The sequence below is a fragment of the Aythya ferina genome, assembly GCF_964211825.1.
Source record: "Aythya ferina genome assembly, chromosome: 8".
NCBI lineage: Eukaryota > Metazoa > Chordata > Aves > Anseriformes > Anatidae > Aythya > Aythya ferina.
Window position 1 is genome coordinate 21,524,651 of NC_140304.1, and position 256,148 is coordinate 21,780,798.

General features: G+C 37.0%; 3 protein-coding genes and 1 long non-coding RNA gene across 8 annotated transcripts; 3 read left to right on the top strand and 1 right to left on the bottom strand.

Annotated features, from left to right (window-relative positions):
- The first annotated feature begins 316 nt into the window (after window positions 1–316).
- ZZZ3 (zinc finger ZZ-type containing 3) lies at window positions 317–64,105 on the top strand. Of its 3 annotated transcripts, none has more exons than XM_084528660.1 (13): window positions 317–415; window positions 25,785–25,941; window positions 30,467–32,025; window positions 45,015–45,153; window positions 46,471–46,618; window positions 46,701–46,819; window positions 47,112–47,183; window positions 47,361–47,462; window positions 48,794–48,889; window positions 53,200–53,352; window positions 56,752–56,886; window positions 59,492–59,592; window positions 59,956–64,105. In XM_084528660.1, the coding sequence occupies exons 3-13, from the start codon at window positions 30,518–30,520 to the stop codon at window positions 60,098–60,100; spliced, it is 2,718 nt and encodes a 905-aa protein (XP_084384786.1). In that variant the 5' UTR covers window positions 317–415; window positions 25,785–25,941; window positions 30,467–30,517; the 3' UTR covers window positions 60,101–64,105. The 3 variants fall into 3 exon arrangements, with proteins under 3 accessions (XP_084384786.1, XP_084384788.1, XP_084384787.1); XM_084528662.1 differs by having other exon boundaries at window positions 46,704–46,819; XM_084528661.1 differs by lacking the exon at window positions 317–415 and adding an exon at window positions 832–928.
- Window positions 63,187–157,068, bottom strand: AK5 (adenylate kinase 5). The gene is made up of 14 exons (XM_084528663.1): window positions 156,910–157,068; window positions 155,086–155,272; window positions 153,884–154,051; window positions 147,716–147,885; window positions 147,475–147,588; window positions 136,642–136,833; window positions 109,596–109,686; window positions 103,143–103,219; window positions 88,478–88,520; window positions 87,405–87,449; window positions 78,596–78,759; window positions 77,485–77,601; window positions 73,940–74,128; window positions 63,187–64,446 (listed from the first exon to the last, which is right to left on the bottom strand). Exons 1-14 carry the CDS (start codon window positions 156,967–156,969, stop codon window positions 64,342–64,344), a joined length of 1,722 nt encoding a protein of 573 aa, XP_084384789.1. The 5' UTR covers window positions 156,970–157,068; the 3' UTR covers window positions 63,187–64,341.
- Window positions 79,849–156,801, top strand: LOC311441024. Its single transcript, XR_014695744.1, has 3 exons — window positions 79,849–80,118; window positions 154,899–155,003; window positions 156,636–156,801. It is a non-coding gene; the product is annotated as an uncharacterized lncRNA (long non-coding RNA).
- A 15,236-nt stretch (window positions 157,069–172,304) lies between the features above and the next one.
- PIGK (phosphatidylinositol glycan anchor biosynthesis class K) lies at window positions 172,305–247,914 on the top strand. 3 transcript variants are annotated; one of them, XR_014695486.1, is made up of 12 exons: window positions 172,307–172,486; window positions 174,074–174,127; window positions 176,445–176,536; window positions 179,867–180,002; window positions 181,358–181,469; window positions 182,224–182,320; window positions 182,661–182,778; window positions 184,173–184,283; window positions 191,783–191,955; window positions 224,068–224,143; window positions 228,484–228,698; window positions 246,693–247,914. XR_014695486.1 is itself a non-coding variant. In XM_084527720.1 (11 exons), exons 1-11 carry the CDS (start codon window positions 172,415–172,417, stop codon window positions 246,807–246,809), a joined length of 1,158 nt encoding a protein of 385 aa, XP_084383846.1. In that variant the 5' UTR covers window positions 172,312–172,414; the 3' UTR covers window positions 246,810–247,914. The 3 variants fall into 3 exon arrangements, 2 of the variants coding, with proteins under 2 accessions (XP_084383847.1, XP_084383846.1); XM_084527720.1 differs by lacking the exon at window positions 228,484–228,698 and having other exon boundaries at window positions 172,312–172,486; XM_084527721.1 differs by lacking the exons at window positions 224,068–224,143; window positions 228,484–228,698; window positions 246,693–247,914 and adding an exon at window positions 210,712–211,809 and having other exon boundaries at window positions 172,305–172,486.
- Window positions 247,915–256,148: the final 8,234 nt, after the last annotated feature.

A 256,148-nucleotide genomic window follows, 5' to 3' on the forward strand; every position in this document is an offset into this window, starting at 1 on the left:
CAGCCCCGCTGCCTCACTGCCGCTCACGGTCCGGCGGGCGCGGGGAGCCGCTCGGCTTCGCCCTCCTCAGCCCCTCGGCGCCCCCCGCAGCCCCCCGCTCCCGCGGGCGGGGCCGGCCCGGCCGCTGCCCCCCTCGGGGCCGCCCCCCGCCCTGGGCATGCCCCGGGGGGCGGCGGGCAGGCGGCGCCGTGCCGAGCCGGCCGCCTCCGCCCTCAGCCAGCAGGCGGAGCTGCAGGGAGCGGGTCCCCGCCGCAGCGCAGCGGCGGGAGGGGGAGGGGAAGGAAGCGGAAGGAGCCGCCGCCGCGCTGAGGGGAGCAGGCGCTGTGCGGAGCCGCCGCCGCCGCCGCCGGGTGCGGGCAGCGCGGAGGGGAGGGAGCGGAGCGCGGCCGGGGCCGCGGCCGGGAGCGGGCGGCAGGTGAGGGCCCGGGCCCGGCCCCGGGGGAGGGGGGAGCCGGGCGGGGACGGGGTCGGGACCCGCCGGGGGAGGGGGAGGAGGAGGAGGAGGGAAGGCGAGGGGGGAAGCCCCCACGTGACCAGCGCGTGCGGGAGGAGGCGGCGGCTCGCGCGCCCCGTTCGAATCAGCTGGCCCGCAGCGGCGACTCCCGCGCGTGCGCGGCAGCTCCGCCCCCCTCCTCTGCCCTCCCCTCCCCTCCCCGGCCGGCCGTGCGCGCTCCCGCCCGCCCTGACACACGGCGGGGCCGGCGACACGTGCGCGGCGCCGCGGCCGCCATGTTGGGGCCGAGCGGGCGCGCGGCGGTGCGCGTGCGCGCGCGGGGCCGAGCCGGGTCGCGGGGCGGGGCTGTACGGAGAACGAGTCGGGGTTGCGGGGGGGAGGAGGGGTGCGAAGGAAGCGAAGTCTCGCGAGGTGCCGCGGTTCCTGCGGGAGCGGGCCGGCTGCGGGATGGCGGCGCAGCGCTGGGCGTGCTGGGTAATGGTACCGGGCCGGGGGGCGGGCACCCCGCGCGCAGCCCCCGCCCCGCCCCCGCCGCCCGGCCCCGGGGCAGCGCCGCAGTCTCGGGCTCCTCAGGGAGCGGCCCCGGCGCGGCCCCGCCTCACCTCAGCTCACCTCACCTCGCCCCGCCGCGCCCTCGCAGCGCCGGCCGCTGCGGCACCGCCGGGCCCGGCCTTACCCCGCCGCCCCTCGGGCAGCCCCGCCTGCGGGCACCGGCCCGGCCCGGCCGCCGCTGTGCCGGCAGCACCCGGCCCCCTCGGGCCGGCCTCGCCCTGCGAGCTGCCAGGCTGGGCCCCCGAGCCGCCGGGGGGGGGGGGGGGGTCGCACCTCGGCACGGCCCTCCCGGGTCTCTGCGCCCTCAGGAGCCGAGCCGGTGTGCGGCTGTGGGGCCCGGCAGCGGCCACCTGGCACCGCGGAGCCGAGCGCCTGGCACGCTGCGGCCCCTCGTTGTCCCGGGCTGGGAAACGCTCCTGGTTTCGGCTGCTATCGGGTGCTGCTGCAGTTATTCTTCCAAGTGTCCCGGCTCGGCGATGGCCCCTTTGTCTCCGGGTCCCCATCTCGAAGGGAGAGCATATGGCTCTTCCTGATGGGGCCGGCGGTCTCTCCCCGAGTACAGCAACACCCGCAGCACTTGTGGTCAGGGACTGGATCTCTTCATATAGTGATGCAGGCTTAGCGTGCCACGTAACTGAGCCTACAACTTTTATAAAATAAGGGGTTCTTTGGCTTCAAACTTGCAAGCTGTGTGTTGGGAAGAGGTCCGCAGTCATTAAACGCATCGTGATTGCTCTTTGGTGGTTGTAGGTGTATTTGCATGTGTCCCGTTGGTGTTGCCATTATTACTGAACTAATACTGTGCAGATAGTTAGAGATCAAAGCTCCAAGTGTGCGCTGTGTTTCATACTGTATAATAACTCATACAACCCTCAAGGGCATGCCTCTTGGGTATATTTCTACCCTGCAGTCAGTTACTAGACTTTCCCCTCTTCTAGCTGCTGCAAGGACTGGAGATCCAGAAGGCTCTGTAGCTTGGGGCTAGCAAAACGTGGTTCTGTAAGCAAGTGGAACTTCTCAGAAAATGGGCTGAGTTACTGTTGCAGTTCAATTTTTTTTCTTTTTTTGGTCTTACAATACTGTTTGTCAGGTGAATTATATTAGTATTTACTTAATGAAAACTGGGAAAAAATGAGAAAAAGTGGTGTAGAGAAGAAAGATTCAATTCCTTTATAGTGAAGAATATGTAGTGAGATATTAGTGTTTGTAGGCCTCAGTTTTAAAACAAGATAAGCTATGAAGTGAAATTCTCATCCAGTTGAAGCCACTCATGAAACTCCCTTGCCTTAGAAAGGTCTGGTTAGGATTTCACTTCAGCATGTGATTTCCAGTGAGTCATTCAGGGTATGGACAACTTTGGTTGCAGGATTTCTACAGTGTTTATGTTTACTTAATAAAAACATTTAATGTCCTGAAATTACAGTAAATGCTTTTTGTTTTGGGCTGTTACACAGTGCAGCCATGTGTGTCCGTAAGCAGCAGCAGTTAGCAACCTTAACTTGAGATCATGTTTGTGTAGAACTTAGGCTCTTCTTGCAATTATCAGCGGTACCACCATTAACTGAAACGATTTGTCTTTGCATTGCATGTCATAAGCATGTAGTTACTGAGCTAAGCTGTATTAGGTAGCTTAGTTACTGAGCTGTCTAGAGATGAAGTTCAATCGTATGTTTCATCTCATAATATTTAATATTTCTGGAAAATGAGAAATAGTAAATCATATCTTAAAGCTTGGTGTTGTTACACATTTAATATGCAAAAATAACTAGATGTCTTACACACAGTTTTGGAACGTGTCCTATGGGCATTGATTGTAGTGCTGACCAGCATGATTGCTGTAACATCTATTGGTGTTTCTGGCGTACTTGTGATGTGAGATTCAAGTCTGCTCTCTGCCTTATACAGAGTGAAGGCTTCGCTCTCCCAGTATTTCAAGGAGACTGGAAGGAAATTTTGTTTCTTGTTCTTCCAGGTCTTTCTAGGTGCTAGGACTACTCCTAGCATCTGGTCGGTGATCCTTGTCTGGTTGATACAAGGTGGAAAGACTTCCACTTTTCTCTTTTACCACTATGTTGGCTAAGAGGAATGAGAAAAGAGTTTTTAAAAGTACTCATCGAGTTGGAATAGAAGTCTTGGCAGTCAGTCTGTCCTATTCCCCATTGTTTAAGTGTTTGTTTTTAAGAACGTGAAAGACTACTTAAAAAAAGCCCTTTGAAGTCTTTATGCATAATCTATTGGTGTTCTCTTTGTTTTGGTTTTCCCAAAAATGGAAGTCTTTGCATTTTGTGGGAATTGATGATACAGGTCTCCTCGGTCATAAAAAAGAGATTTGAGAGGGAGAGCTTAATTTCAAGATTCAGCACTTGCTTATAGTCACAGATTTACACTGTACTTATATAAATCCTAGAAACACAGTACTGGAAGACCTATTCTTCCTCTTCTTCCAGTTTGGTATAAATATTCTAAGATTATTCCAGACAGATATTTGTAGAACTTGTCCTTAAAAACCTTGATCAAGAAAAAAATCTTCCACCTCTGTAGGCGGGAGTGAAGTTGCAGAAAGCAAGAAACTTTCTCACTTCTGTAGTGAGAAAGGTTTTTTTTTTTTTTTTCTTTCTTTCTTAGTTTCCAAATTAAGTGTTCTTTGCTGGGAATCAAGCTGCTTATTATAAGAACTTGCTCCTGATAAACTTTATGCTTATGGCTATGTTGTTCTGGTTTTAAGAACATTGTAAATATGGCTTCTGCTTTAAAAACCGCCTGTGGTGTAGAAGAACCTTTGTAAGAGTTTATTTTAACTTTGTGAAAACCTTCTTTCAGTTTGAGTAACTCAAAATACCATTAGGAAATGCAGACCTAAACATTGAATAGCATGTTCTCTTTCTTCTTGGATGCTGTTATTAAACAAAAAGACTTTTAAAAAGGTTCTTTGCTGAGGTGCAGCTTCATAATCAAAGTAAAATACTTGGTTTTGTAACATAATGGGTTGACACTTTAATTTAGAATTTGTGTTATGATCTTGGATATTAGTTACAAGCTTGCATTCAACTACTTCACTTAGAGAATTTGTCATATGGGAGGTTTGTTGTTTATATACAACTTTGGGCCAAAAGCTTTGTAGATTAAGTTACAATGACTGTTCTTTAAAGTTCCTTTAATGTTTAATGCTTACAGTGAGTCCAGTTAAATGTAGAAAGGCAGAAAGATCAGCTAGTCCAATCCTCTGGAATCCTTTGGAAGGGCACCAAGATCATTCCCTCTTGTGACAAAGTTCTTTGTGATGCTTCTTGCTGTAGCTCATCACCCCTTGGTGCAAGTTTCACCTGATACTCAATTTCATATTTTTGCTTTGCATTAAGCTGATAGCTTTCTGTCTTGTTGCTTCTGAAAACACTCGACTCCCCTTTCAGCAATGTTTTATCTGTTAAATTGCCATTCTCTGCTCTCCATTTTTACTGGTTTATCAAACTTCATCGTAGGATATAGAGAATATGAATGTTGGCAAGACAGAAATGTAATTGCCCAAGATTTTAAAGGTGTTTATACTAGTTCCGTTAAATACCATATTTAGACACAGATGTTTGCTTTGATTAATGGGATGCACACGTGCCAGACAAACCCCTGTTAAGATGGGTCAGAGTAAAAGCTTGTCTCTAGAGAATACCTGCCAGTAGCAGAGCAGTGGGATTTTTTGTCTGCCTTGTACAGCTCTGTCACGAGACATACCTAATTCTGTCCTTAAAACGTAGTGATTTGAACTTCGTTTAAAACACTTATTTTCTTTAGAAATGTAAAAAGGAAATGTGTGTGCTTGACAGTTTGCTTGTTGGTGCCTAAGTGGTATTATCCTGGTTTTAGTTGTTGCTTTCCTTTTTGTTGTATTGGTGTGTACATGTGCACATATATGACCTGAGTTTTTTAGGGGCAGAGTGTTTTTGTTGTTGTTTAGGGTGTGTGTGTGAGCTGAAGTGTTTTTGTAGTATCAGAATATAGCCCAAAATCAAAATTGGAAGAGCTGTGCAACTGGGTTACTGTGCCACAGGCAAACACGTTGAAGAGGAAGGAGAGTGCCAGAGCCTCCCTCCCTTGTTTGTGTTGTTTGAAAGACAACCTGGTAGAATAAGTCCAGTAGTGCTGAAATTAGGGGTTCTCTCTCCACAGCTAAAGAATACAGAAACACCAAAACTAGATACTGTCAGAGATGGTTTGCTGTGCTGGTTAGTTACTTGTTAATTACATGCTCTAGAGACATTACAGATTGAAGGAGTGCAGCGAGTGGAATTTAGCAGGTATATTTCCTGAATTTAATCCTGTTTAGTCTTTCAGCTTGTGACCTGGATGATAGAACAGAGCACATTTACATATTGCCTGGGCAGTGCATATTGAGGGGGCCATACGAGCACTAGAGTATGAAATGGTCCAAGCAAATGGCACAAAAAATCTGAAATACATGGGTGGCAGTTCAGTAAAGAGAAATGCAAAATAATATGTTTGGGTAGCAATAATAGACTTAAATATGAGAAACAACTGGCTGGGCAGCAGCTCAGCAAATAAGCAGCTATATCACAAAATGAGCACAAATGAGTCATGACAGCGTTAAAAAATCTTACAGGAGTCACAGTGGGACATAAGAAAAGGATTGTGGTTGTGTGTAAGATAGGAAATGCTTCTGCAGTGGTCAGTGTAAGGCCTCAGATGGGGTACTGGCTGTTTTTTGTTTTGTACTTTGAGCAGATTTGGACCACTTGAAGAGCACTTAGAGGAGGGTTGCAGTTAGGACCTTTGGGGAAGGACTGCGAGAACTGAACTTGCTTAGGTTATGGCAGAGCATAATGATAGGCTTCAAATACAGTAAGGATTGCTACAGAGGGGACTGTAATAAACTCTTCCCTCCAGGTAGGGTAAGAAATAATGGTCCTAAATAGCACAAAGGGAGATTTCTGTGCTGGAAGAAAACTTTCCAGCTCTGTGGATAGATAAAAATGGGGTTAGATATCTGAAGAAGGTAATGGGATATCTATTGCTGAAAGTGCTCTAGAAAAAGTTAAATAACCTCGTCTTACAAGTGATTTGGGTATAGCTGGTCTGGCCTTGGCCACAGGAGGTAGGGTGACTTGTCAATGTAAGATCTGTTTTTATGATGTTAGTTTCAGTCACTGAAACATTTTTATGATGTGACTGAAACAAACAACAACAAAAATCAGACTTAAAACCCCAGACTTTGTAGTGGAGCAAAAAGCTAAGTGATGTGACAGTCTGTAAGGTTTAGCTTGAGAAAATACAGCAAATATCTCATTAAAAAGTTGTTTTATAAAGCCTTTTAAACCTTCTGTATAAGTTAATATGGAAAATAAATAGGATTTTTTTTTTTTTATCTTTGATTTACCTTTTGTGGTTTTGTTTGTTTATGATCCAGTAGAAACAAACTGAGCTAGAGTCAAGGTCTTTCAGAAAACTTTACTGAAAAGAAGCAAAGTTAAAATGACGAAGTCTAAGGAGCCAGGGAATCAGGTGCATGCCAAGACTCTGAAGAGCGAATCATTCAGCTTCAACTTGTCTCTGTATAACAGAGATAAGAGCTATCATCTGGAAGATATGTTTTGGGGGATAATCATCACTTACAAAGTATCTTCAGTATCACAGTAGTGCTGTGTAGTAGTACCAGTATGGAATAGGCTGAATAGAAATACGTGCTTTCAACTATATATACTGTTTCTAAACAAAATCTCTCCTTTGAGATTTTTTTAGGTGGTATGAAAGCAGTTGTTTAAGTTGGGAGAACTAACCTTGGAACAGAAGAGTTACTAAAGCTCTTTAGGATTAAAAGTGCCATGCAGCTAAGCATAGCATTCAGTTTAATAATTTACTCTTTTTTTTTTTTTTTTCTCTATTAAAAGCCAACTGCCTGCATTTTATGTGACCTTGTTCAAGCTTTTCTTGAAAATTTTTAAAATTTGTCAGAGCTGCCTTGGAGTTAATGAAGAATGAAGGCAAGGCTGTGTCATACAGATGTATGCTCTGCAATTAGAAAAAGGGTTAAACAAACTGTTACATTCTTAACATTTCAAGAGAGTGTAGAGGATTGAGATAAAATAATGCTTTCAGTCTGTTTCTTCCTAATTGCAATTAGACTTAATTGCATTTTTCTATCTGACCAATGGTATGGATTAAACTTTCTGTACACTTTAGGTCAACAAAGTGTCGTCATCCTGTTTGCTGTAATTGATGGGAAATTGCTCACTAAAGCATTGAGAAACAAGGTGTTGGTAACTGATAGGGCACTGGTTTGAGGTGCTGATGTGCTGCCTGCTTACAAATGGCTGCAGGTGCAACAGGACACGGGGAAAGCTAATGCTAAAGGTCTCTCGTACTTCAGTTAAATGTGATTTCAGAACTGTTTTTCTAAAAATTGATAAAGGTAGAAGGAGAGAGCTGTCCCCTAAGTTAGAATGATGTCAAAAAAAAAAAAAAGGCATTTGTTCCTTTCCTCAAATATTTTAAGTCTTCCACGGATTTTTCGTACAAGTATCACTGCAGTACAGAGGCTTTCTTGTAGAGCATTGTGAAGGGGTCACAGAATCTCACAGTAAGGGAACAAAGGCTTAAGCCTTGGGCAGGGGCAGATGCACCTATTCCCTAAGCTCCACCTGGAGAGCTGTTACTGAGAAGGAATCATCAGACAGAACAACTGTCTGACAGCTGAGCTGTCTGGGGGAAAAAAATAATGCAGTTTTAACCTGGAGCTGGGAGAAGAATATCCCAGGGTGGTCCGGGGGAATATATGGGCAGTGGCTGACTAAAAGATTTGTAATGGGAACCCATGGATGTTGCAACAGATGATGGAGTTTGTTTGCTTATTTTTTTTTCTGTTTCCAAGTGTATAAAATTTTGGCAACTTTTAAAATTGTGTTTTGCTAATCTCTCTGAAGTTCGAATATATTGGTACATGTTTTCTCTTCCGCCCACTGCCTTCTTGTCATGTACTTGCACTTTCTCTGTGTATATCTCTGAAAGTCAGAGTATAACTAGCACCAAGTCTTAGTTCTTTGGTGTATGTTATTATATTGCTTTTGATAGTAACTACTCGATCTAAATTACTTCTTGAAAAGATTTGACAATGTGTCTGTGCTTTGCTGTGCTGCCAGGGTTGTTCTCTGGGTATTTCCTCAAAAGCGAGGTTTCAGGAAAAAGGAAGCTGATCAGAAGTTCTCAGTTCTTTCCAGTCCTTAGGCTGCAACTTGCTTTGTAGTTTTTGTTTTGCCCTAGAAAGATAGGCAAAAGAGAGAGCTGCTGCAGCACATGATTTTTTAAAATGTGGTTTTCTATTTTTAGCAGAATCATGGTCTTTATGAGATTTTTTTTGAAATTCTGCTATATCCCGTGCATTGCAAAAAGGCTGAATAATCATCATTCAAGGCATTATTGTAGAGCCTGCAGCAGTGCAATTACTTTTCATATATGCTTGCATAGTTTTAAGTCCGTCTGTGAGGAAGTGGTTTCTGACAGAACAGAGTGTAGTTATCTCATTTCTCTTTGCTGAGATCAGCCGCAAATTTCTCTGGATCATGTAATTGGGAATCTGCTGATCCTTTGTTAAGAGGATTCCAAAGATACTTTAGATGGAAAAGGTTCTTCACCAGCTTGCTACCGTCTGAAAGGCAGTGCTGAAAAGGACAGTGAGAAACATTTACTTCTTGTCTGATGTCTGAGTTCAGACACCATCTTGCCCCCACCAAAGTAAAGCCTTTTCAGATTTCTTTTCCTACTCTACGGTTCAATTCAAGTCTTTTTTTTTTTTGATGGTGAGTCTTATTTTGATGGGGTTCTTGACACATAGTTTGAAGATCTGAGTTATAGTTGATACAGAAAATGTTGCAAATCCTTAAGAACCCACTGCATTTTATTGGCATGAATGGGTTGCTTTATGGAGAAGCCAGGTTTGCTGTCAGGACCTTCCAAATTCTTCAAGTGTGTAAGGGAACAGAATTCTTACTGTTGAGACCTAGATCTGTTTTTTAAATGCTACCCCCCTGCCATCCCACCTCACTCCTCCCTAAAAAACCCACCCAACACACCAACAGTCTAGGTAATTCAGTTCTTGTTGGTATTTGTGAATTTCAGTTCTGTCACATACTAACTTAAATATCCCTGGTTACAGCACAGAGGTGATTTTATTGAAACTTTCTATACTACCTGAGAGGTTATTTTTTTCTATCTTACCAAAATTCTGAATACCAGAGGGAATCTTCTGCAGGGATCTGGAGGTAAAGGCAGGCCAGTTACTGTTGCTTTATCTGGTGTGAGTCATCTCTCTGATTTTCCAGGTGAAAGGTAACTCTGGTGATCAGAATGCCGTGTCCTGCTCTAAGGATGCAAGGATGATAACTCATCGTGACCTGTAGTTGTGGTTAGATCAATGGTCTTAAAAAAAAATAAATAAATTGTTAGATTGTTGAAAGTCTCTATTTACATAGCCCAATAAATTCTCCTAAAGAGTCCCTGAGAAACAGCTCTGGGGAGGCCTAATGTGTGATCGTTGTACTGTTTTCAGGCTTGATTCGTGGGTTGCTCTAACTTTGTTATATGACGTGTACCAGTCACGTGGACATTTCTTCTTGTTCCATCTGTTGTATCAGTAGCCTGATTTGCAGAAGTGGCATGAGCCATTTAAGGTCTCTGTGTATGTGCCCTTAAATGTGTCCTTTGCTACGTGTGGGCTGCCCTTACAGCTTTCCTAGCTGGTTAGCTCATGCTACTGCTTTGAAACAAAAGTTTGCTTTTCTATACTTCAGCAATTACCTTCTGTGTGTAGTTTGATGACTGTTTCCTCTTGACCCTCACTGACTGTATTTCCCATAACGAGAAGATGTCAAAAATAGCCCAGGGGGTTGAATCAGTAACAAGCACGACCACAGAATGTCTTGCTTCTTTTTCTCTGATGCCTTCTTTGTGCCTCAGGTTCTGTCAGCAAAGACATGCATCAACTGGATTTCAGTTAAACTTCCAATAAAATTTTAACAGTTTTATATTCAAGTCAGCAGTACAGCAGAGTGAAAATGAAGTATAAGAGATGCTGTGACCCCAGCTTTGCAGAAGCAGACATGAAGAACATTTCCCCCAAGCAGCTCACAATTCCAGTATGACCTGAGCTGTAGCTGGGCAGTATACAGCTGGACAGAAACAGTAAGGCAGCTAAATTGCTTTCTGTGCATCAGTTATCAAATGTTTTAATCTTCATTGTGGAAAATTAGAGTTCTAAGCTAAGCAAAGTAACTGTGCTTTTTATGCTTATGAGGAACTAAGGGATAAGGGACAGCCTGAGAGTGAGGCTTCACATTACAGCTAACCTGACCCAGTGGATATCTGCCACCAAAGCACATAGCTCTGGCCCCTGCTTTCTGGTAGCACCTGTGCTCATTAGACCAGTACAGTACGCCTGTTTTGGGAGCTAAACCAGCCAAAAAATAATGGCTCTTTTGTAGGGGGTTGTGTTTTCTAAATCAGCTCATTGTGAGATCGGATTGAATACTACTAACATGAATGCATAGGAAAAATGAGGATGGTGTGTCAGGGTTACGGGGGAGTGGGATTGCCTCTTTTCTGTAGATTATATCACTTAACAGTAAAATGAAACCTCACCTGAGAAGTCTCACTGAAAACTCAGAAGAGGGAATGACTGAAGGCTCAACAGAGTACGTGTCAGGCCTTTTGATAAGGAGCAGGATGATAGATTAGTGTGGTTTTCTTTGCTGTTTTAGAAAGATATGGGGAAAGTGGTTACTGGGATAACAGCAAACAAGGGAAATGCCATTTGGAAACATACCTGAGTGGATACAAGTGGAGCAGGGGTAGGTGTTGCAGTAATTAGTATAGAAAATAAGATCCTCATCAAGTTGCCTACTTGGTACAACAGTGGAAACCTTTTTAAAATGACATCAACTGCTGAAAAGAGGGTTCAATCACTTAAAAAAAAATATATACGTTTGCCATTGGGTCATTGTAACCTGCACTGTTGATGGATGTGCAGCCTTCAGCATAGGTGCCTACACTGGTCCAACATGCCAAGAATTAGTCTGTGAACCCCCAGATAGATTTCCAGTTTTATTTCTTTAGTGTCTTTTTAAATACATGGACATTGTTAAGTTGCTCTTCCTCTCCGCTAAGAGCAAATTAAAGATGTTTCTAATGCCTTCTCAACCAAGTAAGGGTAATCCAAACTGTATGTACACACAAGTCTGAGAAGGAAGCAGCCCCGACCTTACCTGGGGGCTTTTTCAGTGAGCTGACTTGAAATGCATAGCAGCCAATGTGTTTTACAAACATCCTGGGCAAAGTTTGGAAGTGTGTTTGCTAGGAAAGCATTAATTTCATAGCAGATAATGTTTTGAAATGTTAATGTCAAGGTTTATTCTGAGCCTAGCAGAAGTGATTTATTGTACTCTCTCTACAGTTCCAGTATAAATAAATGTACAAAGGAGGATTCAACCCACATTTTGTAGAGGGAATGCACGTATTCCTTTGGACAGAACATTCAGTATTTTCATGGATGGCCTTAAAGGTTTTTTTCTTCTCTTTTTTGAGCAGTATAAATAATCAGGTATCTTAGGTGATGGTCAGAATTGTTAATTTCAATCAAGTACTTCTAGAGTGGCGATACTTTAAAAATATTTCAGTGATTACAGAAAAGAACTGATAATAATCTAGAGCTGACTTGATTTCACCACTGGCTTGAATCAGAGTTGTAAACTCAGATCTCACAAAACTGAGTGAATGGGGGATAAAATAGAATCACATTTTCAAAAACGGGAAATAATTCATAAGAATAAAATATGCAAAAAACATTCAGTGTTCTTGTATAGGTGCTTTTGTAAAAACATAACTCAATTTTCACAAGCTGTCAAAGAAGTAAATAGTGTTGAGTGTTATTAGGAAGGGGGTCGCAACGCAAAACATTACTATTCTGCAGTAAAAATCATTTGAATGAGTTGTGAATACCATGCTTTGAATATTGTATTCAGAACTGGTCCCTCTGATGGATTCAGCACAGCAAAGAGCAACATGAATAATCAGAGGCTTGGGATAGCTTCTGGGTGCAGAACACAGGGACAATAAACTAAAGAAAATAAGAGTTAATTCTGTGACCATACAGCAGGTATATCCTCAGATCTGCCATGCCCTATACGATCATTGTATTTAAGTACTTTTTGTGTTTCCAGTTACAGGGAAAGTAATTTTTAAAGATAAGGGATTGTCACATACTTTTCCTCAAGCTATTGAGCAAGGTATGTGTTTAATTGCTTATTGCCGTAGGAGAGAGAATATGTCATGGAGTTATGAGGGCTTTGTGTCTTGAAGGTACAGCAAATCCTGCTCTTACGGGCTGCATTCCTACTGTGCTTCTTTTATGGCTACAACGTTATGCTGTAGGTAATGCAGTTGTTCATAATGAAGTCGCTTCTACTTTTAGACAAAATTTTAGATGTTCTGTAAGAACTGGCAGTCAGGGTTTTTTGGAAAATATTTTAAATCATAAAGCTAAGCAGTTTTATGGATGGCATGTAAATTACATTTGTCATGTTAATCCTTGCTTAATACTTGATGTCAGCTCTTCAGAGGTACGAAGAAGGGGATAAGCAAAGCACTTTGATACAGCACTCACATTTCTTAACAATAGTTAACAAACAAACAAACAAACTTTACAAAGGGTCAGTAAGGTTTTTCTGGGACATTGCTGGCCAAGTGTAAGCAGTTTATTGTTTAAAAAAAAAAAAAAAAAAGAGCAATGTCGAGTCCTCTGCTTGTTATCTTTTCTCCATAAATGCAATATGCATGTCAAAGTGAATGAAAGAGATTTTGAATTTTGTAACTGCTGTTGATTATTTTCAAGTTCACTCTATTAAGATCCCACGCTGTCTCTGGCAAACTGGCAGAAAGCTGCTAACGGTGTTCAGTCTTGTAAGAAATAAACATTTTAACTAATTAATTCTATGTAACTGAATGTTGCAGTGGGAGAAAAGTGGGGAAAATCCCACTTTACCTTATATTTGTTTATGTTAATATATTAAGTCCAACATAAATAATTTTCCTGTTTAGTCTAAGCTTGACCTAATTTCTTTTGGTTAGTTTGTCAGGCAGTCCAGTATGTATTGCAGAGGCAAAGCCCAAGCATGTGGAGAGCGAGACCTTGGAGAAATTAACGGCAAGTGTGGATTCTGTATTCCTGTGATGGGTTAGCTGTTCATGTTCAGCAAAGTGTTTGAATTCTGGCAATCTGCTCTTGTTTGCTTAGGTATGGAAACTATATAATTCACACTCTTTGACCCAGCTGCTGACAGCTCCTTCCTGTTGCCTGAGTCTGGTAAAATATGCTGAAGATAGGCTGTAGGTCTCTTTTCCTTTTGTTCTTGTGCTTCGAGAAATTCTCTAGTGGCTGAATCTGGATCTTGAATATCCTTTTCATGTTTCTTCAGGCCTTTTACCTGTTGGTACAGGTAATTGCAAGGAATGGTAGGATGAGCATCTCCTTTCTTTCTTTGAAATAGTTATTAAAAATTGTAGGCACTCTGTTCAGACATATTTCCTACATAAAAGGTTAAATTCTGTTAACTTATTAAAACTTGATCACCGTTTGCAATATACTATTGAATTAATAAGCTGATGAAGTGTAAAAGCACTAAAATGCTATTGCAGTTACCATGAGTTGTGTTATCTTAAGAGAAAGGCCAAAAGTGAAACATGTCAAGAATTGAGTTTCAGGAAAATACAATGAGAAAGGACAAGACGTCATTTAAAACCTTGAGGTCATGCGTTATATTAGGGTGGATAAAACTGCAAGCATATGTTGAGGTTACCAACATGCAGTTGTATCCACTTGAAACATCTATGACATTGTAGTTGAAATGGCATACTCATTTATGCCGTAGCTTTCTGTTGTTGATAACACCATGGATCTTTTCTTTTTTTTTTTTTCTATGGAAAACTGTACATAGGCAAAGTCAAAAAGTGAAACAGGTGGGGAAGCTCCAAGTAAAACACAGAAGTGTCATTCTGGTATGTACAACTGAAAGCAACAAAGAGAATGAGTTATAACTGGAGTTGCTGTTGGATAGCTAACCTTTTGTCCTTACCATTTTGCCAGGTTATGGGTATTGATACCAATTTGTAAAAATTAAAAATTAGAATTCTCTTTTACAAACACATCTGTGGAATAGCTTGAATGCTAGAAATTTATGGGAGCTCAAGGGAAAACAGTGAAAATTCACAGAAGAGAAATCCATTGAAGTTTATTACATAGGTAGAAATCAGCCATTACTTAAGAGGGAGGACCCTGTGTTGAGAAAAGTTGGAAGCTGGAAAGGAGTATTCCCTCTCTTCCCCAGGCATCCGCTTATGGCTGTTGGTGAGACAGAGCGCTGACTAGATAGACCTTTGGTCTGACTTTCTTAGTTTCAAACTTCTTTATTGCATTAAGTTTAAAATAATGGACTTGCTTTTAAAGTCAGTGAATAAGTTTTGAAAATGGGTAATCAACGTAAAAGGGAATTGAATGTCTATATGCAGACATGACAGGTACGTTCACATGCTTAGACAGTAATAGGTAAGTCTCTTGCTCTGTAAATGTAGTGCAGCTTCTCAGTATCTGGAGCATGGGATATATTTAGAAAGTGCTTGATAAAGTATTCAGAAAGAGGGAAGGGGTAATACAATTGGGATGAATTTTGCACTTTGTAGGCAGTCTTTCATTTTATGCTTGAGCAGTGAGCATAACTTTGAAAGTAAATTGCTTCATGCAGGTGCAGGAAATAATAAACTGGGTATTGCAAAACAAAACAACCCCGGAGAACAATAAGAGTCAAAGCAGAATACCTGGGTATTCCTTATATCACAAACTTGCGTAAAGGAAACAAAAAGAAGAGCATTCAGAGGGTAAATTGTAATTGTATTTCAGCAATGTGTTGACAGGTTAATGGTGGGTTTAGAGTAACAGTATAAAATTTTAGAAAGGCTTAGAAACACATTTTTAATCTATAAAATATTTTTATTGAGCAAGTTAATAAGCTACCTGGGAAAGAAAACATTTGATATATGGTTGTATTGTGTGAAAAATTATTAATCTGGCTGAGTCTTTCAAGATAACTGATATCTGACTTTAAAAGATTAAAAAAGCATGAATCAGAATGGTCTTAGTCTTTCTTGTGCTGAGGACAGTAGAAACTGCAAAACTGATTAGTAAACCTGCATCTAGATGAAAAACATAAGTGGAGCAAGCCTGAAGACAATTCGTTAGTGGTCGCAAGAAAAGCAAAGACCTGTAGTTATGGTAGAGAAATAAAAATAGTCTTATGTTTTGTTTTTCATTTTTTCCCCAAGATGATAATTACACTTCCTGCCAAAGTTTTTAAACAGAAAATGTTCATATTTAGAACACAAGAACTAAAAGGCTGAGATTTTAAATGTAAATGCAGGTTAAGCAAACTTTTAAAGTCTTTCCAATGAATAGTACGAGCACAGGCAAGGCAGAACACAGAAAACCCAGGAAATTAAATGCAATGCAAAAATTACTCATCAGTGAATGTGCTGGCCTACCAATACAAATACTACTCTGAGCAGAGAAAGAGAAGAAAGCAAAATTGCAGTCAATCAAAACAAAATTACACATGATGCAATCATAGGTTTTTTGGAGACTATACTACAATATATACTAGAATAAAAAAGGAAAATAGGCTCCCATTGTAGTATTAAATCAAGGAAATTCTGGCTTGCTATGCTGTCTGGAAGTTTCTGGATATAGACAGGAGCAGCTACACAATGTATTGTACTAGTTGAATGAGGACCACTCTTAAAATACTTTTTTGTTGCTGTTTTTTTAATCGAGGCCAGTTCTGAACTAAGAGAAGATATGCAGTAGTGTTCATACTGAAAGTTGTTTTTTTTTGTGACCAGATGGAGAACAATGTTCAAATACAAAGGGACTGGTCACTGTAAGAGCTTTAGAAAAAAATGCAGTTACCACTGCACTTAGAACACCTTCAGTAGTTGTCAGCTGACACTTCAGGAATCCATGCAGCTTGAAATACGCACAATGGTCGGCTTATTCAGAATGCTTAAGTGCAGACCGAGGCAAAGAATGAGAATGTCAGATGAGAGTGAGTTATGAAACCTGTCAGCTTAACAAGCTAAGAGTCTGTTGCAAAGCAGAATTTGGAAAGCATCTAAGAATAATTTGTAAGATGTCATTTATAAGTGCTGATGTCTGTTGTTCTCTCGGGATGCTCAGGCACTGGGAGAAATTGTCTGTCTGCTTTCCAGTATTGGGGCTACTGAGGTGAGACCAGCTCATTCTCAGTGGGGCTGATGCTGACGTGCAGCTCACCGAGAACAGAAGTGGCCCAGAGCTGCTTTGAAAAGACCATCTGCAAAGGCGAAGCTATCATACATGGCTAAATGCAGCTAGAGGTTGTGGTGTGTTAGGCCATTTGTAAAAAGTCCCTTTCCAGCTTTCCTGTGGGCCCCCTTTAGGCACTGGCAGGACCAAATTTATTGAAGTCAGTTGTAACATAGCTGAATGAGCATTTAAAAGAGCTAAGAATCCTTAAAAATAACTGCTAAAATGCAACATGAGGCAAGTCACTCCTGATAGCATGCTACTACAGTATTTAAGTTCCAGGTTAAAGCATAGTTTGTTTTAAAAGCTAGTCCTTTACTTTCCAGAGCCCCAGCATGTGAGAACGCTTCAGTTGGTTACCCGGTGAGTGGTGATACAAGTACACCTGCACTATCAGCTCACGTGGCAAGGGAGCCTGTGATTCTGGCAGCATGGAAGTGCAGCAAGTCAGAAGACAAAGCATGGTTGTGACTGTTTATTTTACTGAGATGCCAGGGTAGTTCTTCTGCAACTTTTCCCTTCCTAAGTCTATCTAGAATGTGTTTTGAAGCATTTAGAACTATAATTTGATCAACCCCTTAGTTTAGAGAAGAAGGCGTTGCTCTCTTTGACTCTACCAACACCAAGCACCATTAGAACCTCTTGGCCAGGTAGGCTAAATTTAGCAGGGGGTGTAGATCTTAGAAGTGTGAAGAGTTTGCAGCTTGCCTGAAAGCTGGAGTCTGCTTTTTATGAGAGATTGCAGTCTGACCCCAGCAATTACCTGCTCTGTATGGTTTGGTAGCAGTATATGTGCTGCATGTGTAGAGTGGAATTGGTCCTTGAGTCTGGGAGATGGCCAGAGATGGGAACATGGTTTTTCAAAATGTTGGAGGCAAGGTGGGATACGTGGCAGAACTGGGCCTCATTTAGGATGACTAGGAGCCAGCCCACAGGATAACAGTTTTGTTGGTCTGCTTATAGAATAACAGGTTTATCTCGTAGACTGAGTCACAGGTATTATCAAATGGAAATCAAGTGGTTAGAATGTGTTACTTGAATGGAGGTAATTGGAAACAAATCCTTCTTCTTCCTTGGGTACAGAGGGGAACATTTTAAGTTTTGATTAAAAAAATGAAAAACATTTAAGTTCTGATACAATACTAAAAAAAAAATTAGAGAAAGTGTTGTGTGCCTCATGCTCCCATTTTTCTAAATTTTCTGGTTTGATACTTGCCTTAATACCTGTTGCAGTGGTACTGCCAAGTGCAGTGCTTGGAGAACACCTGATTGTGTACATAATACCACTCCATCTTGTACGTCATGGTTTGTCATTATGGTAGCTTTCTGAGGCTTATGTAGCTGATGCTGTAATTTTCCTATAAAAAGTACATTAACTGGCGTATTTCAAATGCATGCCCTTGACTGAAAGTCATCTGGGATAAAAATACACATTTGTATTTCATACAATACAAGCGTTGCAGTGTACTTCAAAAGGTGGCACAGTTGCAGTTGTTTTGCAAGTAAATCAGAGTAGCTGTTCCTGGTGTTGTATCCTGCAAATAGGAGCAGAGGTGCTACAACTTGTCTTGGGGCTTTTTAGAAAGTACTGTTTTTCTTCAACTTCCTTTTTATAGGTAAGCTATTAGCAGGGTTATTAACTATTTGATGACTTCTGGCAATAGCAGCCTTCCTTTTGGAAAAAATGACTGTCTTTTTGTGCTTGGTATTTTTTGCATATTGTAATAATAATTGGGAAACAAGACCCATTTTACCTATTTTACTTTATTGGTGTATAATTATGTGGTTGAGAAATTAAATACAATTGGAGACTATTCTGTTATAATAGCATTTTGATAAATGGTTACTGTAATCAAGTTGCTGTTACGAATTTTATAACAAATTTTCAAAATATGTGGTTAATGTATCTGAAAGATATTAGATGCTTTGGTTATCCTGCACAGGAGATGTTCTTTGGGTAACAGCAAAGCTATTTAGCAGCTGAATGGTTTCACCTGAGAAGCAGTGAGAGTTTCACTGGACTGATCACAGAATGGCTCAGGTTGGAGGGGACCTTAAAGCTCATCCAGTTCCAGCCCCATGGTACAGGGGGATGAATAGGCAGAGGAGGCAAGAAGGACGAAGTGATGGGCAGTAAATGAGCTTTAGCATGACTTTCTGAAGTGGCGCATGGAAGTTACTTGCCTACTCTTTAATTTTCTGGAGAAGTGTCTTGTATCAGCCAACAGTTACTGACCTTACTGGTCAGTCAATAAAAGGAGGAGTGTTGAGTTAAGGCTACTTGCTTTATGCTAAATGCAGTTTGTATTAAATGGCTTCACAGTAATTTAATTAAACCTCTTGTGCGTTTTTCCAGTATGTTAAGAGGAAGCAGTGCTAGGAGATGCATCAAAGTGTGGAATCTATTTGATTTTTCCTAGGGCTTTGTTTGGTACTGCTTACAAAGTTCACGTCTTCACCTTTTGTTCCTGCCACATGAACTCATTCACACTTGTGCTGCAGCATGCTGGCCTTTTAATTTCATCCACCGAGACCCATCTGAAAAGATACAAAGAACAGTTGATATTTTTCATCTTAGACATGTTTGCAGATCCATTTCATATTACAGTTGCACAAATATTTCTATACACTGTTGTCACAAACACTAGTGGCAAATCCTTGGTGTGGTGTGCTGGGGTGGTGGCTGGGGGTTGGTTGTGACTTGGTAAGATCCCAGATTGTGCAAGGTCTGCCTGCTTCCTCCAGTTATTCCCAGTTCTAGTTTCCCTCTTGCAGTTGTAAGCCCACTGTTTTCTACTAATTCTTCATAATTTCCAGTCTGTCTCTTTTCCTAGTCAATACCCACTCACTTTGTTAATCTAAGTGCTCTCCTTACCCATCTGTTTGTGCTTAGCATTCCCCTTAGCCTGCCTTCATCACAGCTCTACCAAGCATGGAGGTAAGACAAACTCCTTGAAAAAAACGTCAGCTGTCCTAACCAGTAAGAGGATTGGATTGTGGTGGTCGTTTTTTTTTTGTTTTGTTTTGTTTTGTTTTTTAATTCCATATTTGTGCACAGAAATGACTATTTTGACTGAAAATTGAGGGGAAAGGCAGCGGGGTGGGAGTAGCAGTACAAGGCAGATGCCTCAGTGTACGATTTCAGCACAAAATCCAATTTGGCCAAGATACAAGAAACTGAAAGCAGTTTAGGTCTTGTCTGTAAGGAAAAGAAATCTGATAAGAGTGCTTTCTTTTTCTAGAGTTCTGTTGTATAGGTACACTTGCATAATTTATGCTTGCTTTTATATAAATTGGCAGCCTTTTGTTAGAATTTGCCTAGGAAAGGGGTTATGCCTCTATCATAACTATTCTCCTATTAAATTCCCTAATGTGAGTAGCAGCCTTTTGATAACCTCCTGCTGACTGGAAGGGTTACAGAGGGACAGATGGGCACTGCTAGTCATTCTCCTATAACTTGCTGTTTTGACATTTCTCTTTATTTTACGGATTTAAAGAAAGAAGGGTCAATGTGAAACAGTGCAAAGAAGCTTATATGATGGAGAACAGGAGGATAAGCTTATGTTTATTTTCACACATTTGGTTATTTAAATACCAGATTCAGGTTGTTATTCTTCAATATAGGGTGGGATTTTTTGTTATTTTTTTCCCCCAGAAGAACTAGAATCAGCTTTTTTTGGTAAGATTCTTTCTAAAGACCTTTTTTTTGTCTTGTCTAAGAATAGTTTTGTCTGGCCATGTGAATCTTTCTATTTTAAGGAAGAAAATGAACATATTAAGCTATCCATTGCGGTTTGTCTCCAGTTTAGTGTGTTTTTGGTAAAGCATATCCCTGCCAGTTTAAAGTGATATGACTGTATAAAAACAAAAAAATGCGTTAATTTTTTTTTTTTTACCATTCTAAATTTTTCTTTTTTTTTCCTTTATTTTCTTTGTTTCATCTTGCTGTCCTGATATGAGATAAGTATAAGTAGTATAACTCCTATTCCAACAAACTATTTGGCCATATGTAGTGTAATTTTACTGTGTCGGGGATAGCTGAAATCTGAGAATAGTTCCAGGCTGTGGGGCCTTTTAACACCTCTTTTTGCTCTTACTGCCTTTAGGCTTTCGTTATAGCTTTAAGTAACTTATGTATTATCCTTGGTGCAGATTGTTTCTATACTTTGAAAGCATTGCTTGTCTTTGATGTAATGCGAAATCAGAAAACTATAGTGCCTTCTTCACAAAACTAAATTCTTGCTAATGCAGCTATGTGTGGGAAGGGATGCTGGCATACTTGATTGTGATAGACTGGTGAATATAATTTGTTAAATGGAATTCATCCCTAATTTGGTAATGCCACTTTGCTAGGAGGTGATATGCTTTGTATGTGAAGATAAACCAAAGTCCTGATAATCTGAGGTCTGTCTGCGCAGATGCTCTTCCGTTCAAAGATGTTTTTTTTCTTGCACAAATATTCCTGTAAGTGATTAGATTCTGTTTACATGACTAGCTTCTGCAGTTTTCATTGGATACAACAATCGTTGCATTTTTAAAGATGTTCTAAATAACATACTGCCGCTCTACAGAGGATTTATGAATTGCTATTTTCTAGCACAGAGATGCCCCAGTTTTATTTAGTAGCATTAGCAATCCCTGAATATTCTTTACTTTTGAGGTACGCATTTAAGTAGTACTATGCAAGCTTAAAATTTGTATAGTCTAATTGCTTGTTCTGTCACTCAAGTAATGTGGTCTGGAATGTATAGCTGATAAGAAGGTAAATGGCATAATGAGCAGGAGATATGTAGGCAGTCAGAACACAAAAGCTATTCAAGATACCTTTGGTATAATTTGATGTAGAAAATAGAAAACCAGCAGATATAACACCGCTCCCTCCACAAAGGGAGTGCAGCAAATTTTGTGTCCTGCTAGTGATTAAAGATTGTGTGCGTGTGTGCTTAATGTATGGATACCCTAATTGATAAGAATGTATGCCGTGTGCATAATAGGCCATAATGACAAACAGGAGACTGATAAATGTTACGCGTTTTCTTTGTTAAACCGCTCTAACGTAGAAGAATGAGTTACAGATCAACTCAGATCAAACACAGTTTGTCAACTCTGATGGAGTCTTAAGAGAAGTAGGATTTAGAAAGAGGTTTGACAAGAGCCACTTGGGCTCTCAGTTTTGTATATGTGCTCTGATACACCTCGAGGAGGTTCTTGGTACGCAGCTCTGCCCTGAAATGTAAATGGTGGCCAGCAGTTCAGAGTGCTTCTGGAGAGGCTCTGAAAGAAAGAGAGAATGTTTATACGTTCAGAAATATGGCAGATTTTTCTATATACTTGCGTGAAAATCATAGTTATTTTAATAGTTACGTTGGGTACATTGTAATAGTTGTGTAGAAAAACACTAGGTCGCTGGAAGCAGCATTTCAAAATTAGGGGGCTAGATTGGGATGAGATGCAGAATAATTGAGTGACCATTGTGTCAAACCAGCTAAATTATGCACAGTCTTAAACTCAAATCATACCATCTTACTGTTATTGGTATGGATTTCTTTCGTTTTGTTTTCCTTCCTAGGAAATGTTCTGTGTTTTAGTCTTAGTATTAAAGAGGCATGTGCAGAAGCGATGCTTCTTCTGAGGTATTACCATTTGAAACAGACAATGTAAAATCTGGCACAGTTTTTGTTTAAAGAATAAGATGCAATGCTTTAAAAAATATATATATATATTAAGGACTCCCCAGTTGTGTTGACAGAAAGAAGTATGATTAAAGACTTGTGACTGAACTAGCAAATTGTGCTATCTTCCTTTCAGGCACGGTCCCACAGATCTAGAACAGAATGAAAATAAACCAGGAGGGGGTGACAGTGCGTGTGTGTCACACTTGTTCTTGTAAATGGCAACTAAACCAGTAACAGATTTGGGGATTTACTGTGGTATGGGACTTAAGAGTGCTACTGCCAGCAGATATCCGCAGCTGTAGTATCAGCACACAGGAAAATGTTGATCTTTATGACCACGCATATTATCATTGTGCACAAATAGAAAGAGATTATTGGTTCCAACTCAGAAGAATAGGAAGAGAACAGATAATTTCTCATTATATAAAAATGATTCATTATAATCTAGATGAGATGAACGAAGTATTTTATTTTCTAGGGTTGAATTGATGTGGAAGGCTGTGATTATTGTCAATTGCCATAAAATATGCAACAGCAAATAAGTATTAGAGACTTTTCTGTTGCAAGGGTCTCTTTCTTTCTACCACACAGGTATGAGATTTTTGTGTCTTTTTTTTTTTTTCAAGTTGTATATAATGTTAATGTATCCATTGGAAGTACCAGATATATAGAGCACCACCACACAATTACAGTAGAGGCTGTGGTGCTTTGCTCCTTTCAGGTCCTCTATGCAGATACGCCCCATATGTGCCTATATTGAACTCTTCTTTAATGCTGCTTTTCTAGCTTAGGGCTATGTTGAATGTACTTTCTCTCTCTAGCTGTGTGTGTGTTTCTTAGTTCTTGGGATTCCTTTAAATCCTTTAAATAATTGACTTGTACGTGGTTCCCAGATACCCAGGGCTGGCTTAACCCAGTTAAGAAATGGGTTATCCTACATATTTAGGAAGGAACTGTCTTCAAGTGTTTGTATCAATCTTTGTAAATTTGTTTGCCCTGTTGCAGGAGGTTTTTTGTGCACACAAGTCAGTATTTACTAGCCTATTTGCTAAGTAGGCTTCTGGTTAACTTAATCTGACTGCAGTGTTAATTAGGGAAGTCCACACAAAGCTGTGTAATGCTTCAGTCTGACTGTGAAGAAGTGCCGCACTGATTAATGTATGACCATTCCCTATAAGGTTTCAGTATCACTACTTGTGTCTCACTGCTTACCCCTCTCTCCCTATGGGAGATGCATTCAGAGTCTTTCTTTAAAGCTTTGTCTCCATCTGTGTTACATTCTACATTCATCTGTAATTTCTCACTCCTTCGTTTTTAGTGGGCTTCACACACACCAGACCACGTTGTTTCTTAGCTAATTCTTTAGAGTCTTTATTGCAATATTTGCTTTTTTAAAGGTTGATTTTGTTCCCTGAAGAAAGCTTTAATCCTCCTAGAGTGTTTAGTTTCCCTTGCACACCTTACTCGAATTCATAAATACTTTAAGAGTGGTGCCTAAAACATAAGATTAGGCTTCCAGTGAACTTCTCAACCATGGAATATGTATTTGTGCTAGGTGAAAAAAAATCATTCTAATTAGTTTTGAAATAGAAAGAAATAGTTTATTTTCAAGATGTTTTTGCCAAATGAACTTCTAAGTTGATGAATTTAGAACTCAGTAAGTTATCTTTTTTTTTTTTTCTAGTTTTTAAGCAGTAATCAAGGTGCAGTCATTTCAGTGTATCCTGATTAAAGGTTTGTTTTGGAGTTTGGTGGTATTTTCTGGTCAGTTTAGTTTTTGCAAAGCAGGTAACAAAAAGTTGGGACTAGGTATTTTTTTTTTTTCCCCCCACCTTGGGTTCTTCTAATGTGATACATTATTTCTTCTGTTTCAGATATCTTCTTGCTCTCCCAAAAGGCCACCAGGCACAGCAGGGGGGGGTTTCTTTCCTGCAGGGAGTAAAATAGGGTTGTTTTGGAGGAGAGGAAATTAGGGGAGAGAAAGTATACAAAGCAGTTAAAAGCCTGCCATTGCTAGTTTGGCCGTTCCTGAAACAACTTACACAAATGCCCATTTCTTATGGACTGGTAAAGTAATGAAAATTTTTGAGATCAGGATTTCTTCTGTTTGACGTCCAGTTGTATATAGTATCTTACGCTTTTCCTGTATTTTAAGTTTTACCAACATTACTGAGCAATGGCATTTTTGTTGTGGTATGATTTTTTTTTTTTTTTCTTTCAAAAATCTGTCAAAATCTGTCTTTTTGTAGTTACGTAAAGTTACTCTTAAAGGGATAAATAAGAAAGATAACTACAGGTTTAAGTAACTGAGAACATACCAGAGTACTAAAAACAGAAGAAATTTGATATAGAGGGGGGAGAAAACAGCCAGAAATCAGTTCATATTGGAGCTCTTCATGGAGTCTTATGTTCTGGGTATGTTCCTGGTACAGCTAGGTAGCTGCTGTGCCTTTTTGCTTATTCTTTCCAGTCATTTACCTCTAGGGTTTTCAAATATTTTGCCTTGCCTTCATGTTTTTCCATTCTTTATTTGTCTTTTATTTTGACAGTTTCCTGCTTTTTGTTAAATTCAGAAATTCCACTGAATAATTGAAATCTCATTTGATTTAGTTAGCCATGTAATAGAATTTGTGATACTTCATTTAACATCATTGTAGAAATATCTTTTATTATTGAATTTCACTATAACCAGATATAATTAATCTGTTCTGTTCTTACCTAGATGAATTTGTATTTTGAATCCCTAACATGATAGGGAATTCATTTTCAACTCTTACCAGTATGATACTATTAGTAGGTTCAAAGTAAACAAGACAATTTCCCAAGGCTTTTTACATTTATAATCCAAATATAATAATGGTGTAGAAAGACAAATGTGGAGAAACCTGTCAGCTTGTGGTTTGCACCGTGACGTTACTGAATTTTCAGTATGAAAATAAGATCACTCTAATTAATTTAATAGAAGATGAAGAAAGATTCAGTAATCTCTATTCCATAGGGATCTGTGGTGCCTCCGTAATACCAGCTGTTCTTAGGTTATATGTGATTCCTGGTGTGATTCTTCATTAATGGCTGTTAGGTATTGGCACTGGTGCCTGTACTCCAGAGACAGCTGGAAGCAGGGTGCTTTTTATTCTGTACATTTACTTATGCCTTTCCATGTCAAAATTGGTTCACTTCCACTGTAAACAAAGTATTTTTGCTTGTTTTCCTTGTGAGAAGAATAGGTTTGATGTGAACTCTGGAAAGCATGTCACTTAATTAAGGGTAGATCAGGGATTTAGAGCTAATGTAGATTTTAAGTTGGTGAAAGTTGAATAGCAGAATAATTATTTTTCACTATGTATCTAATTATAAAATATATTTAATAAAGTATTTCATAATTCATTGTAATCTATATTTTTCACTACTTACTTTCTTGTGTCTCTTGAAGTATCTTCTGAGGTTTGAATACCATGACTCCTTTGTGAATTGATTTTCTCGCGTATCGTGAGTGTACTATACCAAGTCACTTAATCCAAGGTATTTTACATTTGAAACCTGAATTAGCATTTCACATTCTTAATTACTTTATAACATACTGTTCTTTATGTAGGACACTTGTAAAACTGGTAATTGCTTCAGGAAAGCCTCTTTACTATATACTGCTGCATTTTTCTTATTTTTTAATGAAATAACTTACATGTTTTATTGATGTCCTTTGTCCTTTTCTCAACAGTTTTCAAAATCTTGCTAATGTGATGGCATAAACTAGTAAAAAGGCATTTGGATTACCTCATGGATGTCAGCAATGGTGTTTGATATTGTTAGAGTGGTGCAGTGGGAGTCTGCTGTATGAAACATCAGAAGTTTATATTTCTTCTAGTTTTGCAATGGTAAGATTTTATGTTTTGTTATAAGTAAATAACTGTTCTGTAAGATTTCTTTCTTTAGCAAATAACAGCAGCAAATTAGTTAAGATTTTTGTCTTGTATATTATTTCTAATTTGTTGAGTTTAACAGTAGTTTCTTGCCAAAGTGTACGTTAGAACTTGTTTTATTTTATTTTTTCAATATCCGTTTCAAATGTCAGTTACTGATCCTTATGTATGCTAGGCTTAATTACAAAACCTAAGTGAAATGGAGTATCTAAATGACCTTGTTTTTCGTGTTTGGGTTCTTCCTCAAATGAGAATGCTCTCTAGAAAGCACTGAGCTCGTACATGAAAGGGGAGAAAATATGGGCAAGTTGATGCATGCAGAAAATAGTTACGAACAACTATTGTAGACAACATATCGTTAGTTTTTTTTTTTTTTTTACCTCTTCAGCTCAACTACTGATGTTTTCCCCATTTGCTGTCTTGCTATTTATATTTGCTCCTAAGACAGAGTTTATTGGACAACCTGCGCTTCGTCCTGAATTGAACAAAATGGAAGTTAATAGGATAGCAGTTGTTCACACCTGTATCTCCCGGAATACAAACAGCACTCCTTTACAGACATAGATACTCATGTAGGACAGCAGGAGTAAGCAGGAGGGTTTTAGCAGTACAAATAAAACTCAGTTTGGGGAGCGTTCGAAATTTCCATTTCATAATTGTTTTTTTTTTCGTTGTTGCATGGTTGGTTATGCAGCACATCCTTGTCAGTGTTCTGTAAAGGCGAAGTACTTAAAAAGGGGGAAAAAAAAAAAAGGGAAAGTCACGTACAGTGTGGTTCAGCCAGTCCACTCTTCTTTTCCAGCAGCACTGCTGGCGCGTTGCTTTTCAGGAAGTGTGTGGCTGAGAAAAATGCTGCTGTTCAAGTGCCTGCCCTTTAATATTATCCTAGCAGTTCAACAGTGAGAGTGGCTAGGGCTAGCCATTATTCTACGGCAGGAAAGTAGGAGTGTTTTTCCTTGCTTTGTCCTGAGTTTTGGAATGTAGGGAAGATTCCAGAACATCTGGGAGGAGCAGCGCAAGAATTCCATGGTATAAACATCACACTTTTCTACAGGCCTTCCACTCCAACTACTACGGCATGTCTTGGATGAAGGCCTTCCAAAACCTGGCTCTGCCCCCACTGAGGGGAACAGACGGGAGGAAGAGCTCTTTCTAGCATAGTGTAACATACAGTGTGCTAGGGGTCTGTTCTGAAGTTCCTGGTTCTAAGTTACCAAATAATTTAGACTGTAAGCTCTGAGGGCTGCACTGGACTTGATAGTGGTGATTTTGACAGCATTGTTTTTTGGTGACTTGTTAGATACCTTTGGGGAATTGATTAATGTTGCTGTACGAAGCAGAATACTGTTTTGTCTAAAGATTCATAGCAACAGTTCTCCATACTACACAGTACCATCTTAACAAAAATATGCTATGTTGTGTTGAATTTCCATAGTATGCATTATTTACTTGAACAGGTAAAACAGGTTAAAAAAACACAACTCTCAAACAATTCTGTCCTCCTGTCTTTGTTTGGTATCCTAAGAGCTTTTTTTTTTTTTTTTCTGTCTTCGCTTTCCTTTTTGATTGGCCTACTTTATGAAGCTTAGAGTTGCCATGTTTTATACAAGGTACAAAGAACCTGCCCTATAGTTGAAAAGTGACCTTAAAACAATGCTATGCTCAAATATTTTTACCTGAAAAAGGAATTGCAGCAATGACTCTACAGAGAGATGTGTTGCTGAATTTAAATTTATATTGTTGCTGTGTGTGATTGATTCAGATTTAGCAAGTTCTGTTCAGTCCTAGCCAAATTAGAACTGTTCGTAACTGGTACTAATAAAAATTGTATTTGGGGTTTTGCTTTGGAATGTATTTAGAAAAATGAAGATCCTTGTGAATTAGAAAAAATACGTATTTTCAGTTAATCCACTGCAATCATGTTTTTAAGTAAATATTAGAAATTTGGAAGTCTTCTATCTTATTCACATTTATTATTTTGGGTTAGAGTTTTCTGTTCAGTACTTTGGAAGTCTGTGTTTCCAGCTTTACGCTTGAGATTTTAAAACAGAACTTTTTTTTCTGTTTTAACTGGGACCAAAGAAACTACTGTCCATAGTACCTAATTGATTGTTGATCTGGAGCTAAACTACTGAGCACTGACAGTATATAGCTCCAACTATAGCCGAGGTACTGTATAAGGTATTGTTTATGCTGTCAGAATTAACTAATAATGATAATCTGTCTGTTCTCTTCAGATTAACAAAATTTATCCTCCCCACCAGCCTTCAACTTGTCTTGCTAGTTGAAAAGCTAGAGAGAAGAATTGTATGGCTATTTGTACTGGGTCTGGCTGGAATGTTAACTTTCCCGGCAGCAGCCCATTCAGTGCCGTACTCTGTACTTGTAGCTGGAACAGCAGTGTTATCACACCAGTGTTGTGTCTACTGCTGAGCAGCAGTGGCACAGCATTGGGCCTTTCTCTAACCCTCCTAGGGGGTGGGCAAAAAAGTGAGGAGAGAAACATCACTAGGGCAGCTGACCTAAACCAATCAAAGGGATATTCCATACCATGTGGTGTCACACTCAGCAATAAAAGGTGGAAACAGGAAGAAGAGGGGAGGGGTGGGCTCTCGTTGAGAAGACGTCGGTCCTCCTCTCGAACACCGGCTGCGTGCGTTGAGGCCTTGCTTCAAGGACGTGGTCAATCATCGCTCATTTGTGGGAAGTAGAGAGTAATTTCTTTCCTCTGCACTTCCATATAGCTTTCATTTATTTTGTTTGTTTGTTTTCCTCCCTTTTTCCCCTTTCCCTTTTATTTCCCCTTAGTTAAATTGTTTAGTTCAAGGTAGTCTTTATTTAATTATTATAATTATTTCCCTTTAATTAAATTATCCTTATCTCAACCCGTGAGTTGTTCTTTGCTTTACTTCTCCCCCTCCTTATCTAAAGGAGGGGGAGTGAGAGAGCGGTTGTGGGGTTTAGCTGCCCAGCACGGTAAAACCACCACACTATTGCTCAGTCAAATGCTGCTAAAGCCAGAAGCTTGAGAGTAGCATTTCCATATTCCGTAATTACTTATGTCAATTTATGGCTTTAAGTATAAAAACAGTTTGCTTGTTTTTTTTGGTGGCTGTTTGTGGATTGCTACCAGTAATACATTAGGATTAGTCTAATTTTGTATTCAGCGATTTTCAGAGTTTACAAGCTTTATATTAACAAAGCTAAATGTTAGGGGTTTTTTCATATTACTATAGTTAAAGAGAAACATTTTATTCATGAGCATTGCTTGTATGTATAGCTATATCAAACAATATTTTAGCATGTTTCTTTTACTATGAAAAACTTCTTGTACTAAGAACACCTAAGCAGACAACGTTATTTATAATTACTATTACAATTACTATTAATTGTCAAACTTCAATTGCTTAAGAGGTGTACTGGACTTGTCCCATTCTCTCTTGTCTACTGTATGACCAACTGACACTAAATAGTAGAATTCTGAGAATTTGTGCTCTTATTTTTGTTCTCTTGTTGAAGATTAAAAAAAAATACCTCATGAAACAATTTTCTTCCATTTGTCATTTTCTGCCTTTGAAGAAGCATGTAAAAGGTTTGATTCCATATTTAAGATGTTAAGCTTTCACATCATATGTTAGTGAAACAGGTTCCTGAAATCTGGAATTCAGATAGATGGAAAAGGGGATGGTATGCTATTATGTACAAACGTGAATCTATTCATTATCATGGATATTATGACAGATTCGTGGTGATGTGGAGTTTGACATGTTGAATTTTTAGAGATGAATAAAAAAGGTATAAGAGTGAAGTGACTTTTATGAAAAAACGTTATTTTCAGATTATGCTCCTACATTTTAGCCAGAAATCTCAAATATACTCTCAAACTAGATGTTTTAAACTTACCATTGAGTCTGAATTTACTTAAATCCCATGTAGGTGATGATTCATCAACTCCGTGAAAATTTGGAAAATGGAGAAGGCTTGGAAGGACAGCATTCTAGTACTTCAGAGGAGATTGAGACAGTGGAGCCAGGCTTTTAGTTCACGTCAATAGTGCAAAAATGAGAGATGGTGATCAAAAATTGAATTAGGAGAGGTCCCACCTGGATATAACAAAAGTATTTTCCCTATGAAGACAATTAAACACTGGAACAGGTTGCCCTGAGGCTGTACTCAGAGGTTTTCAAGATCCAACTAGATGTAGTCCTATGTAACCTCGTCTGAATTTTTTGAGCAGGAGGTTAGACCTGAGTAATGTGTTTTTGTTTTAAGCAACAAGTTGAACTAGGTGACCTTAGAGGTCTTTTCCAACCTAAACTTCTTAATGTCCTAATTCATTGGCACATAAAGGAATCATATTATTACAATGAATAGACATGTTCGGTTTTACATTAGATAATGTGGTAATATGTTCTTCAGAATTGCTATATCTGTAGGTGGTTTTGTATTTTTTTTAATTTTTGTTTATTTTTTTTTTAAGGTTTCCCAATGAGTGGATCATGATGAACATACTTTAGGGACTTGCCATAGTATGGCTGCTTCTCGATCTACTCGTGTTACAAGATCAACAGTGGGTTTAAATGGTTTGGATGAAAACTTTTGTGGTCGAACGTTAAGAAACCGTAGTATTGCTCATCCAGAGGAAGTTTCACCCCATCCTCAAGTACGATCGAGGTCACCAAAGAAGAGGCCAGAGTCTGTGCAAACTCAGAAGGGAAGTAACGGTGGAAGAACTACTGATTTGAAACAACAGAGTGCTCGGGAATCATGGGTGAGCCCTAGAAAGAGAGGGCTTTCTACTTCAGAAAAAGATAATGTTGATAAACAAACTGTGGAAAATTGTGAGAAAAGACAAGGAGAACCTGTATCACCAGTATTGAAAAGAATTAAGCGCTGTCTACGTTCGGAGGCACCTAACAGTTCAGAAGAAGACTTGCCTACTAAAACAGAGAAGGAATCATTGGAGCGTAAAAGTTTAGTGTCGGACAATGATGCACTCTCTCCTGGGACTAAGCGAGCTTGTCGATGTCTTATATTGGATGATTGTGACAAAAGGGAAGTTAAAAAGGTGAATGTGTGTGCAGAAGGATTTAATAATTCTGCAGTAGTTGAAGAAATCGCAGGCTACCAGACTGTCAATGGAGTTGGTGAGAGAGACTCAAATTCTCTAAACTGTGATGACTGTCAGTTTGATGGGAACGCTAAGCAAAACAATGCTGGCTCCTGTATGCCCAAGGATAAAACAGTAGCAGAAAATGGAAACTCATTTGCCCATTCTTCATTGTTGCTTAATAGCAGCAAGGAGGACAGTGTTGTAGACCATTATGTGCCTTGCACAAACTCTCAAGAACAGGTAAAGTTAGAGGACCACAAAATAATAAATGACTGCTTGCCTGAAGAGCATGCTAATCAGGCAGATGAGCCAGCTACGGGGTCCTTTTCTGAAATCCAGTCATCTTTGTTGAGGGATTCTGAGGAGGAAGTAGATGTAGTAGGAGATAGCAGTGCCTCTAAGGAACAGTGTGCTGAAAACACCAATAGCAACCCGAATACTCATCATGACAGTACATCAATCTCAGGCGAACCTGAACCACATTCTTCAGTGCTGGACTGTGTTTCAGCTCAAATGACATCTATTTCAGAACTTCAAGAACACAGATATACATTGAGAACTTCACCACGAAGGGCTGCCCCTGCCAGAAGTAGCCCTACTAAAAATAACTCTCCTTGTAGAGAAAACGGACAGGTTGAGGAAAATAATCTTAGTCCCACTGAAAAGAATGTACCTGTAGGTATTAATAATATCAATGGATCTCCCAAAAACTCTGAAGAAATTAAACAGAATGAAAAAGAGAGGAATTGTAATACAGACCATGGGAGTGATGGACTACGAAAGCCACTTTCTGAGGCTAGGCTTGTTGCTGGATATATACCATCTGCCAAAGAGAGTGCCAACAGTCACACTGCAGAGGATGATGAGGAAGAGCCTGATGTGTATTACTTTGAATCAGATCATGTGGCATTGAAACACAACAAAGAGTATGTGTAACTATGGTAACCATGAATTCTGCTTTTGTTTCTTACAAAAATACGTAAATTAATAAGTATTTGAAGTACTGTCACAAAAACTTAAATGCTTTATAATTTTCATAGTCTTCAATCTTAATTTTTCTTCCTTGTTTCTACCCCAAACGAAATTAAACTCCCTATTCAATATGCAGTATGGTACAGCAATGTGGTTTATACATTTCTAGTGATATGGGTTCTTTGGCTAGAAATTGTTTTTGGAAGCACATTTGTTATTTCTTTTCTCTAGAAAGCTAGCTGGAAGCAAAACAAAGAATCTATGACCCCCTAATTAGAAACAGTTCAGTTACCTATCAGCGTATCTAATAGACACAGCACAGACAGCTTATGAAGCTGATATTCTGTTGTATATAGAATTTAAGGTTAGATACCTTGTTTTCATGCTCATGGGAAAAAAACTTTGTTACCACATTAAGGAAGGTCAATTTTTTAAACACAGCAATTTGAGAAATTTCTGCAGAATAAGTTGTGTTACACTGTTGTTTATATTCATTTAAATGTAAATATAAACACATTCTGATTATTATTAGAAAAGAGTACTGATATGTTTTTATATTTATCATCTAAATGTCTGTAAGTAGAGAACTGCGGTAATTGTAAATACATGGTAACTGTGACAGTGATCTTTAAAACAAAAGGGTGCTTTTCTCAGTGAAGAAACTTTATGTGGAGAAAATTTGTCTTCAAATAATAGATCGTGGCAGTTTTTATTTCACAGTCTTTGTTACAGATTTGACTTCTGTGTGTTTTGCTGTTTAGTAGATGCTCTGCATTTTGTTGTGAGTACTGAGGGGCCAAATTCAGATAATCTTCAGTTTGCTTTATGTAGAGAGCTAAAGATATCGCTAGTAGTTTCTGTAATAATCACAGCACAATCATTATGAATAGGGGGCATAAAGCAGAGATGATTGTTTAATCCAGCAGAAGTTTGCCTGTTTTGGGGGGGGATGCTAGAGTTGTATTATTTTTATGATGAAATTTTGCTCAATATTGGATATGAATGCATTATTTTAATCAGAGAAAATTATGGATTAGAGCATGGTTGACACAAACTATCATTTTAAAATAATGATGAACTATCTGTAGCTTCAGCCATCAGTCCAAAGTATATGGACACTTGTTCTGCTAGATAGAATTGTAAATGGAAAAATTGTAAATGGGAAAAATGGACTGTTGTCCTTTGAAATTTTTTAATCTGTATATTGGATGACTTTACTAGTTCTGTTAGTACAAAAATATAATAGTATTGTATCCACTTATTTGGTATTTATTAGGAAGAGTGATGAAGATTAGATCAGATTTTTAGATGTAGTTTCCATTTTAACATCTTCCAAATTAAACATGTCCAAAATGCACAGTTCTTTAAATCAAAATCCGAACTTGAAGGTAAATATGGGGGGGGGGGAAAAGTTTTGTTTTTCCCCTAACAATTAAACACAGATCTAAAGTGTTCTTGAAAAAAATCAGGAATATGCCCTAGTGTTAGCTTTTGAATATAGACTGTTAGAGTATATATCATATACTACATATCGTGTATATATATACTATATATATCATATACTATATACGTAGTATATATATCATATACTATATAATATATATAGTATATAGTATATACTGTTATATACTCTGAAAATGTGAAGAATTGTTCACACTGGCAGACTGTTTGTTAGAGCTTTTGAAATTGGATGTTTGTACAGGTCACCTGCAATTAGGACTTGGTAGCTTGCTATTAACTTGCTGTCTGAATGCAGAACTCCGAAAAAAGTGCTGGTTTTTATCCTATTTTATATTTTACTGATATTTGGTGGTAAAACCAAGTCAAAAGTAGAATTCTCTCCTAGATCAAGAAAGTCATCCCTTCTATTCAGAAGGGAAGCATGCTTCTGAAGGTAGTATTACTTAACTGGATGTTCTTTTCCCTTTAAAAGCATGTTGTTATTATTGGAAAATTACAAACAGCTTTGGGGGGACTGTAGGGCTTATATTTGAAAGAAAATAAATCTAGTATTCTGATGGTTCCTCATGATAATGTGATCCTTCTAAAGAACTTAAATCTATATTTGGTAATCCTTTATCTGGAACTTCATAGTTCAAAAGTTAATCAAATACAGTGCAATACATTCTTTTAAAGATTAAAAATACATCAACATTCATTACAGGGTACTCTTAATTCATGTGTTAGGTTTTGAATTGTGTATTGATTTTACCCCTGTTTAATCTCATATGGTGATTATTTTCAAAAATGGTAGATTGAAAAAAAGAGGTGTTAGCAGAAATGTTTTCCTTGATGTCCCCTTTTTGGGAGACCAAGAATTCCAGGGTTTCCTTGCCATCAGGTACAGGCTATTCATTTTGCCTTGGATAGTTTTGGTTAAACAAAGTATGCTAGTCTTAGGCTTCTTAGATCTGCACACGGTATACAGTTTTGTTTTTCTGTCCTCCATTAGTTTGTGATTAAACTTGTCTTTATGGATGATATTTTCCTTTGGTTTATGTTTCTGTTCACTTTTAAAAGCAAACTCAGAAAGGCATTAGCATCTTGGCTGGGTTCAGGAGACAGATTTCTCCAGTAAGCCATTAATACTGTTCTTTGGATCCGCCGCAGAGGGGAAAAAATCTATATTCTTCTGAGATGTAGAATCAATTTATGTCTATAGACTTAAATTATTTCTTGTTTCATTACATAGTTTGATTAACACACATTCATACAGCTGATTTTCACTCTCCAAGAAATTATTGCAACATTGATAAAATATGAATATACCATAACCTTCAACAGCTGGTGATGCGACTTGCTATAAGAAAAACAAGTGAATGTATATTGTGGTATTTTGTATGAGTATCTGTTGTATTTTGAATGTTAACATCTTTAAGCAACATTCATATGTTAATATTTCTGGGAAAACTGGATGATATGATAGGAAAAATAATTATCACAGAAAGCAAATTATGGAATATTATTTTGACCTTCTCTCAGAACAATAATGGATGCTCCACAAGCTCTTTAATAGGATTTTTCCATCCTACAAAGAAGGATCCAAGATCTCTAAAAAGAAATCTTACTGCAGTGTTAGACATTCATGTAGACGGTAACAGGCTGATCTGGGGGTTGTATAATTGTGAAGTATTGTTAATTTTCCTGTGATTGAACACAATTTGATTTCTTGTGTATTGTAATGCCTCAGAAAAAAATACGGTTTGGTGAATGTTTGAGAACTCGGCTTTTATTTTGTAGCTCAGAAACCTTTACATCATCTTTTGAGATACTTCCATTAAAACAACTTGTTGTTTTAATTTTTACATTGCTAAACTTTATACTCTGTGTTTAGTGTTTTGCATGTGTCCTTTATCAGTAGTGTTGAATATCTCTTTGCTGTATCTTTTTATAGCCTAATTGTTTCTTACAGTGCATTAGCTTATTTTAATTTTCTGTCTTCGCATTACTTTCTTTTCAGTGTATTTTACCCTTTGTCCTGTGTTTCATTTAGTGTTCTTTTGTTTGTTTGTTTGTTTTCTTCTCTTAATCTCTTTGCAAGTTTGCACTGTTTGGCAGGTACCAGGTTATAAGGGACAAATTTTGCTTAGCGCTCTTCTGGAGTTACTGAGGGCTTTAGGTGAAAATGTGATCGAGTTTCCATGTGTATAAGATTCATGTGTATTTCCAAGATAATGTAAATTGTGGTTTGCTTTGTAGGAAGCACTTAGGCCTGTAGGTAAGCCCATTGAAGTACAAGAATTGTGCATGAAGATGCCTACAAGCATTACGTTGCAAGAAATAGTACCCTGTGTTTATTCAGTAAATAAATATTCTCATATATCTTTGTTTTCATTTATTACTTTGTAATATTTAACATTATATTAGTTGTACTGACATTTAATCTGAAGACAGATTAAAATGAATTATTTTAATACATCTCTTAAAACCCAGTCTTGTGAATTCTTACTGCGGGTTTTATTGTTGCAGAGGCCTTGGAAACTTGGACTACATTGGATAGTCCAATAAGATGTAATTGACTATTTATAGAAATACTGTAAATTTATTTGGATGTGTTTAACTTTCAATATTACATGAATGTGAGAAACCAAAGAAACATCTGTGGCATTTTCTGCAGTACTAGATTTGTATTTTATTCAGTGAGTCAGGAATGTTTCTGCCTAATAAATCAGATTTTAGAAGTTTGTCTTATTGCACTTGACTTGCTAGAATACAGTCTGGTGCATCTTGTTATACCAGTTATTTATTTGTTATGCCTAGGTCTTCTTGAAGTGTAACTCTAACATAATTTTGTAGCAGTCTCTTTCATTAAGCTGAATTTCTGTTATTCCCTACACCATCTTTTTTCTTTAACCAGCTGGTAACAAATATTAAAAATCAAGTTACTTCTCGGTGAATATATTTTATGATAAAATCTCAATGTCTATCTTCCAATGTATATTGGTTAAGAATAAAAATACTCTAACTACTGTATTTTATCCTCATGCTTTCAGATATATTGAGATATATATGTCAGAGTTAAGGACAAATGTATCATACAGTATGAATTTATTTTAATGTACAGATAAGATAGTCTAACATTCCTTTGTAGTGAGGGTATGTAGCTATGAGTAGCTAGTACTACAGAATAAATTATCCTTCTCTGTTACTTTTCAGAACATCTTTGTCTTGTCTTCCTGTGCAGCATACAGTTTTATTCTGAGGAGACTGGGTTTTAGATTGTTTCATCATCTTCAGGAGCACAGGGAATTGGTGCATATCAAGTTACTTTTCAGTAGCAGTTTTTATTCCATACTGAGGTGGAGAGCGCTAGGAGAAGGCAATTGTTTTGTAAATACGTTACCTCTGATTTCTCTATAGGAGAATATTCAGCAGCATTGATGAAGTATAAACTTTAGTGTTGAAGAGCAGTAGAAATTAATTGCTAATTTTAAAAAAGCATATATGCCATATGTATTAGATCAGAATGTGTTTTAATTCGTGCTTAGTCTGCTCCATCATAAAGTGGTATGGCACATAGCATTACTTTTTTTTTTTTTAAATTATATCTTAATGTAAAATTTAAGCATACATGATAACCACCACCCCCAAAGGAGTAGGTTCTGTTCCCTGGTAGATGGATCTATATTCTCAGTAAGTAACAAAACATTAAATCGGCTTTAAGTTAAAAATCTCATTTCATGTAGAATTTGAATGCTGCAACTAGTTCATCTGCAAAGTAGAAAAATAAGAAATCAATTAAATACTCCTAGTATGAGTTTCTGATCAACTGCAGAGTGGTAGTGCAGATAATTGTGTTACTAAATCATATCATGCTACTGTAATGGGCATCCAACCAGATTTATTAATCAAATTGTGGTTATATTTTACATCAGCTTAAAATATTCAGGTTTATTTTTTTTGCCTGCATTATTATGTTTTATGACATCCTTCCTATATACTTATCAATGGAAAAAGTTGTAAATGATACAAAATTATTACGAGATCAAAGAAATGTTTAGTAAGAGTATTAATCATAGAATCATGATTTATAATTACATAAACTGCCCAATAAACTCTAAATAATGAAGTTTGTAAGAGGTAATGTCTTGGGTGTGTGCAACATCTGCTTTTTTCTCACCAGTAATAGGCTTATCCCAGCAGCTATTAAATGTCAAGTACATATGTCGAATTCATTTTTCTTTCTCTGAATATATTTGTCTTGCTGTCAGCCACAGTTCAATCCTGGTGAACAGCACTATCAACCCCAGAGCGATCCTCATTTAAATAATGCATCCTGTGGAAATCAAAGCTTGATTTCTCTTGGATTAGTGTCCTTTGCTCCTTGAATTCTCTTCTCGTTTGCCTGATACCTGCTTTTCTTTCTTCTTACTACTCTCACATCCAAGAGTCCTCTGTTGTAGCTTCCTGTCCTGGGAGAGACTGCTTACCTGCTGACTGACATGGTGGTAGTGCGTGCGCCTCTGTGCCTGCTGATGGACTGACCAGGATGCAAAAAGTAACAGCGGAATTCTGCTTGCCTTGCTCTTAGTGGAGCCAGCACTTACCATCTCTCCTGCTTCCCATACTGACAGATTGTAGAGAGACCATGCAGGAACTCATTTATCTTTCAAACTTTGTCGTTCAATATGGCTCAGAAATCACAGAGAAGAAATGCACAAATGAAAAAAAAAAAAAAACAAAAAAAAAAAGAGAAAAAAAAGAGTAACCCACCAATTTACTATTTTAATGCAGAACAATGGTAGAAATTTATTTTCCTATCTGGGAAATTTAGAAATGCTTGCCATTTTTGGAGGATCCTCATAGTAAATCAAATGTTTTTGAGGTGTAGGAAATACCAGAGTTGCAAGAGCAGATGCTGTAGGAAAATCATGGTTCTGATTTTATTAAAAAAAAAAAAAAAAAAAAAAAAAGCATGCACACAGCACAGCTATGTAAAGGTGTGGTTTTGGCTTTACACAAGTCACACTTTAAACAAAAGCAGAAGTGGTGATATCTCAATGCTGCTATACCAGCATAAAAGTATATCTGGTGGGGCAAGGAATAAATGGTAATGTAATTGTCTACCTGATAAGGATGTTCAGATATTTCACTAAAATGTTAATAAGCATAATGGTGCCACCAAGACAATAAGCAGACCCTAATGACTGATACGTGCTATGAGAATGCTGGAGTCTTTTCAGTTTTAACTAACCTAGCTTGAAATGATAACTTCATTACCAGTCTTGTATATTTGTTCTGATCTTATATGAATTTTTGGCAGGATCATGAACCGCAACCTGATTTTAGAGTCAGTCTTTTAGAGAGGAATTGTGTGAGCAGCATGTACTCAAGTTTGGTTTAATGTTGTTAAGTTCTAATCAATATAGGAGTTCCTTTGGTACTAGAAACTACTCTAGACGCTATTTTAAAAGGAGGAAAGATCCTAGGGTTTTGTTTCCTGTATATTCAGGGTTTGATAGGGACGGGTACGTGATTTTTAACTTCTCGTTGCGAATCTTTGTCCATCTTTGTTTTGCTCTGCATAGTTAAAGAAGATACGCTGTTGATTCATGTAAGAAACTTTAAAAGTTCTGTTTCCTAAACAAAGGCCCAAATGTGTTTGTTTCATGGTTTATTATTATAGTGGGTGTTAATAAAAAGATGTTTTACTCCTTTACTTCCTTATTTCTTCCCTCTCTTTCATTTTGTACACACACAAAAAAGAAGATTGAGTAATTCTTTACTGTAAAAATTATTTTTGTTCCTACAGCATGAACGTACACAAGCAAGTTTTTTCCATGTATTTTAGTGAAAACCTGCTGATTAACACAGAATGAATTGAATGAGTTCAGTAACCAGTATTGTCAGCTTTAGTTATGTTTTGTTTTACATAGGTGTTTATTACAGCCTCATCCAAGCATTTAGAAATTGCCATTTTTATTGTTACCAGAAGTCAATTAGTACATACTTTGTTGTTGTTACATGTATAAAGCAAAGATACATTTTAAGTATTTAATTACCTCAGAAGTCTTTTACGTGTTCTAAAGTATAAATAGTATGTATGGATAAAGCACAATAAATTACAGTACATATAAAGAGTTTAAGTTATAGTGGAAAGCAGTTACATAATGAGTTGCAAAATGGGCCCTAAGTGGATTACCTTAGTCACAGTACCTAAGCATTAGGTAAGTAAAAACCTACTGTGTGCTGCTTTCGTCAGGGAAAGGTGCTTTTGTCCTGATGGGACTTGATATATGCCTGTATTTATTATACCCTCAAAGTCTCTTCTGTTTCTGAAGGAATATCAAAAAATGACCTCTCTTCATCAGTCTCTTCTGCTTCCATGTTGCTGTTGTATGTTCTACAAGTCTCGCGTTAGCGTGAATCCCTGCACCTATCCCCAGTGCACTAATATTTTTAGATCTTGAATATACTGTAGAATAATTTGAAGGGAAGTAGGGTCAAAATTTCTGTATCTTGCAGACTTCATGCCAAGCTTAAAAGCTGGAGACTTTATCTGATGTTTATGAACTAACTTAAAAAAAAAAAAATCTTTTAAAAGAGATGATTGATCTGACCTGAAGATTTCTTCAGGAAGCTCATCTGGTACTATAGCTGTCTTGGGTTATACTAGAAATTCTAAGTAATTTTCTTCTATTTACTTGTGTAATTTTACTTGTGTAAATTTAAGTGTATTTACTTAACCTACTACATTAATTTCCAGTCTTATAATACAATCTGTTTAATACCAGTTCTTTTTTAGCTTAGCATCTAATAAAGTTTTTTTCTGATTTGCTGATAGTATGCCAAAATCCAGTGATAAATGATGTGGAAAGCGTTTTTAATACATATATTGCTATAGTGCCAGTAGATGGCACTAAAACAAAGACTTGCTTAGGGCCTTCCAAGGAATGATATACTGATTGTGCACAGAGTTCTTGGAATTGCAAATTACAAAACTAGTTTGTTTTACTGTCATATTTTTTTCTATGTATATTTTAGCCATTTTTTTATGAAAAATGTGTAGTCTTTCATTTAAGATAAATCCTAGCTGCACAAAAAATAATCAAATTTTCAAATGTCATAACATTTTAATTATGGCATATGTATTTTTACCTTCCAGTTCTACTAATAACCCAAGAGTTTTGTTACCATACTACTTACTGTATTGTGAACTATATTCAGGCAACTGTAGAAATGCAGCTAGTGTTTGGGGATTGGAAAGTGGTGACTGACAGCTTCACAGCATTTTCTTGGTCAGGAGAGGACAAGTCGCTTGTTTTTAGTTAGTCAACAAAATACATGTCTTTGCATGGTACTGAGTGGTGATTGTGTGGCAAATGCGGTTGACTTATTCACTTTTTTCTAACCTTTAAGTAATTTCCAAGAGCAGGCAGACAATAAATTACAGAAGGTCTGTAAGCTAACTTAATATTTTAAGGAAAAAAAAAGTTGCTACAGCTTTCCTTTACTAATAAGTGTCACCTGCTAGCTTTATAAAGCTCATTTGTGTATTGCCATCTTTTAAAAAAAATACTGCATAGATTTGCAATAGTGGTCTGACAATGATAAATACATTTAAATAATAAGGGAACAAATTATCTTTGTGATAATAGTGGAAACGTTTTAAATCCATAATTGGTCACACTAAAAACAAGTAGTAAGCTTTCAGCAATGTGTATGTAAGATAGCCTGACTGCTCTGTGAAACTTCGAGGTGGTCAACATCATGTGATTATATAAAGAAGTAAATGTGAGAATTTGTATAATTACTTTGGAGGAGGTTGTGTAGTCATGTAAGGTTGATAAATTAGTTAACATTAGGAAATAAGGACTAAACCTTCAGGTTGAAGGGATTTCAGTCTACGAGTTCCGTTCATTTTCACCTGAGGGGAAAGTAGAATACTACTGTCTCTACCTGCATTATAATTACGTTGAAACATTAGATAAGAAAAAATCGATAAATTCACACTGTATTGTGTTGAGATACCTCTTGCACATTTCAAGTTTGTTGTGTGAGTACTTTAGATAGGTACTTGAAATGGAAATTATTTATGGATGAGAGGGGACCAGTGGCATTCAGTTTTCTTACATGTTCTTAAACATTTGTGGATGAAGACCCCTTAGGTGGCTTGTTTTCGGACAAGGGCCCAGCACGTTTTTATGGCTGCCCCTTACGTTGTCCAGCAGGACAAAACTGATGCTTTACATTTACATAATATATAATATATATTAACTGAAAAGCCTCACTCATTAATTTTTATCTCATTCACTGATTTGAATCAACTGCCTAAAAGTTAAAATCTTTGCTTTGTAGTATGTTTCTCAGATCACTCATTCACTTAAGATTTAAAGTACAGTACGTTCTCCCCTTGAAGGAAGGAGAATCCTTCAGAAACCAGTAACTAGCATCTGACTCTTCCTGCAATACTGAAATCAATTTAGTAAAACATGCTGAATGGCATGGCCTCTTGTACAGGCTGCTGCTAAGTCATTTGCTATAAAAATAGTGTTTTACTATGGAAGTTGTGGAAACACAGAAGTACCGTCAGTAAAATGAGTCTTCCTACAAAATCAATTGTGCTTCAGGTTTTGTATGTTGCAAAAATTTAGTGATTTGAACTGAGTGAAGCATGCCTTCCATCATTGTAGCTGATACAACTGACTGCCTGTGTACTCAAATAATGTATATTTAGTTGTATGACTTTTTTTTTTTTTTCAGAGGATGTGAGTTCATTTTCTTTGGTAATTCCTCACAGATGCTTCATGGGAAATTCTGTAGTTTTCGCTGATAATGTAGAGATGGTTGCTGTTTGGTTGCCTTGTTGAAATATGGATCCAGTTTTGCAGCAGAGTGTTGGGACCCGAGGCACAGCTACTTCCTCCTTCCTGTGTCTGCGGCCTTATGTTCATTAGGCTTTTTGAATTTTGGAGAATATTAGTTCTCAGCTGCAAGAAGTAGTTTAAATCATAATTGCTTTGCCTATTCACAAAGGAACTGGAAGGTGTATCATAGAATTGTTAGCTGCTTTATTTTTGAAGTGTCTTGGAAATGATGTGGATGCCTCTGTCTTTTGCTTAATGCAGTAAAGGAACAGACAGACTTTGAGAAAGTGCTCAACGTGTGTTACTTGACTTACTGCTTTTTCAGAGAAATTCTTGGCTCTCTTACAGTCGTGTAGGATTGTTGAACAGAAAGCCTGTACAACCATGTGAAAACTGTAGTAGTTGAAAACTTAGGGGTTATTTGCAGGTGCATTATTATACAGTCAGTTAAAAAGTTGTGTTGGAATATAAAAGGAAGAACATTGGTTCAGAGAGAATGCAGTACTTAGCAAATATCAAGTACGTGAATATGGAATATGTTAACGATGTATATGAGGGATAGTATTTTCTGTGTTTTATTTGCAAAGTGAGACCTAAAGTGCACATTTCTCCCCATTTAAAGAGATCTGATATTAACATAACAAAGTTGCACTCTTGTTCCTGGGCTTCAAAAAATATCTGCATATTAAAAACTTTGGAAGTTGAAGTAAATAGCTCCGAAGAAATCATTTCCTTGACAGCAGTACAAAAAATGCTGGGAAATTTATGTATTGGAGCAGTTTGCTCAATACCCTGTTTTTCACTCCTGAAATATTTCATAATAGTGCTATATAACTGCCGATCAACATCATATATTTCTGAATGATCCTTGTATTTTGTATATTTCCTTGAAGACCAGAGGGATCATTTGTGAGTGATTTAACTTCTAGTCCCTGATCACTTCAGTGAGGTTATATGAATGTTTTAATGAGGAGTGGAAGTAATAGTTTGATATTCTTGTTTTGTTCCTCCTCCCCAGTTGTCATTTCATTCCATTTGAACTTAAGTATGGAAAGATAGGCACTAATCAGATGTTATTGGTAAAAACTAAATGAAGGTTTTAATTCCACATATGGTGATTCCTGTGAACCTGTAACAATTTGAATTGCAGGTTTTTGTGTTTGTTTGTTTTTTCCCCTCAGGCCAGTATGATGTGTTGTCACTACCTTCACAAAACTTATTTCTGAAATTCTTTGTTTTGCCTGTATAGGAATAATTGTATTAGTTACTGAACAAACATTTCTGTTCTCAATTGAATATAACCTGAATATGTGCAGACAAATAATAATAGATCCATAATATATTTATATCATGCTGGTTTTAAATCCACTCAGCATTTTAGTATTCAACTAAAAAATTTAAGACTGTATCCCGTGTTTTCAACTATTACGTGTAAGTGGAAAGAAAATTAACTTTTGGGGGGTGAGGCAACAGCTTGTCTAGGCAGAATCTTAAATGCTTGATGGTATGAAGCCTGCACTTTGCCTTCAGGCTGTTTACTTCCCTGCACTTAAGGCCTTATCCAATTACCAGGGTAGTCAATTGAAAAACTTGCATTAGCTCTGTAAACTCTGGATCTTTTCTGTAGTATGTGTGGAATTCATTATATTAGTGTTCTCTTTGTTTTAGCAATAAGGGAACAGAAAGAAAATTTACTGAAATAGTTTAGTAGTGAATACATCTTAGATTTTAGTGTGTGCGCGTATAGTCTATATTTAGTAATTTGCAACTTCAGTGGCCACAGGTAACTGCATGATTCAGGGACTGAAGTGGACTACCATAACTAGAAAGCTTATAAAAAGGATTAAACATAGTTACTACCCATTTTTTTTAAAGGCTTAGTTACAGTATGGTACGATTTCCTGTCTTCAAGTTAGCTTTGTAGAAGGTAGTCTGAGAAGCTTCAATTATTGGGTACAGATATGAGAGTCATGTAAGTGATGCTTTAGTGTATCTGTTAAATAGGAGATAAGAATTGCATGTGAATCCAGCATGGCAGATTTGAGGGAACACTGACATTTTATTCAACTTCTGTACACTTAGAGGAATCTCTTTTTTATGTATTTATTTTGCAAGTTACTTCTTGGTGTATCGGTACATTTTGTAAATGGTCCTTACATTTTTCTCTTAAGTGAAGCTTCTATGAAATGTTTAACTACAAAGTTTGTACATTCCTGTACAGCGTGTGGGTGGTTGAGTGCAATGTTAAAATTTTGTAGTAGAATCATTTGTAGCTTATTTTGAAGTGAAAGAAATTACATCATTTTGTTTTTCTTTCCTTGTAAGCAAAGTATGTTGATCGTAGCTATTGAGAATATGAGTAGCTTGTCCCTGATACTGTATTGTTTTAGCTAGTGTAGGTTTTACATTTAAAGAAATCTAGTACATAAATATTTTTACTGGTTTATATAAATTCATCTACTACTTAAAATAAGTTTGAGATAATTATTTATATAATTCAGTAAAAATGTCTATAAACTGTTTCAGATAAGCTATGACATGTTAGATACTAGTTGATTATTGTGGCTAGTATTTAGGTTTGGGGGGGATCACTTCTAAAGACAACTTTAGTGAGATGTTTTCCTTTGTCTCTGTAGTTATCAGAGACTGTTACAGACGATTGCTGTGCTCGAGGCTCAACGTACTCAAGCAGTTCAAGACCTTGAAAGTTTAGGCAGACACCAGAGAGAAGCACTGAAAGATCCTATTGGATTTGTGGAAAGACTCCAGAAGAAGGTATTTCGATGGGCATTTCTTAAGTCTTACTCAGATTTTTTTTTAATAACTAGTAATTCATCATTTGTAGGTATCAGAATTCCATATATACTTGCGTAGAAACATTAGGAGCTTGAAGTCCTTTCTCTGCTGAGCAGAAATGACCCTTGGGCTTATGAAATGTTTGAGAGAGGTCTTCAAATATTTTATTAGATATGTTTTCTTTCCATTGTTACATGGAACTGTAGTTTTTAAACTTGTAATGTGGGTATTTTAAGACAACCTGAAATCTACAGGTGACTGCAAGTGCTTGGTTGTAAAGCCAGGAATTTGTAATTTTTCTCATTAGAGCAATTAAATGACATTCTATGAATGAATTTGGTAGTGTACTTTTGAAAGAGTAGGAAATATCGTTCATTAAATCAAAATGGACATTAGAAAACATACCTGGAAGAGTGCTGGATAACGTAACTAAAATACTGTCTGATGGTAGAGAATGAATTTTGATAAAGAATGATTTTCTTCTCAAGCTTAAAATATGTAGTAACAGAGATGCTTAAAAAAAAAAAAAGTATTTTATGATGCCCTTTCCCTAGGTTTATAGAGACCTTGGTTTAAAGAGAGGTCTGACGTAAGTCTATTGGTTTCAGTGGTTGTTTAGCCATTACATTTTGAGATGTGTTAATAACTCGTAATAGGATTGCATTTGATAATCATTGTATCATATAGGAAATACTAATGCTAGTTGAAGGCATGTGGTACATTTATGTCTCTGAATCTAAGGAAGGATACTCTTAAGGTTGACCATTAAAAAAAAAAAAAAAAAGTTGTAAGGCTTGCATCAGTAGTGTTATAGTAAGAAGACAGCATAAACATTGTAAATTATGCTTTGATTTCCTTAAAGGGATGGGTTTGGGTTTCAGTTTATCAGATGATAAAACATGGTGTTTTCTTAACCTTAAGAAAGTTACAGGTAGTGGGCAAGCAGTATGTCTAAACAAAACAAAAGGCAGGTAGACAGCAACAGAGTATTGAAATCAGAAACACCTGATTTCAGCTGTGAAACACAAACTTCGAAGCTTTGTGCTCAATAAGCCATCATTGACCGTGCCGCTGCATATTTTATATGCACTGTTGTGTATTACTCTTGAAAGAGATCTTCTCCTGAAAAAACCTTTGTGCTGCATGGCACTTTAAAAATGCTGATTTTGAATTTTGCTTTTAGTTGAAAGGCAGTTTTTCATAACTTTTTCATAACTTTCCAGGATCCATAGTTCTTTGTTGGGATATACAACAAGTACATTAAGTGTTGTTTATCACTTTTCACATTTTTTTCAGGTCGATATGGGTCTTCCATATCCTCAGAGAGTTGTTCAGCTCCCTGAGATTGCCTGGGACCAATATACCACTAGCCTTGGAAACTTTGAGAGAGAATTCAAAAACCGAAAACGTAACAGTAGGAGAGCAAAGCTGATTTTTGACAAAGGTAAAAGGAGAGTGAATATATGTTACAAGAAGCAAAAGACCAGCATGGAGTTTTAATAATTCATTTCTTGTGTTGTTTGCAGTAGGTATACCTGCAAGACCAAAAAGTCCTTTGGATCCCAAGAAGGATGGAGAATCTGTTTCATACTCTGTCTTGCCTTTAAGTGATGGTCCAGAAGGCTCTACAAGCAGTCGTCCACAGGTAGTTGTCACAAAAGGAAAGATAGATTTTTTTACAAAACAGTAAAAATTTTTAAATTATGGGGTATGTGGATAATTTTAACCATTAATTTAATCATTAAAATTGATCATAAAATTAATTCATGGATCAAATTGGAGATCCTATTTTTTGCTTTAGAACAATTTTATTTCAAATTTTCATGCCTATATTTGTTTCAGTTCTGATTTTTACTTAGGAAAAGGATCAAAGTCAAGTTATCCTAGCTGTACATTTTCTAAACACCTGTTCCATTTTTTGTACTATATTTGAGCAGATGATAAGAGGACGACTTTGCGATGAGACCAAACCTGAAACGTTTAACCAGCTGTGGACTGTAGAGGAACAGGTAATGGGAAACTCTTCCACTTTAGTAGCTGCAATAATATATGTGATAATAACAAACATTGTAATAATATTTACAGTAATTTAAGTTAAAGTCACATGTATGTAGATACCTGTCCAGTGACAACTTGTATCTCTACTAAGAAAAATGTGTTTTTTCTGTTGTTTGTGCTCAATTTAGAAAAAACTCGAGCAGTTGCTTCTGAAGTATCCACCAGAGGAAGTAGAGTCCCGACGGTGGCAGAAGATAGCTGATGAACTGGGAAATAGAACAGCAAAGCAGGTAACAAGTAAAATGCTTTAAGAAGTAATCTCTTCTGTTGATTATTTTTTAGCTTTTTAGGAAGCACTGATAAGAGATTTTTTTAAACAGAAAATAAAAAATTAGAAATAAATCTAGGTACCATAAGTCATAAAATGAGAAATCAGAAAAGAGGTTTATTTTTGATAATGTTCATAATTAAATCAATAAAACCTATCTTGATAGAAAAAGATTTGACTTTACGCATTTTTTGAATATTCTAGTATGGTAGTACCAGTATCAGACACTGCGTCCCAGCAGTTAGTATGTAATTTCCCAGTAGTTCTAATTGTAGATCTCAATTTTTAAAACTGCAATACATAAAATTCAGTATCTTTTCAGTTGGCACTTTTTCTTAAAAATTTAACAGCAGACCCTGCATTTCACTAATAACAACGTGATTCTTTTAATCTCAAATCAAGAATTTTAACAGTGCCCCAAAGCCCATGACAAAACTGCCAGACATAGTTGTTGTTCATTAGATTTTGACAGTATCCGTTTAATTCTTTATAGCAAGTATAGTGTGTGACACCATTTGTTCTCAGATTGAGTTACGATGGAGTACTGAATTTCCTGCACCTCAATACTGTAAAATGGGCAGACATTTTAATACTTGCAGACAGAAGAATTAGCTTTATACTGGGGCCCGTGTCCACAAAAGGAGTGGAGATACTGAATGTTTTTGACTTTTAGGGATTTTTCCACTAAAGCAGCATACTTTCTCCTGTTCGACCAGAAGTTATAAATAAATAAATATGCCGATGTTCTGTGTTTACAGAACTTTTATTTCTCCTATTTCACTAGTATGCTTTCGCATAGAAGAATCCTTAAGTGTTTCTCTTAATACAACAATACCTCATCTCAGGTCATATCTAGGCTTACAGGTATATTTTTCCATACTGGGAAATTAAAATGCATGCTTCTGATATCATAAATAAAATGCAGAAGTACTTTCTGTATCCTAACTATACATATTTATCTGTTGCTGTTAAGAAAGAATACATTTAGCTTCAGCAGGTAACAAACTACTGAAGTTCTTTCCTTCCTGGTGGATTTCCTGTGTAATTTTTAAATGAGGGTTTTTTTTTCCCTTAAAGTCTTCAAAATGTCTGGAAAAATGATAATGAAGCATTGGAGGATAGGTAATATTTAATAGTTGTAATATTTAATATTTAATTAGTTGTTACAGAGTAGAAAATGACAATTTGTTGTCTTTATATTCTAAACCAATGTAATGATGCTGGCAAAGTTTTGAAGTGAAGGCCTGTTATATTTCATTTGACATTTAATTGTTGATTGTTTTTTGTTTTTAGGTTGCCAGTAGAGTACAAAAATATTTTATTAAACTGACTAAAGCTGGTATTCCAGTTCCAGGAAGAACTCCAAATTTATATTTATATTCCAAAAAGGTGAGACAATATTACAACAGAAATTCCATTTTTCTTCTTGCATTTGCATGCAAATTGAAACTAAAATATTAATATTTCAGTGAACTTAAGTCTTGATTAAGTCTTGCATGTATTTCTTAATTAATCTATTTCTTTTGCTATTAATGTAGAGTGAGTTAGGAGTTATTCTAGTTTCACATCAACACCTGTTAATTACAGCTGTATTGCATAATCACACCAAAATGAAGTGTCAGGAAAGAGAATGCTGCAGTTAGAGTGCAGGCTGAACTAACAAGGCTGGAGCATTGGACTTGGGGGGTACTTTTTCCTCGTTTGTAAGTGTATTGTCATTGATACAGAAGAGTCTAATGAGAACCCTATTGGAAGAGGATAAGGAGCCCTGTAGTTCATATTGTACAGTCATGTTTTAATTACCAAAAACATAGACGACTGTGTATAACAGCATACTTAGCTAGCACATTAAATGAGCATTTAATTCTAAAATGTCATCTTTTATTTTGATTTGCAGTATATATGACTGTTAAAATGAAAAGGTCATATAAATGATGATTAAAATGTAATGTTTTTCCTGATCTTGGAATGGGTGAGAAAATATGACCTTGAGAAATCTTCTTAATTTGAAAAAGCACAAAGAAGACCCTAGACTGCTGTGCAGGCCAATCGTGTATTTTGATGTAAATCATGTAGTACTCCTGGACACTAATGAGAACCCTAGACATTTGAAGAGGGAAATCTTAGCATGTTTTTATTGTTTTTTTGTTAACAGTATATTTGCAGAAGTTGTTTAAAACCTGTTACAAAAACATTTTGTAGAGTAACATTGATTTTTTTCTTTTTTTTTTTTCTTTTTTTTTTTTGCATTGAGGTATCTGTGGTGTTTTCTGATAAGGAATAGAGCAAGCCTTGCACTGATCCTGAAAATGCACATTTGCAAATTTAGTCCCTTGAAAGTTTGGGACCTAAAGTTACTGTCAGATGAGTCTGATAGGAGATCTACTAATGCTTGTCTGTAATGATGTAAAAGGGTACACACCCCCACTTGTCTGCTAGTTTTCTCTGAAGTTACTGCAAAGAATGAGTATCACAGACCTTTCCATTTAACATGGTAATGCCATTTTACTTTCACCAGTATTTTAACCTACTATTCTGCTCTATAAACAGAGGCAGGGAAGGCACAGACATGATTTTGTCTGCTGCTTTATCTATTGGAAAAGTGCTTTCTGGCAGAAGAACCCAAAAAGCAGCTGCAAACATTGATACCTTAAATATTGTGGTGAGATTTATCTAAACTCTACATTGCTTGTACAGTTTACCGTTCTGTGGGGCTAATTTTGAAAGAGATGTGGGAGGGTGAAAATTGTTTTTTGAAAATTATAACCCTTGGGGTTCTTTATGTCACCTTATAATTTTAAATGACCTTAGTCACATGTTAGTTGTTTTTCCTTTCCTCTTGATTTTATTTGGAAAGACTTATTACAGGGTGCAGGGCAGCAGACTACTGTATTTGCTGAATAATGGGAGCACTTAATCAGTACGCGTGTTGACACTAACCATGTTTTCCACTAATTTGAACAGTGATCCATAAAGTTCTATAGTCCTGCTGTTCTGCTTACATACACAGTATAATCAATACTAAAACATATTTTGCACAATTTTCAATGTTTTCAAACTGCAATATATAGATTTTGAGATAAACTTATACATAGAACAAATGTAATGCTCATGTCTGTTTTCACAGTATAATTCGTACCCTTATTACCAAGTTGTAAGAGTAAGGTCATTGTCCCTGATTTTTATTAAGGTAGCTTCTCTGTTTTTTTTCTTTGTAACCCACATAAAAAACAAACAAACATAAAAATAAAACATAAAAAATAAAAAATAAAAAAACACTTTAAAAACATTTAAAAAAAATAAAACAGCAGAATAAAAAAAAATCAAACAAATAGTATATGTGGGGGGGATTGAGGTCTTGGTCTGCTAGTTTAACTGTCTACTTAGAGCACTGATTGACAGCACCATACCAGCCTGTAGTTACTCCCAGGTCTCCAAAGGAGATAACATAATGTGGCAGAAAGGAAGTGCAAGGGGGTACTGAAAGCCTGGATCCTGCTTATGCCGTACTCCTGTTTGTTTCAATACCGAGTGTGTGTATACACTGTAAAGTGCACTATCTGCTTTACTGCCAATAATAGAAGTATAAATTGGATGCTGATACTTCAAGTATAAATTTTGGAGGAAATAAAAACCCAGTTATATGTAATGTAAATAATTGTGTCAATAGTGATGCTTCACAAGGGGAAGGTACTTCTGTTTTTCCATGGGGATTGCCTAGGCTGCTTTTTTGAAATGGTTCCTGGGTAGGTGAGAATGCTACTCAGTTCCTTAACATCTTGTTGAAGTTGCTGTGTGTATCTCCTCGTATGACATGTCTCTTGTGATAAATGGCACAGGAAATCAAGCACGATGCACCAGTTTATTTTCCTGTGCAATGTTATCAACTGTTGGTGAAAATAGAATCAGTGATTTAGGACTGTAGTAATCAATTCTTCAATTACGGCTTATTGGTTTCAGTTTTATGTTTGTATTCTATCAGTGCACCTGCCTTTAAGCTTAATCCACAAGATAAATTTCCCAAAGGAAAAATGATTTTAAACTATCTGCTCTTATGTAGTATTTTAGTTCATTCTTCACCACAAGCAGAATCATATTAAAAACAGAATTCAAATCCTCAGTTAAGTTTCTAGGCTATAACTATATGCATAATACTGCAACTATTTAAGCATAGGTATGGTTTTCCTTTCTTGAATTCCAGATCTAGTACTGTATGCACAGCCTAACCTTACAAATAGAATTATTTTTGGTGGTATGAAATTTTAAAGGAAACCAGAAAGGAAGCAAAACTCAGGAAGCTGGTGATTACGTGTATAAGGCAGAAGGTGGAAAAATTCAATGCAGCAGGCACTGTATTAGGCTTAGAACAAAATGGTCATTTTTATTCTGTGCATTGTGTGCTTACAGATACGAGGTACCAGCTTCCAATTGTCATTATTTCAGATCATTCCTTACAATGGGGCTAGTCTTAATTCCTTGTTATACTTGTCTGCAAAGCTCCATTCCAGCTAATATAATTTATGGGATCTTTGCCTTTGCTTTTTAAACTGTGCAGAACTATAAAATAATGTTATGTATTGAATCCCAGTTTAGAGATAAATGGTTTTATTACAGTGCTACAGGTTTGTGACTGATTTTAGGAGCCTTTGGGATGAAGCATCTTCTATGAAAAGAGAAAGCATTAACTGTTGTAAATATTCCTTATGCTTTGTCTACGTGACAGAACCTAGACAAGTCCTCTGTTTTATAATTAAAAGAAAATGTTTTCCATGCTTACAGTTTTTGATTTGCATTGTTTTCTTTAAATTGTGGAATGTATTTAAGATGTCAAAATGCTGGTCGGGAAAGGAGCTAAGTAAAAAGTTAAGTCAGTTTCATTCACCAATAGCTCTTCTACTTGATATTTAATATTCTTCCATGGGGATTAAGTAATGGGGGCTGAGTGCCTTTAAGTAATCCACTTTAAAATTGTTGTGCATTCTACACCTTCAGACAGCGTTAGATACACACTAATGGAGTAATTTATCTGTTTGAACATTTCTTAGATTCCTTTTCCAGTCAGTGGCAATGAAAAAGAACCTTCAGGGACAAATTCTTTCTCATAGACACCTCTTTTGTGGTGGAATGAAAAGCCTTTAGCAGTAGCTTTTTCTTACCATAGACTAAGAAAGAAATCTGGACAAAATTAGCCTAGACTTGCATTTTCTAAGACACAAACTAATACAAGAATTTGATGATGTGTCAAACATGGACTGATCTCCTGGGTCTAGGATGTGTGCAAAAGTACTTCTTTGGTTAGTCCCACACAAGAGCCATCCCTTAAGCCTTGGAAGTCTTTTAATACCTTTGCACTTTGGTTCTCAGTCTTTAAAATTGTATGTTTTGTTTTATTTTATTTTATTTTTACTGTTGTGTCTCATTAATTTAGATGCTGGGCTTTTTATAGTGAGAGCACTTTCTTGCTGGGTTTTAAAAAGAGAAGTGTTCCACTCTTTGTCTGATTTCACTTACTGGGGAAAAAAGCTCCACAATATGAAACTATATGAGGCTCCAATATAGAGGTTTAAGTAAAAATAATGGGGAAGATGATACATGTTCAGTGCAAAAGAGTGATTTTTCTGACAAGGTTATACTGATGAGGATTACTTAAATGGTAATCAAGCAATTTTTTTTATAAATATATTATCTTTCCACTGTAGTCATCAAGTAGACGGCAGCACCCTTTAAATAAACATCTTTTCAAACCTTCAACTTTCATGACATCTCATGAACCCCCAGTTTATATGGATGAAGATGATGACAGATCCAGTTTTCACAGTCATATGGATACTGCAGCAGAAGAGGAAGTATCGGTATGTCATTTAAATCAGTAAGCAAATGTATTCCTTATTGTCATCTTAACTTGTTTATTGAATAATATGAGGATGAAGCATCTTTGCCATAAAACAAATATCATCAATTAAGTACTAAATTATAGTCAGATTCATGGGTCATTTTGAATTGCAAACACATTGTTAATATAAAGGTCCACAGTTCCAGAAAAAATAGACCAAAAAGATAGGAAGTAAATGAAGTAGTAAAAATTTCTGTCCTGAAACAACTTCTAAAATGTTTAGTTTTACGTATTTTCAAAAAGTGATCTGATGTTATTTATTTTTAATGTTACTTATTATGTTATTATAAGTGATATCATTTTTAAAACTGTACAAACAACCCAGGCATGATTCTAGGTAAAGGTGTGGTATTAGACAGGTTGCATAGTGTCTTGGTAAAGCTTGAGTTCCATTGGCATCATTGCTTTTTTGTCTTCCTTCACTAAATCAATTTTTTTTTTCAATCTGCTTGAAAACATGAGCTAACAGACTTAGTCCTGAAGTGGCAAATACGTGCTTTTAGAGGCAAATTCCAGTAGATGTCTTGTCCCAGTGTGTCATTACAACGTGTAGTGTTCCAGTTTCCCAATGTATCACATGCAGTAATACTACAATGGTTTAGACACTTCTTACAACCATATGGGGGACTGTAGTGCCTATGTATTAGGGATCCTAATGAGAATATGTTTGACACAGCTCACAGCTGGTGTGAATCACTGTGGCTTTACTGTGTTTAGACTGAAGGACCTGACCTGTTAATTTTTGGTATTGTTTTGGAGAGCCTAGTGACATCATGTGTGTGAAAAGCTTGTTGCATAACAGGGGCATTAAGGCCACCCAGCTGAAGTCCATTCATTTGCTTTATTGACTTTTTTCACATGCACTGCATAATCTTCCTGAAATTATTACATTTGCTCATTTATAACCCAGTCTTAAATCACATTTTCACTCATTCTGTCTCTCAGTGATGATCTTTTTTCATGTCCAGGCATTTCTGATAATTTATTTATTCCTAATAAGAATCCTAAAAGATGTGGAAAGAAAAATGTGTATTAGAAGAGATGCCGATTACTGTTATGTATTTTAATGGAGCTGTTTTTGATCACACATTCCTTTGTTCTGTATTATTCTTAAATACATATTCTGTTCTTAATGTTTTCCTAAAACATTCTAAACACTTTTTTTCCCCATGGTGTCCTAACTTTAGTAAATATGAGGACCATAAACCAACTGGGATTTATTTTCATTTTGGTAGAAGTTGCTGGTTTTTTGCAGTGATAATGGTGGACTTGTGCCCTTTTTTTTTTTTTTTTTTTTTTTTTTTTTTAATTTGGCTTAATCTTTTCTTTCTTCACTAGTGCAGCATTTCCAGATGGATATATTTCTGGCTTGCAGTAATGTAGAAAGACACAGGTGAGCTCAGTTACAAAAAAGATCCCCATTATCAATGCAAAATAGAAACAATTTGGAAAGAAAAAGAGATCATGAACTATAATCAAAATAAATATACTGGAGTCTGTTCTAATGTTAAAAATCAGATCTCTTAGTTACAGTCAGTGTCTCAGAGAAAAAATACTTTATATATTTGGTGTAGCAAGAAAATTATAGGCAAGGTTTTCTTTGATTTCTTTACAATGGAAGTACCAGGTGCTGTTTCCTTGTAAAATAAAAGATTATGTCTGGGTATTGCAAGTTGACTGGCATAACCATTTTTCAAAATATTGTTGTGGTATAGATTAATTATTTCTAAGTGAAGACCTTCTATTCTCAAAAGAGTGCATTTATTTTTCAGTTACAATTACTTCATTTTGTGAGTAGTCTAATTATTCTAGAACAATTTACAAGAACAGAATAAATTATTATAGGATTATTATACCATAGTTTATTCAATACATAGTTATATTGTTCCAGGTAGGTTTTTCTCAGAAAAACTTAGGTTTGCATAGAATGTGAATCCCTGTTTTATATGAAAAGAACATAGCTTATTACCACAGAATTTATGTCATTTGATCTTGTTTTTTTTTCTGAATATTTGCAGTCTAGTCCACAAAATAGTTTCACAATTACAATTAAATAATTGATACAACCTTTAGAAATTTAGTGCTAAAGAGCATGCCATTTTCCCTCCCTTTCTTTAGTAAACTTACTAAATGTAGCGCACATTCCTCAAACTTCGCAGTTTCTTAGAAAGAAGAATAATTGAAAGGATGTGTGCAGGCTATATTTGAAGACTTATTACTGTCTCATAGCTCTTTTTCATAACCGAACATTCCTATAGTATAGGATCCGAAAACCATTGCAAATCCATAACAACAGCTGCTACAATTAAATAGCCATCATGAAGTAGACATTTGAATTAGAATGAGAGCTTCTCTGTTCTCATAATATACAGGTATTCAACCTTTGCTGAAGAAAATTGGATGAGAAAAATCAGAATGGTGTGTTTTTTATTTAAAAAGAGAACCATGTGTTATGATTTTGGGGGTACAGTTATATGCACCAGCCTATAGGGATATGGAATTTTTCATAATTCAGGAAGTGAAGCAATCTATTTTCTTAAGCTATTAAGACAATATGAAATGAATGGAAGGAGGAGTGAGCATGAGATGAAATAACCCTGTAACTTTCTACTTTTACAGTCATGGAATGATATTTCTCATAACTTTTTATTCTTACAGGTAAAGGTGAGAATCTAATCTGTTAAAGATTGTTTTCAGTTAAAAAGTATGTAGTACGTATAATGAAAGCTTGGTACTGTCTTTATTTATGGGTCTTTCAAACACATGGCTTGATGCAAAAAATTCTTAAAACTGTGAAGAATTTTTGGGTATCATCAGCTTTTTAAATTCTTACAGTTTTGAAATTACTTGTGAACAGTTATCGCAACTGGCCTTAGAATAATACTGCTCCATGCTATTCCATAGAATAGCAAAGGGGAAAATCAGTGAAGTTGATAAAACCTACCTGAAATGTTAATGCTCAGATTTAGTCTTTACTGCAGTTGCCATTTTGCCTACAATATATGAGAAAGTAGATTACGTATAAATTGCAGTAAAGCATCAAAGATGAGAGAAAAGCTAGGTTTTAAGGGAAAGGTCTGCTGTCTCCTTTATCCTACTGCTAAGCATTTCCAGAAGAAACTTATTTTCAGGGTAATATTTTGGTATAATGCAAATAGTAAAGAATATTTAATTAAAAAAAAAAAAAAAAGTGTAAGTTTGTTTTATGTACTTTTTTTTGCTATGATTTTAAAAATTTCCCATTATGTTTCTTCAAATATATTGCCAGCCTTTTCCCAGAAGTTAATTATACTTACTGATTTGTGAAATATGTAGGTACGTTCCTAAAGAATATTTATCTTTTTTTAATCATGAACAGGATGAAGAGAGTATTCCAATAATGTATCGTGATTTACCTGAATATAAAGAACTGTTAGAGTTTAAAAAATTAAAGAAACAGAAACTACAGCAGATACATGCAGAAAGTGGATTTGTACAGCATGTGGGATTTAAGGTAAGTTTAGGTGATGTTCTCTTACTCAGCAGAGTGTAGAAGTCTTTAAAGATAACATGGTTTAGATTTCCTAAAAAGGCTTTGTTTAATATAACAAGGATGGTTCCATAATTCTTTTTCGCTGTGTCTGCTTTCCCTCATCTTCTTTAATCAAAACAACTCAGTTAATTCACTCTTTCCAATGCCTCAGGTTTCATAGAATATATGGAATATTGTATGGAAATTAATAAGCATGCTGTCTTTTCCTCATTCATAGTATGGAAATATGGCTCTAGAGCTGGGTTAAATCACTACAGAATTCCATTTGGCACCATACTCCGGTTTGGCAATGATTCATTGATGATAATTCTCTTACGATTTTGGAGTCATTTTTCCTCCACCTTAGACCAAAGAAAAGAAAAAGATATGGAGTGAGAACAGAAGCAGACTAACAATTTTTTTATTTTTTTTCTCTACAGAGAAAAACTGTAGCAGCTTCATAATCCTATCACAGAAGTTGAAGCGACAATATAAAACAATGATTATGTGAAAAATAATATAATAAACAATGAGTTAAAATAGTGTGTTATCCTAATGTCAGCCATTAATAAATGATATGAAAGATAGGGCATTCTCAAAATTACATTTTCTGGTTTGCAAGGAGATTTGCTGTATAACTGTTTGCTGTGTTGGAACAGCTTCTTCACCTTGTTAGAAGTATTAGGCAAGTAGGTTTATTTTCTGATAACCATTTATATAAGAATGCAAAGGTATTCAGTTTAAAGTTCAGTTCAGAACAACGGGAAAATTGAGATTGTCAGTGCCAACAAATGCGACTAACTTAATCGTGTTGTTAGACTTCCAAGGCTTTTTCTTTTTTTTCCCTCCTTTTTTTTTTTTTTTTTTTTCCTTTTTTCTTCAAGTTAATGGTTTTGTTCCAAGAAAAAAAATGAAAAATTCAGTCAGTCAGACAGGCCTTCTAGGTTAGAAACTAGTTACTTTCTTCAACATAAAATTACACTGAAAAGTACATTTGGCATTGTGCAGTGTCAGGCATTCAAAGTTTGAAAGTTTCTTTGCAACCCCAATTTGATTTTATTATTAATTTTTATCTATGAAATTACGTGATTATATGCTGTTTTTCCTCAGGAGTGCAGCCTCACTCACTGCACAGACTTGAATGGTGCTCACCTAACAAGCAACTATTCAGAACACTTACGGTTCTGCATGACCTTCAACCTCGTTTACACTTTATTCAAACTCTGCTTTGAATATTGAATTATTGAATCCCATTTTGGCTTTTTATGGCTTTTATTGCTATAATATCAAAATACTTTGCAAATACTATTTTCTTGAATAAAATGAAAGGCATGCTATTATTCCTCTTACAGGGGAGAGGGAAGCTGGCGCACAGAAATCCAGGTTAAGGGTTTCCACTACCTTTTGGCTCTCAACTTGAGATAACTGGAATTGATTTTTAATTGTAATTTATTATTGTATTGAACTTGATACTCTCAGAGAAAAGCCCTGAGTATGCCTATTACTTCCTTATTACCAGCCCTCAAACTCTGAAAGCTGTCATTGTCACAGCTGTATCCCTTACTTCTATGGAGTTGTTTGTGAGTTTTTTGTAACCTCAGGTGGTTGTGCTCAGGCGAGTTGCTGTGCAAGTGACTTTCACAGATGACACCCAAAGTTCTCCCACAGCACTTCGTGTCCTGAAGGAGGATGAGCTATGTGAGCACAGGCTCGTTTTCCATGTTTCTCTTTCCTTTTCTGTCCTATCTCTGCAGCGCTGTTGATGGTTTAGATTTTTGCAAGTCCCATTCTACAAGTTTCATTTTTCACTAAATCTCTGTGCATCTCTATTCTTCCTCTTTATCATCATGAATTTTTCATTCAGTCTTGCGGATTCATTTGTAGTTAATTTTTTTCTCTTCATGCCACATTCTTCTTGCACTTCAATGCTCTTTAAGATGTACGATTCTTCTGAGGAGAATAGTTCTTTCCTTCTCACTTGGCTTAAGATTTGGGCTTCTGTTTCCTTATCCAAACCTGTTGTCCCACTTCCTTTCCAACTAACTTGGCTTTTAGTTCCAGCCCACCTATAATGTGTAACTATAGTATTTGAAAGTGCCTCAGTCTGACCTTTGTGTCCCTACCTACAGCATGTCAACAGCCCCCCAACAAACTCCTAGTGGTAAAGTTTTGCTGCTGTCTTCTGTCCTGGCGAGTGAGTCTGTATTAAGACATTACACATGGTTGGGCTTAAGCTATAGAAACACATTTCAGCTGTGTGAGGATAAGCAGTGACCACAGGCAGGACTAGGCCTGCTTTTGTTGAACAGGAGGTTAATGTCAGAGTGGAGCACTGGAGTAGTGGGAAGCAAAACGAGAGAGATTAATCAGTCCTCAGAACTCTGGAGGGCCTGTCCTGAGTCTGAGGACTTATTTATCTCAGATACATTATGGGCGGTGAGGAGAAGAATTCAGTTGTGCTAGCAGTAATCAACATATGATTCTGTGTCTTGATATATGGCATGTTGGTGCCATAAATACTAACACTGTTACTAATGTAAGTGATTACAGTTGTTTTTTTTCCACTGTTCTTCAATCTGCTTCACAGTGTGATAACTGCGGGATTGAACCTATTCAGGGTGTTCGGTGGCACTGCCAAGACTGCCCTCAAGAAATGTCCTTGGATTTCTGTGACTCTTGTTCTGACTGGTGAGCAGCATATGCTTCTATTTGGTATTTGTAATTACCGTGAGTATATCAATGTGGTATTATTGCTGTGTATACCTGCTCCAGCACAGGATACATCTCTTGTGTTGGGTGAAGTGAAAGATACTTAAACATATATTCGTGGGAGATGTACATCTAGAACATGCTTGCAAAATACATACAATAATAATACAGAGGACAGATTAGATTTACTACTGTTAAATAGTTGGGGGGAAATTGTTTTTTGTACAATAATTGTTCAGTATCAGATTTGGTATGACTCTTAATATGATCATTGAAAGCTGTTTATGAAAGTTAAGGAAAATATTTGACTTTTAAACTGTTATCTTTTTCTTTCCCTTGCAGTCTGCATGAAACAGAGATTCATAAGGAGGATCATCAGTTAGAACCTATTTACAGAGCAGAGACATTTTTAGACAGAGACTACTGCATGTCCCAGGGCACCAGTTACAATTACCTTGACCCAAACTACTTTCCAGCAAATAGATGACATGGGAAGCAGATCTACAATCTTGGGCTTACTATCCTATTTGAAAAATAACAATGGCACCATTGTTAATTCTGTGCACATTTTGGAAAGACTCTCTGCTTTCCCTGAAATGTCGCTCACAGCATGACAGCTTCCTGGGTGTACTTGTCAAACTACAGCTTTGAGCTGTCATGGTTCTAGATCACTGAACAGCAGCTGAACATTCCTAGTGTGCAGAAGGTTTCACTGGGAGACTTTTTCACCACATTAGTCATTTTTAGGTGGTGAATCTAAACACAAAAGAAAAACATACAAAAGGGTGAGCCAGAAATGAGAGCACACATTAAAGACAGAGTAAATTCCAAAGGCTTTGAAGAACTTGGTTATAATGAGATCCAGAGGAGATGAAGTATTTATATAAAAACAGTTTAGTAGCTTGCAGTTTTGTTGTGAAATAGTTTTCAGCACAGTAACTGACTTTAGGCAAGGTTTTAACCAATGACAGTGTTTGCTTCTAGGATATACTCTAAAAAATACTCACTGTCTCAGCAATGGTTGGTTACAGGCCTTTATTAAATCGGAGCTGCTTAATCACATTGACTTTCAATTTTTTTAATTTTTTTTAAATTTTTTTTTTTAAAACCACGATGAACTCTATTTACCAACAGTGAAGCACTACAGGAGGCAACTGTGGCATTGCTTCCTTAACCAGCTCATGGTGTGTGAATGTTATAAAATTGTCACTCAGATATATTTTTTAAATGTAATGTTATATAAGATGATCATGTGATGTGTACAAAATATGGTGAAAAGTGCCAGTGGTAGTAACTGTGTAAAGTCTCTAATACTCAACATTAACTCCTTTAAAATAAAATACACAGCCTTCTGCCTCTGTATTTGGAGTTGTTAGTGCAACTCATCAAAGAAAACTGCCTAATATAAATCATATATATGGTAATAATTTTTCCTCTTTTGTAGTCTGCACAAGATCCATGAAAGATTGTATTTTTATTACTATTTAAACAGTGATTAAATTTAGCCTGAGCAGTGAGCAAGGGTTCACATGCATTCTTTTATACTGCTGGATTTTGTTGTGCATCATTTAAAACATTTTGTATGTTTCTTCTTATCTGTGTATACAGTATGTTCTTAAATAATGTTCAATTGTCAGGAGAACTGTGAGAAATAAACTATGTGGATACAGTCTGTTTATATATAGAATGCTTGCTGTGACTTCCTTTCTGTGTAGTTTTGACTTTTTAATCAAAATGGAAAACATTAAAGGGCATTTTAATATGTCATACAGATATTCACTATGCAGACCTGCAAGATGCCCAGCGCCTTCCTCGGCTGTTAATATCAGTGGGAGCTGATGGCGCTCTGCACCTACGTAAATATGCTTCGCCTTTGCAGGATTGGCATTTCAGTTTTCTTGTATCTTATTCGTAAATTGTTCTTTTCCAGATTTCAGGAAAATCAGACTTTAGTAGCTTTGGTACACTGTATGTCATTGTCTGAGAAGCTTTGTAATTATTGTGACATATTTTTAGTTAATATATTTTTTATTGAAATGTATAGCTTGTGATTCAGAAACACTTGATTATTTTATAACTGTAGTAGACTTCCAGTTGCTTGAAAACTTGAACATTCAAGAGTAATTAGCTATAAAAGAAAGTAATTTGACTTTAAAAGTAAATAAATATGGCAATAAGAAGGGCTGGCTGCACCTAATAACCTAATTATAGCCTGATGAGTATTAATTTTCACAATAACACTTAGGTGTAGTCATTTTTTGCTTCAGAGAAAAGCAAGTTTAAGCATCTAATCTATTTAGAAGGTACTAGAGTACAGTTACTAGAACACTGAGCAAGTATCATGTAAACCTATCTCGCATATCTTGTATACTTGGATAAATTAAATCAAACCTAGGAAAATACAACAAAAATTCACAAGGCATACTTCAGTTCTCCCTTTAATTCAGAAAGATCCTGCTCTGACAGGATCTAGTGAAAGAGTATGAAAGACCATTTGTGCTGTTTATGAGAAGGCAGAGTTGGTGAAGATGTGTTATCAGGGAGAGAATCTGTAGTAAACTGTCTGTGTTCTGTTGATATCCTAAAGAAAAAAGGAAATAATGGAAGTACATTAGTGAAAATATGATTAAAAGCAAATACTCAGTCATCCATTTAGGATAGCTTGGGAAGAAAAACATATATGTAATTTGAATGACATTGGAAGCAGAAGGAGAATTTCAAATCTGAATCACCTAAGAAAGAAATGTCTTGAATAAATCCTTTTGTTAATTGAATGCATATAAATATTTATATGTCCATATGCATGCATATACAGATATTTCTCTTGCATATATTATGAACATATGCAAACAGATATCTAAAGCACATATACCCAGACAAGCATGGGATTTTTTTGTTCCACAAAAAGGACCAGAAAAATCAGGAACTTTGAACTGAAACTGTATGATGAATAATTTTTGTATTTTTTTTAAGGTAGCAGCTGATTTTTGTCTTTATTCCCATCCGACAAGTGTGATGTTCCACACTTTTTCCACATTTTTTAACCTATTTGTAATTAGTTGTAATAAAAAATACTCCAAAAAGCAACCCAGATGAATTTGGAACTTCATAGTAACTCCAGATTTTTATTTTTATTTTTTTTAAATACTATACAATACAGCTGCTACTGCTTGCAGGCTTGGTTTAGAAAAAACTACCTTTTCAAGCTCATACATTATGAAAGTCTCTTGCTTAAAGCTGTTGTACTGCAGATGTTGGTCATGTAATGCCACTATTCTGGAGCTGGAAAAGCACTTCCTAGAGCATCAGAGGTAAAATGTAGTCTGTAAAAGGACCGAGGGAAGGAGGAACATCCAGGATGTGAAGGATAAGAACATATCTAAAATACTCCCTTAACAAAATAATTGAATTAGCATTTACAGGGCAAATGCTATGGAAGAGAAAGAAAACAGAAGAGTCTGCCCTGAGTGGAAAAAGGACATACTTTGTAAGCATGCTGATTTGAACTATATGTCCAAGTCATGTACTGTGCTTTAAAAAGGATTAAACCCACATAAATTGTAACAGAAATTATTACTCCTCATTTTTGTATGTTTTATTTGTATTATGTCCTCATTACAAGAAAGGTAACTTTAAAAATACAAATCTGCTGCATCAAGTGCAACTTTAACAGAAAGAGCAATCATGCAACCCACTTCAACTGAATTTATCCAGTAGTTCCAGTAAGAGGATGCAATTTTATAGGAATGTCAAACAAGCTTTTATTTAGTTGTCAGTAAACCAAAGAACCTCCACAATATTTTTGTTAACTTAATGGAAATATGATATGATTTTTACAGACTTGTTTTCAGATGTTATGGATGTTGTGGCCTACTGAAGATGCAAGCAAATATTTGATTATTTTAATCCCTGGCTCATGGTTAACTTTATATGTAGATTTTAGCTGATATAGTAAAACTGATGTTAATATGGATAATTATCAAATTGCACATGTAACTGCACTATACAATCATTATTTTCACCTTAGTCCACAAAACTGGGAAGTCATCATTTATAATACCCAGCACTTTCCAACAGAAGACAGCTGTCTCAAAAATGGTGTCTGCTCTGAAACAAGTCAGACCTCACAGGACTGACAGACTTCCACAATATTCAGCTGTGTCTTTGCTTTCAATTATTTTTTGTGTTATAGCTGTGTTCTGGGGATGTCTGCAAAATTGTATTTCAACTTTTAGCTTTACTAATTCTAGCTGTCTTACAGCTGCGTGTAACGAGATTTTAGTCACTAAGAAAAAAACAAAAAACAAGCTAAGTGATACCCCAACTATTAATACTGTTAATTAAAAATCAATGGGACAATTGCAGTGTTCTTAATATGCTGTACAGTGAATGGTGTGGTTGAAGAGCTCACTGCTGACCAGGCAATGTGTCTGACTTCCATTCAAATATATAAGATCATGAAATACAAACTAGAGCTGCTGTTCACCATGCTGCTTGTAGCCCGTGAAGAGCAAACAACCACTAAAACAACATACAGTTCTTAGTGTGGAGTTAGCATACAGGACACTCTATATTGAGTGTATTGTCTGAACAGAGAAAAAAAATCATCTGAAATAACATACCACATGCACAAATTCCAGATACCTCTCAAGAAAGCAGTATTGCTTTGAACAGCATTTTATTCATGACTGCCAAGTGCACGTGTGAGGTGAAGCTGTGTACAGACCGTTACTGCATTACTGTTGAAAACGCTGCTGCTTCGTTTTTCAGAAAAGAGTCAATTGACTTGCAGACTTCCAGAAAAACATCCTCTGGTGTTGCTTCTGCATCAACCTGTGAAGGAAAACAAAAGTAGTTTTGATTAAATTATAAATAATTATCTTTAAATTATCAATGATGACACAGAAAAGGGGTCCAGTATAAAAGAGAAGTTCTGTTTCATGTTACAAGCATCCCAATAAAACGAAGAGGCGTCCATAAAAGTTATTCACCGTTTCCAGAGATTTATGTGGAAGAGTCTGAAGGCTTCATTGTCTGGAGCAAAGCACATTGATCAAATGAGGAAGATCGAGCTCTTTATCCGAAGTACTCGTATTTTAAAGTAAAATTATACCCTTGATATACAGACAAGTTTCAAGGATTTGCAGAAACTATTTCAATGCTTACCTGAAAAAAAAAAAAAAAAAAAAAAAGCTCTGATGCCCTACCCATAATGAAATGAAAGAATGATTTGATGATTTGTTAATTTGTTTTCTGTCTTTTCTGTCATCTAAAGTCAGCGGATGCAATGCTCTGACCTAAATGCTTCCAAATGACAGTGAAAGCAGGGTTGTGTGTTTCTGAGTGTTTCCATTTCCAAGATTGGTGAATCAGTTCTGGTTTTCTTACAACCTATGGGCAAGGCGTGTTTTACAGCAGCACTGCTTTTGTTGTATGACCACTCGCTTTCAGGGAAGGTTTTTTGTTTCTTTAATTACACAAAGTTTCTGTTTTGGCCAGAGGTTGTCCAGGCTGTTCAAGTTTTTTTTTTTTTTTCCTTTTTTTTGTGAATTAACTTCAAAAAGAACAAAACCAAACTATTCAGAGAAAGAGATTGCTGCCTTGTAGTGATGGGCAACAACATTTGCAGCCAGTAATGTTTCTGTTACCTAGAAAATGTAATTTACTGACAAGTTTCTTTCAACAATGAGTTGCATGTCCAACCCATGCAGGTAATTACTTCAGGAAGGAGAGCTTTCTGTTGTCTTCACAGTAGTTGCAGAAGCTTTCATGCTGGCTGTGTACACCTGCAGACTGCACTTGCCAGTGATTCAGTTCCTCTCAAATGCCCTGGTCTTCAGATTCTCTACTCAAAAGCAAGCTTCTTCTCTGCTTCTTTCTTAATGCTTTCTCTTTCACGCATGCATGACATCAAATTTGTACACGTTCTAGTCAGACCCATGACAACTTTCCTAAAGCCTGTGTTTCTGAACTACACACTGCATTTTCAACTCCAAGATAGGATGCCAGACAATTGTAGTGTTTGAAGGGGACGTTCCTGACAATTGCGCTTTTCTGCCACCAATTTGTTCTGCAGAAGGAAAGGAATTTCAGTCCCATGCCCCTCCCCAAATATATTTTTGAAATAGGCAATGAAATCCCCTCAGACGCACTGTTGCTTGCAGCCAGCTCCTGTAGAGCCTGACTGCACTCAACGCACATTTAAGTCCCTCAGTGCTAAGTCTTGTGTGAAAGTCAGCAGCTGCTCCTTGCAGAGAGCCAGTGAGGGATCACATTTGTGCTCCAGAGCTTCGTTTCACTCTTGGTGGCAGGCACAGATGCTGCGAAGTTTGGTCCCTTGTCACAACCCGTCAGACATGCTGGCACATCCAGGCGGGCTAGCCCCAAACTCAGCAGTTCCAGCTCTGGAAACAACGCAGCACCAGTCTGGCCAACCTTTAATAAGCCTGACAGGGTCTGGTCCCCTTGGACTCACAGCAAGGGGGTCTTACAGTCTGAGCCACCCAAGCCCATTCTGGCGATCTTTCAGAAGCACGGTTCTGTTGCTGCCATTGCAGCTTTGTTAGGAAGGTTTTTGATGGAGCAGGTGGTGCCTTAGAAAGGTCAGGTCACAAACAAGGGCTGCATGCCATTCACAATCCCTCTATGGCATAGAAGCAAAGGGCTTAGAGGATGGATACCTACGTGTGCCAAGAGAAAGGGGGAAGACAGAACCATTCAGGACCAAAAGCCTAGATTCCTAAATTAGAATAAAACTAGCAGCTCCCATCTTGCCTACTATAAAGCAGCTTGGTTTGTCCGTCTCAACTGCCAAGACACCTGCTCCATACAGCTATCCCCCAGGGAAAAAACTTCATGCCAGGTGAAGGCTGCAGCTACTTCAAAGCTCTCAGCATTTCTTCAGCCTGGAGGATCTCCTGGTGCTGACAGGGCCACGCAGTCTGGCCAGGGAGCACGCTGCGAGCTCCAGAGCTGACGTTTGATCTGATAAATGCACAGCTGAGAATCGGTTGTGCCAAGCTTCACACCGTCCTTCGCCTACTTGAGAAGTTAGATCTCACTGTGAACACTGTGAGTTAGCACAAAGTATTCCGGTCCAGTAGAGTTCATTGGAGCAGCTGTGATAGCAAAACCTGCCTAAGGATGGAAACACTGGATTCAATGCCTGAAGATTTAGGCTGTGCTAAATTGACAGCTCACCCAGAAACTTCTGATTCACATGACAGCCACGTGAGACTACACCTCTGGAGACAGTGCAAACCCGATGGCCAACAGCCCGTTCCCGGGCTGGTGACCAGTCTAACCCAGATCAGTCTTAGCAGACCTTCTACTTCTGAAATGGGTGGCTTGCTCATGCCTGTGTAGCACAGCAAAAAACACTTCCATACAGTTGCAATAAACACATGGGCTTATGCCTTGAGAACTACTAAATTAGACAAGCACACAGTAAGGTGTTGTCTCCTTGTTCGTTGAAATGCCTGCCCTCCTCTTCCTCTGATTTCTCCCAGAAAGCTGACCCAGTGTGACTGTGCTTGCAGGGAGCTAAAATAGCACCATGTGAATTCTGCCTCGTACAGACAGCTCTGAGCTTGAGGCAGTACAGAACGTGAATGTGTCCTCTGCAGCTCCTGCAAGAAGTGTTATCTGTGTTGGAGCTCAGAGTGAATGCCAGCCTTTGGTGAATGTTTGGTGACTTTTAGTCCTAAACAGCTCTGATAGTGAAGAAAAATGCAAAAAAATACACATTTGTGAGACATTTATGTATATACAACATCTAAATGCTAACGTCTTCTACTAATGTATATATAAAAAATGTAAGTGTATTTGATAAATATGCATCCTTTTGGCTCAATACATATTTTTATTATCTCTTTATTGCATAAATGCATCTGAAGTGGTTAACCAATCGAACCTAATCAGTGTAGCTGTCTTGCCATAGGTGTCTCCTGACCTTTTCTAGAACTGGGATTGATTCTCAGGTCCAGGTCCAGGCTGCTGTGATGAAGAATTAGGTTTGTGAGCACAGAAATTGTTGCCCTTTATGACTGGCTGGAACGCTGCCTTCCTAACAGTCACAGTAAAATATGGATGAGCTTGACTAATGACAGCCCCATGCTGGCCTCCAAAATAACAAAGGTCCAATTCATAAAACTAACTTAATGTCATGGCACAAAACTAACTTAATGTGACAATAATTCACAGCTAGTACAGCAGTAATTCAGTGGCATTCTCTGCAGTTCCAGGAGAGAAAACTGTATTTTTTGATTAGAAGAAATCTCATGAACTAGGACTGTTTTCAAGGTTATTCAAGGCTATTTTCTGATGTTAAAAGCAAGATCTAGCTATGGTTTTATACAGTACTTTTAGGTCTGAAATGCCACTATGACTTTAGGCAACTTCTAACACAGAACAATTTAATGAACTTATTTGAAAGATGATGGAAATAATGATTATAGTGCAATGTTGCTCATTTTGGCATTAAAATCAGCTAGTTAAATCTTCTGTCATCAGATCTCCACTTGTAGGTTTGGGGAGCTAGAACCCTATATATCTACTGCCACCAAGAAAAAACAGCCTGGATGGCTGAAGACTGGTTTTCAGAAAGTCTGAGACTGGAATAAACTCACTGGTTAGAAGCTTCTTATTGCAGGTCAGTCAAGGTCAGCTGTGTTGTCACTAACACGTTTTTGTCATTAAATAGGAGTGTTCAAAACTCTTTGAGCCTGGTACTACAGTACAATCAGAACCAACAGATCGAGCTGTCTGGAAATCCAGGAGAAATATGCTGCCCTGATTCACATTTGGTGTGAATAGCACTGTGTGTTATCTATAACCATCTGCTAATGTTTCTGATGCATCTTTTCACACTGGTGTCTCATCTAATGGGTCACAAACCACCAGGGGGAGTGACAAAGAAATACTTGTTCTTTTGTTCCCCAAGTACTTATCTGCCAGGGTTAACGATTCTCCGATAACCTTTCAAAAGATGGAAATAAATTACATACTTACTATCACTATTAGCATTGATCATCCTTTCTCTGAAGGGAAAATTACACATCTGTCCCTCCCCAGAGAAACTTCTAGTAGGGGATAGCAGCATGAGAAGGCTCAGAAGTGGAAGATCATGAGATGGTAGATGGTGGCTGATTCAGTGTGGCCATCTGCTTACAGTTCTTACAGTTATGTTTGTTTCATAACGGTTATGTGAAATGTGTGTGCTAAGAATCTAATAGTTTCTGCTTAAACAGTATATGACTTTAACTAATTTTAGAAAAAAAAAAAAACAGTATTACAATACTGTGAAAAAGAAGAAAAAGAAAAAGAAAAAGAAAAAGAAAAAGAAAAAGAAAAAGAAAAAGAAAAAGAAAAAGAAAAAGAAAAAGAAAAAGAAAAAGAAAAAGAAAAAGAAAAAGAAAAAGAAAAAGAAAAAGAAAAAAAAGAAAAAGAAAAAGGAAAAAAAAAAGTAAAAGAAAAAGAAAAAGAAAAAGAAAAAGAAAAAAAAAGAAAAAGAATAAGGAATGCATTATAGTTGAAGTTTTTAGGTTAAGCTTCAATAAATACGGTGTGATCTGCAATAATGAAAGTTTACAGAAATCTGATCTGGGATGCCTTCTTTGTTTGTTATAGTCATGTTCCTTTTCCTCAGATGGCTGTTTGACTAGGGACGTTGTATTTGAGACACCTACTGTTTTGATGTTAACTAGGTAGGATCAGCCTTGTCTTGCTTGACTACTAAGGCACTGCTCTATTACTTATTACCCTCCTACATACTGTCACTTGGAAAAAGCTTTAAAGTATGAGTCAGACATTAAAAACAATCTCTTTTTTTTTCCCTTTCTTTTTTTTTTTCTTTTCCTCCCTTTCTTCTCAATTGACAGAGGGCCACGTATTCAAAGATATTTACATTTAGGCAAGTTAAAAAACAAGTAGGTGCTGACCAAATTTACAAATACACTGTTCTGTCCAGGTGCCTCAGAATTCACCAAGAAATAAATTTAAGAACAACAATATCTACCTGCTTACTACAGCTAGCATAGTATATTTCATTTACCTGAGCATCTGCATCCCACAGAATTAGTCAATTTGCAACTGTTTTATTTGTTTGAGAAGCGCTTTCAGCCCTCAGATTTCCAGTGAATTCTTTCTTAAAAAGCACCTCCTTGCTGTCATTAGCAGCAGGTGGATGTTCTGTAACTGACCATAAAAGCAACTATGGAACATTAAACCATATCCCCAAAACATGATTATTTTTTAAATAAATTGGAAATTTTCTAGCTCGCTGCTACAGCTACTTTGCCATCCAGAATGCAATTTGGAAACTTAATGCCTTAGCAGAAAAGTGAACAAAGGACACTGTTATTCTTTGCCCTTCATTTTGTCAGTTCCTCTTCCCTCTTAAATACATACCTGTGAGTTACATCACAGTCCTTCATCTCAGCTAAGCAGCTGGAAGGATCACCATTATTTATTCCTGTCAGGTTCACAGACATTTCATCTGCATCCAAAGGTTCCACCCTTTGTGCATGTCTCGCACTTCCACTGCTGTGCAGCAACACTGACAGGTAATCTTGGTACAAAAGGAAATTTCAGACAGAGTCCTGATCTTCTGGCAGCTCTGTTGGGTCACTGTTCTTGTTCAGAGATCAGCAGAACAAAGAAAAACTCCATTCCCACATATGATATTGGTTAATTATTAATGCATCAATGCACAATAACTCTGGGTTTAGAGAATGTCATAAAATTCTCATTGATTAAAATGGGAATGCTGTTACAACCATATACCTTCATCTTTTCTGTGTAAATAAAGCAAAGAGAAGAATTCCCAATAACTGCAGAAGTCAGACCTGAATTTTTCTGTCTCTGTTGGGTTTATTAGGCTCCTGCCATCCGTGCTGTAATCCCTGTTCCAGAAAAGAGAATGAGCAAGCCAATTTGGCATTGTGGTCTCAAGTACACCTTGATGCGGCACAACAGAGCAGTTCCTCCTCCATTGAGTGCTCATCTGACTTTTAATTCCCACACCAACCCCTCTGCTGGCCTTACGCCCAGGTCTGAATTTTACATTTGCATATTTAATCTCTTGCCTGTTTCCAGACTGAAAACTTCTGGGCTGGATAGGACAAGTTAAACATGTACCATCATTGCCATGTACTGTTCCCAGTCCATGGAAAACTGCTTAGCCCTAAATACACTTAAAATGGAGAAATCAAATAATATCAACCTTCCAGACTGATTTTGTTGTTAAATAAGTCTGTTGAACAATTCTGACTTTCTCCTCTGTGGCAAAGCAGGGACTGGGTGCTATAATTAAGATCTGTAAAACATGATCACTTACACAATTAAACATCACTTCATCTAGAAGTCACACGTTGCAAAAAGCTGACAAAAAAAGTCTGATGCTAATTTTCATGGCAGTTAGGTGGGATTTAGACTCTTAAAATCTCAACATCAACTCCTTTGAAACTCCTCCATCAACTCCTAAGAAAGGGCCTGGCTGGAATCTCACGGGACATAAAGCTCACATGGGTGCTCCCCTGAAGAGCTGCTTCTGTTGAAAAATCAGTCCTGGGTAGGATATAACTTTCCAGAAGAAGGCAACTAAAGATATGTTTGAACCCTTATTCTCTCCTTGTCTTAAATAGATTCTCTTCAGATGCTTTGGCTGTCGCTTATTCTGGGATCACAGCTAGACCTGGATCTGTAAACAGCACCTTCCCTAAAGCTGTTAGACCCCATCAGCTTTGCCTGAGAGAAGTACAAAAGCATCTTGTCTGGAGTCACATGGATTAGTTTAAAGACTCTGTGAATGTAGATGAAATCTTTTCTTTTGAGAGGTCTTCAAAGCAACACCTGTAAATTCACTTTGGTAACTTTGCCTGTCATATAACACAGTTCCTTCAGTGAGCAGAATTATAGAGGCAGAGGCATCTAAATAGGATGCTAACATCTAACATCTTCAGCCTGTGCTGGTCGGTGGTGGAGAGTAATAAAAAAACACTTAGGAATGAACAGATTCCTCAAGATGAAAACATTTGCTGTTATAAATAAAATCAGTAAATAAAACAAACAAACAAACAAACAAACGTTAGACTGCCAGTAGGTGAAGTCTCAGTCTTCAGTGCATGTGTGTGATATTATAAATAACAAAAACCAAGAACTATTTTAGCCTAGCCTAAAATAATTAAAAAAATAAATAAAGCGGGGGGTAGGGGGGAGGGAGGGAGAGGGACATTTAGATGTGTTACTGATATTCTTTTTGCTTTTGACCCAAATTTTCTTTCTTCATTCAGAGAACATCAGAGTGGCTGCTAATGTCAATGCTTATGCAGCCTCTAAAATATGTTGCTATAAATGAGAAACTAACCCCATGTCCAGGGAACCTGGGAACTGCAAACTTTTCTATTACTCTCAGCTTTCTTCAACACATGCAGCTTAAACATATTCACTGCTAAAATTGTTTAAAAACTGTAAACATAAATGTCTGTTTTTTCGTAATTTTCCACATAGTTTAACTTCAAGCAAATACTGTGTATCACAATCAACACATTTTGTATTATGTGGAAACAGCTGTTGACCAAGTCTTAATTTGATTTTTTTGGTCTTTATTCTTCAAATTGTTGACCCAAATAATGTACAGGTTTGAAAGATGTGCATTTACAAATGATAATACAGGCTGGAAAGAACCTCAGTGGGTCATCTTGTCCAGCCTTCTGATCAAAGGAGGGCTGGGTAGTGGAAGTATGCCATGATTCACTATGTTTGTTGTATGATTGACCAAGTCAGACTGTATGACTAAACTCTTTGGGATCACTTATCCAAGAGTATCACCTAGAAAAATTTCCTATACAATCATTTCTTCCAGGAAACAAACAAACAAACAAACAAAAAACACTTCTTTCAAAGTATTTAGTGCATTTCCAAAATTGAATGTTTGATTGTTCGTTTATTTATTTTTTGCTATTTATTCTAGCAGTACTTACTGCAGAACTGGTGAGGAGTATTTGGATCAAAATAGCTATTGAAGCCAACTGCACTGTGTGAATCTTAGATTTTAGATCTACTTTTACAATTTGACTATAGGTGGAAAGTAAACATTAAAATAGATTCCCACAATTGTTCAACAACACTTGGTTAAAAATAAATAAATAAATAAAATCACTTCCCTCTCCCATAAACGATCTAAACTACATTTACTTCTGCTCCTTGCTGTACAGGTACCAGGGTTGGAGGCTTCTACCTGAGACTGTCCAGTGGTACCAAGGATAATCTGGGAGGCTTAATTTTAAAAGTCCACCTTTGCCAAATATTTTGGCAGTGTTCTCCAAATGCTGATAAATAGCTGAACAAGTACTTGTCTACATCATAAGTGTTTGGTGGCAGGGGGTTGTGATAGGGGCTGTCTCTCTAATTAAATCCATAATGGATTCACGTCTTTGACAGCAGACATGTATTTTACCAGTTTAGTAAAAAGGGCATTAAGTGAGCATTTCAATATGGAGTTTTCAAGAAAAACAGAACACATTTTTCAACCTTAAAAGCACACGTGACTTGCGTACTTGCTACAGCCTCTAGAAAGAAGCTCCCAGAATAATTCCAGAAAGTATTACTGGATTCTTTCACTTTTAGGACGAGAAGGATCAGCAAGACCAGCACTTTCTGTAGCTGATGATCAGGCACAGTTTGCCATGATCAAGAAGAAAATGTATAAAAAGGAATATAAACATCCTATGTAAATGAGATTAGAGATTTGCCAGCATATCCATCAGTTAATTGCACTGATGGAATTTGTCTTGTTTCTCTGCAAAGTATTGATCAGAGAATATAAAAAATGCTTTAAATTTCACATCCTCAGCAGGTGTAAACTGAAGTAATTAACTGAAATTAATATAAATATGTCATTTATACCAGCTGAAGGATCTTTCTTGTGTGCAGGTCTGTTTTATTTCAGGATATACACTGTCAGCTGTGTAAAGGTAACTAAGGGGCTTTGGATTAATATAATCTTTCATCCTAATTGTGAAAGCCTTTATACCTAAACAAAAGCTTTTCAGCATTAACATTGAGCAAGAGAATCTATACAGATGAGGTAGTGATTCAGGATTTGTTGTCAGAATCAGGATAAATTTGTGTTTTGATTCTTTCAACTTATACCATGGAATTCAGAAATTTGAGAATTTTCAAACAAACCAGGTAAGTGAAAGATGAGAACTCTGAAGTGCAGCAACTAATATAGTACATAAATGGTGTTGTGTCAGTATTTTCTGAATATTGCTTATATAATGGAAGTAAAAAGCAATCACTTAATTCAAAAGGTCAATCAATTTACCTTGCATAACTGTGCCTTTTTTTCATAGTATGCAATCACAGGTTTTGCTGCTTGGTAATAGCTTTCGATTCCTTCCTTGATGGTTTCAGCACTGTCAAAGTGCTGACTGCTCTGACTTCTCATCAAAAGGCGACTGCTCATGGTTTCTGCAGAGCAGTCCAGACAAAACACAAGTTTTGGTTCTCCAATCTAGAAAAAAAAAAAAAAAAGACAATAAGTATGCAAACCAGTGGCCTGGCAAAGCCTATTTTGTTCTGATAACTTTAAAAAGAAATGCTACTGAAATAATCATCAAGAAAAATATTAGTAAATTACTTATTTGTTTAGGCAGAAATTATGCTTACTAATAAACACCTCTTTTTGTAGCAGAATTTAGAAATCCTAGTCTTTAGGGTCAAGACTTGATTGAACTCTACAAATACAGAGAATATGAGATAAGATCTGAAAAATTCTGGCTGCTTCAACTGAAGCTCATCAATATATTCATCATTTGCAATTGTTTGATAAAAGCTTGATGCAAAAAGCACTGGACTCATGGTATGCTTGGCACAGTTATTCTATCCTTTATTTTTTTTCAGTCTGTGAAAAGTATAATATAAAATTTAGGGAGTAGTAAACTATAGCTTAGAGCTTCAAGAGTAAACCCAAGAAAATGTCCAAATTCAAGTGTGCCCACTTGAACTGGAAATGAGTGGCAACACACAGGCTCAGGAATACCATCAAATGCTTGTCATTGGACTTACAGGAATATGTCCAGTGAATTATTTTGTGTTACACATTATGTCAATATTTGCAGTGTAACTCTGCATCATTACTACCCTTGGCATAAATGAAAGATTTGATAAATTACACTGCATTTGCAAATTGGTGAATCATTTCCAAATTCTGTGAGATGCCTACCACTTAGTGCTTTTTGGCTAGTGCCAAACTAGTCCTGAGGGAGGGTCTGCCCTTTCCTATAAACAACATAAACAAGGATTTATCTATTTTTATTCTCATGTTTTGGGAAAAATAGTAAGTAATTGTCTCTATCTGCATTTGACATTAGATACTTTGGTACTTTATGGGTGAAAAATAATTTGCAAGAAACAACAAAATATTCCTGATAATATTTTAGGAGAGATCCAAAAGCTCTAAAAAACAATCTCTATCATTCTTTCCCCAAGATGATATAAATATGCAAGTCTTTTGGAATGAATCTTGCAATACACTCTGTCATGTGCCCTGCTCAGATACAGCTCTATCTGACACAAAGTATTATCTGAGCAACAACTGTTGGTCTGAATCTGAAGTGATAAACTCCACTCTAGCAAGTAAAATAAAAGCGTTACAGGATCTGAGATAAATAATGTAATAGATTTTCCATGCAGTTATACATTGAAGCTTTCAATGATGCTCTCAGGCTTTTTCTCATTCCTTCCAGCAGGGATTTGCAGAACATCTTATAGAAAAGAGTGAGATAGTCTTGAGAAAAGATAATTGTTCTTCACACTAGTGACCATTAGATATTTATGTTTTGTTGTTGTTGTTTGTTTTGTTTTGTTTTGTTTTCCATGGCTACAGCAAAGGAAATCTAAATGACTGATACATGGAAACTGATGTTGCTACCCTAGTTTGCATTCTTTATAGAATGAAATATTCTAAAGGTAAATATTTCATGTTAGGCCTTGTGGCTTTGACTGGGGATTGTTGCATTGTGTTGACCTTTCTACTACTTTAATGACATTCTAAGAGACAGCTGAATCTAAGGGATTATCCTGGACAGTTCAATGACAGGCTTTTTTCCAACCATTTTTTCCATACAGATGAGAGAGAACATTAATGTCATTAGCATTAGCAGCAGTTGGATTTGAAAGGCAGTTTTAACATTGCAGAGACTTAAATCAAGTTAAAAACAGATGCGGGCTTAATCAATGATTTCAACAAATGCCCTTTTTGTCTAATTGAACTAAGATTGGGAGAAATTATTCTGTGGACTTCTGCTTCTCTAGAATTATAGCTAGTAAAAAGTTCAGTTATAGCACAGAAAGGATTTGGGCAAAACGTGCTGGAGAATAAACTGTTTCTACATACCTAATTCTAATTAGGGCTGTCAATCTTTTAAATATAAGCACTATTCCTAAAGTCTTCTAAATAGAACAGCTCTTTGTTAACAATTATGTTTTTTGTACACCGTGTAGATATGTAGTATTATTCACATGCACTTTGCCACCATTAATTTATATCCACCGCATTTCATTCCATTACTGCATAGGAAGAACTTCTGACCACCCTTTAGAAAGAATTGCAGAGCATTATCTCACTAATGAGTCATTTAAAAAAAAATTCACAGAATTTCTGAGCAGCCAAATTCACCCTGCAAAAGCTGGAGTGGAAGCATCAATTCAAAACAGGTATGACATAGCAATTCCAAAGTTATCCCTTGGGGTCCTTGTATTTTACTTCAAATGGCAAAGAAGGTTCAGGACTACAAGATCTTTTGCTGCGATTGTGTCTATGGGAACTGAAAGGGGCTCTGCTTTTGCACTGGATTAAGACCTGTTTGCCTGGCAATGCCACAGTCCAAGACACACTGATTTCCAAGAGTTATTTACAAGAGAAATCTCTAATGTCTTTTTAATGGTCTGTGGCAATTTAGTAAAGGAACTAATAGGCCAACATTTCTGTGAATGGCTTCTCTACCAACTCCTACTGCCCATTATTTTTTCTAGTTTCTGATGCTGTCTGTAAGTCTTGATAGGCTTTTGTGTTAATCAGCTAAATAAAGCAGCTGTTTTCAGAGAGAAAATAGATAATTCATTAAAGCTTTATTACCCTTCAAGCATGCATAGGACATTTGTGAAGTGTAATTTGATAGAACATGTAGTTAACTATTTCCCTTAAATCAACATTTCCTTTCTTACAAGCCCTAGTAAATCCACTCATGGGTTTTATACGGAGTATTTTCTGCAGATTGAGAAATGGACAGCGGAGATTTCTAAGTAAGTCTTAGCACATACTGAGGAAATCAATAACTCTCAAAACTGCCACATAGTCACTTGCAAAACACTCTTTTTATGGTTATATCACCTGTTAGTCATGACAAAAATTTAATCTGTTTACTGATTCAAAGTGGCAGCAAGCTTTAGCAGAGCTGGCTTAATGGTAGGAGGTATTAGTTGTGGTGACACAGACCTTCATGTACCTCCACCATGCAGTGCTTGATGATATTTTCATGAGAAGTGTAGCACCCATCCCATAGAATTAGAAAACTCATTCTAAAATGGTAATTTTCACTAAATGAGAATTGCTCCCGGTTTTTATAAAAAAATCTAGCTAAAATAAGGCTTTACTGTCTGCATAGGCAAGGGCAAAAGCTATAATAACTATATTAATGGGGTGCCAAAGTCTCAGTGATCAGCAGCAAAACTATTTTTTGGGCTGATGGATTGGCTCTTTACAAAAAAAAACCTGTTGCAATCCACTGAAGATGGGCACCCTAGCAGCACTAGAAGTACAGTCCTATCTTAATAGGAGAAGTAACAGAATTACAACTACATGGTCACCTTGCTCTCAAACTCTTTTGCTTCATTCAGCTCCCGGGGATAACCATCAATCAGAAATCCTTTTGTGTCCCCTAAATTGGCAACCATGGCTTCCTTCAGTAGCTCAAGGACAATACCCTGCATTGGAAAGAAAGGAAGTTACTTGATTAATTAATAAGAAAGTCTGGTATCTTTATTTGTTATACCAACATTAGTTCTATGCCCTTGAGAACCACTCTGATCTGTTTTGCTAAAAGCATGTCCTGCAAATGCAGGTGTTTTTCTTTGGTACCTGCACATGCTACACAAATCTAGTGTTGCAACCCATCCAAGAGTTTCTAAAGTACCCTCTGGATAGCTGGAAATATTTCATAGTTTCAAAATTAATGTTAATATCTGTGAAACTTTGGGGGCAGTGCTGCTGCATTTTCTAATCTGATGGCATTTCGTTCTGTCATTGATATAATTATATTACATGTAATGAGATAAGACACCCCTTCTGATCAAACACACTGAAGAGCAAAGCAATCAAAATCAAGTCTCATGGTAGCTTTTATTTTCCCGTGAGCAGCACTTCCCAGTGAATTTCATTAGCAAGCACATACTACGATCTAACTGCACTTGCTGAAGACCCATCAAGAGGTCAGGCTGCAGACCTGCCATGTGAAAGTCAAGTTCAGCTGAGAACAACAAACTGTCTTCATAGTCTCCATTAAACTGCAGTCCAGCTACACTGGGATGTTAGCCAGCTCTGCAGGGAAACGCTGCAGGTATTGTAAATTAGAGCAGCTGCCAGGAGGACCAGCTCTGAATTTGAAATGCAAAGCTATAAAATGGACATAAAGTTTCTGTTTCCTGTACTTATTCCTACATTCTGCAATGTATAGTACAGCATCTGTCTCACTGTATTTCTTGAGTAATCTATATTGTGTATGGGAGTCTGAAATGTAAACAACTACTGGCACAGAAAGGGAAGAGAAGTGCCACAGATTGGGCGATGAGGAAACTTCTCCCTCAAGTTGCAGATTCATTTTCCTTAAATCGGAATAACCTCTTACTTCCACCCTTTTAGACAATCTATATACTACCATTGCTCTTAACAATTAGGACCACAGATAAAACTGTAGCTTACTCCTGGCACAGGTTCACCACATTCCATGATGTCTTTGATCAATTTACTTCTCTCTGATAATGACGATAACTCATTTTGGAGAAGGTCACCAGTGGACAGGTGAGTAAATCCGTACTTCTTCACTAACTGTTCACATTGGCTGCCTTTGCCAGACCCAGGACCACCTTGGTAAGGGAAAAATGTCAATAATTAGAAAGGAAGAAATGCATTTTCTCAATTTATAGAAACTGAGAAAATGGAAGGAAATTGATATGACTGCCTACAATTTTATTATTAGTATTTTTTTTTTTTAGTAAAGACACTCTATATAGTAGAACAAATCATATAATTCCTTTCCGATACACTACACCGCTGACTCCAAAACCATGTGTTGAAATCAAAGGAGTCACAACAATGTGAAATGTCTTGCAAAAGAGAACCTGTTCCTAAAACACAATTACCGTGTCAATGAAAAACATTAAACAGGGAGCAGGGGAGGGGATTTGATTCCATACACATTCAGGCTTGCAAGTTGCAAAAAATACTAGCAAATTAATCTTCCCTGCATCCCTGTGAAGGAAATATTTTGCCCTCAGCTGTGTGGAATGGAAATGTATAAGCAGAGATGGTGAAACCTGACTGTGTTATGTGGCATATATGTGGGAGCACAGCAGCTAAATCCTTTTGCCCTGTGGCAAATACAAGAGCACAACTTCACCGAGCTTGCTTCCTCTTCCCCTGAGCTGGAGAGTTTTCACAGGTGCTGGTACATCTGCCGATAACCAAAAGCCACATACAGAAGCAGCTAAATGATGGTGAAGGCTTGATCCTACTGCTCCCTGATACCATGGTATCAACTTGCTCTTTACATGTGCTGCAGGGAAACGTAGGGACCTAGTGCTCAGTGATGCATGGCACCCTGTCACCACTCGTTCACCCTGTATTCATATGGGAGCTGGAAAATCATGTTGAACCAGGGCTGAGATTCAAATGGCTGTAGGCATAAGGGCAGTCTCAACAGCTGGGGTGTAGCTGCTGAGGTGATTGTTCCACCAGTTGAAGGGAAGGCACCTGCAGCCCACCACAGCTGTGGGCTGAGTCTTGCCTCTCCCCGGGGGCCTGTGGGTGACAGAAAGGGCGGGAAGGGAAGGGCAGCGACTGGGGTGGGTGTTGCAGGTGTCCTCCTGTCAGCAGTGGCTCAGGGATACAGCTCAAGCCATCCTGCTTCCTCTGGGACTGCATCAGCAGTCCCCAAACACCCTACCTCTGGCAGGTATTTTTTATGGGGTCTGCTCAGAGATTGGGGGATGCTGCCTCGTGCTCTGGGTGCTGGCACTGCCCTGTTACACCTCCTCACAGGAAAGCGGCTTCTTCAGCTCTGAGCCCTGATGGCTCACCCTGTGAGAGGCCAGGGGCCTCCTCAGCCACTCACTGAGCAGCAGCCACCCCACGCTGGCTGGTCAGATCACCAAAATGGTCAAAAGCTTCATCTTGGGGATCCTGCCCCTGTGGTGGTGACCTCCAGAGCTGTTGGAGGAGCTGAGGTGAGTGTTCCACAAGGTGCGGCTGTGGGAGAGCCTGAGGCGGCCATCTTGGCGCCCAGGGTGGGGGGGACGCCTAGAAAGTAAATTCATGTTGCAGATATTGGTATTTGGGGAGAAATTTCAAGGTGTGTGGCAGTCAGCAGCTTTTTTATGATTGTTGATGGATCTATTTGGAAGAACTACTTAAGTAGGAGGTAATTATACCCTTGCAGGTGGACACTGCTCAAAAATCAAAGGAAGAGGCAAGGCTGTATGCTTAAATTTAAAGATTAAAAAACACACTCTATTAAAAACCTCCTTTTTTTAAAAAAAAAAAAAAAAAAAAAAAAAAAAGCATATGGCTTGCATATTTATTAACTATTGAGACTCACAGATATACCAATATGGCTCTGTTATGTGGACTTAAGATGATAGAATAAGTGATGATAAGCAGTGTGCTTTTTGCTTTTGTTTATCTTTCTGTTAATGAAGATAGGAATAACACATTCACAGTGTAGTGAATGTAGCATCATCTCCTCCCACCTTGAAATTTCTTCTACCTTTTGCATTCAATTTAAGAAATAATTGCACCAAGTCTATAATTTTCAGAGAAAATACAGTACTGCAGCTGAGAATAAAATCGGGGTCATAAGGCAGTTGCAACAAAGGAGCGGTTTTGTCTAGTGTAACCTGCAGTCTTCTACTTCAGATTCACAAAGATAATCAACTGTGGTGTGAGGATCACAGTTGTGCTATGATTTTAGCTAGAGAGCCTTTTTCACAGTCATTTTCTTTCCAGTGTGGGTTACGTGCTGTTATTGTATTGCTTTAATAACAAGAAAACTATACTTCTGTAAAAGCAGCCATTGGTGGAAAATAAGGAGTAAGTAAGAGTGGCTATGGAGGAACAGATATAGAGACATTATAGACAAACTACACGTAAATATCTGTAATGACAAACTATTTCTGGTCTGTTTCTTAGATGAGCAATTTTGGGTGTGCATGTGCTTGTTTACATATTCTGTCTTCTGGACTTGTACGTTAGCAGTGCAGTAATTTTATCCTACTTCTTTGGAATATACCCAGTAATAAAAATTACCTTCTACATCCTATGTAACTTTCTCTCCTGAATGTAGAGCCAAAATAGAAATTCCATGGCGTCCCTTCACATACTAAATAAAACTAGATCTCTTTTCAGAAATAACAATACAAGAACAATTCTATGTTGTTTAGTTACTAGATAAATGCTCAGAAAAGCTAATGCATTTCTATAATACCTTTATCTCTTAGTATTTTAAAGAGAATGTTAGCAAAGTGAGACAATATGCAGGATATATGCCATAATGACCATTAGTGTTCTCCCAAAACATTAAAGTTGACTGTGTTTATTTTCACAGAAGAGTTCCAACAAAGCTGATATTAAAATGCTGAGCCTTTTAAAGAGGAGAAGATGTAATTAAATAACAGCTACGTGCTGAAAGTGGTAATTTTCATGGCCACTACTATTAATTTTGCATAACTTGATGTGTAGCCAAGTATCCTATTGCCTGATAAGTGTATGGGACCCACTTTACAGTCTTGTGTTTTTCTTATCAACAAATGGGCTTGCAACTCTTACTTTGCCTGATCTGAAAGGAGACGGAATGCCTCCAGGGAATTCAGCATTCCTGAGTGTACTCAGCATTTATGGCAGTATTAATTTATATACATGAAGTTTGAATATTAGTAATGTCTTAAATTCTGACCTTCAGAGGGAGTTAATGTGATTGCAAAAGAGCTATCAAGATGGGAAAGGGCACTTTCTTCCTAATTAGTAATTCCTTTCTGCTTGGGGTACGTACTTTAAAGGAGTGCTACATATGTGGCTTTAACAGCAAACAAACTCCATGTTGAGGTATATCACAGTTTTTGCAATGCTACAAGTTGATATTTTATTGTTTTAGAGGGTCTTATTATTAAATTTATGCATCTTTCTTTAAAAAAAAAAAAAAAGAGAAAAATAACTTAATTGAGGGAAGCTTATAATAAAACAGCAGCTGCATATTAAACATAACAAAAGCTATTACAAAGATATCTTCAGATAGGAAGCCTTCACCACAAGGCTTGTTATGCTGTTTTTCAAACATAAAGAACTGGAGGCTGTGAGAAAGGTGGTGGTTTCCACAATAGCTTGATTGTTGGGAGGAGAAAAACATGCCCCCACTTTCATTGCGAAGGTGTATGATTCTTTGTGAACACTGTCACTTTTTGGTATGCTGTCATCTTTTATTCTGCCTACATATATTTGGGGAAAAAGCTTGTGTTAACCAGTGACAAACTGATTCAAAGTAACTTGCTATTCATTTGATTGTGTTCTTTTCTAACTTGTGCATATGATGTTGAAGTATAGAAAATGCCCAGAGAAATTATGAATGTGTTGTGACCTATAGGAAAATGTAGATTAAGTGTGTGGAGTTTGAACTTGAATATGTCCATGCATGCTTGTTTACAAGGAACAGTTGTTTTGGGCATGTTCCTGATCAGCAGATAAGCAATGGGGAGCTAACTGCTAAAGCTGACCCAGCTCCTTCTTGTGAAGATCAGAGGCTGTCAGGGTCAGGCCAGTGTGGTTACACCTTAATGAGATAATGAAGATGTAGGAGGGCTTCTACCACCTCTCCATTTTTCTAATCAGGCTCACAGCTGTGTAAAGAGGTTGCAGCCAGGAGCTGTGTGGCTGCACTCTGCAGGCTCCTACCATAGCTGACTGTGCAGCTCCCTGCTCAGCAGCAAGGTCAGGGAAAAGCAGAGCATCTGTGAGCTGCAGCAGGAGGGGGCACGAGGCCCTCCTCGAGACAAAGTCCTAACTGCAATGGTCCAAACAGATGCATGTTATTACTGGGTTTTGCACTCAGCATGTATTTTGTTAATAGCAAAACTGCACACCACTTTTTGTTGGCCTTTGCATACAGAATCTGAGTACTCGCAGTTCTTCAATGTTAGCATGTTTGTCAGTTATGTTATTATTTCTGAGTGTAGTACATATTGCTTTAAAGTTCATTCATTACCTGTGTGGTGTCAAGAGTTGGACTTGATGATCCTTAAGGGTCCCTTCCAACTCAGGATATTCTATGATTCTATGATTAACTGAACTAATAAAAATGCACAGATTTAGAGATCAGGCATATTCCATTGCTCAGTGAGATGTATCTTGGAATCTTTTGTGTGTCAACTTGTGATTTCTGGTGCAAAAAGTGAGCAAATATCTAGAACCAGGGTACTAGACAGAGCATAAAAATTACATGTAGTTTGGCATATTGATTTTTCTGTAAGCAAACTGGGATTAAAAGGTCTGTGTGCTCTCTTAGCACAGATTTCTATTCCATTATGTTGATTCAGTTGCCTGTTAAATTGTATAAAAAGATATTGGGATAAATAACTTACTGATAGCCCTGCCGACTTAGGCGATCACCTTTCCTGCTTTATTGACTGCAGAAATGCTTCATGGAGAGTCATTCAAGGGCAGGAAAAGAGTGCTCTCAGTGGGTGGGGAGAAATGACAACTGCCTGAGCAGCACTTCTGAATATTTAACCACAGCCTGCACTAGATCGTAAAAAGATCTTCCAACAAACTTACACCTGCTCTACCTCAGGCCCTAGTCACCCTCAAACTATGAAAGACTGCAAATCTATGCATGTGATTCAAATGTACTGGTCTGGCCTAGAGCACAGCAGCACAAACGGATGAATTAATGATGCTAAGGGAGCTGGGACTGCCATGGGGAGCAAGCAGGGAGAGGAACAAGCAACGTGAGCAGTCTGTGAACTGGCTTTGCTGGCAGAAGTATTAGTAAAGGGAAAACCATCATACCGACAGACTGGAGTGTCTCTTTTTTAAACCTGCTAAATCTTGTGAGTTTATCATACAGCAGTGACAGACATATATTGCACGCTATGAACATCAACATAAAATGCCAGCAGCAGAATTTACAAGAATATCACCATTTATTTTAAAATATTTCAATTTATATACCTTGCTTTTGTAGTGGGTATTAGCCTTGTGTCATGGATATCCAGTGTCATGGGAAAGTGCTTGTAGGTGAAATCTAGCTGTACAGTGGAGCCTCAGAAGTCAAAATTGAAAACAAAGTAATCCTAGGCAAACTATCTTTATATTCAGGCCATGATTTTTGGAGGCCTTGATCAATTTGGCAATTCTACTAAGGCTACTTGAATTATTTATACAAATACAAAAAGCTTAGCTTAAGAACATAAGATCTGAAGGCTCCTCAGTAGCACCTAGACTAAAGTCCTGAACAAAAGATTAAGTGAAACCATGTAGGTATGCTGCTGCTACTTAAAAATAAATAAAATATTTTCTTCTGAAAGAGGATTTTAATGAAAAAACAACCTGGACTGCATGTCGTGGGGGCATCACTGAGGTTTTATCCCTGCTAAAGAAAAAACGTTGGAGTTCTTTACATGGAAAGTCAGAGAAAACAGCTTTCATCAGTTTTCACAGTTAGCATGTGGACTGATTTGAATTTTAATTATTAGTACTACTCATCCTATGCCTATCTGATTGTAGAAGGAGCTGTATTGCAAGTACTGAAGAATAACTTAGAGAGCTATTCTGGTAAAACCTTCTAGTCAAATCAGGGCTAAGTTCAGTTAGATAAAGTTGTTCAAATCTCAAGTCTCTCTGACTGCTTTCTACTCGAGGTATGAAGGGCTGAGCCCGTCCAGCTCCATGCACTTGTTCTCAGCTGTCCACTGAGATGGGGTACTTGGCCACTGAGAATTTCTGGGGTGCTCCCCCTACCCCAGCTTGCATTTTCTTGGAAAATTATGTTCTGCTCCTTTGAGGTTTCTTGGAAGTTTTTTTTTTTTTTTTCCTTGCATAATTTTTAGTGATCAGACTTGAGTCATGTGTAAGGCAACTTTGCTGCCCAGGTAAATAGTATGTGTTTGACTAGTGTGTATAGTGTTAAACGTGGAGTGCGTGAGGGTCAACAAACTACTGATGCAGATTTACTTGCCTGAAAAGGCCCCAAGAAAAATGACCCTGTGGCCACTCTGACCTAGCGCCAGCAAAAAGTCTGAAAAATAACACTGTTTATCTTCACTACTTGGCTCTAGCAAAATGAAGATTTTGCAGCCAAATGAGAGACCTTGGCACTTTCATGTTGGTAACATCAAAAAAGTAAAATACAGAAAAATTACCCTCACACCTCACATCAGACTTCAAGAAGTTTTTTGGGAGGTTATTTTTGGGAAAATTTTTATCATTCTACATAATCTGTTGAAAAGTACTGCATGTTTGGACTTAGTCAAATTTTTTATTATAACATTTTCCGTGAAGGAAACTTGAGCTTTTGATTAAGCTGGTTTTTCCTCCATTCCTAGAAATAAGTTAATGGAAAATCTGAAATTGATTTAAGGACAGGAATAAATAGAGAAGAGGTGAATTTTAAGTTTCAAGCTGGAAGATGACTAGTGGATGGTCTATTTAAAAAAAAAAAAATCTAAGTGGAGTTAAAAACCACTCCTTGAAAAGGAGAGAGCACTCCAAAGTTATATGAGAAATATGCCTTACCACAGGCAATTTTAAAGACAAAATTCCCTGAGCTGCTTCACATTTTTTTTAATGTCTGTACAAACCAAAATGTAATTTCCCAGTAAGATATGTGAAGCAGAGAGAAGGGAAAATTTGTCACTGTGGCAAACAGCAAGAAGACGTACTCCAGTAAGTGTGGAATTACAGTTTTCTTGAAGGTTGAGAATTAAGTGTTATGTATTTTTTTTCCCCTAAGAGAAGTCTCCAACGAGCTGTTTGGTAACCTAATTATGTCAAACGCATCATATGCAATATATATCTGCAATAAACTGAGTCAACTCTTATTTGGAATAAGATAAGGTAAGCTAGAATTACAACACACAGACATGCCATCTACTAACAGGATCTTCTTAGGTTGGAAGGAACCTCTTGGGATTTTCAGCACTGGTAAAGTATGGCCAGCTGCAGCAGGCTGACCAGGACTGAGTCCAGTCAGGTTTTGAGTACCTTCAGGGATGGAGACTATGGCCTCTCTGGGCAATCTATTCCACTGTTTGACTATCCTGACAGCAGAAAAACAGGTGTTTCCTTGTCCTCAGGTGGAATTTCTTGTGTATTAAAGTTGTCCTCACTGCTTCTTCTCCTGTCACGGGGTGCTACTGATAAGTGTTTAGCTCCCTCATCTTCAGTTCCTCTGTTCAGGTGCTTCAGGCACACACATTAGTAAGTTTGCCCTGGAGCCTTCCTTCTCCAGGCTGTTCCAGCTCTTGGCCTCTCACAGACTTGCTCTAGCAAGTCGGTATCTTCTGCTGGGGAGCCCACAGCTGGAGGCAGTCCTCCAGGTGCAGCTTCCCCAGTGAGCAGTAGGGAGGTCATCTCTCTTGACCTGCTGGCATCGAAATGATTTTGGAAGTTTTATTCAGGATTCAGGAGACATTTATTTATGACTCATTTCAGAAGGCACATCTCCTTTTTTTTTTTTTTTTTTTTTTTCCTTAGGAAAATGAACACACAAAGTGACTTACTTTTTCTGTAACACCCATATTTGGGTCTCTCTCCTTACGTCCATTGAAATGTACTGATCTTGCTTAGTTTTGTAAAACTGCTCTGAAAAACTGATTTTTTAAAGAAAGCAATGATCCTTTCCAGCTTTCTCTTGAAACTTGTTGGTCTTCTGGTTATAATGTTTTTCAAAAGGCTGTTCCAAGTGTTTGTGGCTTACGTTAGTCATGTTTATATAATAATGGATATTGACATGATGCTTTTCCTCTGTGGACTTACAGAAAGCAAATATAAAGTAAAGCTTGAATCTCCGTTGACTTTTAATGCCATGTTAAGCAAATGTGGGAGTGAAACTGGTATTTACAGAAGATGTTTTGTATATGAAGAGGTAAAGAGACCTGACTCTTTCATCTAAACCTTAAAGTTATAAGTCAGAAGTCCAAGCTAGTAGTCTTAACTAATGCCTGTGAGACAGCTCTGTCATGTGGGATCACACAGCAGCGCTGTAACTGCAGAACTAAGGTCACTTTGAATCAGTTCACACTTGGACATATTTCTTGCTCTGAACTTTACACAGCCATTGTTAGCATGGCCAGTGCCAGGTTAAGAACATGATATTAATTTCTACCTCCTTTTCCAAAGACTGCACCACCACTGTCGTGTAAATACTCAGCCAAACCCTTCTGCCAAACTTTAAAAGAAATCATAGAATTAAAACCAAAAGCCAAGGATTTGCGAATGTAGCAGTTAGATAAGGAATCCTACTTACCAACTACAAAAATGATGTTTGATTTCCTCAGGTCTTCTGAAAAATCTAAGATAAAAATACAAATTCTTGAGTTAGCAGCACCTACTCATTTTCGTCTTGCCTACTTTCCATAGTGATTTTTTTCCCCTGGATTTGCTTTCTGCTATAATACCATGCATACCAAAAGACACAATTATCTTGCTTATTTATCCCCCAGCCTTGTAGCTGTTGCTGCAGATATATTTAAAAAAAAAAAAAAAAAAAAGTCACCTGAAAACTAGACCTTGCATATATACATTGACTTAAATAAAAAATGAGAAGCAGATACATCTTGATGTAATAATGTGCCTCCTGAGCCATTGCATCTTTCTTTGAATGTATAATTAGATTGTAATTGGTACAGAAATGTGTCCATATCCTATTAAGATTATATTTGGTGTACTACATCTGAGATGTAGTCTTAAATTCCTTTGTCTCAGATCAGCCAAATAATGTGTCATTTTAGTATCAAAACTATTGTATGCAGTGAAGTGCTACCTTTTACTGAAGCTTTTTTTTTCTTTTTTCTTTTTTTTTAAAGCAATCCCTTCTAGTCTGAGTCCTAGTTACTGCCCCAATTATACCAAGATAGAGGGCAATCCTGCACCATCTGAGCCTGCTGGAATTTTATTATGTCTTTCAGTAAACCACTTCCAACACACATTCATTTACTACATATAATTTTGTTTAGTGTGTTATGTAGAAGCATCTACATCTCTTACTACATGTGATTAGATGTAGAAGGTTTTCATTAATTATTATGTTCATCTTGGACTCTTAGCAGCTTGTACTTTCCAACAAGCTTTTCATAACTGCCAATGTCTGAAACCATCTATCTGATATAATTAACAGTCATATTTTCAAATAATTTTGGAGTGTAGAAATGTCTTTTATAAGCTTTGTGTTCAAAGAGAATTTACATGGTAATATTTTGAGACAACTTTCACACTATAAATAATCTGAATTCATTTTCCTTTTTATGTAGCTTTTTAAATATAAGGGGAAATAAAAGGTTTCAAAATTAAATGCGAAATTATACTGAAAAAGAAACTCACCTCCTGTGCTCCCATAACCAGAAAAACTTGACTGATCCTCCTCCTGTTAATTAAGCAATTGACAAATTGAAATAGATTTTTCTTGAACAGTTTGCATCACTTCTGTCTACTTATCTGTATGTCTGTATCTTCTCCATTTTATAACCCTTTGAATTTTAATGTATGTTGAGACAAGATTAACAATGTCACAGGAATGTTGTTTCAAGTCTGTACAATGTGAACATGGAGAAGCAAAGGTAACTGGAGGTGATTCACTGGCCCACACTGATTTCTGTGCTTTGTGTGCTTCAGTGTCCAGCTGCACAGCTCCAGCCCATCAAATAAGCAGCCACTGTGCACGCTGAATTGCTTTGGGAGTGTGGATGATAAACTGTAAGTGCTGGAAAGGCAACGCTGGAGCAAGTGCTAGAAGTGAGCTACAATATGAAGACAAAATTAGCCTTTGGTTTAAACCAACTTGAATTTGTTGACCTTCAGAACGCAGTGCAAGCTACAACTTGTTATAAAGGCTGCTAAACTAAAAGAGGGATCACACCAGGGAAATGGGAAACTTGGTATGGTTGGTTGGTTTTTTTTTTTTGTTTGTTTTGTTTTGTTTTGTTTTTTTCCCCTGATGGTTGGCCATTTGGGGTTATTTTGCCATGTCCTGTATGGTATAACCTACAAAAATTTGTGCATGTTGGCCAGCAAGAGCATCAGAGTGGGAATTATTTGCTGTTCATATAAATCAGAATTGTATACGTATATGTAGGTTGTAGTCTGGGTTATGTAGTGCCGATACATTCACGTTGTCAGTGCCATAATCTAGTCTATAAAATATAGATAATAACCTTGCCAGTAACATGCATATATTACATAATCACTGCACCATATCAGCACAGTACATGTTGTGCTAGTCCCCTCAAAATAACCTTGTGAATTCTATGTATTCAACACTAGTGCAGGGTTATCAGGCTGTAGTCTTTTGGAGTTCTCCTTCAGTATGGTGTCAGAAACACCCGCTGTTAGGACCGTGTATTGCTGCGTGCGTAGATTAAGGGGAACGAACAGCATGGTGACCAGAACAGATAAACGCTGGCTGCTGCATTTTGCAGGGCTCATGCACTATGCTTTCAGGTTTCTCCCTGTGTTCCCATTATCACTGAAACACAAGCGCTCTTCATTAGGCTGAAGTACCATTACACCGACCACGCAGAACACTTTCATTCTCTGATTTGCAGTGATTCTCAGCCTATTATGCTGCAGCAGGTTTGCCTTTATCTTCTTTCAGAAGGAAAAATTAAAGTTTGCAAGAGTATTCCAGGGGAAAAATGTCAAAATGAAAGATTTTTTTTCCTACAACTCAAGTGACAGAATTAATCCTGCATTTTTTTTTTTTTGAAGTAATAATACAATAAAATTTTTGACCCTCCAAAGGATATGTTACATATAAATGGCCTGGTTTTAGATTCAGCTTCTTATCATGCCTTTGAAGGTTTATGAATGCAAGTCACTTTAGGGACAAAGTTTAGAGTAAGGTTTCTTTAAAAATCAAGATCACAGTCACCAGTTTACCTTGTGATCAAATGAATGTGGCATTCCTTCTTTCAAGTAATGCTCTTTTAAATAATATACTTTGTTCTCCCCTGTAATTGCAGAATGAAATTGCCTCTAACCCTGGTGGGCTGCTCAGAGCAGCAGGTGATAATAAAGGTCCATTTAAGTCAGGAACAGCTCTCATTTTTTAGAGCTAAAATATGTAAGAACTAGAGACAAAGGTGAAGCTAAACAAGCTATCAGCCCTTTTTTTTTTTTTTCTTTTTTTTTAATTGTTATTATTCGCCAACGTTATCTGCTTTAATAGACCAAGAGGTTAACTAGCTAACCACTCATGTTCACATAAGGAATAAGGGCTATGAAAAGCCATTGAAGTAGATTCTAATTACAGTTCAAAAGTAGGTAAACAAGAAGTTTTGGTCACGCTGACCAACACAGAAATTCAAAATAAGAAATCCTGTTTAAACCAGTACCTGCTCATCTTTCAGGTATAGAAATAGTGGTTTTGAAAAGTAATTTTTTTTCCACTTTTTTTTTCTCCCCTCCAAAAGGCACCTGTTCTATAATTTTAGGGGGACAACTCAACATCCAGCTTGATGTGAGTGGGACTGCTGGCCCCACTGAACTTCCATGGCAAAACAAGCTCTCCACAGTTCACAGAATAAGTCATGCTATAAAAACTTTTTTTTTTCCCACACAGAATTCAATGGTACCTAGCTCAGAGTGGAAAGAGGTCCTGACAGCTTGGTCTCTAGGGGAGCTTTGAGAAGTGCTTGGAGGAACAAATTAGAACAGTGGGGCCACAGTCAGTTTGGATAAGGTGTTCACAGCTTTTGTTATTCTGTTAGTAAGTTCTACACAGAACCATTTCCCTTTACCCATTTCTTCCTAGTCTCCTCGAAAGTACAATCAGTTTTCCTGCTGATTTGGGTCAAGAAAGCCATACTTCACAGCGTGGAGTCCTTTGTGGAGAGTAGGAGGCTTGCATCCTGGTTAATCCCACTGTGCTCATGGTTTATGTTTGACAATACTTACTTCTAACAGCATATTTCTAGCAAAAGGTCTGTAACCTGTGAATGACAGAACCTCTTTTGGCTTGAAAGCACTGTTCCACCTGCTTACCAAAGTGCTTTGGAAAATAGCTGTTGGATTTAGCGAGTGACCGCATACAGAAAAGTATCACCAACTCCAAAATATAATTTACACAACATCACCATCAGGAATACAGCGATAGAGCAGCAGAACAGTAGTGGTATTCTAGGTGTAGCTGTCTCCATTTAGCTGAAAGCAAGGTGAGGAAGACAATCTTGTATCTAATGAGCTCTGAAGAAAGGTGAGTGGTTTGTAATTCCAGCAGCCTCTGAAGCCATGTAATGTCTACAGATATTACCTGAAAACATCAATTAGTGTGGCACAGCTGATAGCAAACCCTAGAAGGAATATTCCATCTTATGCTTCAGCAAGTCAACCAATCTCTATCACAGATCTGGATAATATTCAACTTGCAAGTAACTTTGTATTTTGTTTCTGTGAGAATTTTCACCCTTTCTTCTGAGTTATTTGGCAGAAGTTAGAACAAAAAATAGTAGCAAGACCCTAACTATGGCTGATCTTGGTCTGAAGGCAATTTGTATGTTATTAGCTGAATATTTTACACACATGTATCTATCATATTGTGCCATACCAGCAATTCTTTGAGCAAGTAAAAATATATATATTAAAAAAGGGGGGTGGAGTGGGAATAAGGAAAAATCAAAATTGATCTGTAAGTAAAAAAAAAAAAAAAAAAAAAAAAAAAGAGCAACATAGGCAAATATAACTATACATGTTGTCATACTGTACTAAAGTAGAAAGTACAAGCAAGAACTGATTATAGTTTTATTACAGTGATGTCATCAGCATCCCTTTAATGGGGATGTAGGTGTATATAACCACCAATTTCTCAGCATGCTGTGGTGGTGTAGATCTCCCTTTGCTGCTGTTAGGTATGTGAAACACTTATACTCCTGTTGCATTTTGTTTCTTCAAAGAACACTACAGTTCCCCATAAATCATCCCTGAACTTCCTTTGGGAATGGAGGTAATTGCAGTATTTTAATTTTAGCAGAGATGTTAGGTGACTTGTCAATAAGAAATAATTATATGTAGAAGTAGAGCCATGTTTAGGACTTAGATTTCCAAGTTTCACTTGTTTAGTTCACAATATATTTGCTTTGACCTCATTTTCCTTAATAACATAATATCATCTAGAAACATTTGAAATTTAATTTAATGCTTCTACATCTAGTACCCTCAAAATCAACTTCAGCTGTCAATTAAATAAATTTTCTCACTGATTAAGAATGGTCAGGGATATCAGAAAGCAGTATGAGGTCCAGCACCCTCAGGATATACAATGTCTCTGCATGAGCATGGTCCAGTCTGTCACTGTCTGCGTGGTTGTAGAGTCTGACATCTCTTTGCAAATACCTTAGTAGGTATATGCCTATCTGGCTGGTCTTGCAGATTAGACATGTGCAGCAGCCTCTGCTTTTCAAAATCTCGTGTCACTGACAGGTGCCCTTACACCTGCAGTTTGGCTGCACTCAGACTATAAAGCATAAAGAAGCTTTAGGAAGCTGAAGTTAAGTGTGAGAAGAAACTGGGGCTGGTCAGTGCTGAGCTGTAGAATTTCTCTTCTAAATTCCTGCTTCCCTGTAAGAATGAATGTTTGGTTTTGATGAGATACATAAAACCGGCAAGTAACCCAGTGTATGGGCAATGGTCCCTGGGAACAGATTTTATGAGCCATACAGTTGCTTGCCTTTAAATTTGATTTGTGACTCAAATCACTCTTTGAGGCTGAGCTGCTTTCTGCAAGCTTCGCGTTGAGTTATGCCTCTGGAAAGGGGGGAGCTGCTGTGCTCTGACCTCCTCTGGTCCAGAACTAATGAATATGTGTAAATAAGATAAGATTCACTATGAATACACTCTGACTTGAAGGCTTTTCTTTCCCCAAAAGGCATATCTTCTTATACAGTTCATACTGTTCAGCAGAGTGGAGTTATTTGTGTCAAAAGGGACTAATAGTAATTAAGATGAGAAAACAGTGCTAATGTTATTTGAGGTGATTTTTGTTTGTTGTGCATACAACCAGGAACTGCAGATTATATATTTTTTGTAATAGCATCCACAAAATGCTGACAGATTATTAGATTCCTATGATTCCCCTTTACCTTTGAGTTCCTACCAAAGACAAGAATTTCTATGTCACTTTACTTTTAAAATAAACTTCATTATCCATTCTGAAAAGAGAAGAAAATAATACCCATACAGAGATGGAAATGAATTTGTTTTTAACCATTTGTTATAAACCAAGATCGTGCTTATCTTGATTTAAAGGATATGTGGGTCGTTTTCAGATTTTTCATTCTTGTTCTTGATAGTATGAAGAAAAGTACCCATCAGTAGTTTAGAGGGAGAAAAATTGCTATCTGTTTGCTGTAGGTATGTGGTTTTCTTTAACTTTCTGTAGGGTATTTTATGACAAAAATAATATGTGATTACTAAGAAAAAAGCATAATTTATTTAGATTCATATTAATTTCCAGGCACTATCATGATAGATAAAAAAATAAAAATAAAAAAAATCAAAGAAATTAACTTTGAAAGGGCAAACTGAAAAAAACAAGACATGCTGTGAGTACACCTTTTCCAGCAGGGCAGCAGCATTTTGCATGATCGGAGCTGTGTAAGAATGTTCTGGTAAATCACACGCTTCAGCTGCAGTTTGTGCAGTGTGTTAAACATCTAACCTCGCGAGGACAGCAGTAGAACTTAGCACTAAGTCCACCACTAAACCGTGCTACTAAGTTAAAGGTTGGACTAGATGATCTTAGAGGTCTTTTCCAACCTGAGTGATTCTATGATTATATCTGAACTGAAGAAGAACTGTGGCTTTTAAAATACACCTTTGTGCTTTGCAGACAGTAGAGAACACTCAACAGCTATATTTTCTGTTCATAGTTATTATCTATTGCTCATTTTAAAATACTTTATGTTACAGTTATGTTACTTTTCAGTAGATCTATTGTTATAAAAAGTTCCTAGTGCCTACAAAATTATTGCCAGAAAAAATTACATATTTTTTTTCTTAATCATTCCTCTTTTCTGCACCTCGTCGTCACTCCTAAAACAATTCTCTATGTTGAGTATTTATGCTTCTTGGTGGAATTTCTCCCCTGGGGGCTTTTTGTTACATTAAGCCACTGCGGCAGAGAAAAGTGCAGTAGGAAACCTGCCAGTGCATTTCAACTGCGGACTCGGTGCTGCTTCACTCCCGGTCTTAGGCTGCTAACAATGATGCTAATGAAAGGATTCCTCAAATTATACACTGTTGGTGCTGTCTGCAGAACTGGAATGCAGTTTTGTTTTTGTTTTTGTTTTTTTTACTTTAGGTGATAAAGGCTTTTCTGCAGGACAGTCTTAATTAGATTTCTGGGAAGATTATGCTGCAAAGATGTCAAAGGTTTGACGAGATTCAGTTATGGTGGAACTCAATGACCCATTCCTTGGAAAGCACTTTTCGTTCAGGGTGTTACTTCCCAGAGATAACCCACAGTGGTGTGCATCTGTTTCCATGAGTTGTTATTGTTACCACCCATTTGTCTTGCTAGTGTCAGCCCTGCTATTTTATGAAAATGAAACTCAGGGACAGGTGCAGTAACCTGTGAGAAGTAACCTGTCGTTAGTCTTAAAGATTTGTTGCAGCAATTCAAACCATCTTTTAGAACAAAATGGCCAAGGAGTCAAGGGCAGGGTGTAACTTTCACTTGTAATCTCCTGAGTTTTCTAAGAACATTTAATTTTCTATATGATGTATGTACTCCTTTATTTCTTTCTTTTAGATGAAAGTGTGTCGTCTGTTAGCTATGTCTGCAATTGTCTATGTGCTCAGAAGTATTTCCTATTGCTTGCTCCCTTCCAAGCTCAGTGCAACCCATGCCCAGCATAACACGCTGCAGAGTGCACCCAAGGCTCTACGCAGTACCACGTTTGATATAAATCTCTGTTCTTTAAACTGCCAATTGTAGTTTAGCACTGCAAGTGAAGGAAAAAAAAAAAAAAGGGCAGTTTTGTTTCAGGATGGCACTGCAAGAATTAGCAAGCACCATTGCCATGACTGACAGATGATCAGGTCTTGAGACAGCGAGCAATGGCTGGGGGCAGTGCTCTGCCCTGATCACGTTAGGCATTACAATAAGCAGACACGTGCACAGGCACACAGAGTGCTGATATATGGCTCTCAGAACTGCAGCAGGGAAAAAGAGGGAAGAAATGTAGACCCAGGAAATGTAGCTAATGAGAACAGACCTTTTAAAATATGGAAATAGAGCATTGCCTGAAAGAATTTGGCATGGAGAAGGACATGAACAGGGTGTTGTAAAATAAGACCAGCATGTGGCCTCACATCCTGTGATTTGCTGCTATTGAGACAGAATTTGACAGCTGTGCTCAAATCTTTCTCTCTCAACGACCTTTGAGACAAGCTTAACTTTTGACCATGCCTATTCTAAGTTTACTAAAACACTTATTTATGTTTTATGGGTTAGTTTATAACAACAAGGAGCTTCTACAGTATTTATAAAGAAGTAATCTGCTGAAAAGGATGTTAACCATGAAAACACTCCACTGATCCAAGAGGCACCACTGTGAAAGAATTCTAAAACCAAACCACTTCCCTCTTTATGAGCAGTATTTAAGCCCAAATTACTAAAGATTACACAGTCTTTTGATACATAAGGAGGAAAAAGACACCAAATAGGAAACACAGAGTTTCAAGAAAATACTTAGAGGATTATTTGTGTCTCTATTATGCCCTGAAAAGCCACCCTGCTGTTTCAATACAAATAAGTTATTTAAAAAGCACTTCTCTATCCCATATAGTAAAATAGCATCCTTGCTATCATTGCAGTTTAAAATGTCAATATAAAATTCTATAGTGTACTTTGACAGTGATTAGTAAATATTAATATTTTCTACAGAAATGTTTCTTCCTTAATACTTTAAAATATAGGAGTTGTTGATAAAATGCTTTGAAGGAAGGGCTTTGGTAGTGGTCTTCTGGGGTGCTGGACTGCGTGACCAGAGCCTGTCCGTGGCCCTGTCTGAGGTGCCTAAATCTGGGGAGTGGATTTTAGATGTGCCTTCGTATTTCTTTAACAGCTTTAGGTGCAATGTGAAATGTTCTGATGTGGATCCTATTTGCATTAACTGTGTGGGATGCCTGATATTCTCCATGAATTATACAGGTTCTCTGGGCTGTAAAGGTAGATGTGTAAAAGGCAGAACTCACAAACTTAGCTGCAAAGTTGTGTGTTTCTTTTTTTGTGCATGAAGGGAGAAGGCCTCTAGTTTGGCAACAGAGAGGCAAGCTGCTATTAGGAAAGGAGGTATGCTACCCTAATACTATTTCCAGAAAAATGAGGGTGAGGCATGATAAACTGTAATGCTTTGTTCTACAGACACCTTGCACAAGTCACAGAGCTGCCTGAGTTACTGCAGAAGTATTCAGTGAAGCATAAATGTGGCACATCTTGAAGAACGATCCTGTCACTGTCATTTAAATCTTCAGTAACTCGCCTGAGCTCACCTTCCTCGTAACCAAGTCCTCACTGAGGAGTAATCGTGTCCTGTCCTGCCCACCACAGCTGCAGGAACAACTTCTAGTTCAAACACAGGAAAGATGGAAACACAAAGATTTCACCTAACCTTGACAGTTCAGTCCCCTCTCATACACACATTGTCAGAAAGTAAAGCTAAATAATGTTGGTAAAAGGAGGAGCAAACAACTGTTTTCTGGCATTCCAAATTAAAAACACAGATTGAGTTTATGGAAATTTTTCTTGCCCATTTTGCTATAGTTTGCATGGGGAGAAACCAAGTGGATAGCTTTCTTTTATATGCCTGAGATCAAAGTGTACCATGGTGATATTGAAAGAGAGAAATAATTCTTCAAGCTTGCAGAATGATACAGAAACACCAAAATGCAGTTGATTTGAGCTTATTAAGTGAGCACTTTGTAACAGGCAAACTGTAGTACTTTGTTTCTAGAACTGATTTTTTTTTTTTTTAGCATTTAATAGGGTAGTTTCCATGGCAACTTGAACTGAACAGATTGTTCATTGACTTCAGTACATTTCTATTAAACATCTTTTCTCTGTAGTTAGGCCTGCCTCTCCAGCTCTTTCATCTATTTGGATGCTTATGCATGATTGGTTTTGTTTGTTTGTTTGTTTGTTTTTTGCAGATATGCTTAAACTGGATTGGACTCCACCTTTCTTTTCTCTTTAACAAATACAAATGTTGAGGGACAGTTTCAAAACTGTTCTCTAAGTTTCCAAGAGTCCATATTCTTTTCTGTGCCACACTCCAGTTTTTAACCAGTTTCCCTGTAGAATCAGAATCTGTGGTTCAACTTGATGCCACTGTTTACCAGTGAAAGAGAAATACACACTGCAGGGGTGTTTGGTGCTAGGAGGAGCCCAAAGGACTTCTGGGTACTTGTGGTCATTTTGATCAGGCTTGTGATTAATGCTGCACACCATATGCAAATAAAACTGCTGTTATACCAGAAGGTCCCTATATTCTCAAGTGAAGAGAAAGCACGATTTATATAATATATTGCAGGTCTGATCCCCTTAAATAACTTAATCACTGTTTGTCCAATTTTGAAAGGCAGCTTTAGAAGTCCCAATGAAAGTTATTCCTGCTAATGGAAACGCGTGGTTTGCTCTTTGCTGTATTGTAATGTCAGCCTTGGAGCACTGTGTCTAAAGTGACTGAATCTTCTAGGCGTAGAGAAAACGGAGTCGAAACACAGTTAAAAATGGTATAAAACATTGTAAATACAGGAAAGTCATCTTTGGTTTAATCGAGAGAGTTTTAATTACAAGAGGCTTTAAAGTTGTTGTTGCTCAGGCATTTTAGGAACATTTGGGTTCTGCTTGTGCATTTGAGAGGCTTTCAGGGGCTTTTCATTATCTCTCTTGAATATTCAAGTTTCAAGCTAGGATAATCGGTCAGGCCAGAAATGTTTTTACACTCTTGGTAGCAACGGAGCCTGTTTTTCATCAGTTTGCTTAAAGCTTTTCTCCTGCTCCCCTGCAGCCTCGATTTGTATGTGCTCTGGGCGGGAAGCAACAGTGAGCTGCAAGCAGAATTGTCACTGCATGGCAACAACTTTTAATCAAGAGGTTGTTTCCTCTCATTAGAATGAGAGTAAATCTCTTCAAGACCTTTTTTTCCTCCACTACACTTTGTTTTTGCTTGTTGCTTTTCAAGTGAGCTGTCGCATTTTCTAATTATAAAACATTCTGCGCTTACATCAAAGATTGGGTTATGCAATTTACTTAATTCAATAGATTGCTTGTCACGGCTGAACAGAAAACCTTTTGTTATCTTTCAGTCTTTTTTACATCTACTTTTCCTAGATCTTTGACATACTTGGGGAAAAAAAAACAAAAACACAACATACACGCACACACAAAAACAGTCTTTCCTTTGCATATGCCATTGCGTTTATGTAATTGCACAAGTAAATGTGGTCTAGCACTGGGAGGGTACAGAAGAAATACCTCAGTTATAAACTGGTAGTTACCCTTGAGGCACAAAAATGTGTTTTCATGTTCTGTAGATTTTAAAACATGTTTGCTCTGTCCCCCAAAACACAGAAAATACAAAAACATTAGAGTTAGATAAAATATTTTAAACAATTTTACTTGGACTTTACGTGATGTTTATTACCCTGATTGTCATATTTCCCAAATTTTTAAGGTTTCAATTCCACAATTACTTGGAGTGTATTCACTCCACAATCATAGAACTTATAACTGTATGTTATAAGTTCTTCTTTAGTTAGCTAGTCTGAGGAATATTTAGACTAAGATCATCTTGAAAGCCTTGTTTTCACAAGAAAATAATTGGATACTCTTTTGTTCTGGAAGTCTTTTATACTATTCACTGACGTGATTTTTTTTAATGCTCCTTTTTGGCCTGAATGCACTTGAAATAAGCCAAATGGTAGATTTCTAATTTAAAAAAAAAAAAAAAAAATCCAGTTCTTAAAGATAAAATTTGTCTGATCTTTGGAAACAAGTGGCATTATATCAACAACCTCTCTGTGAAAGTTGAGAAATTGAATGGCAAATAAAAATGAACACAGTGAGCAGTGAAAACCTGCCTCCCACTTGAGAGCATTCCGCAACAAAAGGCACTCCTTGTTAAACCAGCCAGGCACTGTTCATGGCAGCAAGTTCTGCAAACTGAGGATGTTCTAAAAAGCCCAGGTCTTCCCTCATCAGAAGCTGTGCCATTGCAATCAAAAGTGAGTGGCCATAAAGATATTCCTGTGTCTTAATATGGGTGAAAATATTCATCAGCTTACTGTGCTTTGTTTTTCAACCAAGTCATGAGTAGTGTAACTGTTGCTCCAGCAAATGGTATAAGGAGTGCTACCACGTGGATCACCTGGCAGGTATTCCTAGTGAGAGGTACTAACTGCTTTTGTGTTATTTGTTTGGTGGTATTTATTTTGGGCAGTTGTTCTAGACAGCTAGCTTATTCTTTATGTAATACTGGATCTGACAGCTACAGATCTGAGAACAGAAATTAATATTTGTGTTCTTTAGAAATGATTGGTTTTTATTTAAAAATAATGTCAGTATTTCCCTTTTGCCTTTCAGTGCTGTAGGAACGTAGTGATCACAAGTGTTCTAGTTCCTGAGGAAATCATGTATAGCCAGTAGAAAACAGATCAGCTTTTTTTTAATTGTTATATGATTAAAAAAATAAAAACAAAAACTCAGAAAAAGCTTGAGTTTTGTATTATACATACTTTAAAGGAATGTTTGATCTCCCCTGTGTGTTCCTCTGGAGAAGCTAGAACTTAGTCTCAGCTAGTGTTGCTTTGCACTCTTTCACTGGTAGGTATGGACTGTTTCCAAAGCACTTCCCTGTACTTCAGTGCACTGCTAGGTGAGGTGATGACTACACGGGGAGGGAAACCACACCATGGGTCTCCTTGTTCCTGCCTGCAGGTGGGAGAGGTAATTCTGGCAGAAGCAGCGCATGTCCTGAAGAGCTTGGATAATACATCATTGCCTTAGTTTACACTGGAGAATTTCCTACCTCATTCCAAGAACAAATAAATGCAAAGGTGTCTGTGTACGTCTGTTTCAGTTGTGCCAAGTGCTACTCATCCTCAGCTGTGGCTTTGTCTTCAGTACGCGCTGTGTACTGCTGTAACCCCCAGCTTCTCTTGCTCAGTGACTACCAAGATGTTCTGCTAAAACTCAACCATTTTTAGCAGCTCAGCTGTGTAAGGTTGCTTAGAAACAAGCCTTCTTATCCCCCACATTCTCATGACACATTTCCTATGCAATAACATCACTGCGTGACACATTTGTATCCAGACAAGCGTTCCTTTTCCACTTGAGATTCACAGTGTAAAGGTTGTTGGTGCTTCACACAATTCGCAAACAGCATGCGGTAAATCACTGGAGTATTAAATCACTGCCACACTCAAAATGAGCTTAAGTTTTGAATGCAAGCAGTTCTTCGCTCCAGAATTTAGTTATTGATCTTTTCTTCCTGAGAGTAATTTGTAATTTTCTTTTTGAGGCTGGCTAACTGGAAGGTATTACAACTGTATGGTAATCACTCCCTTCTTTGCTTTGGTATAGAATACTTGCTTCATAACAAAATTTGGATCCTAAGGGCATGTTTACAGTTGCTTTCTCCCTTATTTTCTTTATTACCGTATAAAAGAGCCCATACAAACTGGCTATAAAAATATTAACAATAGAACTAGTTACACTTTTTAGATGTCACTAGTAAGTATCAATTCTATATACTTTGAGCTGAAGATGGTCATTGTCAGCCACTTGGTATTTGCATATCTGTTTATGACTGAAGGATTTTTAGCACTGTTTTTACTTAATTCTCCTTGTCTGTTTGGTAGTAGTGTTGCACTTTTTCCAGCATGGCAAAGTGTCCATCTGGCAAAATAACCAACCAACCAAACAAAAAACCGAAAAGCCACATCTGGCAGAAGGAGTAATTCCTATTCACAAAGACTACAAGGTCCCATAATAGTCTTCTCACTTAGTCTCACGTAAGAACCACATGCAACTTCATTCAAAGCTATAGTCAGTGCTTTTATGGACTGTGCAATGTATCACTGGGGAAACATATAGTAGGAAAATATAAATTAGTACAATTTTCATATATTTCTGAATGTTATTTTGTAACTGTAAAGCTCCTTGTGCATGTTATTTTAACAGCATTTCAAACATTATGAACCAAGAGTGTAATTTCCACAGTGTTCTTACTCTGCCAAAAGGACGTATTTTGTTGATAAAAATGCAAAATTTAGCATCAGCAGAATCCAAACATGATTTAAATACGTTTTCCTGCTTTATAGGACATAAAGACCTATAAAGACCCTGCTCTAAACAACAAGTACAGTCAAGACAAAAATGAGAAACTAAAGAGTTTCTTGGGATAGAGAAGATTTTATGAAGGATTTATGAAAGAATGGAATTTAAAATGGGATTAGGAGACAAAAGCATGCTGTCTGCTTGACAAGAAGACAAACTGAAATAACCGTATCAAAAAGAACAGTAAAAGGATCACGAATTAATAGGAATCAACAGGGCTAGAACATGCAGCGTGTTGCAGGTGAGAATAGAGTATTGCACTGAATACAGTGAAAGAAAATGAATGAATGGATGGAAGGTACTGGATGAAATTCAGTTTTATTGGTCCTGATTTTATCATTAGCTTTGAAATTTTGCAAGAAAAGATGTCTTTCTGATATAATGGAGAAAAAGATGAGAACAGTCTCAACTGCATTTGAATGGATGATAACAAACACTAACATTCTTTGCCAACTTGTTCACAACTCTGGGAAAATAGTTGTAGTATTTGTGAAGAAAGAAGAGTCATGCAAAATTGAAAGACAGAAACCAAAACCTACAAAACCACCACCCTTACGTATGGCAGTATGATAGGCAAATAGCTTTAAAAATAAATTCTTTTTAATTATAAGTCAGTCATTTAGTGCTTTAACAGCACTGTAACTAGAGTAATGCTTAGTACAGTAACACGAATAATGCTTAGCACAGTATCCAAGCCATGCTTCATCTCATAGGACATTTTACTTTTACTTCTAGTACAGTCTCGTATCTTTCACTGCCTACAGAATCATGATGTGGTTGAAATTGGATGGGTTGGAAGGCAACCTGCTCCAGTGCTCTGTCACCCTTATGCTTCCCTGATGTTCAGTTGAAAGTTCACATGTTCTAGGTTGTGCCTGCTGCCTCTTGTCCTGGCATTGGGCACCACTGACCAGAGCCTCGCTCTGTTGTCTTTGCACCCTCCCTTCAGATTTTTGTACACATTAATGAGAGTCCTTCTGAGCCTGTTCTTCCCTAGGCTGAACAATTCCAGCTCCCTCAATCCTTCCTCACATGAGATACTCCAGTCCCTTCATCATAGTGGCCCTTCACTGGACTCTCTACAGTAGCTCCATTGTACTGGCATCCAGAACTGGACGCAATACTCCAGATACGGCCTTATCAGAGCTGAGTAAAGAGAAAGTATAGGCTGTATATACACTTTGAATAGAAAAGCTGTTTTCAACACACTGTAAGCATTTGTAATTATTTTTATAAGGACTTTTCTTTTTCAGAGAAGTATGTTTCATTTGGTTTTAGTTGTTCTACTTTTTTTTACTACTTCATATTTTCATCCCTCTTTTGAGAATTGTTTTATTCTGTTCTTAAATATATTGTAGACTTGCAGTACATTCCAACAGTTCTTTGCAATATTTGGCAACACTTTGAAATTCACAGAGGATTCTCAGCAGTGTATATAGTAATGACAGATATGGGCTCTTAATAAATATTCACTCTTCTTATAATCAGAAAGCAACATTTGTGTGTCACAAATTTACTAATATTGCACTTAAAAGCACTTACACTTAGCTACACTTACAGTTCAGCTACCCTGCTTAAACAAATTGTATAGCAGTATATACATAATCTAGAAAACTCTCGAGAGAGAGGCCGTATATATATATATAAACTTACCTGGTCTTCAAAGTCAAATTCTGTATAACCAGGATCTCCAGAATCCATAATCAGACTGCAATCTAGTTCATTTGGCCCTAAAATAGGAAAGTAAATTTGACATTAGAAATATTTTGGAAAATTTCACTTTGTGATGAAACACTCTGATATTTCTAATTATTTGTATGTATGGAAGATCTGTGATCCAAGTATTTATTCAGATGTGCTAGAAAACCTGGGTGAACGGTATTCTATTAAAAAAAGCCTTCAAAGCATCCATAAAAACTACCACAAATCTTGATAAGGGACAGATCTACTAACCAGTGAATTGTTTGAGCCAGCTTGCAAACTAATTGGGCAGTGTGTTCTGCCTGCCCTGACTTGCAATTGTAACACTGCCATGGGAATCTTAGCTTAGGGAAGAATACAAGCCAGAGTTAGGAAACATAAAGGAAGTACTGACTAATCAGCAATTAGCAAACATGGATACTGGAGTGATGTTGATGGGGGACTAAAGCAGCATGCTTGCAGCAGCAATAGTCCTTGTTCCTCTCCCACCCTTTCCTAGGTGACAGCATGATTCTGTCCCTTTGGTCCATCATCTTCCTGTATTGGGATCAGTAAGTTGTGCAGCCTCTTTCACTTAGGATGACAAAATCCAGTTGCTTAGAAGACTTGAGCTGGTTGAGCTTTACTAGCTTATATTTAGCAGGACAGCTGAAGGTGCAGGATAACAGAAAATTGGGCTTGGTATTTTGAGGAGTCGTGTGGGTGGGTAATCACGGCTAAATAGGAATGGGAGGATTAGCCACCTTTCTTTCTATCTAAGTGTAGCAAGGATGTAGTATGAACATCACATTCATTTTCTGGCATCACCAGCCCATGCAGTTTATCTCACTCCTGGGCAGTGAGGAAGGAAAGTCTCCTGTGCCATCCAGATGGTGCAAACCTAAACCACATCCTGCAAATATTCAACTCATTAAAATGTCAATAAACATGTGCAAGCAAGAGTATTTTTCACAGCATTAATAAAATTAGATAATTAAATACTGTAAGGGTACACAGGGTTTTAAATATTATAAGCAGCCATGAGTGGGACCAATAAGAGTCTTCATATGGAAAGCAGCAGGAAACACCAAGAGGCATATAACATAAGTACTTGGTACTGGGCCCTCATGGCCCCAGTCAGACAAGGTCACTAGTGGGGAAGGGGAGCCAATCCCATCCCTCCTGGGTTACAGGTGTCCCTACCCACTGTCCCTACAAGTGCTGGCCTGGAGGGTATGTGGTTTTAAGAGCAGTGTTGGCCTGGAGATGATTTCTCCCTGTGAGAGATGCGGTGTGGATAGCTCTCTGTTACCAAGCACTATTAATAACAGATTTTGCAGTTCAACTTGTGCCAGATGCATTTACACATTATCTGCTTTTGTTTGTTTTTAAAGTTTACATAGTAATAATCTACGTAGGTGGTGAACTAAATGTTGCTGAGAGAGGGAACGGAGGAGAGGAACTGGATGTCATGATGACTAAAACCATAACTGCTTGGCAGAAATGATGGTCCAGGGTACCTTAATCCATATTAGAATTGTAGCCAAAGTCATCTTTGCAACTCTTTGAACTACATAAGAGGCACCAGTGAAAGACTTGGGCCTACCATCTGCTGCTGTTTTTTGTTGGTGTTTTTTCTTTTTTATTTTCTCTAATATTCATGTATACTTTAAAAGATTGTTTAAAAAAAATTATATAATTTCTGTCATACAGTGCCACATATGCAGCATGTTCTCTGGCATATACTTTGCAGTCTTTTTGAAAATACCTGTCTGTAAAAGATATATGCAAGCAAATTACGGCTACTGAGAGAAGCTTATTATTTTTTTTTATTTATTTACACAGCTGACATCTCACTCTTGATACTGTGTCATTGTTGGTAATATGATTTACCTAAGACTCAACTGCTACTACTAAACTACCTTGACCCATCAATCACTTTTAACAGCACTTGTGTGCAAGTATTTGATTAACTATCACTTAACTACGAAGAGCTGCATCTCTCCCCAGCTAGAAGCATTAATATGAAATATGGTGCTGGGAGCTTAAATGTGAAGATCAGGCTGAAAATGAATACTCATGCATAAAATATCTTAAGTGACAAAAGCCATAATGGCTATACAATGTTAATGTGTGGTCAAGCGTCTTAAGGGCTTTTATCTTAAACTAGGACACCAGCTTCCTTGGGGAAGCATAACTCTTTTCCAGAGAATGTTTGAAGGTCAGGAAAATTGGAAATGTCTTTTCTTTCTTGGTTCAATGAAAGCTAACAAAAACATAACCATCTATCGCTGACCAGTGTACAGATTGCCCCTAGTGCTGTATGAATAAGCATGAGTTATTTGCTACTTCACAGTTCAGTTTTTTGTTGGAGGGAGTACATTATGGTGAGTTTAGACTAAAGTTTGCTAAAACAGGTATTCTATGGGAGGTGAACAGGCTCACTAACCAATCACTAGTACAAGTGGCAGCAAAAGCATGCCAGATAGCCACTGTGCAACATACTTGGAGAAACAGTTGTTCCAGCAATAGGCAAAGCTACTGACAAGGTTAAAGCTGAGAGGAGGGTGCTATGACAAATGGATAATGCAAAACTCCACTCAAAGTCTCTGAGTTTCAATCATCAACATTTTATGTAAAACTTTTGGCAATAATCAGCTATCAAAGGAGAAACAGAAAATGCTGGCTTAAGGAAAGGAGGAGGGTTTGCTAAAGAATTCAGAAATGAACTTGCCCTGCTGTTTTAAATAACTCTGCATCCTGCAGATTTTGCAGTCTTGCAACAAAATAGATGATCATAAGTAATTTTCATTGCATTTTCTGAGTAAATTGTGTCGTTTTCCCTTTGATAACTTGGTAGACAAAGAGCTAGGTTATAAAATAAAATTAACACTTGTTTACCACTGAGAGGGAAGTATTATGGTCTGAAGTGTCCTAGTTCTGTTCAGATGGATGCCCCATTCCATTTGATAATCTCATCTCTTAATTAACTTAGAGCCTTGGTGTGCTTGTATGAGCTGCTCACAAATGATGAGGAACTGCAGCAGATTTAAAAGGGGAAGCTCAACAGTTAAAAATTCAAGAAAATGCACGAAAGCTCCACTGCCATGGAGAAATAACTTGCAGGCATCTGATCTGAAAAGGTACATTTGTGACTTGAAATACGCTTTCTCAATTTCAGTGCATGCATAAAGTTGAGGTAAAGGAAACTTGGTAATTATAATGTGCCCTCTGTTTTCCTTAGGGAAAAAATGGAGAGGATTTTATTATGTACAGTACTGCACAATTAAAAAATAAATCAGTTGGAAGTTTTTATTAAATCCCTGTTAACTGAATAATCAGCTCTCCAGGGAGGAGGGGGCTGCTGAAAAAAGAAACAGCACATCACCTAGTCACCTAGAATGCATTTCCTCCACCCCCCCCCTTTTTTTTTTTTTTTTTTTTTTTTTTGCTAGGCTTTGCATTTGACACTGAAGGCATCATTCATAAAGATTTGTCTTGCTAGGGACTCAAGAGGATCAGCACTGAGGGAAGAGTTGAATTAATGGGTGGCTGCATTTGTCCAGGGGTTTGCTGACAGCAGTTACTGTGAGGGCTGACAGTCTAGGAGAATAACTCCCTTGTCCCCTGAAGGGGTGCAGGGCTGCAGTCATTCACTTCTTTCCCCATGAGGCTGTACTTTTAAATTTTGTGTTGTATTTCAGGCACTGTTTGTTGTTCCCAGGCTGAATTCCCCAGGACTGGTAATGGAAAGTTAGGAGGGTATGGCTGTTATGGGCTCGTGTGTGGTTCCTACCAAAGAAATGTACCCCAGAACCTAGGGCTGCAATGGTCATAAACATCTCTGGTCCTATAAAATACTTCAGCGCCTGGGTGTGTGTCACTTTCTACAAAAGCATATTCATCCTGAAGTTTTCATAAATGCAAATGTCAGGCCTTGCTTTTTCACAGTTCACCAAATTCATTTACACAGAGAAGCCAAATTGTACTGATCTCTCTAAATCTAGTTGCAGTTAATTTAACTTCCCTTTGCAAGGTAGCTATATACCATCATGGGAGGTAATTATGCTCCTTAGAAATTTGTATTTGGGCAAATCATTTTATGTATTTCCAATCCTTGCTTGAATCTGTTACTTATTTGAAGTCCTGGTAGCAATACTATTCAGTGTGGTTCATTGGCTTGAATATGTCCATACTCATGTTTTAACAACTATAGTATTTTCACTGTCTAACGCTGTCATAAAAGTAATGTAAGACTATCCTGTGAAACATGTTGCTTCTACTAATAACATGTTTAAGCTCAATACAATAAAATTGTCCTTTTATGTTATGGAACATGCTCTGAAGCACTGTATTAACTTAGTTAATGCATGTTGCATATAAGCACTTAAGCAAGAATGCTTGGAAGATACATTTTCAGTGTGATAGGATACAAACAATTTACTAGAGGACTGATTAGCATTAGAATGATTACAATTTCATTTGTCTCTCAGTAAGATGCTTCTAATACAAATTTTATTGCAACCTTATTGAATTTCCTGACAGGTTGTTGCTCTTAGCAACGGTCTTAATATGTCATAGAATGCCACAATGAGAAAATTTGTATTATAATCCATAAAAATTTGCCATTGTTTTCTTTCAGCATATAACGTTATACAGTTATGACTGGATCTTACATGTACATCATATGAATTAGTTTGATGTGAAGACATTAAAATATTATACTAAGTCTCTGTTAGCCACCAGGAACCAAAATACATTACAATATTGCTACAAGGATTAAAAGCCAAAAAGTGATTAAGGGAATGCTAGCATTGCAGCCTCTAGAAATTAAATACCTGGTTCCATAAGATCACTAGAAATCCTACTTTGAATCTTCTTACCATTATTGGTGCTCAACTTATGCCACAATGATCTAATTAGTGCCTGGTTTCTGACATGGTTCATGGCTCTCCTATTATTTTTGTGAAGAATTTATTAAGTATAAGCTCATATTTTCAAGGAACAGACTGGGACTCATCCCAGATCACAAACATTTTGTGTGAATTGTTCAGCTTTTGCCAATCTCTGCTTGTCAGAGTTAGCACCTTTAAGCCATGTGTTTCATCTGCTTGCTATACAGTATTTAGCTCATTTAATCAGGAAATCCAGAGGTAATCATCAATACAATACAATAGAATGGAAATGTCATTTGAGGTTAGGAATCCATCTCTTCTCCCCTAGAAATAAGGCTATGCACAGAACAGCTAAGTGTGCCACTTAATGGAGAAAGCTGGTGGTCTTTTTTCTTGTGTGTGTCTTACCTTGAAGCTTACCACTACAAACCTGTTTGTTAGGCAATGCACTTTTTATCATTCCTTTTCACCCCTCATTGATAATTTGTCTTTATCTCTTTTTGAACATTATCAAAATGAGCTAGCCTGGAACCTCCCTCAGGATCTTCAAAGTATAACGCAGTCTCTCTGTCTGAAGCAACTGCTTTTTGCACACCTCACTAGTAGACAAGAAGTAATCCCCCACGTTGTCAAAAAGAGCTAATGGAAGTATTGCTCCGAATAGATTTCACCATTTCTCCTTTCTTGGCAGGCCCCAGATGATTGTTCACGATTACGAATGACTGAAGCCATCTTGTCTGACAATTTAGGGCAGCCAAGTTTTCCCTTAAACAGAGGAGAGAGCAGATACACAATTTTCTCTACTACACATATCTGATCTTTGTTTTATTACAGCTAGTAAATTTTACACGAAAACATTTCACCTAGAATTTTCTTTGTGTGCTGTTTTGCATTACAACTGTTGTGACCTCAGCTACCTATATAACCCTCAACATCTACTCAGAAGGCAGCCAGAGATGCCATCTGCAAAAGGAAAATTGTATAGTTACCAAGGAACATTTTTCTGTTCCCTCAAACACAATATGTCTGACAGATGTCATGGATTTTTACTGTTTTAGCTTCTTTTTTTCTTTGAATACATTCAAAATTCAGTAAGCACAAATAATAATATGGGAAAAAAACAAACCCTTCCTGACATACTTGCACACAGTTTCAGAATTAGTACCAACTGTTAGGGAGGGAGTATGATCGTAAATCTCTTAGGATAGGTTTTCTGGTGACACTGAGGAACTAAGCTAGAGACAACTGGAACTGAGAAACATATAATTTTTGCATTAATGATGTAGTTTAGTGGATTATCTACAATATCTTAAAGTGAGCTTGTAGAAAAGCAGATGTCAGCTAGGTTGTATGAAGTTTTCAAGTGCAAAGAGATTTATTTATTTTTCCCTGGGTTGTGCAAATGTTTGAGTTGGGTCAAGATTTTGCTACAGTACATACATTCATACTCAAGGAATATAAAAAAAGGCATTCCACAAATGTCATATGCAGTAGAAAAAACTGTGGTTCTTTAAATCTTGCATTAACTCACCTGCTGCAGCCTCTTTGTTAGCAAATAGCTTACTGTCAACTGCCAAACTTATATCAAAGAACACTTCTTCTTCATCTCTGTCTGCATCAAACTATTAAGAAGAAAAAAAAAAAAGTGGCAGTCAGACACTACTTACTACTTGGCTGATCATCAATGTGTAATCCCAAGACTTTTAATTTGATAGGATCATTTCTAATTTTCTGGGTGCTGTCTGTTGCAAGCTTTAAGTACTTCAACTCAATTTTGACTGAAAACTGAACTAAATTTGTAAACCATTTTGTCCATTTCTAATACCTTGTCAGGAATGGTATCTACAGTAAAATCAAGTTGGTCTCAGAAAATGAAGTTTCAAAGCAGGAAGCAATACTTGTGATACCTACTAAATGCTTTAGATAATTGAAAAAAATGACACCGTAGAGACTGGAGAAGTGATTACTTTCTTTTCAGGTTCTTCAGAGATTAGTGTAATTAAGTACATTTAACTTGCAAGTGAAAAATTTTCAGCAACTTCTAAAAGCAATTTTTGTAATAGGTACGTGTGTATGACTTCAAGTAGTTATGCAAAATTCTTATTGAAAAGTGAATTATTTTTGAAAGTGTGTTGTTATTTAGAAAAGAAAGCTTTTCTTGCTGTGGCACTAGCACAAAGCGTACTGACTCAGTTATAAATTGATAAAATGAGGAAAGCAAATCTTCTTTAAAATGACAAATAATTAATTGAGTTTCTTTCTATTTTGAACTTTTTTTTTGGAGTTATTCTGTTTCTTGATAGTTTGACCTTGCATCTCCCAAGTCTTCTTTCTCTATCCATTAGGATTTTTTTGGCCAGGTGACATTGGACAGGTTTTGTTTTGTTTCACCCTTGATAATATTTATCAAGAGTTATTAGTTTAGATCATCACTTGTTGAAATTTTTGGGAAGAAAAAAAGTACATCTTATTATTCTTGCTCTGAAATTCTTCTAATTTTTTGAATTGAGGCTAGTTACATTACTATGGAAAAAGGGAAGAGTGTAACCCCATTTACTGGAGCAACCAAATAATGGTCCCAAGATCCCAATAATGGTCATTCACTGCATGCCTCCCTTTTTAAGAGTCGCTACTTTCAGTCATTTTACATTTTCAGTGTAGCATGTCCTAGGATGCAGAAATGAACCTCAGAAAAGCACTACACTACTGATTGCATGCTCATTCTTCCAAGTCCAAAATTGTTGAGCACCTTTTCAGATATCTCACCAACAGCTGTCTGTCTCATGGTAAAAATCATAGGCAGGGAAAAACTTTGGAGAGACAAAGTGAAACCCTAGTAGGACCTTGGCTGCTGATATTTATGGAAATGAAGTTGTTTTCTCGATATTTGTCATAGAATATGGCACAATAGTTAATAAGATGAGGTACTGAATTGCTTATCTAGCACCCAGCATTGCCAAAACACTATCAGTCTTTTCATTATGTCTTATGATGACTTATGTAGCATTTATACTGCGTAAGCTGTTCTGTCACTGCCTAATGAAAATTTGCTTTCTTATGGAATTTTCCACAAGCACTTCAAGGTAAACCCAGAGGCAGATCAGCCCAAAAAGTATTTATTTAGTGTGGCAGATGTCAGAAATAGTTCAAAAATAGGGAAAGAGACAAAGGCTAATTCTGGGGTGTGAATGGGCTGTGAAAGAAAATGGATGTTTGTGAGAGACCAGAGTATGTAAGAGAAAGGCAGTTGTGGAAAGTTTGCTGCCAGCAAACTAAATTTTTGAAATTTTTGGTTTTTGAAATTGTTTGTGGCTCTGACTCAGAGGACAACTCAGAAGCTCATGCTGTGGTGCAGTGTGGTTGTCCATCTGTCTGGACAGACCTATCTATTCTTGAGGAGGAGTTTATTTAGTATTAATTAAAACACAAACATTTTTATTTAAAAGGCAGAAATTTGCTTGTTTTTACCTATTAGAAGAGGTAATTAGAATCTTAATTTGTATCAAAACTGAAGCTTGTACTGCTGGGCATTTTATTTGCAGTGGACGTTATTATGCAGAATGACAGCTTTCTTTGGAATTTCCTTGTTGATAAGGAAAGAATATCAATCTCTGAAAATTCTTTTGCACCAGTCTTTCTCTGAGGAAGTATGGGGACATGATTTTCTTCTATCATGTCTCAGCAGAAAGATGTACTAAATTTTATTAAATATGCTAGGGAAGATGTCATATAACATAACATTTGTGGATATATGTAGCCATAAAAACCAGTAAATTGTAATCAGGTTGTGTCTAATCATTACTGCGTAGGTCACACCACACTTGGAGAGATGACAGGCTTGCTTTCTCATTAGTAGCATTCCTTTGAGTAATCCAGTTTACCATGAAAAAAAGCGTGATCAATCTCAAAATGTTCTGAAAGTTCCAAGAATTTGAAAGAGCAACGTCCCCCATTCAAAGAACACCAGCTGTGCTTCAGCATGCTGAAAAATCTGAGCTCTATAATGAAATCCTATATTGTAACCCAAAGAAAACCAAGTATTTGAAGCTTGCACATAGGCTCTGTTTTTCCCTTGAAAAATGAGAATTGTAATACCCTGAGCCACAGGAAGGCAAGGTAGCTTTCATAGAGAAAATATTTTTGAAAGAAAATAAGTAACTGTGTGAGTTCTGTACTTCACTGAATTGCTAAACATTTTAAAATGAAATCCTTTGATAATTACTGGAGGCTTGAATAAAACATAACAGGTACTCAAACAACCCTATTCACAAAGAACAAACAGCAGTAAAACTCTTATTTTTAACAGAACATGCCTAAATCGATAGGTTGCTTTCCCTTCTGAAAACAGTCCCCTGCCTGCTTCAAAACATACCTCTCTACAGCTAAATTATCTACTGGTATCTTTATGGATGGCTCAGTTCAATTATAGTCAAGGTCTATGTTGTATAGAAATAATTTTATTAAATGTGGCACTGAAACCATTTGGAATACACAAGACCTGTTAACTGTACTGTTACCTGAGCTGATATAACCTTTACCAATGATGCAGGAAGGAGCAAAGTGTCTCTTCCCTGGGAGGTCAGTGGGGTTTGAGGTCTGGACTCATTCCCTAGTCTTTCCCTCAATGAGTCACCAATGGGCTTCTGTATCTTGCTATTCTGTTTTGTTGGGACAGCAAAATATGGAAGGACTCAGCAGTCAGTTGAATCCCATTTGTATAAGAGACCTGGCTACAACTGAGCCAGTGTGATTTTCCCCAACCTTTCAAAAGACTATTTGGTGGCTATACTTGGTCAGAAGCTAGAGGAGTACTTTTCCCCTTACCAACATGCACAAAAACCGTGGGGCAGCAATCTCCACATGTGGTCTCTGCAGAGTGGTCCTGCTTCCAAGATGCATCTCCCTGTGATTAAGGACAGCACGAGAGGCTTTTTCTACCTTCTTTCTCCATCAGTTCAATGATGCTGTACTACCTCTTCCTCCCACTCCTTTTAAAACAAAGCCAGTGATTCCAACTCAGAAACATCATTATTCATAGGATGTGAGTTTACCACATCCATGCACTGTATCTATACCACGCTGTTTTGCTCTCACCCAGCTCAGGGGAATGCCTCCCAGGAATTAAAGTAGGAAGAGATCTCCAAAGTCTCCAATATTTCCTTAGTTGAATTTCAGATAGTTTTGGTTTGCTGTAGCATCAATATTTAGTAGAGGAATGACAAGTAGAAGCCACATACCTCAGTGTGTGTATATTTGAAAATAAATGATGGCTGGCATAATTATGAATTGTCTGGAAAGTTTGTCCCAGTTTCATGGGAAGACCATTCAGCTGTAGGATTTGATGCTGACACAAAGCCATATATATAAAATGATGGAAAATATTTCCTACATATCCTGCACTGTAAATAATGGTTCTAGGGAAAGCAGGTTTTACACGCTGCCCTCAGAGACAAAATGATTAGTGGTTCTAAATACGTGTCCAAGAAATCAGAGCCAAGAAAAGGAGCTTTACAGGAAAATGATCTGAGTTGTTGAATGTAGTAAGTCTCACTGGTCAGTGATGATAAATGGTGTTGAGTTAAAAAAAAGAAGTGCACAGCTCTTCCCTTACAGGCTACTGGAGGCAAGCATCAAGGAAACTGCAGTTAAGTAGAATTTTGTGTGAGGGTGAAGACATTCAGTCCAGCACTGCCCCTGTGGACTGATTCACCCAAAGTGACACTGCTGGTCTTTGCAGGTGGTTTATCCAAAATGGCAGCCCCAAAATAGAGGAAGATCAAAACAGCATTTCAAATTGCATTAGAGGAGAACTAGAAAGAAATCTGATTGCAGCAGACTCGCAGGGAATTTTTGTTTATGCACTTTGAAATAAAGGTTGAAATTGGGAAAGCATAAAACAAATCAAGGTAGTTAAATAATATTTGCAACAGTAGATGAAAATGTACTCTCTTTTAGAACATGATGGATGTCAATGAAAAGAAAATAAGCCATGTTCCAATTAAAATAATAACATTGGGCTAATTGCTCTATGGCAATATTCCCATCCACCTCAAAATCAAATAGAATTACAGGAATTGGATGATGAATGCTCTATTTGCTCATCTGACAGGCAGGCAAATACTGCAACAATAACTGTAATTCATAAACGCCTGAGTCCTTGAAACATGTCACTTGAAGAAGTGCCCCCAGATAGTGTACATTTAAAGGTACGGGTGATCTGATTATCAGACCCAGCTGCTGCAAGCAAGATGGCATTCACATGTGCTCTTTTAACCTCTTGGTCTTGCCTCAGTAGGAAGTTATTCATCGCTTCTCTTCAAGAGCAGGAGTGATCACAGAGTGCTAAGCCTCTGACCATTGCAGCCAGTGTTGGTCAGGAGAGAAAAAACAACAACAAAAAAAACACAGATATGTTGAATTGTTCTTTTAAGTCACATCTTCAGGTATGGACCTTCCTGTGGTGTTTGACTGATCTTTGGCCATGGAAAATAGACTGTTGGATCCCGTCCTGTTAGTAGGAGAGGGGATTTTTTTTTCTCAGGTAAGGCAATTTCTGAAAGTAGATTTATAGCGAACAATTAAGTGAACAGGACTTGGGTTGTGCTGCTTAGTCAGAGGGTCTAATAAGATGTATGCCCAGGAATGCTGAATGGAGGCCAAGTGATGACATAACATCTGGGTGCTTGGCAGAGAGCTCCTGGTGCTGTGTGCTATGCTGGTACCCACAGCTGAGAAACTGGAGGGGCTTCCAGATGGGCAATGAGAATGATGACTTGACTGTCACATCTAACAGGGGAAGATTCAGGGCTGAGATAAGAAAAGGATGAAAAATGAGTCTGCTTCTTGTGCCCTCCCGTGGGAAAGAACAATTTAAAAAACTACTATATCCAGCAGAGAAAATTATAAGATACAAGGATGAGAAGCAAGTAAGACAAACTCAGAACTGAAGCAGCAAAATTTATTCTGATAAATAAGTTTCTTTACTGCTTAATAAATCATAATTGTTAATGGATTATCTATGAATTCTCTAAGAAAGATGCTTCCAAAAAATTAATTAAGGGTCAAACAGGAATTAATTCGGGATAGAGTGTAGTTTATAAATTGCTTTACATAACTATAGCTGTCACTTCTGGCTTTATAATCCTTTAGCCAGCTATATGTGGAAGTGAAAGACAGTCATTGTTTTGGAAGTGAACAAAGCATCCATATATTATCACCTCCTGTGAAGGATTATTTTCTTTTTAAATAGGAAAAAAAAAAAAAAAAAAAGGAGGATAAAACAGAAAAAGAGAACAAGGCTTCTTGTATCATGAATATCCCATGCTTTTAAAGAGACACCTGGTTTAGAAGTCAGATTATACTCCTGTTCTTGAAGTGTTGGTATTTTTTGGCTGAAAAACTGTTGTTCCTTTAGCTAGTAACATAGAGAGATTCATAAGGCTGAGCCCCAATCTGCTACAACTGTGACAAGAACTCACTGTTTTAATTCATGCTGGTTTAGGCAAGGGTTATTCCTGAAGGACTGAAAACAATTAGGTATTTTATTTCGCCCTTACCAGTACTATTAGGTGAAGTGAGACACATATTTTGGTGTGTATGTGCTGCTTCATGATTTAACGACACCCTCACTGATACTCCTTTATTAGTGTTGTTTCATCGCTAGTTTGTTTCTCTTAATAATTACAAGTTAATTGACTCAAGCAGCAAGTTACTTCTAGAGAAATGTGGAAAGAGGAAAAAAATCAGAAATGTGAAAACAGAAAAGAAATATGTGAGGAAAAAGACAGCATGGCAGCCATTTTCAAGGAAGGAAAGGAAAAAGAGTTGAAGCCTTGTATAAGAAAAGTAATAAGAAGAGTAGTTGAGGAATGAAGCTGGAATGTGCAGGCTGGGACCTCAGGGAACATTTCCCTATTATAAAGTACTTTTAATTATAGTATTTTTAAAAAAGGGGAGAATGGGACATAATGGGAGAGCTATCTATCTGTAATCCATTCTTTAATTCTAGTATCTTTTTTCTATCAAATGGTCTGAAATTTCATTTTTATTGGTATTGTATCATGTACAGAAGAACAATTACAACTGAAACTGCAGTAGAGCTCACCAGTGATTTATTGAAAGAAAAAAAAAGCAAAGGTCATAAATTGTTGTCAGATGAATTTAAAGGAGAAACTGAATTGGATATATTATTACCATTATTAACATGCTAAGGAATACTCTGAGTTATCTAAAATAAACCACTTAGCACTTTTTTTTTTTTCTCTAAGTGTTCCACAGAGGATTCATAAATCATTGCAGAGTCCCCAGACTTCTATCATTAATGTTCCTCGAGTTCCACTTGTCATCTGAGTGTCTCTTGCTACGAGTGCTTCTTGTAAACAAGCACAAAGGTGAATGTTCAGCAGCCCTGAGTGGAGCTTACTGTACTGCAGGGGCTGCTGTTACCTTGTGCGCACCCCAAATTCACTCAGAACAGGTGCAATTTGAAGTAATGTTTGAAGCTGTTAGGTGCATAGACAGAATCCAGTGTAGTAAGAGAAAAAATAAAATGAAACCATCAAATTCAAGTAACATCTTCCATTAACATTAGAGAGAACTGAAATGACCCTCAAAATGAGTAAATACACAATTATAACTGCAACTATCTTGCACAGCTAATTGACTGCCTCAATATGAATAGATTTAGGGATTTTGTTATAGTTGATCTGAAATACAAAAAATGAGGCCAGATTCTGGCCCATCCCCATACTAGCGCAAAAGAGGCTAGCTAGGGACATTTGTAGTTCTACTACTAATCATCTCCCTTTTCTATTGATTTGTCTGTGTATAAACACTGCAATTACTACAAAAGGTTTTTGTGTTGTTGTTTTTTTTTTTTTTCTTAAAGTGAATTTCCATTATTTCGTGCTAAACTCAAGAACATTGTGCCATGGCAAACAAAATGTGTGAAGATGTTCTGACAGTTTAATTGCTTTCACATTAAAATTATGTGAAGCCAGCATCCATATGTGTAATACGGAACAGTATGACACCAAGTAAATGGTATGTCTTATTTGAAGAAACAACAGTAAGCTGTAGGAATAGCCTGTCTTTGCAGGTTTATACAGAGTAATAACTTTTGATAGGCAGAAAAAGGGAGAAGTCCCGTCTTTATGCTGTGATCATACTGAGCTACACCCTGACTTGTATCAGTTTTCAGCTGTTAAAAATGAGTGCCTTAGGCAATATGGTGGCGAGAGCTGATGGGAAAGACACCATGCAATTATGGGCCCTTGTAGAGTGAAAAATGGGCAAGCTGAAGGACAGCTAGATGTGAGCAGGGGGAGAGGGAGGAAATCAATAATTTGGTGGCATGGTAGGTAGAAAATTAATGAGCTTGCTGGGGGGGGAAGCAGTTACATGTTTGGTAGGGAAGCTGATGGAGGCAGAAAGGGGTGCCACGGAGAGGTTTTGGAATGTACACGCTTTAGTAGCGCTAAGATGCAAGGCCCTTCTGTCTGAGCAGATATTTAAGAGCACTGGCTGGTTATTTTTTTCCCCACTAAGGATATTAATGTGGATGGCTGGTGACTATTATGTGAAAAGCAAACCTAATGCTGCTTTATTTCTGAAATTATTTTTGTGTCATGTTTTCCATTAGTATTAGAGCAGCTCTGAGCTTCATATAGGCGTTGTCTTCTGCCATATTTCTCTCTCTTTAACATTCTAAAGCTTAAATCAATTTAAGCAGTCAATAATCAGCAATTCAGAATGTTTCATCCATCTGTCAACATTATTGTGACCCTTACAATAACTATTCTATTTCTCTCTTAATTTGTCACCAGGAGTCAGAACTGAATTATGCAGCATATGCATTAGTTTAAATAGTATTTAAGAAACACAAATTGTATTTGTTTGTTCCAGATATCTGACTTGTCAGCTTCTAGAATAACTTTTCAGGTTATAAATACAGCTAACAACTCTACATATAAACTCCCTGTGCATATTCACTTTGCAAATGATTAAAAGCTTGCACCTTTGAAATGTATTATGTCTGTCCAACAGCTGCTAGAATAAAGTAAACTATATCAGTTATTTTTGCAGATTAATTAAAAACAAAAAGATGCAGAAATGCTTTACCTCATGCACACATATAGACTTTTTTTCTACTTTGAAAGCACAAACATTTTTGCTTATAAAAAAAAAAAAAAAGCATTCCACTGTTGGAGTAATTTTCAATTTTAATTTAAAAGGAAGCTGCTTTTAAAGGGGCAAATGGCATTGCAAAAATCCTGAACAGTGGTGTCCAGCATCAAGACAGATCACTGCTGGAGAGCTCGAGTGGAAAACTGAATTATAGTCTGAGTTAGGAGATACTCCATGATATATTTGTTACTCTCTTCCCGTAAAACTCAGGAAAACATTAAGCCTGAGGGAGACCTTACCTTACTCTTGCTTCCACTGGCTCTAGAAGAAATTGTTTTATTTTTACTTTACTGCACCTAACCCTAAAGGAAGGAGAAATCCACTATTGATTGCAGAGTCAGGTATGGTCAGGTGCTGTCCAAATCCTCATGCAGCTTCAACAACCCTCTCTGTCTTAACCAGCAATATCCCTTTTTACAGGATGTTACCCCTACAGTACAGGAGTTCACAGTGATGCTGCAAATTCTGAAGCATTCACCTAAATGCAGTATTTTGAAACCCAGACAAAGGGCAGAGACAAACAAGATGCATGAAGCCTAGTTAATGACAGCTGTAGTTGGCAGTTTGCTATATATGTCTCAGTGACATTACAGGAAGACCTCAAATCTCCTGACTCTTCCCCAAATGCCTTAGCTTTTTTTCCTTCTATTATTTTTAATATTCTATTATATAATAAATATATAATTTTATATATTCTATTTATAATTCTATTATAAAATATATATATATTATATATATATAAAATATATATTATATATATAATATATATATATTATATAATATATATATATTTATATATATATTTTTTAAATATATATATATAAAATATATATATATAATTTATAATTCTATTATAAAATATAATATTCTATTATATTTTCCTTCTATATTGCTGGTCCTCCAGTCTTGTCCTTTCATCTTTATCTAGGAAGATTTCTGTTGGGGCTTGGAAGTGTCTTTGCTCTTCAGAAGTCTCAGGGAGCTCACACTATTTCATATAAACCAAGAGACTCTATGAAAATAAGAATGAGGACCAGATGCTACAGCATAATTCCTCTATTTCCTCCAGTACCACATGAGACAAGTACTGCAGTGTTCCCATTCCTGCAGCCCCCAGCTCAGTGAAACAGCTCTGACTATGGATACACTCAAATAAATGCTTTTCTCAGTACCTCCCTACTGGGTGCAACAGTACTGCTCAGAGGGCATGAACCCTAAAGCTATGCAACGTTAATCAATATGTTTGTGTGAAGAGGGACTTTTTCTGAATGAAATTTAAAAAAAGTCTGTTTTTCCATTTCTGCAGTGCTACCAGAGCTCCAGTTTTCCTTTCCCCTTTGTTTAAAACAAAACTAAATCATTTTCTGGCATTAGCTCCCACAGATGGCAGACAGGCACCCCAAACGAATATATAGCAACACTGGTTTCCTAGAAAAGGTTCATACATACAACAACTGTAAGCCATATAATGCAACTAAAACAATTTTTAGAAAAACTCAGAGAAATAAAATGTATTTTTACCTATAAATACTTGTTTCTTCCAGTGATACTTTGTACTTTGCTTCAGTGAAAAGCATTGATACTAGTGCCAAATACACCAAATATTTCCCTTTCAAGATCAACAGCATTGCTCCTGTTGGCTTTCATAGCAGAGATTCTGAATTAAAATACTAAAATATTGTAGGCTAGTCTTGTAGCATTGTCAAAACAACTATTACCAAAATATGAGTTTTGCCTGTGTGTCATAAGAACTTTCTAAGGAGGAATGCTGCCAACTGAAAGCTAACATGAAAAGTCCTGTATTAATCTCGAATGCAAATTTAACTAATTAACACATAAGAACTAATGACTTAGATCCAAGGACAAGCATGGGATATACAATAAGCTTAAACATTAGTTGCTGTATTTTTATTTTTTTTAATACCATCTCTGTATTTTTATATTATTATTATCATTTACATTTGGGAAATAATTTGACATTTGTAGGTGTCAAAGATATTGGAAATATGGATAGTTTGATTCACAGTATTTGTGGTTATTCCAGGTGGAATTTCAGATTGTAAGAACATTTGAAACTTACTAGCTTTCCCAATTTTCCTTGGATGAAAATAAAAAAAATAAAATACTTAGCCAAACTTTTCTTGTGTATTTAAATAAATTCTGGCCAGGATAAACAAGGTTTCAGTGGTGATCACTATATCAAACTTATAAAAGGCATTGGAATCCTTGATAATAAGCCTTTCCCTGGTATTCTGGAACTGAAGAGAGCTAAATTTTGATAAAATTTTATTATTTGTCTGTAGAAGCATGACTTGTACCAAATTTAAACTAATGTTCAGCAAATGTCAGTGTGAGTTTAGCACGGGCTCTTAAAAGCAGCTTCCAATTGTGCTGCCTCAGGAAGGACCAGAATTCGTTTCCTGCAGCAAACACTGAGAGCACTGCTATTTTAATTTCTGTACCAGAAAGCTCAGATTAGTTGTCTAAATTATTGGAGCATGTTGTTTCAGAGCACAAAGGAGACTATTTGATTTATAAATGAAAGCTGGCAAGCTAAGGAGATACTGACAGAAACTATTGCTGTAGTTATCATGGAATGTGACATTCTTGCATCCAGTATGTATTTTTTGGAAATGAATGTAGGACAAAATCTCACATGATTATGTAGGCTGAAAGCATTTTTTAAATATCATTAACAAAAAAGTGGATGAAATGGAACTGATTGACATAATTTATTTAACTTCTCCAAAGCTTTTGACAATACTTCTACCCAGAGGCTGCTGAATGAAACATAATTTTAGGGAAGCACCAAAAAATGTTATGAGTTTAGAAGTGAGAAAGAAGACATGACAACTGTCTGAAGGATGTCTTGTCAACAAGTTAGTGCACAGAATCACCGCTACATTGATCAAAGGAATAGAAAGAACAGATCAGAAAACTAGAGCATCTCTCTTACTTTGACTATGGAAATGAAGTCTGAGAAGTAATAGGGATATTGTCTAGAAAAGCGTGTAATGTGGCTGTAGAGTGCGGCTATGGAGTGTGCCTGAAACCCAGTTACTTGCAGGAGAAAGATGGAAATAAAACAAAACCAAACACAACAAAGATGGAAATGAAGCCAGCTCAAAGGTTCCTTGTAAATATGATTTCTTCACTTTCTTTGGCTGTCATTTCAGCTAAGTGAGTTACAGAATACCTGAAACTCTAGCACTTGAGATCTAATACCATAGTATTAATAGGTTCTTGAGATATCACTAATTTATTGCAAAAACACGCCAAATAACCTATACTGAATATTTTTACCTTAAAAACTGCTGTAGCTGTTTTTGATGAGTTTGCTTTTGTAATGTGGCAGCTCCAAGTTCACAGAAGGTGCATCTCCTCCTTGCAGCCCTCACCATTGTTGTAGTCCTGACTTGAATTCAAATGGCGACTAGAAATGCTAGCTATTTGGAATGTTTAGCAATTATCCATTGCTTTTGATTTACCTTTATATAATGATTTTTTTTTTTTTTTAATTCACGTTTGCCTTTCCTTCCTTGTTAAAAATTTATTATTGATAAAAAATATTATTAAAACCATCCATGTTATCAGGGAAGAGTGAATGTCATAGGCTCTGGCATGCTGATATATGGACCCTGATAAACAGGACAGATAGATTTGTATTCAGGATAGACTTTAGGAGAAATTCTTGATTTGATTGTATTTTGTATTTCTAAACACCTGATGAACAGCCACCGTATGATTATGGCTAAGAATTAAGGTATGTTTGTGTTAATTAAAAATTACTTCAGTATAAGCTCATGCAAGCACTGTAAGAACAACTCCAAGTGTAAATGGGTATTCTTACAAGCTTCTTAGACACAGAAGATATATAAGAAATGAGATGTATGTGACAAATTATAAATTATCTATAGCTTGTATTGTCAAGATATTTTGAAAAGTAGCAATGTGAATTGGTACAAGCAATTTAGACTTTATTTCAAAAAACATGCAGTGGCGAAGGTAATGTTAAGATGCAATTTACAAGCTTAGTATTAAGCTGTATGACAGTTCCAATTCATCTGATACTAGGCTTAGAAGCATGAAATAAAAGACATTCATGAAAATTAAGATTTCTTTACTTTTGCAGTGAAATTGCTTAAAATGGAAAAAAGAAGTGTGAGAACATGTCCTGTTTGTTTGCTTACAAAAGGGGTTATTTGGGGGGATTTTAGGTTCTCACTTTTCTTTATATGATTTAAGCTAAATTGAAATAGAAAACAAAGTATTTTAAATAGTCTTCTCTTCTCGATAACTTTTTAAAGAAGTTCTAGCTAGGGTGACTTGGATAATCTGACAGTAAAAGTCTTTTTAAATAAAAAAATAATTTCATATGACCTTATCCTGAAGCTTTTTCATTAGCTGAGTTTTCTGGCATTCTTTGGCTACCTGTCCCCTTTTAAGCGTTACGTTATAAGGCACTGAATGGTGCAGATAGTCAAATTCAGTCAGTGGCTCTCACTAGCAATATCCCTACTGCAATAATTAGTAATCATTAATACAATTCCATTTCCCTCCTTTTTGCATATAATAAATATTAATAAATCTTACAACTTCTTATATTGAATATTATATCAAACATTGTAAATTACTTTTTCATTCTAATGGCCACAGCCCTATTGAATGAATATCTAAGCAGCATCAATACTTGGACTCATTCTGAATGTAGACTTGTGATAATTTGTAGAGCAAAGACAAGATCTTCAGAGTCTTCAAGATAGTTTCAATGCTAGTTCTTAAAACTAGTTTTCAAAATGTTAAGTTGAAACAATAGTTCTCTGTACTTGCAACAATATCCAACTTTAGCCTGTTAGAGAGGAAAAGTATCACATCCTGTGATGAAATGTCTTCAGGCTTTGCCGAGGTTTTGTTTCTGGCTGCCTTCCTTTATTATGTGTTTCCACACAACTTCAGAAAATCCAGATGGAACAAAAAACCTAAAACTGACAGCAGGATGGGCATATCCTCTGAGTGAGAATGGCATCCTCATCCAAAGGATGTTTCCAATTATTGGAAACATTCAGGTAACATGGATCAATTATTTCTTCCCTGTCTGTACCTCTGCATTATGTACACGCTATGAAGCTTAAATGACATATTTCAATGCCCATCTATAGACAGTCTTTTTGGCCACCCGGTGACTAGATTTGCTCAGAACAAAATTAGTGACAAAACTCCTTTTGACATCAGCACAAGATCAATTTTATGTATCCTTGAGGACATACACATTTCGTTTTCTCTTTCTGGAGATGCGCTGATGAAAACAAATTGTTCTGTATCTTTTTTTAATATGACAAACATAGAATAGGAACTGCATACATTGCAGTTTTACTAAACGTTACTGCAAACAGCAGAAGGATTAACTGAAGCAGAACACTACTGTAAAAGAATGAAAGAAGAAACATTCTCTTGTAAAGTGTACCACTTTCTCTTTTGACTTTTCCTCAATCTTTGTTTCTGTGACAAAACATTTGACTCATAAATAATAAGAGTGTAAGGTGATATGTTTTCCTCATTTACCCTTTTTAGAAGTGTGTTGTTGCAAATGAATAAGGGTTAGATGTTCATGTTGTACCAATTGTTGAACAGAAAGTTTCAAAACCCAGTCATAGATCCATGGGTGAGATTATAGTACTGATCCTTGCCCTTATAAACTGATAAAATTTTCCATTATTTTATATTTACTTGACTGGGAAAACAAATAGCTGACACACAAAAAAAAATCCACAAAAAAAAGTACGCAAACAAGCTTTAGTATTATTAAATTGCCTTCAAGAAAAGTATTGACAACTGTATGAAATGAGCAGTCCTAAGTATGCAGAAGCAGGCTTTCAGAAAAAGAACTTGGATTAATAAATTTTAAGGTTGGAAAGGAAGACTAAAATCACTTAACCTGTCCTTTTGGGGTAATGTAGACAAAAAATATCTTGCCAGTAGTGTGTGCATGAAACACTCAACTGCTGTTTTGAGCTCTAAATTTGATTCCTAGAATAATATCCAGTGCTGATTTAGACAACTGGGACTAACACAGTATATGTGTCTATGTAAAACTTGAGTATCTAAATTCTAGCCCACATTTATTTTGCTTCAGCTTTCAATTAGTAGGATCAAGGCTCCCAGCTCTCCATAGCAGAGTTGTAAACAACGATCTGGTCTCAAACGTATACTGTGAAAAGCTGATGCCTGAAAAGGCCAGCAGTGATACCACAAAACTGAGGCAATCTAGCCACTTCTTTCTTAAAATAGAGCATTAGCAAATGCTTATGATCCCAGCACCTGTACTAACAGGCAGTTGTTGAATTAAAATTCTTTGCTTTTACTGTGAATTTCTTTATGTACATAGCTATGTAGTAAAAGCCTTCCAGTCAGCAATTTTGAAGTGTGTTGCAGCACCTTGAATCTGTGGATACCAGATTCAAGGGAGATGAAGTGAATACAGTCCTCTGACTTTTCATTGCTTGTTTTTCATAAGAGCAACATGGAACTTCTAAAATCAGACTATTCACTGATTTCATTCTCTCTCTCTCTCTCTTTTTTTTTTTTTTTTTTTTTTTTTGGTACTTATGAAATTACAATCCAGTAAATAAATTGTGAAAAGCTGTTTCTGACAACTGTACTTAATTCTGAAAATAATGGTCATGATGTTTGTCCTGGCTCAAACACCACGAGAGACAATTATGTTCCCCTGTTTTTATTCTTTCTGCTTGGGACTTGTCTAATTATCATCACTTCATAAGCCTGTTTCATTAAATACTAAATATTAAATTTTTCAGTGTAAAGCATACCACTGCATTCAATCTACAGAGTAAACAACACACTGGAAAATGTGGTGTTCTGCAACAAAGCTGTTGCACATTTGAGTTATTTTCCAAAAGAAAATGAATTCAAGTAGAAGGGTATCTTTGTGCAATTAACCTTGTGTAGCAGTGAAATTTATAACAGAAGTTAATTGTCCTTCCTGGGAGAGGGTGGTGTGGGAAGTGTCAGATAGTTACACGTAGGTGTTCAAGTGCTTTGGGAAGGCATTGCTGCAGGGACAAAGTAGTGACTACATCCCATATGATCATTACTGCCACGGAGGATAGTGTACAAGTTTTTTTTTTAGCTTGGGCTGTAGCGATCTAGCTCCCAGTTATTTTTGAAAGCCACTGTATGATTTATTTTGCAGAAGGTTTCAGCATACTCTCCTCTCAGTGCTATATCGCTTTTGTAAATACATAAATCATAAATAATTACTGAGGTAGAGAGTGACTCTCTACATACTTATGTCCCGTCCCTAGTCCAGTGAATAACTTGTTATTGCAAGCTTCTGTCCCTACTTCAGGCTTCTTTGTCCTTTTTTATCCTCAAGTCAAATCATGCACTAGATGAAGATTAGATTTAGGTCTAGTTTAAAGCCTCAAATGTTAGTCATTTTCTAGTAAATCTTTTTCTAGGGCACATTTATTTTTATTGTTTTTCATATCAGCAAAGTTCACCATATTTTTGCAATTGATGGGGGAAAAAAAGGAATTTTATAATTTTGCTTGAACTTCGATCATTGTAAAAAGAGCAAGCATAACTTGCTTATAACTCAAAGAATAATTAATATTTTCAAAGTATGTTATCAGAATGGGCTAATAACAAATTGTTGTGCACCTTTAACAAGAAGCTAATTTCCTTGGAAGTTATTTCTACCACAGCTAATTGTAAAACTAAGGGTTTGAGTAGAGACATCTTTCCAAGAAATACTGACATGGTTTCTGTTACCAAGTCCTAACCTAAACTACGAGAGAATATCCAGATCCATTTAAATTATTTTGTATTAAATGTAGGGGTTTTCTAAGGGGTGGTCTGCTGCTTGTAGTTCAAGGGTATAATGAACAGTTCTCAGAACCAAAACCAAACTGATTTCAGAATTCACACAGCTCCTGGCCTTCTTTCTAAAGTACAAGAGATGTGAGAGAACATGAATTACATAGATGAAGAAAAGGTTCTGTTCACAGTACAGGAATTGAACTCATACACATCTTGTACCCCATGAACAGGGTCAGAGATGGAAGCTGAAGTACCCAAAAAAGCTTTAATAGCCATTACAGCAGTCGTAGTCTGAAGGAGACCAAAGAACTGTGATAATGTTCTAAACAAAACAAAACACAAACACTGAAATGAGCTGTTCTGGGTATAAGTGAAATAGGTAGAATCTATATAGCAAAATTTGTGGGATAAGACTTGGGATACAGAGAATTACTGAAGCTTTATTTCAGTGTTATAGACTGATAAATTTAATAAGTAACTTGAATAAGAACTGTATTGCCCACATTCTGGGTTTCCTCTCTGTAAGGACTCCGCACTTATACACAAGTCTGTTCTTTTCAAGTAGAGAAGACCGAAAGAGCACAGAAGGCAGGACACGGCAGGAACCTAGTGAAAAGAGTATTTTTAAATTGCCTAATTGGCATCTTGCAGTGGTAGGGGAGGGAGATGACATCAGCATTATAAAAAGTGTATTATTACCAAAACACAATGGATGGTAGAATGCAGGAAAGGACCTGAGACATTAGGTAGGGCAGAGAATTTTGCAGTGCTTGTTTGACATTGTGGTCAAAAGCGGGAGGAGAAATCCAGTGGAGGACATAAAGAAAATATGTTAAGATCTACCTAAAAAATATTGTTAACAAAATGAATCAAGGGGTCATATATGTTTGAAAAATTCTTGATATGTAACAGACTGATCAAAACATGTTGCGGTGCCGTATTTTACACGTTCAGATCTCTATTTACTATGTCATGGCTGGCATGAATGACCATGTTGTTGAGTTATTGGTGTAAGAAGAGGTTAATCATTGTGAATGGAAACAACAGTACTTCCTTCACAAAATATTACAACGGTAACTGTGATTGCAGTGTCCCAGTGATGTTTTGTGAGGTTTGTCTTACCATTTTATTATTTAAGTACCTTACTGAATTGATGACAACAAAGCGAACAGATAGTTTTATTCGCTGGCCATTAAAGAAAGAAATTTCAGTCATGTTCAGATGGGATGGTACAAATGCTAACTCAGGGAATAGGAAGGATGATAATTGTGGTGGAGCATAAAGGAAACATATGCTTGGTTGTAGTACTCACAAGAGATTCTTTGCCAAGAAATTTAGCTAATGTCTATGTGACACAAGGCAATGCTGTGCGGAGATGTAGGTGCTAACTCCAAATGATGTAACTGCAGTTACCAGGAGCAAAATAGCTGTATTGATCGTTATCTGATGTAGGTATCAGTGAATTTAGGAAGCAGGATATATTACTTCAGTGAAGTGCTGAGTTAACGCAATAGCAGTGTTTCCTAATTCTGAAGTATTTCATACAGTTCTTGAATGTACTATTTGGTAGTTGTTCCTTAGTCGCATTAGAAAAAAAAAAATCTTTGAAAGAGGAAACATTCAAAAGAATATTCTGCACAGGGGAAGACGTATTAGGGCAAGACTACAGTTCTGACACTAGTCCTGTCAAGTGTGTTGTGTTCCATGATTCAGATACCAGAGGAGTAGCTTTTTGGCTTTCTCAGTTCTTCACCATCACTGCAACTGCATGTAACCATGTCTTCTGCTGAACCTAAATGCTGAAATAAGACTCCTGAATGGTAGAGAAAAATGCCACAGTGGTCCAGAAAATATCTGTATCAGACTTTTTGTTGATAGTCTGAGCTTCTCCTCCATTTTGACACTTTAATGGCTTCCATTGTTACAGTACCTGAGCATTCACAACTATTAATAAGTTTATCTTTACGATGCATGAAAGATAAGAAAGGGAAATCTTTCTTGTCTCCTCTCTCTTTTATGTAGCGAATCCACAGAAAAGGAGGAACATGTGCAAGTGATGGAACAATGATAGGATAGTATTAGCTGTCAACTCAGTTTCATCTCACCCATTTGAATCCAAGCTGACTATGGTTGATATCAGAACAAATATTCAGTTGCCTAGTGCATAAAGAAATAAAAATATTTCACAGAAGCTAATGCTACCATCTTACGATTCAGGAAATAAAGAAATTAAATACCAGAATTGTAGGGCTCAAGCCACCTGATGTAGTTACATTATAACAGGACTGTGAGAGTGAGAGCTTGTTAGGAAGATGGTTCTGTAGGTGTAGCAACTCTCATACTCTTATATCCAAAATTCTTCCATCAATCGAATGTCAGCAAAAGGGTTTTGCCATAAAATTGAGAATTCATTGAATATAAATTTTTCACAGGGAAGATCCACCAGTGGTAATTGGAGCTCAAAATCACTAATTGAACTTCTGGTAATAAAGTAGTATTTTAACATTTACAGAAAGGCATGGCTGCAATGGAGCTTTGGATCTTCTGCTGGATCATCACAAAATTAGATGCATTTTAATATAGGAAAATTTGCTCATGGATGCCAGATATTCCTGAGCCAATGCAAAAGGACTTCCCAGAGACGAAGTACTTTTTCCAATCTGATTTCTTAATATGAGGCTCGTCTAAATATGAAAAAGTAATCTTCTTTAAGCCTCATTTTAACTACAAACAGGAAATTAGGGGCAAATATTCACCCAAAGGACATAGTTTAATTACCTTAAGACAAACGGTTTAAAATGACTTGAAGAATATATAGAGCATGATATTGTAAATCTCTCTTAGAGTTCATTTTTCTGCATAATAACTTGGCTTAATTACTTAGATTTAGTTTTACATCTGTAAAAGCAACCCAGTTAATTTTAAACGTATGAGCTTTCACTGTGCCAGAAATGGATAAAATCTGGGGCAGTGTGGCTGTCAAAAAAAAATCATTGCCTCTCTCTTTCTCGTGTTCCTAAATCAGTCTGGACCACAGCTAACTCTGGAGACAGACTTTTCAAAGTTTATTTCTTTTTTTTCAAAATCTACTTCGCTGAAGCTACCAGGGGCCACAGGGTGCAGGGCAGGATTTCAGAAAGCGTGTATTTATTTAAATCATTTTGCTTCCAAAGTTAGAAAAGAACAGAGTGCTGCACCAATGCTGTGCCCCTCAGCAAAGAATTTCCACCCTCGAGGTTTTTCTGCACACTTGAGCATACACAGATGGCAAGTTTCCAAGCTTGGTCATTCTCTGGCAGACATTAGTGTTTCTGGTATACTGAACTTGCTGACATAAATCATATAATCAGAGGCTGAAAATATTTTGAAGCTTGGGAAGTGTATATGGTGCACATGCTTCCACATATGCACAAATTACTCATTTCTCCCATACACAATGTGCATATGTTTATAAATGGTTTGCTTAAGCACATTTCTATGTACATTTCATTTATATATGTTCTTTAGTTTGTTCTTCAAATATCTCACAAAGTAGTAATATGTGTAGGGTTCTGAGACACAATGTAAAACCCAGCAGTGATGACAGCATGTGTAATCATGCTCTAGTTCAGCAGTTCCACGGGAAACAGTTACAGAGAGAGGCTTGTGCTTGTGTCCTGGTTTTTCTGCAAAAGAGCTACCAGATATAGGAGACACATAGACCCTTAATTTGCAATGACAGCTAGGTGACTATCCATGTATGCTGAGATGTGATTACCTGTTCCAGGCTTCAACTTCTCTTTCATTGCTCTGAATCAGCAAAATAAATAAATAAATAGAAATGAAAGTGATTGTAATTATTTCCATCCCACGTCTCATTTTCCTTGCATAGAAATGTTTCTTGGGATTATATAAGCATATGCATTCATGGAGCCAAATAAAGATTTGGGAACTACGCAGCAAAACACCAGAAAACTCCCAAATTACAAACAAAACCTATGATCTCAAGGGTCCCACAAAGAGCTGCCTGTGTTCTTTGTTTGATTTGAAAAGTTACTTAAACATCATGAAGTTTGGCTCCTGCTGACACTCAGAGCTGTCTGATTTCTTCTTCCCACCCCCAGCTGATCATGCCGAAGAAACCAGAAGTACCCTGAAAAGCCAGTGTAGCAGTCACGTTGAAAGCACATCTAACATGTTCCTGCAAGACTGCACTCATGACTGCTGTATTTTTAGAACAATTGAGAGATAATTGAGAATGTATTGGTGGCCAATCAGTGGGAAACCTCAACTCAGTGTCCTCTACAAAAAACAGCAACTTCAAACTCACATTTATAACTTGTGGGGAGAAGGGCTATGCTCAGATATGGACAAGGCTAGGTTCAAGTGAAACTATCCCTGCCAAATTTGTATTACTTTGCTGCCAAAAATGTGAGATATAAGGCATCAGATGGCACATAAAATGGGATATAAATGAGATCCTGAGCCTCTGGTGGAGAAGTGAGAGCATGTGGGGGAGGTGGTGGCTAACAGTCTCTATTCCTGGAAATATTTCAGGGAAGGCAGTGTGGGAATTTTATTTTTACTTTACTTTTTAAGGATTATTTAATGCAAAACTGCATAGAGGAGAGCAAGCACCACTACCACAAAAATGAGAGCAGCCAGTCAGCCTGCTTTTTGCCAAAAGAGATGCAAGTGCCTTCACTGAGGAGAAGATTCGCAGAGCTGGGTGGAGGTTCAGATCATGCCTTTGCTTACCATTTGCTATTGATAAGATCTGATTGACCCTGAGAGTTGCTGGCAGGACTGCAGGACCCACTTTTCTTAGAGGGAAGAGGGGCAATTAAAGGGGAATATGTAATTGAAAGTCCTTTGAACTCAGCATTCAGAGCTAAATAAAGAAATAAGCAAAACGATGAAAAAGCCCAAACCAAAACCTCACATTGGACAGATATATGATAGCACAGAGACTTTAGAAATGGATTATGAGTGACACTTTCATCAGTGTATTGGTAAGTCACAGCCTGTAGCTAAAGTTCATGTCAGCGTGCAATGCTGTAGCAAAAATCTTTTTATAACCAAATCAAGAGAAAAATTTATATAATGCTGTTCCATGGGGAATTTTTTCTGTGACAGTTGACAGCCATTAGGCTTGTTTGATGCTAATGAGGACAGACAGCTATATAAGCTATTTCCTTCACCCGCAACTATTTAACTTCTAAATTTGTGCTCAAAAAAAAACAAAAAAACAAAAAACCAAACCAAACCAAAACAAACAAACAAAAAAAAAACAGCTTCAGCTGCTTTTTCTGGTTTATCTTCATTTCTCTGACTAATCTGAAAGTCATTTTAATGTTTTTCATAGGCATAGTAGATTCCCTAAACAGACAAGTGAGACAATGAAGACATGGATGAAATCAGCATTTTCTGCCACAGGATGCTGTCCTGTCCTGTCCAAATAAGGTCCACAGCCTTCTCTTAACGTTTAGTACTTCTGTCTCACTAAAGCCAGTCTTGTATTTTTCTTCTTTTTTTAGAACACACACACACGCTTATTAACATAACAAGGTTGACACTTAAGTACTATGCTTACACAGAATTATCATAAATAATATTATAATATATACAGATATATGTGTACCAGATAAAAGTCCAGATAAAGTAAAGACTTAAACATCCTTCTCAAAATAACCAGTAGGTGGGTGATGGGTATCACTGGGGTGGGAATAGCAGAGATTTAAAGTACATATCTGAACAAGGCAAAGAAGAGACTTGAAGTAGGATTGCTTTTTCTTTTTACCCAACTTCTCCCTTATCCTACCATCTTGCCACAATTAGCTTTGCTTTGATACAGATAACTAGTTTCTAAAATAAAGGTTATTTGGAGATGCAAATTCAAAGCACTTCATGTTATCTTGCTGTCTTCCTTTTTTCCGCTGATAAAATCACAACGGCAATGACCACAACATGGCCAAAGTTATTACTTTACTCAACATGACTGATTGCTGCCACTGGCCTAATTTTATAAAAGTAAGTACATAATTTTTACATGCATTTTATGCACTAAATTAGCAGTAAAAAGGGTACATCTGGCATTTTTCATAGCAGGTGTTCAAAGAAAGTGATCTTGGGGTGGGAAAGTGCGAGGGGGTTCTGTCTGCTGTCCTCTGAATTTCCTTCTCTCTAGAATAGAGCCCCTGCTTGGGGCTGGGAGCTTAACTGAGTCACTAGAGTGGAAAGAGCCATGTCTTGTACACAAAGAGGCTGCTTTCTATGGGAGATTTTGTCTGTCACTTAGACTTAGGGACATCAAGATGGAAGTGCTACACTGGTTTGTTCATTATGGTTTACCATCTGTATTTTTGTGTTCTCTAAACTTCCCTGCATTGGGATGAATTATGTCTGCTGAAGTGTATATGAAAAAGTTTTCTAGTTAGGATGATTTTCCATTATAGCAATTTATTCAAATGTCAAAGAATGTGACTTCTTTCAGCCTTCCACTAGAGTTCTTAAGGTAGTTCATAGCAGTAGGTCTAATAATGATGAAACATCAATATAAAGTCCATAAGAGAAATGTATTTTAACACAAAGAAACCATTTTCAGCTTATTTTTTCAACTGATTCTTAAGAAACTCTTGTAATAGTAATATTCTTTAATAGCAAGTTTTAACCAGACAATAACTTGCTAGACTAGACCTTTAGCTATCCCAAATCAGCTTTATCCTGACATAGAGTTTATCTAGGCTGGGGTGCCATAGATGGAGGGGAGGAGCTTTTATTTTTAATAAAATTAAATAATAAATAATTATTATAATAAATAAATAATTTTTATTATTTATTTAATAAACCTTTTATTATTTGTATCATACCACTTTTTTTGAGATCAAGGTAGCTCTCTGTCTGGACAGCAACCACATTAAAAGCATTAAAACACACTGTTTCCATAGGATTTTGATTTTTTTTCCTGTATTTATTTATTTGTTTCAGTATTAACTTCTTTTAAAAAATACAGGGAAACCCTTATAAGTCAGTGTTAGAAGGTGAAAAGATATATACTGTTTCCAGTGATGGAATTTTCATCTCTAGAAGTACTGTAGCCAACATAACAGAGTACCTAGCAATTATTCTAATACTTGAATGGTATAAACCATGTAAATATTTTTAATGGAATGGCAATCAATGTCTAGAAGTTTATAGACACAATTTTTTTTCTGGGGTTCTCTACTCATGTTCGTATCTCAGTAGTAGCCTTAGTTTATGGGCCATGGCTGTGTATACATATCAGTTGTCATGTCAGCACCTGAAACCAAATAAACAGTATTCTAAAATATTAAACTAAATAATTGCTAGGTGGCAGGAAGGATACAGGAATAAATTAAACTGTGTTCAGAAATGAAGTCCTCTGCTAAACAGCAGAGTACTTGCAGATCATCTCGGCTATTACATTTTCTCCCTTTTAAAATGTAATTTAACAGTAACATTTTTTCCTCTGGTATTTTGTGACTTAGCTATTGTCTTGATAAGATGTAATGTTAAAAGATTTTTAAGAAGTTGCTGGTTCAATAAATGTCAATGTATGCATCTGTTTACATACTCCCTGTCCAATATCGTGATACCTGTTACTATTGTCTTGTTGTCTTCAGAAGTGGCATTTGACTTAGTAAAGTCAGGTTTTGATGGTAGGCTTACTGACACATGGCTAAACAGAATTTTAAACACAGATTTTATGTGTTCATGGAAATATCAGATTGATTTTTTTTTTAATAATGCTGTTTACAGATCTGTTAAATTTGAACACCAGTCCAAAGTCTTGTATATTCCAACTTCATTACTCCAAAGAAGGAGTTTTTCAGAAACAACAGTCATACCTTCCTATTTCCTAGAATGTAGGTGGGGCCCTCATTTCTTTCCTTGAAAACATAAACTAGGATCAGACTCTGAGGGCAGGGATGCCATGCACAGACTGTAAAAATAAGGTGTAGAAAGCAGTGAAGAAGTAAAGAAATATAAGATACATGCTGTATAACACTAGCAAAGGCTAAGGGTGGGGTGGGGAGATGAAGGGAAGGAAGGACACCTGAGCAACATAACCAAAAAGATCTGAAACAAGACAAATGCGGTTTTTAATTTTATTAACTTAATAAAAATATATCAAATACAGTGTGAAATATCTGTTGTAGAAGAGAAATTCATAGTCTTTAGGAATTTAGATTTTTATTTGCCTGCTCGTATACTATCTAACGGCAGACTATGATGATATCAAATGTCTGCTCATTAATCTCATGTAGTCAAATTTCAGTATATTTTTCTTTTCTCTCTTTTGGTCTTTTTATTGATGGAGAACAACATATTTAAGAAGATGCTTAACATTTGAGTTGTAGTCTTAGAGTTATAATTCTCTCTAAATCTTTTTTTTTTTTTTTCCCCCCCGAGTAGAATTGTGATGCTGGATAGGAGTGTCTAAAATTCAGAGCTTTGAATAGCTGTTATAAGGAGGCTTAAAAAAATTAATAAATCTGATCAACATCAACCTTGCCTGACCTTGCCTCAAGGATTAATTCCTCCAGAAATTAGGCTAGTGAAATTCTGTTTTATGCTGTTCAGGATCTTACACTGCTCTCATCCACATAATATTTCAGTACCTTCCAAGTTCAACATTATAATCAGAAGGATGAATGTGATTTTCTTTCTTGCTTTCTCCTCCTGTAGGGAAATAATGTGCACGAGTACTTCAAATGTACGTAGTAGTGTTAATGTTACATGTGTATTATACAGATATGCGCTACTAAAGGCAAGTTGAAAATATATGACTTCCACTTGGAGGAAAAGGTGATGAGTACCACAGTGGTTCTTGGATCCTATGACTTTGAGAAAACTATCTTCTCCATTGATTAAAGGCTATCAAAAAATGTTATATTTATTTTTTGTTCAAAAACAAAAGGAAGCTCAAGTTCATCAATGAAGAAGGTGGGGGGGTCTTTGAGTGCGAGCAAAGATAAGGCAGAGTAAGAAACATCTGTTATCTCCATTGATTAAAGGAAATGTACAGGAAGTTGGAGAAACACACTTGGATTTCCCATTGGACAAAATAATTTCCAACAAAATGAACCTGTTAACATAAACTGTTGTCAGAGGAATGTCAAAACTCAATAGATAATGCTAGTCTATAAATTGACAGAGGAGTGAAAGAACAAATGATGATTGATGACAAAATAACAGTTTTTTTAACATTGAAGTTTACGACTTGCTGTAGTAGCATGTAGCTTTATATATGGACTTAGTGTATGTTTCCCCTGTTTCAAGGTCATGTGTTTTTAAAAATGCCCTTTTGTAGGAATTTTTAGTTGCTTACTTGCCCTGGAGTATGTATGTTTAAGCCATTTCTTAATACATTTTTACTACGTCTTTTCTAGCTACTCCTTTTTCTCAGTTATTCCCACCAACCTGGTTGCATCTGTGAAATCTATTTTCTATATGAAATTAAATCCTATGGAAATGAGGTATGCCATATGTATTCTTTATCCTCTACAGAAAAGGATCTCCTTGTCCTCTGGGCATCAAATTGCCAGTGTATCTAACTCCACGGGCTCAGCTTTACTACTGCATCTTGTTTTTGCAATGAAGGAAAAACAGCTGCACTACTGTAGCAGCTCTAATAAGACATGTGAACACCAGGGTCTCCTTTCCAATTCTAGACAGACGCCCCAGCCACTTCCTCTGCAAGACAAATCTTCCCTCAAGAACTAAGAAGGCTTTCTGTAGGAAAAGCATTCAAAAAGACTATAGAAATGTCACAAAATACATACTTTCTCAATAATGTAAAACAACTTCCAAGAACTCCAGTCCTCTTATCCTTCCAAAGAGAGTCAATGAAAATCCTCAAACAGAACAGATACTATCTGGAGAAAACAATTATTTCTTGGGAATTTCATTTTGAAATTCCAAAAGGTGTTGAATTGTATCATTGGGACTACCAACACTCTGCAATTAAAGATGCTCTAGTGCTGAATGAATCTGTCCAGCACATAGAATCAGTCATATTTGCCATGAAGAGAATGTACCTTGGTTACTTAGGCTATCATAAGAAACAAAAGGCCATCTGTGCTCTTCTTGTACCATATGTAGTACCAAGTTATGCACACTGTTACAGCGAGACACCATTAGTAATTGAGAACTTGTCAGTAATTCAACCATTATCAACTGCTTGGTGAATTCATCACAGTTAAGTACTTACATAAGCAGTTAGGAATATGGTTTAAGTCCTTGACAACATTATCTCTTGTATGTACTTATATATACCTACACACACTCCCTTTGACTCTCACATAATCTTTTTAGCATTACTGAGAAATGTTCTGGATTTCTACAGAAAATGCAAATAATGTTATATTCTCTAAAGTACATCTTCACTTTGTAACTACAGGCAAAAGGTAAAAGTTAGCTTTCACTGAACTTGGTGAATGAATACCTAAAACATAATTTGAGTCATCTAGCCTATCTTAAAACAAAAGGTCTAAGAAACCAAATGTAACCGCAACACTAAAGTTTTCAGAGGTATATACTAAATGACTTACTGTGATGATTAGCCCCTTTTCCTGGAAATATTTAACCAGGGGTATGGCATTCTGCTTGAAATTCATTAGTCTTCTTTGAGTAGCTTTCAGGTTATCATCAGGTCTCCCTTGCTGTTCAGCACGCTTCAGTAACCTTTCTTTGAGCCTTTGATTGGAACATGCCAGAAACACCACCAAATCTGGGGTACAGATCTGTGGAAAAAAACAATGTAAAAACTCTGTGATTAATTGCTCAGCACAACAGGACTCAGCAATTCCACTACTAGATGAGACTCAGACATGCAACATTTGCATAAAGTAGAACTTAAGTAATTAATTTTCTATTGTTTCTTTTTGGGGATTCACCAGTGGGCAAATCTGTAAAACAAATAGCCAGATTAAAAAAATAAATAAATAAAAATTCTGCATAGCTGGATTTCTGTCACTTGAGGTAATACAACCTGAAACACTCTGGCCTTTTTCCCTGGCAGTCTAAGTACAGAAAAGTTCTTCTGAAGTCAAAAGAAACAAATAAAGCTTTTCAGATTTGGGGTGGTGGTTATTAGTCATTGGTTGCAAAGTAGGGCACTGGCAGAGTAGGACATGGAAGAAGAAGGAAGTGGCTAAAAAGCAGGACCATTTTCAATCCGCAAAGGACACTCTGATAAGAAGTACTGGCAAGTAGGATGGTGGCCTCTTTATCATTACAGAAAACCAGATTTTAAAGAAAATGAAATTACATTTTATGCACATTGTAGAGAATTATAGACCTGAGGACAGAAACTACAACCTGAACCCCAAAATACTAATTTTGGTAATTTTTCAATTCCATTAGATTTTGAAACAACTAACCTTGTAATCTAAGGTGTTTTTTCATTCGTTTGTTTTTTAATAACTGTCAGTGGGAGAGAAGCTATCTCCTCTCTCTCCTAAATCCAAAACAGGTACCACAACTTTATAAAAGCAGAATAATTCTCCCACTTTTCAGCCTATTTTAATTGACAGGGTTATTTTGTCCTTTCATGGGATGAATTAATTATGACAGTTAATCTTATTACCACAAAATAGCTTTAAGGTACATAATTATTCATGTGAAAGACTATGAAAGTAAGTTTGTGTTAGACTTTCATGCAATGTGGGCTTTATTAAAAGTAGCTCCGTTAAATGAGGGTTGCTTCGTTAGCAGTAGAAACATAATGAGAAATCAGATATTGGAAGTTTAAAGAGCATACAGTAGTAAAGAAATCCAGATTTTGGCATAGCTGTTAAGCACTGCTACAAGAGAATACAAAAGAATTCAAAGCCTGTTAGGTATGGAACACAATCTCATGAAAGGGAATGACTGATGCACATTGCAGAGGACTGCGCGAGGTGTTTCATGTTGCAGTGTGAATATCCAGCTGATTGGAACTTCCAAATATGAATTAGAAAATTTCGGAAATTGTAACTGTAAATCAGGGATCTAGAAAAGTGATGGACAAAAGTCATTTGTATGAGTGAGTAGTTTTATTTAGTATTTCCATTTCTGCTGATTCCAATAGCTGAGAAGAAAGATGGTAAGAAATCTTCAGATGCCCCAAGCTAGAGCTGCCTTCTCCCCACTTTAAATACTCACTCCCAAATATCTTCTGGACTACCATCCACAACATACTTAGGTGCACGAAGTCATACCAGACCTCCTCAGGAGTAGAAACTAGGCTTTAGCACATCACAGAACTTTTCATATAGCATCAAACCCTACATGGAGTACTTACAATAAATGAATCTCCCATAAAATTAGTAGCCCAAAAGAAAAAAGAGAAGGAAGCAAATGGAAGATTTCCTTCTTTTTGACACAGACACGAGACTGCACCTTTCCATGGTCAGTCTTAGTTCTTTAAAGAAACTGTGGCTGAATAAGTGCAGCCTCACTGCAAGGGAAGGATGTGAAAGCCACTGTGACCCCACCAGGCGTGGGGTTTCTCACCTGTTTAGTTCCACTAAACTGGGCAGGCTTCAGCAGTCAGTTCCTTTTTAAGAAAAAGTGAAAGCATACCCTGGGCTGAATTCTTTAAGATTCTCATTGTAAAATGAGGATAATAATGAGGTACAGCACAGTAAATGCTTTGAGAAATTAATTAATTAGGCTTTTAATTACTCCCTATTGCTTTTTAAAATGGAAAGGTCTCTACAGGAGTTAAGTATTGTTGTTCTTATTTTTTGACTAGTAACAGTAACAAAACAAAAGACAGTATCAGAATCTTAAGAACTAAAGCTATTTATTCTGACACGAGCTTTTGTAATTTGAAATACATTTCATTCACTGAAATAAAATGCAATGGAAAATAATGGTTTAAAAGTCGTAGTTCATGAAACTTAGTTTCAAAGGAAGTATTGTCAAAAAGGTTTTCTGAAGTGGAAGAAAATGTAATTCAAGCGTATTTGAGGTAGGAATACAAAATAGATTCATGATTATGTGATGCCTCTATGAACTCCTCTCCTACCTACAGAATACTCTTCATCATCAGAAAGTATCTTGAGACCATTTAATAAACACATCTCTACTTAGTTTTAGATGTATGAAAGGGTAATATCTCTTCTACATCCACAGGTCTACAGACATAATAGCACTTACTATATTTCTCTGACATGCATTTATAACCTTCAGGGTAAACCCTTGAAATGCTATTGATATTTCATTCCTGATTTCATGAAACACTGCTTCCATTTACCTCAACTGCACCCACCTGCAAAACATGCTTATAAATAAGGTGGAATGTAACAGCCTGGTGTGAATGCATGGATGTCTGAGGTTATTCCTGTGCTAGTATAGATAGCTTGCTATGTAAATATGAGTACATGTTGCTCTTTTTCTAGCAATGGAAATGATTTTTTATGACTTATCTGAAAACAAAGTTATATATATTTTTTTTTTAAACTCAGAATAACTGGTGTTGATTTTAATGACTAGGAACTGCTTTTTTTCTTAAACCTGGCTTATATAAATGGTTCTCTGTGTAGGGAACCAGCACCGATAGAACTGGATTCCTTCATGCTGATTTTTCTTAACACACTTACATTATGTTGAAGGTAGAGGGTCTTACTCATATCTAAGGGAACCAAATTTAACCACTTACTAATTGGGATTTGGCAGAAGGGAAAATCTTGGCCTATGGGAACAGGTAGGTTTCTGTTTTTTCACAACTTTCTGAAATTTAACTGAGACAAAAAGTATATGGCATCAACTTAAAATAACGCTGGTGGGTAGGAAATGTTCAATCCTCTCGTTCTTTTAGAATAGTATTTACTAGTAAGGAAAACTTACTCTCTGTGGGTCTAAATCTCCTTCCTAAAGCAGTACAAAGAGTAATTCCATTCAAGTCAGTGCTCAAGTCCATTCAAGTGGTGTTATTGATGGAAAGCAGTGTAAGTAGAAAGATACTCATCTCTCTGGGGATATGTTCTACATCTCCTCTTGTTACTGAGAGTAGTGTGGTTGTTTGCTATAAATTAGGTGATTACGCTCTCTGTCATTATTCCTCATTAGGCAAAAGATGAACATGCGTTGTTTCTTAATTCCTGGTATGTTCTGTTAGATACTCATGAGAAAACTTAACCGACAGTTAACAAACAATCATCATTAATTCAACAGTGCATTCTATTCCAATTGGTAAAGGTTACCAGCAAGTTTATGTCCATTGTAAGGGCGCTCTCCATTGTAATTACTGATTTGATTTTTATAATTCCATCTTTGCTGGGTTACTATACTGTTTTAATAGTTTTTTTTCTTTTAAAAGACCAAAGTCGTGTATTGTATTGTCAAAGAATGAATCCTGAAAATAGGATTTTTTCTGGTAACCACTTCTGAACCATATTCATGCTGTCTGACAATAAGCTCACAGCAAATTGCCCAGACTAGGTGATTAGGCCCTGTAGTAATTGATTAAGAGGCAGGTGCCTTTAGGAAGGACTAATGCAGTATTTCCCCTGTGTAAGAAAGCTAACCAAAAGGAATCCCTAGCTGTAAATACTAATGTTAATGCTACAAAGAGAGTTTGAAGCAGATCCCAGGTTCAGAACTGCTCAGCAGGCGTCTTAATCCTTTCTGAATACAGAATATTAGGTCCGTTCCTGAGAGGTAAGGACCAACAGTGGATGAGCTCCCATTTGGCTAGTAGGGAAGAATCTTTACCCAGAAAAATAGTAAACATGTGATTTTACCCAGCAGGAAGAAATTTGAACCGTTGCTTGCTTTCCCCAGGAGAGTGTTTTAGCTACCAGGAGAGAAAACAGACAATGATAAGACCATTCTACAAGGCTTCCCGTTCAGACTTGACTTTAAGAAAGCAATTTAAAGCTCACAGGGCCAAAGAGAATGAATGAAAGGAAACACAGCAATGCAGCCTGCTGTTATGGTACACTCCTACCCCTCGTACAGATGACTGGGTACATTTGGAGGAAGGGAAATAGAAATTGAAGAAGGAATGCAATGAAGAAGACGTATAGACGATGATGTGGAAAAAACATATTTGCTGGAACAAAAGCCTATTGCAAAGGACAGATTCTCTCCCCTTCAGGTGATTATCAGAAGGGTTTCATTCCTTTCATTAGTTGTTCTGAAGCTCATGTTCTTGAACAGTGACAAAGCAGATTTTCTACGAGAAGCTCTTTGCTGAGCATGAGCTTGGCTGTTGGACTGCCATATCCGGGTTGGCCACAAACACCTATGTCAAGCTTTTGAGGTGACTTAGCAGGCATCATTTCTGCTTGGAGGTTTAAGTGTCAGACTTGGAGGAATAGTGCTACTTTCCTGACGCTGTGAGAGGAGAAGTCAGCTCTTCCAAACAGCCTATACTGTTCCTTCTACACAGCCTGTTTTACTTCAGCACAATTATTTTACACAGTAATTTCCATAAGGAATATATCTGGGAGTTAAAAAGTAAACTTGAGTCACAGCTGAGATAATTTCTACAAAAATATTTTATTAGTAGTAATCATTAATTTTACCAGTTCCCCATTTTATTTCACTGTTAGTGAACCTCACAATTAATATGTTTTAAGCAAACTTCATCTCTACTTACTTATTCTACTAAAATGAATGGTGTTAATGGTGGTGAAGAAATTACTGAAATCAGAAGGAAAGTTATGCATGAATGACTGAAAATGGAAAAACAAACAAACAAAAAAAACATTCCACAAAGCAGTAATTGAAATTAACTGGTAAATACTGAAGTGAGAAATCGTTTCTCCTGGGATGAGAGAAACTTATCACCATGTGAGAGATTACACACAAAGTCAAACTGCTGCTGCTTCTTCACAAGTCATTTGAGTTCAGTACACCAGTCAGAGACATTTCATTGCTGTGCTACCAGAGAGGAAGAGATTTAGCATGCTTGAGCATGCTGGTACTGTAGGTGACTTGCTGAATTTCAAGCTGACAGGTTAATGGTAAGTAAACCATTTTCTCCTTGGCATTTTCGAAAGTGTGCTTGGAATCTAAACACCTTTCTTGTATTTGCACTCAGCAGAGATAATGGATACCTTAGAAGTGTCTGCTTCAGGGTAGCTATATGTACAGGCTCAAACTGAAAAGATAAATAAATAAAACAGTATTAAAGCAGAACTACTACCAATCAGAATGAATTTTAAAATTATCAGAATCCAGCAATTATCAGGCATTTAAAACAAATACATAGCCTGTAAGTTCTGTTTGCTTCTAAGACATTAAAATTCATGTTTTCTTTTTTTTTTTTTTTTTCCTTCATAACCATGAGCACTTGAAACTTCGTTTTAAAGCGAGAGCTGAGATTCTCATAATTGTGTGACTTTTATGTTTTCATGTGACTTTAAGTTTTTATGAACAGTACCACTATCATAAACGTTGGCAGTATTGATTCTGCTTTCTGGAATTAACAAACGGGAGACTCAAATTCTGGCAAGAATTAAAATCTGACAAGAATCCAAAACTTTCAGTGAGAGAAGTTATATGTTATATATTCACAGAATCATAGAATATCTTGAGTTGGAAGGGACCCACAACGATCATCGAGTCCAAATCCTTCAGTCTTCAAAGGTATAATTAAAAGAAAAAAGATACAGGCTTGGTTTCAACTCAGATCAGAATTTCACATAAAATTAGGTTAACTTCTCCAATACTCATGGCTATGAGATCTCACAGGCTAAAATGAGTAACTGACCATTAAGAAATGGAACTGGTGTAAGTATGGCAGAGCTGCTGCTGGCTGCTAAACACTGCTGAAAATCTGAAAACATCACTGATGATAGTCTTAAGACTATTTTTCTGCTTGAAATATATGGATGATAGGAACAGTGATATTAACAAAACTCAATAAAATAGAAAAAATAATGTTTTAATTCAAATGTAAAATTCCTCAGATGTGTAAAGTGCTTTTCATCCACTTACTGACATTATTGCTTGAAAGCAGGGTTTGTTCCTTCTGGTTTCTAGATCTGAGCAGGAAGAAAAATATTGTGTTTCTGTGAGTATTGCAAATGAAACATTGGTTTATCCTAGGCGCTTTAGTCATTGGGATGCGATGTGTTTTTAATACAGTTCTGCCTAGCAACACTTGGAGTACTGACTGGCCAAATGGGAGCCTGGCAACGTAATAAGAAAGGAATCATAATCTTTTAACTATACGTATGTTTGGGAATGTTAGCATAAGTTGGTTCGCTTTGACTCATTTATCTAAGAATAACATTTTTTTCCAGAGAAAAGTTTAGCTTCTGGATTAGTTAACGGGATAAAAATGTGCTGGTAGTACCAAGAGCAATTACAAGTGAAGTTCAACAAGAATTCTTTATAATTGTGTGTTTCTGTACTAGATATTATATAGGACAAGTATTGTAACTAGAGTTCAGACATATAAGTTTTCATTTACCTTTTTCAGAAACCAAAGAGACGATGAAAGCTCAAATAATGTCGGGTCTCAATAACAGCTGTCAGCCATAAAACTGAAGGAATCATTTGAGCATAAATAGTTTCTGTTAAAGATGCCTGCAGACACCGTACAGTCAGAATCTGTGTGTGCTTGCAGAAGAAACCACGCACCTTAGCTGACCTTCCCCTTTTCCGCTCACTATTCATATGGTGAGCCATTTCCAATATAAATTAGTTTATCTTCACAGTAACTCAGCCCAGTTCTTAATAGTGAAATCAATGTAATAATATGTACAAAATAGTTCGGTAAATAGAGTTCAAGGAATTATAGTGCTCAGGAGCAAGTTGGATGTTATGTCCTTCATGCTTCACCTTTCAGTTCTTTAGCATCCACTATCCACAACATGCATTGGTGGAAAATGGGGAGACGGCGTGGCTTAGACCACAAATATATGGAACAACATACAAGTAACATAACAATATAAACTACTTATGATTAATAAAGACCAGATGTGTTCTCTTGAATTATAATTATGTTCGGTTTTGGCAGCCTGCTTTGTTTATAGACCTCCTATGCTCATGTCTCTGTTTGAGCCTTAGCTACTCTCTCAATATCTTGTATTACTCAGCTCTAGTTCCATGCAGTGCAATAACTTGTCCTTCACATTCTCCCCTGCAATTTATTTTTGGTATTGTTGCATATATTTGTGGAGATCTTTTCTGTCTGTGTAAACAAGGGCAAAGGAGAAAGGCTATACAGTGGAAAATGATACTTGTAAAAGAATACTTCTTTGCTTATTTCAAGCTTTCATAGGATTACTAATGAATACGCATCCCAACACACTCAAATGACAAAGAATAAGTGAATAGTCACCCTTGTCCCTGCTGCTCATTCCTCCCACTGAGAGGAGGGGAGGAATTTCCTATTCCTATTTCCTATATGGCTGAAAGAACTGAGAAGGCCAACTTTCTCTGTTTAACTATATACAAATTTCCATCATTATTTTAATGTACATCATAAATTCCAAAAGTGTTCTAGCTGCTTTACAGAACAAATAATAATGTAAAATCACTGTTCTAAAGGATACAATTTCATTTTGGAACCCCTGTAACCAAAACAATCAGCTGCAAAGGGATCATGCAATGAGGGAAAAGTTAAATCAGTAATAACTCCTACTTCATCTGTCTGTGTATCTTTTGACACTTCCCCTAAATGTAACCTTTAAAATGGCTTGTGTCATACAAATGCATCTGCTGTTTTCAGGTACATAGCATGCAAAGGTCTTAAAGTATGTGTCTGTATCAAAACTGATGATAACAATAATAAGAATCAATTTTTATTCACAACTTTTTATCAGCACATTTCAGTACTCTACAGGGGATGTCTTTGTATGAATAAGGCCTATTAATTACTGAATAAAGGGATTTGACTATTTGCAATTTGTAAGATTTCACTATTTTCTTCGGAAGGATGTCCCATTGCTTAATAGTTCTAATTAGAAAAAGTGTCTTACTATTTAATCAAAATTTTCGTTTCTAAAATTTCAATCAATTATTTTTCATCTTGTCACTTTTGTCTAATGAGACCAATTCTGTACCTTCCTCATTATAAATTATGAATGGCTTCTACACACTGCTAGCAAAAAAGCTATAGCATTTCTAAACTGTGGAAAACAAACACAGCATCTTTAATTGCAGTCCTACACAAATTATCACAACAGTTAATCAATGAATTCTCCACAACTCAATTGCATTTCCCATTGAGGGATCTCCGTGTTGCTCAGAAATACTAGCATGTTTAATGTAAATAATCTGACATGCCATGGATTACTGTCAGCCTCATCCTGTGAGGGAAGACAAGTACCACATCTGCTGATAGTTCCTTTGCCTTATTACAAGACATCATCATGTAAATAGCATTATGGTTTACTAATCAGGATTTTAAAGAAACAGTAATTGTTTTATTTCTGTAAAATATAAAGCTAATATGAAATACTGGATTAAAAAGGTGTTGTACATTGAAATACATGCATCCTTTTTCTGCATTTACTTCCATGGCCTTAGATATGCTCATATAAGAGGTCAGCTGCAAGGATAGGTGAAAGAGGGGGGTAGCCTAAACAGAACAAATTTTCGTTCCTGTGCTCCTATAAAACCTCTGTGGTTCCTTTCCCTCCCCATATTCATTTCAGAGCAGATAAGATTGAAAGGTGGCCCTATATGAAGTGCTGTGCAATTTTTTAATTTATTTTTTTTTGAGGGACTCAAATAGTCATCTATCTTTCAGGCAGAACCAGGCATTGAGGAGGAAGATTTAGCAAATCCCATTAGCCTAAAAATGAACAAACTGAGAATACAGTCAAGTCTAAAATGGCTAAATCCATTCTCTCTTTTCTCTAGAAAAGCAAGACTAATCTACAGCATCCTTGACATGGAACATACTAAAAAGGAGCCCAAATCAGAATATCTATCATCCATCTTTCTATCAGTCTTTTTTTCATGCAGTTTTATACAGTGAACAAGGGCTAACCATACTGGCAGAGTGGAATCTTTCATATTAAATTTGGAAATACTAGAAAAGCATATTTGAATGATGCAATGGGAGGGCTCAACCATATATGAAACATAGTGTTAATCTTTCTCCTCTTCCACGGTGTGCTTTGCAAGAGATTCTTCTACTACCTCCTCATCTCTGCTTCTCAGTTGGATTAGTAATGGATCCTATGATGGGTGCTCAAATGTTTTTTAACCATTTTTCCATTGTAGAGGGACAATCTGCTAACTATAAGCATTTAATAATTTAGCTCCTGTCAGTTCTTACATTCTTACATCCCCCATTATTTCGTCAACCACAACATCAGTGCAAAATTAGAAACCAAGAAATGCTCTTAAGTCATGCTATCACAAAATATACTAGAGATAAAAATGAGACAAGGAAATGACCATTAAGCCTAAATTCCTGCTCTCTGTTTCATTTATAAAGTAGTTAATCTTCCCTTTTGTTAATTACAAGGAGATATAACTGGCAGTCATTGGCTCTTTTCTATAATAACTATTTTGTCTGTTTCCTTTAATTTCCTCAACTCGGTCTTTTAAATTTTGCCCAGAATACCTTACAAAAGCACATTAATGAAATGCCTTATTAGTTGCTTGCTTTTGTTACTTCTGCCTCGGCAATGCCACTTAGATTTCAAAGTACAAAAACGGCAGTATGCTAGCGATTGGGAAGTACTTTGAAATGCTCTGCTTGAAGGGTGCTCTGAAAATTCAGCACTGAAACTGCAACCTTTACTTGTGACCACAACCATTACGTTAACGGCACTCGGTAAGAAAATTATGTAATCTGTTTGTTTTTCCACTGAAATTATGTATTTTTAGACGAGTTTAAAATATACACAGGAAAACAACATCTGAATAGAACTCAGAAATACAGTTTTAGCTGACTATATCTTAGAACTGCAATTCATAATAACCAAAATGACCTAAAAAGTGCATTTATGGTTTAGAAAACCTTGCAAAACAGGCAATTTTAACTTTCATTTTATTCTCATTTTTTTCAATGCACTGTTATAAACTTGATTTAAGTACGTTTCTCTTAATATACAGTAAATTGAACAAATAGATGCAGATAATGTTTTCCTCCTTTCTAAATAACTAATAAATGAAAAATATTACTTGTTAGATTTCATTAATTTTCTTCTTCATCTTGAGAGGATTTTAATTACTGAGATAGGAGACTTGGATCATTGGTTATGTTATCACACCGCCTTTTTACAAAATACTCTGGTTTCACACTCGATAACATAAACCAAAAGAAGAACCTTTTGTCAGTCTGTAATTAGGTATTTGCAAACACTCAAAGAGCAATGCTCAGTTAGAAATAGCATCTTTCTTGGAATCTGCCTGCTAATTTCAAGAAGCTTAGATGTTACAGAGACATATAAGTAGTTATAAGAATAAAACCAAACTCTTACTTGGTCCTCAAAGGAGATTGCCTGGGCAACGTCTCTGGGAAATCCATCGATCACTATACCTTCTTCATCAGGAATCTGCATTAATCTCTGCTTGATCTCAGTTATGGTCGTTTCCTTTCACATAGAAAAGTTATTTATTCAGGATTATAAAGAAGGTTTTCTTGTTGGTACACATTAATACAGCATGTACAAATCCTGAGAAAGTAAACATTAACACAGGATAGGCTTAACTTTGCTGTACCTGAGGGGCCAGTTCTCCTGTGGTAATTATTTTGGCAATTAGACTCCATTTTCTATTGCTGCTTGTGCTGTGGATCTTCTTCCTTAACAATTCACCAACTGATATGTAGTTAAATCCATAGCGTTCTGCTATTTTCAAACTCTGTGTTCCTTTACCACTTCCTGGGCCACCTATTGTTAAGTATAAGCAAAACATTAAATTAAACTGCCTGAAGTACCCAGTCATATGTGAAATCTCTGTTATCAGCACCAATCTTCAAACTATTACCAGAACAATTCTTGCCATTGCATGACTTGTTACTGCTCATTAGAAATGGGTCTCATTTACCTGATTATACAGGTAACAGTTTTTAAAAGTAAAAAAAGAATACAAATCTACTTGTGAAAAAAAAATAAAAAAATCTTTTGGGCTTGACTTCATTCTAAAGCTGTTTCTGCAAGGGAGTTTACTTGATTTGTAGTAGAAGGAGACACAAGTGAACTGGTCTCCTCTTGAACTCTTTGAATCCAAAGGTAGAGAGCCAAATTGTCTGAAGTGTTTATTCATGACAGAATCACACCTGGTGAAATAAGCCAGTGAAATCAATGGACTATTCACAAAATGGAACGAATACAATCTTCTCTTAAATGAGTTTGCATGAGTTTCTGAGGTTTTCTAATTTTAAAATACAGAAAAATATTAAATAATCAGCTGAGATGTTTCCATAGTGATTTGGTACATTGATTTTTATTGAACCATGCATACTTCCGATATTGATGCTTGAAGCATCTGACAGAGAAGCAATTTGTTGGATTCAGATTGCTGGACAACCTGAAGAATACAGAGACCCTGGAATTTAGCACAGGAATTAGTGTCAAAATCACAGAAAACAGCCACGCTAGATAGTAGGGAATGCTGAAGTGAAGGTTGGCTTCAGCAGAAGCAAGAATACATGTATAAAAAAATCAGAACAGGTCTAAACTAAGAGGACATGTTATGATGTGAAGAACAGAGGAACTAAAATCCAGTGTGTCAAAATACGGAATGGTTTTGATAGAATAAATATTTATGTATAGAAAGGTGTGTTTTACTGAATAGCATAACAAAGCAAAAACAAAATAAATGTTATGGTATTAATTCCCAAACTAACTAGTTGGAATTTTATTTCAACAGACAAAGAATGAGTGTTATTAAAAATATAGTATACATTTCCTGTGAACTTTAAAAAATAGAGCAGTGCAGTGAAAGCAAATATAGATACAATGAGCTGCCTGTTAGTAATAATACAACTCTTTCCTTTGTTATCTGTATCATTCCCATAAGTAGCTTTTATGTAATTAATACAGATTTGATGGCAGAATAAGCTTTACAGTATTTCTCCCTACATGGTTATGTGTAACCAGGTTCAAACCTGTATTCAGCACTACATGCCAGAGAGCTTTCAGCAAAACCAGCAGCCACTAGCAGCTCTTCTGGTCCCCTGACCCTGGTAACTCTCTGCCTTGCCCTTGCAGCTCAGATCAGGACCCACTTGAAGAGGATGTGCAGGGAAATGTAGATATTGTTGAAGTATTCCTTAAGCCTTAACCCAGCCTACAGTTTAGTTACACCCTTGGGTAGAGAATTCTTTATCATTACCCAATTAAATAAATAATGCTTAAATCAAGCCAGGTTAAAATAATATATTAAAATAATATAAACAATACAAATGTAAGCATCTGTACATCCAACTTGACGATGTTCAAATTGCCGATGTTCATAAAACACACAAGCAAAGATGTGAAAGAAAAACTGTCTTATCTCTATACAGTAGGATTCCAACAGAAAAATACTTTCCCCTCACCAAGTTCACTTGCTGTTTGTCCCTAACAAGGCACAAACTTTGTCTCTTCTTTTGGCAGATTGTGTTAGCCTTTACAGCTATTCTTGAATTTTAAGTCTTCTAGGTGACCTAGATGGACTTTTTTCAGCTATTCTCTTCATTAGAATAAAGGATGTTTCCCTTTTGTAGATCTGCAAGCATCTGTTATACCAGGAATCACCTCCTCCACTCAAGTGCCTACAAAGCAACTCTGCTTTGGCTTTCCCTCTGATGGCACACCCAGCCTTCCCCACGACAAACATATTTCAGCAAACCTTTTGTTCTGTTTCACTCCTACATCAAAAATGTACCTGATATAAATGTTCAAACAAGATAATTCTATGTCATTTATGGTTTATTACAGGCTCTCGGTAATCTGGGATGATAGTGGGTTTGCAGTAATTGATTTCCAGTGCAATTTTTCTTAAGTAGATGAAAACGAGAGCACAAAGAGGTGCTGCTAATTGCCAGATGATTGCTGCTGGTGTGCATGGAATAGATTTTGCCAGGTGTAAAAGTATGATTACTACTAAATACAAGAATGTTGACTCACTGTCTAAAGGTTTCCACAAGCAGCCTTCTATATACACAAAGCCACATATTGCAATCTAGTGAGCATAACTTAATTTGTATTATGCAATATATGTGTGTGTTTACACAGGTAACATTTATTTCTGTGTATTTATGTGGCTTTATTTATTGGCAATAGTACTACCGAATAAAAGGAGCAGTAGGTTGTGACTATGCTTCAAAGCAAAGGGTTTATAAAACTTACCGGAGCCAACACTGTTCTTAATTCTTGCAGATATAAAACTTCCTTTCAAGGATGAAAATTCAGTTTATTTCCCTGGAGATGCAAGACCAGTTTGGAACAAACTATCTTGCATTCCAGAAACAATAAAGATGCAAAATATATATAGCTCATATGTAGAAAATTAGAAATGGTAGAAAATTTGGTAACAAGGAAAATAGCGCATGCATTCCAGTAAAGATACAAAAGGTGCCAGAAAAATAGAACTGTTTCTCAAAAAAAGCATCTGTCTCTGCAAAAGCCTAAAATAGCTGAAAAAATATCAGTAAAACTTTTTAAAATCAAGGAGTAGACTTCATTTCTGAAGAAGAAAATGAGAGCTTGTCTTTGCCATTAAAGAAAAGCAGAAAAAAAAAAAAAGGCATAGATTGGCACTTCTGTTCATTCAATTTATATTTGCAAGCATAAAAAGGCGAAAATATTTCCTTTAATGTTCATAAACTTCTCATATATTGTGTTTTTCTCAATCCCAAAAATGTCCCTTTATAGCAAGCTGGGATTATCCATTTATGATCTAATGCTGAATTTAGGTAATAAAAGAAGAGAAAAGTGGTAGCACAAAACTACATCCCACAGCAAGTCATTATAATTTATTGAACTCTGTATCCATTTTTGACTCTGATAAATTATATTGCCAAACTGTTCACTAGAAAGGAAAATCAAATCACTTTTGTTTTTCATTCTTTTCACTTATTCTGAGACTATACATTATTCAGGAAGAGCATGATGATTATTTTAAGTATTTCATAGATGTCTAGACTAAGGAATGTTCATTGCATATAAAATTATGTTTTCTAAGTGTTTTAAGTGATGGTTTTTGTGCCCCAAATGTTACTAAAGCAGTTGTTTTAATTTAGTTTTCTCAATGGAAGGTCAAACTTTTGGCTTTGCTTAAATTGTAAATTCCAGTTAAATTTGTGTAATAATAAGATTTCTGAAAATATCTGCGATTTTAAAATCTAGCTGTGGACTGGATTTAAAAAATAAAAGGATCATCTGAATACTGACAGTTTGGTCTTTGATCTATCCTTTATATTTTGCTTATAAAAGGATATTTTTCATTAAGTGCAGTTTAAAAACATACTGCAGAATGGAGCTAATGACATGAGGTAATTCATTTTATAAGATCCTTGTATTCAGGCTGTATAAATAGTAAAAATGCATTTTTTGAAGTATGTTAGAAAGCACATTTTTAAAATGCAATGTAGTTTTCTATTGTTATAATGCCTTAGAAGCTTAATTTTCCATTGATTCAGAGGTGTGCCATCCTGGAAGATTCCATATGATCTTTCTAAAGTCTAGTCACGTACTCACTTTGCAGCTTTACATTTCATCAGAAGACTTCTCAGCAAACACAGAAAAAGAACAAAAAACCCACCTTTTTGACTTACTTTTTGCCTTGAAGCTACTTGGTTCATTATATGAATGATACATTTCATAAAACATGGAGGTTGTAAAAACCTTTATGGAAGCATGAATGAGATCTTGGGCTAGTGTATTATTAAAGTTCAGAAATATGTGAAGCAGAAGACAGTTTTTTAACTTCTGTTCATTGCAGTCTCCAACAGTGAATGGGGCTAGTATTGTCCTAGTTAGGCAGTATGGTGAATTATGGCCAGTTAGACATATCTACCTTCTTAACTGAATGCTTAGCTGGCACTTCATGCAAACTGAAAAGTATGCAACACATTTTTTGTGTACAATTTTTGTTTCTTGAAATTAATAGTTCACTTTTTTTCATTATCTCTCTTTAATGTAGTATATTAGTTACTCTTTTATACTTCCCATCTATGTTTTTATGTGCTTTCTCAATAGAAAGTTGAATTTGGATGAAATTTTCTTGACATTGTACAAAACTGGATTATAGCTGTTAAGCTTTATATTGATTTGTGTTTCTATCAGATCACACTATAATAGACAGATTCAGAGAAACTCAGTTGTAAAATAAACCTGAAATAGCTTTTGTGGGATGTTTACAATGTTCCCTGTATAAATGGGGGAAAAGAAAAGCTTTGTAAGATCCATGCTCTGTTCATTATATGCTGGTGTTCAAGGATTTCACGTCAAATACTCCTGCGCTCAGTTCCAGAGCTGAAAGCCAATCTCTCTTTCACCTAGATCAAATCTTGATTCATCACTCTACCGCAATACAGATCTCAATGCATAAGAGGCTTCTGTGGTGACTGAAAAGGAGCCAGTTTTTCTCCTCTGTGAAAAGGAAGGCTAGCTAATTAGTTAAGATGAAAGAAAGGCATGTGTTCTTTCTCCATCTAATGCAAACTTTATAGTTCAATGGTGCACGGAAAGATTTGCATGAAGAGAATTGTACTTCAGAAGCAAAAGATTAAGACAATTAAAATGCTTAAGCAATTCTTTTGGCATACTACAAATATCTAGAAAAATGATTGTTTTTCTGTTTTTAATATATTAATATCACATTTCTGAGAACTCCTGTTTGCAGAGCACACGCTGTTCTTAGCGATCCCACTGTATAGCACAGAGAAGACATTTCTGTTTTTTTTTTTAACTATACTACATATTCTCTGTTATGGAGAAAATCTCTCTCTCTAAAATAAATAAGACTTTATAGGAAAAAAAAAAAAAAGTGATTCTTGTCACCTGACACCTCTGTTGTAACTATTTAAACAGTGCAGAGAATCAGGCATTAAGCCTCAACGTAGAATCTGGAAAGACAACCATCCCAGATAACAATCAAAATTCAGAAAAAGAAGAAAGCATTGATTTAGCCTTAAACTGCAGCTGTCTCTTGATAAACAGAATGCTGGTCCAAGGCTGGAAAAGATGAGTTGCTTAGAAAGTACACTAAACAGCACACTAGAGGTAACCTGGGGAGAGAGCACAATTAACTAATGATAACTGATGGCTCATTCTCCCTGAAGATGGCACAAGATTCACTCATCAAATAGATCTAGGGATTAATTACAAGTGAGAGTATATGTTCACCCCAGATGTACTGATGTACTGATCTGTTTTCAAGGTTCTGAATACAGAGGACAACTGCTCCCTATCACCTTTTTGAGTGGACTTATCCAATATTTTCAAATATCCTTTTTTTTTTTTTTTTTTTTTTTTTTTGTGAGCAGCTTTGGGTACGTCTACCTTAAGTGTTTCAGTTCAGATCCAGAGGACCCTTTGGAAGAGCACTTTGGTTCACATGGTAGACCAGTCATGAAATCGGTGAGCTGGGTTCACTTTACGTTAAATTGTACTGGTAGACGTGCTCCAAAAGTGTGAGCACTCCAACCACCAATGGGGATTCAAGCTACAGAATGTGACTGCAGATGCTCCCTCCAACTCCACTAAAATGCTAACACTTGGGATGTTGTGTCCTCAGCACTAACAATTTCACTTTCTGATACACTAATCGGGCTGCACAACTTGCTAAGGTAGACAAAAAAATGCATTTAAACACCTACAAGCATCCAATGTATTTGCAGTACCAAATACTAGATGAAGTAACACATAAAATCTTGTCAAATTGAGTCTGCTTTCATACCTATGACAAGGATAATTTTTGGTCGAGGTCTTGCAGGATCAAACACATCATACTCCTCGATTAGCTCAGCAGTTTCAGAAAGGTCAGTGTCACTCTCTATAGAAAACTGATGGATTGGAGGGAGTCGGTCATACCGTCGGTATGGGAAGTTGGAATTGTCAGGCATCACTGTAAAACAGTAAGACAAACTGGGAATTGTGGAAATATATAGAAAGCTGAAAACCTATTCTTTATACAGATTTAAATAAATGTAATAAGTAAAAGGCATAAAGACTAGCTTTTCTGTAATAAAATATATAATATATCCTAATTTTACAGTGTGCTCACTATTACTGTATTAATTATTCCTCGCCTCTATTTAGCTGATTTATTAAATTGGAACCATTAGGAGTCAGTTCTCTTGGGTGTTTCTTTAAATTTATAAGCACTTCAGCTTTGCTGTGAAAATCTGCTCATGGCACCCAGAGTTTGGCAGTAGCCTGTGAGAAGAAAAACCTGGTATTGTGCAGACAGCCTGTACTGTTAAGCAGAACTCCTCTGGTGATACATGTTGTACATAGAGATAGAGTGGTATTCTTGCTAATTAGTTTAATGAACTGCTGGATGGCAAGGAAGAATAACTATGGAAACTGAAAGATAAGCTCATTATTCCTTGTTAACATTACAAATAAAATAATTACAGGTATTGGTATGACATTTGCTTAGGTTTTATGAGAAACACCTTTTTCTAAGAATTTATCATTTCCATCGTATTAAGTAAATTTGCATATAGCTCCAATAAAAAAGAAGGAACAGCATAAATCTAAGGAAGTTACTATGTATACTAACTTCCCACCCATACACACCCATAAGGACCAACCAAAAATATAAGCCAAATGTATTGTCAGCTTTGCCCCTATCTTTACAAGTATTTTAAGTAGGATACAAGAAATCTCTCCACTAATGTGTTAAATATTTACACAGCAAACATCCTTCATCAGGTTGCAAAATGATCACAACTTTCTCTCTTGCACAGAATCCAATATGGGAGGAGAGAAAACCAAATGCAAGAACCCAAGCAAACAGAATACTTAATCCTTCGCCAAAGGAAGATCAGAATGAGGCTTGATCTGCTATGAAAGTGAGTAAAAAATAGCTCAGTAGAGGATGTAAAATCTTCCACAGTACAGCAAATGTAAGTGTGTTCATACTTAATTGCTTACCATTTCTGAAAAAAGATCTCCTGGATTGTCCTCCATTGAGTGGAGGCAGAGTCTTCTTTTCTGGGCTGACAAAAGTGTCCCATTTCACTTTTTCTGCCCCTCCAAGCTCTTTCACCTTCTGCAAGCAGCTTTCCAAATATTCAATGGGGTCATCAGGTTTGTAACACATTAATCCATTCAACAGACTCTGCAATGTAAAATCGGACATACACACCACAATGATAGATGGCAGGAAAAAATGAGCACTTCTATTTTGAATTTTTGACCATACAGAGAAATCCTGTGTTTCTTGTATTCTCAGACTCTCCTATTCAAGCATGAGAGCAAGGCCTGCAAAATAACAAGATTTGAACTTGCTGGTGTCACAAAAATGGTTCAGAACAAGGGTGCTTGTGGCTATGTCTTTATTCTTGTCTGCTTGCATCAGAATAACAAGACCTACCACTGGCAGATGTATGCACAGCAATACATGAGCTAGATAAGCCCCAAAAGTTGCACACACAGTGTAGCCTACTAAAATACTGAAATGTATCTTTTCCTTAAAGACAGGTATTTTATCTGTATTGTTGAGCCAACACTTTCACAAATAATGAAAAAAAAAAAAAAACAAACAAAAAAAAAACAACTAAAAATCACAAGAAATGCTCAAATAGCATTGGAAAAAAAAGCCAAACCCGAAGTCCACAGGCACTTCCAGATTTAGCTGAGCAGAAATTCCTAGCCATTAGAAAATCCCTGTCTCCAGTATTAATTCTACACTCATTCTGCCAATGAGCGTTATGGGGTGTGTGGAAGAAGGAATGCCAGGCCCTCCTCTGACGCATGGGAATTGATTTTCCTTGACAAAGTGATACATAGGTCATCATCTCACCTCTCCACGAGACAACTGCATCCAACCTACTCTTAACAATACATGTGTCTGGGTGATTTCTCTTCCTTTGTGCTTTCCCTAATTTGTGTGCAAATACATGGAGGGTTGTAGTTGATACTAGTCATAAAGAGCTCTGATTGAGGCTTTGCTCAGTTATTTGTCATTATCTACAGTTTATACAATAATTGTTACTTACATAGATTTGTGTTTATAAAACAGTGTATCATTTATATGCATCTAGGTTCTTATGATATTACTTAACTGACCACAGCAACTAGGCAGATATTTTTGCAGATGTGCACCATTTTTTAAAATTTCCAGCACGAGCCTTACGCCTGTAGAGAAAAACAGTTTTATCTGCATCTCTTGCTAAACCATTCACATTTTAGATGTGCTAGTAAAACATTAGCATGGGCTGTGCCCTGTAATTTTCAAACACACGTAGAAAAATGTCTTGCTTCAGAACAGACCAGGGAAAATGCGTGTGTGTGTGTGTGTTTTATAGAGAGGCAAGGATGGCTGATTCTTAAAAAAAAAAAAAAAAAAAAAAAAGAAAGAAAGAAAAAAAATCCACATTGCACAGGGAAGAAGTAATTACCAGCCATTAGCAGCAGGTAACTTGTAGGAAGCCAAACAAAACCTCTCTGAACAGTTGTGCGTTTTGCTTTTTTTTTTTAAGAAAAAAAAATCCCCCAGCCCGAGGAAAAGCCCGAGACACCCCTCAAGCTGCCGGCCGCCTGAATTCCTGGGCAGGGCGGCAGCGGACTGGGGTCCCCCTGCCCTGCGGCCCCCCAAGTTCGCTCCCTCCCAAGGCAGATGAAAAGGGGACAACGGCACCCCCCGGGCCGGCTGCCCCGTCCTTCTAGCCCCCTTCAGCCCGCTCCCCTAAAGGGGTCCCGGTGCGGAGCATCCCCCCGAGCCCCCCCGGCTGCCTCCCCGCTGCCCCGCCTCACCTCGAAGAGCTGCGGGATCTCCCTGCGGGCCAGGTACTCCTTGGCCTCACCGGCGCTCATAGCGGGGGCGCGGGGGGGCAGCGCCGAGCCCCGAGCCCGGCACAGCACAGCCCGGCCCGGCACGGCCCGGCACGGCCCGGCGGTGCAATGCGGGAGCCTCAACGAGGCTCCTGCGGGCGGGCGAGCCGGGGCTGGGGGGGGAGGAGGGAGGCAGGCTGCCCGCCTCCCCGGCCCCGCCGCACGGAGCGAGCACGGATTTTTTTCCTTTCCCCCCCGCCCCAAAAATAAAAAAAAGGCGGGGAGGGAGGGCGGGCGCAGGCTGCCGGGGAAAGTTTGGGGGTGCCTGCGGGGAGGAGGCCGAGAGGAGGCGGTGGGGGGCCCCGCTGGGCTGCCAGCCGCTGGAGGTGCCCCCCGTGAGCCCCCTGAGGGGATGAGGGGAGCTGGGGGCAGCTCCCCAGGGTAACGCGGTTCCTGGCACCTCAGCGCGGGGTGCTTTGTACGCCTTGGGGTGTTGAGAGCCCACGGGCTGCCACCACCCCTGAGTGGTCATCGGGGTACAGGAAGGAACCCGAAGAGGTTTGGGGTCCGACCTCCTGCTCCCAGACCAGGCTGGTCGGGGCTTTGTCCGGTGTCATCCTGCAAACCTCCAAGGATGGAGACTGCACAGCCTGTCTGGGCAACCTGTGCCTGGCTGATCTCCTGGTGAACAAGGGTTTCCTCCTGTTCCATTAGAGCCTATCCTGCCTCAGTTTGTCTCATGACATTGCACCACTCTGAAGCGCCTGGCTCCATCTTCGTGGTAAACTCACAGGCACTGAGGAGCTGCTGCTGTCTCTCCTCTAAGCTGTCCCCAGGCTAAACAAGCCCAGTTCCCCCAGCCTGTCCTCAAGGGCAAGTGCCCCCTTCCCTGCCCATCTTTGTGGCTGTCCATAACCTCACTTCAATTTACCAACATCTTTCCTCTGGGGAGCCCCAAACTGGATGCAGGAGCAGATTTTAGATGTGCTCTGATGAGTGCTATCAAGGGGGTATCTCCTGCAATAGTCTGTGGCATACTGGGAGTCAGAGTAGATGATTTCAGTTGCTTAATTGTTCTACATCAAGTTTGATGTTCTAATTAGATGTTTGTTTGCTTGTTTGGCTTGTTTGTTTGTTTGATGCTGAGCTTTTCTAACACAACATCCATGTAGTTTCACTCATACACACCCTAACAGAAATAGGTTACATAACTGTGAGCTGGGCTTCCTGTAGCTTTGTACTGCCCGTACTTTGGATTGTCTTCTTAGGAGCCTTTTTGGGAGCTTCTCGTCTTGTGCGTGGATATATTTGTAGGTCAACAGCAATTAGGCATGCTGCTCCCTCTCATCTGCAGCCACTGTAGTTGAACTGCCCCCTTCTTTCTCTGCCCTACCTCCAGCCTTTTATGCAGTTTCCTTTCTCCTGGAGGGGCTTGCAGTCCTTGTTCATTCCCCAACCGATCAATGCTGCCCCAGGGGCAGTTCCACTGTCTTCTTCAGACAAACCAGACTGGGATGTTTTCCAGGTATTCAGTCACCCAATAGCACCTCTTTGCAGTACCCCACTGATGGGTGGCTCATGCTCCACTTCATCTGAACAACCTCTGGGAAGGAGCTTGGATTAGACAGCTTCAGACCCTTCCCAGCTCCATTGTCCGTGAATCCAGGTGTCCACTTAAGAAAGCTGCCATGATGTCCCCGAATTGGAACCTCTCATGTATTTAAGGATGTGGCATTAACCCTCCTTTCTCTTGGTAAGATTTTAATACATCCAAATGAACATTCACTGAAAAGTACAGTATCTTAGTTTTGCTTAAGTAAGTACAAAATAGAGTAGCCTCCAATGTCCTAATAAAAAGAAATGATACATTTGCATTTAAAATACCTGAAATGAAGCTTGATAAGAGGAAGAATAAAATAAATTAAATAGATATTTTCTTAAAACAAGCTCTGTCCTAAGAGAAGGCTAGTGGAAGATGCCATCCTATTTGGGAAGACAGAACTGTGATTTTGGCATTTTGTGGTTTTTAAATTTATTTTTAGTTTATGAAAAAAAAACTGTATTTTATTGTCTCAGACAAATTCCATTTGTAGGCTTTCAGCATATCTATATTTATATATTCAGCATTTATGGGGAAATTAGTATCTCATCCCATGTTCTGGATGTCCTGGAATAACTTTTCCTTTCACATGCTTTCCATGGTTTTGCATACATTGTGGCATCTTCCTCAGGAATGTGATTTTTTTTTGGGGGGGTATAAAGTCTTGTTTGACATGTTTGTTTTCTACTGTAAGCTCCCTGTCATTTTGCTCAGTTAAGTCATACTATCAGAAAATAAAAATTCTGGCTGTTCTGCCGTAAATCTTTTATTATTGTGCACATCCAAATTATTGTCCAAAAAAAAAATGATTTTGAGCTAATCTTTTCTGTTGTTGTTGCAAAAAATCAAATTCTATGTTACAGAAATTACCACCTCAGAAAAAATATGGCCATTTAGGAAATCTGTCAGGCTGAATATGTGAAGTGTATCTCAGAAGGATATTTTTGTACCTAATAATACGGTACCTCCTTCTAGAAGTAATTTGTTATGCATTTGCCTGTGGCAAAATCCCCGTATTGAAAGAAGGTCACAGGTCAATGCCTCTCAAGGGCTCTGAAGAACATCAGCAGCAAAGAATTAAGAATACATTAATTAAATGGGCACACAAAATGGGGTTATTTATCATTTCAGGTATGTGGGTAGCTTAAAGGTAGCTGTTTGAAGGTTAGCTCTTTGTCATTTAACAGTATCTGATCAAGACTGTGGATGGAGATGAAGTGGTCTTACAGCCTCAGAAAATCATACAATCATTTAGGATGCAAAAGTTGACAGAAATAGGGACGTGAATTTGAACTCAAGAGCAGTGTGCACTCCTGACGGTACAGGCAGCTCTTCATGGTGCTGGGATGAGGCAGAAGTATTACTGGTTGTGCTTCTGCTACTTCCTACCTCTTCTAGAAGGGAAGAAGCTGCAGAAGAACAACATTATGCTATCAAAATGGTAAATCAACATTTCTGGAAATTCACCTTGAAATTTCTTATGGGTCTTTTTTTTTTTTTTTTTTTTTTTTTTTTTTTTTTTCCTACTGATATTTAAACAGGTTACTTTAGGTTAAACAGGTTAAACAGGTTACTTTTTTACATCACAACTAATTGAAAAGTAGGGAAAATTCTATCTGGCAAAACCTTATCTTTGGATCTAATTTTCCCTGAGTCCCAGAACTACCATTTTATGTAACTTTAGCAGACACCAAAATGAATAAAACCTGGGAGGGAAGAAAGAAGGTTATGCTACTTAAAAAATTGAGGATGCATGTTTCTATCTGCTGAGAAAAAAAAATATTTAAAAAATATTATGATCAAGTCACTCCTTAACCTTCTTTGTGATAAGCTAAATACACGTGGCTTTGATTTTCCCATTAAAGTGTAATCATTCCTGTGACCCTTTCCAGTTTAGCAACAGGCTTCTTCAGCAGAGGCATCAAACAGGACACACTGTTCCAGAAATGGTCACACCAGTGCCACGTACTGATGTGATTCAGCCTGCTTATAACATCATGACAGTTCTCATTCTCTTCACACACAAGATGGATTGAAATTGTGCATTGTCCTCCGTGTTGCAATGGGGTTCATCCTAAGTTGGTTATCTAGCAGGCTTCTAGCAGTGCTTTCCACTCTACTATTTTCTCACATTGAATCCTCCACTCTAGAATCAAGAACTGCTCTTTATTCTTAGATGTATAACATCATATGTTTGCTTGCAGCCAATTTACTAAGAAATCAGATTGCTCAGTACCAATATCCTCTTTGTGAATTACCACTTCCCTAGTCTTCTTTGCTGTCTGTTTCACTGACTCTCTCTCTCTCTCTGTCTCTCTCTCTTTTGGGTAATCAATAGACCTGGTATACAGCATATGGCCCCAGAGCACAGTGCCCACGGGTCCAAACCAGAAACTCACTTAATATTTCACTTAATATTTCCCATTTACTTTTCAGTTTTGAGAATGGTCAAGTAGCATTTCTTAAATAATTCCCAATTATCATGCATATTTTTCTGTTTAAGTATTTACCCCTGATCTGGTTTATAATAATTAGATAATGTGAGGATATTGTACAGACAAAATGTAGCTTAATAAATTCAAGGTTGCCACCTCAGGAAGTCCTTAAGTCTCCGTGAGACAGAAAACAGGAGATCCTGTACAAGTTTTCCCTGTTCTTAACTCAGTTCCTAAAACTGCTGGTCTCTATTGGTGAGAACACAGCGGGGTTACATAGACCTTTAGTCTGAACCATTGTGGCTTATGGATGCTTTTTGCTTGTATTTTATGTCACTTAAACTGAAATTCATCACCCAAAATTATATAGAAATTGTTTTTTGGGAAGGTTATTTTATTTTCCCGAGTTACTATTTTTTGGTAACTGATTAATAAACGTTCCAAATCATTTTATACTGAATTTTCAGTTGACTGACTTAGAAAGGTTGTGATGCTTTTTATCGAATAAAATTCTAAATTTCCTTGCCTTTTCTTCCTGAAGAATCTGACCACTGATTTTCAGGTTCTAATCAGATTAATTACCCCCAAATAGGTAATGACAATCGATTGATTTCAGTTTGTCTTGTTTACTCTACATGAACTAAGGAAATTGAGGTATCTGTAGGAAAACAAACAAACAAACAAACACAAAACAAAACAGCAAAGAAACATGGCACAAGCCAGTTAATAAAATAGGCTTGAATGACTTGGAGGGATGGAAAGAAAAGAATTCAAGCACAGCTATTAGACTGTTCTGGAAAGGGAGCATAAGGCTGTTAGAAAGTATGATTTCCTGCTACTTATCATTTGGTTTTTATTTGAGTGGTATAATGGACCAATGCCTTAGGACATTATTTCTTTAACCAGTTATTCAATCATACGGTGAAAATCTTCCCTACTTGACAATCACCTTGATACAAAGGATGCTCTTGAAAAGATAAGCCTCTTGATTTATTATTTTTTTTTTAATAGAAAGCTAAATGAATGGAAAATAGTGACAACTTCCAATATGAAGGGCTTAGAAGAGTCATGATACGATTTCAGGGATTGCTCACATATTAAAGCTCACATAGCTTTAACTATTTTTCATAGTGATATCTTTAAGCAGCACAACACATTGTGATGTTAAGTCATGGGGAAAAAGGTGCAAGTTAGTTTCACGTAATTCTTCTACCTAGAGTCAAGAAGGATTCCAGACTGAGCTTTTCAAGTACAATAGGGCCCACAGGACATCTGAAATTACAGGTTTCTACTTCAATGTAGAAAAAACAAAGTGCCATGAATTTTGGACAAGTTGTACATGTAAATAAAACAATAAAATAATAGTTAAGAAAAAAAATCCTACTTTCTAGCACTACATTTTTTTTTTTGTAGTTAGGATTCACAGTTGAATAACATTGGCATGTGTTCTTGTTGAGAGCGATTGCTGCAATAACTGTAGTGTTCCAGTAAAAATTGAAGAGTCACCCATTGCCATATTCAGTGTGCACTCAGTATTCACCACAAAGCACTAGCTGTCAAAATGACAGTCAGCCACTGGTGTTTGTTGTTTCACTGTTAAAGAGCTTGGCTTCTTTAGAGCTAAAGCTTTGTTTGCTTCTCATATTTCATTGTAAAATGGGAAATGACTGTCCAAACTCTTTTTTCTACAGCCAGGAGGGCTGTAACTTAAGAAGGTGTTGGCTCACAGCTCTGATTTCTATTGTAAGGAACAATGGCATTTTGGAGGGAATTTTATTTTTGATTGAGCTAAGTCCTTTTTGAATGAGCTAAGGTTCTTGAACTCACCCATTTAACTTTTTGTTCTTGCATTGCAGTGAATAGAACATGAATTAGAGACTAAGATGTGCACATTGCATAATAACTAGATAAAAATCAAAATATAGAACAAGGAAAAGATAAAGAAATTGCATCTTAAGATGCAATGAGATATGTGAAGAGACAACATGAGAGAAATTGGCAAATGTTTTAACCATGGAAATGTTTTAATGTTAATTCAAAATTTATCCTGACTGTCTGCTGCCATACAAGAACATTGTCTGAATTTAGTCACCAACTTCAATGAATGCTTTCTTGACAATATAACAAATGAGAATTGGATCAAACACCTGTTTTCAGTAGAAGATGACATGCTGCCAGATGGCTTATTAGCAGAGATAACAGAACAGTTGATGAAACTGTAATATGATGGTTGAACTTGAACTCAGATTCAGCAAAGCATTGGCTGAAAAATTTTGGCTAAATGGAAGAAACATTTAGCTTGATACTGGATAGAGCCTGATACTTAATTTTTTTTTTTTTTAACATTTCAGATTGCAAACAATCCTCAGCACTTCTTGGGTCACCAAGACATTTTTTTTTCGTGACCTGATAGCCAATAAAACTAAGTAGTTGTTCAGCTTCAGTGCCAAGCAGGACCCCTGGCCCTGTCTTACTAACACCTCTTAACAGATTAAGCTGTTTTGCTCTGGATAGTAAACACACCCTGGCTTGGTGTTAGAGTGGTAACAAAAGGCAGGACTCAGGAGAAGTTTGTTTAGGATATTTATTTTCAGGAGAACTTCTTACAAAGTTCTGCTCCTATGTGAACTCGTCATTTCAAGAGGCAGGTTGATATAAAGTTTCACAACTGTACAAGTGACGAGCTCCACAGCTGCAGTTTACATACTTATTCATAAACATTCAGGAAAAAATAATGTTTTAAACAGTATTTTGACTCCCACATTTATTTGAAAAAGTAACCGCTTGCTTCAGATGTTTTTCTGTGTATATTCTGGATATTAATGGATTCATAGAGCAAGCCTTGTTAATATCTTTTATATCATTTTATTCAAGTTTTCTAATGAAACTGGAATCGCTAATATGTTCCTTATCCTCAATTATTCAAAAAATTTGAAAGAATGGCTCTCTGGGAGTCTGCAGTCCTAAGAATGTGTTAAGTTCTCTGACTACACTTTAACAGTGAGAAACTAAGTCGATACTAACTTTAGGTTGCATTTGAATACTTCATGTCTGATAAATCATGACTTCTCTTACGGAAAGCATGTTATGAGCAATTTCTGGAAAAGGACTGATTTTACCTTTCAATATTATTAATATTGAGCAAACTCAGACATAGTCCCTTTCCAAAACATATTTTATTTGTAAATCTATCTCCTCTGAGAGAGAAAACACATTTGGTTTCTAGAGTTCTGAGCAGTTAAATAGCCTAATGGATAAACTTATTTCACAAAACGATTTGAAAACCAATGTGACAATTTTAGATCATAATAACTAGATACAGAATTATTGAAGGAAATGGAAAAGGTGTTTAACACTGTTCTGGTTCCTAGTTGGGGATATAAGGCAGACAAAATACCCTGAATCTTCTTAATTTTAAATACTCATTTAGTGCCTTGTGATAGAAATCCATCCATGGAAGAGATGGATTAATTTTTTTTTATTAAAAATTCTTCTCATAACATGATAATATATAACAACCCCCAAAATTAAATACTTTTCTTTATCTTCTGAAAATATTCAGGTAAACAGAATCAGATGAAAGAAGGAAAATGAATATATAGTAGCAAAACCCCAGCATTTTGAGTAGGGCATGGTGTCTCTTGGCATCAAGGTCACATGAAATTGACATGGAATGCTTTGAGATCATTGGTTAAGAGGTGCTGTATGGATGGAAAGTGTTTATTATTTTTATACCTAGTAAAGCCAAGTGATTACCTGACTACCATATTTATCCTAAATCTAAGTAGTAAGTGACATTATGTATCCTTGATGTCAAATGATTTTGATGTCACTGACCTGAAAAGGATTATTTTAATTTTTTTTTAACATACTCTTTGTGAAACGTAAAGCTGAAATTTTGCGATTTCGTCTGTAGATTGAAATATGCAATCTACAAATAGAACATACATGAGAAACACGTGCATATATATTATTTTTTGATATGTGTATGATAGGAACATGTATCTATTAGATCTTAGGAATAATATGTATTTGACGTGTTTAAAGCCTGGGACTTTCATTAAAAGCTTGGGTTTAATGATTTGAGAGTTCCAAAAGGAAGATTTTTTTTTCCTCAACAATGACTAATCCATTGCCAGAAGGTCACATCTTCCAGACCAGGCCACTGATAATCTGTTAAAAAATAAAGAGAGGATGTGACAAAAGCAGACTTAAATCACCTTTGCAGTCTATAATCCAAGCCAGACATATATGCGGCTAACCCAATGCTGTTGATTTAGACTGTGCTATCTGAGGTTTTGGGCCATGGCACTGTGGGGAGCCTGGCCACTCCACTGACCTGAACTTCCTCCTTTGGGCTAGGCTGGTGAGGCAAAAGCCTTCTAAAATTATCACACAATGTTGTATGAAATTGGGACACACATCAGGCTCTATACTTTAATCTTTCATATACATACACACACAAAGATTTTTCTTTAACATTGTTTTTATTTTTTTTTTTTTCTTTCCAAAGTGCGAGAAAAAATATATTTTTGTTCAGCATTTACTTTATTTTACAATAAGAGATTTTTTGTTTAAGGAAATCCTTAACAGCTTTCAGAGAGTTAAAGTTCAGGAAGACAGTTTTCACTGAGAAAATACTTCTGTAAATATATCCATTTAGGCACTGACTAGTTGAAACTGATTTGTTGACTGATTGGTGTCTTTTCTCCATATAAAAATCAATCACCTTGAATGAACATGTAAATTCAAATGCCTGTCTTCAAAATGTAAAAGGTCATTACCTGCAATAAACATAGCTTTTAAATTTTCATGTAATTTGTTGTTAGCAGTTAAAACAATTTGTTCAGGTCATAGAACAGGACAGATATACAGAATCAACAGACATGTATCAATATATTGGTAATTCCTGTTATCACTATGACTTTGACTTTTTCTTGATGGTTTCTTTCAGATTCGAGGGTAGAAAAATAATCCCTTACTAGAAAATAATCAATATAGAATCATAGAATCATTAAGGTTGGAAAAGACCATCATCTTCATTAGGATACAATCCTCCTCACAAAGATAAATGGAGGTGAAAAGAAAGCCTTTGATTTTTCTTCTTCTTTTTATTTATTATTATTTATTATTATTCATGAGAGGATTGCAGAACAATATACAAAATCTTTCATAAATTTCATAACAAAACACAATCTCATCTGGGCAGTTCTCTTCAACTTGAACAATATCCTGATCAACTTAGGTCATAGAATTTGGCTTTTAAGAAACAAAGTTTTGGGGGAATTGCATAGCCACCAGTTTACTTTCTTGCTGAATGTGTTATTTGGTTTCATCTAGACTTTCTGCTTATTAAGAGCGCATTTAATTTTTTAAGTAAAACTCCACTTTGCACTAAGTGCCAGCACTTTAATGGTAAAAAGGCGTATTTACCTGACCTTCTGTGCAGAATGCAATTTCAACAATACTGCATTTTTATAAATCATAGCAAAATTTGGCTCCCAAGAATTATGATTTCAATTTACAAAGTCATTCTGGCATTTTTACTTAGGAACAGCTTCCAGTAAATATGCTCAAAGAAATAGAGCATATTTAAAAAAAAGAAATACTTTTAATTCCAAGGAGCATTATGTACGATGGAGCTAGAATTTATAGTATGTTGAAAGATACTCCATGCTTAGCTCAGCATGAATACTTTCTTCCTTATCTGCAGCAACTTTTAGAGCATCCTGCTAAAAGTAGTTGAAGAGGGAACCAAATTCTCTGTTTTACAAAGTTTTAATTGTCAAGGAAACTATCAGGAGTTGTTGTTCCATGTCCACTTTTATTCACAGCTTAGCAGCTACTCTAAAAGGTATAAGCAATCTTCTGTCTAAAAATTTTTTGATCGTTTTCACAGAATCACACAGAATCACAGAATTTCTAGGTTGGAAGAGACCTCAAGTTTTGATCCATTCCAGCCCATTATGCCTGGGAAAACTAATAAAAATAAACAAAACAATAAACAAAAATATTTTTTGTTTTTGTATATAACTATATACCAGATCATTCCTTCTGTTGAGAATATTTCTTTGAATTTCAACATGGCCTGTTTTTGGATTTGCCTTACATTTTGCTTCTCAAGTGCAATCTTCCACTAATCAGTTCTAATAACATTTCAGTACTCATCACACAATGATCTACATAACCTTTGCTGGCAATTGTCTGGATTCAGTGTAGTCACTGTTCAAATATTTAACATTAATCAACATTATTGTACTTGGTGTCTGTGTAAGCTCTTTTAAAGTTGACTCTGCTCATTGTGTATCTTATTTCTAATACATTTTTCATAATATTAAATCTAATACTTTTTCAGGTACTGTTGACATGCATGCAGCCTGTAATTTTCAAAACTTTGTGTTTGTTTTCTCATGCTGATGAGTAGTTCTCAACAGAGTAAAATAAAAGCTTGCTTGCAAATGAAGAACATTACTTAGAAGACAAAAGGATATATCTAGACTGCAGACTTTACTGTACTTTAAGAATACACAAGACAGTTTTAAGTAATGGTTTGGGAGCTAAAATCAGTTCATCAGCAATACAGCCCTTTACTTGACTTCATTTAACCACCAAAGCTGAGACCACTTCAGCTCATTCACTACTTGGAGGTCTTTCCTGAGACAGTCAGACACTTGGCTTTTTGGGGACATGTGACAGATTTATCATAGAGATGTCAGAACTTGCAATGGAATAAAAATTACGACTTTTAAAGGATTCTTAGATATGATATGTAATATCCATTGCTTGAAATTAAGAGTAGAACTACTATGTTTTTAAACTCATCTTTACTTAGGGAAATTTAATTAAGATTCTTATCTTGTTCCTAAATAAGAAGCCCATTAATTTTCTATTTGAGAATGAACCCTTTTGAAGTATCAGTGGAAAAATGCAACTAAGAGGATAATTTTAAAACAATAAAGGTAGACTTTTACTGCTGCATTGCATTTATCTTCATGAATGAGAATGATAAAGGTTTTAAGTGTTGTTTTCTATTGAGAAAAATATTGTACAACTGGACCAAATGTAATGTGAATTCATATTTGATGACTGCCATTATACCTTACAAACTATGTAAACAAGTCATCAGTGTTTTTATATTTTGTTCCCTCGTATTTTACTTATATTACCGACAGAATAACTTGTTGGAATGATTTCTAACCTGATATCTTCCAAAGATATGGATTAATGGATTATTACACAATTCAACGTTATAGAAACTACATGCCTGATGAGATTTGCATCATTACTTACAGAACAGAACTAATGACAAGGTAGATGGTTAATTCATTAAGAACAAATGTCAACTGAATTTCATTGCATGTTTCATTTTTGCCTGTGTACTCATCTGACCTCAAAAAGTACAGTAAGAAGTGATTTCCATAATTTCGCTTTGTAAATAACAGTAAAAAATATTATCTAGTTTGCTTCCCAAGTAGAGGTGAGCAACTGGATTCTATGGATGAACAGAAGTGTAGGTCATAATGTGTTTATCCAGTGTTCAAAAAGAATCTATTGAAAAATACAGTCCAATAAAACTGTTTCAGCTTGATAACATCAGAAGGAAGACCTCTTTCAAGTTATTTTCCTTTGGAAGTTCTGTATTTATTACTTTCACCATAATAATGTTGCATATTTTTCATTAGTATTACTTTGTTATTGTAAATCTTTTTAACTACTATATTCTGTAGTAAAGCCATTCTCCTACTTATAGAAATGGAAAACAAACAAACAAACAACAAATGAATAAAATCAGTAATTAATTTGTAAACTATTGTTTCATATAGGTTCCATATTTGAAGACAGAAATTTTGTCAGCTCAGATACTAAACTGTAGTAGAATTGTTTGTTGATTACAAAACCCACAAGTAATATAAAAATGGGAGATGTTCAGGGACTTTTTCAATTTTTTTAACGTAATGTATTGACAGTCAAAATGAAGAAAGTAATAAATCTGCATTTCTTTAGTGTGATAATACAGTTGAGCTATCATTGATGTTTCCACAAGTATCTGTCTTGTTGACATATTTCAAGAGTTCTTTTTCATTTTTCTTATGGAATCTTAAAGAAAAATATATTTGGCTATACTTATTATCTTATTTCTACAGTAGAGAAACACCAGGCAGTATGTGCAAATCTGATAAAAATGGGAAAAGAAAAAAAGGACCAGGATCAAGAATACACAAGAAGGAACCAACTATGATACCTACAGATAATATAATCAAGGTTAATACTAACCAAAATTAAGCTATTTAATAATTATTTTTCATACAGAAAAAAAAAAAAAAGCAAAAAACAACCACCCTTTGTGGTCAAAAAATGGCAGATAAACCCTAGTAGGCACAAATTCTTGTCTTAGGAGCTTATGGGGTTACATTTATGATTGCTACCCTTCCTCAGTTTGTTGGCACCATGCTGGACAGGAGGAACTGACAGATGGCTCTAAGAGGGCAATGTCTAAAGGGTTTAAATTAGGGGATTAGGGCCTGAGCAACCTGCTGAAGGAGGGAAGAGTCTGGAGGGGAACCAACAATTGCTCCAATGTGAATACCAACTGCAGTTACAGCAGCTTTTTAAACAGTTGTTTTAATTACAAATCATTTTTGGATACACATTTGGTGTCCTTTCTAATTACTCAGCGAGAGGTACAAGAAACATGGTGGTAAAGGTCAAGCTAAAGAGACTCCAAGCATGAAAAATACTGTGATTAGCATGAAAACAAAACAGAACAAAGCAGACAGCTTAGAACTCAATTTCTAGACAAAAATAAAAATAAAAAAATCCTGTACAGGCGTGGAAGCAAACACCAAATCTGTATTGAGAGCTGCCTATAGGGAATAGAGATGAAAAAATGAAGGCAAAGCTTTTTGAACTATCTTACTGTGAAAAAAAAAAAAAAAAAAAAAAAGGAAAGAAAGAAAGAAGTGATGCCACCTCCAGGAATAATGCCTGCAGCACTGGGACACTCATGAGTGGCTGATGAATACTAAAGCCCATGAAAGACCGAGACTGTAAAGAAATAAAAGCCAGAAGTAGAAGAAGGAATAAATCCATTACAAAATACACTCAAGCAGGCTAAGAGAATCTAGCAGGCAAAACAGATCTAAAAAAAATGAACTATATACTGTATAATGTGGTATATAAATCAGGAGGAATAATGGCCATTCTTTTGGAATACTCCAGTGTGTTTGTGAAACTGAGTTTGCTCTAACTCAGTACTGTCTCCACCCTGGGATGGAAAGGCAGCCATATGACCTGAACACTTCGGATAAAAGAGTAACGCCTGCAGTGTGACTGCAGTTGATCTAAATACTGCTCACATGCTTTAGCAGACAGCATGTGACACAAGACTGATGAATTTGCAACTATGCTTTTACATCAAGAGTCAGTTAAACCTTACTGTATGTTGCAGAACCAACTACATACAGCCATGACAAATAGCAACAATATTGAATAGACAAGTGTTCTTAAATTATTCTATCAGTGAAACCTAGTATTTTAAATGTCTCATCCCCTGCAAGTGATCTTTGAAATAAGGATAATTTACTACAGTTCTTAATTGCTCAGCACAAGGAGATTTCTGTTTGTAGAGTCCCTAGGTGAAAACCCATGTTTACATCATTCCAATAATATGTGACAGAAATTTGGGGTTTTTCCATATATTTTTTTTTTTTAAAAAACTACAAAGTCAAGTATTCCAAATAATGCCATGACTAAGGTTGCCTGTGATACAAAGTTTAGAAGGTTCAGGAATTTTAAAGTTAATATGACATTTTAAAGTTTTATTCACGGAAAATATGTTAATTACTTCTCACGTCAAGAAAGGCTCCTTGGTAAGCTAAAGTTATATTTTGGTAACATTTGGCCTGACTTTTCATTCAGTATAAACATCTGAAGGACTTATGCCTAGTTCAAAGACACATCATCAAGATACAGATGATGACATTAATTCTGTGGGAAAAAAATGTTGGCCAAAATGCAATGCCAAAGGATTAATACTTGTAATAAAGTCAAAGAGCAAATAATTTGGCTTAAAAGAAACAAATTCAGTTAAAGAGTGGAGATTTTATGTATTTCTCACTCGGTATCTGACCAACTCCACATGGCAGCTGAAAGGTAATGAGGAACTATCTGAGTCAAAGAACATGAAATCAGCTCATCAATTATAAAACTGGATGAGTACATGCTCTGAAAGATAGCTGCCTGTCCTTTGGGATTACTGACACATCTTGAACACATCTGAGAATGATCACAGTCCTAAGCAGAAACATTTGAAAGGAGAAGGAGAAATCTCATGTTTGGCCCCATTTTAAATTCTTTTTATTTTCTGGAGCAAGAAGATTCATGATGTGGCATACAAGCAGGGACAAAGGGACAAACACCCATGACACTTCTCAGTAAGTTTGTAAGAGGTTCACACTGGAGAGATGTTCATGTAAAACAGGAGCTGGTGGCAACTGTCTTTGAAAGGGAAAAAGTTCCTTAGCTTTATGCACAAAAAGAAAATGTGATCTAATCATGATTATGTTTATAACAAGGAAACCAGCAATTTCAAAGAGAAAATGTGATGTTACTGACATTATAACATCAATATATGGATAAAGTATGATTTTCTCTTTACTGAGAAAGTCATTACTGATGACAAACACAAAGAGCAGGAGAGAGCTTCCTGGTTCAAGGCAGGTACCTTAGCTAATGGAAGGCATCAGGCAATTGAACAGAGGTGTTGACAGGGTATTAGTGGAAATGAAGGAATCATACCAAGTGGTTCAATAGATTGAAATAAAAGCCTGATGATTCATTGGCTCTGAGGGAGGAACTGTATGTGGCAAAGGCTGTATCCTGACAAAAGATCTACTTTCTGATCTCCCTCCTCACATCACTCACCCCTTTCGCTTGCTGCCCTGCAGCCACCAGGGCCTAAAGCCACCTTGCCAACCCCACCCACACTCTGCCCTCGCAGTGCCTCCCACAAAGGCCAGAGATTTGAGGACATTTCTGGTACGAGGCTGAGAGGCTCTGGTGCTGCACCCCTAGGAGCCTCCCCAGCTTAACGTGGGACGTGATGCCACCACGTTTTCTACCACCAGCTCAGCCTGTCCATGGGATGGCCAAGGTCTGGATAGGGCTGCGCTGCATCACAGGGCTCTAACACCTCCCCTCACAGCACTGGTGAGATCTGCTACCACTACTGCCCCAGCTCTATTAAAAAAACAAACAAACAAAAAACAACAACAACAACAAAACGACATAAGGAGACTGAGCAAGGGGACAACTCATGCTTTATTCAGCTCCTAAAAGCTACGCCGCCGGCACAGAGCGGGCCTCGGGGTTACCCCGGGCCGAGGCAGCCCCGAGCACCTCTCCCCGCCCCGTGCATGCGCAGCGGTCGCTTCCCGGAGCCGGGCGGGGTAAGATGGCGGCCGCGCTGCCAGCCGTGGCCCTGCTCCTGGGCTGCTGCGGCGCGGCGCTCGCCAGCGGCGTCCAGGTACGGGGGCTGCAGGGGGAGAGCGGCTGGTGAGGAGAGACAAAGAAACAGAGGGAGGGCAGACGGCGCTGCAGCCTCCCCGCCGCTGCCATGCTGCTGCTGCTGCTGTTTCCCCCTATCTCCGCCCCGCCGCAGGCGGAGCCCGCCCCGCTGGAGCCGCCCCGGGCCGCTGGTGGCGCTCGGGGAAGGGCCGGGAGGGCTGTGGGCAAAGGGGCTGGGCTGAGCGCCCCGCCGCGGAATTAGGGTTTTATAAGCTAATGCAGCACATCCCAGAAGGGCCGGCTGCTCGTCAGGCACGTGCAACTTGTTCAGAGTGTGTAAAGTTAAAGACAGCCCCCCCCCCCCCCCTTGTAATATATCTGCTTCTGAAACATCTTGCTTTGGCAGTGCCACACAGCTCTCGGTAGGCGGTGATCTGTTTGGCCTCTACAGCCGCTTGCTGGCTGAGTTGTGTGAGGGAAAATGGAGGTGCAAAGGGAGTGGGGAGTTGTGGGCTTCCACAGGTGGCTGGGTGCGAGGCCTCACCTGGCCGTGATTGCTGTGCACAGCTCTGGCAGGTGTTTCCATTTTATAAACCGAAGAAGCTAATGCTTCCCCTCCCCCCCCCAAGTGTGAATTCCATACTTCAGTAACTATATATGTACGTATATATGTATATATACGTATATATTTTTTTTTTCTCGCATAGCACACATGCTGCACCTGGGTTGTTTGCACTTGGATTCTGCTTTATTAAAAAAAAAAAAAAAAAAAAAAAAACAAACAAACGAAAAACCACAAAAGGTTGTACTTGAAAATAATTACTGGTAGGGCAAGAAGTAAACAATAGAAACACCTTCAGTATTTGGAAACTGCAGATTTTTAACTGCTTGAAGTATAGTACCCTTGCATATGTTTTAACGCACTTTTCTATGACTGCATTTTGTGTAACGCATCAGGCTGGTACTCCTCAGAGAAGTAAACCAGTCAAATTAAGCATCAGGAGTCTGGATTTCTGTCTTGTGCCTGACTCTTTCGGTGACTGCTGGAAAACCTTAGCCTCTTTAAATATGCTGATATACGCAGTCTGTTTAAAACAAGGGCCCTGTCCTCTGCAAAGCATGTTGGAATCTATATAGAAACGGTTGGTATTGTTGTAGCTCCTTATTTTGAAGCATGGACTTAAAATGGGTTAAAGTTCTAGATTAGCTTCTCTGCTGCTGGAAAGGCAGGAGGAACAGTGAAAATAGAAATTCATCCAAGCCCCTTCTCTCATTAAGGAAGAAATTGTAGGTTAATAAATCATTGCACTTTGGAATGTACTCTGGAATAGAGATGCGTGGGTTTTTTAACTAACTTGAAAGTGACTAATGGATCTTTTTCATTTAGCAAGTTTCAGGGAAAGATTTGTTAGAGCTAACTTAGATAAAATATGCAACATGGAATAAGAAAAATTGTTATTCTTGAATGTTTTCTAAGGTTTATTCAGTGTTAGGTGTGGTAAATGCAAACATGCATTGAACGTGGTTTGTTTTATGGAAACAAAAATACGATCAGTTATTGCTTTATTTCTACTGAAAAACATCTAATATTTTCTCTGTCTATAAGGATCAAGCGGAACAGTTCTTCAGAAGCGGACATACAAATAACTGGGCAGTTTTGGTAAGTGCGGTCCAGGTTGTATTCTTCAAATAAAGTTTACAATTTTTTGTCATATGCCATTAGTGCAACAATTGCTCAAGAATTTTGTTTATTTGAAAGAAACAGAAGGAGAAGGGATTGGAAATGAATAAATTTGAAGTAAGCCCTGCAAATTTATTAATTAATAATAACAAAATTATTTTTAATATTAAAAATATTATTAATATTAAAATTAGATTTTCATTGCAATTTAATATCAAGCAATCAGAATGTATAGATACGTGGTAGGTTTCATAAAGCAAAAGTTCTAACAGCATTAAAATGGTTAAATTATCACAGTGCATGTTGAACAGAAGTGTAATTATTATATCAGAAAAGTGTATCTCTTTGACCAGGCAGGTATCATTTATTTCTGATTTATGTATTCTTACTCAATCTGTTAATTTGTGATAACAGGTTTAGGATGAAATAAATTCGTAATTTACATAATGTTTAGATCAACTGTTCTTATCTTAATTTTTTTCATTGCCACGAATCTTTTATTAGCTTTGAATCATGCTACACAATTGGTTCTTAATCACAATTTGGGTCCTAATGACTAATTTGTCTCAGAACACTGTTATGATTACTCAGTAGCAGATGTTTGTTTTCCAGATACTAAAATGTAGCAATATAAAATGAAAGTGAATAGTAACGGATCAAATTAGAACAAATAATTTATGTAGTCTGCAGTGTAGAAACTGGAAACCATTAAAACATCAAGTACTATTTTAATATTTTTAACAAATAGGTGCTGTAGTTAGTACACTTAAAAACACAAAGAAAGTGGAAAATTCTGTCCAAGAACCGTAATTTCAGTCTTCAACAGATTCTCAGCTGCTTTTTTTTTTTTTTTTTTTTTTTGGGGGGGGGGGTAGTTCATGATTCAGCTTTTTAACAATTGTTACTAATTTCTTAAAGCAATAACGTAGAGAGGGTTTAACTGCTATCAAACACTTCAGGCCTCACATTGTACTGCAAACCCACCTTGTCAGTAGTGTGAATTAATGTGCTGTGAATAGCCAAATTTAATATGTAGGCATGTTTTATGCTGTGTTGTGCGGGAGGTAATGAAAGGAAGGGGCAGAGGACAATTTCTTGAAAAGTCACAGCTACATTTGCCAGGGTTAGCTTTCAGGCCTGTGAATCTTGCTCAAAGGCAAATGTGCTCACAAGCTTTTTGAAATTCCAACCTGGAGGGACTTGAGGATCCTTTCAGGCTGAATTTTGATTTATACGCTACTAAGTTATTTTGATTTATAAACTACTATTTTTGATTTTTAAGCTACTATTCATTTCTTTGTATAAAAGACTAGAGAAAAAGATATTATATAGTTTGCTCTATGTGACTTGGCTTAAAAGATGTTTCTGTTTAAATCAGAGATGAAGAATTAAACTGTCTTAAATGCTATGCTTGTTTCTTCTTTATTTTTGTGGATTTAAAATCAAGTCTCAATGCTTTTTCCTTCATATGTCTGAACGACTGGTAAAACTGAAGAAATTTGTCTGCAAAGGAGTTTCTGTCCTTGGTGCAGAACAAATTTGAAGTATTGAACTTAATTTAAACACAACGACAGCAATGAGGCTATTAAGAACTACAGCATATTGCCTCTGAAGATTTTGGAATCTCATTGATTTCAAGTTTTGGAGGACAGATTAAATAATATCTGACCTACAGAATACTTTCAGTACAGGAATGGCTCACACCAACTCTTTGCCCTGTTAGAAGAGTAGAATCTGAACTCCTTTGAGATTTTCTGAGAATCTGTATTCAGATTTTGGTTAGAGCTTACTTAGCTCTTGCTTTATTGTATTTGACTCCTTAAATGCAAAGCACCCTTAGTGTGTTTTCTCATGTGTGGCTTCTGCATGAATTTGCTTATGCTTTATGCAAGAATGCTCCCAAAATGGGTTTGCTATTGAGATGAAAACTCTTCCTTCGAATTTTCTTTCATTGGGTATGGAGAAAGTAAATGAAAAATTTAGCTTATCCACTTACTGTTGCTCGATTATTCCCTAAAGTGCCACTTTCTATGCTCAGTTGGTTTTATGACAATGTTCTCATGAGCCAGTATGTTAAGAACATTTATTTTTTTTAACACTTATTTTCAGCATTTATTGCTCTGGTACAACAAAGGTTTATATAGCTTATATCATGACTTTCTTGGTGTTGCTATGTTCTTTCTGATTTATAACTTTGTTGGAATACCTGTAATCAGTGTCTTCTGATGTATATTCCAGGCCAATTTGTGTATTTTTATGCTACTTAACGTATTGTGTTTTTCTTTTCCTTAAAAAGGTGTGCACATCTCGATTCTGGTTTAATTACCGTCACGTGGCAAACACTCTTTCAGTATACAGAAGCGTGAAGAGACTGGGCATACCTGATAGGTGAGGAGACCTTGGTGAATACAATTCCTTATAAATGTGCTGTTAAAGTTCTTTCATTTTCCGAAGCAGTATAAAAATACATTTTTCTTTCCAGTTCAACAGGATAAAAGTAAAGATGTGATCACAGCAGTGTGTTGAAAAGTGCAGCAATAGTGTTCAAAAGGAAAAAGCAACAAGTTATATAAGAAAACTTCCAGTTGGAATGTGTCAATTAGATTTAAGAGGGGGAAAAAAAAAGCTATCTGGTCACTAAACTGTACCACTTACTATACTGGTGAAAGCATAAAGTGAAAATTGGTAAATGCATTCATTGATGACAATACTACTCTGAAACCTTGCTTCTGCTATACTTTAATTTCCTTTCTGTGTGAAGATGTTAGCAACCATAACTACTAAAAATAGCAAGGCTTCCATATCTCATACTACACAGAATCTCTGTGCTTAAGGCCTTGAACAAAGCAGCTCCTATATATTGATAGCAGCCTTGAAAAATCCATTTTTCATATTTTTTAAGAAACCAGAGTCTTTGTCCATGCAAACTGCTTCTGTAGCACAGAGATCAAAAGAATATTCCTTCTTTAACAAGATTAGGAAGATGAATGAACTGTTCTAAAGTGCCTTTTTAATTGTGTACCTACTGTAAGTTTTAGTGGGTATTGACACAGTTCCATGCAGATGTTTTGGAATGCAATTTACTTGTATCAAATCAATGAAAAGACTTTATAAGCACCAAAATCCATTGAGTAATAGGCTTTGTGTAGCCATGGGCTCCTATAGAAATACTTGTGATCCTATTTTTTAATGTTAATTTAGAGCACTGGTAGTGTCTCCAGCATATATGCCTAAGATGTATGGCCTGCTTCGTCATTTCAAAATGTATATTTTAATGAGGATTAAGTTTGTATGTCATTTATTTGTCCAGGTTTAAGACGGTAGCATCTGGAGTCCCCACTCAGCTCCCACTCAACTGTGGATGCAATGGCAACGTCATCCCTTTTTCTGTCTTTATTTTTAAAAATAAGGGAGTGACTTTTCTGTTTCTGAAAGATGGGATGTTGAAACCTAATTTGTGGAGGAATTTTGGGGCTATAAATCCAAGGAAACATACTGCCTAAGCATTGTATGGCATTTTTTTGCACATCTCATTCAGAAATATCTTCTCTCCTGCTATACAGGAGAGAAGAAGCACGGACACCATAGGTGCTACCTTAGAAATTCTTTTGCTACTTCTGTCCTTACCTGAAACCTGAAAGCTTTTTTTTTTTTTTTTTTTTTTTTTTTAATCTACATACATTCACCATAAAAATAGGTGGTGGTTTTAGTAATACTATAAAAACTACAGCATAACTGGAGATTTCTGATTTTCAGGTGCCTGGTCTGTTTGTTATTCATACCCAAAGATCCAGAAATGAATCTCAAAAAGCTAGCTATCCTTTAGACTAAGGTCAAGAATAAGACATTAGACAAGACCTAAAGAGATAGTAGAGAGTGGGTTACCTTTTTTTCATCTTTTTCAACATGGATTTGAGCGGGTTTCTCCTATTTCCTTCCTCTACCTGGTTTACTTTCTTTGCAGCAAAATTTCATTCAAAATAACCTTTTTTCTTTTAAGTCTTAACGATATCCTAAAAATAAACATTTATTGTGATTCCTGGGTGGGCTTCTTTGAAAGGATTTGTCCATAGCCTTCTTTTGGATGGAGCTGTGTCAGTCTGGTGGTTTAAGTTATTTGTCATCTGACAACAGAACAGATTCGGAAAATGGTTTGTGGTTTTCTGACTGCAAGTTGCTCTGATTTGTTGACATGTGGGCACGATGCTCCAATTTGTAGGAACGAGTTTTGCTAGAATATAAGAAAGCCAAAATGAATTGAGAAAATCTTTTTGATTGCTGGGTTCATTACACAGCTTAAGTTTTACAATATGGGAATAACAGTAATATAATACATGATTACATTAGTTTAACAGCTAAGCTGTGAGTTAGCACTGAGGTTATTAAGCTGAATGTGTGGACAATGTGCTTTTAAGAATGCCATATGGTGTTCAAACTCTGTATGTTTTTGCTCACCTGCCTTCACTACAACCATGCAGAGCTTTTACTGAGTGATGTGTGATTATTATTATTATTTTTTTAATAGTCACATTCCTTGCAAATAGAGTGCTAAATCATGGGTCTAGTTATGGCTTAGTTTTCGTCTTGTCTGTATGTAATGAAAAAATGGGTCTAGACCTAAATATTCAGTAGACCTGTAGGGTACATATTTGACAGTTGCTTCCAACTATTTCCTGTTTAATGAGTGATTTTTTTAAAATAAAAATAGTTTCGTACTTGTGTGCAAGCATGGGGAAAAATGTTATTTCTCTTCTGTGGTTGTTTTCCTCTGACTTCTGTCGTTACAGCATCATAATTATTCCAGCATTTTATTCCCAGTGAAATCATTTACTTTAATTATTTTTTAGTGTCAGTGCTTGAATTATTTTGGATAGCAATTATCTGTCTGTTTTTTTGTTGTGTTCAGTGTGGAGCATGTCAGCACTTAATAAAGAATAACATTACTCATGAAGTACTCATGCAGACATATAGGTGACACATAGGTGAATGATGACAGGCACATGAATAGTATTTAAATGGCAGGACACAGTTTAATTTATAACCATATCTGAGAGTCTGAATTAGCAGCATTCTTTGTGGATTACTTAAAAGTTTACTTACAAAGATTACTTAAACTATATCAAAGAGTGTTTTCCAAGGAAAAGAATTACATCCCCTTGTTCCAGACATCTCTGGCACATTCTCCGTAGTGTTGCATCTCTTAGGTGACAGCCCATGTGTTCTTTAGGTAAATTCCTGGTTAACACAGATAATCATGCAGTAGTACATCAGATGTAGTATGATGTAGATGTAGTCTGAGGAATGTTTAGGAGCTCCTCAAATTTAATTAACAAAACAATTTTCATAATATTTTTAATTTGCCCAAAAGGGCACAAACAAGCTGGGACTTCTTATAAAAATCTGGAGATTTTTCTAGAGTTTTGCCCACCTAGCTCCAGGCAAGTCTGTACCGTAAAGTTGTTAGCATTAACTACCTGCATATTCAGGTTTGGCCTGACTGAATCCTGTAAATATGAGCTAGCTGCATTACCATGTGTGGTATCATTATACTAGCAAGGATGTATGTAAGGTGTAACTAAGCAAAGTTCCGCTTACAATGTCAGGAACCTTCTTAATGTTGAAAGCTATTGTTTTAGTCATGGCATGGTTTTGTTGTAATTTCCTTTTGACTTGTGTGAAACAAGAATGTCAAAAATGTTTTTCTTGTGTTTTCTACAGTCACATTGTCCTGATGCTGGCAGATGATATGGCATGTAACCCCAGAAATCCCAAACCAGCTACTGTGTTTAGTCATAAAAACATGGAGCTAAATGTATATGGAGATGATGTGGAAGTAGATTACAGGAGCTATGAGGTAACTGTGCTTTAAATTACTGGGTCTCGATTTTTGCTGTTTTAAAGCTTTATAAAGCTTCTGAAAGTCTGAAAGAAGTCTTTATTCATGTGACTAGTCAAGGGCTGGGCTTTTACTGTCAACACCTCTACTCCACCATTGAGTTTTGTATTTGAAATTTATTATACCAGAAACGTGATTTGTATTGGTTAAAGAACTGAATCTCCACAGTATAAAAAAGATATGATACTTGAACGTGTCCAGAGGAGAACAACAAAGCAGGTAAAATTGCTGGTAGGCATGTCCTATAAGGAGAGGCTGAGGACACTTGGGTTACCTACTCTAGAGAAGAGAAGACTGAGAGGTGACCTTATCGCTCTCTGCAGCTTGCTGAGGAGGGTAAGCGAAGATGGTAACCGATGACAAAGCTGCACCAGGGGAGGTTCAGACTGAACACTAGGAAAAATTTCTATGCTGTGAGGGTAGTCAAACACTGGAACAGACTTCCAGGTAAGGTGCTTGATGACCTAAGCTATCAACCAGTGTTCAAGAGCCATTTGGATAATGCCGTCGTTAATACTGTTTAACTTCTGGCTAGCCCTGAAGTGGTTAGGCAGTTGGGATAAGTGATCTTTGTAGGTCATTCCCACCTGAACTATTCTAATTAAGAATATATGGAACTCCTTGTGTGTATACGAGGAATATATGGATGTTACAGAATTTTCTCCTTCAGAAATGGTAGATTACTGGTTGATGTCTCATCTTGCAAGCACTTAACACCACTGTGAAACTTACAGCATGCAAGCGAAATGTGTATTATGTTCTTTCCAGAGTATGATTTTGTTGCTAACATTTGAGTTGTATACATCTGCATGAAGAGCAAATGCTGTTTTATAGGAGGTTTTACAATCACCATCGTGATGATGCTCAAAGACTTATGTAACTGAAATTGATCTTGTTTTTCCTTTCCTGAGTTGCAGAGGAAGTTTAAACTTTTATTTTTCCATGGTAACACACACTAATGTTGCACTTTGTGTGTACATGAACAGCTTTGCCAGAATAAAGGTACACAGTGAAGGTTTTCAGATCGATGAAAAATGTACTTAGAAATTACAGTAGTAGTAGCTTTATTTGATATAGTAAAGCAAGAGGCTGATATTAGTGAGATGTAATAAAAGGTACTATATAATTCTGAACCTTACTGCAATAAAACCTTGAACAGAAAATGTCTGTTGATGCAGTTTATACCATGCAGTATTGCATCTTATTAGACACACTACATGTTCTATTGTTCCGTTATTTATTTAATGTAACCCAATGTAGAACTACTGATCAGTATTTTTCTTCAGAAAATTACTTTTTGCTTCTATTCATAGGTTACCGTGGAAAATTTCTTGCGTGTATTAACAGGAAGAATTCCACCAAGCACACCTCGATCTAAACGTCTTCTTTCTGATGACAGAAGCAATATTCTAATATATATGACAGGTAATTTAAGGTTTGTGTATATTGTTTATTGGCTTTGTTAAGTCACAAATGTACCTTTTCAGATCAGATGCCTGCAAGTTATTTCTCCATGGCAGTGGAGCTTTCAATCATTTTCTTGAATTTTTAGCTGTTGAGCTTCCCCTTTTAAATCTGCTGCAGTTCCTCATCATTTGTGAGCAGCTCATACAAGCACACCAAGGCTCTAAGTTAATTAAGAGATGAGATTATCAAATGGAATGGGGCATCCATCTGAACAGAACTAGGACGCTTCAGACCATAATACTTCCCTCTCAGTGGTAAACGAAATCCTGAAATCCCATCAAGAGTCCAAACAAACAAAAGAATTACATTTTTTTTCTTATCACATTATACTAATTAAGAAAACCTGTAAGACAGTACTTATAACCTACAATAACCTAAGACAGTACAAAATATAGTATATATAAAAACGTACAGCACATAGAGGTAGTATACATATATAAAAACCTATGTATATAAATACATATAAAAATAATATAATAAGTATATATATAAATACTTAGATACTTAAATTCTGTACTGTCTCGTTATATATTTAGTTGCCAGTCTAAAAGCTTCTCACTGTCCTAGTATTTTCTTCTGCTGGAGTTCCACTGGAGAAAGAGAATTGTGTTTTGTGCTTTTTATTTTTTATTTAATTATTTTAAGAAAAAACATTAGACTGATTATCTTCCTTTAACCTACATACTTGCCTAACTTGTGTTTTTTCTACCAGGCCATGGTGGAAATGGTTTCCTAAAATTTCAAGATTCAGAAGAAATCACAAATGTAGAACTTGCTGATGCTTTTGAACAAATGTGGCAGAAAAGAAGGTAATAACTTTTTATTCAGCGGTTACATACTATATTTCATGAAGATGCCTGAAGTCTTACTGGTAGTCCTTGCTTACCTTTCATCAGTGATGCTATCTGTCATCCATAGAATTGCCTGAAAGTTTGCATTCAGAAAGAAGAGTTCTAAATTTTGTTTTTAACATCCTACAGTTACAGATGCTCATATGAATTGCTTTTTCTGAACTCACATCTTACACTCAATCAGTGTGAAGTCTTCTGTTCCTTAGGTTCCTAGGAGCTATCCTGGTAACCAAAAAGCAAAGCTTTTATATTTCATTCTAAAGGAATATGAGTAAGAAGGCTGTTCTATTTCTTTCAGGTACAATGAATTGTTATTTATTATTGATACTTGTCAAGGAGCATCCATGTATGAACGATTTTATTCACCTAATATAATGGCCTTGGCTAGCAGCCAAGTAGGAGAAGATTCTTTATCAGTAAGTATGTTTTTTTGTGATCGTGAAGACAATTTTCAGAATACTTGAATGAATTAAAAGCACAGGTCCTATTGATTTTTTTTTTTAACTAAAGATTTCTCTTCCAATTGCTGAATGTATAATGTATTTAGTTACAATGTACAGTTTTGACAAAACTCTTAAGTGTATTTTCCTATTTATTTAGTGGGTTCGCACAAAGAACCAGGCTGTTGGATGGAGGGAACAGCATGAAGCTGCAACAGGGGAAATTCAGACTGAATGTTAGGAAAAGGTTCTTCATTCAGAGGCGGGTCAGGCTCTGGAATGGGCTTCCTGGGGAAATGGTCATGGCACCAAGACTGCCAGAGTTCAAGAAGCACTTGGTCAGCACTCAGACCTGGTTTTGGTCTGATTTTTTTGGGTGGTCTTGTGTGGAGCCAGGAGTTGGATTCAATAATCCTTGTTTGTCCTTTCCAACTCAGGATCTTCTGTGATTGTATGATTCCAATATATGTCTTATTTTTCAGCTTTTCTTACCATAAAAATAGATAATACCAAAAATATTTCTTACTAAATTTTATAAATGTAAAACAACGGAAAAGCTTAATTTACTATGCAAAATGTATTGTACTTATAAGGAAGAAGATGACTCATCTCTTCCTTTGTCTGTGTGTTGATTCAGTCTACACTAACTCTTACTGCTCTTATTTGTGTATTTTGTACTGAGACTATCCTGCTCAGTTCCAGTTCAGTTCTAAAAAGTTCTGAAGGGCTTGGAAAAGTTTACAGAAATGTTGAGAACCCAGAAATCATCATCAGTTCACTGCTGATAGTTGAAGGTGTCAGTGGAGTTCTGTGCTTCCTGGCCAATTTATACATTGCCTAGGACAGGCAAAAATCTTAATGGGAAGACTGAGGAGAGATACACGTGGAGAATACTCAGTCTAGTGTTTTTTACACTCAATATATGAAAAAAACACCGCTATATTTCACCGTCATTGTATCCCACCTACATTAAAAAAGGAAGATGGGAGAGTGATCTAAGCCAGACCAAAACCAGCAGGTCAGGACTACCTGAATCCACACAGTACTGTAAGATAAACTGTCTCTCAGCTCTGTTTTCCAAGACATAAGAAGCTTGGAGCAGTATGTAATTGTCTACTGGAGTGCTAAGAAGAAGGGAGTTTCCAGCTTTTTGACTAGATATAGTCTGGAAAAATGAAGATAAACTGTATTACATAGCACATCACCAATATATTTCTTCACAGCTAGTTGTTTGTTTTGCTTAATTTTCCTAAGAACAACAGAAAGAATTACTGTTAACTTCTGTAACATGCTGTTATGTTCTGTTTCCTTGTCCAAATATCAAGTTCTCTTCTACAAATGCCCAGTAATTGTTGCATGTTGTTTTTAAGCATCAACCTGATCTTGGGATTGGCGTTCATCTTATGGACAGATACACGTTCTATGTGCTAGAGTTCTTGGAAGAAATTCATCCAGCCAGTCAGACAAATATGAACGATCTAGTAAGTAGAATCTCAACATTTATCAATACAGTAATGACTTCCGTTCTCAAAACTAATTTATTTTGTCCGTGATGTTTTCCAGATACTTTCTGTTCACCTTCACTTTCTCTCAGAGGAGGCTTTGTGGGGAGGGTCCTTGTGCCATTAAATGTAACAGTAGTGTGACATTTACAGGTTTGTCCTCAGCCTGAAAGTGGTTTGTTGGCTACAGGAAAAATTAACCAAAACTAGCTAGATTAAAAAAAATAAAGAAAAAAACAAACACCGAAAAATGGATAAAAATAATTAAATGCTCATTTTAATAAAATGAAATACATATTTGCATGTGAAAAATCATAGAATCATAGAATCATAGAATATCCTGAGTTGGAAGGGACCCTTAAGGATCATCAAGTCCAACTCTTGACACCGCACAGGTCTACCCAAAAGTTCAGACCATGTGCCTAAGTTCACAGTCCAATCTCTTCTTAAATTCAGACAGGCTCGGTGCAGTGACCACTTCCCTGGGGAGCCTGTTCCAGTGTGCAACCACCCTCTCTGTGAAGAACCCCCTCCTGACGTCCAGCCTAAATTTCCCCTGCCTCAGCGTAACCCCGTTCCCACGGGTCCTGTCACTATTGTTAATGGAGAAAAGGTCTCCTGCCTCTCGACACCCCCTTACGAGGAAGTTGTAAGGGGGTGTCGATGATAGCTGGAAACTTCTAAGATACGTAAAATCAGCTTAATGGATAACCAATGTTAACATAACAGACACTTTGCAGATGTTGGAAGGTAACCATCCATACTAAGGTGTTGTGGTTTAACCTGGCCAGCAGCTAAACACCACACAGCCGTTCGCTCACCCTCCCCACTCCCTCTCTGGGATGGGGGAGAGAAGCTGGAAAGTGAAGCCTGTGAGTTGACATAAAGACAGTTTATTAAGACAGGAAAATAATAAGAACAATAACAATAATAATAACAATAACGATGATAATAGTACTAAGAATAATAATGTGTATGAAACAAGTGATGCACAATGCAATTGCTCACCACCCACTGACCAATGCCCAGCCTAACCCCGAGCAGTCCAGCCTTCCCATCCCAGCTAGCCACCCCTATATATTGTTCAGCATGACATCAGATGGTATGGAATATCCTTTCGACTAGTTTGCTTCAGCTGTTCTGGATCTGTCCCATCCCAGCTCTTGCTGCACCCCCAGCCTGCCCATTGGCAGGACAGAGTGAGAAGCTGAAACATCCTTGGCTTGGTGTAAGCACTGCTCTGCAACAATTAAAACGTCAGCATGTTATCAGCACTCTTCTCATCCTAAGCCAAAACATAGGACCCTACCAGCTACTAGGAAGAAAATTAACTCTGTCCTAACTGAAACCAGGACATAAGGTGAGGAACAGTTAAAATTCTAACTGTGTACTCAAACAATTAGGGACTGATTTCTCCACTTAGATTCCAGAACAAGATATGTACAAATCCAGCTGTGTTTGGAGTTTATAATGTTAGGTAACTATTAGATGGAGTTTTCATTTCTGAGACAGGGAAAAAAAAACCTAAGAGCAAGATAACATCTGACAAAATTTATGAAAATTTCCTTATAACATTTAGATAGGTACAATGATGAGATGACACAGAAAGGGAAAGGAACCATCCTTTCTTTACTTTATTAATCCTTTATGCGTGTTCCAGTACTAATTTTATTGTAATAGTATATTATGCTGTAGTATCTTGTAGCTGTAAATCTTGACATGCTATGTCAATGATTTAAGAGCACCACTGACAGAGAACATTGTCTTTGATTCATTTTTGTAAACGGAGCAGGTGCTCAAAAGTTTTATGCTACCCTCTGTCTACAGAGGTTGGTCTTAGTCTGGCTGTGAGGTCTATAGTAGAATTCACTCTAAACAGGCAACACTTGACAGATTTTATGTTGATACAGAAGCAATTCAGTAGCTAAGATTTGAGATTCTTTTATTGCCATGGGAATGAAATTCTGTTCTTGTAATTTAATACCTGTCTGATCATGAGATACAGAAAACTTTAACAAGATTTGTTTTAAAGAAGAATATGCAAGTGTTTGTTTTTTTTTTTTTTTCATTCATAGTGCATCTGCTTCTACCCAGTTAATTCAAACAGCATTTTAGAATTTTATTTTGTAAACCAAAAATTTTACTTAAAAAAAAAAAATAATAATAAAAATCGGAAATGAACAGCTGTTTCTATTGTATAAGAAGCCATCTGGGAAGTGGTATAGCTGGTCCAGTCAGCCAGATATTAGTTCAGGTATTGTCAGCAGCACAGAAAACGTGTTAGCTGATCAACCATCTTACCTTTTGTGCTCTTTGGAGAAGATACCATTCTGCCTTGTATTTTTGTTTTGCTTTTTATGCCAAATAATTACAAAGAGCTGTGGGAACTTATTCCTGACTGATAAATTGCAACATGTAAGTCATCGTACATCATCAACCAGTTCCTTCCAGGAAGGGAAGAGAATGCACCCAGATATACCATGATACAAGTTGATAATGTGCTCAGTCATAATATGCATGTATTTCAGCAACCTTGTTAAAGGGGATATATGGGGAATACTTTGGCACTGGAATACACTATTAGTGTTGTGCTGGATTAAGAACAAAGAGTTGCTGCTTATGCAAGTCTGATTTTTTTAAATTAACACTTTCAAACTCAAGATAATTTATTAAGTGTCTCATTAACTAGCTCACTCATAGAACATTTAAATTATTAGCTAATGTTTAATTTGCTGTCCAGTTTTGTTCTGTATGATGTCTCCTCTTTCAGAAGTGCTCTGCTTTTTCACACTGTGCCCATTGCATCACCTATGTAGTTTTCTCCAGCCACTCTTAAAAAAAGCTTCTCTTCACATCCACCTAAGTGTTGGATATTGCACTCCAGCAAAGAATGAGACATCTTTCCACCACCTACTTCCCACCTGCTCCATCTGTGTTGCTAAGGATAAAGCTGTGCAAATGACTGATTTTCAGTTTGATTGCAATTCCAAAAAAGTAAAGACTAAATTGAAATGTCACACATTTGAACTTTTAAAATAAGATTCAAATACGTTTCTAAATGAGACATCGTTTGTCATGAAATAGCTACAAAAACTGTTAAGAAAAGTCAAGATAACAAAGTTTCCATTTGTGGAAATTGTATAGCTTAAATTAAATAGAAACTTATTTAAACAATTTGTAAAAATCAATACATTAAGAAATGTGTTTCATATAGCCAGTGTTTGCATTTTCTTTTTCTTCTGTCAGAAGACTTCAGTTGTGAAAGCGCTGGTCTGCTGGGATGTAATTGCTTTGCAGTTTATCTTTTCTCACATAGGTACTGGGTGGTTGGATTAATACTGAAGTTCTCTTCTTCCTAGTGCTATTATGCATTTTTGTTCCAAACTTGTCTCAGAATTTTCCTGTGGTAATAAATTGTTGTGGGATAGGTTGCAAATAGTTGTGTGCTATCGATTTCTCACTTTCAGTGCTCATGCAGTTGTTTTTTAATGTGTACCTGTCTTTTAAGAGCTTAGAAAAGAGACTTTAAAATCACACCTGACTTGATAATTGCATCATCCCAGCACAAAGCAGGATTGAGTAGAAAATTACTCCAAAATCAGAGCATTCATGGCAGAGTAACTGAGCCAAAGCCACAAAGCTTTGCTGACTGCCATGCTAATGAATGTGTATGGCTTTTGCTCTGGTTATTGAGTGAACTTTTTGCAATGATATGTGACCTGTTGTAACTACTTTTTTCTTTGTAGAAAATAAGATGTTGCTATTTTTCTATATCTATCAAAAAAACCTGTGAAAATTCATATTTTTTTTTCGCTTTTAATTGGGGAGATATTCCCCCCATTTTTTTTTTCAGTGATGCTCAATATTAATATTAAGTGCTAGAAGCATTAGTTTTGTCCATTATTTAATGTTAAATATAATATATCAACATGTTACACTTAACAGAGAGAGGTTAATATAAAACTTCTATGTGTCTGTTAAAGTAGGTTCTCAGGATCTGTTTTCAGTTCTTCCTCAGTTAGCGAATATTGTAATTTGCATCGGGATAATAGCTATGTTCTGAATGTCCATATGTGGTCTTGAACACCCAGGAGAATAAATTGGGTGTTTTTTGTTTTTTTTTTTTTCTTTTTTAGTTTTGACTGCTGCAAAGTACAGAAGCACATTGCTGGGTGCTGGTATGCTTCAGGATTCATGCACTCTCATAGGTTTTTATGTAGTTCTGCATAGATACACCAGCCATTTTATATAACGAACTTTTAAGCTTTCTTCCAACACAGAAAATGGTATGGAATGTTACAGCTTTTTTTTTGTTGTTGTTAAAATGATAGCACTGATTTGAGTGACTTTTATTAACAAAATTGATATAGTTTAGGTGAAAGAGTTGCCATCTGTCTCTGTGTCTTCCTGTCCAAAAGAAGTTTGCATTTGAAATGAATCAAGGTAGATTATGAGACTCAGTGATAAACATGCTGGTTTTGGTCTGAAGTTTGCCAGTTTTTAAAATAGATTAAATGTTTTACTTTCAGATTATAGACTTAGAGTGCTTTTTTTTTTTTTTTTTTTTTTTTTTTTAACTTAATGTTTTTGTTTTGTTGCTTTAAAACCCAATCAGTGGAGGAAACGTGAGCCATTTCAGGTTCCGGAGCAGTTGATGAGACTGGTGCTATCTTCCTTCAAGAATCAGGATATGATAACAGTGCAGGAGGGTGGCCTGTTCAAAAAGAAACTGATGTTATGTTGTTGAAAATTCCTAAGCTTTGAACAACCTGTTTAGTATGTCCATGAGGTAAAGCTAAAAGGAATCATTAAATCATCTGATGTGATATCCTGCATGTTCTTGTCACAGGCTATTGTTGTTCTACTTACAAATGCCTGTTTTGCTAAGAGAGAAAAAGTGTTCTCTGTTTATGTTTGCCATAATGATTTGTGCAGATCTCACTCTTAAAATGCATTTGTTGAGGGCAAGAAGGAAATATTTGAAGCTGGTGTTTTAGGAATGAAATGGAAGTATTTGCCATGACCAGCAAGGCAAAAAGTTCAATAAACTATCAGATAAAAAGAGCACTGGGCTTCTGTGCCTTTACTAGCTAACATAAAGCAGAATTGGGAAGCAGGTTTTTTTGATGTCTTTGAAGCTATTTGCAACAGTTGCCTAAGATCAATAAACCTTTGACTTGCAGTTGGAGAGTCTGTTTGGAGCTGATAGAAAGCAGCTGCATTAAAAGATCATTCATAATTTTTTGAGTTGTTCATTCTCATCATCTAGACTTACGCTGGTGTTAATGGTACAGGAACATAAAAGTATTAGTTCTTAGTGTTTTGTAGCCTTTCTAGCCAGTACACTTAAACATATAGCTGCAGCATAGATCAATGGATCTGATATATTTATCAAAATAAATATTTATGTTATATAGCTTACTTTAGAAGACAGTTTTTGTTTTTGCCCTTAGGTGGAGCTAAGTTGAAGAAAATGTGTTCTCTTTTGGTGAAATTGTGAAACAGGGTTAATGAGTACTGACAAGTGTCTTCTGTATGGGCAGCATGATGCTGACGAGACTGATTCAGCTTCACTTCACATGGAGGATAACAAAGATTGGATCTGCTCATCTCTTGGTTAGCAACTGTGTGATACTCTGCCAACAAGAGAGATGGGAATCATTAACAAATAGCTTGGGGGTCTGTGTGCTTGTATCCATCGGTTAGGGTGAAAGTGAGCTGAAGCTGAAGCCTCCCTGGACTTACAGGTTTAGACTTCAGGTATGAAACAGATGTTGTAGTGGGAGCAGAAGGGAGGAATGGTGAGACAGAATGTGTCTTCAGTGATGAAGAACTGGGTATATTGTTTCATCTCTGAGAAACTTTTTTAGGGTTCTGTTGCCCTAAGAAGAGTCATACAAACTGTGTATTTTGTGTCAGGCTGAGAACAGAACTTGTGCTAGAAGGTATGGGACTGAAACTTAGAGATCTGGTTAGTCAGCATCTGGGCTAATTGAGGCTGCATCTGCATTGAGCCAATTAGGACCTGTGATTCTGCCCTAAGAGTGCAACCACCTAATCTGACTCATGATGTAATAATTAGGTGTATGAGCTCTGCATCCTGTGACTCATGGACTGCTTTGTGAAAATCATTTGGAAAACTTAATCTTTAGGAAGATGAGCATCCTTTGTAGTTGTGTAGGTGAATCTGCTCAGTTAAATGTTCTTTGTTGCTGGAACACATGAGGATGCGCATAGCCTACAGTGTTAGCAGGTGGTCTGCAGGCTGTCCATGAGGCAGTTGGATGGACAGCCACATTTGGTGAAGAAACCAGCCAGGGCACTGTACACCTAGCACCCACATCTAGTGGGCTTGTTTGTCTTGTGCCTGTGTCTAGCAGGGCCGTGTGTTTGGTTGTGCAATACCTTCTGAGGACTGAGACACGAACTCAGCCTTCTCCAGAGAGTGAGGCCGTTGGTTACGTTTCACGGCACTTGAAGCAATGTAGTGTTACTAAGAAAATTACAAACTAATTATTATTATTTAAGTTAAACTACATGCATTAGGAGATCCCTTGAAATAAACAGTCTGTCCAGGTGGCATATATTAGAGACTTTTGGGTCAGTGTGGTAGAACTTGTGCAAAAAGGCATTGTGTCCAAAATCCATTGGTTTTGCCTTGAAAATCTGCTGGACATGTAACAGTTTTGCTATTGAACAGGCATGCTGCTTGTGATATATTTTAAATGCTACAACAAATCCATCACTATTATGTCTACATATTTTTCTGGAAATCTATCTTTATACGGAGTTGAGTCCATTGAAACCAGTTTAATTTGTTAGTGCTGGTTTTGTCTTCCATCTATTGGAGTGTGTGCTGAAGATAGTGGACTGGTATGTGTATAAAACAAATAGTAAAGTGTATGGCTAATTTGTAGGTGTTACAGGTGTGTCTATGTGAACTTAGTATACATAAGACACCTTTCATATTTTAAGATCCTCATTCTACATTAATTCATAGGCTGTAAACCAGAAATAAGAATAAGATTTTTTTTCCAGACAAAATTTAAATTTTTGCTTCAGTTCTGAAGCCTTTACAATGAGCTGCTTGTTAATCTTGCCTGCCTCCCTTTGGTAAGTGTGAAGAATTTATACCAACTTACGCTTTTTGGAAGGTTATAGCAGCGTTGCTGCTTCTATATTCAGAAATGCATTTGTGCATTTAATCAATCAGCGGTAATTGATGGTTAGCTTTCACAGAAACATTTCTAAACTGGTATGGGCAATTGTGAAGATGAAGGTTTTCTGAAACTCATTATCAAGATGTTTATGCTTTTTAATGTTTTTGATCACTCTTTTTCAGCTGTGGAGCTTGTACTTAAATTACTGCAAGTTCTGCGTGACGTTTATTTCTTCTATAATAATTTTATTTTGATAAGTACCCGAAGAGACTATTAATCAATGAGGGACATAGTATGATTATTCATCTTTGTTTTCAGTTTCAGGTCTGTCCAAAAAGTTTGTGTGTTTCCACACCTGGGCACCGAACAGATCTCTTTCAGCGAGACCCTCAAAATGTTCTCATAACAGACTTCTTTGGCAGTGTAAGAAAGGTGGAAATTACAACAGAGACAATTTCTTTGGACCGTGACTTGACTGTCTTTGAAAATGAGTAAGTATTTACTATTTAGACTTGGTTTAGAATGATAGAACCATTCAGGTTGGATAAGAGCTCTAAGATTATCTAGTCCAACCTTTAACCTAGTACTAAAGTCCACCACTAAACCATGCTACTAAGTTCTAAGTCTATGCGTTTATTGAAGACCTCCAGGGGTAGTAACTCAACCACTTCCCTGGGCAGCCTATTCCAATGCTGCACAACTCTTTTAATAAAGAAATTTCTCCTGATATCCATCCTAAACCTCCCCTGATGCAACTTGAGGCCATTTCCCCTCGTCTTATCTCTTGGTGCTTGGGAAAATAGCTCCAACCTTTAAGGTAATTTACCAATCCTTTAAGGTAATTTTAAAGTAGAACAAGGTGTCCCCTGAACTTTCTGTTCTCCAAGGTAAACAACCCCAGCTCCCTCAGCCACTTCTCATAAGATTTGTAATAGCAAACAAATAAATGTGTATAGCTCTGTGTGGCAGAAACAAACAAAGGTCTTGTAACTGTCAAGGAAAGAAGAACCCTGACTTCCTGTCAACTTCCTACAGCTGTTCAAAGAATCAGGGAGTTGGTATGAACTGTTACTACTGTTAAAGTTGGGATTTATCAGCTGAAAACTTACTTTCTGTTTAAAAATTCCCCCCCCCCCCCCTTATTCAATCCTGTGAGCAAATACTGCTAGAGACCAAGGTGTCTTGGTCAAAAACAAACAACAGTAACAAAATAGTCTAAAATTTTATTTCTTTCTTGATAGCTCCCTGTGCAGAAACATTTTTTACTGTAAATTCCTGCTTCTGGAAGTTTACTCCTTCAGCTAAGCTCTGACTTTAAACTATTGGTTGTTTTCATTGCAGCTAGGTTTTCTTTATAAATGCTTTGTTTCTATTCTGCAAATTCTCTGCCTTTTGGCTTTAACTGTCCTGAGAATCTCAGTTGCAGAGATGCAACTATTTATATGAATGAAGTTGCTGATGAAAAATTTGTTGATAGAAATAACAGGGATTCCGTTACTTTGTGGATGAAGAAAGAACTATAAACTCCTTTGTATTCTTGGTATTCTGTTGCCACCTATTGGAAACATGTAAAGGAAGATGTGCTTGTACTGCAGAGTTTATCTGGTATTGAACTTCTATTTCTAGTAAATCTTTTATGTTTCATGATAACCTCCTCTAGGAGGGGAAAAAAGAATTAAACTAGTCTGCTATAGCCAGAGATGTAATATTTTTCAACCCATACATTTATGTAAATTATTATCTACTTCATTGTTTACTATCACTCAGAGAAGTTGATAGTGTATATCAATTTCATTAATTTTAAAGATAATAGTAACTCTTGCCTTCGTAATTAAAATACACTGAGTGTAGGATATTTTTACAATTTATTTTCAGATTTTATGTATACCTGCATTGGGCATTTTAGTACCAAGCATACAGTAATTAAGCTAATTCTGTGACTGCTCAGTTTAGAACAGTTATGCATTGCACTATATGCAAATAGTTTAAAAAAAATCAGCCCCCTAAGTTCTCAGTTTCTTGTAACCACTTTGGGAGATTACATAGAGAGTGTATTTTAATCGAGAAGAAAGTATGGGCTTTGTTAAAAAAAAAAAAAAAAAAAAAAAAATTGTACTGTATAAATAGGGATGAGGAGTGCAGGGAATATACCTCTTGGTTTGACAGAGATCTGTCTCATTACAACAAATTTAAGAATTCTAGCTTTCAGTTCTTATAAATTTAAGTAATGTTTTTAAAAATTACCGTTTTGGAGGATCTGTTGTGCAAGAAACGGGTATTCTTTTGATTTAAAGAATATTAAAAACATCTTGCACATCCTTTTCTAAGGTTAAGAACTCAGAGAACTGTATAAATTACTTGATTTTGCATACGTGCTACCCAAGTTGTCCCAAATTAATGGAAGCGTGACCCTTGATTGAAAGAATGTGAGTGCATATTCTTACATCATCAGTGTTGGTTCAGTCATTCTATGCATTTTGGGCATGTGGTGTCTGCCTACACCCCAGATTTCATTTCTCTGTGAAATAGGGAGGGAAAGATGGGATTGGTATCACTGGGAGAGATACTAAGATACTAAGCTTTATTTTTTTTTAAATAAAAACCCAGTAAAGTTGATAGACGATAGATGAAATCTTCTGGTTGGCACTCTAATTAAATGTTATTTTGCTTTTAGTATGCTTAAATAGTAAGTAAACTCTTCATAAGCTTAGTTTTTAAGCCTACCAGAATGCTTAACTAAATGAACTGCTTATGAATTGTACAACAGGATGCTTTCTTGGGCTAGCTAAATACATTACCAGGTATTTTTTACTATGCTGTTTTTGGAATTCTAGGATGAAGGATTTTTTATTTTTATTCTCTAGAAAGTGTGTAGTGAGGATATTGTTTTCATTTTAGTTTATATTGATGTCAAATGTTAGGAGATTTTTTTTTTTTATGATTTTTTTTATCTTGATCACATCGATCTGCAAAGACCAGAATTTAATAATCTTTCCAAACCAGTCATGAATAATCTTGTTCAAGCTTAATAGTATTTTTGAAAGCCTGGGCAAAGAGGAAAAAGGTCATGTAGAATTGAACTTGTACCCCTTATGGGTTTACCTTAACATAAACATACTTATTTGTCCTTAAGTGTCTGATAGGGAAATCAGAAGTCTATACCCCCTAATACAAATATTGATGCATTACATTGGTTACTGTAAATCTCTGAGTGTGCAGATCATATTCTAACAAAATCTACGCGTAATATTGAATCTTTTCCTTGTTCTATATTGCATTTGTTAAGTTTTATTCTAAAAGATACTTTGTATTTTATTTTTAACATTTGATGTATTCTCTTGCTTGCATTCCTTTATGAATCATTTCCTCTTTGTTTCAGTGTTAGCTTGATACTTTTTTCCTTTTGCTGTTACATACTGGTGGCAGCAGAGTGCTACAAAATATTTGTGTAACAGAGCAAAAGGAGGAAACAAAATAACAGATTCTAGCTCTGATCCAGTCCTAGGTAGACAGCCTTAGGTCTGATTTATATGCTTTAAAGTTGAAAGGGTCATGTGTGTAGCAAAGGATATTATTTAAACAAACAAACAAAAACTGATTACACAGATAATGGGTAAAGAAGATGATGTTGTAAGATAAGAACATATACTAGGATTGCACTGTTGGCAGACTGTACAAGTTTTCATCCAACCCACTGCTGTGACGTAGCCAAATCTCTTCAGTAGAACTTTGTTCATTTTTACACACTTCCTTAGGAATTACTTCATAATGCAGTTTTACTTCCAAGTTCAGTGCACCCTGTACCTCTGCAACCAGCTCAGAATTGGCAGCATAAAATTGAGCACAAGCCGAGGTACTTGATAGTGAGGTCTTTGAAGTTTTCTTTGGCTTGGGTTGAACTAACACAAAGAAACAATGACTGATTAACCAAAAGAAAAGTATTTTTTTTTCTGTCCATTTAGTGGTAGGTGACTATTTGTAAGTAAAAGCTTGCTGCTTTTTTTTTTTTTTTTTTAAAGGGTGGGGGGGAGGGCAAAAAATCCAGCAGAACCCTCTGCTGTTTCCTTTCTTCATAGCAGTTTCGATCTAAGCCATATTCACTTCAAAGAGTTTCTTCTGTAGTTGTCTCGGTCCTGACCGGGCTTGTAGCTGCTATTTTTAGCAAAATACCTGAATGTCTAGGTGTTCTGGGGCTTTAGCTAATTCTTTTTGTGAGTCTAAATCGCTGTGAAATAACAAAAAGTGAGCATGAGGAGTAAAAGAAATCCAGCATCTTTGGAGAAAGATCTGTGCAGAGTTTAGTATATTTGGTAAACCAGGAGCGTCTCTCTGGAACTGGGATTGTGACTGCACAGCCTGTTAGAATGCTTTCTCCTTTCCAGCTCCTACTGTAGGGAAAAGTATATTAGCAGGAAGCACTGGTAAAAATTGGGGATGAGTATTTCTCTTGAGGATGGTAAGAATCAAATTAAAGACAGCATCATATAAAACCTTCCTAGTTTTATTGCTTTTGAGAATTGGGCTTCATATTTAATAATTCTGTTGAGATGAATTGTGGCACTCCTATCAGTGACTGTTTTCCTGAAAATAAATAAATTGGCCACTTGAGTTAGGAAGGACGCTTGTGTAATAGAGAATAATTGTGAGTAATTGGTTCATTTGCAGTATGTTAATAGCTAATGTTGTCTCAATCTGTTTATTTGAGAGTGACTCTTGTTTTCTGTCTGTTTCCTGTTCTTTCTTCTTTTCTGTCAGTTATTTTCAATTTTATGTGCTTAATAGGTGAAGCTGCTGTTGTGTGTTCCTGAATCCGTAGGGATCCAGTTTGTGAGCTAATAGGTAATTCGTTTTGGCTAGTAGATGTTGCTTAGCTCAGTGAGCATTTCCTAAAATAAAAGATTCTAGGTTTGTTCACCATTATTTTTTGACCAGATGCCTCAGCTTTATGGTTCTTTAAGCCTTGTAAGTGATTTCCACGACTAATTCTGAAAGCCCTTGTTCTCAGAGAAGTTCCCACTTCTCATTCCCATCCCGGCGTGCCGTGAGGGCGCTGATAAAGTTATATCAGCCTTTCTTCGCGTTTTCTACCTATTCTTTGGGCAGAGGTGAACACCACCACATTTGTGTTGGGGTGGCGGCAGGCGCTGGGCCTTGCAGGAGCTGGCGGAGGCTCCCTGCGGCCCTGCTGGGGCGGCCTAGGCCCGGCTCCAGGGGCCGAGCGCGGGGCCTGCTCCTGCCACGCCGTGAGGTGGCTGTGGCCTGCGGGTAGACGCCAGCAGGTGGCAGCGAGCGCTGAGGTGAGGGAGTGGCTTGTGCTTGGTTTGGGGTTTAGGGTTTTCTTTCCACACCACCTGATCAGTTTGAGGGTGACATTGGATAGGGAAGGGAGGGGTGAGTTCAATTATTATTATTATCGTTATTGCTAGTTTGTACTTAGACTGAATTTTCAGGAGGTTATGTAAGGTTTTCATTTTGCACTTTTCTTGTCAGACAACAACTTTGTGGAGATGCAAAGCATTTCAATTTCAGTGTAATGAATAAATAGAGTAGTCATAATATAGCAGGCCCTTGCTAATCTGTAGTGAATTGACCAGGGGGGTAAAAATCTGTTAATTCCAGGTAGAGTTATTTTTCTAGAAACATCTTCAGAAGGTTATATATATGCGTGTGTATGTGTATTCATGAAACATGCTAATCAGTTACGCATGTAGTATATTTTCTTCTTATGCTTTACCATTCTAACAAAATCATAGCTGGATTTTTTTTTTTTTTTTATCAATGTGTGTTTTAATAGCCTGCACATAATTCAAAAAGATTGGTGAAGTAATAATTGCAGTTAAATATTATTGCTATATTTTTTAAAGTATTTTCTAAATACATTTGTTTTTTCTCTGCTTGCCTAGCCATGGAGAAATGTGTGTATACATTTACATGTGCATGTATGCACACTGCTGTATTTGTTAGTGTAAAAGGACTTTTCAAGTAATGCAAGTAATATTAATGCAATGGCTGTTGTAGAAGGAATTATGTAGTTGGGTACAATTTTACTAGTATAACAAAACTATAAAGTAAGGATTACTATCAAAAAGAACTGATAGGTATAAATTGTGTTGGGAGGACCTCAGATACACTGAAATATTATGTTTGATAATTATACTCCCTATTTAGCAAGATGTTTTAAAAAGTAGATTTGAACAATATATTTACCTGTTTGAAAGAATTTTTGAACCGTACTGTTGCCAGAGATTACTTGTGTGTGTTTTTTTTGTTTGTTTGTTTGTTTGGTTGGTTGTTTTGTTTTGTTTTGTTGTTGTTGTTGTTGTTTTCAAAAATGTATCTTCAGTCAGGTTTTCTTTGATCTTGGATGTTTTTTCCTCCAACTTTTAGTGGGGTTTATATGACATGCAGCATTTCTTCTGTGACAAAGCTTTAATTGTTAATGCCAGGTTGTTTTGCTGTCTCTTCATGTTGTTTTCAGCAGAATGCTGCTTTACTGAACCTACATATAGTATGCTGAACCTGCATGCGGTTTAAACAGGCATTAACATCAAAAAAATCTGGTGGTCCACAGAGGTGCTTTTACTGGGAATAATCCACAAAGGTCATTTTAGTGTTCTGAAAAGCGCGTGTAAGTCAGTGACAATATTTTTATGAATCTCATACATGTCTTTTTGACTTACTAGTGCAAATTAACTCAGGCATATAGTAGTTCCAGTGAACTGACAAGTAGTGTCTAAATTTGTTGCATGTCAGATTTAGGAGGTCTTAAGTAAACCCAGCAGATTTTAACATCTAAATAGCTGAGAATATCTAGGAATCATAGGATATTCAGTCAAGGTTTTTATTCCACTGCTTACCCATTCCTCATTACACCTTTCTTATGTAGCATTCTTATTTTGTCTCATTATTCCTTCTTCACCTTTTCTCCCTTGTGTGATCTTTACCTGCTATTATTTTTGCAGTTGAGTGGGCTTCTCTCTAATTCTAGTCCCCTGAAGTGCTCTTTAGACAGTCTAGTGCTCTTTACATGGAGATCATGATTTGATCTTCTTGCTTTGCTGTCCAGGCACTAAATTCAAATTAATATCTATTCAAGGAGATACTTCTGTAGTTGTGTTCTATATTATGCCATTCAAGAAGACCATGAGGATGATTGTAGTGTTTGACCAGGAAGTATTTCCATGTAATTTTTTTTTTCCAGGGATTTGAGATAGCATGATTATTTCAATAAAATTCTATTATTATTATTTTATAATTCTTATCAAAACTACCAAAGGTGCTGTTGATCTCTCTTAGGTGAGAAGTTTATTATGTACTTTTGTGTGATTAAGAAGAAAATTTTGAGGGAGTAGAAAAATGGGGCAACAAAAGTGAGATGGTGGGTTCAAACAGTTAATTTTGTCATGTCTTAGACTGTTATGTCTTTGGAATTCAGTGGCCAAGCATATGTTAGAGTTCCTTATGCTCCAGAAATGAATCTGGGCACATAACAAACAATTAAGTCTCCAGGGCTCAATCAACATTGCTTTTTTTTTTTTTTTTTTTTTTTAAATACGGGATTAAAGCACATGCAAGTACTCTTAGTCTTCCACTGTTATGATATTGTGAAAAAACTTACACTTGTTTTTTGAGTGCCTGAGGGATTACCTTCCAGATGGTCAGAGATTTCTGCCACTGAAAATTCGTATCTTGTCCAAAGCTGTAGAGGAGGAAGGGGCATTTTGCCTTCACAACACATTTATGTAACTAATGGTTAAAAGACCATAAAATGATCTTTATCAGCATCTCCCAGCCCTACCAATAGGAGCTGCTTTTTTTTGAGTCAGGTGTTGGGTAGAATAAAGTTCATGTCACAGGGCTATGAAATTTATTACCTAAGTCCTTGAAGTCCTGTTACTGATTTTAGTAAGCTGTGAGATGATTTGAAAGACAGGAAGAAGTTTCTCTATACTTCTTATTTCTGAAAACTCTGTAACACTCAAATTACACTTCACAGTGAGTGTAGTAAGGGTCTTAGTTCAGCAAAAACAAAAAAAAAAAAAAAAAGGAAAATTATAAATTTAAGTTCTGAGAGGAGGAGAAGAGCTGAAATCCGAAAAAGCATTGCATTATTGCTAGGAGTCTCTTTTCAGTCCAGTTAGCTGTTTGAATAGACTGCTGGAAACTTCTGGCAAGGGAAGAGCAACGAAGCCATAATCACATCAAAGGACAAAGAAAACTGGAGGAGATTACAAAAGTAAATTCTGATCACATAAAGAAGTGCATTTACAGATGGTTTGCTGAACACTGTTTAATATTACTTTACAAAATGGTATTGTTTTATGTACTTGGTCAAGAATATCAGAAATCTATAGAAGGTGTGGGAGGAGGAATAACAGATGCTGAATACGTCTACCAAAGCGCCCAAGCTTCTATTAAGATTATTGTATGAAATCTGTTGGACAGCAGAATATTAACTCCGTGGCAAGATTGATTTTACAGGGGAAAAATAAATTCTATAAACAAAGAACTTACTGCAAAAATAGGATTTATTCAGCTTTTTCGCAGGCAGGAGACTGTGATTGCACAAAAGGTTGCTATTGGTAAATGCCAGGAGAAACAAACAAAAAGTAATGAAACATAATAAGGGGTTTGGCATACTCTGTTTAAAAAAAAAAAAAAAAAAAAAAAAAAAGAGGAAGGGGGGAAAAAGGGATACAAAGGGAGCTGGAAGAATGGCTATCCAGGGATTGTATATGTTGTAGTATTCATTTATTTATTTTTTGAGTCCTAGCAAACTCACTCCAGTGTGCTCCAGTTGCTATTCAGAGGTTGCTGCAACTGCAAGGGAATATAATGGCAACTATGTGGATGTTCAGCTGTTATAGAACGGTGACAGATCACCTCTGTTGTGCCAGTTACTGTTAGAAAGGCAAGACTAAATTGGCCACAACTTTACATAATATTGAAAGAGAACTGAGAAGCACGAAAACCCTTTATCCATCTGCCTAGAGGTCAGATCCAATTTGGAACGTAAAGACAGGCAGAATTTCTCTTTCACAAAATCATCCGAAAGATCCTGCTGTGTATATATATGTGTGTACAGGCATGTTCATATTTTGTCATGTAGTATCAGAAGTAGTGCCACTGAAGGCAGTACATTTCCATATCATAAACAGAATAAACATATTTTTGTTGCAAACTGAAATTACTAGGTTTTTGTATCTCAAACTGTATTTATGTTTCTTGTGGACGTAGGAGTAAGACAAATTATGACTTGCAAAAAATATAAATGGAACCCACCAGTATTGTTTGGGGAATTCCCCTTTCACTCTGTACATATGGTACGGAATTCGTGAAGGCACAGTGTAACCTGAGTAGCATTTTGGTGACTGGCAAGAATGAGGATTTGGAAACAGAGAGACAGAGCATTCCCTTCCTGCCCCCTGTGTATTCACACTATGTGGCTCATTCCAGGAGTTCTCAGGAAAAGACAAGACCATGGTGGAGCCTAGGACTTCCTTCGTTGTAGGGGTGGGAGGAGAAAATGCTGAGCATTGATATTCACAGCTGCTTTAGCATAAGCTCCTTGAATTACATGATAGCTGGTTTAAGTGTCTATTCCTCCTGGTTAAAAAAAATGTTGCTGCAGTCTTCATGGCATACAAATTTGTTGTAATATTGAGAGAATACTTGATTAGAAATCAAAACAATTAACAATGTTGCACCTTCCTCCTGACTCCCGTTGGCAGATTTTCAATATTACAGTAGTTTTCCATGTAATTTCTCCATATTTCTATGTAAAAAAAAATAAAAAAAAAAATAAAAATCAGTTCTGCAGGGCCCAGATACAGTGGAAAACATGGCGCAATGCTAGCTGTGTGTTTGTATATTTTCAAAGGGTATCCTTTGATTCAAAGCAAAGTATAATGAAAAATTTTGCTAAACTCTGAGAATAATCTTCAGCAGTTTATAGTCTTAAATCAACTAAATGTATATTTTCACTCTGTGTAATGTTTCTCATCTTAATGTTTTTTAAAAAATATTTATTAACTCAATTATTGGTTTGTCAGTGACAGATGGTGAATGACAAATGTTGGGATTCGTACAGCTTCAGAAAGCGTGTGGAAAGGTACTTTGTGAAAGTGGGCTACTGCTTTTCCTTATTCTGCAAAGTGTTTAAATTGACATTTAACATTAGTAACCTGCATAGCCCCATCAAGTTAACCGCTAGTGAAAGTGTTTTTGCTGGCCTGGGACACCGCAGGTTTTTAAGACAAAGCTGGGCTTCTTTTTTCTGCGTAGAAAAGCCAATCTGGCTATCAGAAAAAGTGACTAAAATGTACGTTTTCTGTGGGCCAGCTGGTCTCAGGTAGTTTGTTAGTCTGTATAATTTATACTCCACTGGCACAGCAGAGCTGCTGCCCTCTCGGGGAGGGAGATTATCCACAAGGAGTGAACAGATGGTCTTTCTGCTCCCTGCTGAGGGCATTGTATCATGGAGAGGGCAGAGTTAATCTGTGGCTAGGACTTGCTAGCTTGGCTAGCCAGAGCGGCTGAAGGCATCCTGCTGGCCAGCAGTGCTTTATTTTCAGTTTGTGCAGAGCCTGGATGGGCTCTTAGAGGACAGGAGGGTTGGGACTGCTTCGTGCCAATGTGTTTTCCCCATGGCTGACTTTCTGGAACTGAAGTCCAGGGCTGTGGTGCTGCTGGCAGAAGCTTTCCTAGACTAAGGGCAAATCTGGCTTGCAGATTGTACATCTAAATTTCCTCTTGCATAGCACAGGGCTCTGAAGGATAGGAGTGGATGGATTTTTCAATGCAGTAGGACAGATTATTTTGAAGTGTAAACTGTGTGAAAGAAGCAGATAAGGGTATGTTTTTCCTGTAGTTCCACAGTAGCGGTTTAAATTTTACAGGTGGGGTACTGCTTATAGTATTATAATTGTATGAAGCTATGAGATAAAAATCAGAAAGGGTTACTTGTATTACTGCATGATTTCTGGTCTTGTGTTACCTGCAAATGAGACATGTTGTCATAGGTGTATTTCATCTGCTCTAAAATTTCAGTAATATTTTTGTTTGAAATAATAGGACAAAAGTTACATCTATACATATTTAGCAATTTATGACTCAGTTTGTGAGAGCAGAATAATGAACCCTGTAGTTACTATAAGTTTTATATGAATTTAATTGTAACATAATATTTAAACTTCATAGTTCCCCACTGGCTAGCTTTTTTTTTTTTTTTTCCTACTGGTTGTTTAAGAGTCAGAACCATGACTACCCACTAGAATAAAATAGGAATGAAGACTGCTTGCTGTAGGTCTAAATTTTATCTGGGGAATTGGAGCAGAACAGCCACTAAGTGAAACTGCTCTGAATCTCAGCCATAGAGGACATAACCTCTGTTTCTTCCTTAGCTGTCAAATAGAGTGCCCTACTTCCCTTTTCCTTTGTGTGTGGTTTCTCTCTGATACAGTTTTTACTGCTAGATAATTTATTACGAAATATTCTGAGCTGAGTTCTATCTTATTAGGTGTTTAGGAGCTTTTATAAATGTCTCCATAAAAATATATGGTGTATCTGTTTAAAAAAAAAAAAAAGCATAAATCCACACTATACTGTAATGTTTTAAAACTGAAAGCTGTATATATGCACAAAAAATGTGATCAGATGGAAAATTTTCCTTAAAACAGAATATTTCTGCATGATATATGCATTTAATGACACTATTGAAAAACATTGGCCTACATATTAATCTGTGACTTCATAAAGTAGTTTAGGAAGGGTAGAAGAAAGAAGTGCTCTAGCTGTGGCAGGAAGACTTTCCATGCCACACATTGAAAGGTGACTTAGTTCAGGGGTTACTCTAAATACATTATAGTAATAGTGGTTGTATTTTAAGTGATTTGTAGTTGTCTGTTCAGTTACTAATGAGCAAACGTCTAGAAAAGACCTTGAGAACAGCTTTCTCTGTTGCAATTCTTGGGGAAGCTTCTAACAACATGGACTGTTGAAAGGCCTTGAGGAGGCCTTTATGGTTTGGTGATGGGATGAGGAAAAAATTGTAGCGGTATACGTGTTCTGCAAACAGACAGGTTCCATTACTGGTCACAAAATTCATAGTATATTGGACTATCAGGGTTTTATGCGAACAAAATGATTTCTTTAACACCATGAGGGAGTATACATGAGTCATTTGGTAATTATGTGCCAAATTATGACTGTTTTTAAATTCATCTAATACTAAATATAAAGCATTCAAAATTACAGTGTAATTATTAAGAGATTATCATTATCACTGTGTTGAATTTTGTGTACACATACATGGGTTTTATGGTGGGTAATAATAGATGCTAAGGATGTGTTAGAATCATAGTGATTAGTAGTCTGACATGGAATTTATTTGTGATAATATATCACCCAAGAGGTACTTGGTTGAGTTTTTAGATATTCTAAATAATTGTTTCTTTCTGGTTTCTAACTGTTTCTTCCCTCTTTCTTTAGATGTAAAATGAAGTCTAATTGAAATAGCTGTCTTTTACAAGATATATTGAGACTAGAAATAAAAGGGATGAGGGGCAGCTCATTTTACATGTAAATGATTTTATTTTAAAATGCAGCTACGAACAGACCTAATCTCTCTGTGACTGCTGCCTAAATCTGGTTGAGCATAAGAGAAAACTGTAGAAACTAAGGCTGATACAGATATCATTAGAAAGGAAATCCCACCTACTGAGGAAATCCCACCTTCTTTTAATGTGCCAAATGAATATGAAACCTGCACATTGAAGCAAACTGAAGTCTCGGTAAAGGTAGTGTAATGTAAATTGAAAAAGGGATCAATTAATGTGTTAATGCATTTTGTGCCTACTGTGCTCATCTAGTGATCGGATTATTTTGCTGAATGTAATCAGAATTGGACAAAAGACTAATTATATAATAAAGCTAACTTCCCCGGAAATGTGAGAAGAAACAAAATAACTTAAGTGAAGTGAAATGAATTGTAGAATGTTATTTATTCTCACCAATAATTGTCCTTATAAAGTAAAAGCATAATTTCTAGGTATGATTTTTTTCAAACTGAATTAGAAAAAAAAAGATAATAGAGAATCAAGAAGCCAATATAATCAGAAATACCAGTAATTTGCATGCTAGTAATCTGTCCAAGTCAAAAACCATAATGTGTTTTTGGTTATAAAGGAAAATTTTGGTTATGAAGGAAAATTTTCATATCAAAAAAGATGAATTGTTATTGTTTGGGCAAATGTATATTGAATGCAACCCATCTCCACACAGACTAAAGAAAAATCATTCTCAGGGTTGAATTTTTTGAATTAGTAACTCTTAGTTTGTAAATATTTATATATTTTTTATTTTTTTTCTTTATATCTTTTCTATATTTTTTGCTAATATTATTTGATAGTGCTTAAAAGAACAACAGTATTTAAGGTAAATTTTGGTTTTCAACTCTGTTGCTCTTTCTGAAGTCCACAGTGACATCAGTGATCTAAAGAGAATACAAATTTCCTTGCTAACATGGTTCTTACAATTCATTTTTTCAAGTGTGCTTACTAAGTCCATGGTCCAGAGTTATGGCAGTCGCAGAAGTGTGGTAGCGAAGGAGGCTTATTGGAGACCTGCATTACATATTGAGCAGGTCTGCAAAGCTCTGCTTCTCTGAATATCAAATGTGGCAACTGGTTTGATGCTGTAGCTGTGCAAATGGATGTGTTCCACAAGAAGTATCAGTAGGTTTTGAAAAGATGGCCAAGAGAGCAAGGCAGCAAAGGATGGCAGTGGCAAGCTGGCAGACACTGTGGAAGGGCTGTGCTGTGGGAGCTGGGAGGTGATGGGACAGGGTGGTGAAGCAGTCTTGGTCCAACCAAGCACAGCTCCACAGAGATAGGGTGGCAACAGGGTTAAGAGCTATAGTTTTACCAGGTGTCATTTCAACAGCCTCCTGTTACTGAAACTGGCCTTACCTGTCTCCAGTGTGCCCCTGGCTGTATATATTCTGCAGAAATGCTAGGGGACAGATGCAGATAACCATATTTGAGTGAAACTTTAGTTTAGAATGCTACTTTTGGAACTGATTTAACGAGTGAGGTAGTTAATCTGTTTGTTGCTAATATCTTGGTGTGGATTTATATTTGTAATGCTCAGTCTTGCATGTTGGATGAATCTTGTGTAATTAGCTCCGTTTGACTGAATCATTGTATTTGAGTTATTTTTCATGAGTAAGGGGATAAATACTCATGAGGAGTGTTTCCTATGTAGAGCAGAAAAATGTGACGTCCTACAGAAAATATAAAAGAGCATCTCATTTGCTTTAATTCAAGGAAAAGCAAGACCTCATGAACAAATGCATATTGAAGAACTTAGTCCTAAACTTAAATAGTCGTGGAAAAATAGATTTATAAAAGAATCCAAGGGAAAAGTGTTTGGAGATGGCTCAAGCCTTAGCATGTACTTCATCTGCTAGCTGGCATATGTAGTTTGCTTCTTGTCAGTTCTAGACCAACTTGATAACAGACTGTGTTCTAATCTGAAGAACTACTTGTGACCAGAAGCATTTTTTATATGACAGAGTTATTTGGGCTGATGTCCATCTGCAGTGGTAAGTGTAGTGCTCTAGCACATTTAGCAATTGCAGAGAATCATTCAATTCTTAGCGTTCATTTGTGTCCTGCCTGATCCACATGAAATAACAATGATTAATTTTCTTCTAAAATAAATTAAAAAAAAAAACAAACACAACTACTGGTTATAGTAAGTCACCACACAAGGTCTCTTGTTCCTTAAATGTTACTGTTTTTTTTTTTTTTTTAATTGCTTTATTTTACATGTACTAGTACCTGAATTAGTATGTTTTACCTGCATGATGTTCAGATTAAAAAAGTAAATGTAGTCAGACACTAAAAAACAAAAACAACAAAAACTCAAAACAAAACCAAAAAAAAACCACTTCAATTGCTAGTTTTCAAAATTTTGTGTAACTTTTTTTTTTTCTTCCAGTTACTAGTGTGAAATAGCAGGATTCTCATCTAGTACAGTATACAGCACTTTAGTCAAGGAACTATTGTTATAGAGCAGATAAGATTAAAAAAAGTCATTGGGTTTGATGAAAACCTGCATGAACAGTGCAGGAAAAAAAAAAGCCAAAGTTACCATAGCAACCAGCAGTGCTTTAGACAGAAGCTAAGTTAAAAAGCGGAGAAATGTAACAGAAAATGTGAGGGCCGTTTGATAAAGCATTAAAAAAATAATGAAATTTTAAGGCAAACATGATTAATGCTCAGCTTTTATCACTTTGAAATTCCTGATCAGGTGCTTCTGTCTTTAAAAGAAAAATATTAAAACTGTTATTAATAAAGAAATTCTAGTGTTGGAATCCATTAGACTCTTTTAAGGAGACATTTTTGTGAATTTCTTGAAAAATGTGTGAAAGTTGTATGAGATTTTTTTGCTTACTTTCTTGTCAGTAGATGTTAAGATTAGTCTTATCCTGTATTGTAGAATAGTCTTTTGAAATGGTTTTCATGATATAAGCAGTGTTTAGACCAAACACAGTCTTTCTAATAAAAGTGGTTCCGCAGTAGGAATACTGTGAGTTCTTCGTGGGATTTTATGCTAGGTCAACTGACTATGCAGCATTCCCTTCACCGTAGGAGGGTCAGAGGCAGCCTTAAAATGCTTGGATGGTGAAATTTCAAGACAGAGCAGTGTTGGCAAGTTTTGGAGGGGCAGAATGTCCCAAGCAAAAGAAGTTTCTGTAAAGTAATTTGTACAGTTTCCTGTGCCTTTGTGTCTGAATCCATGTTCTGTAACTTAAATGCTGTGCTTTGATTTTTGCCTTTTTGAATGCAATTCAACATCCTGCAGTGATTTGCTGTCGGGTATTAATGTTTTGCCTGTATATTGCTTCACAGTTAGGCAGGATTAGATGTTATGTGGGTGAACATCAAATTAATATGTGATGAGATTGCAAGCGTCATTTCTACTTCCTATGCAGCTATTAAGTCTTAAATTTGATCTTAGTCCTCATAGAGTGGTCCATGTTGGAACCTTAATTAAATAAGGAAGTTATGAATGTGGAAAATACATTTCAGTGTTCCATCCTGAAAGAGTGCTTTATATGGGAATTGAAACAATCTAAAAGTTTTAGTACAACAAGGGAATCAAAAAATACTTTATTCTTTCTTTAAAATACAGTCACTCACTTCTTGTTTGCCATTTGGAGGATTGCGTTAGCATCTGCTGGGTTGCCACACTTTTTTTTTAGAATATGCTTCCATCATACACGAGGAGCTGGTACACAGCTGTCCTAGGCAGTACCGTACATAGCCTGGGGCTTTGCATACGTGTCGGCACAGTTGTGACTGGTGTCTCTTTCTTTTGTTCTTTGGGAATAAAGCAGCAGTGTTTCTGAAGAATCAGAGTGTAGTTATTTTATGAAATGAAAATGTTTTCTTCTTCTTGCATATAGGAGTTCAGAGAAGAGTAAAAAGTTTTGCGTTACTCCCTGAAGTCCTCCTATGAATCCAAATGGAACATATGTAATGAGTTCCTTATTGTAAAGAAGGTGCAGTATTTTTTCCTCCTCTGATACTACGAGTTACAAGTATATGTCTACATTGAAGTATGAGCTTAAACCGATCAAGTGCAGTGTGGCTGGGCTTTGAGTAGTAGTTTTGCGTAGGGATAGTGCATTATAAAGTAGTAATGCATTATAAAATTCTTTCAGATAACTGAAAACCGAGGCAGCTTAGGTACTTCTGCAGTTAGGTTTTGCTACAAGTAAAACCAAGTGCTCCCAGACCAGCCTCTTTCCTGAAGACAGAGCTCTTTGCACAGCGTGCCTGCCTCTGCCAGAGGTTTGATCCAAAAGCACTGTAGAAATCTTTCAAATCTCAGTGTGAGGCCTATTATGACAGAACAGTCTGTTAGGACTGTTGAGGTTTTTTGTGGTATGCACTTATGAAGTATGCACAAACAGTACCTCAAGTCAGAGACCCAAACATGTTGTGAAGTAGTTTTCTATGACACCTCTGTTAAGTCCCTGCTGACCTTGTTTAACACAAGTAAAATAGGAACAGTTTTCTAGTGTTTTTGTTTTTTTTTTTTTTGTGTGTGTGTGTGCTTTTATACATGTGTGGGAACCTGGAAGTATGGTACTGTTAGTGGATCATGCAGGCTTGAAATCCTAAGCCTGTCGTGAGAAAGCAGTCTGTCGCTGATGTCATGAGGTAGAAACATGACTGAACCCAATTTCAGTAGATGAAACTAAACCCCACTAGGTGGTGCAAGCAAATAAATCACCTTGCAAAATACTTCTTGCCAGATTCTTAAGTGTGGGGAAAGGGCGTCTTCACTAAATTAGAGCACAGAGTTTATTTTTACCTCTGTAATTATGTACACCAGTTATTAAAATTCAACACTTAACTGTGTTTTAGACATCTCTTCCCAGATACAAGGAAAAGTGTTCTGTTCTTTGCTTAGCCTTGCATATCTGCCTTTCTGGCAGTTTAGGCTGGTGTCAGGATATTGTGTTCTCAGCTGACGTGGTGGCCCATGGAAGAAGTAGCAGAGCTTGCACTGTGTTGCATTGTGCTATCAGAAGGGGCTGCTGATATCCTTCCAAGAGGCTTAGTGAGGCATTTACAGGCTTTCCTTGCCTGTCTCTCAGGATCTCTCTCATTACAGTTTATCCTCTGCCAGTTTCACTTTGAATTTGCTTATCTTTGAAGCAGTATTGTGTATGTTCAATTAAAACTACTTAAAAGAAAAACAGATTTCAGACAGTAAGTTAAAGTAATGTGCTGTCAATTTTTGTCCTGATATAAGTGGAGTGAATAAAATTTCAATAGAAAATAATTTTTGAGGTATAATGTATACAGCTTGTCTGTAATGGTTAATGTACTATGTTTATTAGATCAGTGGTTCTGTTATGTTTTAAACAAACAAGACAACCAACAGAAAACCACAAACACCCAAACCTGGAAACATACTTTCATTGTACTCCTGGAGGTGATTATAATACATTATCAATTCAGGATGTACCAGCTATACCACTGTATTGAATTCAAACTATAGAACCTCTCAGAAATTCAGTCTTACTAGTTTTTCTTTTTTTCCTTCTTCCTGTTAAAAAGACTTCTTGTAGAATGGTGTTTTTTTCTAACGATAAGCTGGCTGGTAGTTGGTTAACAGCTTATTACAGCTGCAAAATATTTAAGTTAAAAAGAAAAAAATACAAAACACATTCTTGAGATAAGAAGAAAATCCTGAGGCCTTCCACTTATGGAGAGCCATCAGCACTGTCATTTTCTTGTCATAAATCATATTTTACTAGAGTTTGTATGGCTTCCCAGCGGACCCCAGGCTGCCAGCTCTCTGAGAGGGTGATGGCATCACGGCTCTGCCATGGTACTGAGGCAACCCCTGCCTGTGCTAAAGGGCGAGTGCTGCAGTGAAAATGTTGTCAGCTGCTTAGCAGTCAGCTTGAGATAGCAGGTGTTCTTCTGTACTGCTGTTTTCCCCACTATGTCTGTCTTTCAGGCCTTTCTCTATCAAAGAATACAGTCCATCAGTAAATACTGTATTATCATACTGTATTATCACGTTGCAGTCTAGGGCTCTGTAACAAGACAATGACTGCAACCATTAAGCAGCTTTCTAGTGAAAGTTGAGTACTTTATAGTGCCGTATATTTACTGAAATGGAAATTTTTCATTTCATAGTGACTTACATATTCATCAGTTAGGTTGGGTGTGTTTGCTGCATTCACCGTAGCCTTGGTAAATGCAGTAGAAGCAGGTGGGTTTTTTTGTTTGTTTGTTTGTTTTAGGAGATAAAGCAGGGAGACATTAAAGTATAAGAAGTAAAGGCAGCAGTATAGCCTATGCCCATGAAGTCTCAATTGACCAACAGCCATACAGCATACATATACTAGCCACAAATAGTCAATACATACTCTGAGTTTTACAATAAGATTTTCTTAGAATATATACTCTCTATACATTCGACAAAAAATGCTGCAGAGTTGTTGTACTTAAAATGAAAAGAGACTTTTTTTTTTTTTTAACCTTAGCTTCTCTGGGTAGGGGACCAACATACCGCAATGCTATCAGACACTTCTGGTTATCATTAACTCAAAAATTAGAGTAGGATTTGTATTTATATTATGAAGTAGAAGGACTTTATAGTATGTATATTAAAGCACTTTGATACTCATGCTGAAAAAAATGCTGCTTACTGTGCAGGTTCCTCACTTAAATTGCAATAATGTGGGAATCCCAGCCACGAGTGAGGATCCGCTGTAGCTGAGCAATGAACATACAGAAGAAGGATACCCACCTGCCACTATGGTGCTTGCGTCCAAAGTAATCTAACAATTTTGGTGACAGACTGAACATTCATGGGAACATGAAAGAGAAAACTGCTGATTTAGATAATCAAGTTTGTTTTCCACAAAATATTTTTACAATGAAGCTAAAAGGTGCATGACAAAATGTGAACTCTCTCTATATATTTGATAATATATAACATGTAAAAGTTTGTAGAAAGAAATCTTTTGGCTCTTGCCTGTGTTTGTGCTTTCCTTACTTTGGATTTTTTTCTTGAACATATTATTGTGCAGTTGGAGTTGTTCCATTGTTTCTGTAACTGTTAGTTATTCCATATGCAGATTGTGAAAGAGAAATCTGGCCTCATTATCTGTACTAGATGAACCAAGAAACTTAATTCTTTCCTCAGTTTCATATTTGCTCTTTTATGCAGATGTTTATGCATATGCACTTGCACAGGAATGTGAAGGACCTTAGCAGAATTGGAGACTTTGTTCTTTTATGTAAGGTATACTGATAGTCTGAAGCTTTAAAATCGGAGAGATTGACATTATGATATTTTTCTGCTTTGCGCGGTCTGTTACTGATTGTATCTGCTGATAACATACACTTAACATTCAGATTTACTGATACAATGCTCTGTAGATTGTAAACATTAGCAGGAAATGACTTTTAGATAATGGAAGAACCTACCACTGAGATTATGTTAATAAACCTTGCCAGACACAGGCACAGATTGGAAGATGAGTGGCTGGAAAGCATCTCAGCTGAAGGGGATCTGGAGGTGCTGGTTGACAACAGACTTGACAGGAGCCAGCAATGTGCCCCGGCAGCCAAGAGGGCAAACTGCATTTTGGGTTGCATTAAATGGAGCATGGCCAGCTGGTCAAAAGAGGTGATTCTTCCACTACATTTTGTGTTGGTGCAGCCTCATTATGACATTGCAAGATTTTTATATGCTAGAATTCATATCAACATAGGCATGGAAATAAATTAAAATTTATTTTTTAAAAACTTCTTTGTATTAAATGTTTTTAGCTCTTTACTGTTGTAAGCCAAATAAAACACTACAGAAAATATGAGGCAACTAAACAGGGACGTGGTTGTAGCTCACTCAGAGCTGCTTCTGTTCCTGCTTTAACCTTGTTCCTTAGAGACTGCAGAGAGAAAGGGAGCTTATAGCTTCTGGCATGCTCAGAGCTACTGCATCTGTCTTGTCCCAGCAAGAGAAGAGTGAGGTAATCAGAAATCTGGACTTCTCAGGTGTCTGAGATACTGTATTTTGTGTCAGGTATTTGGATTATAAACCACCTTGGAATATTAGAAATCTAGGTTGTCCAGCCTACTGTTTGGCTTTGCAGCCAGAGGTAACTTGCAAATCCAGGTGTATCTGGTAAGGTACAGTTGCAGGTATGGCTGGCAGATGTTGGAACTACTACAACATTGAATTGCTTGGAAGGAGATAGTGTTCCTCTCTCTTTCCTATAGACTTCGGACCTAGTGGCTTGCCTTGATAGTCAGGGGAATTCCTAAGTTTGCCTCTTGGCAAGTAGCGTGCCACATGCTTTGATGCAGGAGTAGTGATCTGACTTGCTGCTGATTCTATTCCTGAGAGCAGGGTACCAAAATCATTCTGGTTTAAGTGCTGCAAAGTTTGTGAAGTTGAGAATGTGAGTAGAAACCAGTGGTATGCTGTCATCATCAATAATGCAAGCTGCTTGCAGAGCTACATGAGGAGATTGTTAGCACGTTGAGCAATATTATTATTATTTCTCCTCAATCATTGCTGGTGGAGTCCCACCTGAAAGAGTGTGTATGGCTTTTGGCCTTCCCCTTCAAGAAAAATGTTGAGGAAGAAGAGAGGGCCCAGTAGAGGATTGCCAAGATGGTGAGGACCTGGAGTAACCAACCCACGTGAGGTGACTGAGAGATCTGGGTTTACTTAACCTTATAAAGAGAGGAATTGTAATAGCAGGCTGCAACAGTTTGAAATGAAGTCTTCTTGGTATCAAGGGACATTGGCTGTTTGTTGCAGGCTGGGAAGGTCCAGGTTGTACATGAGGAGAAGTTTGTTTTCAAAGAGGTTAGAGTAGCCTTAGAGCATGTTACATGGCGAGGTCATAGAGGTTTTGAAGACAAAGCTAGACAAAGCTGTGGTTGACCTGTTCTGATATTGGGAGGATGAACTGAGTAATCTCCAAAAGTCCCTTGGTAACAATAGTTCTACAATTTCAGGTGGTTATCTATGTTGATAAATTTGAGTAAAAGTGCAAAAATGTGAAGTAGGAAGCTTGAAATGTAGGGAGATGTTTTAGAAGAAGGTCTAATGATGGTGTCAAGCAGAGAACAGACGTTGCCGCTGCTACTTTGACAGATTCTTGTAGCGAACTAAGCAGTCTCATGAGAAATTATAGCTGGATGGTACATTACATGACTCATGAACTGAAAAAACAGAAATATGTACTGTAGGTGTAGAAATATTGGGACTTAAAAATGTGTATATTACAGGGTTTTTAGAAAGTGCTTGTTGAAAAGTGCAACAATATAAATAAGTGCATACATTCTGTTTAATTTGAACATATGCAGAAAGGAACAGTAGTATTGAATAAAATATGAATTTAACTGTAAAGACTGATTGTGGCCACTAAGTAATGGAATTGCTATCCTGGCACATTTCCATATGAATTCTTTGTTTTAAAAACATCTTCCTGCTGATTTTCCTGCACTGGCAGGCGTTTTTACAGCCTCAGTTACTAGATGACATAGCAAAAATATATGTCAAACTAAATTGAACATTTGCTCAGCTGGGTCAGAGATGTTCTATTCTGACTGGTTTGGACCATCAATAAAAGGTCCTCTGATATTGCTGGACTTGTCTGTATAACATGCCCTGAGTTTGGGAAATTTCATAGAGACATTTACTGTTCTCTTTTCTTCCTCCAGACCTTGCCTGAATTAATGTTAAGCAAGGAGTACCTACTTTTAGCTGCAAACTCAAATGGTGATTTTCAGTGATAGAGACTTAGCTGGTCTTTTTATCTCCAATTTTTTATTAGCATTTTGTGCTTAGGCAGCATCATCACGTTGAAGTTTAAATTAATTCAAGAGAGATTTTCTAATTTACCTAAAGTGTGGAATATTTGAGATAACAAAATGAAGCCCTACAGGTCATGTGTTTTCCAGTAGCAGCAAAGTCACTTCTGCTTAGTTAAGCTAATACTCTTTTTAATTCCCTTCCTGTGTCTTGCCTAAGTATAAAAATAGGTGCAGGAGCTTAAATATAAGAACAGAGAGTCTCTTCAGTGACTAGACATATTTTGACAAAAGTCATTGGCTAGAAAAGGGCAGAGACAATATTGGTCAACCTGTATGTTTGGCTAAAAACACATTACGGATCTCCATCACCTATTTTTAGGATCTTGGGATAGTTAAGTATATGTAGCTTGACAAAAGTTAATCACCTGGGATTCTTAGGTAAGGAATTATGTGTGGATCACAGAAATGCAGAGGATCCATTTGTTACAGTCTAGTTTTACACAGTTTATGAAGCATCAGATTAAAGCTCAAATGTGTCTGGTGACTCCAGCAATGCTAACAGACCTGTTTATGACAGCATCCAACAGAAATCACTATGCGTTCGGAGACTCCAGGTTTAAGTCTGTACAACTTGCTTGGATCAAAATTGTTGACACTTGTTTGAAAATAAATTAACAGGTTACTGAAAGTATTTTGCATTCCCAAGCAATAAGATGCTTTGGTTCTTTATTCTACAGGAGTTTATCTTCGTAAAGGCCAAGTTAAGTAACTTCACTGAAGTAAAATATTTTTCTTTTCCATGCAAGTCATTAGCTTTTTTTCCCTAGATAATCATAAATCTGATTGTCTAACATGCAATGAAAAATTCAATCAATAAGATATCACTTTTTCCTTTCATTTATTTGTTTTATCTTCATATTGTATTGTTCATTGTTCTTTTTAAGCTGTCTTTCGCAGTAGGCCACCTGCTGGATTAGGTTCCACAAGCATCATGAAGCGAAGGTTACTGCATTCAGCTACCGAAGAATCTTGGTGTGCTTGTCTATAATTGTGAAGTACCTGTGTATTTTCACTGTAGTACCTGTGTATTTTCACATATCTCCTTCCTCTTTTCATCTTTGAATATGCACTAAATCACGTACCCATTGAAAGACATGACTTTCAGACTTCACAATAATGAACAGCAAAAGATGCACATTAGCATTCTAGACAGTCATGCAAAGTCACGCTAGGTAAGCTGCCAGCTGTCCAGCTAACCAAAGCTCAGGACAGTGGAAGTGAGTGAAATTGTTTGCGTTATTAGGTATATCAGGTTCTTAGAGGGGGACATCTGCACACACCTGAGGAAAGTAAATGAAGTACACACTGAACGTTCTGTTAAATAGTCAGAGCACTGTACCTCAGGGGTCTGTTCTGGGACTGGTGCTGTTTAATATCTTTATCAACAACATAGACAATGGGATTTAGTGCACCCTCAGCAAGTTTGCAGGTGACACTAAGCTGAGTAGTCCAGTTGATACAACAGAAGGAAGGGAAGCCATCCAAGGGACCTGAAGAGAAGGACTTGGGGGTTCTGGTGGGTGAAAAGCTTGACATGAGCCAGCAGTGTGCTCTTGCAGCCCAGAAGGCCAACTACACTCTGGACTGCATCAAAAGAGGCAGCAGGCGATTGTCTCCCTCTACTCTGCCCTTGTGAGGCCTCAAGTGGAGTCCTGTGTCCAGGTTTGGGGCACCCACCCCTAGAAGGATGTTTTGGTCTTTTAGAACAGGTCCAGAGGAGCACTACGAAGATGATCAGAGGACTGGAGCACCTTTCCTATGAAGAAAGGCTGAGGGAGATGGGGCTGTTCAGCCTGAAGAAGAGAAGGCTTAGGGGTGACCTGATTGCAGCTTTTCAGTACTTCGAGGGGGGCTTATAAAAAAAGATGGATGCCATTTTGCTCAGACAGACAATGACAGGACAAGGTGGAATGGTTTTAAATTAAAAGAGTGTAGATTTAGATTAGAGGTCAGGAGAAAGCTCTTCACTCAGAGGGGTGGTGAGGCACTGGCACAGGTTGTCTAGAGGTTGTGGGTGTCCCATCCTTGAAGGTGTTCAAGACCAGGTTGGATGAGGCCCTGGACAGCCTGATCTAGTGGTTGGCATCCCTTCCTGTGGCAGCGAGGTTGGAGCTAGGTGATCGTTAGGGTCCCTTCCAACTCAAGCCATTCTGTAATTTCTATGTAATGGAAGAAATTGATACCATAAAGGAGATGTGAGAAAATCCCTTGGGATGATTTTTACTTTTGCATGTTGTTTGCTTTTATTGTTTGACTATTGGTATGGTGGACATGCCAGTGTAATCTTGTGTTCCATTAAAAAGAGAAGAAAATCATCTATTTGCACATTTTTTAAGGAAGAGCAGAACTAACAATGTTCTCTTCTGGCATTTTCCGTGTAGACTAGTGCTCCTGTTGGTTAAACTGTTGGTTAAATTTACCCTGTTCTTAAGTACGTGTGAAGTTAGGACTTAGCAGTTAGATCAAGTACCTGGCACTGATCCAAGGTCTAATTCTTAATCTTCTGTAGTATGGATATGGTAGATAAATTTTTCAATGGCCAATTTTAAAAACTATTCACTCAAACTCGACATAGCCCATTTCAGTCTCTTTTTAATAGGAAACCTAATAACTTTTTCTGATGTGGTGCATAAAGTTCTGGTATTTTGTTTTCTTTTTATTGCCAGATGCCAGCACGGTCATGTATTTACAGTCAATAAAGCTATTGGTGCTATTCATGGACTTAAATTAATCATTTCAACCTTTCAACCTAGGATGTGTAATGTGGGCCACGGCAGAGTTACTTGCATTCTTTGGTCACGTACTGATTATCCCATCAGTTGTCATATTTCTGCTTTTGAGCCACTTTCAGAAGTGGGACGATCTGTTCCAGTATCCTCATTCATAGTATTTAGAAGATTTCTATTGAACAAATCAGGCTGCAGTTCAAGAGCAGCTTGTCTTGTACATCTGCATCATCTAAAGAAGGTACCCTCACACCCACTTCTTCCTTAATATATTTTTGTCTCTGATAGCCTGTTCTCCTTACCCTGACTAAACACTCTGACTTTGATTTTGTGTCGTTTCTGAGAGGGGTGGTTATATAAGGACTTATCTTCACAGATCAACACTTTCAAAGAGGTGCAGTACTGCCTATACATGGGTCATATGCATGAAAGAATGCGATCTGTTCAAACCAGCAAATCTAGAGACTGTATAGGAAGAAAGAAATGTTAGCCTTATCCCTAGTGCCTCATGCAGTTAGCGAATGTTTATGCTGCCGGGGAGCCAGGTCATATGGCTGTGTGGTATAGTTTGTCCTGGTTTTCAGGTCTTTTCTCTCCCCTAAAGTGTCCTAACAACCCATTTCTGCCATGAGCAAACCAGTTAGCTATCATATGCTGATCTTTTTTTTTTTTCCTTGTATTTTTGCAATATTTGCACGAGATAAAATATATCTAAGTCCTAATGCCACTGCAGCTATTCCGTGTAGCAGACCATAGGTTGGATTAGCATTTGTGGCAAAATATGCCACTTCTTGATAATAGGGATTTATATTTCTTCAGCACACGTTGATTTAAGATTTTCCCACAAGAAAGAGCATGTAAATATAAATAACAAATAAGATATTTTCACAAATATCTTGACGCATTTTACTGGATTTAGATTCACTTTCCACAGTTTCTGTTTCATGCTTACTTTCCTCCATCTAAAAGCAGTCACAGTGGCAGTATAAAAATAACTTTCAAATTGAATTTTTCAGGATCTTCCTCTTCTGCTGTCTCTTACTGCTTCCCAGTTTTCTCCTGATTTTATGTTTCTTTCTAGTCTTCTCCCTGAAAATCAAGATCTCCTTATGCTTTGCATTATCAGCTGTCAGGCGTGATGCACTATATGCTGATATGCCACTGTGCTAGCTTGCTTTGCCACTGTTGGCAGCACTCTGCTGTCATGCTCAATTGAGACAGAAAGGACCATTTCTTACTGGAAAATTAATTCATAAAAAATTAGTTTTGTTTTCGTAATGGAATTGTTTTGAAAGACATTAAGCATACAAAGAAATTTGTATTACAACAAATTAGGCTTTAATTTTACAAAGGTTTAAGTGTCAAATATAAATGAACTGAACAGGCCGACTAATTTTGTGAAATTACAGCCTCAAATTGCCTCATATGTGATTTGAGCACAAATTCCATCAACAGAGATGATTTTTTTTATATTTTTTTTTCCTGGCATAACTGTTTTTGAGCAAAAGTGAATGCAGTCCCAGGCACCTGGAAATTGTCTCTGGAAGGAGGACAGTAACCAACTTAATTGTGTCCTGCTGAAAGGGAGAAGCAAGGTCAGGATGATGTTAATGGACATGATCTTTCTCCTGACCTGTTCCTCTTCCTCCACCCTGCAAAAGAGAGGAGGAAGTACAACATCCTCTTCTGTGGTGACCTTTTTCTTCTTGCTAGTCAGGGCTGTTCTATCCCTTATGCTTTTTAGAAGAGGATTGTCTTTTACAGGTAATTCATCCAGCCTTGGAGGCCCAATGCTAGTGGGCTAGTAATCTTAGGGTTCATGTAAAATGCAGTAGCAGTTTAGCAGTAAGTTTTCACATGATTATTTCATACTCTGTATTGACTGCCCAAATCCAAATCATCATGCCATTTTTCTTTCTTTTTTTTTTTTTTTTTTTTAATTTGATCCACTTGCAAAGCTGACCGGGCTAACTGATGTAATTCTCTAATGATGGAATATGAGGCTGCTCTGTACTTTTAGACAGATAAAGGGACTGTCTTGTCATGTGATATTTAATTGTTAGCATAGTCCCTGATGTCCTGCTGTGAGCTTTACACCCCTCAGCTGGCACTTTTCCAGATGCTGTTTGCGCATGGCTCAGGCCATAACGCTCTGGTGTCCAGAGAAACCATCTCTGGGTGCAGCTCCCACTTTGGGGTGGGAATTCAGAGATGCAGATGTCAGCTATGTCATGTTGTTTGATCTTACTGGCAGCGAGCTGTCTCTGTTCTATCTTATTTAAAAGATTGTTTAAAGTATAGTCAGTGTGCCTGCTTCCAGGGAATTGTAGGCTCCAGTAGCTGCATCTGCCCTGGCCTTAGGACAGACAAGTCTTGAGTTTACTCCTGTTCTTGGAGCTTTCAGGATGGATGGTGTTTCATGGAGGCCTTTCATATATTATGTTTTATCCTCTGTGCTGTTTCTAGGATAGCAATTTTTTGTTACATCATCCAATTTTCAACTCTGTTAGAGGGAATGGCTGTACTACAGGTTTTGTTGATAAAATGAAAGAAACAAAAAGAGAAACAATTTAGAGGAGGTTGCCTTATACCAGCTATATAAATATTTAGACCAGTAAGCTGGTGCTTGCTCTGGGAAATCAAAAAGGGATATTTGGAGCCTTCATATGTGTATCATTTTCTTCAGAGGAGTTTATAATAGTTGTTTATATCTGTTAAAACTGATAATGAAAGTGGTATTGCTTACTGGCATAGTTACACTGGTAGTACTTACCTAGACTAGAACATTTTATTCCATGCTGTGGATGTTTTACAGCACTTAGAAACATTTTCCAAATGGGCTGTATAAGAGTACTTTAAAACTTAGGCCTGAAAGAAAATTCTGGGTCATAAAGTTCAATTTCTGTCTGTCACAGGTACCATCACTTTACGGAAAATCAGATAAAACAAGCAAAAGGTATATTTTTCTCACAGAACTTTTATTTTTACTTGCTTAAAATGCAACAAAGAAACCTCAAGGGATTTATTTTATTTTATTTTATTTTTTATTTTTAGCTAAAAGGAACATTACTGCTATTAGATACTCTCAATTTTCAAGTGTGTAAATAGCTATAAATAGTGAATATAATTGCAGCTCATTATTTGGACTTGGTCAAAAGCACAAGTAGAAGTGAATGAGATTATTCCTAGAAAAATGCATTGAAATATTCTTATAGTTGATGATAAAGAAGAGAGCTGGGAACAAAATGTTCAGGACAACCTTTGTGAAACTATGCATATGCTTATGAATTCATGCCAAAAAAATCATTTATGGTCAGTGAGAGCTTGATGTTTTTGGTTGTCCTGATGATCTGCATATTCTTTTCACAGTTAGTTTTTGTTAGACTGGTCTGAGCATATGGTACTAGGAGGAGGTGGTCTGTTCTTTCACTTGACAAAACGCCTTGCTGTAGCTTTAGATGATAGTACTGCAACATCATTATAATGAACGCCACACTACTATTGTCAAATTTGCAAAGACCATTTACTGTGAGTTATTCTCACTCTTTATTCAGTAACCTCAAATACCCAAAGTTTATTGATACACTGCTTTATCATACCTGCTAGCTTAAATTAATGACTTGCTCTAGATAAAGGACATACTTTGGCAATGTTTCATATAGCTTTTTTGTCAACACTTTTGAGCTTCCATGCTTTAATTTATGCAGTTTAATATTGAAGATTGAGATACATGCTCATCCAGTGGAGGAGGCTCATCTGCAGCAGAGAAGAATGAAAACTCTTTTGTTGTCTTGACAGCTAGTACATCACTGGGTATAGAAGAAGCTCATGGCATTTAAGCAAAAACTTTGGGAGAACAGTTCTGAGCTCCTCTTGTAAAATACCTGTGTGTGTAATTATAGTGTGTATACGTATGTATACACGTGTATGCATATATAACGTCTATCTAAATCTTATAATTTCTATATAATATAAAATGTAGTGTAGTTCAATTGACTTGATACTTTTTTATGGAAAGCAATTTAGAAAAAAAAAAAAGTTTCTTGATCTTGAAAGATTCCTGTCAGCCTAATTTCAATGTAAATCTAAATCTACTTTAAAATACATGTTTATACTATTCTTTCCTACTCATTTTTTCAGTAAAGCTTCCTAAGGCTCAAAATTATCTTGGTAATTTTTCTCCTTTTAATCCTCTGACACGTTAAGAAAGGTCTTTGTCTGCAGTTGACAAGGAGGTTGTTTGACTATGCAAAGGGTGCTGACACTGTCTAGACAGAAAACATTGCCAAATGTACAAAGTCCTTGATAGAACAGACAAGCCTTTTTATTTTCTGCTAACATTCAGTTATAGTAATTTTAGCTGTTACTTGCAGGTTCAAATCTTTCATTTTGGGATTTGAGATACATTTTTTTTCCAGATTTGCATTGTTCTTTCAAAGACTGCAGAAATAAGTGTTCAAGATATTAATGAATATTATGTTCTGTGTACAGTGGTTTACTGTGTCGAGCTATGGCTAAGAAATGGGTTTATGTAGCTGGTATCTATATGTCAGAGTATTGTGTCAGCTAACAGGCTCCCAGTAGAACAGAAGTCATCTCAAATTCACATTGAATGTAGATAGCTAAGTAGACAGTGGTATGTTTGCCAGTCAGGATTCCACGAATGATAGAAAATAGAAAAGAAATGAGTGGAAAGGTACCTTCTGCACACCACAGATGAATTGCTGAGTCCACTTAAAGCTCCCATGATCCTACTGGACTAAAAAAAAAGCAGTATATTTCATGACACGTACCTTCCAGATTACATATGCAGTTGTTATATATTTTTTGGAAGGGGTAAAAAGAAAGGGTGCTTTTAAGAAAGAATCAATGCAACCACCAGTCACCTGAAACAGCAATGGAGAACTTGAAACTGTTTTAAAACAGTTCAAAAAAGATCTGACTACTTCATGGAAAAATAAACAACCAAACAAACATAAAGAGCAAACCAACCTCCCAAAAACCTAACCCGTGGATGCAAATTCTCTTGCAGAATGCAATAAAGAATTGGAAAATCTTTTCAAAATTGGTGACAGTTTTTCCAGGTATTTCAACAGAATGCAGTGAAATACTTAGTTTGTTCAGTTGTGACCTCTTTGGAGCGCAAATCATTATTACTGAAGTTTGGAAAGTAGCATGTTGGGAGTATAAATTTATCATTGCCATTAATAGTCCTATCTAAAAAAACCCTGTAAACAAATCAGCTGTTTCAGTCAACCAACTTCAGTAGTTTAGAGATTGCTACTTAATTTTTCATCATTCAGGCTCTTATTTTGACTTAAAAGCATTCCAGACCACAGCAGAAATACAGAAATGGAAAATGGAAGAGATACATGTTTACAGTTCTTTATTTACTTGTTGAATTAAGTACAGAGACAGTCTGTAGTTTCTGGCTCTTACCTGGCAGCCAACGTGCAGGCAAAGTAACCCTGCAAGCACACTTGTTGGTTTTGACTTGAATAAATATAAGTTGTAACTTGAACCTGGAAAAGAACATCATGGCTACAGTTTTGTCTGAAAGTAATTATGACTTAACTTTGTAGAAAGGTCTTGTTTTCATAGGGATCTCTTTTCTGTCATTTCTTCTCATAATACGGAAATTGCTCTATTCAGAACTCTTTAAAAGGACTGATAGAAACTTTGAATGATACTTTGAAAATGTAGCACATGCTGTGTGGTTTCAGTAGAAGAAAGCAGCATGGTTGAAATGTTTAAAACATTTTCATATTAATTTACTGTCATTTAAATATTCTTTTAAGTTAGAGCTTATGGATTTGGCGTTCTCAGTTGTAGCTACAGTTTGTCTGAAGTTTAAAAGGATATATGATGCATTTTGTTTATGAAGTATTCTGATCCTGCAGTTGATGTTCTTTAGCTTGCTTTGAAACCAGTAGTACATGTTACTGTGCTTGCAAATGCACGGACGTTTGTATTTAACTTATCAGCTGAACACTGATGTGCACTTGCAGCAGAAGGGGAACAGAGTAAATAATCCCTCTTGCCTTTTGAGATGGTCGTATTTGAGTTATGTTGTCAGGATTGAGTGAAGAAGCTTGTACTATTAACAGTGCTGAATGTGCTTTGTAAACTCTTAAGACTTCTTTTCTGTGGGGATTTCAATCCAGCTTTCACCAACACGTTGTCTAAAACTAAATCTACAGACTTTCGTAGGCTTCTGCTGCTTAAATTGGTGGTTTACGTGCTTTGGCTGGGAGAAAATCCACAATGGTACTAGCATTTGTTTAGAGTAAACTGAGTATTTCACTCAACTTTGTAAGAAGTATGTTCAGCTAAGCTCTTAAAATAAACTTTTGCTTCATTTTAAGTAAAACTATCTCCTGGATATGAAAGGATATTCGGTCCTCTTTAATATCTTCATCGATGATCTGGACGAGGGCATCGAGTGCACCCTCAGTAAGTTCGCAGATGACACCAAGTTAGGTGCGTGTGTCGATCTGCTTGAGGGTAGGAAAGCTCTGCAGGAGGATCTGGATAGGCTGGACCGATGGGCTGAGGTCAACTGCATGAAGTTTAACAAGGCCAAGTGCCGGGTCCTGCACCTGGGGCGCAATAACCCCAAGCAGAGCTACAGGCTGGGAGAGGAATGGTTGGAAAGCTGCCAGGCAGAGAAGGACCTGGGAGTGATGGTGGACAGTCGGCTGAATATGAGCCAGCAGTGTGCTCAGGTGGCCAAGAAGGCCAACGGCATCCTGGCTTGTATTAGGAACAGCGTGACCAGCAGGGCTAGGGAGGTGATCGTCCCCCTGTACTCAGCTCTGGTGAGGCCGCACCTCGAGTACTGTGTTCAGTTTTGGGCCCCTCGCTACAAGAAGGACATGGAGGTGCTTGAGCGGGTGCAGAGAAGGGCGACGAAGCTGGTGAGGGGCCTGGAGAACAAGTCCTACGAGGAGCGGCTGAGGGAGCTGGGCTTGTTCAGCCTGGAGAAGAGGAGGCTCAGGGGTGACCTTATCGCTCTTTTTAGGTACCTCAAGGGAGGCTGTAGCGAGGTGGGGGTTGGCCTGTTCTCCCACGTGCCTGGTGACAGGACGAGGGGGAATGGGCTTAAGTTGAGCCAGGGGAGTTTTAGGTTAGATGTTAGGAAGAACTTCTTTACAGAAAGGGTTGTGAGGCATTGGAACAGGCTGCCCAGGGAAGTGGTGGAGTCACCATCCCTGGAAGTCTTCAAAAGACGCTTAGATGTAGAGCTTAGGGATATGGTTTAGTGGAGGGCTGTTAGCGTTAGGTTGGAGGTTGGACTCGATGACCTTGAGGTCTCTTCCAACCTAGAAAATTCTGTGATTCTGTGATTCTGTGAAACTTTTAAAAGTGATATACATGCAACTTTTAAATTGCAGTAATTTAACTTAGTAAACATTATGCTAACTTTAATGTTAACTTCATTTCTTTCCAGGCTTCCAAAGGATGAATTGGCAACAGAACCACTAAAATATGCTGATCAACTTCCTGTAGCTCAGATAATACACCAGGTATGCCTTTCTATTTTGAGGATTTTCTTTGAGAACAAACAACATCAGTAATATTTAAACTGCTTTTCTAGGTCATGCAGAATCAATGTGCTCATGCTGGAGGTATACAAACACAACATATTCTTGTTCAGATGACAGCTATTACCTTATAAAAGGCTTGTTCAGAACATGGCAATGAAACAGTAACTTGCTGTATGACACAGTTGTAGCTTCAGAGGTTGCTATTAAAATTGTTGTGTATTACTGATGTTAAAGTAGAAGAAAATCCATCAACTTAATCTAATTTGCATCCTTATCCAAATCATATTCCCACTCCTGAAAAAAAAACAAACAACAAAAACAACAAAAGCACAAAAAACAACAGCTAAACTATGGAAATCGTTGTGGAATTGTCATGAAGAGTTGGGTGGGAAAACAATCTCCCTTCCTATTACAGTTCTGAATGATGTGTTAGCAGCACTTCTGTTTCCAGCTACAGCAGTGTCATTATATTTTCTGCATTCCACAGACTTTTCTGTTTGCTTTTTGTTTTTGTGCAATTGTAAACAGATTGAGATTTTGCCTAGATTGTGCCTACCTACTGTGCTTCTATTTAGAATCAATACTTTTCCATTGATTCAGATGCTCAAATGAGGGATGATGATGTGGACATCTGAGCTAGCATTGAGTAGCAGGCTGCAGTTTTTATTACAATATGTCTAATTATAATAAGCCTCTGACAAGGAATAGGAAGAAATCTTTTCTATGAACAAGGTTCTATAGTCTTTTCTGGCTCTTTTCTTAAAGTTCAGGGTCTCTGTCCATCCTGCTGATAGATTAGATGCCAAGACTGTATATATAAGTCTTTCTTGTGAAGCTTGATTTTTGGCCATTAGCCGCAGTGGGCTCTGTATTTTTTGTAGAAGGACTGGTCTGTGACCAAGTAACATCCACAAAACTTGTGATGTACCGTTAAACCCGAGTATTGAGACTTAGCATCTCTTCTCTTGGTGCTGTTTTAAAGAAAGCAAAGAGTCTTACTCAGTTGCAGTCATTTGGAATTTTCTCTGAAAAATTCATTTTTGAACTTTGTTGATGTCAGGCCTGCTTCAGGGATGGATAGCCATAACTTTCCTAAGTAAGGACTGATTAGGTCACATTGCTGTTTTCCATGTGGTACCTTGACTATATGAAATCTTTCAAGTAAACAGGTATACTCTGAACAATTGACCTGAAAGATGGGGAACATGATGACAGTTCACCATGGGACACAAAATAGTATAGTCCATTACGTGTCCTGAGACAATGAAAACTTCCAACCTGAAAACTGTAAGCTGATGTTGATCATGGTACTAATAAGGCAGTTAGACAATGTTAAATAAAGCTGAGGTTTCAGACTGAGCTGGCTTTGAACACGTAAGGATCAACGAGAAGAAATTAAAGTCCACCAAATTTGCTTTCAAAATCCTATTAGTATTAATTATTGTATATCTTTCCAAATACTTTTGTCAATCAGTGTTTGTAAGCAGTTAAGTTGCATGCTGCAGGCAGTGCTCATTTTACCTTAAAGAAAACATGAGCTTTATTTTAAAACTTTAAAGTGTACAGGTCTTTTCCGCAAGATGTAAGCACAAGGGATTTAAAAACTTTTGGCTGAAATCTGCACCTCCGGGAAGAATATCTGATGTGTTCAGAACATGGAAGATTGGAAATCAGGACTAGTTTGTATGTCAGGAACTCCCTGGTGTTGTCAGAGCTTCAAATGACCCAACAGCCTGCAAATGTCACATTTAAAATTCTGTCTTCATGCCTGACTCTCAGCATAAATGAATTAAACAGCAGAGCAGGCAGCCAGTCAATATGCTCTTAACAGTGAGAGTGAGCAATGAAACAGTTTGGGGGTTGTTTGGAATCAGTAAATAGAAACTGCACAGAATGTCGCACTTAGAGAAAAATCTCAAATAGGAAACAGAATTAACCTTTAAGATGGTGGACCAGACGAAATGTCATAGTAATATTTTTACAACATTAGGTGGGTAATAACCAGGAAAGGTTCATTTAGCTACTGTGTATTATACTGCAATAGAATATTGTACTGTGGAAAGGCAAAAATGTATTTTTTATGTACTCTTATCTGTTTGCTATAACAAATTTACCAGTAGTATAGGCTGTTGCTCACACAAAGCAACAAGTCAGACCTGGCATAGCTGCAAATGTCTCTGATGTAGAGAAACAGAATAAAATGACCATTGTTTAGCTATCATGTCAGGAAGTCTGGCATCATGTCCTGGTTTTGTTTGACATCGATGCTCTTTTTGAGGCTTTAGGTGCTGTAGTCAGCTAAGCATACTGTCCACCAGTGAGAGTCCTGGTGAATAAGCATTTCTAAATTTACAGTGTATTGCTTCTGAGGGACCTTTAACAATTGGGACAGAGTGCAAGGACCATGTTAAGTGTATATGAATAAATATATATATATATATATATATTTTTTTTTTACTTTGAAAGTATAAGAGAAGAAAAAAGAATATGAGTAAAACCAGTGAATGCTGTATGTGGAGGTAATCTTTGTCCGAACAGTTAATCACTGTCTTAATTATGGGCCTTTGTTTTCATGTAAACCTGTCTGTGTTTTACCTCTAGGTAGGAATAAAGACACAGTAAAGATTGCAAATTATTTTGGTACATAAGACATAATTTCTATTGTAGCATAAATATACATTAAAGCTTCTAAATGGTAGACAGGTAGCCTAAATCAATATAATGACAAGGTACATTTTAGTTCTGTGTAGTAGCCAACGTGGCCACTAATTTTGTCCAAATTTTACTGTAGATTTATATTCCCAAACATTACTAAAACTGTGCACATTTTCCTTGGGCATTTGTAGGTAATTTCTAACATTCTCTTCAGTAGTAATCTCTGTTATTTAAAAAAAAATATGCTAACCAATAGAAATTAACTTTTGATTTCTAATCTGATAATTCCACAAAAAATGTCATACTTGGTACATCTTAATCTACTTAACAAAAGGAAAAAAAAAACAAAAAACAAAAAAACTGATTTTGGGTTTGATCTTAAACTTTATGGTACTAGTAATTATTTATTATTGTAGCAGTATAAAAAAGAAAAACACACAGAAGAATAAAAACCCTGTGAAATTCAAAGTTTTAATTCTCATAAGTATGTTAAATGCAGTGCATTAGACCATGGTTAATTAAAAAGACGATTGTGAAGAATGAAATTAAACAGCAGAATGAAAACAAATAGTTACATTTAAACTACGTATCAAAATCAGACATTATAAATAAAATAGCTTTCTACGTTTTGAAAAACAAAAAGAAAAAATGTGTTTAAGTGAAGTAAAAAAACCACACCACCACCAACAACAACAACAACAAAAAAAAACAAACAAAACAAAACACAAACTAAGGAATCTAGTTATTAATATAAATTTCTAAAATGGGAAAACTTAAGCTGCCAGATGAAAACCTACATAGGACATTTAAATGAGGTTCTTTGGGCACATAGTGCATGCAGTGCTACTACTTAGACTGATTTTATGCATTGTAAGACCAGAAAAAGGAGAGAGTACTTTAATTTTGCATTTGTCTTTAGTTCAAACAGGTTTAATGAAAGAGCAGGCAAAACTGCATTTGAGAAGATTGTTTTCATATATCATTAAGGATATTCATTGCTGGGCCTCCAATTCAGCATGGTATTTTAATAAAAGTACCTAACTTCAGTGATAGCACTCATGCTCTGAATGTCACTCTGTGGTAATATATTTTGCCTAACTGGGATTTAGGATATTGAAGAGACTTAAATTGTTACAGGTGTCTTACTGATGGAAGCATGTTTTATTGATGAAAGACATATTTCAGTGGATAAATGCCAGATCTCCTGATGTTGTTATAATTGAAAACAAGATGAAATGGCAAATTCAGAGCAGAATCAACTTGTATACTTATTTATTATAGCCCCCTGTAAAATATTAAGCAGATAAATTAACATACTGTTAAAAGAGGATAGTATTTCAAGAAAGCTAACTTCTGACCCTTGGCAGGGATTGCATAATTTATTTGATCTTTGACATGGTTTACAGTTGCACATGTACTTAAAATAAAAGGTTCCTGGGTGTTTTCTCATGTAGGGGAATGCATGGGGAAATGTTAGAAAAAAATCTAATTAAATTAAATTGAGTTTCCTTTAGCAGGTTTGTTTGTTTTGTACCATTTTAAACCAGTGCACAACTGTAGCCTTTCTCTGTAGAAGGAAGTTAGATGGAAAATGCCTGCTGTAATCTCAGGAGATTACAGGGAGAGCATGCTGACCCTGGTGTTAAATGTGCTTTCTATTGCAGATTCCAGCTGAGCAAAACATGTGAGCACCGTTTGGGACTACACCATTAGCTTTGCTCAGTTTAGATTCAAGGGACATTAAGGACTTAACCTATCCAGTCCAGCCTCAGGGTATTCACTGGGGTCCATAGTAAGGGAAGTGGAATAAGAAATTGAAGAAATAAAATGGGAGAGGAATCTTCAGAGTTGTAGAGAAACAGGCCGATGGTCATCAAAGGTAACTTGAGTTGCAGTTCTTTGAATCTTCCAAGAACATCTTAGTTTCCACAGTTTTCTCTGCTTCTGTAAATAGTTTGCCAAAAACTCCTTTTGGCTTGAAATCTAGTTTTTATTCATTCTTGGAACCTTTTTCTCACGTAGTGGAGGTGTGTTAGTTTATTGCATTCATCAATGTTACTACTGTTTCACACTGGTTTAATTGGGAGAAGTTTTCTTTAGCAGCATTTGGCAGAAACTGTTGAAACAGTCTTAAGAGGATACAACATGTTGTATTTTTAGAAGTATTTTTGGTTGTCTGTAACACAACAATTTTAACTCTTGAGCTTTAATGTTTGTGAATATATTTTAAGTGTTTTTTATGTGGCTTACTGTGTTTGTGAAATGCTGAATATGGAAATGAACACATCACGTGCTGATATGTAGTCCATAAAGCATACCTTTAACATTCAGGGATCACACTGGTGCCTTGTCCCTGTCCTGTAGCTGTCCTTAGGCAGTTATGCTTCTAGGGGGGAATCCTGCACTCAGGCTGGGTCTGTCCTCATGGTGGAGTCCTGGTTCCTTATTTGTGTTTTATAAAAATTAATGGGGATGTTCAAAACTGCAGTTAAGCATGCAAAGTGCTCACTAGCTCAACAGTAGCACAGGTTTTTATTTTTAATGTAGACCATAATTTCATTTTATGGATAATAATTTATTAAAAAGTTTTAAAGAACTTTGTTAAGTGATACTTGCTTTTTACTGTTTCTTTGTATGCCAAAAGGTTCAAAAGCGACTTGTGACACTTAGATGTGTCAGGCTGTACGTGTAAAGTTACAGACTTAGCTATTTATATGTTCTCTGAAGATCTATTCCTGTAGATGTGTTTAAAAATAACTTAAAAGGATGGCTTACTTTTATAAAACTGTGGTCATGGTATCCAGCTAGGACAGTCACAGGTCTCCTCAGAAAAGCTGTATTTTGTAAGACCTGATTTTTTTTTCAGGATAGTTGAAAATCTAGTTTTCTCTATAAAAGATTAGAAAGCGCTCTGACTTTAAAATCCTATTTTATTTTAACAGCATATATTATGTGTCTGACCAACATACAGATACCTTGAATCCATTTCATTAACTAGGCAAAAGCCTTACATAATGTTGTCTTGCACTAGGACACCTGCCTGGCTCAGGTTTTACTTTTGCAATGTTCAGCAACATACGTAGGACAGTGCTGCCCTTCTACCACTGGCACTTCTCATAGCTGCTTCAGAGTATACTGAGAACAGCAGCCTGTTCTGACAATGTTCGTGTCTGTTTGTTCCAGACTAGAGGTGAAAAAAGCTGTTTCTCATGCATGTCACAAAAATCTATGGATTTCTTCTTCCTCACCAGATGACCTAAAGTTCCTTCAGGGCTCAGACGTTCTGACTGGTCCATGTGCAGGGCGAAACCCAAGTGTGCAGTGTACCTTTTGCTGAGCTAGCCCTTCATCTGGGACACTTGGCATGTATTGAAGTTAGAAAGTAATGTGCTTTACTAAGACTTTTTGGGGTAATTCATTTTCTACAGTAAACATATATATATATTTTAAATTCTGTATGCTAAAGGTGGTTTGCCTGCATTTTATAACTCTAATAGAAGTAGTCTCAAGTGGAATCAGAACTGGATGTTATCCAGTAAACAAGAACTTGCTTTTTTCCCCAAATGAAACACAGTCTGTGGATTACATTTTTCTCACTCGTAGAAATTACTTACTTTTTGTTTGGCTTCCTTTAATACTACTCTATAGAAGAAAACTCTGCATAGAAGGGGCAAAACAAACTTCCTGTCAAAAGCTATTACTGCATGATTTTGACAACCACCAAAACAAATATGTCATAGGGCAGCAAAGATATTCCTGCCAACACTGTGTACAGCTTGGGGTGGTTAGGTGCTTTGACGTTTACTCCCCAGTATTTCTTCTAATGTTAAGGTTGATTAAAAAAGGTTGATTTGAGTAGCAGAGTTGTGCTGTGAGCATGTGAGTCATGCAATGTTTGTGATTTGCACTATTAAATCTAGAGAATGAGTGCATAGTGATTTTAATAGTACTGTTTTCTATTAATAATTAATTAAGAGTGGAATAGTCCTGTTTCTCTGACTTACTTCAAGAAACTACCAAATGCATTCTTCACTTGGTTGTAGCTGTTACAAGTCTTTTAATGGCAAAACATTAAACCAGCAACATTTTTAGGTAGTTCTTCATCTAGTGAATTACTGCAGCATCAGTGAAGATACTCAGTACCCTCACATGTGAACTGGTAGGTAGTCCACACTAACAACAGGGTTGGCACTATTTTTTTTTTGTCCTATCAGACAAGCTAAGTAGTATACTAGCCTAATGAGCTCTCATAAGCAAAATCATAATATTCCTGAAATAGAGCATATTTCTAAGTGTAGCATGAGGTATTTTTGTAAAAGATTTGAACTATCATTTTTTGATGTGCTACTGTTCTTCTCATCTGTTCTTCCTGTCGCAGAATACAATGATGTGGAGTTAGCATAAATTAGTGATGATTTTTTTTTACAGATGAGGCACAGCTGCCTTTATATAGTTATGTTTTCTGAACATACATGTCATCTGAACGTGAGGGGAAGCCCTCTGACAGCAGAGACCCAGTAAAGAGGTCTCTTTTCTTCCCTCTTCCCATTAATGGAGTGTGTGATCACTCTGCCTATCCAGGATCATTATTTTACTGGTTCTCAACCATAGCAAGGTTCTGCTTCTTTATCTATTTATTATGTTGAACTATTAGTTGGAACCTCTCCTCCTAGTCTTTAAGACACAATAATGATAAGTTTTTTGGAATTATTTTTCTTTCAAATGCTGTTTTCCAAATCTTAAAAATTTAGCAGTAATTATGAGGAACTTCATTTCCATAAGGATTGACTACCAAAATATTCATGCATGGGGAATTCTTCTTTTGTCTGCACACAACACTGCTTGTCAGAGCCAGAAAGGAAGAATTAGTTTTTTTGTTGCTGACCGAGCATTACAGGGGAATTGAATGTAGTATTAAATTCTTCCAATTATAGCGGAATACAATGGATTGAACGGCTAAATGCATTGAAAAGTAGCTTGCATGAGGCACCTGAACAGTCAGTTGTGGGGTACGTGCTTTTAACTGTTTCCTAGTAAAAATATAGCAATAAGCATTGTCTGTAAGCCAGAGAGAGGTAACTTTGCCGCGGCCTCTCACAGCTGCCCTGAGGTGCTCTTTTATCCTATTGCATGGCTCTGTTAAGAACAGTTAGCTGAGCAGTTAGTAGGGTTTGAGGTGCAGATATATTAGCTCATCTGGGTATTGGTAGGGCCCACTCTCTGCTGCCACGTCTTGGGGACATGGTCATCACTTCACAGTGGTGGTACCCAGCAAGGTGACTATACACCTGGACTGTGCTCCCCTGCAGACACTTCTGCACACAGCTGTTAGAGAGCTTTGGCTTTGTGGTTTCACTCTCTTGCTGTTCACCTCTTCAGGGAGATGCAGGAGCTGAAATGGATTCAGTTGATGTAGTGCTTTCAAATGAGCTGGTTTAGGCTGCACAGATCCTGCAGTTTGGACAAAGGTATAGCAGCAAACTGCTGAACTGTTTTGCTTTCTGAGGTCATGTAATTTTCCCCCATGTCCCTGATCTATGGAAAGCTGTACATTTACAGATTGGTGTTGTATCTTCATGCTTCTTTGGCATGGGCTATGAGGTTGAACTGATGGGCAAGTTGGAGTAATTTAGGTAGGGATGCCCCTTATGTGGCCACATTTCACTCTCTTCCCCATTTGTGTTACTGAGTCCTGTGCTCTCCCTTGCACTGCCACAACAATGTAAGCACAACAGTGAGCTCTAAACTACCGATTAAAAAAAAAAGACAATTAAAAAGAGGGAACATTAAAAAAAAAAAATCAGCCTGGCTTGGTATGTGAACACAGAATTTCTGAAGCTAGCTACAATAGGCAGTATAAGCCAAAATGGTATAAACATATGTTTTATCACATGAAAATGTGTTTGAATTTCTCATGAGCAAGTGAAAGGGAGTGAAACCAAATTGTTACTGTGGAAAGTAAAAATGGAAATAAGTTGAAACCTTTTGTGCATATCATGGGAGCGCATAGTTTGCCCTTGAGAATACTGGTAACATGAGGCATTATATGTGAATGTCATGCCATCCATTTAATGTATTGGGCTTAGGAGACATCACTTTCATACCCACTAGCACACAGAACCGTCAGAAGCACTATTAAAAATATATGAAAAGATACCCACGCACTAAAGTAGCTATAATTGTTACAGATACCGTGTTGGAGTTGTGGCTTCTTTAAGACAATTCCTGAAATCATTTCTTTTTAATAGACATTATCTAAGCTTTAAAATGAAGGAAGAAGTTTAGGAAGTGACTGTAACATGTCAGGCTTTAGAGAGTGCTATGCATCTTTGTAGTTTATTCATCGGAACTTCAAGTCACTGAATCTGGAGTGTCACTAGTAGCTGTGTGACTAAGAACTGATATATTTCTTACATTCAGAAAAATAACATTTTTTTTTCCAGCTGAATCAGCTATGTGCTTCAAAATCCTGTGTGCACAACCTTTCAATATATAATATTGGCATACTTTATATACCCTTATCTTGGCTTTCACTTGGTCATGCTGTGATAGCCTTTTGTTGCATTTTACAGCCTGGTCACAGCTGTGATTTTAAGACAGTGGTTATTGTTTGTAACGTGCTCTAGATATGCTTAGAGCTTTACACAGAGACATGTTCAAAAATGCTTACAGCTTAAAGTAAACTTCACATAGCATGTTGGCAAAAAGCAAAATAAGGCTAGCAGTGAGAGATTCTAATTTGTAAACCAAGGCCATAAAGGACCATTATGTTAATCTCTTCTGATTTTCTGCACAAAGTCCATACATTGTTTGTTTATATTCTTCCTTTGTTGTGGCTATGCTGAGATCAGGAAGAATGACTAGAAAAAGTGAGTGAGTAGAGGTTGTTAGACGTTTAATCAAAATACTGTAATTATAGAGGGAGTATAAATTAAGAGGACAATTACCGCACGTTAGTACAGGTACGTGATTAGGGAAAGTATGCACGATATTGCAGCTGTTATGGAGGAAGCAATATGTATGTGTCCCAGGGGTCTCAATTACTAACGTCATGTGAATTGTTGCACAGTGCTATAGATAAAATATCAATAGCTATCTTAGGCAGCTGATGTTGTCTTAGGCTGTTGCTGAAAGTGGAGGGAGGTTATTTTTAAGTGGGTTCTGTGATTTGAGACTCTTTGCTCTCCTTTGTGGTTGTAATAAGCTTGGGTAATGTTAGAGCTTTTTTGCAAAAATTATCTCTCCAGTCGTTTTCAGTCTTGGCATTGTAGTCCTCTATTAAGCATATAATTTACTTTTTTCTTCATTCTTTGCTTCCATGAGAATTTTTGTGATACACTGGTCTGCGTTCATTTGCGTTTGTCATTCATAAGCCTGGATTCTTAGATGTTCTGAGTCTTTTTGGATTTGTCTGCGCTGAGCCCCATTTATTTTCTGTTCCTTCAAATATTGGAAAAGTGAATACTATTTAGGTCACTGTGGTGAGTTGTCTCCAGTGGGGATAACTGAATAGGTTTTCAGAGCATAATGGTATGCAAATAATATACTTCTAACTCACATGGGAATAGACTGAATATATGCACAAGCTTTCTGTGACCTTAATAGGTTTGTAGGCATCATAACACACCATGTGCTGCTGCAGCGTAGTATCTGATGTACAAATATATAAGCTGTGGTGAGGGGCAAAGAAATTTATGAGCAACTCTGTGAAATTAATATGTGATTCATATACCTTATTGTATCTGGAAGTGTACACCAGTGATATATCTGATTTACTTTTGTAACATAAGCAGTAAGTATGATAATATTAATCACTGCTAACAAAATGGAAGGTGCTTAATATCTTATACTTAGAGCATGTTAATTCGTTACACTGTTAAAGCTTGTTCATACTTGTTACAAGATGAAACTGAAAAACATACAGGAAAATGATAAATAAGTTATTCCATTAGACTGGGTTTTACATTTTTGATACTTACAAGAAGTAGTAGCTTTTAGAAATGTTGCTGCTTTTAGTTCATTTTTATTACAGGTTCTAGAGTGGTTCAGGAAACAGATGCTGCATTTAAAAAAAGCTTTGTTTTAGTGAAGCTTTCTGTGCAAGAGAATTCATTCTTCCTAAAACTTCATTTCACTTAAATTAACTTGTATTGCCACTGAGGATGGCTTATATTAAACACAAAGGGAGGCTTAGCGGTTTAGACTTCCATCAAATAAACTGCATAACTAAAAAGAGAAGATGCCAAGCCTCACACTCTTGTACTTGAAAGTATTGTGTTCCCTCTCATGGGAACTCGAGATTAGAGAAATTATAAAGGCTTTGCATAAAAACAGGGAGTTAGAATTAATTTTTGCTTAAGCAGGGAAGTGTCAAAAGCCTATTATGGTAATTTTTCAATTTTGTCTTAACTGTTCACACATTTTAAAATAGTTGTACAATTGAGTAGAGGCATACTTGATGTTTTGTGGTTTTTCTCTCTTTTTTTCTTTCCTAGGGCCATCATAAAGTGTAGCTTAGGTGCACTTAGAGGCCTGGGAGAAGTAGGTGTGCTAATTAAGTAGTTGATATTTTTCATATCATACTGAGAAAATTTGCCTAATGGACTGAAATAGTCTAAGAACGGTTCCTCTTTTCTTAATTACATCCAAGTACTAAATATCTAATATAGATGAAGATAGCAAAACTACAAAAAAAAAAAAAAGTAAGAAAACGTAAAATAATTTGGAGGTTGTAGAGACTATCTTCATTACTATCAGAGTAAATGGTAGCAGTTAAGGTCTACATGAAAAAATATTACTTTAATAACTTTATTCATTGTCTTTTAATATAAATACCGATTCTTTTAAAGAAGCTGAAAATATCATGGAATGCAGAGCTACTGCAGAATTTGTTTTGTTAATCTATTTGGAATTAAAAAATTACCATTTTTTTCTATATCATAATACCTATAAAATGCTAGAGTTGTAGTTTAAAAATTATGTTTGATCTAAACAAGCTTTAGGGCTTCCATAATGAAAGGAAAACTGATTTATCAGAACTTTCAAATGGTAAATTAAATCACTTTTTCTTTCAGTAAGCACAGTATTTAGTGGAAGAAATATTATTCTAGAGTTGCTTTCATTTTGGTAACCAGTTTTACTGTTCCAGAGGAGATGTTTTTGGTGGAACAAGCTTCAGATTTGGCATGAGACTTACTGGCGAATGTGAAAGTAAGCAATATTCCTAAATGATCATTGATTAGGTAAGACTTCCATTTTTATATGCAGAGAAAAGGTATCTTTCCTATCTTGGAGCTATTTTTTCTGCAAAAACCTCTTTGGGCTATGAAAGAGCTATCATTGGCATTCCCAATTATGACCAACTTGTTTTGAATTTTTTTGGCCTTGTCTGCAGTAGAAACTAGTGAAAAAAGTGGGATCTGCTGTATTACAGGTGTGAGGTACCTTGAGAGCTTTTCTTAATGCTGCTGAATGGCTTCTGTCAGAACCCACGTTCAGTTTCTCTTACTGTGAACGTTAAGGAGCAGTCTGAATCTTCCTTAGCTCTTCTTCCTTTTCCCCCAAAACTGTGAATGGCAACTGCCCAGCTAAAAGCACAATGTGGTCCTGCGGTTTGTGTGATGAGGTAGCAGGTCAGCATCGCTTCTGGATGCTGGCATTTTTCTTCTGGCATTTTACGGGTTTCTGGTGTTATGTGTTTGTGTTGCTTGAATAATAATGCCAGAATAATGGAGCCAAGTGCACGCATATCTGTGTGTGTAGAGGAAGGAGGGGTTGTTTTTAGATCCTTAGGCAAAGTGCAAAGTATTTGTTGGTATGTATTGCTTATTTTATTACTTAATTCTGGTTGCACTGGGCATAGAAATGATGTTAGTGTGTGTTTGTGGAAGTGTGTGTAATTTTAGTGTAAGACTAAATTCTTTGATGTAACTTGTGTTACCTGTCACGAAATACATGCAGGATCAGGACCTTTCTATGTGAAACATTACTGACGTACATTATAGTAGGTTGTCTAAGATGGAAGATTTAATTTCAGCTTTCTGCTGTCAGTTCAGTGTTCTGTAAAACTTTAATTTCTCACATAACCTTGTATAGTTTTTATTAATCATTGCTTTTGTGTTGCTTACACATGAAAGTTTCTCTGATAGACAGTGTTTATGTAAATGGTATTTCAGTGAATAGTAAAATTAATAGTAGCAGTTTTCCATTTTTTTCTTATTTCTGCTATATGTTTTCTTCTGAGCACATGAGGAATAAAAAGTAGCTGTTACCAATAAGTTCACATTGATAAGGACAGAATATAAATGTTACCAATTTTAGCTTGACATGTTTTGTAGTGCTGTCTGTGATACTAGATACTTCTCAGAACATTTTTCCTCAGGTGATGGCACTGTTAGCTCCAAATATATTCACACATTTATCCCACTTAAGCATTTAAACTTGGTGAGGTGTTCTTGGTGATTTTTTGTGTTAAGTTAATTGTAGTTTGTTTACCCTTCAGTAGCATGCTGTGAGGAGCATGGCAATGTAACACAGAAGCTTTTGACAGTACTGATGAATGGCAAGAGATAGAGATATTGGCAGAATGTTCTCTAGTGCTCTGTCAGGAATTGTTTTCCTAAATAATTCAGAGAGTTGAAATTTGATGAAATCATTTCCATTTTAAGAATGGGTGGAAGGGGTAAATGAGTGAAGACTCCAGTATGGGAAGAGTTGTGTTCATATTGTAAAACAGACAAGATAGCATCCTGTTTCAATGTTCTTGTGGAAATTCTTTGTATGCATTTGATTCAGCTTTGTGCAGGCAGCTACTTCCTCAGTGACCAGCTTTCTTGATCCGTGTGTGGCACCCTGCCAGTGCCAGCTTTCTCCTCCACACACCCTTTCCCCACGCATTGACTCTTGTGACTCAAGCGATCGCATATTACCAGGATTGTATGGAAGGAATGCTGAAAGCCCACCTACAAATCTGTGGCTGACAATCAGACATTTAGTACTTACATGGGACATTTACAGCACCACATGACATCCGTAGGGCTGTAACCAGTGGTCACTTTAGGTGGTAGGCAGCTAAAGTGGAACAGGTTTGCCATTAGATGAGATGATCCGTGGTTTAATCCTTTTAAAGGACTTACCCTTTCAGAAAGGTGTAGATACTGTATATACTACATGTGTTAATCTGGGGGAGTACATGTATATATAGTCAGCTGTACTCATTCATTCTTCCAGGACTTTGTTGAACCCCAGGTGGCATCTGACTGATGAACTGGTGTCATGCAAATGTTATGGGGGAAAATGGAATATTTATGATACCATAAATCTGTCATTCTTTCTTAATGGCAGCTGCCTACAAAAACTCTTTGCAGGAATGAATCTGCTCTCTGGGACTCTTTGTTCTTTGACATATCAACCGTAACAGAAATGGCTTTCTGGTGTTAGTCTAATTATGTGCAACTACTAAGTTCCTGTATTGCTTCCATGTTTTATGATTTGTTTTCAAGGATGTATAGCAGCTAGAATAGCCAAAACTATTGGGTTGATGTTTCAGAATAGTTCTTTTTTTCCTTTTGTATTTTTTCTGCTCGCAGAGAGAGTGTATACAACATAAACTTTGAGAATACTTGTCTAGCATGCAAGTACAAAACTAGTGCATACAACAATTGCTTTTAAAAGCAGGGTGGTGGGGGGGAGCAAACAGATCTAGCACGAGCTGTAATACCCTGATTTCTCACTGAAAATGAAAATGTTTTGCAGTGAAAACATGGCTATATTTGATCTTGCTCATATATATATGTGCAGACACCTTTTGCCTCAGCCCTGCTTCTCCCTCCATTCATTTTTTCTCATGTCTGCCTCTTGAATGTAATGCAGTTTTGAGTTGTGCAAGCCAAAGTTAGAAAAACCTGGAGCTCTACTGCACACAGGTATAATGTTGCACACAGCTTAGGGCAAAAGAGAACTTTTAAAATTATAGTTGTAGAGATCCTGGAGACATTTAAAAATGAACAGTAAAAAGTACATGAATAGGGAGTATTTATTTGGATTCCAGTTTCTTTAAATTTAGCTGTTAAGACGTTTGATTAGATTTTGTACTCAATATGGCATATTGAGCAAAAGATCTAATGTTGTCTAACATCTGCTGTTAATACAGCCTGCCACCTGGAAATAAATGAATAGATACTCACGGGATATCCAGAAAAAAATGTGCAGTTAGAACCATCACTGCTACTTTGAAAGGAAGAGCAAAATAATTTATGAATGTCATGACTTCTCCACATAAACAGATACAACTTAATTTGAATTTGAGTGACGACATTGTACTTCATGATGGAAGTTTTGAGGCACACAATTAATTTTATGAGATAAGAAAAAAAGAAAAAACACCTGCCTCAGAGTACATGGATTTAAAAGTACTTGAGTGGTCTCTCTGTGTGGTGCAGTGACCCTGTGGGAGAGCCTCGTTAGACTTCCCAGCAGGAGGCCAGTACGTGGGGCAGTCATCCCAACGTGGAGCAGGCTGCAGCACACACTGGCACATGCGGCCTCCTCTCTGCAGAGCTGAGTGGTTGCTTGTGCTTCTGATCCCGATGGTTTTGAGTCCCTGTATTTGTAGCAATAACCTTTGCCCTGTAAAAGACCTTGGGATAGTCTTTTCCCAGGGCAAAATGGGCAGTGTGTGCTGCTCCAAAAATATTGTTGTGAGAGTAGGGTGGCCCACCTCACACCTTTCTAGTTAATACAAAATAAATGTATCCAGCTAGAGCCTCTACAGATCTTTTTCAAATCCTTTGAACTTTTGCAGCTGTTTTTTCTGTCTGCTTAATCAAAAGCCTAGGTAGCAGCAGGTGGATCATTTTTGGAGGTTCCCTCCACTGAGGTGTGGGCAAGTAGTGCATATTTCTGTCATTTTCAGACCCCCCTCTGATATAAGGACTTCAAGAACCTTATCCTTTGGATTGAATGCCTTCAGTCATGTTTTTGCTAATAATCCTCTTCTTGTTCATGTTAAGTAAAGACATTTTTGAAAAGAAGGATGCTTCTCAGAGTAACAGTGGCCAACTTTTGAATATCAAGTCTGTTTAATTATGCTGCTCATCTATTTTTGCATGCTTCAGTTGGCATGATGCTCTGTTTGCAAATGTAATTCATGTATTTGATGTGGACTTTGATGTGAGCTTTAATGAAGATCATGATTGTGGCTTCATATAAAACTATGAATATGAACAGAAACACAATTTGCTTAGAATGAATGAATATGAATAGAAAAACAATGTCTAATAGACCCTAAAAATATGTGGTTTATATATATATGTTATATATGAAATAGCTTAATCTTGTGACTTTTTTCTTCTCTGCCCTTAAGCATATGCGTGATTTAGAGTGTCATAACTTGCTGGTACTGAGCAGGTAAGAGCTGAGCCCTCTTACCTCAGCAGAGTTAAGACCTCTGCTGTGCCACCCTGTAGCAGATAGACATGCATTGTTAGAGCTGCCAGTACAGAGCCGTGTTAGTTAGCTTTGGTTTTATCAAATCGCACCTCTTGGTTTGGAGGCCCCATAGCATGATTCCTGTTTGCCAATCAGGCATCGTTCATATGAGTGCTGGCTTGTCTGGGAATTAAACTGCACAGGGTCTCAGGTGCTGGGAAAGCTCCCTGTGATTAGAAGAAGTATATTATGTGTTGTGTCACAGGTTGGAAGATTAATGAATAATTGTTAAAACACTGAAAGCACTTTAAAGTGCTATGTAATGCTGAGAGATAATGCTGGAAGTAGAAAATAATAAGTGAGCAGCCATAATTGAAGTAGAAGTTCATTTCTAAAAAGCCCTAACAGATTATGTATTTTAGAAGGAAATGAAGAACTAAAGCTATCATAGTAGTATTTGTTTTATAGTGATTGTACAGTTTTCAAAGTAAATATTTAAAATGCAGTTGTTGGCAATGACATGTTAATTTAGTTTAACTGCTGTTTTTCCCCATATCTTCCATGAGTTTTTGTTGTTGATGAGTGAACTTTCTTCACTATTTTATTAATATTGGAGATATCAGTAATCATGGCACTGTGGTTAATAAACACAAACTGGGAGATTAGACAAGTGTGCTTTAAATTGTTTTGCAGATTAACAGGCACCACTTAGGTTGGAGTTCTCTTATGACTTTAATCTTGCTGTGGGCACAAAAGAGGATTAAACTATTACTAGATGGCTGGAATTATTTGATTTCCCCCTCCCCACTGTGAGGACCACAAATCAAAACTGTAACCGACAAATTAGAAGTGCATACTCCTAATAAAAGCTCTGAGGATGTATTTTATGCCATGATTTACTTGTGATGCACATAAATTTGTTCTGAAATAAAACTTTATTATGTGTTTTCTCATAAGAATTGAAATGACTACCCAATTTTAAATTGTAAGTAAAGTCAAATTCTTATGGAGTGTCTCTAAGAAATATATAAAGTGCTGTTGACATGGGGTCCTGCCTAGTGGAAGTTGGCTTTTCCATAGTTTCCTTGTCCTTTGGTTTGATATATATATAAAATATATATATTAGTTTTTTTTCTGAGATAAGAAGTAGGTGATCTTGGGTCTGAGGTTTGTCTTGGATTTCAAAGACCTCCTTTTTGAAATGTGGATCATTTCTTTTTTCAGGTATCAGTATTGGTTTTCAATATAGACTCTAACATAAATATCTTGACAAACAAAACATAAAAGCTGTAGTATTGCAATGAAAGAAATAGAAATGATCATTCCAAAGGAGAATGATCAAGAAAAAAATCTTGGAAATCTACATCCCAAAATAATGTAACATTCACACCAATGACCTAATAATGATGCAGGGCACTGCACTGACAAGCAGCAATTGTGCTTTACTTCTCTGCTAGTGCTTGCTGACCCCTAAGACGTATAGAGGTGGAGAAATCCACAGAGAGATACGCACGGGACTTCCCCTAGTAGCTGCTGCTGTCTGCCAGAAAGCCCCAGGATCCTAAGTGGTATTTTATATCATGTCCGCTGCAATAAGTAGACCAAAATGGGCCTAGAGCACTGTGAAATTCCAGAGAGAATTAAGCAGGGATTAATCTGAAATATGATAGCTGCCACTTTAACGGACTCATTGGAATACAGAACTTGTAACTTTTGATTTTTGTGTGATCGCATATGGATATTTTGCACTTCTGTGATACAAATGCACACCACCTGTCCCAGGTTGGGTAGAACAGCCCATGTAGGAAAGCTTGTGTACGTATTGATTTTTAAGGTTTTGCATCCTTTCCTGAAGCCCTGTGTGGAATAAGATGTTGGTGTAGACTGAAGAATTGACATCTTTCTTGCTTGGGAATTTCTACATTCCTGACTGTTACGCTGCTACGTTTATACTGTGTGCATTGCTTTTTCTGGAATCTGGGTTTAACTCAAAGCTTTCTGTACCAATATTTTTATCCTTATTCAGGACACCAACACAAAGGGGAGTTCTGCTGGAAGAGGACTGTAGGATTGGATTATAATGATATTTATCATAGTGTTTTCCATGTGAAATGTTAATATGTGATGCTTTAAATCTTGTTTCTGTTCTGATGTGACATTTTAAAATTAGACCATTCTTAATCTAATTACTACTTCAGCTTTAATACTTTTTATTTCTTGCATAAAATTCATTTTAATTGCAATAACAAGTACTGTATGTTTTATGAAACACCTTCACTGAAACTCTTGGATACTTTCCATTATGGTCTCTGTAGACCCATCCAGTTTGAAAATACGCTGCTTTATCCTCTCCTTAATTACAGTACTTGGAGCAACTTTCTGTTAACTGTTTCGTAAGTTCTACAGAATAATGAGTCTACCAGAACTAGAGAGAGTGCAGCAGAAAACTGTTCACAGGAGGAAGCTTGCTGTTGCTTAGCTACCTATCTTTTTAATTTGGGATCTCCAGCAACTCAATAATGACTAGCCCTTAAGCTGCTAAATGCATTTGTTCATGACGCATTGTGCCATTTTGTATGTGTATTTCACCTGTGTGTTACAGCTATTATTGTAGGGAGAAAGAGGGCGTTTATAATGGGGTTGTATTTTACCATAAATCACAAAACCTAAATATGTCAATTATATAAGCAGTACTTAGAAAAGTTCTTATGTGTGTTCTGCTACAGTGAAATTCAGAATGAGTCAAAAAGCTACTGCCTCTGCTTCTCCAGATCAGTCCCAAATAAGAGAGTTATGCATAATTTGTAAGTACTGCAACTTGTCTGTAGTCTTTCAATCATACGCATTCTGACATCAATTTAGGCACAATAAAGCTATACAATTAATTGCAAATTTAAATACTGCAACACTTAACATTTTTTGTCCATATTTAGCAATTTATTACAAGTGAGAAAATGCCTGAATTTCAAAAATTGCCTTTCACAGAAATTTACTGGAATAAGACCCTGAATTAGGCCCTGTTCATGTGATAAGTACTGATTTTTTTTAAATTATTATTATTTTTAGGAATCTGAAAGAAACTTTTTATTCACTAATGCTTTATGATCAATCCTAAAAGTGATACAAAGGGCCAGCTTATCTAGGGATTGCTTATGGCCACAAAACTGGTATAAGCATAGGAAGAAACCATCTTTTCTAAAACTGTTTCCAGTACGTGTAGGTAAAATAGGAAACCTTTCTATTCACTATTGAAATATTTCTGATTTTAATAGCTTTTCCCACTAGGAGAGATCTCAGTGACATTTCCCTGCCCTCCTGAGCAAAATTCTATAGGTGAAGAAGTTTCTGCAGCGATCCTGGCACTAGGCAGCCTCCCTGCAGAGGCTTGCCTGTGCTCTACAGGAGGCCATCCCAGCCTGGCCTCTGACTTCAGGGTGAAACACTGAGGTGCTGCTGTGCCTCCTAAGTGTGATTCCACCCTTCTGTGCCCACACAGGTGCGCAGGCAGTGCTTTTGGCATTGACACAGCTGTGCCAAGAGGGAAGAATTGCTGGGTGAGCTGTTACAGCTGTGCTGGCCAAAAGCTCTGGCAGGATATGTTACAAGTACAGTTCGCTGACGTTAATTTCCAGAAGCAGGGGCTCCATCCTAAATCCAGAGGGGTGTGATTCACAGGTGAGACAGGCAGCTTTTCCTAAATGAACCCTGGTGCTTAGTTGATGTGCCCAGCTGGACAGAGATGTGTTACTGAAGTTTTCTATGTAACATTTGTTATGATTTTAAATGGATGAATTTGTCAAGTCAAAAGCTACTTATGTTTTTATGTCAATGACAAACTTTCTTGGGAATCTACGATTAAGCTAAAGAAACCTGCTTCTTTCAGCACTTACAGGTATACTTTAAAGGTTTAGACATGAGTCTGTGTAATCTCATTTTAGGCATTGAAAAAGTTTTGATGTCTGTATGCCCCCAGTGGAAAATACTTGCATATTTCTATATAATTTTGTGCTCAATTAACCTCACTATTGACTTCCAGATGTACAGTAGAGTTGCATTTCTCTGCTCTTTTATTGTGGTTTAATATGTGCATGTAGATTCCAGTTTCCAGGTCTGTGAATCTTTTTTGTTAAGATAATTTATTTTTAAGATGGCCAAGTATGTAGCTCTTGTATAGCCTCAGATGTTTTGTGGGACCTTCATGTTTTTAACAGTAATATATCTTTCAGAATTTAACACTGCATCGTATGGCTTTAAGCTGGTAATTTTTATGTCCTTGATATCTCAGTGTAGAGACATTACTGCACTGGCCTTTGTTTCCTTGTGGAATTTCATGGAGGAGCTTTAAATACATGGCATGACAAAATGGAAAACCATACTCATAGATCACCTTATAAATATTTATTCATATAAATTCTTTAAAGAAATTAAATTACGTGTTCTATACAAAATAGGAGAGAGAGGCTTTTAGTGTCACTGACTGCAAATTGAAGTCATTTGTCTAGAAGGGTCAGATGCCACTTTGTGGTAAGGAATTTGTCTGAGATCCAAGAAAGGAAAGATTGATAGTACAAAGAGATTGATGAAACGGGCACTGTAATATGCATACGAAGTTATGGGTTAATTAGGAGGATTTAAACAAGAAAGTTCCTCTGTGTGGAGAAGTGTCATGTGCTGTTACTTTCAGAAGTGAGGTGTGCTGGCAGCCTTTTTGAATGTTCAGAGTTGATTTCCTGAGATCTTTATATGGAGATGGGTCGTGAAATCAGTGAGGTGGCAAATTACCAATATCATGTCCATTGCAGCTGATGGTTGCTCCTTAGGAAATTGAGTGGTTTGCATGCATATATATACCATCTTTGGGATATATCTTTGGTTTAGTTGTTAATAATATAAATCATAGTGCTTGTTCTGTGATACCTGTATCAGAGGAAACAAAATCATTAATATTTCTGAGTTATCAGCTTCTTTGGGTGTCTCGGGGGGCATAGCTCTCGTTCCACTTTTAAGTGCAATCATGGTACTTATGCAAAAATCTTAAAGCTGTAACTGTGTAGCTTAGAGAGTGGGAGCTGAATATCCACAAACATTGTTTTCTTGTTGATAGAAAAGCTGTTTTGAAAGAACAGATGCTGCAAACACTTCCTCGTTGCTTTAAAGTTCACCAGCCACTTGGTATGTTTAATGGAGAACAGTAAGGCAGGCTTTCATAAGCAGATGCGTGCAGAAATTGAAACAGTACCATCTTTTGTAAGTTATTCACGTGGCTGAAAGACAATTTTAAATTTGACTTAAATGCAACAAAGCTAAAATACTCGGTGTGCCCCTTGTTCCTCATTCTGTATGAGGACAGAATAGTGCAAATCATTCAGCAAGGCAGGAATAAAAAACTCAGAAAGTACAGTATTTATTACTGTAAAAGTAAATCACTTCTGTCTGCAAAGCAACCTGTAAAGCATAACTGCTGAAGCAAGAGTTGACATAGGCATGAGGGACTGAATTATACCTCTAAATACTGTAATTCTGATATTTCTGTCAGGATATTCTTAACTAAAATTTTGTATTCATACAGATTCACCTTGCTGCTTAGCCTTAGAGATAAGAGCTGCTGCACACCACAAGATCTATCTCCCAGAATCCATTTCTCACAGAATATGGAGTATCTGAAAGTTTTGTCAATATGAGAAGAGGAAGAAGGGGACAGATGAGTTTTATCTCGCCTTACTGTTAAGTGTGTGATAGAAAAAGCCTTAACAGATTGCAGTGAATTTCTTCTTGCTGAAGATGAAAAAATTGTTGAAGGGGCAGGTATTTGAATTGCAGAATACATTTCTACATTAAGGAAAAGCAGTCAGACTCAGTGAGGCCTCTGGGAAATGTGATTGACATTAAAAACAATCCTGTTTTGTGTTATGATATTCCTTTAGTAATGAATCATAGCTTTTTATATGTTTAGATATCTGTTTATTTAAAAATTTCTGAATACAGAAGGAGCTGTAGAAAACATTCTGGGTAGTGGAAAAACAATACCTTGTCTTCTCTTCTCTCTCATGTTTTCACTTCCAGGATCAGTTTTTCATACTTGTAAATTCTTCTCTTTTATTAACATGAAACCAGGTACGAGAAATTTTGTCCAAAGAAGTGAGTTTAAACACGTTCCACAATGACAATGTGGACCATCAAAGTAGCATCATGGGCACAGTTCTAGTGGCCTTATGTGGTTTTTTTAACCTCCCTGCTTGAGCATCCCCTCTCTTTCCATCAGCATTTACACCACATCAAGAAGAAAGACACTTCCTCTTTATGAAGAAATACAGCTTAATGGTGCTTTTCTCTGCTGCCAGGAGTTTTACTTTATTTTTGCACTTGATAAAACACTGTGCCTGTTTAATATGGAGACTAAGTATGAAATCTTTGTTTTTCTCTTTTTGTTTGTTCTTTTTTTCAGAAGCCAAAACAAAAGGACTGGCATCCTCCTGGAGGATTTATTCTAGGACTCTGGGCATTGATTATCATGGTTTTCTTCAAAACATATGGAATCAAGCACATGAAACACATCTTCTGAATCTGAGCAAGCAAGATGATTGCACTGACTGCTTCTTTGGATTCCCTGGTGTCATTTGAGTTCCCTGTATGTGTATTGTGGTTGTAGTGAAAAACAGTGTTGCAATCTCACTTCAAATGTTTTTTTGAAGTCATGTCTTCTGCTTCTTTTTCTGAAAAGAGTCTCACAGGTGGTTATAAAATTAGACTTCTCTTTTTTTTTTTAAGTTTGTTTTAAGTATATTTTAATGCTTTTTTGAGCTTATCTTTCCAGTTAAATTTAAAAAGAAGGGGACATAAATATCTTAACAGAATTTCTAAGGTTGACTATGAAATGTGAATGGGCAAATTTATTCCCCTATACTTATAAGTAAATCTTAAAAGAGTCATCCTATCACTGAAGAACTAGACAGTTTGCGGAACATTATTTAGGATGTCATTTTATCAATAAAAGCTTAAGCCACTTTGCAGACTTTAGCATGATGTATTGAAACCTTTCTTCATAAAAACAAAAAATACAAGAAATAGTCTAGAAAGATATTGATTTTTTTTTTTCCTGCTCTGTTAAATACAACCCTAAGAACAGTCCTCTCACCTTTAGGCAATTTTGGATTTAGGATTGTATGAACTGGTGAAAGTGAAACAAATATACACGATAACCTCACTGAATCTACTTCATAAAATGCTGAAAAGGGTGAAACTACAACTATAGCATGTCCATTAGGAACCCTTAATAGATGTCTTTTCACTTCGTATGATCCAGAGTTGGCCTCTTTCAGGGTTTTCAGTGCACTGGATTTTTGCACAGAGCAAAACTGACTCTAGCATCAGGATGAAAAATGTTATCAGTTGTACTATTGTACTCTATAATGTCTGAGCACTTGGAAATGAGGTTTATTGTTTAGGTTTTGTATATTCTGTTTTGGCATATTGATTTGTTCTTCTTCGACGTGTAATGATGAATGCATGCTAAATGCATTTTGTCTGTACAATATACTAATAGTAGTGAAGAGAACAAATTTCTGCATGTATGGAAACAATGAGGCTGTCAACTAGGTGATGCTCTCGCAGTGTGCTTTTGGAGTCTGTTCCCTATCCTAATCATAATAAAGCTGATACATACATGATCTGAAGTCACTAGGAGTTATCTGTAATCACATTATATCGGAGGCAATAGTGATGTCTTAGCATATGGTATTGAGCATTTTCCTATTGCTCAGAACATACAAATCTCAGTGCTTATACATTTTTATTGTTTTTTCCTTTTTGTTCTCTTTCAGATTGACTGTGGCATCATAGCCTTGGGTTAGGGTTAGTGACCTTGTCAGAGAGCTATGTGTGTATGATGTGTATGTTTGTCTTGGATAACATTTTTCGCAAGCAGTAAATTAATATGCAAAACCTGATACAAGGGTGATTTCTTAAAATGTGTAAAGTTTTATCTTTCTCAGTTATTTCTAATGCAATAATCAACTAAGATCTGTTTTAGACAGACTAATAGGAATGTAGAGACATTATAGAAATGTATAGATGCTTTATAGAAATGAATCCTACAGAATTTGTTCTTAGAAGATTTGCTTACATTTAATTTTTTAATCCAGCCTTTGATACTCTTTTTTGTATTTTAATGAGTATTTTTAATCACATACTTTATGTCTAAGTTTTATCACTTACTTAAAAGTGGCTAAAGTGAAACAGATTGAGCTTTCTGCCTTACTTCAGCTGCAATTACACTTACTCAGACTCCTCTGACCTTACTCAATTTCTCTCTTTCCCTCTTTCCAGCCAACTTATCCAGGATGCAATAGGTAGAAAGCAACAGAACTCAGCTGAATTTTGCAAGTAGCAGAAGATACCACAGTTACTGTATTTTTAAAAGCTTATCAGCTTGGGGAAAAGGAGGCAACTAGGTTGGTTATTAAAATGCTATTTATGAATAGAAGCACTCAGTAAATATGCCTGTGAAGGTGATTAAATTGAAGCGAGAACAACAATTAGACTGAAATGTACCAAACTATGCTTTGGGCATTTCTAGCATTTTTAAAAGCACAAAGTAAGGAGTTGATATAGATAGTTCTCAGAGAAACCATAAAGTTGTCTGTGCTACATGTATGCCAGTATTTTCTATACTACACTAACTTTTATTCCTTGAGCAGTTATAGGCTGAAAGCAACCTTAGAAATGTCTCAGAATTGTCTGTGAATGTGTTTTGTGCAATTATTTATTTATTTGCTTTAAGCTAGTAATCTTTTTCCCTGTCAGCCCTTCAAACACAGTTTGGGATCTGGGCTCTGGGAACAAACCAGGACATTCTTACACACCATGTGTGCTTTTCAGGCCAGAAAATATGCTTGTGCAGTGTAGATGCTTTCTGCATTGTGCACAGATGATCTTTTTAATGGAATCCAGAAAACAAGCCAGATGGCAGTTCCTTTATTTTTCCTTGCATAGAAAGTTATAGAGCAGAATTAATTTCAGCATTGTGTGGGTCTACATAAAAGGTCTGTGAACCAAGCATGCCCATGCTTGCAGGATTTTGTACATGCATGTCTGCATCCTGTACTATGTAACTGCATTGACGTGTCTTGCAATGGGTTTTATAGGCATTTTAGAACACTGGAGGCTGATAAAAATGTAAAATAGTGGTTTCGTTTCAGTTTTTCAGCTCTCTTTCAGGATCATGTGTTGAAATGCATTACCATTATTCAACTGGAGAAATGGTAAGTTAACAGTAGGTTTATACTCCTATACACACTCTCATGCCTCTGCACTTCATTTGATTTCTAAATTGTCTTTAAAATGCTGTATACATTTGAGAACAGTTTTGTTTGACCATGCCCAAACATTTACATAAATGCACAACTGTAAGGCATACTTCTGTAACAGACTGAAAAGCAAGATCTCCACAGAAATCAGTGGAGAAGGAAGCCTAAGCAGTGATGAGATGATCAGCATTTGATTCATCTGTGCCAGCCAAACACTTATTTTTTTATCTGAATATTGCCATGAAATGCTGTCTTTCTAGTACAGGCAAAGATCACAGACTCATAAAAAATGTCTTTACAAGAGTATGTCTCTTCTCTAGAGATTGGTCTGGTTTTTGTCCCTTTTTCCTTCCCCCTTTCCCCCCCACCTTTCCTTAGAGGCTGGTCTCCATTATGGACTTCAGGAAAGCATATGTAATCTGGTTCTAATTCTGTTGCTGAGTGTCTGCAAATTGAGTCCATTTCCATCTCTTCTTTCAGCAATCAGGAATTTCTGTTCTCTGGTACCACATCCTGGAAACGCGTACTGGAAGTGAATAGATCTCATGGTCTAATGCCCCTTCAAACGGGGATCGGTAGATGTTAAAGCAGGGCTGAGTTGTACATAGTACTAAGCCAGTGATTTGTGAAAGAGCAAAGACCAGATTCAGCTATGAATTTATCATGCATATAGAGGCTTTACATAGTGATAAGGACAGGGAAGTATTGTACATGTATATGGAACAATTTTGGGACAAAGCCTGGGATCATCAGAAAACTCAAGTGTCCCTGTGTATAGATCTTCCAGCTCTGTCTGTCAGAGAGCTCTGTGAGACCTGTTTGACTTTTATTATACTTTCTGGACTAATTCACCTGTGGACTGAGGACAAGCATAAAATATGTCACCCAGGAGACTAATTAATCCATGAAGTTATGAACTACAGAAAATAATGTATATAATGGAAGTGTCTTGTCCACCATAACTAGTTCTTTACAATAATGAGCATAATAGATTTCTTGCATTTTTTGAGTGTTAAAAGGTGTTTTTGTTCTTTAAATAAAAAAGGGGGAGATGCTTTTTGTGGAAGATAACTTCTGCTCTGTGTATTCCACTGTTACCTCTTTACATCTCACTTTACGTCTTTCCATTAATTTAAAAAAATAATGTGCTATATGTGGGGAAATGCGTCTTCAAAGTGTGGGTGTTTTGTGTGAAAACTTATATATGCTGTGTAATATGTTCCGAAATCAGCATTTCCTAGCACTAATTTAACATGGAAGCAATTTTAAATAAGTTACGTTTTCTCATTAATGAGGATTTCTGCCGTATTTTAATGATTGAATCGACAGTGTTTAAGGTTTCAGTTCAAAGTTTTTGAGGGCATACTTAATGTTCAATTGTACTGTCTTCTTCCCCCTCAAGTTTTAGATTGTTGTTGTTGTTCTGTATGTATATACGTACAGCACACTGAAGCCTTGTCAATACAGCCATGTCTTTTTATTAATAGGCTTACTAGAGATGTGGATTGTATCAGCAGAAGTTACTTGGTAGCACTGTGTACAGGAGTACATTGAACACAATAAGCTACACCAGAGATGGGCTGTTTTTATAGAATAACAGCAGTGCTGGCAAAGCTCTAGCAAAGATGCTTTTACTTTTGGTATGATTTTTTTTCACACTGCTCGCTAATTCATAGCTTTGGTGACACAGCTCTGTGGAGACCAGGCAACCAGGCTATTTTGTTTGGGAGATTCATGACATGTCATACCAGTTCCTATGTCAAAGCTGATTAATTTGAAATAGCACATGTATTTCCTTCCATGCTTGAAAATGGACTTATTGCAATAACGCTGTCATATATTAAATGTTTGACTTGGTCCACTGGTTTTGCATGTAGCAGGCATTTTAAGTTTAGACTCCATGCTTTCTTTACATTTGGTTCTAATGTAATGTTACTTACTTGTCGAATCCTTTATTTATTTACCAATGAAGAGTACCACTAAGTATTATATACTACTGTTTGTTTTTTGTTAGCTCCTTACTCTCTTTGTGTTTCATATACTGCTTAGTTAGAGATATATATAACTGTATTAAAACATAAATGCTGTAGTGAGAAATGTTCCAGTTTTGTCCAACACAAAGGAACATAATGCTAGTAATGTCTTCCAGTTTTGACATTGTGTGCAGCTTGATTATAGCAAGGATGGAAGGAGGGGAGGTTAGAAATGTTATCTGCTTTCTCTGTTTGTTAAAATACAAACCTAACCTATGCTCTTGCCTTGAAGTCACATCAAATGTTTTCCTTATGAATTTCATTCATTCTGCTATTAATAGACTTGGATCGTGCATGTTTGGATTGCAACTAATAGGCTCTAGCTTGATCTGACGGCCAAAGTGAAGTCAGCAAAGTCCTAAAACCTTATACTCTGCTAAATATGCATTATTCCCTTTATCTTCACTATACTTAAGGAAGTATCTGTTGTCCTAAAAGCTATTGATGTTATCTTAATGGTTGTCTGTCTTGGCGGTGTAAAGAAGCTGGCTGATTTAAATATCATTGGGCATCTCCTAAAGGAGATAAATCTGCTCTGAGAAATCAGAAATGATTAAGATGGCTTTCCTTGGCTGTTAAAAAGGGTCCAGTTTTGCTCTCCATCTGAGCTAAGTGCTTTGACGTTGCTTTCAGTAAAATGAAAATGCAGTTACTGTTAGATCTTGCGGCTGCTTGGCACAGGCCTTTGGTCTGCATGGGCATATTGTGAGCATGGCAAGACTGTAACTGCTTCAGTGTACAAATCAATGTTCATTGTATACAGGATTTTTAAAATTATTATTTATCTATTTATTTATTTAGAGTCTAGCCCTTGTGCCCTGGTTTCCACCAAGATAAAGTTAGTTTTTCTCCTAGTAGCTGGTATGGTGCTGTGTTTTGGATTTAGGATGAGAATAACGTTGATAACACACTGATGTTTGAATTGTTGCAGAGCAGTGCTTACACTAAGCTAAGGACTTTTCAGCTTCTCACAGCACCCTGCCAGTGAGGAGGCTGGGGGTGCACCAGGAGATGGGAGGGGACAGAACCAGGAGAGCTGACCCAAACTGGCCAAAGGGTTGTCCCATGCCATGTGATGTCATGCAGAGCAATCATATGGGGTTTTGGGGTGGCTGTCCAGGGTGGGAGGGAGACCCATGTATGTCATATATGTCCCATATATGTCATATATTGTTACATCTTCCTCTGGAATTCTGCTTGTAACCTTATGGTGATGGAAAAGCTAATGATGTATGCTCTTAACCTCTGTTTCCTGTGTTCTGATGGATTCCTTAGGTAACGATCTTCTCTGTTACGCTGTGCTTCCATAGATGTTTTGTAAGTCTTTGAAGAGCGACTTTGCAAAATCAGCTGTGGAGCTCCAAGTGGACTCATCACCTGGATCTTGTCCGCTTTCTTCAGAAAACACTGAAGAGGTGTGAACAGATTTGCAAGGCATGCCTTTTCTTACAAAAACTGCACTGATTTTTAGCCAAGACAAGTCTTTATGACTGCTAATTCTGTTCTGTTGTTACAGCTTTCCATCTATTCATTTGGAATGTGCTAGGATTACTTGTCTGTAGTTTCTTGTCTTTGTGTTCGTGATTTCTGAAGACACTTTCCAAACAAATTATTCTACAGTAAGTAAGGATACTGTATGTTGATCATCTGTTTAGCAGTTTCTCTGTCTTGCTCTGGTGTTCAAATACAAGGTAAGAAAAATTTTAACTTCTGCTGGCACTGCAAGAGTGTGCCTTGTTAGAGCTGTGCTGTCTTGCACACAGTTCTGGGAGGGTGCCACAGAAGGGAAGGAGATGCTGGTTTGTGGCCTCTAACTGCGCACCACAGTTCTTTGTGATACTGTGTTTGCCATGGAGCCTGTTCAACATTCAGCCATGATAAAAGTCACCATCTTTATTTTCACTGTGATACTGAAAGTACATCCTTACTGTGATTAAATGTTGTTTGAGGTTGCAAGTTTTGTTGTCATTTTCATTGTAGAAAATGCTTTAAAAAGTAGTGGTTATAACAGATATTCAGCATGAGCAGTTATTTTAGAGCCATTTTATCAAACATCCTTTGAGGCATTTATATTTTTCAGCTTCTGTCCAGAGAAAGCTTACCATCTTAGGCTCTTGTCCTTTCAGATTTCCCCGTTCTTTTTTTTTTTTTTTTTTAAGGCGACTGTGTTCGAAAAGTAATGATATGTAAGGTATGCTGGCAGTAGCTAGCTGGAAACTCAGAATTGATCAGTATTAAGTAATGTACCAGAAGTGGAAAACTCACAGAAGCTATAAGGTTTCTGCACTTTGTTCTTTTTTGCAGTACATTTTTCTGTTTTACAAATACTTTCACTGTTTAACTGTTTCCATACCCATTATTTTTTATATCCCTAGGGTATGTTTTTAATATAGATAGAAATTGCATCTCCTTGCATCAAATAAAAAACTTTCATTATTCAGAGGTGATTTTCAGAATTTTTCAAAGAGTTTTTGTGGTGCATACAATAGATCTATAGAAAAATGAAAAGAAACTTCTGCAGCACAGTGTTTGCTGTTGAGCCACAACTTTCCACACTGTCAGCTTCAGCCTGACTTTGATCTTCCTGTTTCAGGGGAATATAGTTAGACAGCACAAACCATGCTCCATTGCCCATTTGTTAGATTCCCTTCAGCTCATCCCCTCAAACTTACTGGCTGGGTAGTAATCTGCTCCATACAAGTCTTGTATTTGGAATGTTCTTCCATCTGTTTTTCTGTTGTGTCCTTGCCTCCTGAGCACTATCTAGATTAAAAATCATTTTGACTTCCTAAGAAGTTCGCTTGAGAAGTACCGTAGAACAAGACCCAGGTAAACTCATCCTGCAGACTTTTATCAATGTATACTCCTGTTTGTTTGTGTGAATGTATAATACATGAAAATACCATTGTGTGTTCTTTGAAGTCATGGTTCCTGACACAACTGGCTAGAGCCAAGGGTAGTTTGTCAGCAGACCTGAATGTCTTCTAAAAACAGGGTGCTAACGCTGTAGTTCATATGTTCTTATTAAGTTATTTAACGTAGTATGTAGTTACTTGTTATTAAGTTAAGTAACTCCTTTCCTCAGTTTTCTTCTCCAGGAATAGGCAGTATTAACTTGTTGCTCTGAGGTGCTCTAAAACTCTGTATGGAAGGTTTTCTCAGGGGCATTGTGTCTTATTTTGTACAGTGATGCTGTTAGCTGGGCATTTTGCAACTGTGTTGTGCCAAAATAACAGAAATCAATGGTGATATTTTTCCATTCTTAGTTGCAGAGATTTTCTTTATCATTCTCAGCTCTCATTTGCGCATGGCATGGCTTAAGAGCTATGGTTCTTCAAGATGAAAAATAGCTTCTCTGTTGAAGCTTAACATAACAGGACATAAGATGTGCTACAAGTTCAGAGCTGAAGTAACAGATCTTATAACTGCTGATCTCTGTAAACACTGTTTTGCAAAAATTTTAATATATAAAATGATGCACAATGAAGCTCATGAATTGATCAAATTATAGTGAGGAGTGTAAAATGACAGCATAAACTAGAGAATCCTGGTTGTACTACTTATCGCTGGCCTGACAAGATTTTACGTTGTAAATCTGTTTGTTTTATAACTAGGCCATAAAACCTTACTTCAGGCTGAAATGTAGCACGATATGATATAGTTGAAAATTTTGCATTTATAGAAAAATACATCAGTGATTTTTAAATTAAAATTGCAGTGTTTTAGAACTATTTTTTTTTTCACTCATAACTTGCACTTTCCGGACTGGATTTATATTCTCCATAAATCCGTGATCAATCCTATTTAAAACTTGCTGTCTTGGCTTCATCAAATTTTCTTTTCAGTAAGTCTTCTATATGCAGGTGTGACTTACTCTTAGAAAAGACATCTTCATATTTTTTTTGTAATTACGTTGGGGAACATGCTGAATCAGCATAGGAATTTGATAAGAAAAGTGAGTTTTGAATTTGTTTTGTTTTTTAAAAGACTGAAAATGTTTAAAGGTATCAGCAACACATAATTATTAACAAAACTGAAGCAGGAATATTTATAATCATTAGTTTCACTCTGTTGGAAGTTAGGAGATCTAATCTCAGTTTATCCCATGTTTCTTCAGAGTTTTAATATTTCACCCGATCTATTTTGTACTGACCAGTCTTTCAGACAGGAAACATCCATATGGAGCACAACATATTTCTGAAAGCATACATGGTCCTGCTGGATACTGTAAGTAGATCACAGTAATCTATTTTAAAATGATCTATATTTAAAAATAACATGACTAGCTTAAAACATCTAGCATACATATCCTGCAGCCCTTCTCAACTGATGTAAAAACTAACAGCTCCACTTTATAATGACAAGATCCTTTTCTTATGTTATTATATAATAATAAAAGGATGGTGGCATCAGAGTACCTACCGTGATCTGTACTGTCTCTTGCAGTCATATGAGAAATAATCTGTAAATCAATTTGACAGAGTTCCTCAATTTGAGTAATGCATGTTGGCTACATGCCCCAGTACACATGCTGAAAGGGATGTGCAAATTACCATTAGTTCA

Bases quoted from the DNA above. Each gene is read 5' to 3' on its own strand.
- ZZZ3 (XM_084528660.1), top strand. From the start codon at position 30,518: ATGGCTGCTTCTCGATCTACTCGTGTTACAAGATCAACAGTGGGTTTA. The intron at 53,353-56,751 runs GTATGTCATTTA...AATCATGAACAG, and splicing joins CAGCAGAAGAGGAAGTATCG to GATGAAGAGAGTATTCCAAT. The intron at 59,593-59,955 runs GTGAGCAGCATA...TTTCCCTTGCAG, and splicing joins TGTGACTCTTGTTCTGACTG to TCTGCATGAAACAGAGATTC.
- AK5 (XM_084528663.1), bottom strand. From the start codon at position 156,969: ATGAGCGCCGGTGAGGCCAAGGAGTACCTGGCCCGCAGGGAGATCCCG. The intron at 155,273-156,909 runs GTGAGGCGGGGC...TTTACATTGCAG, and splicing joins AGATCCCGCAGCTCTTCGAG to AGTCTGTTGAATGGATTAAT. The intron at 147,886-153,883 runs GTATGAAAGCAG...ACTTAACAATAG, and splicing joins AAAAATTATCCTTGTCATAG to GTGGCCCAGGAAGTGGTAAA.
- PIGK (XM_084527720.1), top strand. From the start codon at position 172,415: ATGGCGGCCGCGCTGCCAGCCGTGGCCCTGCTCCTGGGCTGCTGCGGC. The intron at 172,487-174,073 runs GTACGGGGGCTG...TCTGTCTATAAG, and splicing joins CGCTCGCCAGCGGCGTCCAG to GATCAAGCGGAACAGTTCTT. The intron at 181,470-182,223 runs GTAATTTAAGGT...TTTTTCTACCAG, and splicing joins TATTCTAATATATATGACAG to GCCATGGTGGAAATGGTTTC.